We start from the raw sequence: 250,586 nt of genomic DNA, 5'->3' as shown, positions 1-250,586 counted from the left end.
AAAATTTACATACCATATATATGTTAATTTGTTATTAACTATTGCAGGTGATATTTCTTTGTGTGGCCATTTTAGATTAAATTTATTTATTTAATGTAGACTAATATTAAAATTAATACTTTAGCGAAAAACAGCTACTAATAAGAACGAATTATAATAATTTAGCATTGAGATCTCTACTATGAGATAACTCGAACTAAAAAATATATTAGGTGGATTAAAATACATATTCAAGTTTTTTTTTTACCAGGTTGCTATTTATATGACTTTCCACACTCAAATGTAAGCAGGTAGTCATAGAAGGACAATTACTCTCATTTGTTTTTTTAAACTTACCATTTTGAATATTAAACTAATATTTTTAAGAATATTTAGTTTTGAAGTTGAGTACAAGTATTACTGCAGAGGTCTGTATCGATTCGGCTATTAACGCTAATAAAGAATATATATATATATATAAAACAACTTGTATTCTTAATGATGTGGAAGAGAGTGTCAATTTGACAGCATCACATAATAATCGTATCGCTTCCAATCATGCCACATTTGTGTTTACTAGAATGTATTCACCAATTATACCTGTTTATTGTATAGTATACATTGATGTTATTCTATTCTTATTTTTGAATGATCGAGTATTTACACTTCTTACCTTTTTTATATGTTTACACATTTAAACTGTGTCGGTGGCCTGCTGTTGCACCACCTGTCGCATAAGGGCGAGAAGATTACCTTTGCTCATAATTTCCAAACCATAAATTTCAAGAGCAAACTGTTATGTTTGATGTCAGAGGTGTAAAGATATGTAATTAGAGATACATATTGGCTTTGAGCTGTAGGGGCGCACATTTTCTCACTTTTTACTTGCCGACAGCACAGCGGCACGCCTGTAATTCGGCACTGAACCGCAAAAAATGTGTTAGAAGAGGCGATTTAGGTTAGGTAGTGAGTCGAACTCGCCTAATTCGAATCACCATCTGCCACAAAAAAATTGACGTTAGTATATGTACACCTGTATATGTACATAGTTATATATATAAGTATATAAATTTGAGTGGACTTATATTCAGATGTTATAAAGTCCCCTAAATATAAAAATTAGATTACAAAAAAAAAGATTAGGATTATAGTATAACTTGTAACTAGTGTGTTTGCTTAAGATAACTTTAAAAAAAAAAAAGGAACTATCACCCGGAAGATTTGTTGCTTATCAAAATATATACATTATAAAGTTCATGTTGTATTTTTTTTGATAATTTTACAGTTTAACACCCTCGAATATATTTTATACTTTATTTAATATTTTGTTTTTCATTTCAAATTAATCATTAGTTTTTAATTTATCTTTTAATTTTAACTGTAAATTAAAATTTGCATTAATAAAATCTTTCGGTAAATGCGCGGACTACATTTCATATAAGATGAATTAACAAAACAATATTCGGCAGAAATTAGAAATGTTATACAAATTTGACTAAATATTTCTATAAATATTTGCAAATGATTTTGATTCAGATTCCTTCTGCTGGGGTATAAAAAGATTAAATATAAAGCAATCTAAATAGTTAAAATAGATTTTCAAGCCCATAAATATTCTTTTTTTAGCATTTTCATTTTAACAACATAATGTTCCAAAAAACACATCTTTTACATTGCTCAGATTATATATGTTTAATTGCCTCATAAAAAAGTAATAAAAGAGTTTTCATAATTTCAGCGAATATTTAAACAGTTGTAATCCATTGTTAACTTGGGTACATAACATTTAACAAACATTTAACATACACAGATAGATTGCTCCTCATTAACCTTCTTTTCTTAAGTAATCATCGTGTTTATGCGTTTATATTTTTTTGTTTCGACATTAAATAAATAAATGTATGTAGAGTCAAAAATATTTAATACAATATATATTACTTTAATTTCCTTTTGGAACTAATATATTTTGCATATATCGGCTGATCGCCTAATTTTATTTGCCTTTCCGAAATGAAAAAAATATGAATTAATTTAAATATAAAACAAGCTATAACTAAAAGGATTTCATTTCGATTTTGACTTCAATGTTAAATTAAAATATACAAATTACATTTTAATTTTATTCAACATTTAAGCGCTTAACATTTTATTTAACATGAAAGCTGATTCTGCCCTTGACTGATACTTTCCAGTGAAACTTTTTGATAATTGGCTGATACTTACCAAATCATATAATCATTGAAAAAAAAACAAAAAAAACTTATGGCGAATTTCTAACATACGAAACATAATTTACGAATGTACATAATGTAATAGCTTATGGGAAACGTACAGTCAACTGTAGACATTCAAAAATGTTGGTAGTGGAATCAGGTTATTAGTCAATCCTAGTGTGACAACTGATTGACAATGCGAGAAACGTCAGTTGTCATTGTGTAAACATGGTGTGAATGTTTGCTACATTGAATTTACGTAATTGGTTTTTCATATGTTTTTTTTTTCTGATTTGCAAAAGCCAAATAATATCCGGCATGCCGCAAATATACATTCTTATTCATAGATTTATTTTAATGGGGGATCAAATATTTATGGGAGAATGTTCAGTTTTCGAGCCAAACATATTTTCATAGCTCCACCTACTTGCAATATTAATTGCGCAATGTTTGTATTTAAGAAAATGGAAATCAATTATCTTCAAACTCATGTTTAAAGCTTCATTCAAAGAAAAATTAAAAAGTAAATGTTCTTTAGCTGATTAGCTTTAAATTCACGAGTTGTGTATTTTTAAATTCCGTCTGATTGTCTTCAAGCTGATTTGAAAAACACCACATTTAGAAGAATTAAGCAAACATTTTTAAACATTTATTCAAATTTTGGAAAATACATCAGCGGAATTAGAAAAATGTTAATTTTATTTCTTTATGTAAAAACGACTGCACACAAATTTCTAGAAAATACTCTTTCCACTTAATGGAAATTAAGGGGTTATGTCAAAGCTTAATTGAAGAAAGTTTATTTTAATGGCATTAAATGAAGTAATTTTGAATGATGAATGTTTTCTACAGTAGGTATATTTTAGACTTCTTCCGTACCAAAACAGAACACAAGTTGTGCCATTCTAAATCGATTAGTAGTATTATAATATATACAGAAATTTATGAATTTTGTTAAACAACATAAATAGCAAGATAATCGTTTAAAACATTTGAAAATTACAAAACGTTCAATGACGGGGACAGGAGCAGAATAGAATCTGCATCGTTAAAGTATTATAAGTTAATAAGTTTTCCAAATAGGTACAATATATGAGTTAAATTTTGCAAACAACGATTCCGCCGTTATAAATCTGTGTAGAGAGCTTAGTGGAGGTATGGGCTGGACTTGAGTTATAGCTAACTGCAAGTACCTAATCACAGGATCCATCAAGCCAGCCGTCACGCCACCTCTCATTTACTTTACTGCAATTGAACAGTGGTTTACCGAGCTTGTCATTCACTCGATTATGGAACTTGCACAGCCACATCGCCAGATCCTTTTGTGAATTCACATTGACTGGATTCACCTCAATTCTAAAAATAAAAAATAATAATTAAAGTCATAGTTAGATATTTAACATTTAATAGGCACACATACTCTGAACGAAAGTCCTTGGCACAATACTCGCATGGATATAAGCGCGAGAGCACCTCAAAGAATTTTCGCATATCCCGCTTCTCAGTGTCTGTCGGATTGTCCGCATAAAATGCAGCCATTGTGTGCAGTAGACTCCAAGTGGATATGCCCAGACGCACCTTGTCCAGGGGGCAGTCATCCCTCGGCGCTGCTACCTGAACATTAAGTGTCTCGTTGGCAGCCATATGTTTTTCCTAGCCATAAAATGCAAGCATGTTAAAAAACAAGTGACAACGTTGCAGTCGGGCGTAACCGACTGCAAAATACAGTGATACCAACAAGTCATGGCAGCTGATAACAGGTGGGGCAAACCAAGGGTGTGTGTGGCCAAAAAATAGCGATCTTTGAAGGAGGTTCCTAGTAATCTACCATCCAAGTTTGGCTTGAAAATTGATATTGGAAAGATATAGATATTTTGGGAGTTTAAGACATTCTTAGTAACCTTCAAGTTTGGTAACTATAGCTCTTACATAGCGGAAGATATAGGTTTTTACCATATTTTGTTTATCAATCTTTTAAGGCAGATACCGGTAACATACTTTCATAATATGGTGACCCTATCTTACAAATTATGGAATACGCATTTCAGACTAGCAAGGCCGTAGTTCCTGGTGGCGGCGGATGTGGGCGTGATCTGAAAATGTATATGCCTAGGAGGAGGGAGAGGTTACCAGCAAGCTGCCTTTCAAGCTTAGGAACTCTCTTAAATTGTTGGATATTTGCGATGATCGATTTTTATCGATTTCCTAGTCTCCTAGTAATCGTAACTCCATAATTTTAACACTTTGTCTGACGCGGGCACAGCCAAGTATATGTTCCAAATTTCAAGGCTTTAAGGATGTCGCAAAAAGATGCGTTTATACAAATGGGCAGTATGTGAATGCAGAGAGCAGAGAGAGAGAGAGAGAGAGAGAGAGAGAGAGCGTTGTCGCATTTACCTTTGCTGCCTGAGTGCTGGAGATGAGACGCTGTTGCTTGGACCAGGACTTGAAGTCGTTGCAGGTGCGACAATTGCTATCCTGTTTGCTGCTTCTGTGCGCTGTGAATTGCCTATCATTTAGCGGCGGCTCTGGCTCGGATGGCTTTGGCTTTGGCTTAAATGTGGTTTCGGACATCTTTAAGTAGGGATCTCGCAATGTTTGCAAAACAGTTTTTTGAAGACGGCGCACAATTAATCGGGCGCCCTCACGATTTTGAGCTACCTTACTTTGATAGCTTAGATGTCGAATTAATTTCTTCCACATGGGCAGACGACTGCTTTCCGTTAGCGTCAAATGAATTTTGTTAATTCACAGCGCTGTGTTAACGCCTATTTCAGTTAGCGCAAAATTCGCGGCGCTTGTTATGCACATCGCTGCGAGACTGGCTGGTTAGCTGCCAACAATCTGGCAACGTGATTTCTTTTTGCTGTGAAATTGCTTTAAAAATGTAGCTAATTTTTGGATACTTCGTGTTTAACTAAGACGAAAATTCGAAATAACACTTATCAATTTTTGATTATTTTCCATTCCTATATATGTAAAAATATGAGTGACAAGCAATATTGAAAGAAAAATCTTTAGGCTAAATACACACATATCCATTCATGAATCCTTATAGAAAATAACACATTATATAATGCTTCTCCAACGCAAAAGTGCGCAAACTATTAAATTTAGTAAATAATTTCAATCGGCATGGCAAAATAAAGTAAAAATTTAATTTAAATTAATTTAAAAAATCCAATCCAGCCAAAAAAAAATTTTCAGTATGAATTAGTTAGTTAATTAAGTTTTGCCCAATCACAAATGACTGCGAAAATTGTATTCCCGTTAAAATTACGTCCTTAATTGAAACTGTTATATTTGTTCATATTTATTTCTGTTTTTGATCTAATTTTTTTATATTTATATATTATATTATATTTACTTTATCGGATTTAAGCTTATTTTCAGAGATCAGTACGAAAATTCATCAAAAAATTCATTCATATTTTTTTTTATTTCAACGGCCTGAGTGGAATATGGGTTTTCAAGTCAAAATTGGTCTAAGTCAATTTGTCGCTTAACCTATAAATTTAGATTGAAAAAATAAAATAATACATTATTTTATTTTTTCATTCTAAATTTAAATTTAATGTTTCGTTTTTTAATTATGTTTTTTTGCAGTCGACCGGTCAAGTCCAAAATATTCAGAATGCCGTCGGGATTCGTCTGCAGGAATTCGAAACAAGTTAAAATAAAAAAACACCTTTAAAAAAACGGCAATCAAACAAAACACTGCTTTTTTTAATCTGCTTTATTTTTAATGTCGAAATGATCTTAGTACACATTAATAATATATATAAGTAATTCAATAAATGGAAAATAGCTTCAAAATGGGCACGTCCTAGCCTCTTCTGTGCCCTAAATATATATTTTTGTTAAATAAATATGTTTTAAAGAATATGTTGAATTTTTTGTGGATAGTGTTTTTTTTCGCCAGAAGCTTTAAATCACCCTTAATAGGGTAACCTGTATCCGATTATAATCGGTTTCACATTGTGAAACTTCAAATTCAGAAGAAAAAATGTTTTTTTTTAGCGGCTTACATTTCAAATTTAATAATAATAAAATAAAAAAAGGATATCGGAAGAATCACTACCTTATACGAAAAGAAACTAGATGATTTTTCAATTCAGGAAGACTGCATTCGTCGAGAATATGACGAGCAGAAAGATGTTGTCATCTATCAAGTTGAAATTGGCCTTACTGACCATAATCGGCTCACAACCGATATTTACTAGCAACAAACCCATGGTAAGTTGATGGGAAACGATATGTACAAGATAAGCTCAATTACCAAATATTTTGTTCAAATATAAACCCAAACTATGAAAAAACACAAAAATTCCTTCTCAAAAAACCGTTCTGATTACCCTTTTTTCTTCTTTTAATGAATCAACTTAACAAGGGCACTTATATTATACCGAAATCCACTTTCCCATTGTACACCAAAATTTTGAATTGTATTTTATATAGACACTATTTTGTATGTAGGTAAATTACATTCGTAATACCATACTAAGCAATTTTGTTATACCAACAAATGCAGAAATGCTGGACAATTTTGCATTTAAAAACTCCTACTCTATAAGCATTTATGTTTGTTCAAATTTTAAATTTATATATTATTTTAATTTATTTTTTTATCTTCTTTTTGAGTTTTTTCTGTTTTGTATGATATTAGTCGTGATTAATTAAAGTCGACCACAAAAATAAATAATAGTTGAATACTAAATAGAATGAGAACCAAGCCGTACTTAAGTACTTGAGTATCTTTTAATATATAATCTGCAGTAAAATAAAACTTCTCTAACCCGTATCAACATCTGCCGTAAGAAAAGTGGGCTTGAGTCATCAAGTTGGGAAACATTACAATGAACTTCTCCGATCGGTCAAAAATGTAGTTACAATAAATAGTTTGAGTTACAGAAGAGCTCGATTATATTTGATAAGGTCGTGACCAAATAAAAATAGCCTGTTCAAGGAAAAAAAATGTTTCGAAACATACATAAATAAAGTTATAAATACTTTTTGCACCGATTTTAATCTGTTTATTTATCAGCTTTATATAAAATGTCTGTAGTAAATTTTGTTTGTTTTTGGATACAAAATAATTGAATAGATTTGTATACATGATGGCAATATATATTTCTATTGCAATTACAAGAACGTTTAAAATCGTCGATAATTTGAATGCTGCGAATTATTTCCTCTATTTGGGTGTCGGTATGGAGCATGTCTTGGCCCATTATAATTATTACGTTGTTGATAATTATTATTCTGGTATCTTTGATTGTACGGCCTATTGTAGCTTTGATTTGAATAGTTACCTGAAAAATATAAAAATGACCGAATTAGTTTATCAACAAATTTACATTATTCCTTTAACGATTAACGAAATAATTGTGCGATTCTTATAATTTTTACTTGAAATTTGTATAATAGGTCTGCTTCCGTGATTGACTAAGAGATATTCCCTAGCATTCCATATTTAGTGTGCAGTGTTTGTAATTTACCTTGAGGTGGGGGATTATTGTAATTTCCACCATTTCTTCCATTATTTTGATATCCATTGTCGAATCTTTGCGTTCTCATGCTGGACGATAATAGCCTTTGACCGCCCGGAGGAATGTAAGCCCTTTGCGAATTATTTCCGAAGCCTAGGCCAGAAGAAAAATGTATTATTTAATATTTTGAAAATGAAAAAGTTATAAAGGTCAGTCCGATTGACTTTATTATTTCAGCTCTGCATATACATATATATATTTTTTTAAAATTAATCTTTTTCAACTTTTGAATAGAGAAAATATAAGGTATAGTACCAAAACTGTATTCATAAAGAGATAGTCCTCACTGAATGATGAGCTTTGCTTAATAATAAGGGGAATAAGGGGGAAAAAATACATGAATTTAAAAAATCGAATGTTATTCTAGTACTGCAATACATATTTAAATATAAATATATATTTTGGCAGTGCTTTGCTTATCACCTTTTCGTAACTTGGATGATGGATATTTAAGTTAGAAAGACTTTCAGAAATGACACCTTATGTATGCGTTGAAACAAGACTCCATGAAATAATATCATTGGTTGAAGTGAAAGAATGTGATTAGCATCGATTAAAATATGCAGTCCTAAAAGAATTTGTGATTTTGAATCGATTGATTTGATTTGAGTGTATGTTTTTAATGGGATTGTCAACTGCTTTTTTTAAGTAATATCCATATAGTGTTTGAGATGAGAAGAGAAGATGAGAGAATAAATTCACATGTTTTTCCTTTATAAAATTGAAAATAGAATTAAAAAAGGTTTCGTTACACGGTATTTAGTTATTTAAGATACATTTTTAGCATACGCCAATCTAATTGCACAGGTAGACAAGAAAATAATAGTTACTAAAAGTGTCAATATAATAGACTTTGGGTTCAGTAGTTAATGCTTCTGCACTACGCTCGTACTTATCGTACTAGCAATAAACAAATGCTGACGACTTATGCCAAGTAGCTTAACATACAAAAAGAGCACCGATAATTTTTCAGTCCGTTCGTAGTCAGCAAAAATATGTTTACATATTTATATAGAAATGTATATTGTTAAATTATAATTTTCTTTTACCGATGACAGGTCCATTTTTATGATCGTTCGCCTGTATAACTTGTGGAGGATCCACGGCGTTGGGCAGCCTTATAGCTAGAAAGTTGTAGTTATCTTCGTACTGCGGATCCATGAAAACAGTTGTTACAACTTCATTATTCATAATATCAGGCAAACCAGGAATTGGTGACTTCAACTGGCTAAAATTTAAAATAAAAAAATTAAATAAATGTTGAGTAAATAATTGTTGTATTTTTCTTCACATTTTTCATAGCACAACATTTATTGTAAAACGTATTGTATTGAAGTGGTTTAAATTATTTCACTTTAGCTAAACATTAAAACATTCAAAAATTTAATGTAAAAGAAGGGTAATTATTCTTGTGACTTCAGACGACTTAACTATAGCCTCTTTTAAGGACACTCCCAAATATATTCAAAGAATGTTTAACTCTGCTACAACTAGCATTTATTGTATTTAATGCTTGTTTTACAATTGTTTGATAATTGATTCAATTATATGGTAAACATTCAATAGACGTTCATAAAATACGAAATTCGATCGTCATATAACTTAAAATCATGTAAGTGCCATTCGAATGTATTTGTATGAAAAAATGTATTTCTTTTAATTGGCGGTTCTACAATATATTATTTCTGATTTGTAAGATTATAACGACTTATTTTTTCTATGAGTTCAATGAGATCGGTTACAGTTTCACAAGTGATATTGAGAATAAATTATATAACTAACAAAAAAAAAACAAATACGAAATACGCTGAACAATGTCAAAATTACTTTTGTAAAGAAATGTTTTATGCATTCTACAAAAAAAAAAACTTTTTATTTACTTATTTATATACATTAAAATATGTGTGTACATTGTATATTAGGGGTTAAGAGAACTCATTTGGAAATCACTGCATAATATATGATTTGATCATTATCCTACATTGTTTTACGTACGTACCCGTTTAACGCAGTGTTGATCTCTGATTTGGAAATTGTTCCAGTCATTCCATCGAATGATGAAGGACTGTTTTTCAATTGGGAATTGTCGCCAGCTTCGTAGAGTTTATTTATAGTCTTGAAATGAGGACTACATTTACTTATATACAAATTATTATCCCCTCTTTTGTTACGTTGTACTAAAAAATGAAAACACAAATATATGTATACAATTAACATCATTATTAATAATTAAATTAATAAATTAAATTTTACGAGATCATTTCAATTAGTCGATTTCTGTTGCTGCATACCACACGGTAGTTAGTGACTCAATGCGGGACCCTCTTATCCAAAAATGCCCATGCGGACCATGAGAAACTAATATTAACAGACTTCTAAAGCGATCGCCAAGTTTGACGACTATCAAAGCTATCAGAGCAAAATCTCTAAATCATCACAGTGAGTTTATTGATATACCTCGTAACCCGGAACAGCCGAGTCGAGTGATTTACATCGACGGGACTCAATCCTCTGGCATTACGAAAGAAAATGCTCGGCAAATATATGTAAGAAATGAGAATGTGTTGCAATACTCCCATCAGATCGCGATACTTGTACATTATCTTAAAGCCTGTCTTCCGATTGAGAAAAAGTTAAAGATAACGAAAAACTTCACATGAAATTTATCATTTTTTCGGATTTGAGACGGAAAAACTGACATCCATACGGTTGACCTCGTGTATTAAAAGAACAAAATCTATTTATTTTGTAGATTGATTCTTATTGGATTTCTTCGAAATCAAAAACAAAAACTCTTGCAATTTCGTGACCGAAAGATGTGGAATAATAGAATAAGTAGAAAGTTTAAAAAATTGATTATTCGAAATTGTTAAGTTATACACAGGAACGGACTAATATGCTTTAGAGAGTCTACATCGAGTGTTTGACCTGTTGAAAATATTATACATATTTCTTGTGAATCGGTTCAATAAATTTAACTGACCTTCCTCGTCGGTTAACTGGATGTGGAGAGGTCCGAGCGCCTTAAAAAGCCTATTTTCATCAACAAATGGTAGCAGGGCAACTCCTTGCCACGCAAACTTTTTTCCGTTAAGGTCAATTTTGAAATCTTCTGGATAGAAATCAATTATGGTTGATTCCTGAAAAAAAGAATATAACCTCATTAGGATAAGAAATGTATGTATCACAGCATATGACAGATTAAAACATCCGATTTTGTCAATTCTTTAGAAGTCATTGATGATTATTACTTACGGGTTTGGACATTAGCTGTGCCCACGGTTCCGGAACATGTGAGCTGCTAGCTGCTGGGAAAACACCCATTAGCTGTTCCAAAGGATTGAACTAGAATAAATGAATTAAAACATTAACTTAATACAAAACACAAACTTATCCAAGCATAAGGAACACATTATTCTATAAAGTAAACAAGAAAATTATTGTTTTCTTCAAGCTTACCGGTTTTGTGCCTTTTTCGAATGTCGTCGACAGGCCCTGTATATTTACAAAATCGGACGCAAAAGGCGCATAATGGTAGGGAAAATACCAATTCCAGGAAGCACAGCCTTGATAGTAGTACTTGAGAACCCAACAGAGTCCCCGGACATATTGAAGTGCGACAGCATAACGAAATTGAAGATTACCAGAAGCCACATCAAATTTCGATTCATAATATCTGTTTTTGAATCCATCCTCCCAAAGTCGCACTTCATCGTTATTCTCCTCCTCGTCCGCATCATCTAAATTTGCATTTGTACTCGAACGTTTGGTGCCCTGCGAATCATTTGATCCCATTCGTACAGCAGATGCTTCCTGTTTATAATTCGTTATTATCTTATCTACAGCGGCGTTATTTCGTCCAACTGCCATCGGTCCAAAAGCGCTCTGTTCCAAAGCTTTGTGATTTTCCCGTTTCTGTCTGGCCTTGTATTGCTGTTCCCTTCGTTGTCTATCTTTGAATATTTGATCCTCCACATTGCCCAAGTCGGTCATGATTAATTGAACCCTGTCCAAACTGACGTCACCTGAGTTGGTTAAATAATCTCTGGCTTTATACACGCATTTCTTGTACAACTCAACCAATCGATCGACGGCACCTTCTCGGATCTCTAAACTGGGTAGATGAGGTAAGAAATCGTTGCCCACAAAGAAACACATGAATACCCAATCGTCTAGAGCTCTCTCAAAGTCATAGCTAAACGGTAAATTGGGCATTTCAAGAGTTTTCCTTAGATATTCTCGCAACACACTCAATCGGACAAATATGAATTTCACTTCGGCTCCAATTGGAACATCGGGTGGACTATTTATATTATTGGAGCCAACGGCACTCAGCCCAACACACTTGTCCATCTCGTGACCAAATTGATTACAAACGTCACATGGTCGTGGCTTATTGGGCAGAAACTCCTCACGAATTATGGTAAAGTTCGGCTCGTGAGTCGCCAGCCCAAGCATTATCAGATCTGCATCAGCCCCACAAAGCACATGGTGCGTGTTGGGATCATGATCCGGCTGTGCACGCTGCTTCCGTATGTAGTCCATTATTTTGTGTTCGCCTTCTCCGGGCACGTTGGCATCGGATAATATAATTTTTACTCCTTTCCATGCCGGGTTATTGTTCAGGCGATCATGTATATAGTAATGCAGGCATTTACTTAATCTATCCATAAAAGGTGTTCCTGGCGTTATACAGTTCGAGTCGAAGTGTTCGCCCTTCTCCTTTTCCGGCGGCAGTTTGCAGCCTGAAAAAAAGAACAGAAACGTTTTACAAGAGTCCATGACAACAACTAAGGACAGCACCTTAAATTAGAATTTATATTACTCGTTATTCACTTCGAAGAAATAATTATGATGAGCAGTTGCAACTATTTTAGTAAAAAAAAAACAAGACAGAACCTATCAGTCGTGCTTAAATATTGATATCATAGGTAATCATCTGAAAACAGATGTCACAGAACAAGGTGGATGTAGCCGAGATATACCGATCTTTGAGATGTTTAGTCATCTACCGTCCAAGTTTGACTTTAAACGAGCGGTAGATATAAGCTTCTCTGAATTTTGGGGGCGGGAATAGTTTCCCATTAATCTTCCTTCCAATATTGGTAACGGTAGCTCTTAAATTACGGAACTATTGGAAATAGTTCACAGCGATGTATGCGGCCCAATGAGAACGCAATCCCTGGGAGGATGTAAATACTTCGCTACTTTTCACTTTCTTAAACAGAAATCAGAGTTATTTGAAGCTTTTAAAGTATATAAAGCTACAGCAGAAAGCTTCACGGGAAAGAAGATAAAAGTACTTCAGTCAGATAATGGGACTGAGTATGGCAACAAAGAGTTCGACAAGTATATGAAGGTGAACGGAATCCAGAGACGCCTAACAACACCACACACGCCATAGCAGAATGGCTTAGCTGAGAGAAAGAATCGTACCCTGGTCGAGATGGCACGCTGTATGATGAAGCAATCCGGTGTGCCGCCATCCTTTTGGGCAGAAGCAGTAAATACAGCATGTTACATCAGAAACAGATGTGTAACGCGGGGCCTATCCGGCGAGATTCCCCATACTTACTGGACGAAGAAAATTCCTAGTGTCGCATTTACGTATATTTGGTACGAAGGCATATACATTAATAAAAGGTTCAAATAAGGGTAAATTTGAATCAAGATCGGAAGAATGCATACTGGTCGGCTACTCAAATACATCGAAGGCATATCGATTATATTTACCTGAGAAGCGTAAGGTAATAGTAAGCAAAGATGTCAAGTTCTTGAATGTCCCAGGTTTTAAAAGTGAGTATGCTGAGTTCTACGAACGTGATCAAAACTCAAACGGAGGTTTCGACATCAATATCACGAGTAAACCTTGTGATGAGTCTACCAGCGACGATAACAGTTCAGTTGAGCGACCCAAGCAGAAGCTAGTTGAGCAGCAGCGTGGCAGAGGGCGTCCCAAGATCGAGAGGACAGGCCAGCGTGGTAGGCCACGGAAAATATATCAACCACAAGCTCAGGTGATCAGCAACGACGAGCAGAGCAGCTCAAGCGAGACACTTGAGGAATGCGAAATTGCATACATGGCTGCGACAGATGATCCAACTACACTGAAAGAGGCGAAAAGCCACAAGGACAGCGTCAGTTGGACAAGGGCAATTGAAGATGAGTTTCTGGCACAGGTACACAACGGAACATGGGAGATAGTGGAACGCCCTAAGGATCGAAAGATTATAGGTTGCAAAATGGTGTTTCGGACAAAAGACCATGGTACCGTTTCAGGAAAAAAGAAAGTTCGATTGATCGCTAAAGGATATGCACAAAGGCCTGGAGAGGATTTTCATGAAACGTATTCACCTGTAGCACGATTTACATCAGTCCGACTTTTGGTGGCCATGACAGCGAAACTTGATATGGAGATACATCAAATGGACGTGGTCACAGCCTACCTAAACGGCGAGCTTGAAGAGAGCGTTTATATGGAGGTGCCAATGAGCTTCAATGATTTCATGGAAAAGTTGGAATCGGGCAAATCAATTGGAACGAAGCATGATTCACTTCGAACAGAGTACATGAAGACAACAGCGGAATGGCGTGCGTCGCTGTCATCAATGAGAAGCCCTGTGTGTTTGTTGAAGAAGGCGTTATACGGATTATGCCAGTCTGGTTTGCGTTGGTATTGTAGACTAACGACGAAGCTACAAGAAGTTGGATTAGAGCCCACGAAGCAGGATCCATGTTTGTTCGTCAAACGGCAGGGGAAGAAGATTCTCCTAGTATCCATTTACGTAGATGATTTGCTGTTGGCGTCAAATCATCCGGATTGGTTGCATCAGACCAAAGAAATCCTCGGAGACGCATTTGAGATGAAAAATCTCGGCCCAGTGACAACCTGTCTGCACAGGAAAAGTACATCGACGCTATATTGAAAAGATTCGGGATGACTGAATGCAAGTCGGCATTAACACCCATAGAAGCGAAATGTACTTTGAAGCGAACAGAAACAGCCGATGAAGCCGAAATGAGGAAGTACCCCTATCAGAACTTAATTGGCTCTCTTATGTTTCTTTCAGTTACAACCCGTCCAGATATTGCGTACGCCGTAATTTTCATGAGTCAGTTTAACTCATGTTATAACGCTGAACACTGGAAGACGGCGAAGCGCATCCTTCGGTACCTAAGCGGTACCAAAAAAACTCGGCCTGTTATTCAAGCGAACAGGCGAATCTGTACGGAGTCATCGATGCTGACTGGGGCGGAAATTTGACCGACAGACGGTCATATTCTGGACAGGCGTTTATATTAGCAGGTGCTGCTATAAGTTCCGAGGCACGAAAACAACGCACCGTCACTTTGTCAAGCAAAGAGTCCGAATACTTGGCAATGAGCGAAGCAACAAAGGAGGCATTATACTTGAAGGCCATACTCAACGGGATTGGCAGAAGATGTGATTCGGTTCTGCTCCTTAACGACAACCAAAGCGCTCAAAAATTGGTTAGAGGCTTTGGTTTTCATCCACGCACAAAACACACCGATGTGCGCCACCATTTCATCCAGCAGAAGCACCAGAGTGGCGACATCCAGGTTGGCTACATGCAGACGGAGCAAATGCCAGCAGATGTACTAACGAAAGGTCTAAGCAGTGCCAAGCATCATGGTTGCATCTCTTCGTTGGGCGTTACTAGTATTTAAGGTTAACAGAATTGTTACTTTGAGAGGGCGTGTTGCAAATAAGACTCAAATGATTGCAATGTAACAATCTGGCAACCCTCGTTTAGCTTATCCTAAGTTTTGCATTGTCTGTTCGTTCGCATATACTAAAAAATTAATCTCTCAATACTTCTGTACACACTCCGTTTTTGACTGCCGAATGCGTCGCGTCATTAGATCAATAAAGTGTGGTTCCTGCATATCGTTATCTTGTTTGTATGCGCTGTAAAACTGTGCGCTTGGATCTAACAAAATTCCAACATACTCCTTATCAGCATCACGATATATCCATAATTTGATGTTCCTAAGCGAACTAGTCAAACAGACTTAAAGTCGGAAGGTTCGAATTACTATATCATAGTCTCAAGAAATAATGGTTTGAATAATACATTTTTGTAATTACCAAGATATATCACAAGTTATTTGTATTATCATGCTTCCAGCAATAAATCATCAATATCTCATTACTTTATCTTATGCTTCCATAGAAAGATACGGCGACGAAAGGATGTTTCACCGTTCTTATGTGTATTATGAAAACTGCATGATCATAAACATCCAGCAGCGATGAATGGCCATTCTCATTACAGAATGTATTCTGTGCGCACACGTTGTAATTCATTCATTCATTACCTTAAAATGAAGAGTTGTATGCGGTAGCTTTTAAGTTAAGCGCAAACCTGTCTTTCCTTATCTCTTTTACTGTCTCCTTTAATTTTAGTCGTAGTGTTTTTTTTTTAACGGGTATGCAATTTGTGTGGTAAAATTTCAATATTTTGAACATATATTTATATATACATTTTGGGTTACAAGAGTATATCTTTGTATATGAATTTGAATAGTATTCCATTTACGACTGCATTCAGCATGTAAAGTGATTACTTTAGTACAGCTCACGAATTGAATTCGTTATGCATTCTTTTCGCTCCTGGGATATGTAACAAACGCATACATAAACACAAACACACACGTGCGCAAACACACACGTGCGCAAACACACACGTGCGCAAACACACACGTGCGCAAACACACACATACACAAACACACACATACGCATTAAATGCTTACCTCGTGTTAAAAGTTCGTCTCGAATGCGCTCAATTTCCAAACGCTTTTCGGTTGCTTCTTTTGCAGCGCGAAATCTTCGGGATCTTTGTTGATTCATTTTCGCTCTGGGCGCAACGCCATCAATAGCCATATAGAGGAGTTTTCTGGGGCGAACAATGCCGAAAAGTCGATCAATGCACTCGAAAATAGCGATCATCATTTCCTCCTCATTTTTGGGTGCCGGTTTGTCCTCGGGATGTGTGCATGGATGTATAATGCCGTTCATATCGAGATAGAGGTTATCGAACTCGACCCCATTGGGATTGGGCAACGTTGCATCCTCGTAGATATTCTTTCCCGTGTCCGGATCTACTTGCTGAATTTTTCCCGGTTAGTGGAAATCGTATTTATGCTCGTTAACAAATAACTTTACCTTGTTCTCATTACATTCGATAATGACGCACGGATACTTTTTGCTCAGCCATCGGAAGAATGCGGGTACTCCCATTTTAAATCGGAGTATTTACAAATTGTTTGGCAATTCCTCGTTTTTTCCAAATCTGTATATTTTCGTACACACATATGGATGGAACACATACAAATCACACTCACCGATAGTAACTAGACACAGTTTCGATAAGTTATCGAATGTTGTGCAGATGCAAGTGATGCCAATTTGGCTATTTAAACTTTATTAGGCCTAGAGCCGGAAAATTTTTAGCCTTGCAGTTCCCTGTTATAGGATTTGTTTGAACAATATTAATTATTTATTTTATACTGTACCTGGTATTTCTAATTTGCAGTAAGGATTATTTATTTTAAAAATAAAAAAAAATTTCGTCCTCAGCTTATGTAACATTTGTCAATATTTATATAAGTTATCGGACAGATCTGTTTAATTTGAGCTGTTCATCGGCTTCAAGTATCGATTGAATGGCATTTATTCATTATCGAAACCAACCAAGGGGCACATTTTACTTTACACACAGCAACAGGCGGAACGCATGGAATTCTTTCATTGAAGTGAAACACTATTCATACTGGAAACGTTAGTAAATGTGCAGCTGATGGTAATATGACAATCACACAGAGCGGCGTCTTGCGTGTCGCATTGGAAGTTTTCAAAGTTGAAAGGCTGTTCGCATATACAAAATCAGCAGTATTAGTTGCACCTGTTAGTTGATTGAAAAATGTTTGAGCAAAAAATGTAATAAAAATAAATTTGTAGGCAGATTTATACATTGCAATTTTCTATTCTTAATACTCTTCACTGTTTTGCATGCAGAGTAAATGTGATGTGAATAATGGTCAATTTTTTAAGGCGTTGATGAGATTTTTTTAACGAAATTAAATAACTCTTATTGGAAGAATGTTATCGCCAATGAAAATTTAAATAGATCCCAATACTCTCACCCTTTTAGATGTTTGACATCAAATTATAAATTATCAAAAATAAATTATTTTATATAAATGAATATAGTATATTTGAAATACCTCAAGCAATTTCTCGAACACCCAAGCGAACAAATAAATGTTTTTACTTAATACATTGACCAATTAAATGGTTTTGGTGGTTTGCAGCAAAGTAGCCAAAGTGGATGTGATTAAAGATTCCATTTCAAAAGTCAAAGATCGCTGATCTGTTGGTTATCGAATATGAAAAATTCCACATAAAAATCGCGTAAAACAGTTCGCGTGATTTTTCATATTTTTTTTTTGTATAGTTTAGGAACGGCAAAACTGAAATCCACTCTGTGAAATTACTGTTAACCTGTGTGAATTTTGTGAACAGCTGTTTGATATATTTTGACGGTGGTTATCGGTCCAAATCGAAATGCATAAGTTAAAGCCCAGTTTACATACATTTCGTTTGTGTGACTAAAAACAAAAAGATTTGATTAGAGGCAAATATGTCATGAATTAATTATTTCGCCTTACGGCGTTTATAAGCACACTTTTTTCTCGAAGATTAAAAACATTTATCATTCATAATTTACCATTTCCATTTCGATGCACTTGCAGCTTCTATTGCCGATAACTAAGTCAAAATATGTCAGTTAATTGTTTTGACACCGTCGAACAGCTGTTCACAGAGTCCACACCGGTTACCAGTGAGTTAACACTGGATTTTAGCTTTGCGGTCCCCAAACCATACCGTCAAAATTTCGCAGCAAGAAAAAAGATTTGATTATTTTTTGCCTGTCAACAGATCTTTTGGGTTTTAAGTTACACAATAAATATATATTTAAATTTGGTAAGTTAATTGATATTTCGATTTGAAAACACGGCTAATGCCTAAATATCATATATGAGTTGAAAAACGCAATGAGCGACGATTTCCTCTCTCTTTCTCTATACTTGATATTGAAGCTGATTCAACGACGCCGAGTGCTCAATACAATTCATTATAGTTAAGCTAATATTAAATTTCTAATATTGTGAATTTGAATTTGGTTTTTGCTCCAATGTCGCTTAAGCATTAACTTAAATTAATGTGAGACGAGTGTCAAACTGTAGATATGTATGTTAACTGTGAATGCTATTTTAAAACTGCCGCTAATGTGTAAGATGAATAACAGGGCATGCACCTGCTTAACAGAAAAAAACATTACCATAAATAAATGTAAGTCGAATGTCAAACTCTAAATATGTATGTTACTTCATGTTATCTTTTAAAAAATAATATATGCACCGGTTTAACAGTAATACTTGCTAAAATTGCCGACCAATATACCAATGCACAAGCAAATCAGAAAATAAGATTGCTGTGTTTAATAAAAGTGTCAAGCTTTATAGCGAATATGACATTCGATCTCGCATAAATGGACTATTTGTTTGCGTACATGCCGTTAAAATATTAACATAAATGAATGTAGAATGCTCTGCTAATACTGCCTCTGTTTAATAAAATGAATAACTGCAATTTGAATTGTGAAAAATATACTATCATTACAAGTAACAAGTTGTTAATAATAGTGTGAAAAATACTAGCGAAGGTAACATCCCGTCTCTCCCCTAAGCACTCTATTTGTTTGCCATGCCGCATAAGCATTAACATAGTGAATGTGAAACGAATATCAAACTGTAAGCAAATATGATAAATTGAACTGCTCTGTTAAAGCTGCAATATTTCTGACTGCTAATTTATAAATAAGTTTGACATTTTGAAGGCAGATATCGGGCATTATACTTCGACTTATACTTTGAACAGCTATATAAAGATTCGGAACTAAGTTAAAAAAAAAAGAAAAAAGTCAAGCAATTAATCCCGATGGAACAATTAACACATTCGCATTCTGAAGAAACAAAATGATGCTAATTGAAATCTACGGAAAGGGAATTTTATAATTATATATATGTATATATGATTTTATTACAATCAATTTAAGGGATTTACACGAAATTATATTAATACAATAAAATAATACATTAGAACATTTTGTTTGCAAATATATTTCAGCCTACAACTTAAAAACAACACGTTTGTATTTTATTTTTTTTTGGGAATGTAGAAGAGCATTCCTATTGTTTAATATAAATGCATATTTACTTGCAGGCTCAAATAAAAAATGTTTGATAAACTTGCTTGCTTCTCATTCATTTTTTTGTATGTATACTTATGTAGCTTATTTTGATTCGAATATAAGGACACGAATATCCAAGTTCTCAATCTTTTTTCTTTTCTTTTTCTTTCATTTGAATAATTTTTTTTTTGTTGTTTGTTGAATGTTGAACAATAGTTTTTTAACAGGTGGTTTCTGGCATTGGTTTCGGCTTTTGATGTCTAATGTAGACTTTTGTCTTTCCCAGAACTGTGGAAACTTTGGGATTGTTGTGCTTAAATGTTTGAAAACTTTCCTTGAATTTCAATATCGTCTTATAACCTGTCTTTTCCACTGTATGCAATTCTGTCGTTGACGCGGGTATTTCCTGGTAGAAACTTTCTGTATCATCTACCATATTATTTACATTGCAATCGTCCAATGAGAATTGTACAAGATTTGACTGAGCCATCTGCTCGGATAGACGACGAATGTTTAACTGGAGCTCCTCGCGCGACTGCTTCGATATTGAGGAGAAGCTATGCCTATTCTGTAATTTATTGCAACTGTTCACAGTTAAATTTTTATTGAGTTTGGACTGATCGTCATCATAATCGGATGGAACGGAAAGGGTTTTGATGTTGCCATAGGTGAATGTGTCCTCAAATGGATTTAGAAATTGTTTACCCCGAGCCGGTGAAAAACTGGCAGACTTCGTTGGCAAATTCTTTTGTTGTGGCAAATGATTGATAGTACAACTAATATTTGAAGTGGTAATTAAATGGGGAGATGGTGGCGCAGAGAGTATGGATTCTTCATTTCTGTACAGTTTCTGTTTGTGCATATTTGGTTTCAAATAAGATCGTTTGCTTGTTGCCTCCATCATAAAGTCATCTTTTGTACAAGCATTTTCTTGTGTTCTTTCCTTAGAATGTGCAAATTTATCTGTTACAAGCGAATCGATTGGACGTTTAATCCAAGGATCCGTTGCAATTTCCCAGCCAGCCTCGCTGAAACTATTCATTTGCAAATCATCATTTTTCTTTATCCACGGGTCCATTGGTGAAACATAGTGCAAGGAATCGGTACTTCTTTTATTGTTGCCATGCGAAGCAGTCGTCTTTTTTTGATTAATGCCGCCCATCATATTTGGCGAAGTCTGTTCCGATTTACTTGTTTTGATTGTGAACTGATGACTGGCATTATGATTGTCTTGAACTCCGAAGGAAGGCCTCAATTGTTGTTGTTTTTGTTGTTGATTAACATCTGATGCAGCAATTGGTGCAATGATTTTCAAATTGAAATCATTCGTTGATGTTTTTTTTATAGATGGTGTTATATTGAGTAGCTGCTGCTGCTGCTGATGCGAATTTCTTTTCTGTTTCGGCGACTTCTGATCCTTAACTGTAAAATTTGTTGCCGAAACGTTTGTGAAATCAACACATTTGGGATCCTTTTGGATAAATGTCTTATCGTACTTGGGTGATTTGATACAACTACATGTTATACTTGAGTGAGTAGTGGTTGATGATAATCTTTCATTCGCATTCGCATTTTCATTTACACTGAAATGTGGTGTTTTGTGTTCAGTCAATTGTTTAGCACTAAGTAATTTGTTAGCAGACTTTTGTTGAACTATTTTATTATTTATATACCGACCAGAAAGTTTATTTTGCTGTATACTGGAATTTGAATTCGGATGCACAGGTGAATGAGGAGAGTGTATGGGGAGTGTGGGAGCAGGGTTATTTATTTGTTTAAATGTGGCCACAATCATCTCATCAGATTTTATAATATTGTATTGAGGAGAGCTATTTTCAGGTTGGTTTCGGCTGGTTTCTATGTTTTCATGTCGCTTTGAATAACTGATATTTGATAGTTGCAAAGAACACTTTTTTTGGGCCGAAGAGGTTAGGCCCAATTTTTTTTGCTAGAGAAACTTTTCGGCCAGATCTTTAATTGATGTCGAACTGGATGCTGAAAGACCTGTAAAGATTTGATAAATATTAGATGTATATTTATCGATATGTATGTTTATTTATCGATAACTTTTAAGTTTGTCAAAAATCATACAAAATTCGCTTCTAAAACTTCACATAATTTGCTGGAGAGCTGCATTTTGAACTAAGAAAGGTTTTTAAACAAATTTCGAGTTTTACATTTAACTTGTTCTTAGCATTAGACATGGCTTCGAGAAAGCTGTTCATCATCGCTCGATCCGCGATTAAAACTAGTCGGAGGTAGAAATATTTTTAGAATTTGTTTGAAGTGTGTGAAATTCACTTTTCTGAAGATTCAGTCTAACTTTGACACTTGTGCAATAACAGATGGGAAAGACAGGGGAAGATGATTCGAAAATCCTTTGCTCAACATCTCCAAGAGATCGTCAGCAATATTTTTTCCAAATTTATTACACTGATCAGCCATTTGATTTTTAAATTTGGCAACACTTCAAAACTGTGTCAAATAAAGTTTTTTTTTTTTTTTTGATATTCAATCATCAATCATCAATGATATTTAAAAAAAATACTAACATAAGTATTTGTTGTTTTTAGTTTTATTTGTTTTTCTTTATGTGCTACTAACCATCGTTATCATCAGGCTTTTTATTTTTGTTATTAGATTCATGTTCTGTCGCTGTTGATGTCGTCTGAGGTTTTTGAGTGAGTTTCAAGCTGGCTGCCAAAGGATTGGAACTAGTTGCTCCTTCTGAAGTATTATTAAAAGCACATCCCTCGACATTGATCTTTAATTGTCATTTGATCAGTTCCACGGACAGAAATTTTCTCAACCGCTCATAGTATTGGGGATGCAGTTCAACATCATTATGACCAGCTCCCTGAAAAGATAGAAAGAATTTTATTAAATTTCAAATTTCATATCTGAAACTGAAGTCTAGCAGAGTGCAATTCGAAAACAAAAAGGATGTATTCAATTTTTCACTAGGCTAGGCCAGGTTAAGCTTTAAAATCGAGCAATGCGATATTTTTATCAGACACGAAAACCAAATCAAAGGAAGGCAAACCAACTGCCAACTGCAGGGATTTATTATTATTATCCAAGCATTTTTACCACGTTGAGGGCGCCTAAGTCCCTCTGGTTGATAACAGATATGCCTAGGATACTAGATATTTTGCTTGTTAATGTGCGACTTGTTGCTATGATATATCTGCAGAATTATCCTCATTGTCACAAAATCGACAGATTCTGCTAATTGTTCTAGAGAGTGGTGAGTATTTTAAATGTTTATTCTGCTCCATGGTTATTCATCTTTTTTAATTAAATATACCTAATATATGGCTTGAGCACTGAGACCTGATACCTCTGATCTGCTCAATTGTTGCAGATGATTCTTTCTTCGATTCTCAGTTGTGTGCTTTTCCATAGGGGCCTCTGTGGTTCTACCTGGGTTATCTCTGCCCCCAATCTAGCCTCCTTGGATGCTGATAAGTCAAAATTCGAGAAATCAGACAATTATACATTTTTAGAGTTTAGCTATAACAGCTTGGTAGACTGCGGCAACTGGTTGCGGCAGATGCGGAGGACAAAATACACCCTCTCCTCTTCTGCTGGCGAATTTGCTTATATTAAAAAGATGTAAGCTGGCATAATCTGATTAAAGAAAGAACAGTATTGAAAATCTCACAGCTTAATATGAATTCTTGTGTGGCATCACAAAATCAATTAAACAAAAAGAGTACTCGAGATGTCGTTGGGATATAGCGACAAGTGAGCCAACCTAATCGTATAAAGCAGGTCATCCGGCTAATATAGGCAATACCTGTCCGTAAGGCTGTTATCTCAAAAGATCATAGAAGATACAAGAAGTCAAAGCAACATTATAATTGCTGACGCCAACTCCAGGAAAAAAGGTTGTCAGTAATCAACCTAATCAATCAGTAATCTATCCAGCTTAAGAATAAGGATAAGTTTTCGGAGTTTGTGTGGGTGGATATACATATATATATATATATTTTTTTTATTTACTTTAAATTGTGATTTACGGAATTTCAGCATTTTCGGGGCAAGGATAGCATTTGGTGACTTCAGTTGTAAAACTGAAGCATTCGCGGAAAAAGTTTTATTAGCCGATATTTGAAGGAGTTTAATCATTTGCATACAAAATAGGTGTTATTTGAAAAAATAAGAATAGTCTGAACTTACCTTTCAAAAAAAATTAAGAAATGAAAAACAGAACAAGAAAAGATCACCTGCTCGCATCTAAATTTAATTACAATTAAATAATGGTCATTTAGTAGCAGTAGTATGTCTATATTATACAATATTATTCTTTTTCCCCAATATATCCAAGCAGACTAACATGGGTACAATGTATCGTCATTCTATGTATTTCATATCCTTTGCAAGGGCAAACGAATTGAACAATGAAATAATTAAACCAAATTATTTTTGGTGTGGGCAAAGTAAACATATAGCAATGAGCAAATGACACAATGCAAGAAGCAAACACGGTTGCATCTCGCAGTTGAATGTAAATGTAATCGCTCGATGCAACTAATGATCGATAACAAATAGATTAAACAATAACGATAAAACAAAAGCAAAACAACGCATTCTAAAACAATTCCAACGAGTTAAGCTCAAACGTGCGATCATTTGAAATGAGTAAGGAAATAAACTGCTTAAGAAATTAGAAAAAAGAGAAAAATGTCCACCTTTTAGAATAGAGTAGATTTTAAATAAACATTCAGCGCAAAATTACCTCTACCCAAAAGGGTTCCACAGTCTTCGGACACCGTTCGTAAATACCAATTCCGTGGGAAAAGTCAATGACCTCGTCATCCGTTCCGTGAATAACCAATACTGGTGACTTTACTTTAGCGACCTTATCAATACTGTGTTTCGTAAATAAATAATTTTTAGATGATAATCTTTTATTTTGTTTGTTTCAATTTACCTTGGGAAAGCGTCAAAAAACCAGGTTCTTTTCGTATTCCTAAATACGACTCTCAGGCCCGACATCAACGGCGAATGAAGAATAACTGCGCCAACTTCGTGACGAGAGGCGAGATCAACAGTTGGAACAGTTCCTATACTTTGGCCATATAAAATAATGGTTTCTGGACTAATGTTTAACCTTTAAAGACAAGACTCAAACGCATAAGTATTGTTTATTTTATTCCTATTGAAAATAATTAATCACCTTGTCCGCATTGCTTGCCAAGCAGCTTCGATATCTGCGTAGAGGTTTTTCTCGGAGGGTTTCCCACCACTCATCCCATAACCCGAATAATCATAGCCAAATATATTGCAATTGATCTGTGAGCCGAGGGTCAAATAAAAGCTGCTCATCTGACCCAAATCGACAGCGTTTCCATGTGAAAATAGAAGAGTATATTTTGCATTTTTGCTGCAACGGACATAAGTGCACGTTATCAAATTGCCACGCGATGTTCGCGTGAAGAACGCTTCGATTTTGGATTTTTCACGTTCCGAGTATTGCCATTCGGCACGATCGTAGAGCTGTAAATTGTATTTGATATTTGTGTCATCAGCTGGCGTCAGTTTGTAGGTCGGCTCAGGTGGCTGGAAAGCGAGTTTGGCAGCTATCGGTCCGGGGCAGGGTGGGCAGCAAAACATGCAGCACAATTCACTTATACTAAACATAATCGACTCGTCGCTTCTTGCCACACACAAGGGAATGTTATGTTCTTCTGATTTTGATTTTTATTTTGCTAAACACACTTCACACTTCTGCTGAACTAAAAATATAATAAAAAACGACTGTCGCACGCCAATTGAAACTTAATATAATTAGGAGTTTAACTGTTTCAGCAACTGCATCAAATATTTACTAATTTAATGTGAATGCCTTTGATAACATCATCATTTCAATGCAATTTTCTTTATCACTCTCACAACATTTACACAGATTAATGGCCGTACATTTAAGATACATATGCAAGCTGTGACGCTCCCGTTCCCGTTTGTTCAATAAACATCTATTAACAATCGATATCTTTTGCGACAGTTATCGAATAACTCATACACATATTGTTTGCAGACTTTTGAAACAATAGAATAGAACATTACGATAACTATAATGTTGCCATTTAAACTCTTTTTATTTTAACATTTTGCCGATAAAAGTTTATTTTAATTTTATAATTAAAAGTTAAAGATTAAAGAAACTGCTTGCACACTTGGATATGTAAGTCTTCTGAGCAGGTTTGCTGGTTAAAATTGTCAAAATATTCGCTTTTTCAAAAATCATTGTTGTTTGGGAGCTAGATTTAAATTGGTCGTGATATATTACAAACTAGCCCGAAAAAGAAAAATTTTCACATTCGTTAATAGATAGGAAGCCTTCTGTATGCTGTGTTTTTATTTATTATTTTATTACATCTGTTTTATGTACATATTTACAGTCCACAAGCTTAAAATTTAAAAATATATAAAATTACAAAAAATAAATGGAATATAAAAACAATATTACATATTAAAAATTAAAGAGTAAAATGTCAAATAAATAAAATAAAATAAATAATATATGTAAGATACGAAATATATTAAAAATTAAATACAATTGTGCAAAATAAATCAAAATTATATAGGTTAATAACTTAGTTGCTAAGAAAAATCAAATTGTCTGTCATGACCGACTGCTGAATACTCTAATCGTTAAGGACAGGGGGAAGACGTTAAAGAAGAAGCCCCAGTCACCATGCCAACCGGAGTCGCTTTTGTAGATTTCATAGCCTTCAATATGCCCGCCCTTGACGCCACTGTCAGAATGTTAATCAAACAAAATGTGGGGCTAGACTTCAAGCACTCCAACTTGGAGATCAGAGAAATCCAGCACCGAAAATATTTGTAATGGTAAGGAAATATATTAACTTGACTATCCTTTCAGAACTTGTCACCAAGGACTGGTGTCCCAATTGTCGTGCAGATGCTCCCAGGGAACATCGTAAGAGAGATATGATCTAACACTTGGAAAGACTAAAATGGAACCCCCAACAATAATAATAAAAACACTCTTAATTGTACAAAATCTGTAAATTTCTTTAGAATTAGAACTTGCTCAACTGCAATCTTTATTCCTTAAAATTCAGTTTTCATTTTGTTTTTAAGAATATTTTCTTTTAGGCGCTTGAATGCAAAATGTATTTTTAAAAAAATATTGCCATATGGGTTTTTTCAAAAATAACCACAAATAATTTTCAAAATGTATATTTTAATATACTTAAGTTTTAACATTGTATTTCGAAATCCAATTTAAACCTTCGACGGTCGTCGTTTTTGGCTTGTATTCACATCCAATCCAATCATTATAGCCAAACATTTTCAGTGTTTCAAAAACATAGTCGTAATTTATTTCACCTGGCGTATCTGGCTCATTTCGATTTGGTACTTGAGCAATTTGAAAATGCCCAATTACATTTTTATTTTTTTCCAAGGTCTTAGTGAAGTTTCCACAAATGTGTTGAAGATGGTATATGTCCACCATTAGTTTAATATTATCGCTGTTGATTTCCCTCAAAACATTTGATGCTGTCAAAGAAAATTTACATTAAAAGTTATTCATTTTGATGTCACAAAAATTAATTGCAACTAAAAATATTAATTTATGCTACACAATATCAGGTAATGTGATTGATTAGGGAAGACGCACAATTGATTTCAGATAATTTTAAAAAAGTGAAAAGAGTAAGGAATAAAATAAGGAGTCAGCCAAATATTTAGAGTACTCGGCGTAATGTGGGGAAAGCCAGCTATAAAAAAATTTTGGGCATATTTCCAAGTAGCTTATTTTAATTCCCTTACCCTCTACAGAAAGTATTACAACCAACTTATTCTATACGGATTTAAACAGATATCTGTTCATTCTTATTACAAGAAGAGGTAACTCTATTTCAAAAATGTGTCAAATCAAATATTTAATATATTGTTATACCTTTTTCGTAAGAGTTCATAAAGTATGATGGAATGGCATATTTATTTATAGGTTCTATTACTCCAATCATGTTGTTCAATTGCAAGTCATCAGATGCTTTCTTTAAGTTTGATACATATGTTTTAAAATGGTCACATTCCAGTTTGCTATCAACTGTGCCTGCCATCAAGTGAATTCTGGAAATAAATAAAATAAACTTTAATATCATCCGCTAATTATAGACATTAGTGTTACAGAATCTTAACAAATTCGTAAGAGTGCTCAAAAGCAAAAAGGTCGCAGGTGTCCCAAGCCATTGATGCAAAATTCTTCAGGTTATCAAAAGTAATAAACGAAATGCGAGGTTAACTGCAAACGCTTTTGCCAGGCATGTTCATATTAGGTCGAGAATACCAAGGAGCGGCTGGTTGCACATCGCCCAAATGTAAAAACGTGTCCTGAAGGCAAATATCGTGACTCTTCACCTATAACGCGCTGCTGAGCTTTTCATTTTAAGAGAAATTAAGCTCACGGTATTTAATGTAGGGTAAAAATCAACAAGCTTGAAGATTCCTTCCAACCCAACTTCTCATTAGATATGGAAAAGAAGAATTCTTAAAGCATCTTCAGACAATCAGCAAGCAAATTGATTAAAAAATGAAACAAGAATCCAGATAAAAACCAGATTCCTGTCTTCGGCAATTAGAAGGCTGAGATTCTCTCAGCTGAGGATTACATGTCGTTCAAGGATACACAATATATCCAAGTGATCACAGTGCTCATTCACGAATAATAATCACTCACATATACTTTTTGGAGATTTTGGATCACACTTACTTTTTGCAATTAACAGTTTTCGCATATGCTATTGATTTATCCAACTGCGTTTTAAAATTATTTTCCTCTCCTGGAATGCTTGTAGATCCGAACTTTAGCTCTTCCCTTGTGCCATCTGAAATTAAATTTGTATTAACCTTATTATATTAATTTTCTTGCTAAATGTTCAATAGTAATAATATTAATAATAATAATAATGGATTATCTTTTGTTATTTTATGTTCAACACAAGGGTGCTTAAAATTCTTCATTAAATACTCCTTGACAAATTTTACACACGCTCACAAAATATTTATTTAAAATAAATTCATAAACAATTTTGAATTAATTAAAATGGAAAAATATTTCTAAAACTCTACAAAAGCGATTAAAAACCGATCCTTTTTCATATAAAAAACTAAACTAACTTTAAAAATCGGTAGCTCAATCGCCTCCATTTTCAAAGTGGAACAATTTTGCGGTTTCCATTTGGAGCATCTAAACGTACGGTTTGTCCATTTCATATGATGGATTTATTGGATTGCTTATCCTGCTAGTGGGACAAATATATAAGCAGTTTTTTGTTTACGTCACCAATTCTCTGTATAAACCAAAGAATTATTCATACAAGCAATCATTCTTCAATCGATAGTTCCCAGGAAAGATATATAATTCAGTACTATGTACTACTTGTTTTAAGTTTTATCAAGATTTATCATTTACAATTAAGAGACTGATTCGCATAGAAACTGACAAACAGTCAAGGCTATATCTACTCGGCCAGTTATACTTATCAAGGATATATTTAATTCTTAATCACGAAAAAATACCCTCTGCAATTTCATAAAAATATGCATCGATTAATACTTAAGTGTCTTATATTTTGTCGTTATGTCAAATAAAAACAATTAAAAAAAAAGGTTTGGGTTTTTGATTAAGATATTTTATCGTAGTTTTTCTCGTATTTTGATCTTTGAGTGATTTGTTTTCGACCGTTACCAACACTGGCATGTACATACATATGTACAGATGTATGTATAGAAATTGAGACTCACCCAATGCAATGTTCATCAGACTGATTAATATTCCAGTCTCATTGATGGCCTCCTTGACTTCCTGAAGTTCGCCACTAGGATATGGTATTTCCACCGCCTGGAAACCATGCCGATGCGCTAATCGAATTCTTTCCGAAATAGCTGCAGCAGTTTCAGTGAAAAGGAAGTTTAAATTCGCAGCAAATTTCAACGCCATGTCGCAAAGTAAACCTTTTGCTCTAAACTGATTTTAAAATGCCTTGTAATATCACCTTTAACTAAGTCAAGAGTAATCACGAGAGATAGTGATGCATTCGTACATATGAACATACATATATGTATGTATGAATGTACACGCACTCAAACTTATGTACATACATATGTATGTTACCCAATAGAACTTTATATTTATCAAAAATTATGTCAACAAATTATTTAATTAACTATATAAGAAAAAATATGAAAGGCATAATATTTACAAACAAATATAACAAATATTTTTTTAAAATATATTGGAACCATAACAAAGATACGCAAAAAATATTAAGTAAAAAAAAAGTTTTGCGACTTTCAAAACAATTTCACTGAATTATTAACTGAAATAATCTGCAAGACAAAAAATTATTCTAATTTTGACATTTTTTTTACATACATTTATATGAAAAATCTGTTTACTTATAAGCATTTCAAATTAAAGTCCCGGTTGACTTTTCTGTGAAATGCAAAGTATGTACAATGTTTTTAAGAAACTCCTCTGCTTTTGTTTACTTGAAATTAATTGCGCATTTTATTCCATTAAAAATGGTTAAAAAATTAAAATAAATTTGTTTGAATCATCTTCTTGATCAACATCAACAGCCGAGCCGTATAAACAAGCCGGTATCAGACAACAGTTTCCACCTGTTGACGATTAAAAATAGTCAAATCCGAAGGAAAAATATCGATATTTGCAATTGTTGTCACACTGACCAAAAAATAACAAATTCGCTCATCTCTAACTTCTCAATAATAATATAAAATAAATAATGGACCAAAGTAAAGAATTATTCAAACTTAATGGCAAAAGCCGACGAAAGACGGAAGTAAAATGCAAATTCATAAAAGTGGACTCACCCATTGCCAAATATCCTTTTTAAATAAAGTTATAATGTAATCACATTATAATCAGAGCTGTTTTTGCTTGTATTGTTTGTGATTATTATTCGGCATACTCTTATATTGCTCAGGCTATGAAACTCACTTAGGTTAAGCAAGAATTTGACTATTTCTGTTGGATTTCTTAACAGATATTATACGTATGATTCTTCAGGTCAATTGTCATGTGTTATTTGCAGGATCCCCATCAAACAGAGTGTGTGGAAAGTGCACTTGAACTCAAAGCAACACAAGCAAAATTTGGAACTCGCCAAACGACAGCGAATCGAGTCCGATGCGAAAAATTCAGATACCTTGAGTAGCGCAAACTCTGAGCAAATACCACCAAAAGCCAAACCTGTAGTCTCAGAGAGCATTGCACAAAACAGTGATGTCAAGCTGCAAACTGGTGGAAGTTCTGAGGCCGCACCTCAAGTTGTACAATTAAATACGCCTCAGGTATTACCAGAAAAGTTCTTTGATCAGGAGAAATCGGTGACTGTGGCTGGGAGCGATCGTGATCTGGAAACGGAATGGATTAAATTTCAACGTGAAATCAGAGAAGCTGCTACAATATCGAATAATATAGTCTCGGAGGAACAGGATAGCTTAAATAATAAGAGACATTTGAAGGAAATAGACGAACAAATTGAAAACTGGAAGAGATTCATCAAAATCAACGACAGAAAAAACTGTATTTTCAAAAAGCAACGTTCTGAAAAAAGACCACTTGAGTTCGTCGATGTTGCGTCCAGCTCTGAAGAAGAATGCAGTGTTGACGATTTATTAGATTGGAGAATTAAAAGTGTGCACAAATAGTTTATAATTTATTTTTCTAGTCTATACTCAAATACTAAAAATAAATGCAAAATTTTTGATTTTAAAACATTTGTTTAATAAAGAAGTTATAAAATACCTATGCAGAACTTAACATTCATTTTTACAGCCGACCAAACTATTTATACAAAAATTTATTTTATCATTCTCTTGTTCTTCTATTATACGATCTAACTTGACTAATCTTGACCAATTCGGGACTCATAATTGGCTTACCCTAAAATGGGTCCCGGGCCACAGGGATATAGCGGGAACGAAGCGGCTGATGAGCAAACGAAATTGGGCGCAGAGAGGCCGCTAACAGGGCCAGAACCGTTTTGTGGCATAGGAAGAAAGACAGGCGACAACGGTGCTGGACAGTGACACCAGGACTCCGACAAGCCAGATGTCTTTTAGGTGGCTATAATTTTAAAGAACAGTCTTAGGATACTCACCAGTCTACTGTCAGGATATTGTAGACTAAGAAGTCACCTAACAAAACTAGGTATTTATAGCAGCGAACTATGCAGGTTTTGTGAAAGCGAGGGGGAACCCTCAATGCACATGCTAGCAGTGTGTCGCCTTAACCAGGAAAAGATGCAGCATTCAGGGGATGCATGTTGTGAGCTTCACGGACATGCCCTCAACCCAACAAAGATAACATTTCTGGATGGAGAAGCGCTCAGAAGGCGGCACAACATATCTAATGGGTCGCAGTGCAGGTGCCCCAATCATAATGATAATAATGTACTTTTATTAATATTTACTATTCTAATAATATTTTGGCGCTAAGCCAATGTCAAAGCCTGTGGAACAAACTCAATTTCTAAATTCCATGTACTGGCTTTTGAAGTAAATAAAACTGCTTTTTAAGAGTCAACCATGCCACTGGCGACAGATAGGTTTGCCACAAAAAAAAAATCCTGGGAATCCTCTGTTTTTAAGAAAGTTAATAGTTGGATTCATTGATGGATTGGGTACAGACGCTCGCATACTTCTTTGGCTATTTTTGCTGTACAAATTTAGCATAACTGTTAAAACAGCTGTTGCAGTGAAGTGCATTCTATTTAAAACAAATTGGAAATGAAACCTTTGTCGGTAACCTAAAAACAGAAACGATTAATGCGTAAAATGGAACATTTTCTAGTGATATTCATATGTATAACGAATTTTCATTTTATATCTGCTTATTTTAAACCAAAATGCATATTTGAATTCATTTTGCTTATTGAGGCATATTTGCTCAACAGCTTAATATCAATTCGAAAATCTACATTTTTCATGTTAAATTTTAAACTATTTACGAATAATTGCTTCGCTCTTGAATTTTTTAGGCTACGTCGCACATTCTTGAATTTTACCATTTAAAATAGCATATAATTTTAATTTCACTTTATTATTATAGTATTATGTATTTTCAAAATATTCATTTATTTAATTTAATTTCATTTTGTTTATAATTTAATTTTTCAATTTAAATTAATAAAATTCTCTTTTCATGTGTCCATAAAAATGACATAACAACAAACTTTTTCCTGCGGGAATATCCCTCATGTTACTTTTGTGAAGGTGCATGTGACTACGGCTGTAACGTGTAAAACCCCTCATGCACGATAATAAAATGACGTGTGATGGCCACACTGTAATCGCCGGTATTATTTTTTAGGCTACGTGTCTCAGTTGTCTCCAATTGTGTTAAAAATTTAGGTGTGGAGGCATTTAAAATGAATCGTAGCTCAAGGATATTAAATAGTAAGGTTGCTGGCTACAGCAGCCTGATAACATTTGCAGTCCTACTCATTGCATGGATCGCCGGCTTCTCGTCACGCCTCTTTGCCGTCATCCGATTCGAGTCGATCATCCACGAATTCGATCCATGGTTCAATTATCGAGCGACTGCTTACATGGTGCAGCATGGCTGGTACAAGTTTCTCAATTGGTTCGATGAGCGCGCCTGGTATCCCCTCGGCCGCATTGTCGGCGGCACTGTTTACCCCGGCCTGATGATCACCTCCGGCAGCATCCATTACATCTTGCATGTTCTCAATATTCCGGTGCACATTCGAGATATCTGCGTATTTTTGGCTCCAGTGTTCAGTGGGCTCACATCAATCTCGACTTATCTGCTCACGAAGGAGCTTTGGTCACCGGGCGCTGGACTTTTTGCAGCTAGCTTTATTGCCATTGTGCCTGGATATATTAGTCGCTCTGTGGCTGGCTCCTATGATAATGAAGGCATCGCCATCTTTGCCCTGCAATTCACCTACTTCCTCTGGGTGCGTTCCGTGAAGACGGGTTCGGTTTTCTGGTCAGCAGGTGCAGCGATTTCCTATTTTTACATGGTGTCTGCGTGGGGCGGATATGTGTTTATCATTAATCTGATACCATTGCATGTATTTGTCCTGCTCATAATGGGCCGTTACTCGCCCCGATTGCTGACCAGCTACAGCACCTTCTACATCCTGGGTCTGCTGTTCTCGATGCAAATACCCTTCGTGGGATTCCAGCCGATACGCACAAGTGAGCACATGGCTGCGATGGGTGTCTTTGTGCTGCTCATGGCTGTCGCCGTGCTGCGACACTTGCAATCCGTGCTATCCCGGAATGAGTTCAAGAAACTCTTCATTGTTGGCGGCCTGCTGGCGGCGGCCATTGTCTTTGTTGCCGTCGTTGGATTGACCATGATGGGCGTCGTCGCGCCGTGGAGTGGACGATTTTACTCGCTTTGGGATACGGGCTATGCAAAGATTCACATACCCATTATTGCTTCAGTCTCGGAGCATCAGCCCACAACCTGGTTCTCGTTCTTCTTTGACCTGCACATCTTGGTCTGCGCTTTCCCCGTGGGTCTCTGGTATTGCATCAAGCAAATCAACGATGAGCGCGTCTTTGTTGTGCTCTACGCCATAAGTGCTGTCTACTTTGCCGGCGTCATGGTCCGCCTGATGTTGACCCTAACGCCAGTTGTCTGCATGCTTGCTGGTGTCGCCTTCTCCGGACTATTGGACGTCTTCCTGCAGGAGGATGCATCGAAGCGAACCGGAAGTGTTATGAACTCCGTCTCGGAAACAGATGACCTCGATGAATCACTGGAGAAGAAAAGCTTATACGATAAGGTAAATACAATCTTTTTCTACGTATGCTTAGTTAATATATCAATATATCACCAAAAACATACTCGTGATTTTAAAACACAGGTTGAAAACGATCTTATGCTTTTTACTCATACTCGAAACGATGATTTTGTTTATTAAGTGCAAATGCTAAATATATAATTTAGAAACTTGTTAATTCAACAATTGATAAAACTCCGATGTAGACCTTAATATTAATTTTCCATCCAAACTATTAGAAAACAGCTTATTTCATTTAAAGTATTCTCTTGCATTAATGTAAATTGCAAAATTCTAAGCGCAATTTATTGTATATAATAATTTGAAAATTGTCAATTGTTAATGTACTTTTATTAAGTTTTACCATTCAAATAACATTTCTTCAATTTTGAAAGGCATCAAAGCAATGTGAAAGCCTGTGGAGCAAACTCAATTTCTAAATTTGTGTGTGTCAAAAATGCATGAATCTCAATTTGTAATGTGGAAACCATCGGGTATTTTATTATTTTTTTTATTCATCTTTAATGGATGCCATTCCTGACTTTAAAATGGCTTTCCGCAACGCTCATGATACTCACCAACAGTTTCTTAAATTTGACAATTATATTTTTGAAACTTTTGAAGAAAAAGCTAATGCAAATCAAACTTTTCTTATTCTACATCCGTTTGATCGCGTTTGGCTTGATGGTTTCATGATAAAGTTGAATAATAAAAGCAATGAAATGCATCTCAGCATTACATTAATTATATTCTACTGGTATGATCGCTTCGATCGATTCTTTTGGATGATCATTTGCGTCGAATAATCATTATTATTCGTGAGCGAATTTTAGTCATTAAATAGTTGCCGAACGCTGAATTGATTTATACCAGAGTCGGCCATCCAAGCTCTTTGGAGGTTGAAGGCCATTAGGTAAAAGATAAGATTGAATTCGATCGTTTTGCTTCGCCATTTTTTTGCTTATCATGCTGCTGCTGGCTTACCCTGAGTTTTTAGAGCGGTGCTCCATCATGATCGATGCAGCTTTCTGATGTTCATATGATATGTTCATTTGTTTATGATCGAACATGTGCTTTGAAAATTCGGATCTCTTTACTATAGTGAAATATGTATATGTTACCTTTGCCACGAGTATATAATAATATAAATATCTGATATTTACAGGCCGGCAAATTGAGGCATCGCACCAAACACGATCCCACACATGAGGGTGGCATGAGCTCCAATTTGAAGAGCATTGTCATTTTGGCGGTTCTGATGATTTTAATGATGTTTGCGGTGCATTGCACATGGGTCACAAGCAACGCGTATTCAAGTCCCTCAATCGTTCTTGCTTTCCACAATAGCCAGGATGGGTAAGTACTAATTTAATTTTGATACAAAGATCCCAATACGAAAATATTTTGAATTTGTTTATTTGTTTTATTGGTTTTCATCTTTTGACTTAGAAGAAACACGCTGTAAATTTCAACTTTTAAACAATTTATATTTTGTTTTTCAGATCGCGAAACATATTGGATGATTTTAGGGAGGCGTATTACTGGCTGTCCCAAAACACTGCCGATGATGCTCGCATAATGTCGTGGTGGGATTACGGATACCAAATAGCCGGGATGGCCAATCGAACAACGCTAGTTGATAATAATACATGGAATAATAGCCATATAGCTTTAGTCGGCAAAGCAATGTCATCAACTGAAGAGAAATCGTATTCAATCATGACGTCTCTGGATGTGGACTATGTATTAGTTATATTTGGAGGAGTCATTGGTTATTCGGGTGATGATATCAATAAGTTCCTCTGGATGGTGCGCATTGCGGAAGGAGAACATCCAAAAGATATTAAAGAATCTGATTTCTTTACGGACCGTGGTGAATTTAGGGTAGACGCCGAGGGGGCTCCTGCCCTACTTAACTGTCTTATGTACAAGTTGAGCTACTATCGCTTTGGAGACTTGAAACTGGACTACAGGTAAGAATATATTTTCAAACGACATTGTACAAGATTTTTTACATATTAAAATAAAGTAAAATGGGTATTTTTAAGTTGTGTAAATGTTTAGATCCCAAACTTAAGGTCGACAAGCTTACTTTTTTGCCACTAATAAAGCTTTTGGTGTCCTGGGTTTCATTCAGCCCTGCGTCATTTTCATGAATGTGGATCTGCCGATTACAAGGGGTCATCAGGACGGCGTCTTAACTGGAATTCTAATATCAACCTACCTTCTTACCGTAATAGACTTTTAATCATATATCTTCCTTCTTTTTCTGATAGTGGAACCATGCTTGGTATAATCTTACATAAACCAATAAGTGGCGAAATTAATTTTTCCGAATTAATTAGCTAAGGTTGTTTTGCAGTTCCGATTAGATAGGGTATTCTTATAATAAGTGTCACACATGAAATGTCTGATCGTATGAAATATACATATTTGGTAGCTGCCATTCTAACTATCCAAAACTTCTATATTTTAAATAGGAATTCAGATTATTGATAAGCGTTCAGGTCAGCCCTCCTTCGGTAAAATGTCGATATCCTAGCGAAAAAGAATATGTCCCACTATTTAGGATATAATTCTCCATGTTTGAAATGTAGATTAAAAGCTAGCTTCTTCGAAGATTTTAATTTTGATTTCACTTTTACAGTTTAAGAGTTAGAATCCTAAACTTAAAAAGTATTTTACTGGCAACGCCTGAAAAACAAACTAAAAAGAAAAAACACTATAAATTAAAAAAGGTTAACCAATTTGCGCTATAACTTTCTTAGATTGTCTTTCATTTTCATAGATGGTTAAAACAAATACACAAGTGAGCCCATAATCATCCCAATTTTTTTTAATCAGTCACAAAATGTTTGGTGCAGATTGCTGTTAACCCCTTTCAAAGATAGAAAAGGACAAAGATTAATCGACATTAGTGTAAATTTGGAAGAATTTTCTGATAGAGAGCAGTAATTTAATTCATATGAATTGATCTGCTTATATACTAAAATGGAAAAGTTCTAAATGAATAAATATTAATAATTTACTTATTTATTTTTATTTGCGGCACATTCATCTGCATGTATCTGCTCAACTTATTTGCCGATTTTTATTTAATCTGAAACAGCGTACGTCTACTATATATAACCAAATGTGCATACAATGAATTACAACCCGAGCGATTTCACTTTTTAAATTGTAATTCGATTTTTTTTTTTAGTTTTTAGATTGGTTACTTTTTTAAATTGTTGTGTCAACAAATCTAAAAAAGGTACCTTTTAAACAATTTTGTGTCGATAAATGTAAAATAAGGTTATTATTGTCTTGAAATTTGTAATAAATCTGAGTATTTCCAAGTCGAATAATCTTGACTGTCCCGCTGTTAAATTTGTTGTACAATTAATATAATTTAGCAAATAAGTATTTTTCTCTATGTGTGTGTAAAAAAATATGATACAAATATTTTAAGACTTCCTGCAAAATAGATCTAAAACCTTTTAAATTTTCATATATTTATAGGGGTCCTTCTGGATATGATCGGACTCGTAATGCTGTAATAGGCAATAAAGATTTTGATTTAACTTACTTGGAAGAAGCGTATACCACAGAGCACTGGCTGGTTCGAATCTACAGAGTTAAAAAGCCTTATGAGTTCAATCGTCCGTCTTTAAAGATAAAAGATAGGCTTATTCCACCAACGAACTTTATATCCAGAAAGGTAATATCATACTATTAAATATTAAATATTAAAGACTAATCATATTATACTATTGACTCTTTTCAGAACTTGAAAAGGCGCAAGGGATTAATCAGAAATCGACCAACTGTTGTCAAAGGAAAGAGATCTTTAAAATAAATTATATTTTTATTTATTTACTTGAATAAAATCGAAAATTAAATATGTTAGCACAACATTGTTCGAAAAACTTTTATGACATACATTTTATTCCTTTAATTTAGTTTTGTCTTTATCTAACTATCTAATTACGAACATAACTGATAAAATGATCATGCTGACTCCACAGGCCATTCAGGAGCTGCAAAATCTCTGAAAGCAGATAGAGACGACGTCTATCAAGACAGCATCTAACTCGGGATTAATCTACATCTCAGGCACAATAGCAAACGCGCTTATCAAAAATGTATTAAAAAAAGCATCAGGAATAAATTCCTACGCATCTACAGAATGGTAATTTTAGACAGGTTCGGCAAATAGCATGTAATAAAGAACATAACGACCATTATAATTCGATTTACCTTCATATATTATTGATTAGCTAGTAGAAATTTCATCAAAATCGAACAATAAATATAGATTTTAATAAATAACAAGAGAGAACGGAGCCAGTCGGGCGGAAACGACTGTGAAATACTTTGATACCATACGTGATAAAGGCTGATAGCATGTGAAAATTGTGTGTGAAATATGGTCTTATCGATTTACATTAACAAGTGTATCGATTTAGGGAGGCACAGTGGGCGTGGCCATCCAATTTTTTTTTATCGATATCTTAGGCGAGTTACCAGAGACATACTTGTAAAATTTGGTGACTAGCTTACAAATTGTGGAAGATATGCGCATTTCAGATTTCTAAAGGCGAAGGTCCTGGGGGCAGCGTGTGTGGGCGGACTTGTCGATTCACACTTTCTGAAATATCGGCTTTAGCGATTATGGGGGCAGGTGTGGGCGTGGCTATACGAATTTGTTATCGGCTTTTATAGGCGGCTACCAGTAATATAAATTCAAAATTTGACGGCTCCAACTCAAAAAATGCGGAAGATATAGCCATTTGAAATTTTTAGGGGTTGGGTCATGGGGCGGCGAAGGTAGGCGTGGCATATGCCGATCTTTGAAAGATATCGCCAACAACCGACTAACCAAATTTAGTAACTGTAGCCTTAAAATTGTGGATTTGCGAATATCGCGGACACTTTGCCTGACGCGGACACATACCAGTATATGTTCCATTTAAGATTCAAGACCCTATCTCTAAGGGTGTACAGACGGACAGCATGATGGACATTGCACGAAACCAATATAATATGACAGCTTCGGTATCGAAGTATAAAAAATATGAGTGCGAAAGCTAAACGACAGAATAAGCGAAGCGATATCAAAGAGTGTGTGTATTCATAACTTAGGAGCTGATTGGCGTTTAATATCCTCTATTCTCGCTGAGATATTCTCGAAATGCTTGTTACTGTCAAATAACCCCTTGGCGCCTAGCAATCCGGTTTATGTTATCCTCAGAGGTACGATTCCTACGAAGTCTTCTGTCTTCCTTAAGAAATACCAGAGCCTCATTCGCGAGATTTCGATATCACAGGAAGCCGAAATGAATGAGATATTGATTTATACTGTAATCCGGAGAGTTGAAGTCACGAACAGGTTCCAAACTTCTGCTTGGGGTAGAACAAATAGAAAATGTTAAAACTTCAGTACTAATATATTTGTTAGAACATTTTTATGAAGTCTCATTTTACGGGTTTTTTTTGGTGACTGCGACAATTTGTGTTCAATAAGCCTTTTTAATGGATAATACCACTTTAATTAGCGGCTTATATAATTAATAATTAATTAATAATAATATTATTATTATATTATTAATAATATTATTATTGTAATAAGAATTACAACATGATTAATGTGTTAATTGATAAACATAATAAGTTGTATTAAATTCGTGCAAATATTAATATTTGAACTCACGCCTAACTCTTACTGTTGGCTTATCCAAAACAATAATTGTCCGCACCATCGGAAGATCACGATGAGCTCAAGCTGTGATTCTCTCGCCACATCCCACGCACTTTTCCGTGTGCTTGTGCGTGTGACTGTGCGCGTTTCTCTCTCTCTCTCAAATTGTTCAACGTTCGCCGAGTTGTATTGCAGGTGTGTGCGTGCATCGCCGCCACTTTGCTAGAGTGCGTGCGATTGGTGTACCCGGCACTGCCGGCGATGCGCTGCAGGTTTTTGGTACTCGTGAACGCAGCTATAATCTGCACTCGCACTCGGCAATCAGCAACAACAACCAGCAAGCTGGAAGGGATGCCCAGCTTATCAATGCGTTGCCAAGGAACGGATTCTGGGTCAAGAAGGTCTGCTCAATACTTACGGAATGCCCAATGAACCCGGCACCATACGCAATGAAAATTTTTCATATGCTGTTGTTGCCAAACTTCAACAACAACATCAGCAGCCCCAGCATTTTTTTCCCCCCCCCCACCCCCCCCCCCTTCCTCCAAAAAATTTTTTTAAAAAAGAAAGTTTTTTTTTTTTAAAAAAAAATTTTTTTTTTTTGGGAAACCCCCCCTTTAAGATTTCCAAAAAAATTGTGGATTCAATTTGTGGAAGGCAATCCGGTGTGTCCAACGGCAACTACTCAGACGGCTGAAATTGCATCGGCATTTGCGGATGAGCTGCAAGGTCGGTTTACCACCCAGCCAGGTACAGGATATTGAGTCAGTTTTAAGTTTAGGGGGTGATGTTCTTGGTGCTGCTTTTTAGCTCCATGGTTCGCATCCACCTTTTCCCCCCACTCAGTGGATGTGTGATGTGATTGCGATAATTCCGGAACCTGGCAAGCCGGATAATCTTGTCTCGTCATATCGACCGATAAGCTTGCTGTCCACTTTCTCCAAAGTATTTGAAAAAATATTTCTTGGAAGATTGTCGGCAATAAGTGTCTTCCAGAGAGCCATTCCTGATCATTAGTTTGGCTTTCAGCATCACCATGGTATACTAGAGCAACTTCATCGAGTAGTACAACATGTCCTCGCGTACTTGAAAAATAAGCAGTACAGCTCTGCCGTCTTCCTGGATATTCAGCAAACGTTTGATCGCGAAACGCATGACGACCTGCTTTTTAAGCTTAAGTCACTACAACCATCGGCGCAGTATTTACTGCTCTGGTCTTACCTGCTTGTCCGTTCTTTTATGCTGGAAGATAGGGACGAGCGATCAAACATCCGACGCATTGGAGCGGGTGTACCGCAGTGTAATGTCCTTGGACTTGCCCTGTGCACATTGTTAGAAATAAGCTGCTTGCCACGTACGCAGATGGCACAGTGCTCCTTACCAACTCCACCACTGGACTTGGAGAGCAGCTGCGGCTACACAGAGGTTCTTGGATGGTTTTAGTGATTTTGGGCCAACCGGTGGAACATCTGCGTCAATGAGAGCAAGTCTCAGCATTGCACGTTTGCCCTCAGGAATGGTAACTGTCCAACTATCCGACTCAACAGCATGGTCATACCTCAGGAGAACCACATTCGCAACCTGTGTATGTATCTGGACAGGAAACTTACCTGGCGCAAACAGATCCAGATCACGGCGGCATCGTTTAGATCCAAAAGGGCGAAACTCAACTGGTTGCAGAAGCTATCCCTCAAACTCAGCATGAGCAACAAGCTGCTGGTGTACAGGAGCATCATCGTGCCCAAATGGTCATATGGGATTTCATTTTGGGGCACAGCTGCAAAATCTTGGGTAAACCTGGTGCTGGTGCTCCACCTTGTAAGGATATGCCGACGAGAAAATTCCTTTATTAAAATAAATCGACTTTATTTTATTTATTAGAATAAATAAAATAAGAAAGTGGATTTCAAGCTCGGTAGCATATTAAAGAGGAGCTGATCCGCAGAACTCCAATTTCAAACCAGTTGGTAGGCTCAATTTGGTGCAGGTGGCAACGTCCACTAGACCATAGCCACAGTTTCCTCGCTACATCGAGGGAATTATTTGTAAAGTGTTCGGGCTAGACGAGCGGGCATATTGGTGCTGCTCTATACCGTCCATAGCGGCGAGTCCTCGCTTTCACCGAGGGAATATTTTGAGCTGGACCATAGCAACACTCTCCTCGCTGCATCGAGGGAATATATTGTTTAGCGTACTGGCCACAGCGGCGAGTCAACCTCGTTGTTGCATCGAGGGAATAATTGTGCAGTGAATTGGCATTTGTACTTATATTTATATTTGTATTTCTATTTAAGCACGGGTGTACTTATATAGTTGTACAATTATATAATCATACAATTTATATTTGTACCTGTATATTTGTGTTTATGTATGTATCTATGTATATACTTATCGCCTATCTGATCGTCCGTAACTTCAGCGCCACTTATACTTAAGTGGTCCACTACACAGTAGCGTTTAAATTAAATTGTATTTACAGTAGATAGTAGGTAGAAATACTGGGCGGCAGAATTTAGGCTAAGTGTGAATCCCACTAAATTAAACTTATTCTGTTCACAAGAAATCAAAAAATCCCTCCTCTGATCCCACCCAGACTAAATAATATAGTACTATCATCTAGCAACAGCGCTAACTTCCTAGGGCTGACGCTAGTTAGAAAACTCGATTGGAACCTAAACACCCAGTTAGGGGTAAGAAAGGCGACACTCGCTTTACACGCGTGTAGGAAATCCATCAGGCTCCATAACCCCATTCGCAAATATGGTTCATTCCTAAAAAGAAAACCACAAAAAAATAACTTAATAAAGTTAAACTTATGGCCGAACTCTGCATATCAAGGGCTCTGCGGATCATGCAGAGTGAGTCATTAGATGCCATTCTGAACATTCCATGTCTGGAAAGACAAGACACACAACAAGACACTCACGGCCATAAGACTGAGGGAATCCTCAGTCTGGAGGGCTCATGTTAATGGACATGCATCTATTCTAGAAGGAAATTCAAAAATCCCTTCGAAAACAGACGGCTGTGTGCCAGTAGTTCACACCCCTATCCATACGTACTTCCCCCAACGTAACCTTTTTCACATACGGCTCAAAGCTAGATAACCGCGTAGGCGGAGGAGTCTACTCAGAATAACTTAATGTACAACTATCCATCAGCCTTCCATAACACTGTAGTCAGATGTAATACCCATTAAAGAAGCACTAAACTGTCCAAAGATATATAATATCAGTCCAGGCAATCTTAACTTATATATTGACAGTCAAGCGGTTATAAAATCCATTAGTGCGATATCGGCAAGCTCGATATCGGTAACAAGCTGTCCCAAATCTCTAAATGAGATGGCCCAGCGGCATGTTATCAGCCTAATATGGGTGCCTGGTCATCACAATATTGAAGGCCAGGAGAAGCACATTATTACCCCTCCTCACTGATAAGGAGGGTATGTATGCCTCTGGCTACCTGTCGAATAGCCCACCAAACGTGGCCAAACATAAACGCAAAATACAGCAGAGAACTGTATAATCTCAGTCGCACAAGCTGCTCTGCAGTAATCCGCGCCATAACAGTACACTGGCTTGTTGGAATACATGCCAACAGACTTCAGTTGCCCTACAACGACTTCTGTAGAAGCTGTAAGGAAGAGGCCGAGCACTCTTCTGCATCTTCCCTGCGTTTGCCTAGAAACCTTTCGCCACTTTGTCATTTCCCGCCTAATCTGTCAATGCTGGCAAACTTCGGACCTGCCAAGATTGCAAACTTTATAAAAGCAACCGGCTGGTTAAACTTTTACAAATACTAATACGAGGCACGGGGAAAACCAAAATCCGAATACGGTATCACAATAGGCCAAAAATTGCCTTATTTAGGCCGACAACCGCCTAACCTAAACTAACCAATCAACATGGTTGTAAAGCTTTGAAATACTTAGTGTATACCATTTATACTGTGGAGTACAGTATATCGGAGCTACGATAACACCACTTATATGGTTCTGTGGGTTAATTGAAGTGTAGGTAGAGTATCCACATATACTCAAAGTATTGGAACTCACGGCTGTTGTCGTTGAACAAGCTCCTGGGTCAATGCGGGCTTCAATAATCATCATAACGTCAACTCCAGCAGCATTCCAATACGCAATTTTAAAAGAGTTGACGGGTTGGTTGCCGCTGATATTGGTAATAATTAAGTTACTCTTTTTCAAGACATTAAAGTTGGCAGTGAGCCAAGTAGCAGGAGTCTTTGTCGCCATAAAGCTATTGCTAATAGCCCCAGTTAAGTAACAACCGTATTGATTTGTGTACCTGCAGGACTTTTAGACAAACTAAACATTTCAATGATCAACACTAGTTAAATTTTTTGATTCCAAGCTCAGGTTTGGCATGTATTGCTGATAAGAGACAAACAAATGAAACAAATTCAGTAATGTATCCATTTTCTTTCCCATTTCGCTAATTATTAAAATGTTTTGATGCAACACGTGCATTATAAAACTTCCTACTTGCGTGTTTTGCCAAAGATACTGATGTTCTGTTGTTAGTGCTGTTGCTATTGCTGTTGTTTTTGCTGCCGTTGTTGAGGCAGTGTCACCTTGTTCCAACTGTTGCTAAATTCAAAGTTGTTGCTGGAATTTGTACAGGTGTTTTGTTGCGGGATTGCGTTCACGTACATGTACTTGCTTTCCTTGTGCAGCTTGACTGTAGGTGAGTTTAGGATTGCGCTAGATAGTCTTTGGTTGTAACGACTGGTGCAAGAATACCTGTTGATTCTGCTGCTTGGTAGAATCTATGCGATGCTTATGCTGCTGGTTTGCGGTTTCCGAGCAACTGTTTGCTGGGTTGTAGCTTATGAGTCAGGGATTCCTGCTGGTGCTGTTGAGTCTGCTGCTGCTTGCTAAACTGTGGGAGCTGGTTATTGGGTTCCTTCTTCTGCTGGTGTTGCTGCCACTGCATTTGTTGCTTGATACTCGTGCTTATGGGCTGCCATCCCTGATTGATGGGATAAATTTGATGTTGTTGCTGGTGCTGCCCCTTTTGAGTGCCTGGGTGCACTGAAGTATTGACTGTGGTGTAGCTAATGTTGCTTTGCTCGACCACCTGTTTCCCAGTAAAGCGGTGTTTCATAACATTCATGAAACGTTCCACAAATCCCATACCACTTAATTTACTCTTTAGCTAGTCAGGTGAGGTAGAATGGTGGATATAGCGCATGATAATTCGATATACTCGCTCCTTGCGTAACTGATGTGTGTGCATATGGATGTTGTTCTCTTTAAGTGCCTCCAGGATGGCTTTATATTTGGTCAGATCCTTACACTGTACTCTCATCGCCCTGTGTGCATTTTGTTGTAAATTTACCAACTAATGAAGTATTGTTGAGCCTGTCCAATAGTGGTTGAATTAAAATTATATTTGGAAGAAAGAGTGTTGTTATTTTGTGACTTTAAATTTGCTGCATTGCATCTGTTTCCAAACCGGTATCAGAATGGCTATTATTCATAGATGAAACAGTAGCCAATTTTCCTTTACCTGGCTTTGTCATAGTCTTCCCAAAATCATATAGCCTAACAATCAGCTGAAATTGCGTTTTCATAGGATCAACCATAATCGATGCAATATTAGAGCGAGTAGTATTTTTGAAATGCTTCAAGGGAAGTACTACTTTCTTCTTAAGTCCGTGATTAGGTACGGTATTGTCAGGCAAGGTTCGCTTTGCTTTTTGTGGCAGCATCATATATGTGGTTCTTGTCTTACGTTTCAGCGAAACGGCTGAAAGCTTAGGAGTAGACACATCTACTGACACTTTAGACTCTTCATTTTACAACTGGAGAATACTCTCTTGATTTTCAAATCATACTTTTGGTTATTTGATCATCAGGATTGACATAGGTGGCAGTCACTATACTGGCGTCATCAAAAAGTCTGATTCAGTTTAAGACGAAGAGAAAGCAGAACAAGTTATTTCACCATTAATCACAAATACACCAGTATAGGTACCATCATTACCGCTTTTCTTGGCTGGGGAAGCTCGTTTCTCTGCCGGAATTGTCTGATGTTTAGCTTGCGTGGCAGAAGACATGTCTTGGGAGCATTTAAAGTTGCAGCTTCTCTGTACTCAACGATCAAAGATATGTGATCGCAGTTAGTATTAATCCGTTCACGCCTGCCGTAGCCAGTGATTGACGGTTGCAGTCTCTCAGGCAATCCGCAAGTGCAATCCACGTTACGCCCCATACATTATGTCTAAAGTTCAGATTCAGTCTCCAGCAGTAATGAACTTCGGAAGAGATATTTAAAGTCTTCTAATGCCCACACAAAATGTAGTGAGCAATAAACAACCACTAATACTACTTCGCCTTGATCATTAGAGACTTTAACGGCAGCACATTGTGCCCAGAGCCAACTTAATGGATTCATCACATAATGCTGCAGTGAAGATTTGATGATCACTACTGTTGGCGGTATTTGTAAGGCAATTGGCGTTCCACAAACCAATGCGCAGCCCAAGTGGGGTCATTGAATAGTGCAGCGTGCAATAAGCTTATCATGGCCAGAAGTGTCTCGCTCAACTTCGTCGAAATTTGACTCTAGACACTCAAACTGGTGTTAAGAGTTCTCATGATACAGATAAGGCTGTTGAGTTAGCTGATATTGCTTCTGTCGCCGCAGTTTGCACATTACGGATCTGTATCCAACGGTTTTTTCGCAAATTTGACTTGCGTGAGCTGAGCCATACTTTACGCACTGATAGTGCTGTTGGCAATACTTGTACGGCCAAATTCATGTCCATATGGAGGTCAGAACCTTCAACTGATATGCGCACCTGAGAGATGGAGCGCAGATTGCAAATCTCTTTATTGTTGGCAGCCGGCTCCAACTCTAAGTAACAAAGATTCAGCTCCTTACTGACGCGACCTACAATGGTTTCACCACACACTGGATGTCCAAGTCTGGCCAGTTTATCTCTGAGGCGATTAGCTTTCTGCAGGGATGGATGCAGTCCGCTTTTAATTGATACGATTGAAAAGGGGTTTCGCTTATACGTAAACAACCTATGTATTGTCCTGCCAATATCATTTGGCATTACACTAACACTAACCACCACCACTGCATTTGAGCATAAAGTTGTCAGACATCGTGACTGCATTTAGTGCTTCTGGTAGTCCAAAATCGTTTGTGATACCCTCACCAATAAATAGAAGGCCTTGTTTGCCAAAATTCAGCAGTGTGAACAGGCGTATCTCGGCGGCAGCTCTCAGCGTTCTGGTTCTTGTCGTAAACTAAACATCTTCATTACGAGGAGACACAGAATTAGAATTGTTAATGATTTTGTTGTTGGCGTTGTTGGTATTTTTGTTGTTTGGAGTTGTTGACATTGTGTAACGAACCTTTTGTTCTGTATATTTTAGCTAAGCTAAAATTCAGTCGAGCTGAGGGTTCGTGCAACAAATTTGTATTTGATTGCGTTTGCGATGATTAAATAACAAAGTGTTTTATGTACATATATATTAAAAATGGTTTTATTTGATCGCACATTATGATGTAGATAATGACACTTATACACTGTTAGTTTTAGTTGTGCATTTACTGTTTGCTCTGTGGTGTCTCACAGCTCATCGATGTTATTGGTTAGGTTCGATTAGGGCTCCTGTGCTCAAGAATTTGCAGCAGTCACTCCGCCCGCTAGCTATGCAAGTCCAAGATCTCGGCCTGCCCACCAGAGACTTCGTACAGCACTCCTGATGCTCACCAGAACTAGTGGTTTCCTTGTTCTCTCCAGGATTGCCCCTAGTACTCCTGTGAGTCAAGATTCGCGTGTCACACTTTCTGGTTAATCACAGGCGAAGTCTCGTTTGGTTCGCTTGGCTCTTATCGAATACCGTCTGTTTCCACAATTCAAGCGTGGCAAGGATATACGCCTCTCACCCAATTTAAGGAGCTCAATATCCCAAGTGATCCTTGTGCTGATTCTTGTATTTTGTCGTATTACGATCATACGTTTCACGCAGACTATATCGCGTTGATTTTGATCCCGGTAACTTCACTCGTTACGACTGACTCCCTTTTTAAATTCGTACAGATTCGCTTCATAGATTCGCATAGACAGCTCTCGCCTTATGCTGCGCCGCTCTTTTCATAGACTTTTGCTGGCCATTTTTTGACGGGACTGTACCAAGATGGCGTGATCTTTTCGGTGGCGTGATATTCTTTTGGTAATTTTCCACTGCCTTTTGCTGGCGCCCACCATTGTCTGCCGTCAGCGTGAGTATGGACAGTAGTATTGCACCCGCAATACTCCTCACTCACTAACGCCACATGTCCTGATGGACATCTGTGTCAGACCCACTCTAATGGCTTAAATTTCTTTTCATTATCGGACGGTGCTTGAGCTACTTGGCGTGTTTCGACTGTCATTTCGTCAATCAACGCCTTCGATAGCCTCAGCTCTCGGCCTTGTGTGATGAAGGCAGCGCTGCACCCCGTAGAGCTTGAGACGCTGGTGCTGATTGTCAGTGCCTGTTCGAGTAATGACTCATCCCAACTTTTTTGGTTATCCTTCGTAAATTGTGTGATTATAGTTGCTACTGTGCGATTCACGCGTTCAGTGGGTGCTTGACTCCAATATCCTCTAGGAATTCTTTAAATGCCCTTCTTGTAAATTGTGTGCCGTTTGCGTGTTATCAATACTTTTGGTACTCCAAACCTATAGTAGCGCTTCTGAGTACCATTTCCGTCTATTTCGAGAAACGGTACACGGCATTGGTTCCACGTCAGCATCTACTATGCTCCAGGGTTCCTCAGGGATTTGAGTCATCAATTGTCCTGCCGCGGGCAATTGACTGGGTTAATTCTGTTGGCATATTTCGCATTGATTGACATATGCGTGTGCGTTTCTGTAAAAGCCTCTTAGGCAAGTATCCTTCAGAGGTGGTCAGGATAGGGCATTTGTAACCACATTAAGATTTTCCTTCCTGTATTTGACATACAAATTAAACTGCTGCAGTTCCAGTAGCCATTTTGCAATCCAGCCTGATGGGCTTTTGATGCAGTTCAACCAATTCAGTGCCATGTGATCCGTAATGACAGTGGAGTATCCTTCCAAGTACGGTCTTAGCCTCCTTATGTCCCAGATTATCGCAATGTACTATTTTTCGGTCGCAGAGTAATAATGCTCCGCACCATTTAAAGATCTGCTTGCATACGATATGACTCGCTCGCCCTCCTCTAAGTTTTGGGTCAGTATCGCTGCCAAGCGCTAATTGCTAGCATCTGTCTGGCCTTGAGAACTCTGGGCATGCTAACACAGGCGATTGTGTCAGCTTAGCTTTGACCATTTCGAAAGCTTCTTGGTGCTCTCCGGTCCATTCCCATTTTGTATCTTATTTAAGGCTATGGTACGAAACGCATTTACCATGATGCCACTCCCAGGTATAGCCGTAGTTTCTTGACGTTTCCAGGGGCTTCAATTCGGCGATAGCAGCTACTTTTCCGGATCAGTATTTTCCCTGGGACTGTGAATGCGGTCATCGCTTGGCTCTCCTTTTTCATATTGCGAAAGTCGTCGCTACAAACAATCTGTCCTCTTGATGCTCCCGTTCTTTGGGATGCTTACTATCAAATTTGCACACTCCAAAACTGTGCTCATGCCAGACAGGAAATCCCATCCCAGAACTAAATCGTCGATGACTGCTGGTAAGAGCAATATAGATGCTCCTCCGCCCGAGTCTGATGATCACCTCGACCGGTTCTCGGACTCCACTGTATGGATGTCTGCCATACGAAGCTCCTCGTTAACGAAGCTACTCGTGGTCCCTGTGTCTATTGTAGTCTTGTACTGACAGTTGCCGATCTCTATGAGCGCTGTAAGTTGCGCTCTTTCGTCCTTAAGTGCTTCCGAAAAGCGGCTTTGGGCTGTCCTGATCGGCTTCTTTTCGCCCCTCGGTAGGGGAGGTCGGTGTCCGTTTTTCGATGGACAAAATACGAACTCAATTGCAACGTGTCCCTCCTGGACGCAAAATCTGCATACCCTCGTCCAGTGAACTTGCACGCACTGGTTCCGGCTGTGTGATCGGTAGTGGTCGGGATTCCATAGTTTCCTATGATCCGTGCTCGTGTAAATGTATTTAGTGAAGGCAACCAATTATTTGCATTTACTAAGAAATCCACCCGACTAGGGGCAGTTGTTAAGACTCAAAGATCGTGAATAAATGGAAAAACTTAAAAAACAACTGTCATTTTATGTTTTAAATAAAACCCATGAGTACCTTAAAAAGTATTTATTATTGAGAAATAAACCAATGGTTGCATACATTTTTTCAACTTGCGTGGCTTTGGCCAAATTGTAATTGTCCGTTACTAAAAATGCATGCATATCATGTCAAAATAAAAATTAATAAAACTGTGGAAGGCAAGAAAAATAGCAATAACATTTAACTTCTCAAAACCAATTTTTAATTATTTTTATTTATTTTTTGTTAATTAAGAGCTGTGACTGCTGCCTGATGCTAACGTTACCTGTGTCAAGAACGTTTCACTTAATTGAAATAATCCGATGCTTTCCGCAATATAACCCTCTATATAATGAGTCTATAAGGGCAAAACATATAGATTATTTCGAACAAGAACGTCATTGGTTAAGGTAAGTTTGAAGGCTCGTATAAGATAATGTTGGATCGTCATTCTCAAGAATTTCCTTATTATTTTCCAATAAATATCCTTTAAATTTCGTACATTGTTTAATTCTCGTGTCTGCAAGAAGAAGCGATTGCACCTTTTGGTTTGCCAGTCCGAAAAATACTTCGCCCTTCGCTTTAAACTTGACGTGAACAGGTTTCTGCTTCGAGGAGCTCTGAATACAGTTGAGCAGCTCCTGGTGGCATATGTTGGCCGTTTCTCCGAAAAAGACACCATCCAAATCATTGTCGGGAATCAATTGAAATTGAGGAAGTCCAGCATTGTTAAGGATCTTGCACGTGAATACACACTTCTTCACTGGGTCTCTGGGATGTGCATATATCCTTGTTGCCACATACCCCACGGGATATATCCAATGTGCTGTGTGAAAATTGGGATTTGTGGGTATAATCTCGCCAATGGAGTGTATGAGAACGTTGGTTAGTTTCAAGGGAAAACTCTTCTGTTGCAGTGCCGGTATATTATTCGATTTACTTTCATTCTTTTTCTCAAATGCATGATTCGGAGTTGAGGCGACGTATTTCTTTGTATTATCACGATTCTCATTCAATAGTTGATCTTGTGTGATGGAACTTTTATCGAGTCCCTCATGGAACATGAGTCTCTCAATTAGGGTCAGTCTCTCGGAGCGAGCTGCCGCCAGTTCCACTTGTAAGGCGCAAACTTCATCAACAATCGATGCGTTTTCCTGAAAAAATTTAATTTTCTTTTAATTTAGAAATAAACAATTAGCAAACGCCTGCCAACTTTTAGGTTGCATAAATACATGTACTTCTGCATGTGTGTAAATATATCTGCATGAATGCATATAAAGTTGATTGACTTACAAACACGAAATTCTTCACTCGACTTTTCAGTTTTGTGTATTTCTTTTGAAAATCAACTTTTTTTACTCTCATATCGGACAAATTGAATATTATTAAATTGTTGTACCGCATCCAGTGTGACCGTATATTTAGGTTGCAAAAATACCATTTATATTCCCTGAATACATTCAAAATGAAAACAAATATCTGTAAGAGAGGAAAGCATATATTGTGTATGTATATAGCTATAAATATTCCTGGTCAGCACCAACAGGCAATCGCGAAAGACCATACTAGCTTGAAAATTAAATATTGGAATATATTTTCCACTAATCATACAACATGTTGTACAACTACAAATCCAGTTAATTTAATTTCGATAGCTTCCCACATCTCGCGAATATAGCATCAAACTGATTAAAATGAAAATTAAATGCACAATTTACACAAAGCAACACAGCATTTATAATCATTTTGGAAGCTGCTTCACACAAATCGAAGTTTTTGGAACGATATGGGAATTTTTCAAAGATGTGAAACGCTGTATATATAAATAAATGAAAATGAAACAATAATTAATTAGCCGCTAGAACCGTTGCTCCGAAAGCAGAAATAAAACCATAAAACAAGCAACAACACTATCTCCGGTATCCGGTCATAATTTAAGGGACTCTGCAGACTCAGGTTCAAGGTAGTGTTACAACTGGTGCACAAAAAATGTGAGGAGCAAAAGTAGCTTATTCTTGCTCAATCAGAACGGCGGTTTTCTTAACGTGCTGCAAAGAAAGCGAGCTTTTACAGCTCTCGCAACGAGTCGGCTTCAGGTTTAACTCTGGAAAATATAGAAAATGAGATATATATAATAATTGAATAAAATATGTAAATAGTACTAAAGGTAATTATAGCTTAAAACTCATATATAGGTAAACATTTTAAATAATTTGATATCTACATTTTGAGAAATATAGTACCTACAAAATTTGCTTTCTCGTAAGCATTAAAAATAGACTTAAAACCAATGAATACAATTAATACTAGACAAGCAATTAAAACACATATGATAAGTAAAGAGTAGGTATAGAGGGAAAGATTAATGTGCTCAGCAACGCAGTAACGCGGAATCGATTTCAGCATTTAGAAATTTAACTATAAACATAAAATCTAGCAAAACGCGACGATGAATTACTGTAATAATTGGGAAGGTCAATAATTGTGAGTATTTCGGCTTATAGAGGTAATACACCTCAGACCAAGCGAAATTCGTTCACACAGATTCCCATCTGCTTTGGTAAATCGGATACTATATTTAAATGTTAATTTTCATTTGTAACCTAGTTATATTTAAGTCTATTGCAACTAGCGCAATAATTAAATATATAAAAAATTATTTACAAAAACAATCATTTGCTTGACTTGATTGTGAATCAAAACTATATTCTCTAGGGGATGTGCCTAAATAACTGTATGTTTTTTTTTTTTTTATTTTTGGTCCAAATTTATAGATTCAAATAGTATTGAAAGGCGCTTGGAACGACATTTAGACAGAAGAATAGGAAACAGGACGTATAAAGACGCATATCATCACAAAACAGTCAATACAATATTGTCTGCTTAGTGATAGAAGTAACCTGCTTAAATTGCCGAGTGATAGAACACAATATCTTGTACATATTGTAAAAACTTAAGCTTAACAGTCATTATTTTTCTTAAATAAATCTCTTGAAAGCTTTAAAGTTCGAGTTGAAAGTTGAAAGTAGCCAAATTGTCAAACGCATTTTAAACATTTCGTCTCAATTTTTAAATTAAAATCTAATTGTGGCATTTTTTTTTTGACCCTTTCCTAATCAATTTCTTAGAATTCTGTCGGAACTTGCAAAACCGTGTAAAGCCAAACAACTGTAACATATAATTTCTGAAAATATATATTCATTTTACTTGCGCAAAAATTTTATAGTTATATAGCAGCTGTGACTGATGTTCCCACCGTGAAGAGCGTTTCACTTCATTGAAAAAATTCCATGCGTTCCGATTGATGCCACAACGTATGATTAGCCTATATAAATGAGAATTGCGTTTTTGGTCTTTGAACAAAATTCCGCTTCATGTTGGTCTGCTACAGGATACATCGATGTTTGGTATCGATATCCTGAATCGCTCTATCCTAAGTTGTCACTGCTCAATTTTTTTTCACCAACCGAAATATATAATTTATTTTGTGTTTGTTGGGCACGTTGATATTTTGTATCTGTATTTAATTCATTATTTATTATTCAACGTGAAACGAATTCAAAACTATCTATGCATGTGCTATATTTAAAACATGTAATTATGTATATACTTATGTATGTGTGAAAAAACTGGAGTGCAATTTCATACATACATATGCATGTACATAAAAATAAAGTATTTTACGAATCGAAGAGATTTAAGTGTTCCATTTATTGATCGCATTCATATGCCTCATCATAAATATCTAGATGCATGTTTACGCTAGGGATTAAAAGGCTTACGAACGAATTAATTAGAAGTTACTAAGTATGTATGTACACACAAGTAAGGGTACATACATAACTTACATCATGCATACACGCGTAAGGACTTTGTATTTTAAAATGTAAGATGTACATAAACCCAAATGTGTATTTGATGGTTGCATTCGCGATTAGGAAACTCACAAGTTCATTATATGCATATGTACATTTGTATACGCTTATATATACATGTATGTATGTATGCAAGAAGACAAACGAATAATTTTATTTCCTGTAGCAATTTATATATATATATATTATAAGACCCTCAGAACACAATTTGAGAAAAAAGGAAAAACATGTGCACACTCAAGACTAGGTACCTTTGCAGATCGGAGTCTGCTTGATCAAACATTTAATACATATATTTAATTAAATTAAGTCAAGCGTCGCCTGCCGGATTTACCAAGCAACTCTATTACAAACATAACTGCATAACATAACATAAACCATTTGGCAACTGCACAAAACTAACACAAATAATCTGAGCACAGCGAGATAGAAATTGACAAGCAAAAATGTTTTTGTCGAAAGATCTCGACTAGCAGATACCCTGAACCCAAGTTTATATATTTAATAAGTCGTACTCCTTAGATAATCAATTGAATACGTATGGACCTAGGACAGGTAAAACAAAGTTAAGTAAAAAAAATTGAAAATCGTATTTTTCCCTATTTTATTTACCAATTTGAGTAGTTTAATGGGTCTCCGAAAATTATAGAGATTTATTACAAGCAGATTATTGTGTTTGATTTCGGCTTTGACGGATGTTCTACGTTATTTAAATTGCTTCAGCCAAAATCTAAATCTTGTAAAAGATTTTATATCTGTCCCAGAAATTGGAAATAGCAACTAAACTCCAAAACAAGTAATTCACCTATTTCGCTTTATAGGCCATTCAAATGTGTGTCCGTTTTTTATAAAATTGTATAAGAATTGGTTTTCTTCTGTTTTACATACATTCAGTTGTATCTTACTGACTAAGCTGATATATTTCGACCGTTTTTCCTGGATTTGTGAAGTACTATTGGCAAAGTTCATAACAGTTCCATTTTCTTACATTCATCTTAAGGATTGTTATTTATATTTTAGCAAAAGTTTGCTTAGCTTTGAAGTAGATTTTTTACGGTGCTTTTGCCATTTTTTTCATAATCAGGAAGATAGTTGTTGCGAAAATAAATAATAGGAAATGAAATACCTCAAATGAATACATAATGTCAAACAAATACATAGCTCCTTTGTATTCTTTAATTCGTAATAGGTCGGCTACCAGTTGATCAGATATTTATCTTCTGAGCTTCCTCAAAATTATTTTCAGACCAGTAAATGGCAACTCGCAGTTGTATGTCGTCCCAACCGTTGAGTATAACTTATAAATTTCATTTTCATCCAGATGTGTTAGATTTAGTGGATGGCCTGAATTTTAATTGAACTTTGTAAAATTTTTAAGTCCTGCAAGTTTACATTGTTCAACTTGAGAAAAATGATTGATATTTAATTCGGATAATATCAAGGTTTTTTCAAATTTGACAAAATAATATTTATGCGATATCACAAAAAATGTGCTAAATCCATTAAAATTTGGTATTGGATAATGGATCTTCTCAAACTTTTTTCGTAATTTAAGAAGACGTTCAAACATGTCCCTTTATTAAACCAGTATATTTCTAGGTACAGTAATAGATTCGACTTGCAAACCTCCAACGAATTCCATGAACTTCCTAAGGGTCACAGAATTACGATGCATTACGCAATGGAACTATGCATAATTCATTTCAGTCTTTTTAAGACTTTGCTTGTCTGTCATAATAACCTACATATTGAGCTAAGCCTATTTTTGTCAAAAAATCATAAGACTGCACTGTAGTGTATCGAATAAAGATTTATCATTAACATGAACATGAAGCGAAATCAAGTCAAAGACTTCTTCAAAACATGTCAGATTCTTATCAACACCTTTAATGCAGACATTAAGCCGGCAAATAGTATTAGTATACGTACTAGAGGAAGGGGATAAATATGTAAGCAATTTAAAACGTTCAACATAAAAATATTCAGTGCAAACCGTTCGTCAAAGGGCGATATTGTCTTGCTAAATCGAATGCAGGTTAGGTTAGGTTAGGCTATATCGGCTGTCAGCCCGATGGGCTGACACACTTAGGCCATATTTGGCCCGTTGTGATACCGAATGGGATCCAGGGATTTTCTCCTACAGTCGTGCCTCCAAAGTATTCTAACATGTCAAACATTCGCCCAGTCCGATGCGTTTATGAATTTCGCTATCTTGGCCGGTCTCATATATCGGAGCTCCGATAAACCAGTTAGGGAGTAGTTTCCCAGGATTGCCAGCTTTTTCCTGCCAAGTGCTGGGCAGAGGCAGAAGAAGTGTCCCGGAGATTCCACCTCTTCCTCCTCTTTGCGGCTTCTGCAAAAGTCATTGTATGGCACCTGGAGTCTGTTGACATGAATGCCGACCAGCAAGTGCCCAGTTAGAGCCCGGATCACTGCGGAACAGTTAGTCCGACTCAGACTGCACAGCTCTTTGCTGCGCTTGGAGTTAATGCTTGGCCATGTCTGGTGTGCTAAGCGGGCACAGGTGGCATTTTGCCATTTTCTGCATGACCTGCGCCTGTACTCCTCCTTGATATTGAGCTTACAGGTAGCTAGAGGCATACTTATACTTTCCTTGTCCGGGAGGAGCGGTAGTATGGTACCTTTCCTAGCTAACTCATCGGCTTTGCAGTTGCCTTCAATGTCCTGGTGACCAGGAACCCATATCAGGCTAATAACATGCTGTTTAGCCATCTCGTGTAGAGATTTGCGGCAGCTTGTTACTGATATCGAATTGGAAGATATCGAGCTGATTGATTTAATTGCTGCCTGACTGTCAATATATATGTTTATGTAGCCAGAGCTAACTTTGAGCCTTTCTAGGCAGTCTATAGCTTCCTTTATGGCCAGTACCGCAGCTTGAAAGACACTTCAGTGTGTTGGAAGGCTGAAGGATAACTGTATGTTGAGTTGCTCGGAGTAGACTCCTCTGCCTACACGGTTGTCTAGCTTGGAGCCATCTGTAAAGAAGGTTATGGTTGCCGGTGGACCGGGGGTACCATGAACCCATTCTTCTCTTTGAGGGAAGTATGTATTGAAGGGTGTTCCTAGTTGTGTTACTGGCACGCAGTAATCTGTTTTAGAAGGGATGGTCGGATAGAGGCATGACCAGTACTCTGAGTAGCCCAGGCGAGGGATTCTCTGAGTCTTATGGCCGTAAGTGTTGCATTTTCCATTCCTTGCCTTTCCAGACACGGAATGTCCAGGATAGCGTCAAGTGCCTCACTAGGTGTAGTATGAAGCGCCCCTGATATGAATAGTTCAGCCATACGCTAAACTTTGTTTAGTTTAGAAAGGGTGGTTTTCTTTTTAAGACAAGGCCACCATACTACGACGCCATACAGAAGTATAGGTCTGACTATGGATGTGTATAACCATCGAACGATATTTGGGGACATACCCCATTTCAGCCCAATAGATTTTCTACACGTATATCGGGCGAATGTTGCCTTTTTAACCCGTGTTAAGATATTGAGGTTCCAGTCTAGTGTCAATCCAAGGAAATTGGCACTGTTTTTGAAGAGTAAATTCACATTATTTAGTCTGGGTGGGACAAAAAAAGGGACCTTGTAATTCTTTGTGAAAAGAACAAGTTCCGTTTTATTTGGGTTTACCCCTAATCCACTCTCTTGTGCCCAGCATGACAGTATTTTTAGTTTACTAGTCATGTGGTCACAGAGAGTTTGTGGGTATTTTCCCCTGACAATTACCGCAACGTCATCTGCATATGCAACCGTTTTGCAGCCGCCCCCCTCCATGTCCCGCAGCAATTTGTTAATTGCTATGTTCCATAGTAGGGGTAACAGGACGCCTCCTTGTGGCGTACCTCTGCTTAGGAACCTGGAGAGAGTTGACGACCCCAGTGTGGATGTCACAGTCCTGCAAGTAAGCAATTGACGGATCAGTCCCACTAGACCAGTGTCAATCCCCAGGCTCAGCAGAGCTCCAGTTATGGCTGCCGGAGTGACGTTGTTAAAAGCGCCCTCAATGTCGAGAAACGCTATTAGGGTGTACTCCTTATGAAGTAAAAATTTCTCTATAATAGAGACCACAGAGTGAAGGGCAGTATCTGTGGATCTGCCCTTCCTGTAGGCATGTTGGGACTCCGACATAAGCCTGGGGTCAATGGATGCTGTGAGATGGAGACTTATAAGTCGTTCCAGGGTCTTTAGCATGAAAGATGACAGACTGATGCGTCTGAAATCTTTGGCGCTGGTGTGCGATGGCTTCCCAGCTTTGGGTATGAAGGTTATTTTTGACTGTAGCCATGTCGGTGGGATGCGACCAGTCTTCAGAATCTTCCCGAAGATTTCATGTAGCCAGTTTATGGCTGTATTTCCCGCCTTCTGTAATTGGGCTGGGCTTATTTGATCAGGGCCTGGGGATTTGAACGGCTTGAAGCTGTTTACTGCCCACTGCCCACTGGTTTCTGCGTACCTTGGGGACTGCTCGGAGCAGCCAGGGAAGTGTGTTTTAAGGAGGATGTCCAGTGACTCTTCACTGGAGACCGACCATGAGTTGTCATCCTTTATCAGATAACCTAGTGTGGGTGTGGTTTTTGATAAAACTTTCCTAAGCCTTGCAGCTTCAGTAGTTGAATCAATATCCGTGCAGAAATCTCTCCAAGATTTCCTTTTTTCTCGTCTGGTGGCTTTTTTGTATTTAGCCAGACTTGATTTGTATTCTGACCATTGCTGGTCATTATTTTGCGCTTTTGCCGCATTGAAAAGAGACCTGCAACTTTGTCGAAGGACATTTAGTTGAGGTGTCCACCATGGTGGTTTCCTCTTATGCATTGGCTTACTGATAGGGCAAGCTGCCTTAAAAGCCTTGTTACAAGCTGTAGTGAAAATCTCTGTGAGGTTGCAGAGATGAGCTAAGTTGTCCGGGCCTTTCGGTGGGTGTTCCGAAAGGGTTCGGTCAAGATTGGCTTTGAAGATTTCCCAGTTCGTCCTCTTCTGATTTGTGAAGTGAACTGGTTCTGGATGGCTCGCAAGAAGCTTGAATTCTATGTACCTGTGATCGGAGAAGGAGTGGTCATCAGATACTCTCCAACTTGTTAGCTGATCACTCATAGATTGTGAGACGAGGGTCAAATCAATGACCTCTCGCCTATTTTTAATAATAAAGGTGGGTTTATTTCCCGTGTTACATACTAGAAGGTTAGTATTTAGGATGAAGGATAAGAGTGACTCACCCCTCTGATTTGTATCCGTGCTCCCCCACTGAGTGTGGTGAGCATTGGCGTCGCAGCCTATAATTAGGCCAATCCTGTGCTTTTCGCACTCTTGGACGAGGGACCTTACGATCTCGTCAGGTGGCGGGCCAGCGCTATCGTAGGCCATATAGGCAGACAGTAGCCTTACCGGAGCTGACTGGAGCTCCAGGCTTACCGCTGTGTTGTCGGCATTGCTAAAATTATGAAGCAGAAAAATATTTAAATGTTTTCTAGCGAGGATGCAGGTGCGTTTTTTACCTTCATTTCCAGCTACTTAGAGCTTATAATCTTTATTTACTAGTCCGCAAACCTTGCCTCCGATCACCCAAGGTTCTTGGACCAGTATTATGTCGTCTCCGCCTCCAGCCAGACGGAGCATCAGAGCAGCGGATGCTGCTTTACTGTGGTGAAGGTTTATCTGCCTCAGTCTCAAGGACATCTGGAGATTCAACCCTCACCACCGTATTATTGCTATCGTCCTCCTCCGATAGCGTGAAGTCATCTTCGTCTAACTCGTGACACAAGGCCTCAAGGCCCCGAGTCAGAGTCGACGTGTCCGACGTGTAACCGGTCTCCGGCTCCTCATCGGTTGCTCCGATCTCCGCAGGAGGGCCCTGTTTAGCCGTCTTGTTACAGACAGCAGGGTCTCCTCCGGCCGGCGCATCCGATTTGTATACTTTGACAGTAATGGAGCCGAAGTCAAAATTGAGCTCGCCTTTGGCTGCTTCGATGGGGGCCAGCGATTCCTTATTGAGGATCAGCACTGCCTGGTTGGTTGGCCCATCGGTGGCCTCAATCTTCACCTCCCTCCAGTAGGTTTAGCACTTGGTCCGGTTCCTTCAAAGAGGCCGGGATCCAGATACGTGCTCGAGGTCTACTCGGGACTTCGCTTCAGTCGACAGCGACCAGCTTCGCCCCGGGGTAGACCTCGCCGATCTCTGCTACGGCAGCTTTATAAAGCTCTACCGAGCGAGCATCTTGGCAGGCGATAACCTTCGTGTTGCCCTGGTACCACCCGGCATCTCTACATACCGGTGGTGGCCCAGGCACCTTGCTCAGCATTTTTAAGCAGTGGACAGCGAGGGCTCCTTCTACCCACTTCCACTGATTCCTCAGGATTCTACCGTCCTTATTACCCTTATTCTCTCCTTGGCGATATCAGCAAAGGACCTTCCCTGCTGCACCTTGGCCCGCTTTGCAACGAGTCCATGGGCTTCCTGCGAGCGTTTCCGTTTTGCCTGGCTCTGCTCTTTATTGGGTGGAGCCTCACAGAAGTTTGGCAGCACCTTTCTGGCCCACACCACCTTATGCTGCCACTCGGCTGGTGGGTTAGCCACCGTATTAGCTTTCTGCCGCTTCAGAATGCTTGCAGCATTTCTTCTGTCGGCGTATGTGAACCTTTTTGCCGCAGCGGTGGTGGTTGGTAGTTCGCCCTTTGCACCCGCTCCGGCTGGCAGGTTGGCTGCACAAGTGCTTGCCTTATCACGGAGTCGGATGGGTCTGGGTTCTTACCAGCTGCACCCTCACCACTGGCTTGACAAACAGGCTTTTCAACCACTTTTGTCGTGTTTCTACTTTGGCCATGCTTACGAGCCACTGACTTGATGTGTAGTGCAATTGTTTCCTTATGGTATATGTTGGATTTTAAAGCGGCAAAAAGTGATGCACTAGGTTTGGCGGTTAGACTAAGAAGAATTTATTCAATGTAATCTTAAATTAAGGTATCGAGCGCAGTATCGATATATTCTGTTATTAACATTAGTAATCGGAATGTTGTATTGATCTTTTACATATTTTCAACACTCCCCCTCAATACACATTATTGGCAATTAATTTGAGACCAAGCAATCTATTACAATTTTCGTGTTTTAACTTGCTCAAATTCTTATTAAAAACTTCTCGCACGAAGTGATAACGAATATCTATATGCTTGCTTCTTGCATGGTAAACTGGATTTTTAACTAAGTTCATAGCGCTCAAATTATCGCCATGAATTACAATACTTTTCATATTTCTGTATATGTTTATTTCATTATATAATTTCAGAATATAAACAGCTTCTTTAGTTGCTTCCGACATTCCCATATATTCGGCTTCAGTACTACTTAGTGCTACTGACGACTGCTTCTTGCTTTCCCAGGAGAATGCGCTACCGCCAAGAATGAATGCGTATCCAGTGTACGACTTTCGGTCCGTGTTATCTCCACCCCAGTCCGCATCAACGTAGCCTTTGATGGGATTTCCAGTTTTAGCATATGTTATGCCCATTGAAGACGTCGTCCTCAGATATCGCATCACTTGTTTTGCTGCTGCCCAGTGCTCTTGGTGGGGATCCGTATTCCGTTGAGACAGCTTACATACTGAATGTAAAATGTCAGGTCTGGATGTATACTGGTCAACTCACCAATATCTGATGAACACATCATCATATCATCCACATATACTGCAATTATGTTTATGTTGTTTTGTGTATGCCTAGTATATACACACAACTCGCTTGGACATGCCGAAAAACCAATTTTTGTCATCATCTCGTTCAGATTTTTGTTCCACATCCGTCCAGACTGTTTTAGCCCATATAAGGACTTTCGAAGTTTAAGAACAGACACTCCTTGTTCTTCAAACATACGGGGTTGCTTCATGAAAACATCCTCCTGCAATTCTCCATTTAAATATGCCGTGGATACATCAAGTTGGTGCACATGTAGCTCCAGTTCAGCTGCTATGGCCAACACCATCCTTATTGTCGCATATCGCACTACTGGCGAAAACGTTTCGTCGTAGTTCACTCCGTGTTTCTGGCTGCAGCCCTTTGCTACTAGCCTAGCCTTGTATCGTTCTATGGTGCCATTTTTGTCACGTTTTAGTGCGAAGACCCATCTGCATCCAATCGCCTTATGATTGGATGGTAATTCGGCTGGTTCCCAAGTTCCATTCACTTTCAGTGCTCCGAATTGTTGTGCCATGGTTTTTTGCCATTCGATCGCCTGTGGACTTTCCAATGCTTCTTCCACAGTTTCTGGTGTTTCGACGGCATCACTGCTCACAAGATTCAGCTTGTGCATCTGGTCTGGTCTTCGCCATCCGTGCCCACTTGTTCTTTCAAGTCGGTTACTTTTCTTGCTGATTTCACTTTTATTGGTATCGGTGTTACCGTTATCTTCGCCGCTGCCTCTGCTGCTGCCTCTGCTTCTATTGGACTGGACTTCTGTAATTACCTTGCTGCAATTAAAATTGGGTAACATGGGTATATCAACTGCACTTGATTCTGTTGTTGACTCAACAAAATATACATCACGGCTTACGATCATTTTACCACTGGCGCTGTTGTAGAGGCGATATGCTTTAGCTTGATCTGCATATCCAACCAGTATGTATTCTATACCCTTCGGTCTAAATTTCCGATTCTGTGTCTTGTCCAACGCTATCGCCAAGCACCCAAATGTACGAAGGTGGCCAACTGATGGCTTTCGCCCTGTCCATAACTCGTATGGCGTACTCTGGAGCACAGCTTTTGTAGGAGATCTATTCCGTAGATAAGCTGCCGTATGTACAGCTTCTGCCCAGAAACTTCCTTTAAGTTTGGCCTCTAGCAGCATACATCGCGCCATCTCCACGAGGGTACGATTCATCCTTTCTGCAACTCCATTTTGCTGGGGTGTGTGAGGCACACTCAATTGACGGACCATCCCATTTTGTTTCAGAAATATGTCAAACTCGTTGTTTAATTGTAATTGAGTTTTCTGATACTCTCTAGTTTTGAAGAGTTATTTAACATTTGTGTAATTGATAATACTTACGTGCGAAGGAAGCAGACTGCGAGGGGTAGATTGGTGTGAGTAGCGTAGTTAGAGAGATCACGGATCTTTTCCAAGTTGGCATTGAATTGTCTACTGTTGGATTTGTTAGATCCAAGCGCACAGTTTTACAGCATATACAAACAAGATAACGATATGCAGGAATCACACTTTTATAGGTATAATGACGCGACGCATTCGGCAGTCAAAAACGGAGTGGCTACAGAACTATTGAGAGATTAATATTTGAGTACATGCGAACGAATGGAAACTTAGGATAAGCTAAACGAGGGTTGCCAGATTTTTACATTGCACATTGCAGTAGCACAGAACGATACGACAGACAGGCACACGCTACAGACACTGCAGATAGACAGGCATAACGGACGATAGACACTGACAGACACAGCAGACGGACAGTCACGACATACAGACGGAAACCACAGACAGAACAGCCACGACAGACGCGAAATATACGAGAGGCACGATCGACGAACAGACAGGACGCACGAGGCTATCTACTGATTCCTCACCAGAGCCTGTTCATGATGTATCGTTTTTTTTTTTCAGAAAACCAAGTGTGGGGGTGGTTCTGGGAAGGATTCTCCTCAACATCGCAGCATCAGTAAGCGACGCAAAATACTCTCCACGATTTCTACGTAGCCCTACCTCTTAGACTTAGTTCATTTTTGGAGGCTTTCAACTTCGTTCTCTTTTAATTTAGGGGAGCTTAGTAAAAGCTCAAATTCTAAGTGTATGTGATCAGAGAGTGATCAGAGAGTGATCAGGAGTGGTCGTCGCAGACTTTTCAGCTGATCACAAAGGAAGTGTGAGGCAAGAATCAGGTCTATGACCTCTTTTCGATTCTTATTAATAAAGGTGGGATTATTTACCTTACTGCAGATAGTAGAGAGTGAGTCAATCCTCGTAGTCGTATCCATGCTATCCCACTGGGAGTGGTGAGCATTGACATCACAGCGTAATATGAGGCCGCTTTCAAGATTCTTCCACTCCAAGACGAGATCGCTTATTAAATCTGGATGGAGCTAAAATGCAAGTTCTTGTTTTACTTTCCTTATGAGCTGCTATAAACTTAAAGTTTTTCCATCCTATTTCGCAAACCTTGTCTCCGACCTCCGAAGGTTCTTGAAATATTACTGTGTCAACTCCGCCATCAACCTAGCGAGCCATTAGAGCAGCGGATGCTGCACCCCGAAGGAGTGAACATTTATCTGCAGAATCTTAGATACTTGTGGAGATTTTACCCCCACCACCGTTATGTTCCTATCCTCCACGCTACATAGGCTCTAGTCCCTGTGTCAGTGTCAACGTATCGGATATGTGTCCAGCTACAGGTATCGCATCGGTCTTCGGAGAGGGCTGGTCGACAGAGTCTTCTCCAGTCATCCGGTTCCTTCAGGGATGCGGCAATCCAAATACGAGCGCGAGGTCTACTCGGGATCTCGACAAGCTTAGCTCCTCAGGCCTCGCCAACAACAGCTTCTGCAACTTTAATAAGTTCAACGGAGCGCTCGTCATCGCAAGCAATCACTTTAGTAGCACCCAACATCCTTACATGCTGTGTGTATTCAGCAGTTAGGAGAAGTGGACAGCTAGCGCTCTACCCACTTCCACTGGTTCCTAGGGATCCTTACATCCTTACTGCCCTGGTCAAGAACCCCAATGGTTGGACATATGCACTTTGGCCTTTGGGTCCAGGCGCTCCTCCATCAACCTCAGGTCCTGCAAAAATGTTATTATCTTTGTTGGGTTGGCAAAACACTCAGCTAAGATATGCATTGAGGATTCTTCCTCGGTTGCACAAAACCTGCATTGTTCGTTGCAACAAATACCTAGTTTACTTAGGTGACTTTTTAGTCTACAGTGTCCTGTCAATAGACCGGTGAGTATTCTAAAAACATCTGGCTTGTTGGATTCCTGGTGTCTATGTCCAGCTCCGTACCAGTAGGGGCAGTTCATCTGAAAGAAGTTAGGCATCTCTCAGCCTCAGGATGTGATTGCCCCCAACTCCTTCTGAAGACATCCTTTGTCATTGTGCGCATTGGTACAGTCAAAAATACGCAGGCCATTCTCAGCAACTTATGTAGTTGTCTCTGCACGACGATCAGCCGCGCCCTGTCCCCCATGCTATCACTCCGTAGATCAGCATGGGCCTTACTATCATTAGGTATAGACATCTCATTATACTTGGTGATGTATTCCATAACTACCCGGCTATGCTAAGACTTGTATAAAGCGCTCTGGAGCATTTTGTTATCGTATTCTGAACATGAGTGCCAAAGTTTGATCTAATGTGACTCCGAGGTATTTTCCCTCCTTACTTGGTACTAATAGGTTCTCTGAGAGCCTTATTTGCCCCATGCTTCATTCTCTGTAACTTAAATCTTGAAGTAAAGGGGATGATGACTGTTTTTGTTGGGTTTAGGTTGAGTCCAACCTCCGTACACCAGTCACTCGATATTTTCACTCATAGCTGAACGATGTCAGAGTGATTCTTCAAATTTGCCTCGTGATATGGTAACAATGTCATCAGCATTTCCCTGATATTGAATACCTCTTTGGTTGGGTCCAGAACCCTCCTCATGAGGGTATCCCTTATCGCATCATGGAATGTGTTGTCAAAGGCGCCTTTTATATCTAAAAAGGCGCATATTGTTACTTCCTCTCCTCCATGCGCTCGGTATATATCCGAAGGCAAGACTGTTAATAGGGGAAGGTAGCATATCCTGGCCCTGTTGGCGATATTCCGTCTAGTCCGGGAGATTTGAAGCACTAGGAAGTAGCCTCTGCGGTGTGTGTGCCGGCTTGGCACATGCCCAGTCATCAGCCGACAGTCTATACCTACTCCCAATTTCGATAGCATTTTCGTGGGGTATACTGCCTGGAAAGTGCGTTTCAAAAATTAGTTTTAGTTTTTGCCTGCTGTTACTCGTAAACGAGTTGTCTTTACGTTACAATACCAAATTTGCGTCAGGCGTCAATTTAGATACACTCTATGGAGCCTTTCGCCTTCACGTGTACTTGCTATTTTTTCACAGAAGTTCCTATAGTTATTCCGCTTGGCTTTCCTAAGTTTTATTGGTCAGACACTAACGGTACTGTTCCCATACTCCGTTGCTCTATTGAAAAATGTCGTTCCACCGAGGGGCATTGTTTTCCATGTACATTTTCCTTACCGAGCAGTTTTCCTTAAAAGCCTCGATTATGCTTTTGTTAGGCTTACCTACAGCCCACTCTAGCTCAGGCGTATGTCTGGGTATACCTAATATTCCACAGGCAGAATTAAGCTCTAAAGGCAACTTAAATCTTTCTCAGTTTGTGTTTCTGGGGTTGCGACTTGGTACGCTGCCATCCGTATTTAATTGTAATTTAAATAGGATGATTTTATGGCCAGAAATAGGTCCTTCTGGAGAGAAAAGCCAGTCCCTAAGGTGAGGCTGTAGGGTCCAGCTAGTCAGGGTAATGTCTAGCACCTCCTCCCTGCCTCTAGTTACAAATGTCGGTGAAGTGCCATTGCCTCTCTTTGATCCCAGATTACCTTTCAGCTGGTCGTGAATATGCCTTAAATGCCATTGTTCGCCCATGGCTCCTGCACAAGACCTCGCCTAAGGTGGTGTTTGGTAAACATCCTTGGTTTACGTGGGCTAGCCCTGTTTCGATGATCTTTGTCATCTACTATAGTAGCGGCTCCAACTGGCACGGCAATTGGGGCGTGGAGCTGCACCCCGTTATCGCTGCTCGTCAATTTGACGTCAGCTGCTACCGCCTGTGAGGACATGGGTATGTCCTCGTCACCCGTGTCCCCTAGTTTTTTGGAACAGAGCGTCATCTCCGCTAATTCCTCGTCTTCTTCTAGGTCGTCCAACATGATGGTCACTGCCCGTGCAGTGGCCTCCTCTTCTGTTGGGGCGGGCTGCGTTTTCCCCCCAACTTTTTTCTTCAGGCCACTTACAGGGATTGTCCCGTAACGAAAGACGACCTGGTGCCCTCCTTCAACTATCACGTTTCTGGATATTTTAGCTATCCCGATAAATAGGAATGCTCCTGCATCCTCATTCCTCCTAGTTATCACCTTCTACGAGTTGGTATCGAGTTTTTCTGGTTCCTCAGCAGAACCAACTAGGATTAGGTTGACTGTTCCACGCTTCTGGGACATAATAACGTGATACAGTGGGGCGACGGTATGTCGGACACGCTCTTCCACGATTGTCGCAGCGACCCTACGGTGCTCAGCCAATACGCTGAACCTTCATCGGAGCATTCAATCATCAAGAAGCCAACCCTGAAGTGAATGCCCGCGAATGAGACCGCAGTGTCCCAACCACCGGACGTAATGACCTCGTCTACGATGGTCTCCGTGACTGAGCATTACATGGAGGAATTCCACAGGCAACACGGCCACCTTTATTTTATTAGCCATCGCCGCATATGTTGGGCGAGGCCCAGTGAGTGCTGAAGAGCTGGGCTTCATGCAGAGATTGATCCAGCCCGCCGGGTTGACCTCTCGATGGCAGGGGCTCCTCCGTCTTTCTCGGTCGATGTCTAACTTGCCTCACAGCCAGGCGTGATTGTCGGGATGGTCCGACCGCACTACCCTACCTCGAAGCTGGGGCTTGTTGACCTCGCCCTTGCTGCGACAGTGGCACTCTCCTATTTGTTGCTGGAGTAGTACGATATGGAGGATGGTCTAGCACATGTGAGGACCTCACGCCCTCCAGGGTGCGGTTCTCCATTCGTTTTGCGACATTCTCAGCAGGGAGATCCTGCTGTATTTTAAAAATTTGTTTGTCTTAATATTATTTCAGACGAGATGCAGAGAAGTAATTGTCCACCCGTACGAAGATCCGCATTACCCGGGTAAGGCTGTCACCATTTGCCTGAGCCCACCGTTTGAGACTGAGTTATTTGTTGATCCGGGCTCTCAGCCAGGTTGACTCTCGGCACGGTTCGAGTGACACATTAGTCGGCCTGGAGTGAGATTTAGTGGTAGGATGGAGGTTGTGGTTGTGGGGAGGTTAGGCGATGCTTTTAAAGGCAACACAGGCACCTTGTCGATAAGATTGTCGTAATCATATCCGCTGTTTGTCCGGGACGGCTGGCACAAAAGCGCGGTCCAGTCTACCTTGTTCAGTCTTTCCACCGATGGCTTGGCAGACGCGTTTGTGTTTTGACTCCTGAGAATCTTCGGCACCCACTCCAACCGGAAGTTCAGTTGCAGAAGACCCCTCAAGGATTACAATTACCACCAAGTTCTTGGTAAACGGGTCCGCTGACTGATTTTCCTGACTTGGAACTTTCGTCATGCTTAAAAGTTGCAGAGTCCGCAGTCTTGTCAGGTGATTCCCGCGCGTAGTGGTGAAAAGCCGTCCACCTGCTCAGAGATCCGTGCTATACAGAATAGGGATATTTCGCATCGTGTAGTAAGATGCACAGTTAGTACATCCAATCTGCGATTAAAATCAAAAAACACTGGCAGCTCCCATTATTTCTTCAGATCTCATGTCATTGCCACTTGCAATGTTGAGTCGAAAATGATCACACACACTTTGTCTTCATCTGCTAACTAGAAATCTTGCATCGTAAGGTCGAAAGCGACGTCCAAGGTCCATCACATTTGCATAACCATCTTTGCAAAGTTCTTAAGCTAGGTAAAGGGAAGACTCTTTAATATAAGTGGTGGTATGCTCGTGGGTCAGAGCATGATGGCAAATGCTGTACGCATTATATTATCTTGACGTCTCCAGTAACGGACGGTGGCTTGTGGCTGTTACACAACAAGCTAGCGTTTAATTTAGCATGGCAAAGCTTTGCCGCGACTTATTGTTAGTAAGGTGCGGAGCTTGTCGACTGCTCACTTGATATGACCGCCTTATCCGAGATTTCATCCACTTACTGGCGAATTTTTGCCGATGTAATCTCATCTTCATCTTTGGCGGGATAGCGCTCGGTTGAATAGCGGACGTTGCGCTGTTAGTTACGTATACCATAACGTCTGCTTCTTTCCGACTGCAAAGCAAATACTTTACAGCTCTTTGGCATTCCTTACCCTTTTCTTTTCTCGCCGAATTAGTGCTATCTTCCGCTTAGTTCGACCCTTATACTTGTATACTGCACCATCAGCTGGAAGCTTGATCAGACCGGTTTATCCATATCTCCCTGAAATGCGTCAGCAGTGATAGTAGAGTCTCCTTCTCCGTGATTACCTCGTTGCCGTTGCTTATCTTGACTACTGTCAATTCTGTCAGGGTTGTGACCCCAGTCCTTTCGCCTTAAAGCGACTGCACTGCTTCATGCATGATCTGATTATTGTCGTCCGAGGCCTTTGTGGGTTCAAAAAAAAGCTTCGGCCTTTTTCCTTATACCATCAAGTGCTGTGCCAGATAATTCATCTGCCACTGCTCCAAAGGAGGACAATGGTGTCTGTTCTCGATGGCTTAGCTCTACCATTTTTATTTCGGACAGTTCCATACTTCCATCTTAATCGCATCTTCTTCTTTTCTTTTACGCTCGAATTCGTTGCCTTTGTCTGTTTAGGACAACTCGTAACGTTCATCTGTTGCCTCTTTGGTCACCTCAAGCGTACTACTTGAATAAGAGCATTGGGTGGTGGATAAATCAACTAAAAATTAAAATCATTCCCAAGCTCACGGATCGTGGATCCGACCTTAATAAAGCTATATCTTTCTATTATCCTTCGTATTCCTCACGAGCCAATTGTGTTAGCTGGGGGGCGAAGGACTGGGTATGGTGAAGCGATGCTTGTTGCGGTGTTAGTGGGGGATCTCGAGACATTTCGAGATGTGTTGATTGTTGCACTTCGGGCTTTATCGCGCATATCAGTTTCTTTCTTCGGGACGGTGTCTGCCTCTTTGCTTAGAGCAACACCTTTGTTGCTGTTGTTCGTTCCTGGCCTGTTCAGTACCTCTATTGAGAGTTCCATACTTGTGTGTTGCGGTTGTTTTCAAATAATTGGGTCTCAACTCGGCCCGATATGCAGTTGTTGTTAAATCCCTTAGTTATATTTACAAGCAGGAAGGCCACTTACTAGAGGTACTTCTCTGATAAAAACTGTTCACGTCTTCCATTAGTTGCCTCATACGAAAAGCAGCGAGACACTGAGATCAGGTTGTATGTAGCTTAGGTGTAACTTCACCTTTCCAAGTACACGGATATTTCAAGTTGTACCTCTTATATGCCAGTTAACTACTTGACATAGAAACTCATTCAAATGTTCTTTAATTTCAACCCAATGAAAAGCTGTTTTTTTCATCACTGGATAATACGGGTTTACTAACGTGCTCTGACTGCCCCGCGGAAAGCACCTTTGATAAAAATAATAGTATTATGCTTTTATTAAAAGGTGTTAAAGGTGTTAAAAGAGTGTGACTGAAAGTATTAGATTGTTTAAAAAAAATTCATATAAATTAAAATAATATTTTAAATTTAAATGAAGGGAAGTTTATCTTCACGGCGACAATAAACTAAGAAAGTATCTCTCAGAATATAGTTTAGTTAAAGCTATGAATACATTTCTTCCCGTTTCAGGTTTGTTATTATGATTCGAATTCCTGAGGATGATTTCTCCGAGGACAATAAGGCATCTTCCCAATTAGAAATGAATCATCAAAAAGACACGTCTGGAAAATCGCATTACCATATTCCAATATCTCCGGAATATTGTCCAGAAACGGTTAAGAATATGTGCTTTCAAAAAGATGCAATTCCTAATAATACATCATATGCGTCCCATATTGTAAAGTCTAGTTCGCCAGCTTCAAGCGCAGAAGAATCGGCTTTTAATCCAGAGTTTAGAAATCAAATACAAGTAACTCAAGGTCAACACAATTATACAATGACCCCCAGCGGTGATATTAACTTTTACAGTTTTCACGATTTGATTTCTGATCCCGAAAAAACAATTTTGTCAGATGCTGAAAAGTTGCTCAGATCGAAAGAGAGTGATATGTACAGCAATGAATATAATCACATACATGATGTATTTGCCATTCGCAAATATTATCATCCTCTTTTTGCTCATGGGATATGTCGCTGGCCTGGTTGTGAAATGGATTTAGAAGATATTGCCTCGTTTGTGAAGTAAGTGATTAGTGTAGAGTAAGTGATTGAAAATTAGAAGTAAATATATATATTTGTTTTGCTTTATTCGAAATCAATTCTTATCAAAATAATGAAAGAAGATAATTAAGATAAGTTTAATAATAGTTATACAGCATTTCAAAAAATATCAAATATGTCCAACAAAGAGAAGAGAAAAACAAAAGCACTCCATACTAATTTCTTTTATTACAATTTCTCGGTGTCTTATGTTGTTTTTATCTTTTTGAAAATATTTAACTACTGAATTTTATATTAATCTGTTTATTTATTTCGTGTATATTAAATATGGGTATAGGCGGTATCAGATTTATAAATTATTGTAACTCATATGCGCATATCTAAATCGAACACTCACTTTTCGAATTATGAATGCGAAGACATTTATGTGAATATTATTTTTCTTGTATTTATAGAGAATGTGTTTAATTTATATATTTTTATCTCTTTGGTAGGCATCTTAATTCGGAGCATGCATTAGATGACCGATCGACAGCCCAAGCTCGGGTACAAATGCAAGTTGTTTCTCAATTGGAATCACACCTGCAGAAAGAGCGAGATCGCTTGCAAGCTATGATGCATCACTTGTACTTATCAAAGCAGCTATTATCACCATCGAAAGCGGATCGGAAGGTATTTTTTCACGTCTTAACAATCCTTAATATAAACTGTAATTAATGAATTAATTAATTATGAACCGCATGAATAAAGATTCATTCTAACTTTTATGTGCGCAGACAAAAATATGCATCTACTCCTTGTCGATAGTCGGCTTGAATCGATTCCTTTCCTTATATTCGTGTTAAAATTTGGGCGTTGTGGGACTGAGGACCGCAGCAAATAGATCACTCAATTTAGAGAGCTATTTATTCGCTCAAGTTCGCTCACGCTCAGATGCGAGATTTTTATGATTGTTCGCTTCGTGTTTGTGTCGACGTAATTGAGCTACTGCTGGAGATTAATTTTTTCTACACTAATGCTTTTCGGTAGTTTTGATATCAAAATGTCCGTCCGAATTCAACCAAATCTAAATAAGCTCAAATTAATTTCTTGTCAAATTAATTCTTGTAATACTATCTTATGTATGTTATATTCAATAGATATCTAGCGGTCGACGTGCAAATAAAAACAAGCAAATTGGTATTTCTCGTATCGATATTGCTCGTCTAGTCTGGTATACTTAAGAATATAAAGAAAAATTGTATGGGATCGGAGATTTCAAAATTTTAAGATTATATGTTTACAACTTCATTATACCATATTAACCCATTTTATATTTGTGCATTTATTACATTTTCACCCGCAATTTTCTTACATTAATTACATATTTTATTTGTAGGATGCTCCTGGAAATGATATGAATTTCTGCAGTGCAACAACTCCAATCCTAATAAATAATGTATCTCGATCTCTATATCGGTCACATTCTCCAAGCTCTGTAAATCTTCCAATTGTTAACTCTGGTAGTTTGTCGTCGATGAAAAAAAGGAACCATGACAAAAATACTTTTTCAGTAACTGGCGGTAAGTCATAGACTAAAGTATGTTAAAGGCATAAAATTCATTTTTAAATTTTAAACTTCAACGTATAATTATGTTCGAAATGCCAAGTCATCAACTCAAATATATCTAACGCAAAAAAAAAAATAAATAAATATAGAAAAACAAGTAGGAGATTGAATGCCGGATGTCAGCGAATGCGGAATACCATTTTAATTCAAATGACAATGATGGAGCTGCAGTGGGTGGAAATGGCTCGACAAAAACTGAAAAAGACGACCCACCCAGCAGCCACATAATGTTAGAGCTAATTTTACCAAAAATGACTAGCAATCGCTTCCCGTGATTATTATCAAATTTTTCGCCAACTGCGTGTTCGCCTCCTCAAGCCGCGACAACCCATGTCTCCCACAGTTTAAGATTTAAAGTCACCTAATTTAATAGGTGGATTAATAAAAGCTTATTCAGCGACCGAGCCAAAAAAGAAATGCTTATAGCCAAATTTTGTGATCCTTAAAAAAAAATTGCCAAATCACATATCAAGCGAATGTAAAAATTTCCTGCCTCACAGATTTCCGTCCCCACACTGCGAAAAGCCAATTTCTTCCACAATCTTAAAGTTTTTGTCATCACATTTTATTAAGTGGAAGGTGCGCTCCGACTTGACTTAGACAGCTACCGAGGTCGGTCTTCTCGTCTTTCTCTTCCGACAAACCTGTGGGACTTCTTGGATAGTTGGACCCTTCGCGTCCGTATCCAGATCCTTATTCTTTCTGTATCCAATTTGTAATTCTCTGTCGGTGGTACCTGAGTCTCCGCGGATCTATGCCGCGAGTTGTTCGCTTTGGATTCTCCGGCGTTCCTTCGTTAAGATGAAAAGTGGCGATCACTTATCTTGGTGACTTCTGAGGAAGACGTTAAATATAATAAATAGTCGTGTTAGATCATCGATAACTGGTCCATAAGATCTGAAATGGGTTATACTCCGGAAGTAATTTGAACAGACTTTGAGACAAAACCACTTAAATAAACTTAAATAAATAAATAAAATGAAGTTTATGTATAAAAAGAGAGTGAGGCACGGAGTCAAAGGCATTTCTGAAGTCTGTGTAAATAACATCAGTTGGCTTTATGTTTTGAAAAACCTGAATTACAAAAGAAATTAATTCATATAAATTACTTGTAGTAGATCTATAATTCATGAATGTTAAAGAACATAACTCCACGTACAGCTCAAATAGTACACCAGGAACGTCTTACCACAAATCCAGGAACGCCATCCAGCCCCGGCGAAATTACTCTTATTGGCTTCAAGATCCTCAAATAATGAACTCTCAGTAACTTCTCTGCCTGTATAACGTCCTCCAAACGTCGGGCCATTCTTGTAATTAATTCCCATTAAAATAACTATTTTGAATTCTTTTGATGAAATCATATGGGCTAAGGTCTGGTGACTGGTGTTCTAGAGTGCTATTAGCTTCTGCAATGGTCAATAAGCCTTTCTTGAACCAAATATGGAAATATTCCTTGGAAATAAGATAGATATATTTAGATAACGGACAATTTTTGTTTCACACATAATATAAGAATATTTCACACATTTTCCTGCGGCAAAAATAAGAATCTATTATATTATAAATTATTATTATCTATTCTTACAAATTACTTATTATTTTTTAGGTCTTCCGTACATGCTAGAAAGAGCAGGACTTGATGTACAGCATGGTAATGTATTGAATTAATGTATCTTGATCCATTTGATATGCTATTAACTTTAATAAAAATAATTATCCATAGCTAGTCGTACTTATTTCAAGCACATTTGTTTTCCAAATGTGCTATTTTGTGTAAACATTATTCTTTTTTAATTAAAACAATCAAATTGATTTTTCGCTTAATCATTTTTTTTTTTTGCAAAACGGGTGTGTGTCATATCAATGTAAGGTCGTGAAACTTTGATATTTTCCGGTCGGTCCTATATTCTCTCTGTGACATATTTGTTAGATAGTGGCTTCGCAGGGTCGCGAATCTTTTCCTGGCAAGAGCAGGACAGAAGCAGAAGAAGTGTTCTGGAGATTCTAGATCCTCTTCGTCTCTATAGCTTCTGTTGGCATGAATACCATCTAGCCAGTGGCTGGTTAGAGCACGGATTTTTGCGGAGCAGTTTGTGCGATTTAAATTACACAGTTTTCTTTTTCGCCCATATTATGCTAATAACACGCTGCTTACCTTACTTTAGATCTGTTTAGGCAATTAAGTACTTCCGCCTGAATAACACTACTGTGTTCCAGGAGACAGAAACAGAGTAGACGCCTTCGTCAACGCGATTTTCAAGCATTAAGCCATCTGTGTAGATGATTACAGTTGCCGGTGGTCCGGGCATATCGTGAATCCGTTCCTTCCTTTGGGGGAAGTATGTACGAAAGAGTGTTTTTAGTTGTACTACTGGCACACAGTAGCCACTAGAATAGATGCATGGCCTTTATTCTGAGTAGTCCAGACTAAGGATTATCTCAGTCTTATGGCCGTAAGTGTTGCCGGACATGGAATGTCTAGGGTGGCGTCTAATGTCTCATTTAGTGTGGTGTAAAGAGCCCTGATATGCAAAGCTCAGTCATGCGCTGAACCTTTTTAAGCCGTTTCTGAGTGGTTTGCCTTTTTAGACAAGGTCATAATATGACATATAAGAGAATGGGATGATTGATAAGTATAGCAATCGGACAATGTTTGGGGACATACCCCATTTGAGTCCAATGGACTTCCTGCAAGTATATAAGGTGACTGATTCCTTCTTTACGTGCAGCTGTATATTGAGCTTCCAGTCTACTTTTCTCTTTGAAAATTTCCCAGTTCGCCTTCTTCTCATTCAAGAAATGGACCGGTCTTGGCAGGCTTAGTGAAAGCTTAAATTCTAAATACCTGTGATCATAGAAAGAGTGTTCATCAGAAACATATAAGGGTGGAGTTATATCTGATGACTAATGGTATGTGAGATAATGGCTAATAATAAAAGTGAGATAATTTCCCGTAATGCATTAGATTAGTATTAAGAATGAAGGTTAAAAGTGAATCACCCCTCACCACACTGGGAGTTGGGTCACAGTTGACATCACAGCCTATGACTAGATCAATTTTGCACTTCTCGCATTCCGCAACGAGTGATCTTATATTCTCGTCTGGTAGGTGTCCTGAATGCTGTCGAGGGCCATAATTACGGAGAGCCCGATACGGCTCTGGGTGTTTCTACGGTGGTGTCGCTGTTACTGAAATTATGGAGAGGTGTTTCAAGATAATGCAGTTTCTTATTTTAACTTCAAATGTAGTTCTTAAGAGCTTGTAATTTTTGCTTCATAGTCTGCAAACCATGGCTTCCCACCGGCCGCTGCATGCAACTTGTATACCTTTAGGGTGACTGAGTTGAATCCGAAGTTGAACTCACTCTTCGCAGCCTCAATCGGCACCACTGATTCTTTATTTAGAATCACCATCACGTGATTCATCAACCCCTTTTGTGGCCTCTTCTCTATAGTCTTGCGTGGGAAGGGCTGGATGCATCGCTAGTATCTGGTCCGTCTATTGTAGCGAAGCCGGATTTGACCCTTTACCAAGAACATGACTATGAGACCGGTACAGATCTTAGCTAGCATCAAAACCTTTCGGACCACTATGATGATATTACCTGTCGGTACCCTCGTTCAGTTAAGTTGAGGAATTTTTGGGGAACCAAATTTATATTGACGAATACTGAAAATATTTCGATGTGAGACACATTTCTTTGTAAAATAAAAGACCACTCCTTCATTATTATTATTTATTCTATTCAATATGCTAAATCTCTCTTTAATTTTACAGAAATACAACGCAATAGAGAGTTCTACAAAAACGCAGACGTTCGTCCGCCATTTACATATGCTTCTCTAATAAGACAAGTAGGTATAAAAAAATGTCGTTAATTTATTTGGGCAGACGACGTTATTTATTGCATTCGAATTGTAGAAACATATTATTACACTAAGGTGGTCCTAAATATGATGGGATCCCACTTAAATGAGGAGAAAACAACACCGACGTAATAATAAAAAAATTCGATGTGAATAAGTTATTTTAATGATTATCTTCCTAACTACACATTATAGATTAATTTTATCCATTTTATGCTTATACCCAATTCTTTTAACTTCATTCAAGGCTATCATTGACTCACCAGATAAGCAGTTGACTCTGAACGAAATATATAACTGGTTTCAGAGTACATTTTGTTACTTCCGGAGAAATGCAGCAACTTGGAAGGTATTTATTAATCAAATATGTATATGTGTATGTGTTGATAAGTAAATATAATAAGAATTACCCTCTGAACAGTAAGAGGTGCATTAAACAATCAGAGTTTATCAAGTTTATCATGAATTAAATATCCGCATAACCAAAGAAGAAATATCACGAAAAGATAGCACAAGATTTCAGATTAGAGTCAGTTACTCATATAAAATTTTAACAAACAATTTTAAAATCTGGCCAACCATCCTATTGGAGCGATTTAATATTTCGATTTAGTATTTCGAAAGAAATAGTTTTTTGCAAGAATACTGGGGCCTAATTAAAAAGGAAAGAATGAAAACTGCATACCATTTTGCGGATTATATTGAAAGCAATGGGTTTTTCCATTGAAATATTATTTATTTACTTACTTATAAATTGATTATTAAATTACTTAATAAATGGAGCTCCCATAAGACTGACAGATGTCGATATGATGACATAGAAACAACACAGTAATGTTTTACCATATTTTCTCGATATTTAAAGCGATAAATCATTTACATAATTAATTAATGAGACCTATTAAACTAGTTTGCATTAATAAGTACGGTAAAATAATTGTAAAAAAAAATACAAAATAGATTAAAAATCATTTCAAATTCACGTCTGCTGTTGTGTCAAATGAAAATTACAAATACTATGAAACCGGTAGATCAATACCGTACCTTTCCAAAAAAAAATAAATATTTTCCGCTCTCGCAAATTGGAGCTCGTCTGAATAATTAAATTTAGATGTTGCAAGGAGAATATATGAAAGGAATGTTTTTCTTGTCGTGTTCTGTTGGTGTGTGACGTCCTGAAATTGGCGTCTCCGATCCTATTAAGTATGTATATGTATGGAATCCGCCGGATTGTATCACTATATCACAAAGTTCCCATAGAAACTTTCAGTCGAAAACTGGGTTCTTGTACGAATTCTTTTGGTTTTCCAATTTAGTTAAACTCATTAGTTTCGTGACAACGTGAAACATATTGTAAGCATTTGACTGCTACACTATTTAACTTCGGCGTGCCCAACATATCTGTTATTATTATTTTTTGTATACTTTTTTAATTTTATTCCTTAACCATTTAAAAATGGGTAAGCAGCGTATAATAAAGTTGTGCAAGTGTGTATAACCGGCAGATGGAAGAAAAAGTACGACCCCCTGAAGTATATATATTCTTGATCAGCTTCTCTGTCCGCCCGGCAACCCGCCTCTTCGTCCGGTCGGTCGGCTGTCCATCCGTTGTCCTTTTTGTGCGTCCGTGCATGCGCTAATGCATCCATCTGTCCGTGCGTTCTTCCGTCCATCTTTTCTTCCTTTTGTCTGTGCATCAATATCCTGCAAACTATACTAGGTAGAGCTCTAATCTGCGGAAGCTATAGATTTTTGTGGGCGGTAGTGATTCAAGATTTTAAATTGAGATATCGATTTACAGTCTGATGATCATAAAAGTGACTTGTTTTCATAATGCGTAGTCTCTATCTCAAAAAATGTGAAAGATACAGGCATTCTCGATTTTTAGAGGACATATAGATGGAACAAATTAAAAAGAATAAAACATATGTATTGCAATTTCCCATATTTTTTCCATATGATAAATTGTCAAGGAGTCTGGAATCGATCTCCTTTCTTTCCGACCACCTATATCTTACAATGAGTGAATTTGGTCATCTTTAGCAGATCGTCCACCCAATCTGAACGGCCAAGTTCTTGGGGTAGTAACGCTGTATTTGGGCTTACTTACTTCGGTCAGTAATTAAACCGAGGAGACACTCATCTGCTGTTCCTGCAATCGGTCGTTGCTCTGCTAGTAGCCGTAGTGCAGCTCTTGACGCCAGTATTTCCTCTGCTGATGCTAGTGGTTCCCCTTTTGTTATTGATTGTCTGTAATTCGACGAAGTTCTCTGGATGGGTGATTCGGCTGCAGTCCCAAGTTCCGTATGTTCTGGGCTTACTTAGGACTGTACAGGACTTACACAACACGAGTCTTCGTTTGGCTCAATAGATTTTATTGGATAGGATCGTGTTCTTCTGCTCGTGTCTCAGTAGTTTGTGCTGTGCGTAGTCAATTACAGCTTTGAAATCCGGTCAAGAAATTAGGTTTAGCAGTCCTCATCCCGCAGAGGACGTGCAAGCCGTTTATAGAATCCGTGAACACAGTTAGCAGGATAATCATCGGCACGAGGATTTGTGCAATTTTATCGTTTGGCTTTTGTGCTATCTGTTCGCTTAAGACACTTTGGTTCGCTCCTGATGATGACACAACATTTTCGTTTAACAACGCTGATACTCCACTGTCCATGGCGTCCACAATCCCATCAGATGGGCTGCGCGATTCATCGCGAGTTATAGATAAGATATATATTCCCTTTTTCCGTAAACTCTCTCTAACAGCTTGATGTCTGTTATTTAACCTTGTTGGTAGTAACTGTTTTGTAACCTTTCTATGTAAAGTTGCTTGGCGCTGCTCTTTGATTGCGTTGATTACTGCTTTTAAATTTATCCGAGATTGGAACTGCTAATCAGCGACGTTCCTGATTAATTCGTTTCCGTGCGCGTAAGACCTAATATAAATGGCCGAAGTAGCAGAAAGGCAAGTTCATGTTTGTTGATGGGTGCACTAATTCGCAAACGGATTCTGAGTGAGTTTGATGTCCAATATTTTCCCATCTTAGCGAAATCTATCACGTTCTGCGGTAGGATGGAAATTAATTTCGCATTGAAAGGCATATATACGACAAATCTACATCCCAAATTTGATAACTCTTGCTTTTAAATTGTGTAAAACGTATAGGTCTTATGAACTTGCATTCTCAAACCTATAGACTTTTTGGACGTGCTCATACCATTTTTTGATCGTTCTTTGAAGGAATTTTTACCTGTAAAATACATTTATAATTTTGCGGTTCTACAAACTATTCCCAATTTTTAGAGTGGTTTTAAAACTAATATTTTTATGTCAATTATATCAAGGTATTTCGACTTGTTATCGATTTTTTGTCACCAGTGCCCGTGGCGGCCTCACCTTAAAACATTTTCTGATGCAAACATGAAGTATATATTTCAGCGTTCAAGCCTCTTACTTCAATGGCGTCTAATAAAGATCATACGGATGGAGATACGGATAGTATAACGCTCTTTTCACAAACTAACTCTTTTTATGGAGTATATACATTTAATATTAGATATTCTCTAGACTCAAAATGGGGGTTATTAAGTTCCTCACATCGAAATGGCTGTGGACTAGTGTAGTACAAGGGGTGAAAGGTACATCTTTTTATTTGCCACATTCATTTGCACAGCTTTATTATACACGTATTACTAAATGGAAAAGGTTAGACAAATTGGAAGTATATGTCGATATCAATGCAAATTGATCTGAATCCACTCAGCATCATTCAGTACTGACATTATTTTCAGTAAGAAAACTCAGTCACTAATTAGAATGCAGTGTCCTTTTTGGATACACATAGTGAATCGTGCATCAACATGCTTGAATAATAAGAACTTTGATATTGGCTGTAAGAGACTACGATAATTTTAAAAATTAGAACAAACAGTACGTTAAAAATGAATTATTAATTAAAAACTGACAAAATGCATACCTCTAGAATGCAGTTCGCCACAATCTGTCCCTGCATAAGTGCTTCATGCGCGTTGAGAATGTAAAAGGAGCGGTCTGGACAGTAGATGAAATAGAGTTCTACAAAAGGCGACCGCAACGCACAGCTGCTGCTGCTAATAATTTAGCAAGTGTGAAAACTTCGATGGATAATAATTTTTATATAGCTCTAAACTTTGGGTATGTGGGAAACTACCCATCAATGTTTTTGTTTCCATTCTTTCGAATTACTACAAACTATTTGGAAACTGTAGTTTTACCTCTTTTCTCTTGTTCATTCAGTTTTCAAATAAGCTGTCTTGCAATTTTGCTATCAGATTTGCTTGCCCTATTTATTTGAATTTTTCTACTGCTCATTCTCTAGCAAATAAGTATTACTTAAGTGATTTTGATTAGTTAATCTAGTTAACGGGTCAAATAATTTCATTTTATAAAATAGTATTTAATAAAAATATTTAGAAATATGTTATTATAGCCTGTGCCCATTAAAAATGTATAATAGAATTGCTGGAAGACTATACCATAAAGTGTATATCTTCTTGATCAGTACTATCAGAATCGATATAGCCGTGTCAGTCTGTCTGTCTGTTCGTCCGTCCATCTGTTCGTCTGTCCGTCTGAATGAACCATCGGATCTCGGACTCTACAAAAACCGTCTTAGAAATCTCCTTTTGCACTTCTTTACGATAGTCGCGTCAGGTCCACTCCTGCACCTAAAATCCGCGAAAACAAGTGTAGGCTATGAATTCGAAAGTTTTTTAGCAGGTTATATTTTTTTATTGAATGGAAAGTTGTTGTTGTGCCGAAACAAAACTTGAACAATTAATTAAGAAGTGTCGTGAAAAGATAATATTTTATTGATCATTGTTATTGTCATCTTTGTAACGCATTGAAAAGACGCTTTCGACCTAATAATGTATATATATTCTTGATCAGCATCACTATCGTAGTGGATATAGTCATGTCCGTCTGTCTATCGGTCCGTCCATTTGTCTCTCCGTCCTTCCATCTGGTCCGTCCGCCACTCTGTCCGTCCGTCTGTCTGTGTCAATGCGAAATAGTCCTTCAGTTTTATAATTATATTGATTAAATTTCTAAAATCGGAGCAGCCCGGATTTTATCATATAAAAAACGTCCGGTCGAAAGAAGAATGTTTTCCCCCTCTAAGATATCCGAAATAAACTCACTAAAAATATTATTACCACCCATATTTGGACAAAAGACATCAGCATCGGACTACTACATCAAGAAATACTTAACAATCGGCCGTTCTTCACCATTAAATCAGGATCAACAACAGAGTCGAAATAGCCATGCTCGTCTGTCTATCCGTTTATCTGTCTGCTTGACCGTCCGTTTGTCTGTCCGGTCTCAGATACTAAAAACGTATAGACTTTAAAATTGGCAAATTAAACATTAATAGAATATAATTAAAATCTAAGTTCATGTTAGGGTTCATAATAGTGCACTAGAGCATTGCGTATTTTACTCTCAGATACCAATCTCAAAGTACGCATAACAAAGAGCAAAAGCACACAACCATTCTCAGCCTGCTGTGGACTTTCATGGCCACTATGATTTCGAAGTCCTGAATCGACGAGTGCGCTTTCCCCAAGTCTTCCTCAGTCAAAAAAGAGCACACAAGTATGGCGTATCTGCGGAGGAAACCACAATGTATATGTGTCCAGTCAAAAAGGAGTTAAAAGAACGGATTCGCCAATGTACCGAATACATTTATAGCCTCTCAACTCTTACCCAGAATTACAATCAGGAGCGTCTTTTTCGACTGGAAACAACTTTTTCATTTTTATGGGCCACACTTATTAACGTAATGTTTCTATCTGAGACGCATTGAATTAAAATTGCCATCTAGTTAGAGATGGCATTGGACACCAATATCTGAACAGGTTTGCAACAAATCGCTGTAAGCATTTAATTTGGAAGCGCTATTTTTATCTATGCAGTCGTCAACGGCCCGCCTAGTTTAGCTTTACAGAGAGATAACTGGACTTCAACACACCGCTGGAAGACTACAAGAGAAGGCTATAAAGCAAAAGCACTGGAGCTGTCGGCTTTCAACCCAAAATGGAAAGCACTTGCATAATTCAATCATCAAACATAATAACAAACTAATAGTTTGTGAACAAATTCACTGACCATCATCTTCTTCATCATCTCTGCAGCACAGAACAATATAAATTAAATACAACAGAAACATTTGTATTTTCATATGTGGTTCACTGTTTTTAGTTTAATGACAGGTGTGAGAAACCTATGATGGGAACTTTTGCTGCTTAACAACTTCATCAATATTTTTAGATGAAAGGAAAAAGTCAAAACCAGGAAAAAAACATGTACAGTTGTTGTAAATTTGAGAACACATTATAATTCCAACGCAGCAAGAGAATTATCGTATCAAAGTGCCTGGAGATCAACATCTTACGACGCCCAATAGTTAGACATATTTGCAACCCTCTTGGTGAACAGTAGCAATATAACATATTTGAATCCATTTTTGTGTATCTGTTCGTCAGCTCTTCTGTCCGTGAGTCTTTTTCTGGTCAAACTAGACTCTCGACATAATAGTGTGTCTTTATTTATATTTTTGTGGAGAGTGTTATAATTTGGGAGAAGCAAATCTTTCATACGCTTATTAGTCCGTCTGTCTGTTTCTATGCTATCCCTATCCGTCTGTTATAGTACTTATGTAAATATAAATCGCTCAGATCAGACTACCACAATAATAAAAAGCAGAGGGATTGAGTTTTTGTTAAATTATTACTTCATTAAAAATGATAAAGAATATACTCTTGACTTAATGCAAACTGGATCTGAGTGGATTGACAACTTGGGATAAACTTAATCTTCAACGCCAATTGTGAATGGATGTCGTTCAAAGATCGTCATTTTGTTGTGACATATTTTTTCATTAAGTTCGAAAAATACAAATATAAATTATCCATTAAATACTTTTATTCTTTGTGGCGACGATCTCAAACTCTATTTTTGGATTCTCAGTGATTATTTCTTTTCAAAAAAGTTATGATAATAATAGCATTCTTCGCTGCATGTGGTTAGGAAAACCATCCATTTGGTCGGTGTAATCCGCATCTTTTTTTTCTTTAGAAACTTCAGGCCATTCTCTGCAGAAGCAAATGCTTCCGACTCCCTGCAAAAATTTATTAAATTTTTATACAAAATCGCATAATTAAAATATATTTCAAGAAATTATTTTGACGTCAAAGCCAATTTTTCCCCATACTACAATAAAACTACAATATTATCCTAAAGTATATTCTACATAAATTATTGAATCCATATTGCCAAGTCCGTCTGTCTGCTTCTAATTATTTAAGGAATTTAGTTTTTAAGCTTTTCAGACATATTTTTAGCGATTATGTTAAAGTTGTTTTTTTTTGCATATAATTAAATAATGTAAAATAATATAAATTAAAAATTGATTATCTCTTAATACGTACATTTTCCATTCAATTTGTCCGTTCATTCTTCAGTCTGGGTGTCTGTTTTTGGTCGAACTAGCCGCCTTACATACAATTATTTTTTCTACCTTTGCGTAAAGTATTTAAATTTTACTGGGAAGTATCTGACGCATGGGAAGATATACATATCTTCAATATCATAAATGTCCGTCGCTCTCCTGTCTGTTTATATATGAACCAGTCAGCTTGAAAGCCGCAGAACATATCGACTGGATTGCCGTATTATAATTTTAAGTCCTTATGTTTAAATTTATACAAAATGTCCTTCTGTTTCTCTGTTTGAAATACAGATTCGATACTCTTGCTAAGTCAGTCCACCTGATTCTAGTCGATATAGTCTCTAGAAATATAAAAGCTACTTTCTTATTTATTCATAGGTATAATATATATAATATTCACATTTTGTAGTAAAGTATGTGACGCATAAGAGGAGATATCTCCTACCCTTTATATTCGACTTATTTAGAGTTGTGTCTGTTTATCCTTTTTTATATTATACTATATCCTTAAATATAGAACTTTTCCCGAAAACAGTCAGGCAATGCAATCAAATTCTTCTACTTCAGCACTTTTTTTACATAGAGCTAGAGAGGGCTAGCTTTAAGTTATCGCACCTTTAAGTTATCGGAACTTGCTTTTAAAAAGGTTTCACTCCTTAATCTCAAGTGAAACAATTTTATAATGTTTCAGAAAAGAACGTTCATAATATAATCCTTTAGAAGCGTTAGCTATTGAAGCCTAAGAATTCGTCTGGTATTAGTCAAACCATACTTCTGATTACCCATTAAATATAGCAAGATAATTGCCTAATTACTTAGAAGGTACTCATCCCCACCGTTGTAATTTGTGATGTATCCTCATTTAGGTTAATAAATTTATAAAAACAATTCACCTGCAAGATGTTCAATAAAAAGTTCCTTGAAGATGACCAAGTATTTATTTTACTAACCGATTGATCCTAAACATAATTATAATTCTTCACATTTGCAAGAAATAAATGACCCTTCGCTGGCATATTTAAGTGACAACGAATTGTTAGCAATGATCTATGCGGAAAGGAAAAAGCTAGCCCAATAGCTCCGATCAAGAATAAAAATTATATATATATTTCCTTGAGTGTGTTACCCACTTTACGATAAACGTACAGCACCCTCTGCAAGAACTTTAGAACACATACATATATCACACGAACACTCGGTTAAAAATCGAGATAATGTCCTTAATGGCCTTAGAGTTTTACAATATATGAGATCTTATCAGAGAAATATAGATAACTAAATTTTTCTGTTCATATTAGAGTCTTATAATTTAAAGTTATATTTTTAAATAAAACAAAAAACTATTTGCCTTTTGTAATTTAAATTTTAAAAAAATCAAAAAAATATTTTCGTAAATAATTGAGTCAGTGAGTCCGTTGACAGTTTGTAAGATAAAAATCAAAACCAGACCCTTGATATAAGTACGATCTTCAGGATAGGATAAGATAATGTTGTTCACAGCAAGAAGATCATGTAGATTGATCGTAAGACCTACGACCATAGGTGTTTCTTTATAGCCCCTACTAAAGCAATTATTGCAAAACTTGATAAATAAATGGCCAAACACAGATGGCCTCTTCAACATTGGCCCTTTAAAGAAAAAACAACAGAAGCCTCCACCTTCTCCATACCAGAAGATTTTATCACTTCCGAATGTAATTCATTTAAACATTTCAAGACCCTTAAGGTAGTTTATTTTCAAAGCAAATACTCAAAACATTATATAACAAGAAATAAATTTTATTCCATAATTTATGAAATGTATTTTATATTCTATTTTACAACTTTTCAAATAATTGCTTTCCTGGCATCTAAATAATTTTTTTGGAACACTAACTATTATGTATTACATGAAATAATTGATAATACCGTAGAATGCTATTCGAACGAATTTATCTTTACATAAATGTTTTGTACGTTACGAAGATGACTTTGGGTCTTTTTGGATGGTTGATGATAATGAGTTCATAAAAAGACGTCATTTATCCCGTGGTCGTCCTCGCAAATATGAACCTTCTTCATCACCCATTTCAAATAACTCGGAATGCGCTATTCCCACTAACAAAGAATCTTGTGATAACTGCTATCAGTCTTGTAATAACCTAGTCAGTGATCCCGAACACAAAATAGAAATCACTGACACAGTCGAAATAAGTACGAAAAATAATTCAAGCTTCTTTAATGGAAGCCGATGCAAAAAGGATACAAAAATCACAGATGAGAGCTTGTATGTTAGCGACTGCTTAGGCAGAAGTTCCAAAGCTATTGCAAATTCGGAGGCACTAGTTTCGGCAACTAACGACTTTATCAGTATCGAAGATGGCGTAGCCACAATGTTTGAAAACAATCTGAATAATTTTTACCGTTAGCCGCGATATAAATATATCCACACACTTATATGCATTGCTATTTATTCATTGCGGAAAATATGTTAATTAATTAATTCTTTGAGTTTAAGGCTCAAACTAATGGACAGTTAGGATTCGGCACATTTTTGATTCAGCGTATTAAGAAATGCAGAGATACATATTAGTGAAATGTAAGACTTAATTAATAAAATTTGTATAACTTCTGATGCAGGTATTAATGCATGATAAACGAAGAATCGAACTATAATATTTATTTAATAGTATATGTATTAAGTTATGAATATGATGCTTACTGGGAAGTAAATTTAAGTAAATACATTGATAAAAACAAGAAAAACTAGGTATTTTGTCACAAGTTCTAACTTCTGAGACTATACGATGTAGTGGACCGATCTGACTGACTTATGTACTGTCTATACCATAAGTCCAAAAATATCAATCAGAAAGACAGACAGACATGGCTGTGTAGACTTGTCTACAAAAACCACAACTCTTTCAGCTTGTTAAAGTATTTATAACTTGCACAGACAAATTTCTGTCCATATATTTAATTAGACTTTAATCGAACGGCTCGGAAACAATAGTAAACATTTTTTTTGATATAAATATTTAAACAGACTTGAAAATATTAATTGGCACAACTTTTATCTGTCGCTTGACGAGCTAAAGCAAACGATAATTTCTTCGCCTAAAACTGAAAGCACTGTTAACAGTCGCATTTCACCAATTCCAGATCCAAGGAATTATATATGAAATAAATTAATTAAAAAACTATAATTCAAGAAAGAAGTGCGGCTTAATAGTTACACACGTAAGTATGCTAAATTGAGTAAGTATGGAGAAATGAGCGTCATAAGTTTAGTCTTGTAGTAATCCGATATAGCCAGCGACAAAAAGAAGTATTTACACCCAGGATTTTTTTATTTTTAAATTATTATAATAATTAATACAAAATAATTGTTATATTTAATTTTAGCCAGTTTTCTCTAGGAGCTTGATAAGTTGTGATTTATAAAATCGAAACATTAAAAAATCGAATATTTAAAATTGTGTGCTGGAAGTAGATCTACAAAAGAGGTTTTACACTTTACATTTCCAGAGGACAGTGGTTTTCCTACTTTCGTCCATTATTATTATTATGATACGATCATGTGATATGATGTTCGACTCTGTGCACTGCGATCACTTGAATACATTATGCCCCTGTTTGGTAAATGAGCTATAGTTCTTGGTGGATTCCAATCAGGTTTTCTAAGTCCTTATTTCTAACAGTTTGCTTAATGCAAACAGTACCTTTCGAAGCAGATCCTGCATATGGCATCCTTCTCTATTTAACTATTTCATACTGAGACTATAACTGCTTGGCGGTACCTCTCAATCTATTGTTTCTAGTCGGATGAGCTGGCTCCCTGCAATGTTGGGATGAATTTAATAGTTTGCTTCTTATAACAAATTTCTCGAAGCCCAGTATTAAGGCCAAGCATGGACAGCCAACAGCGAGCACGCACTTCCAAGGTTGTTAGAAAACTTAACGCTAACAAATGCTATGAGTGGAGCGGTCAATCCGGCGCAGCATTTGCTCAATCACACAAATTTAAACGGCTTAAAGCCTCAAGCGTATAAGTCCCTAGGAGTAGATGGTCTCTCAGTCTCAAACCCAAAACCTGGTTAAGGCGGGAGATCCTTTCAATAGCTCTCCTACTGATTACAGATCAAGAAGACGTTGGCCTAAAAGCAACGAACAACTCTTAGGTCTCAAACTTTTCCGCAATATTTAATCTCTGAGTCCGGCAAGCTTATCGGAAAAGTAAATTTACCGAGACAGAGCTCCATAAGATAAGATCTGTTATCAAGAATTCTCTCCAGCGAAAGGAGTTCACGGTTGAATTGGCCAGGCGAGGCACTGTCTCACCTCACCTGCTGAATAGAGGGGGTACAAACTTTCGGTGAGAGTATTTTTCGAGCACCAAGCAAACTTGAAATCGTAAGTACTCACTAACAGATTAATCTCGTGTAGAAAACGAGATATCGCTTAATCTCTGTCACTGTCACCTCTGACACGGTCCGGCCCTGAGAAGGAAGAGAATGCTCTAATTAATGTGGTCACCCTTCTTTGTAAATAAATCGAAATTCACAAATATACAGCATCACCTACGCTGGTGGGAGATCCAATTTCTCAAACATCAACCATCTCTAGCTACCCCTCTTAGAATGTCAGAACCGAGTATGATAGTTCGTCTGTGAGCGTCCGTTCTATGGCTGATTTGGGAATCGATGATCATCGGGGAACGAACGAATCGGTTCATTCGTTCGCTTAAGTTCCGTTATAGTTCGCTTAAGTCCGATTACAGATCGTTTAGTTATAAAATCTTTCCGGTTCGATCACCTTCTGATCTTGTCGTTCCACTAAGTGTAAGGAAAAAGGAGTAAAAGTAAGTACGTTGTCAGTGGTTTAACGAACTCGTTCATTTTGAGATTGTGAATGAATTGGCGCCGTAATCAACAAATGCATTGAAAGTTATCGATAACGGCAAATGATCAAAACGAATCAATGAATAAAACGGACCAGAATCTGGCTCCAAGAATGAGATATGTATAAGAGATGACTGTGGCTTCCCTTAAGTGTTGAGTTTTCAGTATAATTTTCTGTTTACTTCAATAATACCAAGAAATGGTGTCCTAGTAATCGACTTTCCAAAAAAATTTTAGAAGAGGTTTCTAGTAATCTACCTTCCAGGTTTCGTAGCTTTAGCGACGAAACTCACTTACTTAGCTGACAGACTGCTTATATCGACTCGTCTATGAAGTGCAACAAATTAAGTATATTTTAAATTAGACGATACTCGAACGGCTAGCGAGCAACAGTTTAGTAATTTATTTTCATATAAAAAATAATTGAGACAACTTTGCTTAATTCCTTGAGCGATTGTTGTCCGACAATCTTGAGTGCTAAGGTTCCAATCAATATTTGCGATCTTTATCAAATCTGTTTAACTTCCGGATTTATCGAATAAATAGGACCAGTTTAGTGCTCGACGAATTCATCCACAGACACTGAGTGCATTTCATGGTGGCAGTTCAGAGACCCCCTCCTCTTATTGTAATAAGAGTTGAAAATGGGTAGGAGATGAGACTCATTGGCAGAGCTACTGCTTCGTGAGAAAATCGTTGGAGGATGGTCGCCTGTGGTCGTCTGATTTGTTCATCCCAGCCTTGGACGAAGAGCTATCCATGCCAGGTCGCTATTGTGTTTTTTAGGTTTTTGTTGAGAGATCATCGAGGGAAACTGTTATTGGCTGCAAGTTATTTGAAAACCGTTTGACTGTTTTACATAAGTCTTCCCTATTTGTTTTGTCGTTTCACGGACCGGTTATGGCTTCCGTGATATATAAGACCTCTGTCCAACTATCCAATCTTAAGCCAATAGCCTTTCTGTGAACATACAGAACGGTTTTCGCCATTATGATATTTTTCTTAGCATTTACGTTGCAAAGTTGCATTCTGTCTAAAACTACACCTCGACATTTTGCCTATCGCTATAGGTAATTATGGAATATTAATGTTCTTCGTAGTAGAGAAGGACACCTCCGTGATGCTAAAGCAACTGCAGACGGAAGACGCCACAGGCAAACATATCAAATGCCATCTGCCTAAACATTGCTAAGGGACCACCAATATTGAAAAACCCTTTTAGAATGTATTAGAAAAGGGGATGAACTTAGTGGTATAAAATCTTCGGGTTTTGCTTTTGGTGTGAAGGTTTGAGGTTAAAATGATAAAGTGATAAGACACCCATTCTCTTCGATGTCGGTACTGCTTCTATGTCGACTTCCAATATAAGGATGGTGTTGACATTATTAGACTTCTCTCAGTTGGCTATACTGGTCTCACCATCGCTAAACTGGGCTCGTAAAAGAGCAGTGTGATTATTTTTGATTAGCGGTGGGGTGAACTGGCTGGACTTGCGAGTCCTTTAACCATTAACCCTGAGCCTTGGACAAGGACCATATTAACTACACCCTGTGTCAGTTAATGATGATTTATATATTTTATTTATATTTTTCTAAATTTAGCTTTCTGTGTCCTCCCTCAGGAGCTCTTCTTCTGCATATATGCGTCTAACTAGGTTTGTCTACGTTCCGATGTCCAATATTGTTGGCCAGCTAGATTGCACAGGCATTGTCTATTTGATGAACAACCTACAGGGTTTCCGGTTGCCTTATCATCATCAAAAACCGACAGCTCTCCTTTTTAATGTCGTGATTTAGGAGCCAGCGTCACAGCTTTAATGATTTCCGCTTGTTTTGAAAGTGCGAGCGAAAGTTTCTCTTGCCTTAGGTCTAAGAGTATATTCGATGCGCCCACCGACAAGTATGCTTCAGAATACTCCTCACCCAGCTTCTAGCCACTCTCATTTTTTGAAATAATTTATAGTAAACTCAGCCACATGTTTCGGGTTCGAGTTTCCGTAAAATATTACGTTTATCTGATTTAATTATATGAATTTTATAAAATGTGTAAAAATAGAGAGTATGATGAGTTTCTAAAATTCAGGGTGATTTTTTTCTGAGTGTACAATCATCAATAACCTAATGCCCCTCTTGTAGTTGCTGTGAAATCCTAGCAGGGACGGCGTTAGACTATTTCATATCCTGTTGTATGATGACAATATCATTCTCAGACACGGATGTGTTACACCTCAACATTCTTTTGCGATAGTAAGTCAGATTAGTTTCGAGCTTTCTTCCAGGTGATGATGCGTTGTACTTGAAGTTTGTGTCTGTCCGTCTGTATTTTTGAAAAAACATTGATCAACTGAAAATAATTAAATCCATCGGTTAAGAAACGCGTCTAAAAATACTATATTTTTTTACAAACAAGTGAAAGCAACTGTCAAATAAATGTTGTTTTTCTTCTATATATTATCATAAGTATTTTATTCCAACAATTATAACACGTATATTATTTTATTCCTTATAACATTTCAAACAATCGCTTTCCTGGCTACTAATGATTTAATAAAAAAAAAAATTGTTATACATGTAATAAATTTGATGAAAAAATTAATTTAATTGTAGAATGCACTTCGAACGAATTTATCTTTACATAAATGTTTTGTACGTTACGAAGATGACTTTGGGTCTTTTTGGATGGTTGATGATAATGAGTTCATAAAAAGACGTCATTTATCCCGTGGTCGTCCTCGCAAATATGAACCTTCTTCATCACCCATTTCAAATAACTCGGAATGCGCTATTCCCACTAACAAAGAATCTTGTGATAACTGCTATCAGTCTTGTAATAACCTAGTCAGTGATCCCGAACACAAAATAGAAATCACTGACACAGTCGAAATAAGTACGAAAAATAATTCAAGCTTCTTTTAATGGAAGCCGATGCAAAAAGGATACAAAAATCACAGATGAGAGCTTGTATGTTAGCGACTGCTTAGGCAGAAGTTCCAAAGCTATTGCAAATTCGGAGGCACTAGTTTCGGCAACTAACGACTTTATCAGTATCGAAGATGGCGTAGCCACAATGTTTGAAAACAATCTGAATAGTTTTTACCGTTAGCCGTGATATAAATATATACACACATCTAAATGCATTGCTGTCCATTGATATTTATGGTTTCAAGGCTCAAAAATTGTATAATTTTAGGCTCGTACATTTTTGCAATAAATGAAGAGATACCGATAAGTAAAATGTAAGCAATAATTAATAAAATTTTTATATCCTCATTGCTTTTTTCGAATATAGATATCAATGAAAGACGTAAACCGGAATGAGCTTTAGTTTTATTTATTAGCATGTTCATGAAGTTTTGATTTCAATGCTTACTGGGAAGTAAATAAATCATTATATCTGCCATATAAGTCAAAAATAATTTATATATCAATTTTGATGGTTTATTGATATTTATATATCATAATCCAAGTTTGAATTTTAATTTCAGTAATTGAACTCGACTTTAACGCTTTAATTTCGCTATTTCTCTAATCCAAAGCAGTCGACGGTAGAGCCCATCATGAAAAACAACTTTTGCATTTTATGCAGTTTGTTTGAATAATTTGTTTTGTGCCATTAATTTAAAAAGAAAAACTCATTTTTACACTAAATCGTTTCCTACAATCTAAGTAAGTAATGTAAGTGACAATTTTTGGCGAGCATATGGGAGTTGGTATTTTAATTTTTATAAGAAAAGCTTAACGCATGATTTTCTCGAAATGCGTTTCAAAAAGGTGTTTTGAAGCTTAAAATAATATAGATAAAAAGTCAAAGTAAAATTGAGTATAACTAGTTGATCGGGTCATAAAGGTGACTTACAGACTGGCATAATTGTATTTGTCTTAGGACTACTTGAAACCCATCCTCTCAAGGATACTGGAGCATTTTGAAACGTGTTTAAAAAATGCATTTTGATTCTAATCCTGGGAGTTGTCAAAAATGTCCATCACACCTATATGGGCATCACAGAAATCAACTGATTGGTGAGTTACTACCTATTGGGTTCAAATCATTTTCTACGCAATAATAATAATGGTAATGAGCCCACTCCTATTTTAAAGAACAGTAGCGTAGTTTTAAAAACACCTGCTAATAGAACTGAAAATAAAATATATATATATATATATATATATATATATGTAAACCCACTTCCCACGCTAACATTTTAGATTAATTTGGTATTAATTGTTTAATGTTGTCGTTCAATATATTTGGCAAGATTTCTTCCAGTGGTCTATTTGATATTCAAATTCAAAATGAAATAACCACTTAACTGATTCGCTTTTCAAAATGTACAATTTTTATTTAATTCTAATTAAATTTCTTTAGCTCTAAATCTTTTAATTTGCATTTTTAATTTATTTATTCATATCTTTTTTATAAATTTATATATTTTAACTTTTTGTAACACATTTTTACTGTGAAAAGTCTACATTAAATAATTAAATAAATTGCAAGCTCTTTCTTTTTCCTGTTTCTGCGCACGTTGCTGGAACCCATACTTACTTAGTCAAAATTGTATCACTATGCGCCGCCAATATCGTTGATTGTGTCGTATTTATTTATCTATTGATTTCAAATAAAATATTTAATATTACTACAGCAATATATTATTACTTAATGTTTAAATAGTCGGAGTCTTGAGTTACTTTGCTTACTAAAGCTTTGACAATGAAATGTGCAAGGAGTCTAACAATATTTTAATCGTCCAAGAGTTTTTCAGTTTTTCACTGCAATACATCAATAAGATCAAACGTTGCTAGTTGTAAGATTAAGTGCTAGATAATACTTATGTGACAAAAGAATTAAAAACACATATAAAAAGCAGCTTATTTCGCAGCCTTTTTTAAATCGATTTAAATAGTCCTATCATCAAGAGCCTTTACTTTTCGATTTGTTTCTTAATAAGCTTTATTCTTATATCGGACTTTTATTATACGTTGACAATATTAAACTAAATGTATCAATTCCGTGTCCACTACAGCTTCAACGTAATTTGGATTCATCTTATTATTGGCGATTGGTTGACACTCAATTTCTTATATTTGCACAAGACCCAAATTGAGATTTCCTTAGGCAAATTCCAGCAAATCAGAGAAGTTCCGATTTAATTACCTTCACTTTAAAATCTTATGCTAAATCAATCAATCAAAAGCTGTTAACGGTTCAGGTTGACTATAATTTTTTCTATATTCTGATCAACTAATCGGCTCAGACCCGAGCAACTGAATATTATAAAACTTTTCATAGAGCTTGAAAATTGGGCTCAAATTAGTTTAAATTCAGTATTTGCTCTGGTTAAAAAAGAAAAGTTATAATATAAATGTAATTTAATTTTCCTAAAATGTAAATATAGCCCGATCTTAATGAAATTTATTCAGTTGATTAATACTATGACAAAGTCGGTTTCTACTAGATTGTAATCCTGATATGGAACTAAAAAATCTTAAATTTTAATTTTCAACCATTTACAGTTTCTTAGATCGGCGCTTTCACAAATGTGGACTAGAACGGATAGATGGACTTGGCTTTTGATGCATATCAAGAATATATTTCCCTGAGGGGATCTGAAATACTTTGTTCTCCCAATTATATACACTTTCACAACTACATTACTACCCCTTGATGGGCTATGACGGGCTGAATAAATAGTTTTAGCTCCATTTTATGTATTCAAAACTAATTTTGCTGTAAATATGATTTATAGCACTAAGCAGACAATACTATATTGTTTGCATAGTGCTTATAGTGATACCAGTTCCACGAAGTGACAGTTGTCGGATGTTAATATTACAATGTCGTATTTCTCTTTTACAGAATATTACTCCAAATACTTTATAGAACTCACCACTAGTTGCAAATATGTTCAGAGAAATATCCTTTTCGCATGAAGTACATTAATGAAACATTAGAGCACATTTAAGTTTTCAGTTTATTGTATAATACATTGACCTATAAATATATACATTTATTACTAATAATTTGTTTTTTTCTTCGAGGTTGTTGGAGACGTATGTATATTTATTTAAGAACTTATTTACTATTGCTAGTATATAAAGCAAAAATTTCATTTTATGAAATTGATCTCAAATATAGCTGTATGTATTTCAAAATTTCTTTTGTCAGCTGATTTACACATAACTGAATTGAGTACACTTCAACAGAACCAAAAGAATATAAAGATGATGATGATGATTTTACCATGCTCTACCTTGCAGTGGTAGATAACCTCCACACTGCTGCTGATGCCCATTCGAAATAAAATTATTTTGGTTTCGATAAGCCATCGCTAAACTATTTGACATGAGAGCATTATTGCAGGGTTGTTGTAACATAGACGCATTAGATCCCCCAACTGTCCCACCATAGCTTGCTATCAGAGACGACGATGTATCAGGTGAGTGTGAGCTGGGTGCATCTCCTGGGATGAGATTTAGGACGTTCGGTACATTGGCAGTAACTGATGACGTTCCAGTAACGCCATTGGCATTACCATTGCTATTATTGCTGTTGTTGCCAGAAGTTGAGGAGCTGTTTGTATGCGACTGTGGTTGAGCTGCGTTGCTTGCTCCAGAGCAAGGTTTTCCGTCCTTTACTAAAACTGGAACAGCGACGCGTCTTGGGGAACTTGCAGACTGAAAATTTAAATGAAAAAATTCAATATAAATATAAATTGTAGAATTATTTGTTAATGGGAAAAGGTGGATATGGGAAGAGACATGAGATTTGGATTGTTATGCTAAATGGCCGGTAATTTATTTAGTGTCCAAAGTTGCATCGGTCTAAAGATCCGTGGTCATTTGAAGAAGGTTCGCGAACTCAAACGAAGATTAAAATATGTACTTGACAAAAGTTTAAAATTAAATTATAGCAAATATTTGTGGTCTACCAGAAGATGCTTTTGTCGAAAGATAATCTGTTCTCTTAAATGTATAAAATTGTAGTGATTTTCCATAAAAAGAGTTATGGACACCAAATGTGATACATAGTTACAGCAACCACAAATCTTATTTTTTATATAACACAGCTATCCATCGTCTAAATTGTGATGCGTGTATTTTAGAGGAACTAGAAATTCTCAACATATAAACTAATCTTACGAAAATTTATTTCTGCAATGGAGTCTTCCTAAAACGTTGTAGGTAGTCTTCAGCTATGTATATCGAAGAATGATTTTAAAGCTGCTCGAATAAAACCAAAAATTTATAACATTACATTTGCATCTTCATTTAAAAAAATGTTGGAAAAATGTCGATCAAATTTTCTTGTTATGAGCTTTGAAAATCGGAAGAAAAAAATTTCCAGAATTTGCATACTGGATTTTGCAAAATTTGTATTGCGACGGCGAAATACTCTGATACCATAAATAATACCATTTGATCACAGTTGCCGTAGGACAGGGTGTAAGCAAGAAATACAGATATTCAAGGTTAGTTATCGACCCTCCAAATTTGCCCATAAATATAGGCCTTATCGTTTTTTGGGGCGGTAATGGGCGTGGTCCGAAATTTTTTTCCAAAGTTTTGAAACATGTTATTAGCAAATTTGGTGACTCTAGCTTTGAAATAGTTCGAGACACATGGTTTTATCGACTTACACTTTCAGAAAGGTTTTGGGATGCGGAGTGGGCGTGGTCCCCCAACAATTATTATCGATCTTTCGAAGGAGCTACCAGTAACCAGTAACCTCAAGCTTACAAATTGTGGAAGATATGCTTATTTCAAACTTAGGGCGGCAATGGTAAGAAAATGTATATGCAAAAAAGAAGATTACTAGCTAGCCACATTCGGGGTTTGGTGAATATATCTTTAAAATGGTAGCAGATATGCGGTTTTACCAATTTATACTATTGAAATATAGCTTTTGGCGATTATGGCAGAATGCGTGGACATACATTTTTTATCGATACTTAAAGGCAGTTTCCCGAATTATACATTCCAAATTTGCTGGCTCTACGTCAAAAACTGCCGAAGATATATGGATACCTTCGGTATCAAAAATGGCTTTCAAGAATAAAGTTTCGGATCTTAAAGCGTGTTGTGTACTGCTTTCGTGGATGGTCTTATTGCCTTGATAAGTTGTCTAAAAGTGAGTAATTCGGCTTCAGTTAACTCAAGATATTTATGATGTGATGAGAAGGATGGTTCCAACGATCGTGAAAGAAGCTCATCTTCTCAACTTCTTGATAAAATATACGTGAACTGATTTAGTCGAAAATAAATCGATGATCCAAGTTTTGGTCCAGGATATGACGACTTTATGAATATCTGAGCTGTGAGATGCGATCACAGCTGATAATTTTGTAAGCTATTTTGCTTTCTAATACCAATAACGCTTAAGCTTTACAATGCCAAACAGGATCGAACGCTTGTTGAAAATCAAAGAATCTAATCAAAAGTTTCGACAATACCGCGAACTTATCCACAATTTTAAAACGTATCTCGTAAAAAATTTTAAAATAATAATGATAATTATTGTGTAAGTGCAAAACACATATTTATTTATACAATTTATAAAAGCGAATATTTAGTGTAATTACCTGATTATGTTGATTTTGCTCAGCCATTGCCTTTTCCTTTGCTTGTCGCTTGCACTTATACCTATGATTTTGAAACCATATCTTAACCTGGAAATAAGATTGAAAGTCCATCTTGATATTTGTATTACATTATTTAGCTGTAACCAATTTTTGTTATTTCAGACTAATAACTAAATGCTTTACACCATATTACTACAACTTAGGCTATGTATATATAACCATATTCATATATTGGAACAAAGTAGAATGCTCAGATATCAAGTAATGGTCAAAATTCTCAAAAGCCTATGTCTACTTCAATTTTAAAAGCAAGCTTGGACTTTTAATTACTAAAAATCTTCTTCAAAGATCGGTATTTCTTGGCTACACCAACACTGTCCAATGGCACCTATTTTGCAGATGGTGACAGAGTATTTCGCAGTCTGTTACGCCCAACTGCAACGTTTTCATTTGTTGGAATAAATAATATAGCGTATATTTGAAGCAGTCGGTAGTCCTCTTCCATCCATTGCGGGGATGCTCTTGAGGAAGTATGTTTTAAAAAGGGGATCTAATTCATATTCAGATAAGCTGTTAGATAGTGCGTTATATTTGACTGTAATTATCTTTTGTTTTTATTAAAAAATATTTTTTTATAAAAAAGGTACAAGAATGTATTGGTTTTATGATTAACCCAGATCCAAAGAATCCAACCAAGTTTTCTTCCAATATACAGCTGATAAAATTTTCTACAAAAAAACGCAAAAATTAAAAAAAATCTAGTAAACAAATTTGATATTGTTAAACAAGAAATGGAAATTAACACATACTTAAGAAGTTAATACGAATAGACCTGCTGTGCATATCCAGGAACTTTATTGGCTAATATCAAAGAAACATTTTATATCAACTTACAGGAATATCGATGTTTAATCAGAATTTATGTTTTGCAACTTTGTCGCAGGTATTCTGAATTTCAAGTTTTCGGACGGACAGATTGCCGGAAGGACATTCCACAAACCCAGTATACTCTTCTAATCAATATACCAACCAATATACTCTTTCAACATTATTGGAAAACATCATTCCTTAATTTTGGCACATATTGCAATTATGAAGACAGTGCAAGAGAAATAGTGGCCAACTAAGTTCAGTTTTTACACACAATCTGGCAAGGAAAATTGTGAATATAAACACGTCCTCTCTGAAAAAAAATATTCCAGATGACGTCGACTCGATTCGAGATCATTTTGGATTTTTTTTTTTCTTTTGGCTGTGGCTATTTATTCAGGAATTCTGTTGATCCAGTCGAACCGGATCATACAAATATGTATACAAATATGTCGGTTGGCATTTTTTTAGTGAAGACGCAATTGCTTTCGCAGTTGTCATTCTGGAGACATTAGTAAACAATTTGGAATATCTTAAATAGACAGAATTCCTATTTTATATACTGAGTACAAAAAGTGTCCCGAATCAAAAGAAATACTGACAAGCCATCCATTTATGGATTTCACTCATCTTTAGCACTAAAGTCATCAAATTTGGAATGTCGATTACTGTTTATTTCGAAGATTGCTACAAATATTCCGACCAGCGCCTTATATCGTATATCGTATCTGTATCTGTATCTGGCAAGAGCTCAAGGTACTTAAACAATTATAGGTATTTTACTTTGACGATAACCATATATATTAAAAAAATATAATAATATAAGAAATCTTAATAAGAATAATAATTTGTATTATTCAAAGCAGAGTGGATGTGATTACCATATCATATAGCTTTCCACAGGTCGAAAGATGGGGTCTTGGACACTCAGGAATAAAAGGCCGATACTGAAAATCACCCTGATAATTTGAAATATTTTTTAAATGTTCGAAAAAAAATTTCCTAATACTTGAAAACCTTTTTTTTATATTTTTCGGATATATATTTCTTAATAAAATAAATTATTTTTAAAAAGTTAAAAGTAAATTTTTTTTTCTTAAATTAAATAAATAATAATTCAATTTGTTGATTGGATTTCTATATGAAAATGATTTTTTTTTTCTAAATCTTACGATTTGCTAAATTCAATTAGTTTTTTTTTTAATGTGTGAAAACTTTTTGTTTCTCCAGATATCTGGACGAAACTCACTAGTCCTGTGTGTAATTATGTTTCTAAAATTTGGGCGAAAATTCATCAACATGGACATTATTAAATGTGTCGATTTCTAAAATTTATCATGAAATTAAAATGTCAGCAGATTGTGAGTGTATATAATCTTCTTTTTGTTTTCCATTGGCTTTCCCACACCTGATTTTTGAGCATATCTCAGAGGACTTGCAACCTTAAAGGTCATATTGCAATTCACATTCTCAATTGAAAAAGTCGTCAAGAACAAGAATGATAAATAGTAACTAAAATACACATATACTCGTAAGTATATAACGCTATTTACTAAAATTTTAAAAATAACTTTATTTATTGTCTTATTTAATGCCGGCTAATAACAGTCGACAGAAAAAAATATAAATTTTAATATGAGTTAATTAAAAATTGAAATTATTTTTTATCGTAATGCGAATCCGCAATGTATTGATGTTTTTGATTTGAGAACATAAACGCCAATTGATTGATTCCTTTTAGATAGAGGGCATTCATTCTAACGAACTGATGATCAATTGTGTTAAATTCTTTTAAAATGAGCTATAATTACTGCACACAAGGAACAAAGTTATTTTTTGTGGTTTTCTATAGTCAATGCGCTCTTGAGCAGTATGCTTAAATGCACAAGCATATGTAGTAGGTAGAAAGTACTTATAAAGGGAATGTGTATTCCGCTTCATAAGTTATTTTAGATTATTTTACTACACCAAACACTTTTGCGTTGAATACAATGCCAAGACCCTTTTTATAGCAGAGAGCATGCTCAAACAATGAGTATATTTCAATACAAATTTTAGGGTGAGTTTAAATATATTATTTTTTCCCCATTGTTCATTAATGCGTTTTTATCTTTCAAAAACATGCCACTGTTGTCCACATACTCAATTCAATGTGCTCTAGAGCTGCTTTATTCTAAGGTAATCACCACTCCTGTTTAGGTGGGTAGGCATTGTGTGAAATTTCCAGATAATAAAACTCGAGGGTGACAATGCACAATTCAAATATTTTTATTGTTATAACACGTCGCACCCCGTAGCTGTTGTCAGTAAAGTAATTGCTTAACCTAATGACAATTATACTATATTTAAAGTATAAGGAATTGCTATCGCCACGACCTGCATTAACCAGTGTAAACATTGCATCTGATATTCGATTCATTTACATTATTAGTATTATATGTAGGCTATACGATATAATAAAAGTATAATTCATTTACCAGCATTATAAAATATATAATATTTTATAATATACTTTGCATTATTAAGCCCTAGACCTATTTGTGGCGTGATTTCGAAGTTTTGGCAAGGGAGAGGCAAATAGAGACATCTTCTTTATGTAATTAATGTATCTTAATCAATTTATTATATATTTTATTATTTTATATGATATTATAATATATAATTAAATAAATAGTTTTAGATGTCATCAGGTAGACTTCGGTAAGAGAGGGTAGGTTATCCACGGATACGGTTAATGATTTGGAAACTATGGGTGATATGCCTGGCAGGGTGGGCGAATGGATTTAATTTTGTCGCAGTCTTTGAAGTTTGTAATAGTAATCTACGTTTTAAATTATCTGACTGTAATTTTATATCTGTGGATAATTACAACTCGACGCTGAAACTATCATATATCATATCAATATATAAATTATTATTATTATTTATGTACTCTAGTTAAAATTTGTTATTGTTATATTTACTAATATAGTTATATTAACTATTTAGATAAGAAATAAAGTGCATTGATTAAAAATATTGCATGTTAAAAATACATTTAAAAATCTAAAAATATTATAATAAATTAACCAATTAAGCTGTAAACTTCACAGCTTACTGAGTGGACGCTGTGAATCCCCTGGAGACGAATCCCAACGGAATTAAAAATAGAAAAACACTTGATCTGGAGCCAGCAAAAAACATAATAAAATTATAATGTGGATGGAAATTATAATTTGGAGACCCCTTCCAAATAATATGCAAACATGCAAAATTACTTGCAGTAGATGGATGAGTTTACTGAATCTTCGACCTTGTGCACGAATCTGACTTAATGCCTTGATAAATTGATGATAAATTACAACCAATATTCCGAATTTTAATTGTGTAGGTTTTGTTGTATCTGATATCTTTCGACTAGAAGGCCGCGCGTACATATTAAAATTAAGTATAAACATATTTATATGTATGCAATTCACAGTCTGGGATGCCTGTTTAAGCGATGATAACAAAAATTTAAATCATTTGGAAGAACTAAATTACTGATGATTTCGATTGACAGTTTGACTTGCTTGCTAACTTAGGATTTTCCTTAGTCAGAGGTTTTGACCTATCAGCAAATATTAAAATCTCCCAGAAGCTGGAGTCCTTGCAAATGTGTTTTTTTGCGAATCGACAATGAAAAAATAAAATACCCCTGAGATTCTCAATAATAAGCATGATAAGTACCTTGGCATAAGCAATAGTTTGCTCTATTTAAACAGTGATTTCAACAATCCAAACTTAGCTTATTTTGAGTTATTCCAACTTTAAGGAACTGCCAGCATAGTCACCTGACCTCAATATAATAGGGAATGTTGAAAGGCACCAACATCTGGAAGCGTAGTATTTAAAAAAAAATGATCTCAAGAGTGCCGTTAGGGCGAAATAAACAAAATTCATTTTGAAAACCCCAAACAAAGATTGGTGGCCTTCATTCATAATTAGTTACAATTGGAGACAGCCAAACCTAATCCTAAGAATATTAGAAATGTACTTGAACATTGCTTCAATTGCAATTTTCTGTGGAGCTGCTTCTATAAATTGATGAATAAAGTTTGTTTTCTTTCTCAGTGAATTATGAATTAATCTGTGAATAAAAAACAGTTAAGTTAATTCTAAATTTTAGGTATTAATTAATTAAAAATTGCATTATGTTTGTAATATATGGTGGAGCGACTGTACATTTACGCAACTTTAAAATACCCTTTTCAACGAGGTATAAAAATAATGAAAGTAAATCTATTTGGTTGCTTACTTGTGTTGGCGTCAAATGGATGAGACTTGCTAAATGTTCTCGCTCGGGGGCCGACAAATATCGTTGCTGCTTAAATCTTCTCTCGAGCTCATAAACCTTAAAAAGAAATAAAATACGTATTTATAATCATTATCAAGTACACATTCTCTAATTCAGCCACTACTTCTTAATCTAATTGCATTAATTTCTACAAATGTCAAATGCATTCAAAGTATACAATTTTGTGAAAATTCATTGGGTGGAAAATAGGTGGTCAAAATGGTATGGTCAAAGTTCAATTTTCTTTCGATTGGCCTCAAACTCATTTTTAAGTAGTTTAAGTACGTGATTTACAAAACCCACCCCAATGACGGGAAATGAGGGTAAATCAATTTTGTGGTGAAATATGTGATGTGACATCCTCGGTAGAGATGAACGCGTGAGTGATTTTTCAATCACGACACGAAATAAGATTCGTTTGCGAATCTGACCTGTTTGGTCTGTTCACACGCACAGTCACGTTCGAAATTTATTATGTAAACTTTCTCGTGAAGTTAATAGTAGTGATTTTTTGTATAAATAAACTGTTACTCAAACAAATCTAACTTGTGTCATCGTTAAATAAAATTTTATTTAAATTTTCGTCCAAATAGCGAGTGTATCTTATTATCTAATTTTTACCGAGTAATCTGCATTTAAGCTCAATAATATTTTATTTATTTATATTCATCAGTGGTGCCAATAAATACATAAAAAACAATCTGCGTCATTATTCTGATCAGATTTATATTCCGATATAAAGTCTTGTCATATCTAAAACAGCAAAGAATGCTCAAGTTGAGAGAGTGTGATTAGGAGATAATCTGAACCCAAATATTTATCTATCGCAAGTTGTACTCTTCTTAGATATTTAAAAGCAACACTTTATAAAAATGTGTGTAACGTTCTGTTGATAACGTGTATCGATTTCTATCGATATTTTGGAAACGGAGGGAGTTATCGATCACATTAAATAAACTTGATTTGCGAAGAGGAGAACCATTATCTTAAAATTTAAGAAGTCTCTAACGATTTTCGAGACAGACATGGGCAAATCAACTCGGATTTTTAACTGTTCAAGAAAGTATATATTGTGTGGTGTCGAAGGAGCTTCCTGTTTGCCTGTTACTTAAGTTCAGTTCATTAAAGCGGACATCTCCATAGTTTTTAAACCGCAAAAGATACAGATTATTATCTTTCAAAAAGTATTTTTAAGAGGTGTTAAGTTCACCTTTTTGAGGGGCAACACAAAAATTTATATTTGAAATTTAAGAGCTACAACATTTTTTCTGCAACATATTTTATATTTTTATTTTTATTTTTATATTTTAAATATTTCATATTATTAACTTTTAAAATAAGGCATTTTTATACTTCAATATGCTTTTGCTGTTAGAGGCTTTTATTATTTTTTACAGCTTGCAGTCAGCAGCAAAGAATATATATATTGAATTTATTGAATGTGTATATTTATTTTTTTTAATTATATGCCTTAATTTAATACGAAAAGCTTGTGAATTTTCAATTATTTTTTTTGACAAATGCAATACCTTTTCTTGAGAAGTATAATACAAGAATACACATATGAATCAAAAAGTTTATCAATGGAATTTGGACGATATTAACACTACTTGTTAGTATTCTCCAAATATGTTCTGTGGCATTTTGATCAAGTGATAACAGAATGTTTTCTTTTAAAATAAGTAGACCACTCTCTAAAATATTGAGTGTCCATACTTGAGCAGATGAACTGCAAATCGAGATTTGCAAACGCATTAAATGCTCCGTATACCGTTCTTAAAGATTTCTTATTCTCATTATTAATTTTGAAATCAATTGAAATTATTTGATGAAACTGAAGACATTTTTTACTTTGTTCTTTGTAATAAATATATATTTTACCCGTGCTCTCTCTCTCATTTATCAACTTTTTTCCGTTTTGCATTTTCAAAGACTTTTTTTACAATTTTTTAGAGCTCATCAAATCGAAAAACTAAGAAATTGCATTCATTGAACTTACAAATTAAATAATATAGTAATTAATTATTTGATATATTTTTTCAAAATATTTTTTCACTTCAAATTAATTAACATTTTTGCAACATCTGTGTATTTAATTATTTCAAAATTATTCTTAATATAAATAACTTAGGTCTGTCTTAGGACATAAGAAAAGAAAGCATTCAAAATTATTTCACACCTGCTTATCCCTTGAAAATTGCAAATTTTGACTTGTCTCTCTTTAGTTGTAAATGTGTGCGATAAATTCATGTATATATATATTTGTACATACATACATACATACTTATTTTATAAACGCTTTAATGAAAGACGAATTTCATATTTACAATGCACTTCAATTCCTAACTCAACAAATATGTGCATATGTATGTATGTACGCATGTATAAATAACTTTTTGGGAGTATATTTACATTGCACAAATGTGTGTGTGTGTGTGTTTGCATATGCCGTTCGACAAATACTACCGTTGAATATGCTACACATCTATACGTATGTATGTATGTACATCAGCAGCAGACAGCCGAATGGATCCGAAGTGCGCGCTCAGGTAACGAATATAACGCTACAATCGTCGTTTGCATCGTTCGTGCTTATTGTAACTGTATTTGAAGAGGCTGGATGTCTACATACTTACACACATACATACGTGCATATGTATTGCGTTCGGCTGTAAGAAATAAATGTATATATATGTGTGTGTGTGTGTAGGCACAGTGAACTGAACTCGCTGCGACACGCGACAAAAAGGAGCCGACAATGCATATTCACTTACACGCACACATTTGTAGCTAATTTGTAACTGTGCACATATGCATACACATCTGTGTATATGAATTCATTTATTTATGCCTTTGTACAGAGATAAGAACAAATGCATTTTTTACCCGCTGTTTAACAAAGCGTATAATAAAGGTGAGCAAAAGTAAGTGAAACAAGCGGAAGGAAACATCTCCGTCTGCAAGAGAATTGCTGGCATTTGATGCCCTTGCAGAAGAAGAAGAAGAACACTTGGCGATTGGTCGCATGAATGTATAATGTACATTGTACATACATACACACATTATACATACACTCAGCGCCACTTGAAGAGGACACCCCTTTAATCTATTTTCAATTGGTCCGCTGCTATTAGAAGTTACCAGAGGCTTAATTAGTGTTTATATTTTAAATACATTTAACTGGTTAAATTTGACCGCCGAGCTTTAAATATACACAAAACAAATTTAAAGTTAATTATGCCCAGCTTTTGTTTTGCGTCACTTGAAGAGGACATTTTTAAGAACAATAAATAAAATATGTGTGAAGACGATAACATGTGAATTGTCAAAATAAAATGTAAATATTATCTGCAAAATAAAATCTATTCATTTTTAGATATGAAAATCTTTGGCTTAAGATAGAGTAGAGTGAACATTTTGGTGGTTTTCTTTGTTAAAAGTCAAAATTGAACTTAAGAAAAGTGAAATTATGAAATCTTGAATTTTCGAAACAAAATTCTCTTCTGGAGGGATGATCAAGTAATTTTGGCTTCCCTCAGATCCATTCTTTAACCAAAGGAACTTTTGATGAACAATAACACACTTGATGACCAATAACACTGTTTGCGCCTTCAGCTTTTTGATAGCTTTATTTGAATTAATAGCACAATGTTAATTCCGAATCGTTTTAAAGTTTATTTACAACAGATATTGAGTCTAGAAGCCCATTCTTAGACTTTTATTCACAACAATTGTTCGATTATATGAAGGTTTGAAACCAATTACTAAACCTTCTCAAATAAAAAAGAGAAACTAAAACGATCGATAAGCAAGAATTATGCGAATCGAATGATTACCTGCAGCAGCCACGGATCATCAAACGCTCTTAATGAGAGATAGGGCGCTGTACAATGAGAGCATAATGTGGATATGCAAATACAACTAACAATAAGCTATATTATGACAAATGCAAGCAATAACCAATTCAAAGTTGTTTGCTGCTGCTGCCAACAAACATCATATGATTATCGGTTGCTGAATAAGTATTCTTGAATCCTAAGCGCCTTTCAATGGGGGTTTCTGACTTAGGATAATTTGTAAAGAAGTTAAGTGAGGCTATACAATTCTAAATTGTTTCCTTCAGCTTACCAGCTTACGCACTATCTTTATCATATCATAGAAATTGATAGCTCTGTTACGTCTTTATTATAATTAATATATTCAAATCGTACCTTTTGCAAAGAATATCAATTTAGGATTTTGCACCCTCTAATTGGAAGGACGCGATAAGATAGTGGGAATAAATGCTTTGAGCGAGGTGAAGTAAATTATTATTTATTTTGTTTGTTATTTTATCCTTAAAACTTTAGCGTAATCGGACTAAGAATATTTTTCTTTAAGTGCTACGCTAGCGCCAATGCTAGCGAAACCGGTAAGAATACTGTAGTCGACTACGATATACCCTGAACCTACCTGTTATATATATTCTACCTTTATTGTCTAGTTTCCCTTTTAAAAGTTTTGCACTCTCAAATAAAAGCATGCTTGGAAGTGCTCTGATTTCCTATAGATTGAAGAGTAAAAAAAACTAAGGCACAAGCCCGAACAGAACAATGTATGTGTCTATGTATGCACGCAATAACGGGGCTCTCCAGAATACACACAGACAAATTGACTCTCGCTTCGATTATAACGCCTTCCCTTTCTCACTCATTCGCTGACACATTTGTAAATACGGAAGATGTTTGCGGCAGCGGATGACATCAATGTAATTATACATTTTCTACTATAAGTTGGGTGTTTCTTATTTGATCTTTGTATAGTTAATCAGTAAGAATGTGCCCTTAAAATTGTGGCATTTACTGCTATCGGAAATCGATATATAGATTTGTATTCTTGAAATGGGGACAAAGCTTATTATCAAAATTTGAAGTCTGTATCTGTTATGGTCTCTGAGATCCGATTGTTTCACTTAACCCGGACGTCAATTTCCAAATTTGATTATATATTAATAAAATTTAATAAATTAATGGAAATGCGAGTTCCAAGAATAATGTTCTCACTTTGACGACTTTTCAGCAATTAGCCTTAGGAATGGTTTTAAAGGTTTTACCAAACTCCCAAATTATGCGAAAAAAAACTGGTTTTGACACTTTTCGGCGGCGTCAAATCAACTAATAACTGATTCTTGGGTGTGTGGGTGCGAGCAGGTACCAACTTGTCCTACTATGTCATAAAGGGTTATGAGTAAGAACAGAATCGTTGCTAGCGGATTCGGCAGATCATTGAATGTGTGAAGATATCAACACTCTATCCTTGTATTTTATCAAATCGTTGATATAGTTTTCTTGTGTCCTAAATTCAGTCGAGATAAGCTTGTTCTGCCACTGAGAATACTTCGAGTTTGGCTATACCCTCTAAAAGTTTCCAAGCCACAAAAAATATATCGCTGAAAATATATTCTAAGGACTGTTTGGCATTTACAAAGTTTTTGATTGCTTATTTTGGCAATCAATTAGAAAACGTTGTTAGTAGGGCAAGTTGAAATATGATTGTGCAATAATGCCAAGGTGGCACAGAAAAATGTTAATGACTAACGTTAATCTTATGGGGCCTACGCGAGGGTTTCGACAGCCCCGACGTGTCGTACATAAATATTAAATATGCATGGGCTTGCAGCCCACATCGCAAGAGAAACCAGTTCTGAGCACATTTGCTGTGCATAACTGCTAAACATACTTGATGGGTAAAATACAGAGGTATCATTGGGTGAGTGAGTGATCTTTTTATTCTCTGATACCAAAAGTATTTAGACAGACTGTTAACATTTGGGAGGTTACGTATACTAGGGCTAACAAGAAATGTAAAAAATCGACCTACAAATTAGAAAGTTTGGCTTTGTTTTTAAAAATAATTCATAAATATAAGAAAGCATTTTTCTTAAAATTAGATTGTCTTGACCTAAATCGACAATCCCAAAAATATGGTATTTGTTTTTTTTTTTCTATTTTTAAGAAGTGCAATTTTAAAAAGAAAAAAATTCTTTCTGAAATTCAAAAAAATAGTAATGAAATTTTCTATCTCGACTGCTATGCTAGAGTTTAGCTGATATTATTATTTACTTTCTGAATAATAAGGGCGATATGTTTTTTGAGTGGAGGAAATCGATCGAATCACTTAAATATCTCCGCAATTTCAGACCTAGAATCACAAAATTTAAGAGGTACGCTAATAATTATACAATTATTCACTGCCGCTTTTCGAAGTTGTACAAGTCTTAAGAGATATATTCTACGATCATTCCACACCATCTCTCTCTGATAAAATAGAGTCTCGCTTGTAAAGCATTTAGTGTTATATTAAGCGCAATGTTCAGTCTATTTATGAAACATTTGTATGTGAGTATGTATTGTTATTATACACTGAAATCTAGCAAATTAATATCATTTTCAAATAGTTCGAAGTTAAAGTCGATAAAACGTAGATATTTTCTTCAGTTTGAAAGTTATATTCACAAAAATGTAATGGCAGATTTCTAGTAACTGCTTTTCTTATTTTTGTATAATCAATAATACAAAATACGTGTTATAAATATCAGTATCTCCGCCTGACTTAAACAGAGATATTAACATTGTACATTGCCAGTAATCTCCTTCAAATAATTGCAAATCGATAACACATTCCTCGAATTATGAATCGATAAAACATAGGCTTGCAACGGTTTTAAAGCTACAGTTATTAAAATTTGATAAAACATAGCTTGTCTCTCTTATTTTTGTATTTATTTCTTTATATTTTGATGACTACAAAATACAAGTTATAATTATCATTAAATATTAGTTGGTGGTTTCCTCATCCGGATTGATTTACGTTGTACTCTTTATCTTCTTAAATTTTAGAGTTAAGGTTATAAAATTAGAAAGGAAGCTAGATTGTTTGTAACCTCCTACGAAGATTGACTAAAAGAATTCCCTGTCACGCCCTAACTCGACAAAATCGCATATCTCACACAGTTTTACAGCTAGAGTCTACAAGATTGAAAGGTATATACTCAGAAGTTCGAAAAATGAAAATCTTGTACTTATTTATTTTTTTATTTATTTTTTATTTTTTTGGTTGGCTTACGGCGTACGGTTCAGAGTAAGAAAAAAGCTGTTTCGATACAATTCAGGTTTGCAGCCATGATTGCTGCTGCTGACGTCATAGACACAAATACAGCAGCCATTTTAATATGCAGGTGCTTGCAACAGCTGCAGCTGCACAAATACATCTGTTTACATATATGGACATGTATATAAGTCAACTTAAACCATAACATCCACTCCTAATTTGACATATCCGATTTGAGTCTCTATTTGCTTAATAGGTTTCAGAGAATTTCAGTAGTGCATCGCAACAGCAAGTATCGCATAAAATACATCCATGAAATCCAAAAATACGAAAAGCATTTCGTAAAATTAATTGATGTAGTAATGAAGGAGACAGTAAAGACACAATAGTATGCGGGGCCGATCACACCGCAGCCGCTCTGAAAGGCAGTGTGCCTACACTCAGAAAAATTCGCACTTCATTTTCGAAGTTCGGCTTGTTTTTGTGGGTGAGGTTTCCTTACCCCATATTTCAGGAAGTAAGTTTCTTTATAAACCTATCTTAATTTTTTGCGAATCTTTTTTAAAGATTAGAAAAAATATGCCTATAAAACTAGATTTTTCGTTACTAATATTATTATACATTTTATATAGCTTAACTAAATTGAAGCAAGCTCACGATTTTTTGGGGATAGTAGCAGTTTAGAAATGCATTTTACAATAATTCAAAATACTTCTAAAAAAAATGATACATAAGCGATGTCGAAAGTTGAATCTGCAAACGAGGTCAACAGTAACGTACCAAGTAAGACCCATAACAAATATTCCAGGTGTATCAATGTTTTTTCTCTTCCGTTGACATTCTTAATCTTGATCTATTCTTTCTTGAAAAATGTGTCATCTAAGGGACATCAGCCAGCATTCTACATTCATCTCACGTCAAATCTAATTGTAAATAATAATGAGCCTTCTGATCCAAAAATATTGGTTGCCAGGCGGCAGAAATCTAATTAGAACCTTGGTATATTCTGACGAATCTTTATTTTTATTCGAAAGATAGTTCCAATCCAAAGACAGAGCATGTAAATTACAACGTGAAGTACAACAAAAGATCTGGATATTCCATAAGTACGGAGTAGCTATCATCCAGAAAGATAATCTTTCATTGAGTGAATGGCATGTAGACGTTCCTGAAGAATCCTATAGAATCCTATTTCCAGTAGTCTATTTAATTTAAAAGATATTTACCAATGTTTACTTATGATACCGCTTTAACTTTTGATATATGATTTTGAAATAGCCGGTTAGATCTGACAGATGATCCGCATCGGTGAATCCCTGGCAGAAGGGCATTCGGACTCTAATGTTTATAACCGACATCCTTCGGTTTATTAATGGATCCTATTCGGGCTCTTATAATCCACCCATTAAGCCAAGCATCTGCATATTACAGTGGGTGGGATGTCCATGCCCGAAGCTATACATCACTCTGGGGTTGACGTCGACACCAAATCACACCTTTTTTTTCGCTTAGGTTATTTCCAAGCTGCTCTGTGACAGACCTTTTTTTTCGGTCAACATGGAAATTAGATTTATATGGTAATTAAATTAACTTGATCTTTCTCCGGCATTTGATAGCTCTCATCTTACATTTTAAGTCTCTCGCTCTTGTGGTATCTGAGATGCTCGTTAACTTATATACAGACTGATGAGCAGCCACTGAGTCTGAAAAAAAAATATTTCCGATTGTGCGAAAATGGCACCCTTAGATAACAACTCAGAGCTTACCTCAACCATTTTTAACTAGCTTAGGGTTTTAAAGCGATATATAATGTTCTATAGATACCCATACAGCACTTTCTATACGTAACGGGTTAAATATAAGTTTCCTAATAGTACATTTTACAAACAACGAGAATACAGTTTTTCATGCCTATACTATTTGGGCTTACATAAAAAATATATATTCCAGCTTAAAATGGCAAACATATGCATGGATAAATACTTGAGAATATTGAGAATCTATTGATATTTATTGATCATAAAAAAATTACTTGACTTTCGTTCGTCGATTTTCTTTATCTGGTTCGGCTTGGGATTCGGTTTACAGAATAGAAAAAGACTTCGTCTCCAAACAGGTTTGGGTCATAATGGACCTGCCTGAAAACTCTCAAAAACTTTACAAGACATTAACTTATGCTGATGGGAGTAAATATACAATACATACGATGCATACAATTGCTTAATTTGGTTTAAGTCAAGCTAAACTTTATAAGTGAAATAAAGCATCCATTTAAATTTTAAATATCACCCACCTGAGCTTGCGTAAAAAGAACCCGTCGCTTTCGTCTTTGTGCCAGAGGAAACTGCAATGGTTTCGCATCACTTACACTACATGCAGCCAAGCCAGTCATATTGCCCATGTGACCCATCGATCCACCAGCTGATGAGCTCATAAGGCGCGATACTGAAAGTTTAAAAATTATATATATATATGTATGTATGTTTAATAAAATGGAATCAAAATAAAGTACATATATATCTTTTTGTTTTTTTTTAAACATTCGAATTTTTAAACGCTTGTGTTTGAATATTTATTACGTGTTCGAATTATCTTATGTGAAGACTTAGGCATAGGATATCTTCACCTAGAGCTCGCCCTTATTAAAAATATATACTCTTCATGAGTTTGAGGATACTTTATTGAATCATGACTAAGTTAGAGATATCACTGCAAGGAAATAAAGTAAAGTTGACATAAAGTGAGCCATTTCATATCTACACACTTCCCAAGCAGCGTTGTCCAAATAAGCAATATCATTTTTTTTTCAACATTTGTCGGTTTACAACCATCTGATCTCGATGTAAGTTAATATTATAAGATGTACATATTCATGGGTGCGGTGTCTCTGTTGGTCCGCCGGTAGTGAGCCTTTAAATTTATTTTCGACATTTGATAGATGATACCATTAATCAACGACCCAAGTTAAGTGACTTCAAAATTTAAGGATATATATTTATTATTTATAATTGTATACCTTTGCAGGGGGTACTTTAATTTTGTTTTCAATTTTTCAACTCATTAAAGTATCATCAGAATCATTAGCCAAGTCAATATAGGCATGTCCGCCTGTCCGAATATTTTTAACTTTATATGCGCTAAGCTCTGTCAGCTTAAATGCAATCTTGATGATACTTGGAATCCGTCTTTTTGCTAATGACAATAGATATATCGAAGTTGAATCGGACCACTATGTCATATAGATGCCTTAGCAACGACGTGTGAGTGGAGATAGGAGATGGAGATAGGTTTGCATGTTATCCTCTCTGAAACAATGAAATTGCTGGGCCTGTGCTGATATTCTTGTACTTATGTATATAACTACGCCTATACGCTATGTGTGTTTTTTCTAAAATATTTTGTGTGCAAGTGTGTACTGCACTTTTTTTTAACTGTGTATCTGAAGAGTTCAATTTGAAAAACATATGATTTTCAGACAAAAAAAAAACAATATTGGAAACAATTGAACTACAACGACTTTTATCTTTTTATTTTTTTTTAAATTAAATTTTAGTTTTGTGTAGCATACAAAATATTTATGTATGCCACCACGTCGCTATTGGAAACTCTTTTCTTAATGAATATTGGCAGTAAGCTCTAAATAATTGATAGTTGCAATATATATTTATTGGCAATATGTAAGGCGCATGACTATTTAGATTGATCAGTATATTAGCTAAACAAACATATACGGCGAAGCTGGCCGCATCTCATCACTATATCATAAATATCATAATGTAACAATCGCTCGAGAGATGATATCTTGTGCGAAAATCTTTTTTGTTTCACCTCACTATCAACTATTTTATTTGATATTTAACGACTTGGGTAAGTTTTTTGTATAATCTATATCATTATTAAAATATCAAAAAAAATACCCGAGTTTTTATTATTTCTATGATGCACCAAATCTCGTGTGCCTTGAAATAATTGCTTATCAATTTTATTCACGGAGCTGGTGATTTATTGGAAATTTATATACGAGATCAAGAATGTTCACACTTGGCTAGATTGACATAGCTTTCGTCCTGATTAGAATTATAATTTATTTACTGGTTCGAAGATTTTGTCGTCTGCCTTCCACGATCGGTAAGTCTGTCTGCCCGTCGGTCTGTGCAAAGTGAGACACCTCCCTTTCTAAGTCTTGATAAAAACCTTTAATGCAATCGTATTATGTAACTATCAGCGAGTACTGTACTTGTTTTCCAATAAATCAGAAAAAATAATAGACAACTATTGGCTTAACTAAGAGAAAAAATTGAGCAATATTAAAATTAATTTTATTATTCAATGGTATAAATACATTCATAGCCATAATGGTTCCATATGGTTTCTTTTAAGTCGGGCTAAAAAGTTTGCGCATAAAATTGTTCTATATTCATTTTTTCAATATTTTATCAATATAATATATATAAAATATATGTAAGAAAAAACTGAATAAAGGATGAACTAACACAATCTGCAATGGAAATAATGATACCTACGAGCATATCTAGTTCTTCTTTGAAAACGCTTCAAAACTTGTTGAAAATGCGACACAGTATTATCATTGAATAAATCTGTTGCGCGTTTAGCCACTGTCTGCTTGGGGTGATGCTGTTTAATGGGTGATGCCCCAGACTGCCATGCCATCAGCATTTCTCTAATTGTACTAGACTCTGGTTGTTCCTTTGTTACGGCCACGTCTGATAGTCTCCCCCACATCTACACTTTTTACCAGAAAACCAGTTAGAGCATGCATCTGAGGCACACCGAAGATTAAATACCCTTGCAGACCGAAGTCTGAGTCTTATTATACATTTAACATGTAGTCCGCAGTTAAAGTTAATTTTTTTTTTTTTTTCAATAATTACTTAATTTGATATTCTATTTGTGTTGTTATTTTGTATCTGCTGGTGTGTGACAACGCCTATTTGGATTCCACAACTTAGAGTAAATCTTTCCATCGATTGTACTTATGGCATGTATAGAAGTCCAATCCGTTTGTCTTAAACATATTTACTGCCTGTAGAAAGAAGACGCATATATTCCAGGTGGACAGACGGACACGGCTATTCAAAAAAATATGTACTTTGCGGTTTTGGCTTCCCGATAAAATTATAAAGTGTTTAAAAGAAAAAACAAAATCAATTATTATTATCAAAATATCCTGATATTAAGTTGATATATAAAAATATATTGCAACTTGCAACTTCTCTGCAAGGGCATTTGATCTTCGTCAGCTTGAAGATAATTGTTCTTTTATGTTAAATTTCATTTAGTGTACAACATCGGTAACGACGGTAACATTTCTACATACATATACCCATACATACATACATATATACATGCATATGAATATATACGAAGGTATGTAAATAAATTTGTATTAAGGAAATTTTTGTGGACACATTGAAGTATAAACAGAAAACTAAAGTTCACGCTAAGCACTTGAAACTGTTTGCTTTACTTTTAAGTAAAGATATTCGTAAATGATTTTTGCGCTGAGTCACGCAATCAATGTAGGCTCTCTTTCATGCTATATTTTTTCTAAATATGGAAAAGGTATGCGTGAGAATAATTGATTTTAAATTATTTCGTTGTCATTGTTTATTTTAGAAATGAAAAGATGATATTTATTTTTGAGCACTTATGACGTTTCTAAACTATATACAAATGTATGCACATATGTACACACACACCTGGACACTGTAAAATACGAAATAGTGAAGCGCAATAAAAGATGTAACATACACAGATGCTCCGCTCCAGTACTCCACAAAGAAATCACAAATTAATTCAAAATTTATGCAAATGTAAGTCACACGATAAGTAAATAATGCTTGACCTTATGAAGAGCTAGAGGACTATATATATATATATATATATACGTAAGAAATTTAACAATTTTTATATTTTGGTGGTCAACATAAAACATCAGTTGATTGACGATTAAGTTCAATGAAGTAATTTAAAAACTTCTTGAAATAAAAGTAAGAACTCAATTGTTGAATAATATAAGTTCGCTGTTGATAATATTTGCCAAAATCCAAGAAGCACAATATGACTTTGTTAATGGGTTACTTGCGTCGGTATGTCATAGAAAACAAAATAAAATATAGTTTTCTAACAGTTGATGCATTATATATAAATTTGAAATTAATATACTCGACTAAATTTATACTATTTGGCTGGTGCGTTCAAAAATGTGTCCTTTAACTAGCAAAATAATTTATTTTATTGTTATTACCATTATCCAACCTTACAATATTAATGATTTTTTGTGCTCGCTTATAATTTTCCCTTCAATAATAAAAGACGAAAATAATAATAGGATATTGAATCTAAACAAAGATCATCTCAAGCAGTATAGTTGTGTATAGCCAAAGTATTACCTCATCTTTTCTTTATATGATTTAGTCTGCAGTTTAGAACAAGAAATACCGTCTTAAAGCGAACAAATCAGAAGGGCTGTGACTCTATCTCGCTGTCTAACTTCTGACTATTCTAGTAGTGTATATTTTAAAGAGTAGCTTAAAAACTGTAGGCCTAAAAGAATGACTAACACTGTTAGAAAATACGCGTACTGTGATCAACTATAAATAAAGGAACAAGCAATCAAACAAACAAAATATTATACATCCAAATAAATAATTTAAAATTCAAATTTGATACCATACTTGGTTGTTATCATTCGAAGTTGGCTTTACTTAACCACACTGATTAACTTTTCAGTCCCTCTGCCATACATTTTCTTAGGCAAATATTAATTAAATTCATTCAATATAAATAAATATTTATTTTGTCACAGAATGTGTAATGCCTCGGAAAGAACATATCCGCTACCATCATCTTGATTATCTGTCGAAAACTGATTCTGGTACTAAAAACTTTTTCAATATATCTTCAAGAAACTGACCAATTTAAATATGCTTAAAAATCCGCACTTATAAATGTCAATGCGAATTGAATTAAATATTAAGCTGCGCATATTCATATTTGAAATACATCGTATATATTGTTTAATTTTTATTACGTACTTGCAAATCTGGGATCATTTGCAGTTGATCCATACCAGGAAGCTGATCCTCTCATATCTGTGTAGTGTCCCGCCAATGAGAGATTATCTGTAGGTCCGCAGTAGCTTTGTACTCCTGGACTATGATACAGAGATCCCATGGCATAGGGGTTCGCCATGGTTGATGTGGTTATTGTTCCAGGAGAATTAATACTACTACCACTTGAATTGGATCTGAAATGAGTAAAATCAATAAATTAATTTAGTATTTTCAAGAAAATTACAATTTGATACAATAACGCAACCAAAATATACATCCTAAGCAAACACTAAACTTTCAAATATAATTTTTCGTCCTAAGCACAAGAGTCAATATCAACAAGAATACTCCTGTCGAGAAAGCTTGGAGAGTAGATGTTGTTTACTCAGGGCTGGTGTTTTATAGCATTCGCATTAGTAAATATAAATACGCTAACCCTTTTCTATTAAAATAGAACTAAATGAATTGAATGATTTAAATTAAAAGTGAATGATTAGATTGAAATGTAAAATTAAAAATGCACAGAATAATACTATAATAATAGTAAAATTTGGGGATATTAAAATGTAAAAGGGTCCAACATTTTTTTCAACTATTCGGGAAAATCAATGAAAACATTACCAGTGAGCAAACGAATTTAGTCAGGTTCTTGAGAGCTAATTCGCAAGCTCAAAGTTTTCCTGGAAGCCTTTAAGATCAAAAAATTCAAAACAGGTGTTACTTCTCTTTTTTTTTAAATATGTTGTTACTTATACAACACAAAATGGGTGAAAAGGCTATGCACAAAAGTTTGTAAAGTTTGTAAGTTTGTAAAAGAGAGCAGGAAGCATATTTGACCTAATCGGCATTATAAGCCGAGTCAATTTATCCGAAACTTCAATCTCATTTGGAATGGAATTTCACGTTCCATAATCATATCAAGTTTATCTCATCTAGTCTCATACTTCTTTCTCGAATATCGATAACAACCGATTTCTGATTGTCCTAAAATTAACAATTTTTAATATATTGTTTTCCAACAAAATCAGCAAAGACTTTAAAGTAATATTTATAATAATCTAAAGTAGTTTCTTTACATTTTTTTTATATCTTTGATATGAAGCAAGCAGTATGATAATTCCTTAAGCGATGTCTGTATGTATACATAAGTATGTATGTATTTATGTATATACATATATATATACGCAAAGTGTTTTTAAAAAAAACACACATTTTCAGTCTTTATTAAAAAATAGTTGCATAATTATGTTACTTTTACTTAATAATATTGCTCTTATTATTAAGAATAAATGGTTTAACTTGAGTCTGCCACTTAGTTTTAAGTGGGCGCTCAAAAATGTTGTCTTTTCGGGTTTTTGGCACGTCAACTTTTTTCTTTAGTTTTGTTTATTGTTTGGTTTCTCAATAAAAGCATGAACTGCATATCATGTTCTTTTTAACTCTTCTGTATCAGCGTCAGCCATAATAAGTATAGTAACACTATTTGAACAAATACCTGTTTAAATTGCAGTGAGCAAAGCCTTTTATGAAGAAAGCTTGGTAATAAATATAGAGCCAGTTGTTAAATCGAACTATTATGTTTCACAACTCAGCTTAGGGTATCTCCTAGTCGAGTTTCCTTATCTAAGGCATTTTTACTTGTTTTAATATCGCTTTTATATTTTATTATTTTATTAAATTATTAAATCCATTATTTTATAAATTTGACTATACATTTTTAATTTTGTATAATTTTATTTGGGATCTCAATTTTTATTTAAAATTTCCTTTTTTTTTAAAACAATTTTTTTTAAATACAACAATAAACAACCTCTGTGTGAAGAAATTTGAATTGGTATTTAGACATTCTGATATTCTGATATTCTGACATGATAATTGATTATAATTGCTTAAAAAATATTTTAAGCTCTATCAGAAGCTCTAGAAGAACTTGATCAATGATTGGAATATATAGAACATTAAGTATACAAATATTTGTTAAGATAATTGACTTCAAATCTTAAACTTACCGAAACGGAGACGGCGGGTTGCCGTTTATTTCCAGTTTGCGGTATGACTCCTCGATTGGACTTAGAATATCGGTCACACTGAACGGTGTTGAGTGATTGTTGTTGAATAAAGTGTTTTGATGTTGGCTGTGCAGGTTTTGCAGATGCTGAATACTAGACAGACTATGGTGGTGATGTGCAACCGCGACAGCGGCTGCAGCGGTAACCGTGTTCTGTGTCGATATATCGTTTATATTATGTTTTGAGAGTGGATCCAATTGGTGCTGCTGAGAACCCGCTGTTGGTATAAGTAAGTCCTTTTGAGATAAACTCATAACCAAGTCCGCTTCATTACCCAAATTAGTCTCCTGTTCGTCTGGTAGTGCTCGAAAGCATCGCCGTTCATTAAGTGATGGATCAATTAAATTTGACGCTGACATACGAAAATCTTTAATCTAAGCGTTAACTCAAATTTAATGAACCTATAATTATAAAGAAATACATTTTTGTTAAATCATTTTGTGCTTAGAAACGAGACAGACTAACTTTCTTCGGTACGCCGAAGACTATACACACTTTATGTACAAATGATCATTATCAATTTTATATTTAACACCGACGAATATTTCCTATAGTAGAATATGGTAGTAGTAGAACACTGGTTTCTGGCGAGCTTTGCCAGAACATCTTTAATAAAAAAAGGTTTTTTATGCAAAAGCTCAAAGCTCGACTGATTGTTTGTAAGTCCGTTTTATTATAAAGTGGCCCTCAGCAAAATGACGCAAATAGCTAAAATTAATAAACATTGCTGAAGAAATAAAAAGTTGATAGACAGCCAGACACATAGTCGGAGAGACGGCTTTGGTCTCTATGTATATATTTTGTAAGGTCAGACATATCATTTTCAAAATATTAAATAATACTATCTATCAGAAATAAAATAAAATTCTACTCAAAGTGAGCATTAAAAACTCCTGGTAAGATAAAAAAAAACTCTTTTATATTTGAATACTGGCGGTAACTAAGTATATTGCATTTCTGCAGTCCGTCCTTCTGTATGAACACAGCTTTATTCGAAACTCTTGCAGCTTGAAACTTGGAATATATTTTCGTCTACATCCACTTTAGACAATGTATGCGGTGGTATAGGCATTAGACGGCTGAGAAATCAAGTCGTAAAAATTCTTAGTCTAGAGTTACCAAATGAATCTTAAATTTCTGGTGACGTTATCAAAAGATCAATATACTAAAAATCAAGAAAATCTGTAAAAAAAAATGTAATGGGGAAACGGGTATAATAAAGTGTACGAAACAGTCTCAGTTGAAAATCAAGAAGGTACACATAAACTTATGTACATATATTCATCATCATCTACAGCAAAGTCGATGCTGCGAATCTCAGAGTCAATCAACGCTAAAGACCTTAAATTTCCAACATAATTACTCGAATATATATCAAGATCGGAGATCAAAAGATCCGATGGTGGATTTCTATATCCATTTGACAGTGTTATTTTATAATAACATTATGAAGTCTTCATAAAAAATTGGTTTGCGACTTAGCCTACATACCAACAAAAGCAATCGAATTCGATAAATGTTTACAAAAAAAAGTCATCATCACATCTCACATTGTCCAAATAAAGACAACATTTAAGTTAATGGAGAAGAAAACAGCTCATTTCAATTAAAACTAATTTAGTATAAAATTGTTTACTATAAAAACTCGGTAGAATCAAGAAACATTTGTGCAAAATGGCTCCAATATCCGATCATCTCCAATACTTAAATTTCTTCTCCACACACTAACACCAATTGAATCACCAACATTTGTATTATATACTAGCTAAGTCAATTCCTTTCAATCGGAAATTAACTCGGCTTAATCCTATTATCATGGGCGATTTTTAATTTTAATAATAATGGTAATAATTTGAGCCTAAAATACCAAAAACTAAATTTTGCATTTTTGAAGTTTATCTCACAACTAGGTCAACAACTAGATCAAAATAAATTTACTAGAAAAATGACAAATGATGTAAAAACAGGTAAAATTTTACTGATATATTTCGGAAATTTTAATAAGAAGAAGCATCTGTGTACAACGGATATATCCAGCTGTTACGATCGAGAATCAAATGTTTCAAAGTATTTTCGGTGAATTATAACATTAATTGAAATAATTGAACATGTTTTGTGATAAGCATTTCGTTTACATGCGATTTTTTATATTATTAAAAATCGAGATAAGTTCGTCTACTTTAATAAATATAATATAATATAATATAGTAAATAATGTAGCGGAGTTTGCATAATTCAGCATTGATCGATGTTCATTTGATGACCCCAAAAACACGTCAAAGGTATGTAGGAATGTAGGAATGTCGAGAGATCAGGACTAGTATATATCCTGACAATTTTAGCGTTTGCTGCAGCATAATTTGGTAAATATAAATATACGATTTCAACCGATATTGCCGATCAAGAAAATGTCAAAGTATACATTTTTAAACATCTTTAAAAATTTATTATTGTTATCAGTAATCGATTTTTATCGATATTTCCAAAATTCCTGAAATTATCGATACATTTGAAGTCTCTAAATACTTTGGAGGTCGGAGATCATTTGTTCTGCTTGCTTCGTACTTTGCACAACTTTATTGTACCCTTTTTACCCATTTTGGGCTTAGGTTGCTGTTGAACTTGCTTATTTCTAAAGATTTCTTTTCAAACCTATAAATAGCTTATTGAAATCATATTTATTTCATTAACCATTACTATAGGTAAATAATGTGATTATATATTAACAAAATTAAATTAAATTTTAAAATAGCTTGAAATTCGGCACTGGATATTAGATACTACATTTTATATTTATGAGAAAACGTGAATTTCAATCTTTTCAATCTGCAGCGAGCGATACAGTTGCGTAATAAATACTCGTACTAAGTCATTGTGTTAATTTTAGAAATGGCAATAACAATTTTTAAATTATTGAATAAGACAAAAAAAATTTGAATTCTGAATTAAGCAGGCAATAGCTTCAGTTATAAGAAGCACGTATTAATGTAAAGCCTAGCAAAAAAAAAAAAAATGTATGTATTTTTAAAGTTATCAAGTTGTATAAAAGTCATTTAACGAAAGAGAAAAATTTTAAAATTATGACAATGTATATCAATTTGATAATCAGTTATAAATTATTTGTTTAATTTCTGCAATACTATATTATATAGTTTCCTTAGAAAAAACTGCGCGAAAGATGAAAAACTTTGGTGTTTCCCAACATCTCCAAGCCAAAGCCACAACTGATACTATGCATTTAACATTTATGGAAATTTGCCAAATATAGCTGTCCTTTTATTTTAATTCATATTTAGTCATGTATTAGCAATTCTGTAGAAAATGAAAACTTCGTATCAACTGCTTCTTCCCAACTTTTTCTCTACAATTGCACTTTTAAGTACAATCTTATAAATGTGGTTACGACATCCAAGATAGAGGTCGACTGTGAGATACCTTGAGCCCAAGGCTTTACCTATTATAAATCTAAAACGTAGAAGCCTTCAAATGCAATTCAGTTCACAATTTTCAAATTGAATCGACGTTGTGTAAAGAAAATGCTCTGATCCGACTGTCCATAAAGACGGACGGACAGGGCTATATCGACATACATTAGAACAGCTTAATTATTTTCTTTTTACTAATTTTTAATTAGATTAGTGGGTATGATTAGTTTTCAAGACAGAACCACTTCCAAAATAGCTCTAGAATCTTTCGATACCAGCGTTTGAGGCAGTCGCATCAAAAGTCGATGCTACTATTGTTATTGATTTGCTACACTTTACTAGAAATTTAATTTAATTTTGAAGCACCTTAAAAAATTTTACGTTCTCTGCTATCCATGTAAACTAATTACACTGAATAAATCCGAATAAGCTTCAAAAATATGTTTGACTACTTCTCTGCTAATTACAAATCAATATATCAACTATGTTTTTAAGCTAGGCAAAAATATACACACAAAATCGCTTTGTATATGCTAAAGATTCAGATTATGCGCAATGCAAAAAGCAAACAAAATTTGAAAATATGGGTTTTTCAAGTTGAATAATTCATTTGAGGGACAGCGGACGGAGGGCCAAAGTGTTATTCGCATAAAGTGCTCTAAGTGATCAGCGGTTAGACACTCAAGTAAATTAAAATATTGCCTTTTACTTTTACGCCTTCACCAATGATATTAAAATACTCATCGCAAGTATTTATGACGGCTGAAAGCAACGAATAATGACGAATTAAATATAATTTCAATGATGCATTCTGGCTATTGTAAACTTCGCATTATCCAGGCCAACCTCTAATCGTTGTGTAATCCATATATTTTTCTTAAGATAACATTTTTTTTTGAGGTATAAACAAAATTACTTTTTAAATCGCTTTTTATTACCATGGAATCTGGATCAGTTTCGGTTTCACTTTCAATGAAAGTTTGATTTGTATGAGAAGTTACAATTTGACAATAATTGTTTGTTTTTGGGTATTTCAGCATTTATCTCCGGCGATAGTTTTCTGAAAGCTTTTCACTATTCAAAAAATTGATGCAGCATTTAATTTATTTAACTCGCGTGTGTTTCATAACGGCATCATCAAAGGGAGCCTTGCACTATCCTCAAAGGCTAGTTGCACAAAACTCTTGGTGTAAAAGAATACCTCAAAATCCTGTCTGACGGCAATTTGACTCCCACACTGGATGGGCTACAAAAGTAATTTGTGGCTCTCTGACAAGTTGAAAAGTTACAATCCACGTTCTCGGCATTTTCACTAGAAATCTGTTCTATTTTAATATTTTATAACATTTATTTAGTGACTCAAAATATTCAAAACATCCGAAAACCAAGTTAGTGCTTATGTATAAACTAGGAATGTCCATGTCCATTTTTAACAGTATACTTCGATTAAAATACGTATTCATAAGTATTTGAACAAAAAAATTGTTTTGGATTCATAATAAGGTCTATTGGAATCTGAGCCGTTTCATAAATGTTGTTATTATAATGATAAAGTCTAAAAGCTCTAGAAAAAAGGTTGTTTATATAAACAAAAAGCTACAAAATGTGTTATTCCGATTTAACTAAATTTTTCCAATGGTAAGTTTGATAGAGATATCTTGTGTGTCCATACAACAAATTCGACCTAATCCACTAGTCTATTTAGAAATATTAGAGAAAAAAAAAGCAACTTGAAATTGTTGGACATGTTGCAGGCGGAGAAATGAACTCTTGATTTCTAGTTAAAAACAGCTGAAATCAGGTGGAAAAGATTATCTGCGGGGTAGCCAAGTGGCTTAAGCTACCGACGGAAATTGTACAATTCATAACAAACCAAAAATAAATAAAAAATAAATAAAAAGCTTAGCAACCGTAAAATAATGGAGCAAAGAACAAAACAATTAATGCTCAATTTAAAAAAAAAAAAACTAAGTTTAAAATCTATGGACAGCTAAATAGCACAATACAGAAAAAAATGTTGTATTTATATTCTCAAAAATGTTGTACCAACGAATCTACAACTTTGAATGTAAGTTTTTCATATTTTCTTAACCTTTTTCACCATTGCGCTCCGATGTTTGCACATTTTGTTAAAATCGGATCTATTATGATAACACTTTTTGGGAATTTTTTAATTTCACTGTTTTCTTATATATTTGGTGTTAAACTGTGCCTCAGAATGCACGGTCGAGAACATTATTTACAAACAGACATATTTTTTCAAAATTTGGCGTATCTAAATTTTAATTATTTGCATTTTTAAATTTTGTTATAATTTTTCTAATTCTAAATTAAATTTAAATTTTCTGTTTTAGCTAAATTAATAAAATAATAAATTAATAAAAATACTGTTGATCTGTGTATTATATATATAGATACATATATATATATATATATATATTAAATGTAAATCAGGTATAAAAACGTAAACTTTAAAAAAGGAAAAACGAATGATATCCAAAACGACCCAAATGTTAAGAATTGCGGCCAATCATTTTCAAATCGTGCCAACCATGATTTAAGCCCCAGACCTGCGGGCTGGCTTGTAGCCCACTTGAGCTACGCTCTCTGGAAAAACTTCAAGTTGAGCAAACAGCACATGAATACAACACAAAAGCAATACAATTCACAATATTCAAATTGAGCACGCATTATGTATATGTGCGTGTGCGTGTGTGTGTGTGTGTGTGAGTGTGCGTGTTTGTGTGTGCATGTGTGTGTGTGTGTGTGTGCGAATGTGAGTGCACCCTCAAAATGCTTGCCTGCTGCTGTCTGATTTGGATAGCATTTCCACAGAAAGGTCAACCGGGACCAATATTTTAAATATAAACAATCGGATTTCGCTAACTTATACTAAAATAGTATAAATTTTAAAAACAAATTGGATTTTGTTAAATAGATTTATAAAATGTCTACATTTTCGTAACAAATCTCAGTTGTTATTTTGAGAAACTTGGCATGAAAGTTGCAAATGTGATATTTTTACTCCTGGACCTTTTAAATACGTTTTGTCTTTACTATATTTGCATATTTTTAATTATAATGAAATTCTTCCATCAACAAGAATTAAATAGGAAAAAATTTGAAACAAAATGTATTTTATTATTATTATTTAATTATTATTATTTTGATTTTCAACTGTTCAAATGTAACGGTTAAATCGTGTATGTTGTGCCGGTATACAAAGTTTCATATAAACCGTCCGTCGGTTTTTTAAATCTAACGTGAAGTTTTATGTTGGCATGTTGCCTCAAAGCTGCAAGGACATGGCATCTTGGGTGTGCCTGAGAAAGCAGATCATTTTTATTTTCTACTAAATATATTACTAATTTAAAGCTCTTAAGTAATAAATACGACGTTTTCAGTATATATGTAAATAAAACTACGTGATGGAAAAATATGCCGAGTGCTAAATGTTGTGAAAACCCAATACAAATATTTACAAGTGACATTTATCAATGAAAATCTTAATTTTTAATTTCAATTTAAAATGAATCGTGTATTAATATTATATGGCAACTCGCTTATTTTTATATTTTATTTTATTTGATTGCTTATTTATTGCCAACGCCAAATCCGAGAGCTCGTCTTTTGCACTAAACAAATTGCTACTAAAATCAATAAAAAAAAGTAGGACAGACAAAATTTGCTGTTTTTTTTTTCCTATAGTTGCATAACAACTTCTGGAATTCCTGATTTAAATAAATGTATATTGTTTATTATTTCCGTGAAAAAATCGATTGTAATTTTAACTCAACCTATGGTTTGGTAATCTACATCTAATCTAATCACAAAAATATTAACTAAGCAAAAAAATCAAAGTAAAATACATATAACTGATGCGGTTTATTTATTTGTATTTGAACAAATATGGAAAACATTTTCGATCTTACAATTATACAAGAAATTGGGCTGATCTGGCAGCCCTATGCTCAAAAGGGATTAAAGTAGATATAATTAATTCGCAGAACACTATTCCCATTATAATAATAATAATATTATTATTATTAATAATAAAGACATAAAAATAAGAATAACAATATTTTATTCAATAATAATAATTAAATCTTGGTAATTTTTGTCTTTGGTTCAGAGTATCTCCTAGTCGAGTATCTCCTTTGCCAACAACCTTGTTATTGGCTTATAATTTTTAGAGTACTTTTTGATCATTTATTCACCTGTACAATTTTCGACTATTGGCTATTGACTGTTCCGCCGGACTAATGAATAATGTTAGGTAGATTCCAGTGCTACGAGGACCGACCAATCTTTGATTTATTTGCCCGGCATAAGAAGGCTAAGCCGTTACGTCGAATAAATTTTCCGGGAGGATCAGCTACAAAGCCTTGCACATATTCCCATTATTAAAAATTAAGCTAGCCAAAGGCAGACAAAGAAGCCAAAACAAACACACTCCCAACGCATACCTCAATGAGAACCAGACTGCAATTGTGGCTACGAACTGTTATTACAGTTATTTAGTTCAACGTCGCTCGATCGGCTGGGCCATAAAAAAGCAAATCAAAGACACAACACACAACGCAACAACAACAGCAACAGCAGCAGAAGAGTGCATGGTTCAACTTCGGTGCAGTGCAGCATAGGAAAAGGCAGGCAACGAAAAGAGACAGAAGCATTCGCAAAACAACAGCGCACATTTTATTTTGTTCATTGCCTTCGTTTTGCTCGTGTCAACTCCTGGCAAATGACATACAACGAAAAGAGACAGCGACACTTTTGCACTCTGCTTAGGAACAGAAGCGAGGCAAGAACATCTTGCTTCTGCCGAGCCCCGACTGCTGCAGTGACTGCAACATTTGTCATCTTGGTTAGCGATCAAACTGTTACGCATTGCACAAGTCCGCATTTTGCTGCGTAACCGTCATAGAATGTGTCGCCAAAGTTTAATTCAATGTTGGCGAAAATATTTTCATATTCAACTCAAATTTATTGGACAATTGTGGATAAATCATTTTTTTTTTCGATTGGCTAAAAGTTGATATACAAACAAGATTTTTCTTCGCATACGCTTAAGTGTGGATTAGCACCAAAATGTGATTATTTCGACATCAATTTCCACAGTTTAATCTCGAAATTATTTTATTTATGTATATTAACTTTAATACATTTAAGCACAAATAATATTATAATTGATAATATACAATTAAGAGTACAAGCGACTGCATTCAGTGGTCAAATGGGGGCAAAGTTGCACCAAAAACAACAAATTGGCAGCTTACGTGAAAACTGAAGTTACGATTCGCAAAGAACATTGGGCTTTGTATTTGCCTCTTTCGAACATGAACTATTTGGAGTAAAAGCCACAAGTCGAATCTGCATAATTATATACTTAGTACCCAAATGAAACTGTATTGCACAAGAAAGAAATAACTCCCCAAAACCAAAAAAAAAAAAGAATAATAATAATACTAAATAGATGAAGGGGGTTATTAACTATGCTACTAGGGATACTCAACCCTTACAATCATGTCTAGGTCTTGAGCAACTTATCTTAAAGTCCCGAATTAAATTGGCAACAATTATGGTAAGATTCTTTAAAGTGAACTTATGTCACTCAATTATTTCTTTGACAGTTTATTTTGATCATTTTACAGTTAATTGAAGGACTTTTCCAAAATAAAATATGAATTTGAGTCGTTATCAAAAACAAATTGAATTAAATCGCACTGTTTTCTGTCAAATTAGGGTTTTTTCAGTACAATAGTGCACAACTGTCATCTCTAGTTAAGAAATTAGATATCAGAATGGATACCACATTTCATATATTCGATTAACTTGCAATGGCGCCCATCGCTTTCATATTGTTTTTTAAGTTTTTAAGTTTTTGCAACTTTATTGGGGTTGTTAAATCTATGCTTGATTTTGGGTTGTATTTGAGCATGAAAATTCTACCGGAAACTCCACGAAATCGGATACCTTTGGAGAGATCTGCATTATGTTATACTTCAGATTTGTGGGGTGCTCTATTTCTCATAAATATTCTGTTGATATTCCAATTTGGTTATCGATTCGATGACCATAAATTATAATGAATTTTGTAAATATAATACACAAAACAAAAATGAATAAATTTATACCCAGCAGTGTTTGACTCCTAAAGTTGTCCGAATGCATTTAACAGGTAGAATACAGCATAGTACAGGGTATCTCCAAGTCGAGCGTAATGCGTTGCTTACATCATATTTCATACTATTTAATTACACGTATGCAATGGTTTTTAGCCAAATGTGTGTAAATGTAATTGATCACTTCTTGGACTTTAGATTGAATGAACATTGCAAGCGTAAATAATACAAACTAATAAAACTTTACGTTATCCATTGTCAAATGAAATTTGGTAATGTTTTCGTAATAATTCTTACTTGACTCATTTTTGGTGCACTTTTTAAACAATTGGTTTCTTTTAAGAATCGTTTGTTTGTCACTTGATTATAATTTGCAATGATTAAACTAATGTGAAGCTTTTTGGCATTAAGTTATCTTAGCACCAGCATTGGCTAAGCTGTAAGCAATATTTTAGGGCCATTATTTTATTTTGATAAAGCACTAGAATATGTAACACACAATTTTTGTTTTCTGCTGCACAATATATGTATAGTATGTAAATTTAAAGACATATAAGCCCACGTCAGTGAATTTATTATGAATATCCACTCGACACGATTCCGTCAAATGAAATAAGAGGTCTGAACAGTACTGACGAGTACTCCTCAGATGGCTTCTGGATAGCCCTCGAATAAGTTTTTCCTATTAACGATAACTGTGTACTGTTGGTACTGGCTACACACTTCGTTGAACAAAACAAACATCAAAATATTGCCTATTCATTTCAACGATACCAACCAATAAGAGATCGGCGAAAACAACGCTGGGCTGGAATTCCATTCACGGCTAACTGGCTTTTGGACCGTTCAAAATAATGCCAGCCCACTTTTTGTGCATACTTGTCTCAGTCACACTTTAGAACGCAAGGGGCAGACCAATGCGCACGAAAAGGAAAGATATAGCTATTACAATATTCTTTGCTGCGTCACTCTTCGGCGTGTGTTGACCAATGGAAAGTGAGTGTGTGTTTCAACCCCCATTCTGCTTGAGGTCGCATATCTGGAATTAGTTAAGGAATGTTAAATGCATTCTTAAATTGGTAAATTTCCCCTCACGGTCGAACAATAGAATTGCTTGCTAAGCTTGTATTTTCACACAACGCAACAATGCGTCCACGCACTCTTCACTCTTCAAAAGTACCAACTCGAAATCGTGTAGAAATTTTTGATGGGTCTGGGTTGACAGTATTTTTGTAATGTCATTGATAAAAAAAAGAAGTGAAGTATCTTAAATAAAATATACACTTAACACTCTGTCATATACATAAATATATATATTAAATATATAAATTTAGCTGCACCATTTGTATATTTCGAATATGCTGTTTAATACAGCATATCAGAATTATAAAATAAATTTCACCTATGGCAATTAAGCGATATGTTTTGTTATCTGACAGGTTCTAAGCCCCATCTTGCCAAAAAGTAACAAGCAGCTTGAAACACAAATCAATGAAATTTGATTGCATTTAGTATTAGATGTTCAATTTATAGAAACTCTAGTACAAATTCAATACGAATATATTTTGTAGTCCGTGAGTGTGGCTAAGATATTTATAAAATACAAATGCTTTGCCCACAAAACCGTTAAACGAAAATCAGAAATAATTAATTTTGCTGTTTCTTTTCAGATGTCTTTTAATGTCTTTCCTTAACATACATACTATAAGTAAACTAAACAATTTAAAATTATATATAAAATACGGTAATAAGGTTAATAACAGTTAAACGTAAAGCTCGTTCATTTATAGGATGGAGAGATGTATAATACAATCATTTACGTCATTATTATCGTTCAAACTACAATTTGATTTACATTTTTCTCAGAAAATATATCTTACACATTTTGATCTCATTGGGGTAAATCAGTGATTACGAATTTTAATACATTTATATTTAAAAATTTTAAATACTGAGATTGAAATTTTCGGCAACATTCCCTCTTATCCAACTATTGGCTTAATTACAGGGATTAAAAACAAATAATTGAAACCGCAATCCATTTTTAGAAATGAATTATCGATGTAGTAAAAGGAAACACAAAAGGTTGTTGTGAATAAAAATTTAAAATTAAATTGCAAGTAAATATCGAAGTAAATGATATAAAATGCATATTTGATTATATGAAAAAAAGAAAGAGATTAAATTAAAAATATATATTTAAAAAAAATATATTAAAGCATATGATAGATAAATCTGGGAATATTATTAAAATGTAAATGGTCTAATAATTAGTGCAAGGATTGGGAAAACTCTAAATAATCCAAATCAGACCAATAATAACTGTAAGTAGATAAATACTGTAATAAAAAAGAAAGAACGTTAAGAAAAGGAAAAGAGATAAAAGAATAAAACATAAGTAAAGAAAATATACGAAAATCTCTGAACCTGTGGAGTAATGTAATTGTACCACAGTTTATCACGCTCATAGGTTTCCCGGAGATATATTAGTAATGAAAATGTAATTAAATATATATATATATATATATATATAAATAATATATATATATATATATATATATATATATATATTTATATATATATATATATTGTTATATATTGATATCACTGTTTTCAATCTAGGCAAAAGTTCATTATGTATCGATCTAGAGATTGCTGATTGCGTATTATTTTTGCTCATATGACGTTGAGGAGACTTTGTAGGGTAGAAATTAGGTTTATTTAAGAGATCTATGTGAAATTTCATTGGAAACGTGTTTCCCTTTTGGTCGTTGAATCCACCCCACAGAGTGCACAATATGGGGTCAATCTTGAATATGAGAATAATAAATGCTCGTCCAATTGGCTGTAATCACATTTTTAAAGCTCTTTGTAAACAATTATTAAATACACTCACAAAGCTCATTTCCAAAGGCAAGATTGAATTTCTTCTGCTAGTCGACATACTTTGATAATGAAAAATGGCCTTCACTAAATAAATAAAAAATGAAATAAAATTATGCTGACCGGATCCCACATGGTTGATAATTTTTGTAATATTTTGACAGAAATCTTTAAGCATAGGACTACCATTTCTGTTTTATTTCTAAAGATGCAAACTTGCTTTGAAGTTTTCAAACTATTTTTGTGATACGTTTGAAAATCCTCTTTGTTTACCAAGATTTCCGGACTAAATTTACCAGCAACGGGTGTTATTATGCTCCTAAAATATTCCACAATAAAAAACAAATAATGTCAAAAAACGGGATAAAATTATCTACGATAAAAAATAGATGTTCACATATAATAAATATTTGCATAATTTAAATAATATTAATTCTCTCAGTTAATATAAAAAATTTCTATCTATATATTATTTTAATATTAGAGATTAGAGAGAGAGAGAGAGGCTACTATAGATAGATGCTTTTCATTTGGAATAATCATAATTATAATCAAAATTAATAATTTAAATTCTATGTACACAGTTACAAAAGAACACCCTGAAAATTAGGCATATTTGTTACCAAATTTTAGAAGTTACCATGGAATTAAGAAAAGGTAAGCGCTGCTTTTAAGAAAGACACACTTTGCCGTTTTAAAAATATACTTTTTGAAAAGTATAGCTGTTTTATAAAATCCAGGCGAGTTTTTCTGAGTGGTCCTTGCGCAGATCATGCTTATGTCACTTTGTCAAAAACTTTCTTCATTTCTGAGGTAAACGTGGAAATCAGAAAAGTCGCAATTATCTAATATAGATCGGTGCCTTTTTAACTTTCTTTTGGCATAACAAAAATTTGATACATCTGGCTCCTAATTGTAACCCTTTGACTCACGCAAAGATAAACATATATTTCAAGATTAAAGTGTAAAGGTTTATGATTGTCCTTCGGTATTCAACCTTCGATATTCAATGGCATAAAGCGTCTCGTTCATCTCGTTTGTATCCTTTAAGATATACGCAAATAATAAAGTGTACAAAATATCGGCTATTTGTAGTTAAATGTATCTTGCTTGAATGCGAATTGCTTTTAAGATAGAATAACATCTGTTGAAATCATGGGCATCTTGTGTTAACAGCAAAACCCTTGGTGAGCATGGTCTGGAAATGTATATGTCGATCTTTGAAGGAGGATACAGCAAGCTATATGGTTTTATCTCTAAATTGTGAAGCATATGCGGTTTATTTATTTACACCTTCACAAATATTGATTTTTTCGAATATGGGGGAATGTGTTTTTATCAATATTTAAGGGCGGTTTAAAATATACCTTCTAAGTGTGATAGCTCTAACTAAAAAGCTGCGGAAGATATTTCCATTTCCGATTTTTATGAGCGGGGGACTGGGAGTAGCAGAGGTGGGCGTGGCATATGCCGATCTTTGAAGGTTGCCGCCAACAACATACCAACCAAATTTGATGACTGTATCTTTAAAATTGTGAGAGGTTTGTGGAATATCGATTTGCTATTATTGTTTTGTTGATTTCCTAGCCTCCTCGTAGATATGGCACTATAATTTTTGGCACACCGTGTAACCCGGGCACAGGCAAGTATATGTTCCAAGTTTCAATCTAGCTTTAAGGGTATCGGAGAAAGTTGCGCGTATACAGACGGGCAGACAGCATGACAGACATTGCACAAAAACTAATATACGCTTATACCTTTGGTATCATAGTATAAAAAAGGGAAGTTAGTCAAGCTGAGCTGATCCAATGGAACACATACCAAATATGGTATATATGGTCAACTGTTGCAGATTGACGATGCAGTTGACACCGACAAATGCAAGTTGACATTGGTAGTCTGATTTTGCTTTGCGTTGTCGAACATGCCTAGCATCAAACTTGATGTCAATAATAATGATTAATTAAATATTTTGTATAATTTATTTACAAGACAAATTTTTGACCTTTTAGATGTATGCAATATATTTGTCAACTAATTTAATTTAATGACAATTTCATTGTCAACGCCTTGCCAACTTTTTTGTTGCTCAACTTCAAAATTAGTTGATAAACAAGATTTTCGGTCAGATAAGACAAAATATAGTGCTTCACATTTAGTAGTCAGTCAATATAAATCTTGCAATATATCGAACCAATTTGTACATTGGAAAATGGCTTATCTATGGAGTAGTTTTTTCAATATGAGAATACGATTTGGTTAATATACGAAAATGTATATTCACAATTTGAAAACAATGAGGGTGTATTCACACAGACGGATAGACGGACACGTCTAAATCATTTCAGCTGTTAATGCTGATCAAGAATATATATAATTTATGGTATCGCAACTACTTTCTTCGACTTCCTATTATTCATTATAATCTCAGTAAAAAACAGTCCTTAAATTTAGAAAAGTGTCCTATCAATGAGGAATTTTTCTTGTTTTTAGAAATAATTTCTAAATATAAGAAAACATTTTTCTTAAAATTATAAAGTTTTGGCCTAAATCGACAATCCCGAATATATATATTTTTTTCAATTTTGTTTTTAAATATTTTCTATTAATAAGAAATGCATTTCCAAAAATTAAAAAAAAAATCGTTTTGGTAATGTAGAAAATAGTAATGAAATTTGCTCTTTTGACTTCTATACTATAGTTTAGCTGCTGTATATTTTTGAGTTCGCATAGTTCAGTGGAAGTCATTGTATTAGCTGGTTCGAATTCTTGGAAAAAAATGTTCTTTCAAATTAAGTTCTATGAATTTGTATAAACTTTTTTGTATATTTTTAAGCTGAAAATACCACTGTTTAATTATAAATATAATTAAAAGTATAAGTATAGGAATTCGTCTATGAGGGAACACAATTCTAAGCTGAAGAAAAATCCACCCTGAAATTAAGAAACACAAACATTGATTTTAAGAAACCCATAACCTTAAATTTTGACTCGGAAAGAATGCGAATTTCTAAAACTCAGGACGATTTTTTTTTTCTGATTGTAATCAAAACCAATACCAGCTCAGAGTTGCCGTTCATGAAGAGTTCCAGAGTTCCATGAAGTCGAAGCAAAGGTCGAGTAATCAACACTATTAGACGCATATGGACTGAAAAAACTTATTTATTGATGTGGAAAAAACCTTAACTTTTGACATAATAATTTATGATTTTGGTATGTAAAATATATATGTGATAATTGAATGGGATAGTCTGGATACGATAATTTTTATCGTCCATACGCGTACCTGTGATCTGATCTTCATAAAAGCAATTTTTTTACGGACGATGTAAGATTCCGCTACAGGAATAAGACACAGAGATGCCCATACCAGAACCGTTTTGTAGTATAAGAAGACAGCCAATACCAGACAAGTCAAATGTCTCTTGGGTGGTTATAATCAAAACCAACTTAAGCAAGTAATTGCTATGGAAAAGAATACACTTAGAATATTTACCGTTATCTTGCCAGGACATTGTAGACAAAGAAGTCACCTAACTAAACTATGTTACTTTAGCAGCGAACTCAATAAATGTTGTGAAAATGAGAAAGAATCCTCAAAGCACATCCTAGCATATTATTAGTATTCTAGGGACACATGAATTAGCATTGATGGAAGAGCTATAGGCTCAGAAGGGGCACAATATAACTGAGAGGTAACAGTGCATGAATCACCCCCAATAATAATTATCATTAATAAAGAGTTGCTAGTGTAATTGGTTTCAAAAGTAGATGACTCGCTGAGGCCACGTATTTGGGCAGTTAACTGTCGATTGTGATCAAGATAGGACATCATTTTTTTTGATTAGGATACGTTATCTTTCTGATTCTACGTTCTGATTTCGTCCTTGAGAACGAACTTCTTTCGCTATATCTCGGTCTTGTTGACATCCCTTTTGAGTATTTTGGGATTGTCCTTATAGTATAGTTATCTAAATAAACGACAGTCTCCAACGAAAGGATGAACCTTGTCCCAGCTTATTCATTTAATATGTGTGACCTTCACAAGATGGGTCATTGTGGAGTAGTGCAACTGGAGTAATCACATTATCTCCTAGTCTCGCTTGTGAGTTCCGCTATTAGTATCTTTGCAACTCGAATGTCGCCAGGATTGGTGATATCCCGCACACAACGGCTCTCCAGCGCTACCAACGGATGATTAGAAACGGAAGTGATGCATTCGACGGAGATTTCCTGAGAAATCCTCACGAGCTTAGGTCGAAACTCGTTCTGAGATGCGAGAAAGTCTCCTCAAAAGACACTACACTTAAAACAAAAGAGGTTAGACGGCTTCTTCTACCAGCATTTATATGTTGATGTCAAATGTTTATTTACTTTGCGTAGAATGTGACGTTTACAAGGGACGTATTTTTTGGCGACCAGGTGCTCTCCGGTTAACGTCCAACCGACGTCTTAGAACTACAAGCTTGGATTGCTAAATATATACTATCGTACTTTGACTTATGACTTTGACTTCAGTTACTTTACTTATATGTTTTATGGGAGCCTGGATTTCTAACACAATCATTTATTTTCCCATAGTCTATTTAGATTTAATTATATAATGGTCTCATGATATTTTCAAGGAGCTGCCCTCATTGATGTCGAATAAAATAGTTCTATGATCAGACATTGATGGCTCTGAAGAAACCCTGCAGTTGCGTATGTTTTTCTTGTAACCAAAATGGATTCTGAATCCCCATTAAAAACGGTGAGGTCCTTGACTAATAAATAATTTAATTTTGTTCCTTACAGCACCAGCTCACTCTCTGAGAGTGGCAGGACGTCCCGAGATCTGTGAGGTCCAGTGTTGTGTTGGTGACCTCAGCTGCAATGGTTGTTTCGGAAACTATTTACGCTCTAATGACCTCTTCTTCTACCGCCGGAATGGTGTTAGACCTACATGATCCGCAGCTACTGCGTCCATTTGCCAGTGTATGCGACAAGAGAGCTGGCCACTGAAGTAGTTTTTGAGCATGCCGCACTCAAAGTCTCCGAATCAGATGTTTTTTCTGGTCGCCCAATACCCCATGAGCGGTATTCCTCGTCTAATAGGAACTTCACTTCGTAGCGCCGGCGTCCATTCCAGATTACTCTAATGGGTCGGGTTCATTCAACACCGAGCGATGTTCCTTTCTTCTTGTGGACCTCTTCGGATCTCTCTTCTCCATGTGCAGAGATTGATCCGATCGCTCACCGTGAATCCCTCTGACTTAGCCACTGTTAGGTCAGTTCTTCGCCTCCTTCGGCTACAGAAAATGACTGTCAGTAATCTAGGTCGGTAGTGCTAGTCTACCTTCATATAATACGGGTCTTTAGAGATTGGAAGATGCTTACAAGCAATCTATCATTCAAACCTGATAATTCTAGCTTTAAAATGTGGCAGAAAATATGGGTTTCCTCTTCGACTAAATCGATTATCAGTAATATCTGTACTACATTCGGTAAATCTTTAAAAATGTGGGAGAATAGTTTACTCCGATTTTTATTAGTGACGTAGCGAAAGGGTAAGGAAACGTGCGTGCCACGCCTATCAGAGTACTGAAATATCGAGAGCTCCTCGATAAACCTAATCGATAAGTTATATGTATATATTTAAAACTTTCAAAGCTTAATTTGTAGATTTTGAGCTAGTCACTAGATGTGGAATTGAGATTATAAATTTATAATTACCATACTTTTGTTCTAGAATCTTTAGCGTAGATGATTGGGTCGGCTGATGGGTCTGTAATTCTTGACTTAGACTTGGCTCCGACTCCACGCCTTGTGTCTGTTAGCTTAGTTTTTTTCCAAACACTGTAAGGAGTTGATGGCCTCTTCTGGCCTTTCTGGGGATTAGCAAGTGGAATCCAAAGAGACGACTTGGCTGGCTTAGCCAAGAATGAAAATATCCAGCCGTATCTCAACGTATATTTTGTCCAAATTTTAAAGCTAATCAAGAAAATTATTATTACAATGGTAACCTCGATCATAGCATAGTCACATTCTGTCTCAAAAAGTTATACATTGAATTAACCTCGAATTATATCGATTCAGAATGTCTGACCCCTCTGACCTTGGCAATTACAGTTAAGTGTTATCGCGAACTTGCAGTACCGTATAATCTCTTGTATTCGGTGAGATGAGACACATGCTAATTATAAGTGCGAAGCCGCTGTCTGATTTCAATCAAATTTAAATTGGTTCAGTGGGTTGAACTTTCTTATTTAAACTCTCTTTTTATCGACCAACCTCAGCGGTCATATGTTTATTCCAGCGAGTTTTTTTTTTACTTTTTTTTTACTCAAAGACCTTATTTAAGACCCTTCGTTCCTATCCGATTAGAATTATTGGTCTGGTGAATGTACATGATTTGGTGTAGTCTGCAGACAGATTCAAGAAAGTTATACATAGAGTTGCAATTGGGTCACTGCAGTATGGCAGAGTAGATTTGCCACTCCACAACTGTCGATGATAGAGCCAGCTTGGTTGAAAGTATTATATGATCCCGATATAAGACTGGCTATATACGAATATTCTTATTAATAATTAAACATTCTGCGTTAATACATAATGCGGATACACAATAAAGCAAATACATTTTTTGTAATAATGTTGAAGCTGGATAGATTCCCGAGAAACTTTTGTGAGAAGTCATAAATAGAAAATGTGAAAATATGTCATTCATTTTTAAAATTAATTTTACATTTTTTCATCGAAATATATGAGAAAAATAATATTACAAGGGGGGGACTATAGGTTAAACTTAAAATCAATATTATTTAAACTGGAATTGGAATCGGATAACGAACCACATGATTGTTAATTAAAATTCAGATCGATATCTGAATCAGAACCTAAAGTAAAATTTTTTAAAAACCCAAATATCGGATCTGATTTAATTTGTTCCGAAAAGACTGTATTGAAAATAAAACAACGTAGCGGAACTTCATAATGTTTCTTTGTCCACGTGTTGAGAACTTATACTCCAAAATTGAAGTCTCAAGCTACGATAAGATCTGCTAAAAATTATATATACCTTCTAGTGTATATAGCTTATAGATTTTATCCTTATAGTCCCGTAAAATCCGAAGATAGAAAACCCATGCAGACCTCAGTCAACCTGCTGATAATTCAATTTCATTTAAAATACCGATAATACCGATATATATTATATATACATTTTTCCAAAGTTGCTCATTATATTGCTGAAATGGCTGTATTTTTGTATTTTCCCGTTACAGGTACCATACGGATAGCGTAACATTAAAATCCAAGTAACAATGCATAACCGATTACAGTCAAATAGTTTGGAAAAATAACCGGAATTTTAATACCTTACGTACCAGAATCAGAATTTAATTTCGTTTCGTTTTGACACCCAGTTTTTAAATGAATATGAATTTATCGATTTAAAGACAAAACAATTGGACTAGTTCGCCAATGCTCTCACTTTGTCTATATTATAAATAGCCAGGGTTGTATGACGGCTCGGAAAAATGCTATACAGCCATCTCTGTCTAGCCTACACAGCTTAACTGCAGTTTTTGGCAGTTAGAAGACAAGGCTCAAATTGCCAATTGAAACCCGTAATGACAATTTGTTTGAGAATCATAGATAATAAAAGAGCAAAATAAGGATTTGACATGAAGACTTAATCCAGTTAGCGGCCCTTTGAATTAAGACAATGACAAATTTCCAAATTCACCACGATGCTAAATTTCACGCATCTCTCAATTCTGACTGCATAAGGTGTATATATTCTTTATCAGCATTAACAGTACATATATGTATAAGCACGTGGATCATGGAGACTACACAAACTAGGCACATCATTTTGAACATCGATCCCCACTCGAACATTTTAAAATTATGGAGCTTATAACTTTATTGCAAAACTATCCTTCCGCCAGAGCTAGATTTTTCATTGTTCTTTTTATTAATTTTTATTTTTGTTAGCTAAATTATCCTAGCTAAAAGACAATGTCGCCTTTAACAGTTTTCTTTTTATTTTAGATATCTGCAAAAGCACATGCATATGTAAAAAATATGAAATAAAAATAATCTATTAACGCTTTTGTATGAAAATAATATAAATAACATTTACCATTTCCACAGACTATGCTGACCCGGTGGCTAAAATGCTTTTCGCTCAGCTGAATTGTTTTTGTTCTTGAAACAACAATCTGTAATTGACACTTCGACACGTGCAAGACAAAATTAAGTACCAAGTATTTTTCTTTCTAACTAAATATTCTTTACTTTCAGCTTGACCAAAACATCAAGCTAAAATCATTACACTTAGAGAAAAATTCAATGGATTTTAGGCAATTCGAACCCGCGACCTTTTGTTCGCGAGCAGAATGACGTTCCACTGGGCATTGCCTCCAAGACAGATGACCGTTAAAGTCAAAAATAAAGCTCCACATTTTTGGGATTATCGATTTAAGGCGAGCCTTTCTAATTTTAATTAATTATCAGTATAATTATAAATTATAAGTAAGCTTTCTAGTTTTCAGTGCGATTTTCATTTCATTTCTACTAAAATTCAAGTAGATTTTTTTTAAAGTGTAATACCAAATAGATAAGAAGGAGAGCCAAATGCCGAACCCACATAAGCTGGCAGATTTATCAACAGGCGGCAAAGGTTATTCATCGATACTGGTACTAAAGCAGACGCAGCGAAACCGTCAAGCGAAACGTTAAACAGAGCTGTTTAGACTAATACCCTCTCTTTATTATGGTGACATTGTGATTTTTAAACATTTATATTGCAAAAAAATGTGGAGACCGACAACTACGAACTGCAATGTTTTGTCCGCATCGAATCCTATGTATGTGAAGAGAGCGGTCGATGGGAATTCGCGAATGGCCAACCGGTGGTTGTCTTCTCCACTCAAAACTATCTTTCAATGTACCTTCGGAGCCACGTCTATCTTCCAAAAGTAATAATAAAAATGGGGCTTTTAAATAAATAAGGCTTACACAGAATTCCATTTTAGAAAACAAAATAGGAATGCAGACGAATAATCTAAAGAAAACCAAAGCTTTTCAATTTAACAAGGCTTACAACAATTAAAAATAAAACGTTATATTAAATTGGTACATTAATAATCAGTAACTTTTTTAATTAAAAATATAAGCCAAGCCAGATAAGCCAAGTCTGTAATTCATTTCATTTGAAATTGATTCCTAAGTTTAATAATTTTTTTAATTACAAAAAAATTGTTGATTTTTAATACACTAATTTAATAGAAAATTTGATTAATAATAGTTGTAATTAAAGTTCGAGCAATTTATAAGAAACAACAAAGAAAATCAATCTTTTGCACCATTGAACATTCCGAATCCATTGGAAGTATTGTTCTTATGTTATCTAGTCCAATGATAAAAAGGGCCAGTTTGTTAGGTATATCTTGAATAGGGTGAAATAATTTACAACTTTAAGAACAGAAGGCTTACATGTTTTTAAATAAATGTTTAACGAAAGAAAGTACAAAAAATAAATCAACTTTATTTTAAGATGTTTTTTTTTTTAATTTTTAATTTATTTATTAGTTTGAGTCTTAAGGTGAATACCATATTTCCAATAATAAGTTTAAAATGTTTATAAATTTATTCTGATTCAGAGTAAAAAGAAGAAACTATAGTTATTATTTGATATTTATTTATTTAGTTAATATCGATACAGAAAAATATATTATTTAAATTTAATTAATTTAAAATAAAATTTATGGTCTATTCATATAAACATGCATAAGTGTTATTAAAAAACAGATTTTAAATATTTTCATTTAATTTTTTTCAAGATTACTTAATTTAAAAAACTGGCTTGAGTTTTCAAGCAAGCACTCAGTTCAAGTTTTTTCCCATTTTTTTCCAGACTACTCTTCTGTGTAAAATTTTAACAAATATCCAAACATATACATTCTACTACAGAAAATTTCTTTATTGCTACAATCTCTGTGTGACATATTGAAGCACACATTGTACCTAATAAATGAACAATAAAAAGTTACCAGAAATTTAGAAATAATTTTGACATCGAACATATTTACAAACAAAAAAGACGGAAGTGTGGGGCAACCATAATCTAAATAAATATATGTAACTATTTCAACGTGTTCGGCCCTCTCGAATGTCCATTATTTGCAGGGCCAGTACTGAGCTGCTAAGTATACATTTTTTCTCACATAGGCATACATAATTATGTAAAATTTGCAATACATGGCAAAGGGACTTCATCCACCTCTGATGAAATTGCCCAATTTTCGAGAGCAACGTATGCATTTTGAAATTGGCAGACCATTTGACGAATGCTACCCATTATACAAAATTTATAATAAATAAAAATGTTGAATTTTTAGTCATTAAAACACACAGCTGCATTGACAGCTTCAGGCCATGCATTTGTATGCCTTTAGCCCTCATATTCTTTCAAGATATGCGCGCAAATCGGGGTGGAAAATCGATATTGAGCAAACGGCAATAAAAATAAAACTTTTACTGCGGAAGCGTACACAAGACACCGTTTATAATTTCTCGGTACTTCTCATAGTATCCAAGATACGTAAATATTTTCTGTATATGCAAGAAAGAACAGCTTTCTTAGGCACGCCTTGAACTATATACCCTTGCAGAACGAAGTCCACCAAATTCCGTAGGCGATATATGTAAATTTCAAAGGCTGGATATATGTATCTATGAATTACTGACTTACTAATTGACAGATAAATTTAACACTGCTCAGTAGGTAAGAATGTACCAAAAAATTTAACTATTAAAAATCAAACACACAAATATTCAAACCCAAATGCTTAAGTAAAAAGGTTAATTACAGCACAACACCAATCACATATAATGTAACTTAATATTGATCAACTGCAAAATGATCATCAAGATTGCTTAAAAAATGCAGAGCATGCTTACATATAATATATATATATATATATATATCCATAATATTTCAAGAGCTTTATGTGCACTGTTCAATTCTTTTTCAGGATTTCTTGTCTCAACGAAATGGCAATTATCAAATAAATTCCATGCTTTTTTTCCTTCTAGAGCTTTTTATAATTTAGTCACGTAATGTGTTATGTAATAAGAGAGATATCTCCAATAAGTATACATTAAGTAATATTATTCAGCTGTAATGCTCCTCCATCTTAAATGTTAAAATTATTAATGCAAATAAGAACTCTTAGAAAGCTTCACACACCAGTGAAAATCCAGTAAAAAAAACTATGTTCATTCTTTTGTAACTTCTGTACGTCTGATAGTCGGGATTATTCTTCATTAAATCTGCTGAATTACTAATTAAATTAAATCGATTAAAATAGGATATAAATATATAAATTTATCCATACAATTTCAACTCAGCTAACCATCCTCATAAAGAATATATTTCCTAATGGGCTAAGAGATATTTTAATTACTCATTAAAATGCAGTAAATAAAAACTATTTTTCACATAGAAATATATTTATGGCAAGTCCACATGCTCATCAAGCTGGTGTTAAAAAACGAGACTGGCTATATAGTTAGCAGATATGATCTTTTCTGCATTGTTATAAAAAGATATTAACAAATCACGCTACGAAAAACTGATTTCAAATAAAATGTACGATTTTAAATACAAGTAATTGGCTTTCAAAACGATTGCTTTACAATAAGAGTTCACATTAATTTAAACGATTTGAATTAACATATGAAACACCAGCCAAAAATTGCATAATAAATAGTCTAGAAATAATAAGGGCTAGAATTATGCATTGGTCTTCTCCTCAGTGAATTTAAATAAGAACAAAATTAGTTTGGAATGTGTTTTAGGTTTATATACATATATATAAATATATATATGTATGTATGTATATGTATTTATTCACATGATATTTTCCTCCTGTTGGTATACATTAAATTAGGTAGGACTCGCACACTACTATATATTGTGTGCTCATGCTCGATGTTTCTATTTCATACCCTCATATTTGCCTGCAACGTTGCAAGTCGTGAGGGGGCGTACCTCGGAATTGACCAATCACAGGTCTCACACGGTTGCTTCACTTATGCTCCACCCCTCTATACGGCAGAATACCGCCCATTGTGCGAGGCTGCTCCGATTGTTAAGTAAAACATTTTGGGGCACACACATATTCCTGTATATTCAGCATTATATTTACATAGAGCGGCTTGGTAAATCCGCTACGCTGGGCTAACTTTAATTAATGAAAACAGATAATACATAGCGTTGACAGCAATGGTAAAATTGAAAAAAAAAGTTCAAGAACAAAACATGCCTCTTTTCTAATTGAACTAAATTAAATTCACCCGCTACCATAAGTCCAATAAATATATATCATTTTTGTAATTCATTAGGACCTTAAATATATGTGTGTGTACCCGGCAGTCGGTCTTTATGCTTATATATTCCTTTCCTTATATAAACAACAATACAATTAGCTTTTATAAATAACATATAAGCTGGTTTTATATATTCGCGATAAGAATTACAGCCGGGTCATAGTCTACCCATCCTTTTTTATTATCGATCTTAGAGACTACTACAAAGGACTTAAGATATTAAATTGTACTTTTTTAAAACTCACAATTTTACTTTTTTGAAACCACTTCTGGATCAAGTTAGAGTCGAGAAAATCTCTTCTTGAGCCTGATTTTTGCCACAAAAGAGAATAAATATCAACTTAAAGTTTAAGCAACCAAGAGTTAGGTAATGTTTTTCAACTATAAATAACCACTGTCTGTATAAGTATACATATTAATATCTATGTGTGTATGTGAGGGCTGCGTGCCGGGTCTGCCACTCTCGATTCAAGCTCCCTTAATTGTTTTCAATGCAAAAAGCTCGTGAAAAAAAATGATTCGGTCGAAGGTGCATTTAAGTGACTACTTAACTGCATTTAATTGTGTACTACTTTTTACAGTCAGTCAGATTGATGATCAACTCACAGTCTAAACTCTAAGAGCCACGGGGCACTTTGCACAGTATAATTTCACTTTATCAGATAACTTAATTGTGGTTTTGGTGTTTAAACTCTACACCACTTTACATTTAATTAAAACAAACCAAGCTACTATTAATTCATAAATGTAGCATTTTTCTGATTCTTTTATTTATGCCTACGAGACACACATATTCAGGTCTATAGTTTTTGGAAAGGTAATTCAATTACCTAAATTCGATTAATTAAATGTGCACAGTTTTCATGCAAAAAGTGAAAGTGATACTATCAGAAAAGTGACTTGAAAGCTATGAACACTGTCAGATGCTGTGTTGATGAAAATTAATGTTGTAAATTTGTCTTTGGAGTAATTTTTTTCTGTAATACAACAAAACATACATCAATGACCAAAAAAAAATATTTTATTATTAACATGAAGTTAATTTCCGACAGTAGGGAGAAGAGTCTGGCATGTTTTGACAGCAAATGATGTGCCAATCCAGAATGAATCCATCTATTTATGCGACGGCATGCACATTTTCATTGTATTCTGATACTAAACCAGAATTTTAAAAATAACATAATGTATTATATTACAACGAAACAAATACAGACTATAATTATAAGAAGCAGTGCACCGCCAAAGTCAGCAGTGCTAGAAATCTTATGTTGTAGTAGTTTTATTTTTCCGAGTGGGCTTAAGATCTGCTCTTGGAAGACTTAAAGCGACTTTACTTTGTGGAAAACTTATCATCAATGTGGGACAATGTTTTTCATTCGATCCGCTTTGGACTTGCTTCCAAAATAAAATTTCTTTTCTGTCTTGCATCGATCAGATTTAAATTTTATATAATGAATATACACATTTTTTTCATCCAATTTTCATATCAAACCACACCAATTAATGTGTGCGAAGAATACAGAAACATATGTAGTTCTAGACAATCCACTATTGCTCAAAATCTATAAATGTGCGTAGGTAGGTAAAAAATGTTATTGTTGGCACGAATTTGTCGCAAGCCTAGGATTTGTTTACCCTGAACCCATTGTAAATGGTTAAAAGGTTGCTCAAGTCACGATAAAGTCAATATGCATTTTTAATCAGCATCAATAGCAGAACCGATTTAACCGTATCAAGTCCGTTTGCCTGTCTGAGAAAGGCAATTTTGGAATATGAGTTCTCGTGTACCACACGCAATTTTATTTAATTGTCAATGTCATAGCTTAATACATACATATTTACATACGCTCATACATTAATATAGTAAGGCAACAACTCTTGCGTAGTGGATTCTTACTGGTTTTTAACGACTGACGATTTAGTTTTGTGAATGGCATTTTTGGCTACTTGCGCACGTTGCAAAAAAAAATATATAACGCTTGAAGTGCACTTACCCTTCCTACAATTTGGCAAGAGAGCTAGAACATATTTTTACGCAATTTAATATTTTGAACAGGTTACCTCTCCGTCGGGCAAACGCGATTAGCAAATATTTACTTGATTTAAAACACACTTTTGAAGAAATATTTTGTTTTTAATTGTAATGTGCATATCATACAAAACTGTTTCTGCCCAAAAATCAAAATAATTGTATTGTGTTCATCATAAGAACCAACTGTGTCGTCTTCCTTGATGATGTTGTACATTGAAATTTATCTGAAAAGTAAGTAGCTCTGTTCGGATCTCTCATGTATTACTGATTCATATAATATTGTCTTAGACTCCATAAGGTATATATTGACAATGATGAAGCTTTGAATGTATATTATTTATTTTATTCTTTTTCTTCATTACGAGTATAAACTTATAATCAATATAGAAAATCACAATGTGACTTTAAATTATTTTTTTCAATTACAAAAAATACTTATACCTATTATCTATTATTTTGTTCCAATATTTTCAACACCCAGAATACATAGACCTCAAAGGGCGAAATCATTCCGCTTCATAACAAAGAAATATTTTACCTAGATAAAACGTTCTGTTCACTGCCGAACAAATTAACATACAATTTTGCAAACATCTCTCTGGCTTAACGCCTACAGCCAGTCACACCGCACTAACGATTCGCGAAAGCCTATTTCTATTTGTCCAGTACAAAATAGTTTTCACAATTTTGAAACTAGAGTTACTAAACTTGGATGTATATTACTGGTAGCCTCGTTCTCACAATTTCGTTGCAAAACGATATATATATATGTATATATATATATATATATATATATATATATATATATATGTATATATAAAGGGTATTATTGTAGCACTTGTTTTGCTCTCTGTAAAGAAAATTGAGTATTTAACAACATTAAAGTTGTGATTAGAGTATTCATTAACAGTCCAGACGCTGTATATTTTTAATTGCTAAACTCGTATACCCTTTTTTGTATGCTTTTAGTTCAAGAAAGACATACAGTCAACAATTGAGCTTCATTTTACTTGCAATATTTTGTACATTTGGCGAATTTCGCTTTTTTATGTAAAATTCATTCCATCCATGCAAAGTCGAATTCAAACAAAAATTATTTTGCCTTCGAACAACATAAGGGATATTAGAAATGGTTGGCCAAGCTTCTACTGTATACTCAAACATTGTGCTCAAAATCTTACTACAACTCATCATCATTGAACTGATGTTGCACTTAGAAATTACTAAAATAGAATGATTTTTGAAATTTCGTTATTGTGATTGTCAACTTCTAAACGATTTTATTCTACAAGTTCCTTCTGGCAAAGTAATTTATTCGGTATATCTGAAAACCGCAAATAAATACTGGACAGCATTTTAAATTGATGTTATTTCCTGATTAGAGCCGTAAGATCTATTTTATCAAGTGAACCTTCACCGTTCGCATTAATATGAGCCTTCCATGTAAGGCTCTTGAGCAGTAGAATCGGAACCATCCTATACCTCGGATATTTATTATTTATTGGACATTACAGTAAATGATTTTCATTTATATTAGGAAAAGGCGGGTCGATATCGAGAAATAGAAACAAAATTAATCTGCTCGTTCTATATGTTATAGACCCATATGTTCCACATAGGCTAGGTGAATTTTCGATAAAAATGTGTAAAAGTATCTTAATAAAAAAATTTAAAAAATTAAAAAGGTAAATATAAATTTGTTTCCCCATTTCTTGGGCTCTGGGATTGAATATTCCACAATCCTGTCATCTGTAATGATAAAGACGGGATTTTATATCTATTGGTTTGTGGTTTGCACTGATAGACAGTAGCCAATCGGCAATCAAAATTCTGATTAAACTCTTGCTGAATTGTGTGCCAACCATAACCAGACCGAACCAATTCAATCAAAAAGCCCGCATTGCTCATCGACACGTGCGCTGAGTCAACACTTTTCACAACCACAGGGGTACAATTTGCGCAGGACAGCCATATAAGTTTGATCCCCGACGAGATGCAACCATACTTACAGAGTCTGCAGAAACATACAGTTAAGCATCAGCTGCAGCATCAGCGATCCATTGACAACATCAAGCCCCACAAACAGCGACGCGAAGCGTAGTCAACAAGTATTTGCAGCAGTGCTCAGCATAATAATATATTTATTTATTTAATGTCGACTAAAACAAAAAAAAAAAAAAAAATATATATATATATATATATATATATATATATATAAATTTAAAAAATTTAAAAGGTAAATATACATTTGTTCCCGCATATCTTGGGATCTGGGATTGAATATTCCACAATCCTGTCATCCATAATGATAACGACGGGATTTAAGATCTATTAGTTTGTGGTTTGCACTGATAGATAGTAGCCAATCGGCCAATTAATACATAAATAAATAAATTGAATTAAATATAATTAAAAAGAAAATGCAATATTTATGCTTTGAATTGGTCCAACATTTGTTGATTATTTAAATGTAGTAGATGATGCCAAGCCACAAATAATAGCGATAATGTTATTCCCGGGACAAGAATTGAGTTTTTAATGATTTTTCTATATTGTATACTATATACCGATCTCTTTCTCTGTTCTTCTAAACTTTTTTAATTTCCTTTTTAATAAGTTACTCACGCTAAAATTTTTTAGTTTGATTGGGTTATAGATTTCACTACATTTATATTTATTTAATATATTCTTTAATTTATTTAAAAATTTTAAACAAAAATTTAAAAATTTTATTTTAAATTTGTATTTATTAAATCCTTTCAATAACCGTGGACAGTTTTTACTCCATATTAAATTAATAAATATAAACCCTTGTATTTAGCAACAAGCTTTAGTTATTATTTCAACTTAATACAAAACATTTAATTTAGATGTAACTAATTCAATTGACAATATGACGCAATTAAATGAGATAATGAACCTTAATTTTGAAATAAGCGATTTCGAATCCCGTTTGAAATATAAGGTAAATAAGGTAAATCAGTATAAATAATGCATGAAATAGATTGAAGTATATATCGCCGACCCAATCAAGTAAATATATTCCCTATCAGCGTAAAGCTGGTCGAGATAAGCTGTCTATCTTCCTGTTTCATAATGGTTTTATACCAGTTATTATATTTTGACAAAGAATTATAATCATCACTCGGAATGATTATATAATTATCTGATATGAGAAACATTTTTCATTTGCAATATATATATTAAGACTTTACACTGTTTTTAAATTTTTTAAATCGATGTTTTTATTGATAACATTAGATCTCATAAAAACATTAGGTATAAAGATGAGTTCTGTTATGATCGAAAGAACTCGACAAGCAACCACCTTTAACCTACGCTTATTTCATTCACTTAAATTCTTATCTATCATCTGTGTATTCAATTCAAAGCGTTTAAGATAAAATAAGCATTCTATGTAGTGCTCAAGGATTAGTTAATTGTTATGTAAAGGTAATGATTTATGATAGTAAGTTTCTTCTCTCTCTCTCTCCACTACGTTAAAAAAAGCCTATATTTACTAGCAAATACCTGGGAAGCAATGCTCTTGATTTAAGGGAAACAGAAGAGCTATCTATAAAATTTAATAAAAAGCACTACATACCGATGATACTTTATAGATATATAAATGTATGCGGATTTTTACGAAATCCATATTATTAATTTAAAAAAAAGAATATTTTTTAATAAGAGCTACTGGTGTTCATATTTTAGTACAATAATCATTATAATTATCTATAATCCATTGGAGCAATCGATGGAAAGCTGAGCTCGTGTACTTTAAGATTTGAGGAGTCATCATTAGGGGTTCCTTTCAATATAATGGAACAAATAATTTTTATTGCAACAATTAGAAAATACTCCAGAGTAGAAGCTACTACCCTTAAAAGCTCTCGGCATCTGAAAGACCACATTAAGTGATTTTATCAATGTTTGGATCCAACTGAAAATTAGCAGAAAGTTAAGAGTGGAAGAGAAATTTGTTTTAAAAGGTAGTTGGTCTTTGCTCTTGAAACTTTTGCATACTTTTTATGCTGCATTCTGTTCAGAAGATTAATCTTGTTTTTAAAGCTGATGTTTAGTTAGTATAAATAGCCGATCGAAAACCAAAACATGATACAAATTTTGCTTCAAGCAACTAAAAAAAATCCACAAAGCCTGCACAAAAAAAATCAGCTGCATTAATTGTCTCAAAGGAAAATATGAAAGGGAAATACGAATTTGTCAAGCGACAAAAAACTAATTTGAAGCAGCAGGAAATCATTGCAGTAAAAATCAACCACATTATTTACAAGAGAACATCAAACTGTGTGCTCGTATTAAAAAATTTCCAACCAATTGCCAATAAAATTACGACGACGTCCATCATCATCTCCCTCAGCATATAGCAGAACTAGAGCCGGCCACAATACTAATTATTCGATCCCCATAGCACAACAGAAATCAGTTACTTGGAAGGTGTTGTATTTAAATAAATTTAGTTTCGCATAGTTTACAGTTAAATTAGTTTGAACTTTAGAGTATGCCTTATTTTTTAAGATTATTTTTTAAGAGGAATATCCTCTCCCGATTAAAGACCCATTCAAAATATGAATTGTTCAAATATCCACCACCATCGCTACTATTTCTACTACTACTACTCACACACTCACTCACCAATTCAAACACACTCGCATCATTTTATGAGTTTCAGAAGAAAGCAACTAAGAATATATATTCGAGCCAACGGGTACAGGGTATCCCTTGTTCGTTCCACTGTCGGCCAGCGCACTCTCAATTATGGCATATACCTAAAAGGAATTGTTGAAGATACTTAAATTGCTATTATATATATTATTACATATATTTATACTGTTTGAGCCTTTTATTATTTTTAGGGGTGGCTTTTATGCTTTCGATTGCTCTTTCTGCTTATTTTAATTTGATCGAAGATCGCAGCTTAAAAAATCATTCGACTGAAAAATCATGTCGTGCTGAGTGCTTGAATTCCAATTCATCCGTTCGACTGGATGGGAATAATTTCTATATCCAATACCCATTCAAAATCTTTAAAAATAAAAAAGGAAGCCGCTGTAACTCCATATTCGCATATTCGCATCAAAAGTCAATCGATCTAGCAGTGTTCGTTTGCCTGTCTGGACGTATGACCTAGTCGATCTCAGAGACATCGATAAATATTATGTATACATACGTATTATGCATTATATATACAAATAAATACATTTAACTAACTTTATCACCTAGCTGACACAGAAACTAACAGTCGACAGATGTAAATCTTTGTTGAGCTTGTGATTGGGATATATTATATGCATAACATTTTGACAAATAAAATTTGAATGTCGGACTACTAGAATATATATTCCTCTGTGCCAGCGCTAGACAAATTATTGCATATGTTCTCAAACTTTTTGAACATTATTTAAAGGCCGCAACTACCGTCCCCATAATCCTCAGTAATTTGAATACAGCCTTAAAAAAGCGCAAAAACTCCATCCATTTTTCCATCGATCTTCAAAATTATCTAAAAACTGTGTAGAAACTTTTCGGCATGTGGTTTTTTTCATTCTTTTTAATCTATACTAGAACGCTTGCGGCACTATGCACAAGGCAAAAGAGACAATTCTTATTATGAAAAGGCATAAAATCTGCATAATCTTGTTTTCAGAAACCTTTGTGCACCAATTTGCATCTCCGTTCGTCCCTTTTCCGTGAAATCAATAGGGAGTCGTGACTGTGTTGATCAGGCAAGATTGACACGTCAATCAATCGAATACTAATACTCAACAGACAAAAGAATGTTAAAGCTTTCTTAAGAAAAGAAGAATTTTGGAAGATGTCACTGCGAGCGAAAGCTTTAAATTTCCAGTTCGAAACCAGATGTTCTCAGGACAGAACTGAAGCTTTGGCGTCCAATCTGGAGAACTGCTTAAAATCATTCGAGACGGAATTCCATAATGGAGCCCATGTGGTCAATGATGCCTTAAAAAAACAAAAAAATATCCAGAAGAGCAATTATAACTGCTCTTTCAAATTGCTTCCTCGCAGTGTCTTAGTGTATATATTACACTAATATATTACGCTATACACTAAGCTGCGAGCTTCATCCTGGAAGGATTCCACGCGAAGGATTCTGACGGTAATGCATACTTTGACACCCATCAAGCATTTAACAGATGCTGGCACATTGGATTGCCCTATAATTTAAAAAGATTGACCAATCTTTCTCATTTTTAGGACGATTTTCTAAATTTTAAGGCCAATTTGGAATTTGCAATTTGGAATGACACGTCGGTTCACTTTAAAGTACATATTGAGATGGACTATATGTTTCCCAAAATTTAAAGACCAGAGTCACAAAATTTGAAAGATCGCTTATAAAATAGAGGACGAGTCCACTTCTGCAGCCATCATCCACTCTTTTCACTAGAATTGCGGAATCCAACATCTTCGAGCTACACTTACCAAATTTGGAAGGTAGTTTACCTCCATAGAACGAATCCACGATTAATCCCGCATCCGAAGTAAGTAAAAAGCTACTACACTCGAAAGATTACTTACAACATTTCCGATATGTTGAATCCCACCTATCCCCGCTACAAAGAACTTATTACATTTCTTTTAGTAATTGTTACACTGGTATCGTCCGCCTGCAAATTTAACTTTAATTTTATAATTAAATTCAAAAATAATTGTTAGAAAAAATATTATAACTGATTTTTATAAATTATGCGATGTTTTACACACATAACTAAAAAATTATAATACCCTGTTGATTATTGCAAAAATTGTACCTTAAATTATTGATTTTCCAAATAATCTCTAAAAAAGAGATTGGGAATATATTTTTATATCTGTCAGAGTTGTCGACTAAATAATGAATCTTAGTAAACAAAAATCGAATTTTCAAATTTCAGCTATCCACCCCTTATAGTCTTAATGGTCATGGGGATCAAGAATTTATATTTAATGTGGTAGGAGATTTATCTTACTATCTACATACATTTGCAAAGCATCCGAAATTATAAAAAAAAAACATTTTTTACATTATTTTGATTTGCCAATTTCTAGCCAAAATAAAAACATCTCGAATAGAAGTCTTAGTCAGCTGAGAATTGGAATTGTGCTGAATTCAGATAGAGGGATTTCGGTGTTATCCCCTTTATGTGTGTATGTGTTTATTTTGGACAACAAACAACGATTAGAATTTAAGTCGTCTCACCTTTGGTGAAATGTTGCCTTACGTGCACGTGTGTTTCCTGGTTCCCCTTTGTTCTTGATCTGAACGGTGAATCAAATTATTAAACAAATATTTTTCACACATTACCTTAAGGGATGGACAATTTTTGCTCAATGTCTGCTAGTGTCGTTAAGTAAAATGATTGGGCATGCAACAATGGCAGCAGAAAAATCAAAATCAAAATCGTTAGCAACGTCCTCGCTAAATACATGTACTTACCCTCAACTTTACGCACGTGGCCCAAGCCACGTGCACTCAATTCAGGTTGAATCCACGATTAAATTAATCGCTGATTAGTAACGGACAACCAAAAAATTAATACGAAACATAATATGACTAGAAATGCCTAACATATGTATATGTACAAAAAATAAAATTAAATATATAAATATAAAAAAAAATAATTATATGTATATGTATATGTATATGTATATGTATATGTATATGTATATGTATATGTATATGTATATGTATATGTATATGTATATGTATATGTATATGTATATGTATATGTATATGTATATGTATATGTATATGTATATGTATATGTATATGTATATGTATATGTATATGTATATGTATATGTATATGTATATGTATATGTATATGTATATGTATATAGTATATGTATATGTATATGTATATGTATATGTATATGTATATGTATATGTATATGTATATGTATATGTATATGTATATGTATATGTATATGTATATGTATATGTATATGTATATGTATATGTATATGTATATGTATATGTATATGTATATGTATATGTATATGTATATGTATATGTATATGTATATGTATATGTATATGTATATGTATATGTATATGTATATGTATATGTATATGTATATGTATATGTATATGTATATGTATATGTATATGTATATGTATATGTATATGTATATGTATATGTATATGTATATGTATATGTATATGTATATGTATATGTATATGTATATGTATATGTATATGTATATGTATATGTATATGTATATGTATATGTATATGTATATGTATATGTATATGTATATGTATATGTATATGTATATGTATATGTATATGTATATGTATATGTATATGTATATGTATATGTATATGTATATGTATATGTATATGTATATGTATATGTATATGTATATGTATATGTATATGTATATGTATATGTATATGTATATGTATATGTATATGTATATGTATATGTATATGTATATGTATATGTATATGTATATGTATATGTATATGTATATGTATATGTATATGTATATGTATATGTATATGTATATGTATATGTATATGTATATGTATATGTATATGTATATGTATAAGGTATATGTATATGTATAAGTATATGTATAGGTCCATTAAAGGGGTAGTTCACATATCTCAAACAATTTAAAAAGTAACAGTCATCAAATTTGGGTGGTAGGTTGGAGGGAGCCATATAAAAACGTCAATAAGTAAATGAATAGATAAATATGTGAGACACAAAAAAAAATACTTAAGTGTACATATGTATATATAATATAAATATATAAATATGTTATACATGCGTCCCTCACATTAGCTGTATATCAGATCAAAATCCGGCGGAATGCAAATTCGCGCTCTTTCGCCCTGTCCCTTTCTAAAGCTCACTCTCTCTGTCAATCCACTCGGGTACAGTCCCGCCAAAAAGGGTGATGGATCCGTTGCAAGGTTTGGTCGGTGGTAAGGTAGAGAGTGGGACAATTGAATTCCTCCTCATACGAGTAATAGGGGCAATCTTTGAGGAATCAATGTGACCGCTAGTGCTGTTGAAGAACAGGTGTGTTTGCACCATATCCCTGTCGGGTAGGCTGAGACCCTGGACGTAGCTGGAGTGCGGGGTGCGGAACATCGCAGGACATTACCGAGGAATCCAAGTGAACAGTTATTTATATTATCAACTAAATGCCGTTTTGTTAAATTAACCATTCTAAATTATATATAATAAACTGTTTTCTTTAATATCGCACTGCAACCGAATATAAATGCTCAGCTTGACCGAACTCAGCTTAGCTAAAATATCGAAAGCCGAACTGTTAATTACAACTGTCTCTCAATTTTGGTGGTTGCGGTAATTAAATAATGATCGCACGGCCCAGGAACACCGCAAAATATCGAAGTAAGGATGGAGTTTTTTCGCTTTGGCGGTACTACAAAACCATTGGAATTCCAAGTCAAATGGTCAACCGATGCGTATGGACATGACCACAACTTGATTCCCAGGGCTATACACGATGCGCTAAAAGGAATGGCACTTCAATAGTAGAAGAACAAGCACCGGAAATATTTCCTGACCGCGAACTATTTCGAGAATTCGAAGCATCCAGCCTATTTAGGGGACATTTGAATTGTACATGATGGATATGCAAACAGTCGTGCGGCTTCTGCATTATTAGGCGGAGAGAAAATTACATCAGATATACAATAAAGCTTCCAGACCATAGACTAACTAGACGCCTAACTGGATGGAGCCACCACAAAGGCGCATTGAATCGCACTATAACCATACAAATCCCACACATTGGCCAAGCCGAACAGGTTTCAATGCAATGAAGGATAGCCGACATACACAGCCAGACGTATCGTGGACGAGCTATCGTAGTTATCGGCAACTGTCAGTATAAGGGCCACGAATAGCTTCCTTGTGGACTGATCAGCGTAGGCCGAAGAAGCGCCACAGAGAGTTATGCGTCCGAGTGGCAAATGGCCGAAACAGCGGTGTCCGACATCAGATCAGACGGCAGATCATGGATATTTCTCTACCAATACTTCCTGAAGTTATTGACGACTTAGTTCTCGGATGGGATTACCTGTCCGGCACGGCACATAGTGTTGAAACATCAGGATGCGAGATTGTCGGTAGCCGAGACAGAAACCCCAGTCGGAGCACCAGTTCATTCAGACACAAAGGTTGAAGAATTTTTGGCGAACAGAATGCAGACCGGGATCAAGAAATACGTGGATTAATTATCGGTCAAAGGTTGTATTGAGCCTTCGAATAGCCCACAGTGCGCACCAATTGTCAATGTGACAAAAAAGACTGCAAAATAGCGCCTCAGCGTGCACTTTCGGCAAGCAGGGCGATATAAAACACATATCCATATTGTGCCACGGAATATGCGAACTTCATAACTATGCTTAGTTTGATCAATGACGAAGACACTGAGCTTAGTGATACAGAATAGCTTCTGCATTTTCCGTCCTGTTCAAGCCTAGCTTCAGATTCTGTACGATCGTTAAAAATGGCCAGTGTAAATTATCAAGCGGCCTTCGACATTTTTAGCAAATGCTTTAATAATAAGCGGTTAGTGTTCCAATCGCATATTAAGGAGCTTATTGGTCTGCAGGGAAACTTCGTGAGTTCTCGGATAAAGTCAACTCGCATCTGCGCGCACTTGAATCGTTGGGAAGCTCACATGCATTTTCTGGGTACACGCAACAGTGGACTTTGTCTTGTGTGTGGCAAGAGACATCATACCCTAATACACTTTGATGACCACCTTTCGCAGCAGGCAGCCAATGCATCGGCAGACGCCGTGCTTCTTCGTCTTCTATTTACCATCGGTATCTGTGTCTCTTGCTACACACAATGGTTCATCAGAAGTTGTGCTACTGGGCGCGGCAATCATTCTCGATAAAAGTCGTTCTGGAGTATTCCTCCCGTACAGAGTTTTACTAGATTCGGACTCTTAGCTGCATCTCGTCTTGGTAAAACCAATCTTTGCACTGAAGGTCAAACGGTGGAAATTTGCTTTAATTCCCAAATATTGGATTACGCCGCTTCACTCACAACTCTGGTCCCACACACCATTACGGATAAATTCGAGTATTCCCGCCAACGTACGGCTTGTCAACGTTTGAGTCAAACTTCATTCTTAATCTCAAATTCTGCATTGGAAGATGTCTCAATTGTTGATGATCGACTGGATGAGGTTGTTCGTTGTGCGAGCAGCATTTCGTTAAATTGTTTACTCATCCATCTTCAGGCGAGTACTGTATTAAGTCACCATTCAAGTTTTCTTCCATCGTGTTGAGCGATTCATCTTTTAAGGAGCCATAGAAGCATGCACTTGTGAGCATGCATATATGTGTATGTTTGTGATTATAATATATATATATATATATATATATATATATATGTATGTTCACGAATGGGCATGCAAAATGCCCTGGAGCATGTTATATGCAACATTCAGGCCGAAATCTGGCCCTGATGCAGTTGCGGCGAACTCGCTCTCTTTCGCCCTCTCCCTTTCTAACGCAGGTGTTCAGCCATTTGAATGTGCCTGACACACTTGTCCATCAGGACATGTGCCGTTAGTGTGGGAGGAGTATTGCGGAAGCAATACTGTTGTCCATACTCACACTGACGGCAGACAATGGCTGGCGCCAGCAAAAGGGCAGTGGAAAAGTACCAGAAAATCACGCCACCAGAAGATCACGCCACCAAAAGATCACGCCACCGGGGTACAGTCCCGGCAAAAGGTGGCCAGCCACGGCCTATAAAAGGAGCGCCGCCGCACAAGGCGGGGAATTAGATACGCGGCTGTGAAAGTAAACACGCTGTGAAAGTAAACACGCGAAGCTGTGCAAATCAAACAAGAGCGGCTGCGCGAACATATGTGCGAGTGGAAGCCAGAGATACCAGTGAAAGTGCAAGGACACGGAGTGTCAACCTCAACAAGACACAAGGATCACAGGAGATCGAGGTCCTGAAATTAGGTGCGAAACGTATATCCTTGCCACGCTCGAATTGTGGCAACCGGCGATATCCGCAAGGAACCAAGCGAAGCAAGCGAGGCTGCCTCACAAAAGGACTAGGCGCAATCCTTGGGAAACAAGGAAGCCGTTAATCCTGGTGGGCATAAGGAGTGCTGTACGGAATCTCTGGCGGGCAGACTGAGATCCTGCGCTTGCGTAGCTGGTGGGCGGAGTGCGTGTGGCAGATTCTGGCGCACAGGAGCTCGAATCAAACCTGATCAAGGACACTGATGCGTGGCGAGACGCTACGGGACAAGTAACAATTAAACGGTCAGAAAACCAATAGTGGAAAGTGTAATTTCAAGCAATACAAGCGAAATAAAATAAAGCAAGTTTTAATATATTGACGCTGTGTTATTAATTATTGCAAACGCAATATAAATTTGTTGCTCGAACCCACAGCTCGACTGAGTTTTAGCCTCGCTAAAACACAACCTAGCAAATAGGTTCGTTACAATCCACACAAGCATATCGTAGACTTATTAACCTTGCCCTTATTCAGCAATTTTTGTCGGGAATAAGGATGAACTGACGACATTTTGTGTGCCTAAAAGACGATCGATTGAACTCCGGAAGGCTGTGTTGCTCGTCAAGTCGACTTATGCGGATATAACTGTCAATTGAAAATTTTCCAACTCATTTGCTACTAGGTAACGGATGTTCGCGTACATCTACAAGTTAATTCATCGCCGTCGCCATTATTTCAATTTCAATTATTTTCAATTTACATCTTCAATAGTGGCCTGAAATTTGTCGAGCTATGATAGCCTCCAGTGTCCTGAGAAAAGGACAATGGAAAGTAGTGACATTTGGACTCCATTCGGCGTCCGTTACGTTCCAGAGGGTTCTTGACCGCGTGATCTTGAGAAGATGCCGCATGCTTTCCCATTTCTGGATGACATCACAGTGATCGGGAAAACACTCAAGGAGCACATGAAGAACATAACAGAAGTCTTCCGCCGACTTAGCGCACAGAATCTCAGGATAAACGTGGATAAGTGCGACTTCTTTAAGAAGCAGCTCAAATGCCTGAGCGTGCGGCTGTGATCCTGAAAAGTAGCTGCGATTGCAGAATTGAAGCCCCCTGGAAACATGAAGAACTTCAAACCAGATTCCACCCCTCCTTTGCCGAAGAGCATTAGGCAGCTTTCGTTAAGTCCAAAGCAAAGCTGGCACAATCACATTTCCGTCTTGCAGACGGATGCAACCAACTATGGCTTGGGAGCGATACAAGCCCAAACCTCAGAGGAGTGTAATCGACTCATTTTGTAAGTAAAACAGATCTTTAAATGATGCGTAGCGAAATTACTCTGCGACCGAAAACGAATGCCTTGTGATAATCTAGGAGATTCGGAAACTGAGAACTTACTTGGAGGGATACCACATAAATTACCGAAAATAAAATCTAAATGTTGTTGTACAAAATATAAATAATAAAAAAAAATAATAATCTTCAAAATGTAAATAAATACCTCAAGTGGTCAACCGAATGAAAACGACGGCGGTCCTTAACGGGCAAAAAACACGCGAAAGAGTGCGCGGTTCAGGACACGATGAGTGCAAGAGAGACGACACGAGGAAAGAATCAGGGAGCACTGACAACCATGACCTTTACTAGAGCACACATGCAGTTGCACAAAGAGGTCAACGCCCATTCGCCACTCTTCCTTAGGCTTAGAAAGATCAGCGCCTGTTCGAAGTTGCCATTAGAGCAAACACATGCGCACTAAAAGGTCACCGTTCGTTTGTCACTAACACTTGCACAAACACAGCGTCGTTGATCAACACACACACAGCCACGCGCCCCGCCGCTTAAAAAATAACAGTGTTGGCGAGATAAAAAAAATCCGAAATTACCGCAGAGGAGCAAGCGACGAGGCTGCAGTCGTGTGCGGACGGGGAGAGGAATCGGAGGCGCTCGCATCGAAAATTTGGACAACAATGTAATCGACTACGATCCGAAGGATGCAATCATGTGGCGGAAATGGTACCCAAAATGGTAGCAATCCAGTCGACATAAATTCGTAGTGCATGGGGTGGCACTATCCTGAGCTGCTATCGAGCCCACGGCCGGTGAGGTGTCCACATCTGCGATGCCGCGGCCTCGCACGGAGTCCGAATCTGACGGTGAGACGGATTCGCGGACACCGGACCCATCGCCCAACGACGAGGAGACTATGCTTTGGGAGCCGGCGGTCCAACGGACATCATCGGTTTTTCGTCGCATGATGAGAGTGTCAGACACGAGACATGAATCGGCGACGAACACGATACGAAGATACGATGAATCGATTGCAACCATTTAACGACCGTTGACGCTAGAAAGTGAAAGTCTTCCACTGCCGAAGAAAGAGTGGAGTGCGAGGAACCATAACCTCATATGCACAAGCATATAAAAGTCGTAAATGTAACATATAAACTGTATATATAATTATATATATATATATAGAATGGAACTAGAAGCGGTCAAAGCTATCAGGCAACCTTATTACCATTGTCCCGGTGCTACTGAGAACAAGTAATCGAGCCAGTAGCGATATCGGTAGAGCATCGATATCTGAGCATCATTGAGATATTCGGTTGCAGTCAGCGGTAAAAGATAAATGATTGAAGCACAGTTAAGCATAAGTTGAACTTCACGTACATTTATTATTATAATATAATTATAATTATAATTGCACCGCGACCTATTTGATCTATTGTGCCCCCTTCTGAGCCTATAGCTCTTCTATCAGCCCCAGCTTCCGCACGAATGTGAGGATCTTTGTTGGGTTGAGGTCTTCTATGTCTCTGATATTCCTAACATGCATCCCTAGGAGGCTGCATCTTCTTCTAATTAAGGCGACACATTCTACTAGGATGTGAATCGAGGATTCCTCCTCTCTTTCACATAACCTGCAGAGATCGCTACTATATATACCTAGTTTAGTTAGGTGACTTCTTAGTCTACAATGTCCTGTCAATAGACCGGTAAGTATCCTAAGGCTGTTCTTTCCCATGGTTATAACTTGTTTGAATCGTTTAAGATTATAACCACCTAGGAGACATCTGGCTTGTTGGAGTCCTACTGCCTCTGGCCAGCTCTGTTACCGTCTCTGTCTCTCCTCGTTTCTAAGTTCCAGTCGCATACTGTGTCTCCCTATGCCACAATACGGTTCTGGTCTTGTTAGGGCTTTTCTGTCCCTTTCTTGCTTGCTTATTAGCCGGCTCGTTTCCCGCTATATCCCTGAAGCCCAGGACCCATCGTAGGGTGTTGTGACCCCAAGTAGGTCTAGCTTTGAACGAACTTCATGGACTCCCTTCGATATTATCATAGTCCTCATTATATTCTCACTATCGGATAGGATCAATATATCCGTATTCTGATAGTTACGTTTTAGGTTGAAGTCCGCACATCTCCCAATCGCACACACCTCACACACCTGAAATATGCAGGAGTGCATTCCGAGGAATTCATGGTAAGATACCCGAGAGCCCACCACTCCAAGAGCTGTGTCCTAATTGGTGAGTGACCCATCGGTGTACCATTTTATGGTGTGCGGTTTCATATGGTGGACTTCATCCAGAGTCATCCATACCCTTTTGCTACTTATACGCACTGTGAAATTTCGCTCGAATATGTATTCGACTACCATTTCGTCCCTACGTTGCATTAGCAGGGGCAGTTCATTTGAGAGGAGTTGGGCATCTTTATGGCTTAGAATATGATTGCCCCCAACTCCTTCTGCCGACATCCTTAAAAGCGTGGCTTTCTGCTTGAGCTTTATGGTATGGTGAAGTGGTGTGAGCTCCATTAAGGCTTCAAGGGCCATTGTTGGGCACGTGCATAGCTCCTGTCATACATACGCAGGCCATTCTTTACAACTTTTGTAGTTGTTTCTTCACGGTGATCAGCCGCGCCCTGTCACCTCATGCTACCACCCTATAGGTTAGCATGGATCTTATTACCATTAGGTATAACCCTCTGAATATCTTTGGTGACGTATCCCATGATTTACCGACTATGCTACGACATGTATAAAGCACCCTGGAGCACTTTAATATCGTATTTTCCACATGGATGGCAAAATTAAGTCTACTGTCCATCTACTGGTAGTATGGTCCAGGCCCCTTCTCGCGAGGGTAGCCTTAATCGCATCATGAGATGTGTTATTAAAGGCGCCTTCTATATCTAAGAAGGCGCACAATGCTACTTATTTATTATCAATTGCCGCACTTAAAGTACATCGCAGCTGATAAAGTGCTGTATCCGTGGACCCGACTACTCTGTATGCATGCTGCGTTGGGTGCAGCGGACTTTGCCTTAGCAAAGTGCTTCTAATTTTGTAATCCACAAGCTTTTCCAACATTTTTAGTAAAAACAATGTTAAGCTGATGGGTCTGAAGGACTTTGGGTTGGTAATGTCCTTCTTCCTTACTTTGGGGAGGAAGACTAACCTAGCTCTTCTCCATGCGCCCGGTATGTGTCCGAGGACTAGGCTACTTACTAATGCTTTCCTAATAAGGGAGAGGAGTATTTCCTGTCCAGTTTGAAGGAAGGCTGGAAGGCGATATGCCGTCCATTCCAGGGGACTTGTAGGGCTGGAATGTACCAATTGCCCAATTTAGTCTCTCCCTTGTGACTGTCGACTTGGCGCATGCCCAGTCGTCATTTGACGGCCTGTATCTGCTCTCCCTTTCAATAGCATCTTCCTGCAGGAAAGGAGTTATCCCTATGCTTCAGTGCTAATTTTGTTCGTTTCGCCAGTGCTCTATGGAGCCTGGCGCCTTCGCTTGTGCTGACTATGCTTTCGCAGAAGTTTCTGTAACTCTTCCGTTTAGCCTTTCTTATCTCCTTATTATAGGAAGTCAGGCTTTCACGGTACTGCTCCCATATTCCGTCTCTTTGCTTTATTGAAGAGCCTTTCCAGGCTGTCGTTCCACCAGGGGGGCTTCTTCCCTACCAGGCAATTATCCTCAAATGCATTAGTTATGCACTTGTTAAGGTCACCTATAGCACTGTCCAGTTCTAGCGGATTTCTGGGTGTACCAGATAGTCCGTTGGCTAGGGAGAGCTCTAAGGTCGACTTGTAGACTTCCCAGTTGGTTTTCCTGGGGTTGCAGCCTGGTATACTACTATCTGTATTTAATTGTAACTTAAAGTGGATAGTCCTGTGGTCAGATATTGGTTCCTCTTGGGAAACGTGCCAGTCCCTAAGGTGAGGTTTTAGGGACCGACTAATCAGGGTGATGTCTAGCACCTCCTCCCTGATTCAAGTTACAAATGTCAGTGTAGATCCGACATTGCCTAATTCTAGATTATATTTACCTCACCCCTCAAATTTATGTCGCTGCTGCCCCATATCGTGTGGTGCGCATTGGCATCGCATCCGATGAGCACTGAGATTTTCTCTCTCCTGCAATAATCCACCAGTTTTTCTATCTCTGGCGGTGGACAGGCTTCATCACCTGCGAAGTACGCATACACCATAGCCGTAAAGAAGTAGAGCCGTATTGGTATGCACCAATATGGGAACGCAGTCTCTAGTCAGGAATTCTGAAAGGATAGTAAAGTTAATATTCATGATGCATACTCTGGGTGTACAGGCCTTTTAAGCCATTGTTCACCAATGGCTCCTGTACCAGGGCTAGCCCAAGGTGTTGCTTGGTAAACATCCTTGCTAAGACCGCCGAGGCTGCGTTAGCTCGGTGGATGTTTACCGGAGCCAGCCCTGTTTTGATGACCTTGGACACCTACTTCAGCTGACACGGTGATTTGGGCCTGGAGTTACCCCCGTCACCGCTGCTCGTCATGTCGACGTCAGCTGCTGCAGCATCTTGCAGCTCCTCCGCCATCTCCTGTGAGGACATGGGGATGTCACTTCGGACCTCTGCGAGGTCCTCCGATAAGTCGGTGGGCTGCGCAGCGCGACTGCTCTGATCTGCGGCAGGAGTGTATGCTGTGGTGATAGTGGCCACTTGGACGATCTCCCTGTCTCTTGTATCAGGTTGAGGCTTCGCTCCAGCTCTCTTTTTTGATCCGCTTGATGGTCCCTTAGCGGAAGGAGATTTGATGCCCCTTCTCCACAATTATGCCTTTGGATAGTTCATCTACCCCAATGACCAGGAGGGCTCCTCCACCCTCTTCCTGGAAATCACCTTCCATGTGTCGGTTCGATCCTGTTCTGGTTCTTCAGCAGAACCAAAATTCGGTCGACCGATCCACCTTTCTGGGGCAGAAAAGTGTGATGCATTGGGACAACGGTATGTCGTCTCCCCTTCCATGATTTTAGCCTCGACGTTGCGTCGTGCTCATCCGAGCACTGAATGACCAGGAAACCAACCCGGAAATGAATGCCAGACGCAATGATTTCGTCTATGATGGCCTCCTGTGGGAAATCCACAGGCAAGACGGCCACCTTCACCTATTTTGCCATATCCGTATACGACAGTCGAGGCTCGTTAGGTGTTTTCAACCTGGGCTTCATGGCCGCTGCACGCCATGTGCTCGGACGGAGGTCCAAGCTTTCTGCTCCCTTTTCGGCTGGCCTCTTCACCACCACTGAGCCGCGAGCAGCACCCTTGACCTCCGGGCAAACTCTCTTGGGGGTGACCACCGGTGGTGTAAGTGTGCTGCTGCGCCTCTTGGGAGCTGGCGCCGTAGCTGCTTCCCTGGACTTTGTGGCCTTCTTCAGAGCTACGTCAGCAGTAGGTCCCTGCTAGATTTGGTGCTGGCGCAGCACGGTGTGGAGGGTGGTCTACCACACGAGAGGGTGGAGCCCTGTCTAGGGCTCGACCCTCTAAATGTCTTGTGATATGCTCCGCAGGGAGGTCCTGCGGTACTTTTATCCTTGTTGAATTTTTCATTGTGTTCCCACGAGCTGCGGAGAAGTATGTGTGCGCCCGGGCAGAGATCCGCGTTACCCGGGTAAGGCTAAATTAGAACAGGCGGCCGCCATTTGCCTGAGGTCACCTTTCGAGGCTGAGCTAGTTTTCCGCCCGGAACTCCAGCCAAGCTGACTCTCGGCACGGTTTAGATAACGCCTTAGTTGGGCTCGGAGTGAGATGTGAAGATAAGCGCAGGTAATAATGTGATTGGGGTTGTGTGAGGCTATACTTTAAAAGGCGGCAACACAAACGCCTTGTCGGTACGATTGACAATATCGCACCCGCTGTTTGTTCGGGACTGCTTATTTACGAGAAATCTCGTATTATTCGCAGATAACCTCCCCGGCGGACGCCATTCGCTATCTGTAACCCGCGACCTGCCTGGTGGCCTCAGCCCCACCCCATCCGAACCATCCCACAAGTTATTTAGACCAGGATCATTGTATATCGCTAAGACATCCAGTTTACAACAATAAATATAATATATAACATAATATCTACATAATATATGTATAGAAACATTTGAATATGATTGTATGTTTGCAAACATGTTATATGCGCCCCTCACAGTAGCTGTATATCGGATCGAAATCCAGTTTGATGCAGTTGAAGCGAATTCGCTCTTTTTCGCCCTCTCCCTTTCTAACGCAGATAGTCAGCCATTTGAGGTTGTCCACGAGAACATGTGCCCGTAGTGTGTGAGGAGTATTATTATTATTATTATTATTATTTGATTCATACATTGCGACTTATTAGATCTATTGTGCCCCCTTCTGAGCCTACAGCTCTTCCATCAACCCAAGCTTTTGCACGAATGCAAGAATCTTGGTCGGGTTGAGAGTTTCTATGACTTCTGAGCTCAGCACATGCATCCCCAGGATACAACATCTCTGCTTAGCTAAAGCGACACAATCTGATGTGATGTGCTTTGAGGACTCTTCCTCGTTTTCACAAGTTCGCTACTAAAAATACCCAGTTTAGATAGGTGAATTCTTAGTCTAAGAGACTGGTGAGTATCCTAAGCCTATTCTTTCCCATGGTTATTTTTTTCTTATGCTGGTTTGCGTCTCCAGAAATTCATCATAGGATATCCGAGGGCGCACCATTCCAAGACATGTGCCCTGATTGGTGAGACGCTTTACCATTTTAAGGTGTGTGCTTTCCTAGGGTGGACTTCATCTAATATCGTACATTCCCTTTTACTACTCTGGTCTATATTCAGCTGTCATTTCATCAGCAAGGGTCTTACTACCTTAAGGTATAGCCATCTCATTATCGTTGGCTATGTACGACATGTATAAAGCTATCTGGAGCACTTTAATATCGTATTCTGGATATGGGTGGAAAAGTTGAATATTCTGTCAAATATGACTGCGAGGTATTTTACCTTCCTACTTGTTTCTAGTAGGGCTCCTGAAAGCCATATCTGCCTCATTCCCTGTAACTTATATTTTCTAGTAAAGGGGATGATGACTGTTTTTATAGGGTTAAGGTTGAGGCCAACTTCCGTACACCAGTCACTCGTTATTTTCAATCTTAATTGAACTATGTCAGAGAGCGATTGCTCAAATTTGCTTTGTGCAATGATAACAATATCATCGGCATGCTTTTGACATTGATTACTCCTGCTGGCAAGTCTCTTAAGTAGTTGGTCAACTAACAGGCTCCAGAGTAGTGGAGCCAGTACACCCCCTTACGGACACCCTTTAGTAGTTAGGACTGTCACAGTGCTGTCATGCACTGATGTTGTGGCTTTTCTGGAGCGCAGCAGTGAGAGTATCCACTTGGTGGTAGTTCAGGCCCCTCGACAGGGTAGCCTTTATCACATCATATGATGTGTTGTCAAGGCCACCTTCAATATCTAGGAAAGTGCACAGTGTTTCTTCCTTATTATCAACTGCCGTTCTTAGAGCATGTCGTAGGTGGTAAAGTGCTGCGCCCATAGACCTGTTTTCTATTCAACTGTCTTCTAATTCGATACCCGCTCAGCCTGGTAAGCCTTATCTAGCTCATTTTCATTAACCCTCAATGTGACAGCTGATTTTTCTAGTTACTGGTGATCATGCTGATTTTGGTTTAAGTGCTCGTCATGCTGCTTTCGCAGGAGGGGCGAGATCTAGTTCGAAGCACGTTTACTATGATGTCACAAAAAGGTATTGCCGTAGTTCTTCATTTTTCCAGGGGGCTTCAATTCTGCAATCGCAGCTACTTTTCAGGATCACAGCCGCACGTTCAGGCATTTGAGCTCCTTCTTAAAGAAGTCGCACTTATCTACGTTTATACTGAGATTCTGTGCTCTAAGTCGGCGGAAGACTTCTATTATGTTCTTGATGTGCTCCTTGAGTGTTTTCTAAGTTAAGCTCTGGTAAGCATGGTCGATGAGAGCTTTCAACATACATGTATGTAGAAGTTGGCCGATCTGAGTCGGCAACTGATGATGTGGCGAAATGTCGACGATATGGGCCGCGTAGTTAAGTTAACGCATAGGCGCCATTTTCCAGTGTTTTTTTTTCACAATTGATGCGCTTTGAGAATTTTCAAACGAAAATTCATCCACCTGCATGTTGATCTCGGCCTGCATCGTGTGAATCTTCGGAAAGTATCGCTGTTTAATTGGCGATACTCTCTCTCTCTCTCTCAATCTCTCCCTCTCTCTCAGCAGTCTACGTAGTCTTCGCTAATGAAGCTGGTCGTTGCCACTGTGTCAATCATAGCCTTTTCTTGACTGCTGCTGATCTATATGACAGTCGTCAATTGCGCTCCTTCAGCCCGTAGGCTTCCGTATCCTTCGAAGCACTGCTGCTTTGTTATTTATTAAATTATCGCATTTACATATGTTATTTGAATTCCGCACTGACAACCTGCATTAGAGGGCGATATAGAGCGAATCGCCGCAGCTGCATCATAAAACTATCAATACGAATATTTTACTTACAAATTGGTTAACAATTTTACAATTTCTGATTTTTAAGATATTGTTTAGTATTCTCCCTAAAAGTTATGGGTACCACTGCACTTGGAAACCTTTCAGTATCTATATTTTTCATTTGAACTGAAAGTGCCTCTCTGAGTTGATGGTAGAAAGGCTCTTCAACTTTTCAGCCAACCTAGAATCATCACTTTGGAGAGCAATTCGGAAGGCGGGGAACGCAATTCCTCCATAGCTAAGCCAGGAGTTAATTTATATTTTGCTCGTAATTATTTAACTTCTTCAGCGAAGTGAACAGCATTGTGTAATTTTCCGAGCACGTTCGAAAATTCAGAACATGGCACACAGTTTTTGCTTAAATCAGTTAATGGGAATGGAATGGAAATAGCCAGGAACTGGCAACAAGGCCTGCTTTTAGTCATAAACATAACGCCCTCTTTGCAATATTGCAAAATGTTATGCGACGGGGAGACCGTCTTGAACGGGCATCAGCCCAAGTAGGATGATTTCCTGATATACATCGGCTACCAGGACTAGTGTCATGAAGCTTGATTTAAGGGAGATATCGTCCGCTAGAGAAATAGTTCCGAAATTTGCCCTTATCCGCTTGTTGATCAAATTGGTTGGTGTGGTGACCCGGAGGTTGGTCTCAGCTCTCAGGATCACTTCCAGACGGAAGCTTTGCGAGATCCGGGATCGTATATAACATGGCGGGCACCGTCTGCTCCAATCCGAGTCCCAGTATTTTATTTACCAAACCTGTCAGGAGGCGCTTCTCATCGTTTAGCTTTTGGAACAGTTGTTACCTCTTAGAGGTGAGTGTTCCAAGGCAAACTCGGCAGCGGACAGAGTTAATTCCTCGAGCACTTCTGTCCCTCAAGTTGCTGGGAATCTGCGGACAAGAAGCAATCTTTGAAGCAGAGCTGAATGATAATAATAATAATCTGAAAACAGCTATTGATGAAGCTTTGCATAATAAACTACGACTCCCTCGACTGATATCGGAAAGTCGTTTATTAGGTTCAAAGGATTGAAAAACTTTGGTTATATCATTCGCAATATGAGAGATGGCACATTGGTCTTGGGAAAGTTGCAATCATTCTGGCCCTTGCCACCATAGCTGACTATCAAGCAGCTCTTGTGACGTGACTTCTCTGCTAGACAGATCTACCAAGTTCCCATATCTGTTGGTGGCATTATTTTTGTCACTCTACGAAGGCTTGTTAAACCAAGCTAAGCTCATTGAGGAGTATGTCCAAAAGTACGATTCAACGTTGTCGTAATGAAGTTGTGGAAGCTGTGATTTGAACAGTTCACAGACTTCTAGCCTTGATAAAGTGATTTTTATGATTGGAGTCACTCGGCTTTTGGCTGTAAGAAGATGTATTAAACCAGTTATATGTGGAAAATCTGTTGTACAGCACATTTTGCAGTGGGTTGAAAATGTATTCATCTTGGAATGCAGATTTCTCCCAGGGTGTGAAAGAAAGTAAGGAAGCCGTGCCAACGAGCTCTTCTGTAAGTCTAGTTCATGGAGACAGAACTCTTGCATGTAAATCTTGGCACGAACAATCAGTCTAACCATACAGCTGAATCAAATAATTTGCCAATCATCGAAAAAACTTCGCGCCTAGATTTTTAGTAAGAGAGTTCAATGAGCAATATTCATCTCTAAGTAAATCGTACCAGGCCCGTCCTTGAGACTACTATCAAAATAGTATACAAAATGCTCTAATCCTTAATATAATTTCAATTTATTTACTCTCTGTAAAAAATATATATCTAAATGATTTGATTCTATGGAAATACAAATAAAAAGTTCATTAGAACCATTAGATATAAGAATTGTACTCAATCAAATGAAAAAAGCCATAATTTATTTTAGGATTTGTATAATAAATTCAAAGAATAAATTATATGTTAAATTTAAAGAAAAGAAAAAATAGATATAAACAATTATTACTGAATAGAGCACAGTATTTGTAGTCCGCTCTTTTGCAAATTCCATACATAAGTGAACGTTTGTAATTAAAATTCTCATTTTATATTCATATATACTACATATGCAATAACATTTATTTAGATGAGTTTAAGTTCTTTTCACAAGTACTGTAGGCCACACCAACGCCAAACCCAGATCCTAGCCACACAGGCCACACACGTCTTTTAAAAAATAATAACGACATCACTGATCCAATCAGAAGTCCGCCACCTATAATAAAAGAGTTTTTTTAGTATTTAAAAACGAAATAACATTGATAAGCTTTCCTAACCCATTAAAAATCAATCAAGAAAATAATTGGAAATTAAATTTGTTATTTCATTGGTACTATTATCTTGTAATATAGCTTTATTCTTAGTAGATTATCTTCAAGTCTACTTCTGGTAATAAGCTTCATTTATTTCTTTGTTAAGACAAGGAAGATCTGTAATTTTCGGGACGCATAAGATTACGTCAATCTTCCGTCATTTAACGTTTACTCCGCAGCTCGAAATATTATGCTTTTGTATGTTTTAAGAGAATTTCATTAAAATGTTTTCTGTTTCACATTTATCATTTGTGTATTAGAAAAGCTGACATGTATGTCTAACCCAACAACTTAAAACTCATTTACCAACTGTTCCGACGACAGCTGCATTACATTGTCGCTCTGACATTTGTACTGCCCACAGCAAAATAATAAAAGTATGCAGAGGTTCTACGAATAAGATACAAAAGATCAGAAACTTAAGTGGAAATAATAAAGTTAGCGAACTCAAGGTCTGATAGATAGAAACTGGGGAGCAAAGGTAATAATGTGAATTTATGTAGTAATGCTGTCGTAACCATAATAACCACGAGGATCAATATTAAGGAAGAGAGCCTGTCCACATAATACAATGTGGGAAAACAATTGTAAATGCTTATGATTTATTTAAATATCACCCCGAAACAGCATTGAACGAGGTATCCAACACAGCATATATTCTTGATCAGCATTATCTTTTTCTGTCAGTTTTAACTCTTTATGCTTCAAACAAATCACATGCCAGAATCGACCGAATCAGAGATGTATATCATTTGTCTGTCAATGGAATGTGAGATGGTGACTCTGGTCTTAAGGTCATCTCAGCCTTCAGGTGCCCAAGAAACCGTTTTCTTCTAGATGCTGTTTGGCAAAAGCCGCTAAACTAAACATTCTGTATGTACTTATGTACATACATACATCTGCATCCATACACACATATCTGCCATTGATTATATAACCAAAAAGACTCACTTCCTTTAATAATTGTATCAGACACACATCGGTCCAACTTCACTCCCACTTGATCTTCGGAAAAAGTCATCTCATTAATTTCGCCTTATAATATTTACAATTAAATTGTTACTTGTTATAACAATTCGTCGTAATTTGTATCGGAAAAGCTTGTCGACTGTCACGTTAAATCGAACCAAGAGCTTAGTTCACAGTTCGATTAATCGTTTCATTCCTTCTGTTCGCTGTAGTTCCAATCAGTGCTACCAATTAAGCCTTTTATTAACTTATATGTGCATATAAAATTCGATCACCTTTTTTCTTATGCAATTTGTAAAGAACAATGCAATATAGATTTTCCATTAACTGAAAAGTGTCAGTTAAAGAATTTCAGTTAATTTTCCGATTTATTATTTTTTGTAACTAAAAAAGTAATTTTCCTAACAATTAATAAGCAATTAATTTACGTATAAACTCAGGAAGGTAATATGTTTGCTAAATGTCCTTAATTTAACATTTTTGTTATGTATTATTGTTAAAGTAAAATTTGCTGATTCTGCAGATACTTTTGATGTTTGTTTCATTATTTAATTGTTTGATAGCCTCATCAGACAGAACGGCATCAAGAGGAATGCAATTGATTTAATTATGTGACAATCTGTCCACACTGGCAACAGTTTTAGCTGATTATAAAATTGTTGCGATAAAATTAATTTAAAAATGGACTTAGAAGAGCAATTCGAAGTCGCTGTTTTCAAGCTTTTCACTGTTCTGCAAAGGGCTCTTTGTCGTTTTAAAAATAAACAAACATAAATTGAAGCAGTGCATTCGAAGAAATGTTTCATAACTAATTAATTTTTCATTTTTGGTAGCTGCACACAGTAAGGAAAAATTAATTAAAAATTTTCCACTAACCCATCAATTTAAAAAAGTCTTAGAAACTTTATTTTTCGGTTGGTGTTTCCTCTTCAACTCCAACCGCTCCAGCTATAAATATAATATATTTATTAAATATTGCGAAAAATCGCGTTTAAAAATTTGTTTAATTTGATGTGTATTTTCTCAAGTTAAAAAAGAAAATACTAATAAAACTATAAATAATAACAAATATTAATAATAAGTAAATAAATATATGTATATATGTAAATAAAATTGTCTAAGCAAAAAGTTTGTTTGTTGTTTTCCTCCTACTTTTCTAAGGATTACTGTTAGTGAAGCAACTGAGCCTCAATTTGAATTTATATATTCCAAACTTTGCTTTTCATGTTAATTAATTGGTATTGTAACTTTACTGGGATGTATCGTTCCGTTTTGCATATAAAATCTATGTGCTAATCTTATGCGATGAATTTTAGTATGTCAACGATATATTTCGATCATTGTAGTGATTATGTACCATCACCAATTTAGTCCACACGTTTGCGTTTAAGAAAAAATGGATATTCCTAAGGTAATAATAAGAAAATATTGAATATGTAACAAAGTTCTGATAATATTCGTTACAGCTATCGAATGCTCTCCGGGATTTGCCCAACAGAGTTCTCAACGTGTCCGTGGAGGAGCGCCTGTCACTCTTTCAGAATGTCTGTGCGGTGCTGGACAATCCCGGTAAGTCGTGTGCAGCTGATGTACATATGTATGTACTTACATACATATCTACATGCGGTGCTTGAAGTTCTGATTAAAAAATAAGTCAAGAAGCAACAGCTTCAAAGATCGTTGAAGATAACATAACCTTACTGGTCGGAGTCCAAGTCATCTTAGTTCACATCTAAGTATCATGCTTAATATATCAGAGCCACCGATTGTAGTCCGATGTTAATAATTTTGCCCAAAAATTGAGCAATAATTAGACTCACATGTAGAGATTTTGGTTCAGATACGTTAGAAAACAAAAAATTTGTTCATAAAATAACTCATCTTTCAACTGATTATTTCCATCGGAGCTGAGCATAAATATATAGCAAATATTTCAGCTTGAACTTAAAAATACGAATGGTCTTATGAATTTTTATATTAGTCTGGAAAAATGTATTAAAGAGTTTAAGCCTCTGTTACTCATGCTACTATCGAAAAATGTTGGACCTGAATTAAACTTAAATGTTAAAATAACGGAACTTTACAGATCTTTGTCGTTCGAGTTTGTTGAAATTATTACAACAATTTTGCAACACTGGCATTGAAGATGCAATATTAGTTTGATTGTTATCTATTGCATGTCACTTGCATTATTCGTTGACCGAGCTTTTCTTTTAATTTTCATATTTCCAAAAAAAAAAAGGCTTAAACTTTGAAGGAACATAAAAACAAATCAATGCTTTCAAGGATCATTGCCAAAATCGAAAGGAGCTGAATTATAACCGAATTTTTTAGTTATGAGTCTAAAATATAGAGAAAATTATGGCCCTGAAATTTAAATTTGTTTATAACCACTATGGCACAATAATTCATTGATTCATTCAACGCAGATGGTTAAAGCGTATATATAGCCAAATGTGGAGCTACTCAGCTGCCCGCCCTAATCACCGGATTAGAACATAACCGAAAATGTTTAGGAATGGTATTCGACAATATCCGATATTAGCCAAGCCATCAGAATGCCTCCCTTCGAAAGTTTTAGAGCATAAGGCTGGCTGCTGTAGACATCTGGTCTTAGTAGAGATAACGAATAATGGTAATCAAAATTTGCTTTGTCTTAGTACTTCTCTGCACATTTTTCGTAGTCTTAGGACGTCTGTGAAATTAACTGCATTTATAGCATGTCGATTTATAAAAAAATCAGATCACTTGATTTGCATTCTAAAACACTAAACACCAGTTTTTTGACTGCACTTTCTGAGTTTATTTGAAAGGCTACCTTCCATCTGTGATATCACTCTCGGGTGCTGATATGACGTCTGACGTGCCTATGACGTAAAACTTTGCCTGTCAATCACTAATTCATATTACGGCCAAAACTGATCTAGGCAGTTTTCAAACCTACCCAAATTTCTTAAATGATAATTGCGGTAAATGTTAATTATTGTCCTTATATGCGATTGACTTTTTCTTACTTGCTGATGAAATTGATCGATTAAATTGAATAAACTTGTTCCGCGATACGATAACTTATATTCCAATTTGGAGTATAACTCTTATAGTATCTGGGATCGGCATTTTCACAAATACGGAACTGTGTAAATCGACTCTGATGCTGATTTTCATCAAGAAAATATATTATTAAAAGGATGTCGGAGATGCTACCTTCTGCTTGTTACATAATTTTGTGCAACTTCAGTATACCCTTTTTACCCATAAATAGTATTTTAAACATACCAAAGTATATATGTTCTTGATCAGCATCAATAGCCAAGTTGATATAACCATGCCCATCTTTCTGTGTGAATTGTGAGGAGTCCCTCAGACTCGAAGTTATATTTTGGAAACTCTTAATAAATTCGTATTTATGCTACATGCAGTACTAAGTCGGCAGGCTCAGACAACTATATCATTGAAGCATGTCGTCGATTGCACCTTCGGTTTCAGAGTATATTCGATTTTTGCAATGTTCTTCGTGGTATATGAACGCACTCTTACAGCTGATGACTTGACTCCGAGTATATGTATATTCGTCAATGCCCGCGTCGGGCCAAGAAAAAACGCGAACCTTTACGGTACAGAGTTCTTTACCACAATACTTCTGTAGGGAAATTGCAATAGCTCAAACTTAGTAGAGGATTTCTGCAACAGTTTTAATACTCACTGAATTCTACTTTCTAATTTCAGGTGTAAATTCAGCCATCATTCGAGGTATATGTAAAGTAATAGGGACGACGCTGACAAAGTACAAGGATCCACCATCTCAGCTACTAGTTCGGAAGCTAATTTGTGATCTTTTAACATTTCATCATGATTTAACTATTGAACATATGTTGTCTGTCATTAAAACACTTCTGCTGAAGGAATTACCATTGACAGCTGCTCATAAGTCATGCAGATCGGCTGTGGTTGCCTTAGGATGGATTTGTCTGCTATTGAAGAATACCGACCGAGGCTCAAATATTTTTAAAACTGAAAAATTGCGAATGCTTGAATATCAGTCGATGCTATACCAAACAACTTTACTAGCCCAAAATGCACGTGTTACGGAAGCAGCTACAAAAATCATATACGATTTATGGGAGAATAAAAATATCTTCGATGAAACGATGATTGCGCTATTTGAAATGGATGCAACTTCAAACGTTACAATAATGATAATGATGATGATACGATTCGAGACAGAACGCAAGCAGTTGAATATACTGAAAACCTATAAAATTAAAGCTGTCGAATACTTTGTGAAAAGTATGATACTGTGCAAATCAAAGCCGGAAAAGCCTTTCATAACTGCTTGTCAACCATTATTATCAACACTTAATGATTCTGAATTTAACTCGTACATCTACAATGATTTACAAAAGTCAATATTAAGGAGTCCTGAAAATACACTAGAGAGCGTTGGATTAATTTTTGATCTTGTCAATATTGATTGCAGTCCTTACGCTTCCCAAATCGGAACTGTTTTAATCAAAAAGTTGTACAGCGATGGAGAACTTGCTCGACGCGAATCCTTGGAGTCCTTAAAGAATCTATCGCAGAAGTGCTCCGATGGCAACATTATAAAAAAATTGTTGGAACTTATTTTCTCTATTTTGAATGGATCTGATGGAAAAATAAATGTTGTGGAATATAGAATCAATTTGCTGCAGGTAATGTTTCAAGTCCTTCAATTGTTTTATGGGCGGATTATATTTTAAATTGATTTTTTTTTTACTTTTTAATCTAAATTTGTTAGTAGCAAATTTGAAAATATTTGGTTTTTTCTAATATGTGTGTAACAAACCATATACAGCAAAATAATATTTCCTGTTCGCGCACTCCTTGATAATAATTCCTGATAGCAATTGCGTTGGTTTATCATTGTACGAGCTAATAGCTAATACACGAGTGTGTTTAATACATATCGTTAAAAATCATCTTTAAAGTTAAGTTCCTCAAAACGTATTAAAAAAAAAAAATGTGTGTTCCAAATTAACTATAATTCAATACCAGAACAGTCTAACGTTGCTCTTGATTAAATTCAAAAATCGAATAAAGAGCGTATTCTTTTGAATCCTACAATACAGTTGCGGTGAAAATAATTCTAGAATTAAGAGAAATTCACCAATAGTACTACTTTCACCGGTTAGCCGGTCTGGATAACCGTTAAATAGTCTGGATATTTCACAGAAAACTGTCTTGATTTTCATAATGGAAAATCAATATTATGTCTTATTCATATTAAGGAAGATGTTAAACAATATTTTTCGTTTGTCTTTTTTATTTTTTATGTACGAAATCTTTTTTATATAATATTAAAGATTGAAAAAAATATAATTATCAAAAAAATATAAAGTTATGTGTGTAGATATCTTATCTAGGTAAAATTAAAATCCGCTGTAAATTCTGCAGCTAGAAAAATAATTGATATACACATTTGTACACTTTTATTACAAAATAGTTTACTGGTAAAAAAAAATATTCAAATATTTCAACTCTGCTGTCTTGCCTTATTTATTACGGTACGATGAGTTGTTTAATTTTATTACCTTGCATTTAATATTTTTTCTATCTGATTTCAGGGTGCTGGTTACTTAAGCTTTAATAATGTAACTGCGGATAATTCAGACGATATTTTAAACAGAGCTGTTGATTTATTCTGGAAAGCGCTTGATACTGAATCACAGGAAAAAGTGATATGCTGTACACTGGAGATGTTTGGTTTGTGGTGCGGAAAATTTAAGAATGAGCTACCCACTGTGATTATAAACATTTTCAAAATTGGCATTGAACAAAAGAACACAACTCAAATTATTCGTCAAAGTTACCTGGAATGGTTGCTGTCATCTATACAAAATGCCAAAGTCAAGGATACCAGCAATATAGTACCAACCTTATATGCGTTGTATTCAAAAGCACTACAGCATTTTCCGCAACCCTCTTATGTGTCAGAGGCCGCGTGTATTGCCTGTATTTTGTTAATTTTAGATGAACCATCCGAATCGTATTCATACTTCTGGAGCTCCATATTTGACATGAGTAAGCAGCATTTCTTTAATGAAAAATTCATAGCGACAGCAGCACCGGAAACCTTATGCCACATCTCGTTTATGGCGAAAATATTATTAAAATCGTATTTAGATCAAATCAAGGGTCCTGTCGATCAGTTGCATCGAGCCTTGCTCAACAATTTATGCAGCAGTTCACTGAAAGTAAGAAATTACACAAAAGGACAAGTTCGCGAAATCACAAAAAGTGCAGATGGTGTAGATTTTGTTAAGCTTTCTCTCAAAGAGTATAGTCATTTTATAAATACTGCAAAAAATCAAAATGAAATCGACAATTGCATAGATCAGAATGGTACTTCAAATCAAGCCTTTGTCGAAGCACTAGAAGTTATATGCGGCCTAGAAAATGTTTCGCATGAGGACTCCCTTGAGTTGACAACACTACTTTTAGATATTGCCAATTGTCCAGCTGTATCATCCAGTAATCCATATTTTTGGGAAAATACCATTGAGAAAAATTTTCACTTAAATCCCGAACATTTTATTGCATTAAACAAAGCCGAAATTATTGAGACCTATGTAGATAATTTCAAAATTTGCCGAGCTTATGAAAATATTATTGCTTCACTAGTGCGAATAAATCCGCAAATAATAGTACCTCCCATTATAATGCGAATAAAAAAATATCTAAATGATGATAGCAATTTTGGCATTAGTAATGAAGAATTTTTGATATTTATGACCCCTGATGGCGAGTTGTACGATAAAAGTGTAATTCCACATGTAGACGCCCAATATAAAACGATTGGTGTTAAGCGAGAAAATAAAGTCTACAGTTATAAGGAACAGTTGGAGGAAATTCAACTTCGTCGTGAAATTGACGAGAAACGTCAAAAAGAGGGCAAATCCAAAACCGTAAAATTAACGCAGAAGCAACAGGAATTAATCAAAAACCAAACAGAGAAGGAACTGCGCATAAAATCGCGCGTTCAAGAAATGTATGAGAAATTAATGTGTGTCATCAGCTTGCTTAAAGCTTCTTGTTTTGGAAACGAAAAATATCTTGCGTTACATTTTCATACGTTATTAGATGATATTCTACGAGCAACTCACAGCCCTCTGAGCGCTGAGCCATTGACCGATCTATACTATTTCTTGCATAAAATGTGTTTTAAGGATCATTCAGATGTGGGTCGCTCAATTTCCATTGCAACACTAAGACTCCAAAATCCATCTTGCCCATTAAAGGAGGAGTGGAATGCCAACAACATCAATGATAGCATCATCGATATTATATCAAATATCAATAAGCTTGTAGTTATCCAGTCGAACATATTGGATTCACAATCTTTTTCATACGCCTTTGAATTTCTGAAACGTGCAATTACTTGCTTAAATGATAATGCAAATGAGGAAATTATATTGACAAGTATAAAGCTAATGGAAATCCACGTGAAACCCCAACAGGTTGAAAATGCTGACAGTAATCATCCAAAGTATTTGCCAAGGCTGGGCATGTTTGAAATACTGCTGTATTTAATCAAAAATACAACACCGGCAATTCAACCCCAAGCTGTAAATGCGCTCTTGGAAGTTGCAAAAGTTTCATCTGGTGGTAAATTAAATGCCACTCCAGATAATCGTATAATTGAATTATTTTTAGAAGCTTTGCAAAGCAATATCGATACGACTAGGGATGTAGCATTGCGTGCAATTCAAATCATGATTAAACCATTAATTGACTATGCAAAAACTGATGCCGACTTGGAAAAACAAATTATCGCGAGATTGTGGATTGCTAAATTTGATATCTCATCCGATATCAGAAGACTCGCCGTCGATGTGTGGGACTCTTCTGAATATCCATATCCCGAGTTTAACGATATTATTCGAGATATTACACATGCCGAACTATGCATACAAAAAGCATCCGCGGAGTCCTTAATACCATTGATAATAAAAGACAACAGCCTAATTAAATGTGGACTAATGAAAATGCTGGCAATTTATAATGAAAAGCTCACTTTGATTCCGCCAAAACTGGATAAATTTGATCGTGAAATCGAACCCGCTTCTGATCAGTGGAAGCCGCGCAGAGGTGTCGCTATTGCAATATCTCAAATTGCACAGTTTTTGTCCATTGAAGACATCAATTATTTAATGCAATTTATGGTATCCCAGGGCCTTGGTGACCGCGAAGAAATTGTCCATAAAGAAATGTTAGCGGCTGCACTGAAAATAGTTGACTTGCATGGCAAAGAGACAATTGTCAGCTTACTGCCCGTCTTTGAAGAGTTTCTCGATAAGGCACCCAAGTCACAAAGCTTTGATAATATTCGTCAGGCTGTTGTTATTCTGATGGGTTCGCTGGCTAGACATTTGGAAAAGGATGATAAGCGAATTGATCCCATAGTCAAGCGATTAATAACTGCCCTGTCTACACCATCGCAACAAGTTCAGGAAGCGGTATCAAACTGTTTGCCACATTTGATGCCATCGGTTAAAGATGAAGCTCCAGCAATGGCTAAAAAACTACTACAGTCATTGGCAAAATCCGACAAGTATGGAGAGAGAAGAGGTGCTGCCTACGGCATCGCTGGCATCGTGAAAGGTCTTGGCATCTTATCGCTGAAGCAGCTGGACATCATGTCGAAGCTAACGTCCTACATACAGGACAAGAAGAACTACAGATGTCGTGAGGGTGCTCTATTTGCCTTTGAAGTCCTATGCACTACTCTTGGCCGTTTGTTCGAGCCATATATTGTCCATGTCTTACCGCATTTGTTGCAATGCTTTGGCGATTCCTCGCAATACGTGCGACAAGCTGCCGATGATACTGCCAAGGTGGTAATGGGCAAACTGTCTGCTCATGGAGTTAAGCTGGTGCTTCCGTCTCTGTTGCAAGCTCTCGATGAGGATTCATGGAGGACAAAAACCGCATCCGTGGAATTACTTGGTGCTATGGCATTTTGCGCTCCCAAACAGTTGTCTTCCTGTTTGCCAAGCATTGTACCAAAATTGATCGAAGTTCTCGGAGACTCCCACACAAAGGTACAAGAAGCCGGTGCTGATGCTCTCAAAGTAATCGGATCCGTTATAAAGAATCCTGAAATTCAGGCCATTGTTCCAGTTTTATTGAAAGCATTGGAAGATCCTTCTAACAATACGTCAGCATGTCTTCAAAGCCTACTAAAAACAAAATTCATTCATTTTATTGACGCCCCATCGTTGGCTCTGATAATGCCAGTAGTTCAAAGAGCATTCATGGATCGATCGACAGAAACAAGAAAAATGGCTGCCCAAATTATAGGTAATATGTACTCGCTCACAGACCAAAAGGATCTGACACCTTATCTGCCCAGTATAATTCCCGGCCTGAAGTCCTCTCTGCTGGATCCCGTTCCGGAAGTCCGAGCTGTGTCGGCACGTGCCCTAGGTGCAATGGTGAAGGGAATGGGCGAGTCCTCATTCGAAGACTTGCTGCCATGGCTGATGCAAACCCTCACCTCGGAATCGAGTAGCGTTGACCGCAGTGGCGCAGCCCAGGGTCTGTCTGAGGTCGTTGGAGGACTGGGCGTAGAGAAGATGCATAAGTTAATGCCGGAAATCATTTCGACGGCAGAACGAACCGACATCGCTCCACATGTCAAGGATGGGTACATTATGATGTTCATCTATATGCCAGGGGCATTTCCCGAGGAATTCACGCCATACATTGGCCAAATAATTAATCCCATACTCAAGGCGTTGGCCGATGAAAGTGAATATGTGAGGGACACGGCCCTCAAAGCTGGACAACGAATTGTGAACTTATATGCAGAGACTGCAGTTGCCCTGCTGCTGCCCGAGCTGGAGAAGGGTCTATTTGACGAGAACTGGCGCATCAGATATAGCTCGGTACAGCTGCTCGGCGACTTATTGTATCGCATATCGGGTGTCTCTGGCAAGATGACTACAGAAACTGCCAGTGAGGATGATAATTTCGGCACGGAACAATCGCACACAGCCATTATTCGATTCTTGGGCGATGAACGCCGCAATCGAGTCCTATCTGGTCTTTATATGGGACGAAGTGACGTCTCCTTGATGGTGCGTCAATCGGCATTGCATGTCTGGAAAATCGTTGTTACAAATACGCCGAGAACATTGCGTGAGATTCTGCCAACATTGTTTGGCTTGTTGCTGGGATGCTTGGCAAGCACCAGCTACGATAAACGTCAAGTGGCTGCACGCACTTTGGGAGATCTGGTGAGAAAACTGGGTGAACGGGTTTTACCTGAAATTATACCAATACTCGAGAGTGGATTGAATTCGGAGCAGGCAGACCAAAGGCAAGGTGTTTGCATCGGTCTATCTGAGATTATGGCGTCCACATCCAAGGAAATGGTCCTAACCTTCGTGCACAGTTTGGTTCCGACTGTGCGCAAGGCTCTGGCCGACCCCCTGCCCGAAGTTCGTGTGGCAGCTGCAAAAACCTTTGATTCGTTGCACAGCACGGTGGGTTCGCGGGCACTCGATGACATTCTGCCCTTCATGCTGGAAGGTCTCTCCGATCCCGATCCTTTGGTTGCGGAGAACACGCTCGACGGACTGCGTCAAGTGATGTACATAAAGTCACGAGTTGTTTTGCCATACCTGGTGCCACAGTTAACTGCCCAACCAGTGAACACAAAAGCACTCTCGATATTAGTCTCGGTTGCTGGAGATGCTTTGACGAAATACCTTCCAAAAATTCTATCTGCATTGCTTGAGACCTTGTCGCAATCGCATGGTTCGGTAAATGAATTACAAGAATTGGAGTACTGTCAGACAGTGATTTTATCCGTGACGGATGAGGTTGGAATACGAACCATAATGGACACTCTCATGGTTTCGGCAAAGTCGGACAATTCGTGCACACGTAAATCGTCGGCAAGTTTACTTTCAGCTTTCTGCATTCACTCGCCGGGCGACTATTCTCAATATATTCCTCAACTTCTGCGCTGCTTACTGCGGCTGATGGCCGATACGGATAAGGGAATAATTCAAAATGCTTGGGAAGCATTGAATGCTGTCATCAAAAGCCTAAGTCCCACGGACCAAATTGGTTACGTGACCGATCTTCGCCAGGCAGTCAGGTTTGCTGCCAGTGACTTGAACGAGGCGGAATTACCTGGTTTTTGCTTACCAAAGGGCATCACTCCCTTGTTGCCAGTCTTTCGAGAGGCTATCCTTAATGGCTTGCCCGAAGAAAAGGAAAATGCCGCCCAAGGCCTCGGTGAAGTTATATTCCTTACTAGCGCCAGCTCTTTACAGCCATCTGTCGTGCATATTACTGGACCTTTGATTCGAATTTTAGGAGATCGTTTTAATTCTGGTGTGAAGGCAGCTGTTCTCGAAACTCTGGCGATTCTGCTCCACAAGGTTGGTGCCATATTGAAACAGTTCTTGCCACAACTTCAGACGACCTTCCTAAAAGCCCTACATGATCAGAATAGAAATGTTCGCATGAAAGCGGGAAAAGCACTTTCCGAATTGGTAGCGATTCACTCGAGAGCTGATCCGTTGTTTGTTGAGATTCACAACGGAATCAAAAGTTCGGATGATTCTGCTGTGAGGGAAACGATGCTGCATGCACTGCGTAGCATTATTAGTCCGTCGGGCGACAAAATGTCGGAGCCAATCAAGAAGCAAATATTTGCAACATTATTGGGTCTAGTTGGGCATCAGGAGGATATAACGAGAAGTGCAGTTGGCGGCTGCCTGGGAGCAATGCTAAAATACATGCCACCAGCACAAGTTTCTGATTTGTTAAATAATAGCATACTTACGGATAATGCGGCGGAAGATTCATTTACCAAGCATGGCTACACAATTATTCTGTTTGTTGCATTGAAGGAGTGTCCTAGGGAGATATTGACAGCAAATCTCGTCGATCGAGTAATTGGCCACATATTAGTTAATATTGTATCGGACAAGGTGCCCATTGCATGTAATGCGGTTCGAGCTGCGACATATCTTCTGGAATACAAGCTCGTCAATAATGAGGATCCCCCCAACAGCCTGATTGTGGCCCTTGCCAGGGCAATGAACCACAATAGCAATGACGTCAAGCAGCTAGTTGCAAAGAGTTGCATACACCTTTCGAAAAGTCTTAGTGCTGAGCAAATACATCTCGATGTTTTGAAGACTTTGGTGCCAACACTTGTGAATGGTACTAAAGAGAAAAATGGCTATGTGAAATCCAACTCAGAATTAGCTCTGATATCCATATTAAGATTAAGAACTGATGAGACAACATTCAAGAAAACTTGCGAAGTTTTGGAGACTGGAGCTAAAGACTCTTTAAGTGATGTAGTAACAAAAGTTTTAAAAAGAGTCGCTACTCAAGTCGCTGTTAAGGAGGACAATTTAGACGACACATTACAAGTTTGAATGTTCGTAATTCGCAGAAATCGTAATGCAATTAAAATCATTGTTACAAATGTAAGAAAATGTATCTTAAGATAACGTATTTATCAAGTAATAAAATCATACAAAAAAAAGTTTAAGCCTATTTATTTAATCTATTGATTTATTTCAGTTGAAGAATTAAAATGAATGCTCAAATTACACACAACTAATATAGCCAAAGCCTAAAACTGCTGAGAGTAATAATATTAATACTTGTAATAGTAGGAAACTGAGAAAGTATGCCATAGAACAGCTGACAAGCCTGACAAGTGGAGCCCAATACACCAGTTTTTATAACTTCCAGACTTTTAAGTGGATACAATTTAATTAGGTGAAGCCTGACGGAGCTCTCTGTCGAAGATTAGTGTGACAATTTTGGCAACAAGAGGCAAATGGATTTAACAATCAAAACTTTGATTTGGTTTGAATTAGATTTTTTTTTATATATTGATATATTTATTATGAGAACCGTTCAATTAATATGTTATATTTGTTTATTTTGTAAGTAAATAAAAATTTAAAAAAATAATAAAATAATAATAATATTTAAGCATATGCAAAAAAAAATAATAATGTACTTAATTCAATATAATGGATATTGATATCCACATTATTCTAAAATTCCTAATTCTATTTTATATTATTTTGTTTCAATTCGATTTTTGAATTTTTAGAGATGCAGTTAAAAACGACTTCCATTTGTTGTCGTGTATAAAAATAAAAAATAAACTTAAATAAATATATTTAGTGGTGATATTAAAATGATATAGGAAAAATAAAAATGGGGAAATGTTTGCTTCTTTTTTTTTGCAATTTTGCGACCCTGGAAATGCGCAAATGCAAGTCTCGATCCCTACAACCATAGGCCTTTTTTTTCATTACGAAAATTAATATTAAACGTTATACAAAATAACAGATGTTTTAAAACAAAGAGCGACTATTTTTTACAAATTTTCCTTTCACTTTGTGCAATTCTTTTCAATTATATAGCTTTGCCCTGCGATTATTATTATCAGTTAATACTATTTTATATATACCGAGATTTTGACCTCAAAAGAAAAGAAATAGTCATTGTGAGATCCGTTTTCAAACATTGCTTTTATTCGAAAATATATCTGTATTTGAAAAAACAAGATTTTTTATTGTTGTATTTAAGTAGGGACGATTAACCCATTCAGTATCAACAGCCTTGATATTTTCTAAAGTGCCAAGTTTTATTTGATACAGCTTAAGTGTAAATCTTGGTCCAGCTTCAGTTAATTTTATTTCTTTGTTTACATATTTGTACTGATGATGTCTAAATACAATTTTGTCCTCATTGTTAATAAAAGACATTATTCTCTCCGAGCTTTCTTTTGGTACAGGAAACAGATGTTTCAAGATTTTCACAGTTCTTAAGGCAATGTTGCTCTTAAAGTTACTGAAAATTAAGTGCGGTTTCTGCTCACTCATGGGCCCAATATCGGGAATATCATGACGCATGGTAACGTCTGATATATTGAAAAAAGCTGTGGGTCCAAACGGCAAATGACATACCACAAGACTGTCGGGTATGCCACGATGTTCGTGTACTATTATGAAGTCGGTGAAATTATTCGCGCGACAGGCCTGCATTAGTGCGTTTATCTGATATTTGCCTCTATTCATTTGTTGGGCATTGGGAAATATCAGTCTCAGTTCTTTGACAAACATCTTAAGCCGTGACGACGGCTCATGCGAAGTTGTTAACATGATTTTTGGATCCTGGCAGCCAGCATATTGGTACTCGTCAATCTCGGTCAAGTTTGCACTATCGATGTCTACAAATATACAGAAAATAAATATATTTTGCACATGGTTAAACGTCACAAATTTTATAGATTTAAAAAATTAAAATTTAATAAGCATAATTGTTAAATCTATCTATATTTCTTGTATTTTTCTGTGCCGACTGATATTAGTCGACATTAAATAAATAAATTTATCTCTGTCTAGTATAAAATGCATTGTTAAATAAAAGCAAACTTTAAGCAAGTTTCTTTGGACAGTAACAACATGTAACTATATCACTTATTTTTGCTTCGTTGTTATTTTTAGAAACTTTTATTACTCGTCAAAGTTTTCGCATAATGTCTTTTGGTTTTTGACCAAATAAATAATTGATGGTAGCACAGGTGACAACCAATCTCTTTTGCATCGCATGTGTTTAATATTGTTTGTTATGTTTAATATATATAATACTGAAAGAGTACCTCCATTGAATTTAAGAGAATTATGCACGCGGTCGGCTTGCAGCTTGTTTAAAGACCTTAGCGATGTTTTATCTTTAATGTTTTCAGCTATCTGCAGCATGTTTTTCTTTTTTGCCACAATGCGTTCATTTAGTGACTTGGTATATAAATATTCCCTCCGCTGTCTGGCCTGTTTTCTTAACATGTTTATGTTTATTTCGTTCTCAGCGAGGCAGACACGTGAATTTATCCGGCTAAATAGTTATTGGAGTGCGATAGAGATGGGAGTGATTCGATTAAGAATCGATTATTTTATAAGAAAAGAAATCGATACATGCGTTTTTAAAATTGATTTTGTTATGGCTGCATATATATTTAATTGTTTGTTTTGTTTTCCTTAATAAAATATGATTAGAGCTTTTTAGACTTTCCAATTTTCCTAACATCTTTAAAATTTATTAATTTTATTTAGTTTTGCGTGAGTCATATATTAATAATTTCGACAACAATGCCACAATGAGAATGATAAAAATTAAAATATTCAATAGTCAATTCGACCACCACCTACCGGTATAATATTTATATTCTATGCAGGAGTCGCGCAATAGGGATATTGAAAATTATTTTCATACCGATTTGAATATATATGTCACAAATCTAAGAATATCGATATATTTCTAGAATGCACTCTTTAAGATAATTAAAAAATTAAGAAACAGTCATAAGCACTCTCTTATATATGTACTGATGTATGGGTGCTCATATAGGTAGATATCAATTACTGAACAGAGGTACCCGGTTAATAGGGTCAATGCAATCGAGGTTCGACTGTATTTGAAAGCGATGATAACTTCCTCAGCTGTTTCCATTTTTCGATAGTACGACTGCTCACAGCGCATACGATGTTCTATCGATATATCGATAATTATTCAAGAACACACCACGTTACATACACATACGGTGATTTACGGTGTGTTAAATAACATGTGCATAATGGTAGTATTTATGTATTAACTTGCGAATTGCGTTGTGTGCTTGCAGATATCAATCATAATCATGGAGGAATATGCTCGTGAGCCATGTCCATACCGTATCGTGGATGATTGCGGAGGTGCCTTCGCCATGGGTTGCATTGGAGGCGGTGTTTTCCAAGCAATTAAAGGATTTAGAAACGCTCCCTCTGGATTTAGCAGACGAATGGTATGCAAGCAAATCAATTAAATACAAAGTCTATACAATTATGAAACAAATGCAATTACACAAATATGATATATTACAGCTGGCAACAGCTGGCAAACTCTATTCACCGATTCGAAGTCTCAGTTAAAGTATTCATTTAATTCCAAGCCCAGAAAATTGCGTCATAACATATACACTTGGCTAATTAATCATTGATTTAATATATCGAACTATTTAAAGTGATTTGCTTGTGAATTTTAATCTTTGACTACAACTTGTAGGCTTATACAGCATTTTACCATCGAAAATTACAACTTCCGAAAGTACTTCCATCTTACTTCTAGAAAAAGGAAGGATAGGAAGCTATCCATAAAATATATGTGTATTTTATCACTCATTTGGATACCCTGAAAATGGCTGAAAATAGATGAAGTTGTATAAGTTGTACATACAAGGACAAGTCTCAATTCTCAAACATTACAAGCTTAGATTTTTTTTGATTCGCTTCATTTACAATACCTATGAATATCTACCAGAAGGTTGCCAGATCTAAAGGCAAAGATTTGTAATTTGTGATATAGCAAATGCAGATCAAAAACTTTTTACTACATCTCCCAAATTCCATTAATCTATTAGAGATCTGCCTTTTGGTAAAATTACAAATATTTTAATGGTTATCTCTTCGCAGACAATATCGAAATAGATCAGTTCTTTTGAAACCAGTTTAATCAATTTCTCAATAATTTATTTATTTTAAAAGAGACACTTAGTTTTCCGTACGTTTCTCAGAATGACCTCCTGCTGATTGCATTATTGTATACTTTTAAGTTAAATATAAATAAATATATCAACAACAATTTTCAATAAAAATTAACAAAATATTACTATTTCCTACATATATATAAACATAAATTGCATTTTTCAGTTTCTTCAACTCTAATCTGCAATCCATATTTTTTTATTTTCTAAATTTTGAATTAAATTACAAAAAAAATTGAACTATACAAATAAAACTTACTATTTATAGATCGGAAGTATGGCAGCAATAAAAACCCGTTCACCCGTTATAGCTGGTAACTTCGCAGTTTGGGGAGGAATGTTTAGTACAATTGACTGCACATTGGTACATTTTCGTAAAAAGGAAGACCCGTGGAATTCTATAATTAGCGGCGCTGCAACTGGAGGTATCTTAGCAGCTAGAAACGGTAAGTTTCTTTTAATATTATTAGTCTTTTTTAATTGATTTCGAATAAGAAATAAGGAAGAAAAATAATTCCGCGAAGGCTGAACAAACTATAAGAAACACCACACCAAAACTGAGAAATGCGGAAACCTCAAGGTTTTGATATTGGCAGACGATTTTACTCAAATATTATCTTAAGTTTCATACTAAAAGAAAAAATATGACAAAGCTAGTAAACTTCACAAAAAAAGGGGAAAAATATATAAGGGAGTTGTCCAATATTATATATTAGATCACCATCAAAAGCCGAGTCAATTCAGTCATGTTCGTCTTTCGGCTTGTATGAACACATACAATCCCAGAGCTCTAGGGTTTGGAATATGTTTCATATTATCGATGAATCCCCCTGCTTCGCGAATATCGATATAAATCGATTCTGAGACAAATTTTGTTCTCCAATTGGTATTTAATATACTTTGACATATTATTGATTAACTGCATTAATATCAGATAAGAAACATAGATGTTGTTAAGCAAAACATATTTTCATGATGAATATACAAATATCAGCAAGCCTTCTATGTTGGAAATAATAACATGCGGTGCCTTACATTTTTTTTCAGGAAAATAAATGAACTTGCTTAATTCCCTAATTTAATTTGTGTATGTAAAGTAATTTAAGAGTAAATTGGGAAGCTGTCTTTAAGACTTAATATTTAACAGCAGGGTTCAAGCTCTCTCGACTAGGACATTCTAACTTGTATATATAATTAGCTTTTTATGATCCAAGTAAAGATTGCCTGCATTCATTCAATTTATATACAGACTAACAGATGACTAAAAAAAAAAACAATGAACCAACGGGCTAACCATTTTCAGGAGTTCATGTGTACTTTATATTTATGTTTAAAGTGATTTGCTAATTATTGTTTAAAAACTTGTATTATATTTTCAGGTGTACCTGCGATGGCTGGCAGTGCAATTATAGGAGGAGTTTTATTGGCTCTAATTGAAGGGGTTGGAATATTATTTACAAGAATATCTGCGGAACAATTCAAAAATCCCTCGCCACCAACTGAAGATCCATCTGCGCTGGCAGATCCAGCGAACAGTTTTTCTTTTGGCCCTACCAAAAATAATCAATATCAATAATAAATGTTATTCCATCTTTAACAATAAATTAGTTTGCACAATAACATATAAGTAAAAAATCGAGTATTTCACACTTGTATCCAATTTGAAACAATTGCTTCATCTTACGTCAGTTTCTCCTTCAATGACGGTATTTCGGCCTTGAGCAGCACCGTTATTTTTAGTTAGTACATTTCACACTTCCACAATTATTTTAATGAAAATATTTATTGTAGGTGCTACTGTAGTCTGACCTTCATAGGAAATGTTTAAAAGCATGATAATTTCATTCAAATCCAAAAGATCGAAAGTTATTCAAAATTATGAAAAGTTAATTTATGGGTTTGTTAGTTATCGTTCTTGTATCAAATCATTAAGATAGTTTCCAAGAATTTTGTGTAGTTATTCCCTGTGATGAGTCCAGAAATGTTTGTCAAAATATCAAATTTAAGTTTATGGAGTTAATAAATAGTAACCTATTCAAAATTATAAAATGAGTTTGGTATTTGGCACAACCCAATAAGATGACTGAGGGCTTTGAATATATATAATAAAGTATTTTGGTGCGTAAAAATAATTAATCAATAGATTGTTATCCCTTGAAGAAGTTTTTAAACAGACAATCCATCAAATGACAGGGCTTTTGATGCTCATCCAAAATATATTTAATTCACAAGGTCGAATATGTCTTGCTTAATGGCTAAATTCTAAAATCCTTTGTTCGCGAACAGATGAACATGATGTGATGTATGGAGTTTACTCAACGATCTCAAGAGAAGTAAATATCTCTTATTAAAATGTTTATCTGAACTAAAACAAGTAACTAAGCTTTAACGATTTTCTTTATTTTATTCAATATTTTAGAAATTGACTATGAACACAAGCAAGTACTTGCTAAATTAGATTTAATCCAAGGAATAAACTTGCTGATACGGGTATAAACCCCAGGATATCCTTCGCGTCCGCAACCAACACCCCAGGACACTACACCTACTATAAAATATTTGACTCCATTCGACAATAATAGTGGTCCACCACTATCACCTTGACAGGAGTCCATACGCGGTCGTCCCGCGCACAACATAGTTGGCGTTATTCGTGTGCTTTTATACTTTTGGCTTCGGCATTCCGCAAGAGACATAATAGGTACTTTTACTTGATTAACAATTGTGGGCAGTTCTCCTCCTTCTGCAGTACGACCCCAACCAACGACAGTTCCTATACGACCTAGAAGGAAAAAATAACGATTATTAAATATTATATTATTTTATGGCGGTATCGAGCTTTGACTCGACTTTTATACATTCTCAGTTTTAAGGTAAAAAAAAATCTTAGCTTTCGCTTTAAAATTGTGAAGGATAAACGTTTTTACAGTTTTTGTAGGAGTGGGCGTAACACCGTGCAAATTTTATTATTATCAGAACATAAGATAGGAAATATTTTCGAAACACTATCCTTAAAAGAAAAGTTATTTTCGGCCATGCTATTATTTTTTATCAATCTTTACTGACGGTTATTAGAAATCAACCTTCCAAACTTGGAAATATTGTGAATTTGGCCTCAAAATGTGGGAAGCATATTGGACTTAGACATTTGGTCGTGTTATCGACCTGTTACCGATTTCTCAGCCTACATTCAAAATTTAAAATCTCAACAATTCGCGTGACGCACACATATCAATACCAAAATATTCTTCTACCTTTGTTATCAGAACAAAAAAATATTTTAAATTAAAAAATAAAATTGCAGTCGGACGTAACGGACTTTCTAATATCTATTCTGATGGTGCGTCGGGCGTTACCGACTGCAAAATACTGTTATACCATAAGTATTACCAATACCACATAATGGTGACTCAATCATGAGTGTGTCATCAAATTTTTTATCTATCTCTTAGAGGAGTTGCGGTTATCGATTTTACTGATTTCATAACCTACGGGCACAGACCAGTTTCCAAATTTCAAGCCTCTATGTCTAAGGGTGTCCAAATAAAGTCGCGTTCATACTGACGGACATCTCCCAAAACCAATATTCTATTATGAATTCAATAGAGTATAAATATATAAACAGCTGCTTGGTCTGTACCCCCAATAAATGAAAAAATATCACCCCTCCTAAGTCCCTTAGACCCATTAGATTGACATCAATATTTATGAAAACGTTGCAAAAGTTGACGACTTAAAATGGCCGAAGATAATGCATTTTAGACTTACGCAGACGAAAATGTCATCGTAGATATATTTACATACAAATATTCAAAGATTAATCACCTCAATGCAAATAAATTACAAACAATCTGATTGATGATGATTTTTAATACACATTAAGAGAATTAGAAATTATTTATTATTGGTATGTGGTTTAGCAACTTATTTATATATTTTTGAACGACCAAATTATATTCATTTAAAATTATAGCATCTGAGTGCAAAGCTGGGGATAAGGATACATAGCACAAATTTAAGACTTTGACTGTTTTTATGTATTTTATTTTAATAATATATGTAATTGAATTCAATATAAGATTATATAATGAGGAATACATACCTGCTGGGTCATAGTTATATCGGGGAAGACACACTGGTTTAATTATTTTCGAAAACACAATAGGTTTCCTTAGTCTTAACAATGCAATATCGTTGTTGTAGGTATCCGGGTCAAAATTTTTATGTTTTATGACAGCGGTTACAGCTCTTTGAATTGCCTTCGACTCCGATGTTATTTCTTGATCATGATCTCCAAATATTATTCGGATTTTGGATCTTCTCAATTTTTTAATGCAATGAGCTGCAGATAGAACGTAGTCTTTTGTTAACAATGATCCTCCGCAGTGAAATTTTCCATCATAAATAATTCGAGCCATCCAAGGATATTGATTTACTCCTGTAGGCTTTCCTCCCACAATTCTATTTTCTTCATTCGAAAATCCACAATCTAAGAATAATAAATAAATCGACATACAATCATAATGTCATCTGATTAGCACTTTTTTATTATTTATCTTTTTTTATTTAGTGTCAACTAAAATCAGTAGACACAGAAAAATGAAAAATTAAATTCATAATAAAATTTAATATTTAAATATTTGTTGCGTGGATTGGACGAACAATCTTAATTATGTGAATCATTTTATTTAACTATGAGACATTCTTCTTCTTCTTTCCTACATTTCTATAATATGCCTATCTATCTAACTAGGAGACATTCTTCTTCTTCTTTCCTACATTTCTATAATATGCCTATCTACCCCGTGCAGAGTTGATCTATAGTATTTTCAGTGTAGATAATAAACGGCAGTAGCGCTTTGATACAACCATATCTCTTAAGACAAGAGACAAGACAAGCTTATAACCATGTCATCTCACCGTGGCCTTATAGGTTCCTTAACAGTGACACACGTGAATAGATCTTGCCAAAGCTATGGTTCAGAATTCTAAAACGACAGTTGATAGTAACCTCATGAAGAGTGAGATTGCTTGATTGTAAACATTATAGTAGTACGCCCGTGGTAAAACTGGATCTTTCAGGGTGATGATAGATTCCTGATAGATTCCTCGGACAATAATTCTGGACACTAGACGCAGATACACGCACCGTCGACGGAGCAAACGCGATACCAATGAGATTTATTTTGGTAACGTCAGAGAGGGGTCATGTCAATGACCCAATGCTAGCTACACGGAACTGACTGTTTGACGGGTCGTGAGGGAAAGTGGTTATAAGTCTCGACTATATTTTAAGCAACAGTCTTTTAAGTTAATGTCTTATTTTACTACCTAGGTAAAAACCGGTTCAAATTACGAGCGCAAGTAAAATTGATAACCGTCTGGTTAGTAACCGACTCTCTCATGACAAATAGCTAATTCACTCAGGAACTTATCGGCACAGCCACCAAGCAAAGTCACAACAGGTAGTCTGAGTTCAGATCAGAAAGCGATAGTTCTCAGGATGAGAAATGCTGCGGTATACTAAAATTTGAGGCCCATCAAAATGAATCACAGAAAACAGCACCAGCAGCCCAAAAGGGCACAAGACGCTAGGATTAAGGGTTGATCCTGGATTGTTGATTAAATATCGCTCCAATCCTTAATGCAAGTTAATCCTCAAAAGAAAAGCTGCATCACATTTAGAAAATCTCCTTTTATCTATTTTCTGTTTTAGAAATATTTTCTATTATTAAGAGTTGCATTTCTAAAAAGTTGAAATGTCAGCCCTGATTCTAAAAAAATTCTTTCCGAAATCCATAATATTGTAATGAAATTTGCTCTCTCTCTCTCTCTCGATTAGAAGTGCTGGTCATTCATAAAGCAGTTGTTTACTAAGTTCCGTTTATCTCTTTTTGCCCTTACCCCCATTTTCTTAAGAAATCGCATTTAGCCCACTTCTTGAAATTATTTATCTTGTTCGGGTTGATTGATTTAAATTTACACGCGTATGTGTAAAGAAATTTGTAAACATAATTTATTTAACATAGATGTCTGATCGAGATGATATATATTATATGGGCATCAATTTATTTTCGATTGCTTAAACCTTAAAATTTTGGTTCTAATATTCTATCAAAACAATGCGCACATATGCCAAAGCTAGCTTTTTAATTTGTTGAATATTTATAAAACTATACCAGAGAGACCATTAAATTACTCACCACATTCACAGGTTGGAACATTAATGTTTTCATTATTGTCCCCATCTTCCTCAGTGTCAAACCCAAAGGCATTTGATACCCCGGAACTGATCCGAAATATGGTATCGAATAGAAATTTACTTTTTCTCTGGGTATTAACACTGTAAAGAGTGTTATTACTTATTTCTTCGAAGCATGTGACACCATTAATAACAGTCACCATTAGAATTACTAAGCAACATAAAATATTCATCGTAATAACGTAGTAAACATGTTTTCTGAATGATATATTCCTTTTCCTTTTGAATCCAATATATTGTTATTATTTATTTCTTATGGAGTTAAATTTTTAATATATATTTTAAAATGTAAATAATGCCACCTGTAAACTGTTACCCAAAAATGGGAACGTAGAGTACAAACTGTCAGAAACCATACATCAAACCAGAGGTTTAGCAAATTGATTAAAAGCAGTTTTCCCTAAAATGTCTACTAAGGGCTTATATAAATCAAGTATGTGTAATATATATAAAATAAGAAGACCTCTACACGAAGTAATAAATAATATACAACTTAATAAAGTTAACTTTTTAAAATCATAAAATATGCAAAAATGTAAAGATTATTTGTGTTGTATTTCTTATTTGTACCTAACGAAATCTTTTTGCAATGTGCCAAAACCAGATCAAATTATTGAATTTAATGCATCGTTACAAAACTAAATAGCAGTATTTTTGTACTGTGTTTGACGTTAATACTTGAAAAAATTTGGGAATTAGCGCTACTCATAGAATTAAAAATTTTAATTTACCATGCTAAGAAAAACAAATTATGTTGTGCGTACATACTTACTTTTGAACCTTTGCAAGCCCTATCGTGCAAACAATTATACCGACCCTCTATATGGTTGCTAGAAGAGAGACAAACTCGCTTAAGCAAAATTTTATTCTTTATCAAAATTTTTTTTTCAAGTAATAAAGCCATTGTGCATTGGCTGTAAATAGTCGACTTTTCTGAATGAAGTCCATTACGTATACGCATTATTCATACACTTCGAGAAATTTAAAAAAATTTTCAACAAATTTTTCCAATTTTTGAACTTTTACATTTGTTAGTTATATTAAATATGCGTCGAACTATTCAATAATTAAATCTTATTTAAAAATTCAATAAATTAAATACGCATTTAAATCACATTTTTCTTTCCATGAATTTATTAAGTATGTTTTTTTTAAAGCATTTTGAAGTGTGGTCACAAGACGGGACATAAGATAAGACTCGGCTTTGCAATAGGATACAAATAAGATGACTTCGATTACATCCAGAAGCAATAGCGGATTCGTGCGAAACTTTAATTTGTGTTTACGTTCTCCTTATCGTCAACATAGTATATATTCTGATTGACCTATGTGCTTCACAATCGACCTTGATGCTATTTTGGCTGTTGATTAATATTTCTACCGATCTGACGCTATGTACTCTTATTGCAATCGGTATTCAAATTTTATCGATATTCGGGAGATGGGGGTTATCGCTTTGTATGCTTATGGTATCCGAGAACCCACATTTATTTGAAGTCTGCGGCCTCAAAGTCAGGCAGTGCGTCGTCAAACTCTGTTCGTTAGCACATTTCAATCACGAATTTTGAATATCAAATTATTTGATAATTGGTTATTTTGATTCCCATGTGCGTGCTCGGACTCCAAAATCAAGATGACGAGCAATTTCCAGCCACTTCATATACAAAGGTTTCAACAGAAAGTCCAGTTGGTCACACCGGACACAACCTACTGGAATCGATTGGACAAATCGGAGCTGCTTAAGGAACACTCGAACGTCGACTACATCGACTTCAGTCCGAGTGAGCAGGATAACTTTGTGCTGACGTGTTCAGCTCGGGTGCAGATCTACCATCTGGTGACAAAGCTGGTCGTTAAGAACCTATCCAAGTTCCAAAAGACTGCATATGGCGCAACGTTCCGGCAGGACGGTCGCTTGTTGGCAGCCGGCGATGAGGAGGGTTATGTGAAGCTATTCGACATAAGCAGCCGGAATATACTGCGGCTGTTCAAGGGGCACACGGCGCCCGTGCATCGCACATTTTTCACGGCAGACAAATCGCAGCTGGCCAGCTTTGCGGATGACAAATCGGTGCGACTGTGGGATGTGGGCAACGAGAAGCTGGTGCGGACGTATGAGGATGCGCACAGCGATTATATACGTGCGGGCGCTTCGCATCCGCAGGCCGGGCATATGTTCATCTCCGGAGGCTACGATGGGAAAATCAATCTGTACGACGCACGGGTGCAACAGTCAATAACCAGAACCCTGGATCACGGCAGCCCCGTTGAGTCCATGCTATTCCTGCCCAAGGGCTCCATATTCATAACTGCTGGCGGCACACAGGTGCGCGTCTGGGATTTGATAAGTGGATGCCGCCAGCTGATGACAATGTCACAACATCACTAGACCGTCACATGTCTGCGGGTGGGCTCCGATGGCCGGCGTCTATTGTCGGGCGGCCTAGATCGACATGTCAAGATCTATGATGTGGGCACGTATAAAACGGTGTACACCTTAACCTATCCCAAGCCGGTAGTCAGCCTGGGCATTGCTGCCAGGAATCAGGCTCTCGTTGCCGGCATGGTTGATGGCCTGGTGTCCATCAAGCGCATGATTGTCGACAGTAAACCGAGTCACCTCGAACTGATCAAGGCCACCCATCGCCAGACGCAACGCAATCGGATGGCGCGTCCCAACACAACAGCAAACGTGGACCATGTTGTCACGGATCAACGGCGAATGCCACAGCTAACGGCGTTCGAGAATCATCTGCGTAAATACAACTACAAGAAGGCGCTGGACAGCGTATTAGTGCCGAAGAACACTGAAGATTATCCCGAGCAAATCGTGGCTGTAATCACCGAGCTACTGCATCGTAGCGCTTTGCAGGCGGCATTAACAAATCGAAATGAGGCAACACTAATCCAATTCATTGACTTCCTGTGCGCCCACATTGGCGAGGTGCTTTTCATGCGACCGCTCCTCAATGCCGCCAGAACCGTGATGGATGTGTTCGAGAACAATGTGTTTGCGTTTAGCAAAGATATGTTTGAGGCTCTCGAGCGACTGAGGCGGACAATGCAGGCCGAGATTAGACTAACAATGGAGTTGGTGCAGCTGAAATGCGCACTAGAAATGATTATCGAGGGGGCTCTGGACAACAATGAAGACGACGCGACCAAAGTTCGCTTCACACAATCTGAGGTGCCCAAAATGCACCCATCGCTGGCGGCCTCCAATTACGTAGTCCTTGTCGATTAGATTAGACTTTAAGATAGTTCATTATTGCTCCTAACTCATGAAATATAATCTGTACTTTTCTCAGTCTTCCCTGAATCTACAGACTTAGACTTGGAAGTTATACTCGTTCTGCCTATTTTTAATTTAGTTTTTTTTTTTTTTTTTTTTTTTTAGCAATTTTTGACATTTATTTCTGAAATAATTTTTTGGTCACTAATTATTTTTTATTTATTCACTACGAAAAATAGTTACAACCGCATAGTAACGAGCACTCCTACAATCAAAACAGTATTCTCTTGTTTTAAATATTAAAAATATGTGAGGAATCTATTATTACGTAATTAATTATATTGTTAATAAATAATATTTGTAGTTAACAGAGATTGAAATACATCATTTTAAAAATCCTTTGAATATTACAAAAAATATAAGTTTAAAATAAAATATATATTAAAATGTTTAATATATAGAAAATTTAAATCTATAATAATCATAAAGTTTAGAACAAATTGTTTTTACATAAGCCTTATTTTATTCTCGCAAAGGATATAATTTGGTCGAATCTCTTAATGCATTTAAAGCGATCTCCGATCCCATAACCGAACACGATATAGCCATGTCCGTACGTCTATCTGTTTCTCCTCCAATAAGTCTATCAGTCTTAAATCTATCTTAACTAAACTTGAAATATTATACTTTGTAGTTGGTCGGATCTTATAACTAATATGTTGCAAAATAATTGCTGGCAAAAGTCGAAAATTATTTCTTGTTTCGGCTCATCCTCATCCTCTGTTTCGGCTGTGCACTGGATCCGTTTGGAAAATGGGCCATTAAAAAGAATGTAAATTCATATAAATTAAACTTAAACTCAAGTATAATGAATGTGTCTACTAAAACCAAAACACAAGAAGAGTGATCTAAGACATGCGGAAGATTTCATTCATTTCATACCGTGTTAAATGACCTGTAGATTATTATAACTATAGACGAGATGAACAAAAATATACATTTTTTTTGCTTCAAAAATATTTGTATATTTTGTTGAACAATCTGAGAACATTTCTTTGTTATATTTATAATTTTAAAGGCGTTGCTTTCGTAAAAATGTGCGTTCCAAATCTCGCTTCTTCTGCTTCTTAGATGGAATGAAAGTTGATGGATGCACGCCAGTCTCTCTTTCATTATAATTAGTTGACGCAAAATCTTTTGTATCGAAATTGTATTCGTCATTTGAATTGGCCAATTGTTTTCGAAAAGTGGCTGCACTATTTGAAATTCGTGCATTTGGATGTGTTGGAGGTAACCACGATACCTTTCGAGTTGCTGAATTGTAAAAATAGTAGACGCCACAACCATTATCATAAACATCCTTCCAATTGGCGCCAAGTGGGTATTTACGAATTAATCTTCTATAACGTCTAAGGTAGTTGTCTTTTGGCTTTGGCCTCCCATTTGCCCATTTGTTTACACAGTATAATGTGCAGTTGTGCCATATATTATATGTATTTGGGCAAAACTTAAATCCATGGTGTGACTCTGTAACTTCCATTCGTTCTTTAATCCTATCAGCCCAGTAATGCTCATTAATCGCAGTATTTTTACTAGTATATGTGCTAGTCTCAACGCTTGAGTGTTGCTGATTTTTGTCGTCCTCATCATAATTTTCCGCAATAATTTCTTCTACTGTTTCGGAAACAGGTGTTTGAGCTGAAACACAAGAAGTAAATTGTAAATGTCAATATACATTTTCCGACCTATTTGTTTAAACACACTCTAATGCGCATTGCAGATAAGAACACTAACATGACTGACCCCAAATCTATCATCTTCACTTAATACAATTAACTCATAAACTATCACGTTTCCCAATAACACCCTAATTCAAAGGCAAGCCTTGGACGTGTACAAATAATAGACATATCTTTCGAACAGACCTGACAGATTGCATGGCAGACAACACCAATTAATGAACAGTCTTAGCCCCACTATGATGAACAGAGAACTGCAGCAAGAAATATTATTAAATATAATACTTAAAGTGACAAAAATAGGCACTCGTTCAGTTTTCTAGTTTATGTTTACAAATGCATGTGCAAGTGGAAATCTGTAAGTATTTATGTAGGTATCATACAAATGTATGAATTAATATATTTACCATTTTGTTTAGTAACCAGCCCCCGTGACTTAAGTCGTTGCAATAACATTGGTGGTAAACTCATTTTAAATGAGTTGTTTTTCTTTAGACGCAAAATAGAATTAAATTTTGTTAAATGACTTAGTGATGTACGAAATATATCGATATACAATTTTTGCTTGTAAAAATATCGTTCCGATCCGATATGATACTACCTTGTGACATATCGTTTTTTATTATATTTTGTTCCACAAATTTTCTGCGAGCTTTGATGATTTAAAAATTCGAAAAGCAATTAAATTAATTTGTTAATAGTGTCTGACAAACACGCCAAAGTATGTTATTTGCATTCTTATCAATGAAAACAAATTCTTTGTTATTAAGATCCGCTACGCTTTGTTTAAATTAGTCTGTTTATTATTATTAACTTTTTTTTTTAATTTCTTTATTTTTTATAAATGAACAAAGTGGGGCAGCAAACCCAAAAGTTCAAAATTGTAAATCAGTCCGCTACAAGAGTATTACAGTCCTTGGAGGGATTGCGGAACGTATGGGATTTTTTCGATGGTGTGAAACGCTTCATCAGATACAATTGTCACAATATAAAAAAAAAAAAAAAAAAAAACAGGAATTATAAGTGGGTAGGCTGTTTTATAACCAGTGCTGTCAGATAATACCTTCAAGCATGGTTAGAATTTTCCAGTAGAAGATTTTAAAACAGGTGTTGTTAGACTTACGATTGGAACGAAAAGTGATGTGCAAACTGCTGGAAACCATAGATGTAAATGAAACAAAATGAGTAAGAAACATCCCCTGAAGATGCAGAAACAATGCTGATCTGTGAGGATTATCAAAAATTATCTTTGATGTTTGAATGCCTACCAACCAATCAACACTTTGGCGGAAAGCCCAAATTTAATAGTGCTTTGTTTCACATTTTAACATTATTTAAAATTTTTTTTTTCGTCTCCACGCAATTTCGAAGGGATACATTTTTTATTAATTTTATTATTGCTTATGAAATAATGAAATAAAATAAAAGTCAACTAAGTATTGTTCAATTATATACATTCTTTATTTATTTTTGTGAAGGTAAATTGGAAACCCTTAAAGTTTGAGATATCATTCATATTTTATTTAATAGAAAACAGAGTAATGATTTGCTAGGTCCCTGGACAAGGCGGTATGCCCGGGAATGAAATTGAAGACCAACTGGATGGAACCGGATCTCTCTTGTGAGACATTGAACTGTTCTGTCGACTAGGCTCAGCTAGGCCTTGGCCAAACCCTAAATCAAGGAATGTTAAAAAAAGTTGACCAAAAAGTCCATAAAACAAATATAGTGTTACGATCAGCTATAGGCGTGGCTTATATGTAGGAAGACGTATAATCTTTCTGGGGTGGAATTAAGGTATCTAGTTGGCGACCTTACATTTTATCATTCCTCAAAGTACTAGATTTAAAATGCACTCAGATTTAAGTTATGCGGTTAACAGCGTAATGAGTTAACAACACCTGTGCATATCATGTATCTATATACTTGGCTGGGTCCAAGTTGGAGCACCATATATACCAAACATCCTCCCATTAAACTTCTCTGAGAGAGGAGCAACTCTCTCAAAGGGATGGGAAATAGTTGAAAGTTTTCCGGACAATTTCTCATAATCAATTCTAGGTCCACATACCCGTGTTCTAATATGTATTGGTCCAGTTAGCATTTGTTGATTGGAGTGTGTGTTTGTCATCTTCTTCCAATGAGGTAATGCCGATGACTTCGAGGATTCCAATTGTCGAAGTTGGGGTTATAATGCCGATTACACACAATTAAGTTTGTTAATAGAAGAAACCCATGCAGCGGCTCTCTCATCCTATTGATGACCCAGCATTCACCAATGGAAATGGGATCCATTTGTGACACAGACCAGGATGATGTATATACCGTACAATAGGAATTGTTGGGGCAGGGGTTTCCGATGGTTTGTTCTATTAATGGGCATGTCAGAACAAGATATAGGATTTTCCCGTTCCTCCTGTATAAGGAACACGAATACGGAACAGGTTATTGGCTTAGCCGAGGTGGGGTCGCATCTGATTCATCCCTGCTCTACGAGTAGTCAAGGAAATTTTGCAAAACCTACTTTTGACGCTGCGTTTTTTTCCACACAGCGAAAACGATTTGCTGAATGCAGGTAGAATAAAAAATATGGTTTAAGTATTATGCACATTATTTTATTATTATAAATTTAAACCTTTATTACTTTCATAATAGCTTTAACATTTGACTACATTTTAAAATTGATTTGCTTAAGCGAGAACGTTGTAAAATATAATGTGGTATGCATGTATCCAGTTTAAAAATGTATAAATCATTCAAAAAACGTAGCGAGGGCATAAAACCGGAAACATTTAAAATATGTTTATATCGTTGATTAAGGTGGTGGTCGAGCATCTTGTTCATTTTTATCAGGCTGTGTTTTTTCAGCATTTGTTGTCGACACTGGTTCGTCTATAAATTCTTCTTTGTATCGCGTCCATTTAATGAGCGTTTCCGGTGATCTGTAAAGAAATAATAGCTTACCATACAAATCTTCTTCCAAACGGTATTCTTTGTTCTCCCGAACCAAGTAGATATCGTTGCATAGCTTTAATATTCGGTCCACATACGGCAAATCCTCGAACATTATTCGCCGATGGTTGTTGGCTATTATAGACCGTATAAGACGGGACACTACATAAACACATGTCGTGTATAGACCAATTATCCTATATAAGATATGGTTTAAACATGAGTAACTGTTTTCTGCAGGCAGATTTTAATATTCTTATTCAGATCAGATTATACAATTAAATATATGTATTTATATAATAGAGGATGAACTTTACGGTTAAAAAAAGAAGACATTTAACAGATTATGGCGTAGAAGGCAGTCGTGCTAAACTGAAAATCTGGATAGATGGCTAAATTGTATGCATTGGATATGAGTGATGTGAAGAAGGCCGCAACCATCTCAAAGAGGACATAATTTACGGTTGGAAAAAGGTTGCCCCTGGTTCCCCATTATAATTTGTGGACATTTTTTTTTTTTTAGCGGTTTGTCGTTTTTAGATATTTTTTGGCGGGTTCTTCTAGTGATCTACTTTCGAAATTGTGTGCCGCTAGCTGAAACCCCGAGGAATATATAGAGTTTCCCGATTTTTTTTTAGTTTTGCGTGAAGGGAAATATGTTGCTCGATGTTGCAATTTCTTTTGATGAAGATAATTATACGCTTTATTTACAGCATATATGATTATACGATTTCCATAAAAACTTGTAAAGTTGCCAAAGTATATTCCTACCAAATAAGAAAAATGAAGGTAATCGATATACAAAGGTGAATCGAAGGAAGTAATCAGTCATATTAAATATATAAATGAATTCATCTGAGAACTTCCAAAATGGCTAGAGACTTCGCCTTGTAGTCTCTGAGATGGACAGATTTGGCTGTTAATAGCTATTTTATAAATAATATATTTATTAGCTTACCCAGTTTTTTCTAGGAAACTCATCGTTGTTGGAAATGATTTATCATTAAAAATATAAAAAACAATGCCATCATCGCAGTCACTCAACGGTAGATTGCTAATAATATTCTTATAATATTTGTCATCACAATAGTCATGCATTTCCCACCAAACCTTTCCTTCATCTTGTTTTTTTTTTAATATTATTGGCCGACGATAATTACCTGTCATAACAAAAATAATTTTCCAGACAAAGATAATTTTCAATCAAGAATATTCTACTAGTTAACTAGGCAGATATAATGCTGCGGCATCATAAACGACTAATTTTTTCAAAATTAAATAATTAACATACGAACCATCGAAATCTCTGATAAATTTGACGAACACCTCCATTTTTTGAATCGTAATAAACTTGGGTAATATGTCTGGCACAACGACATTTACATTACTATTCTCATCAGACAACGTTCTAATGAGCATTTCACGAGTTAATTCAATATTCTGAGTTAGCTTATAAGTAGTTTCGTACATTATTGTATTCATCATGGCACCGGAATTTAAAGACATCCTCATACGGATTTCCATTGGCTTACCTATAAAGTCTTGAGGCTATGATGGAATTTACCTAATTTTTCTTACGTACCCGTCTTCAAATCATTTAACAAGCTCATAAGATTTGGTGGTGACATATTCCACAATGTCACAGAGTTTGAGTCAAATTTCACAGCTGTAACATCCTCGGGATCATAAATAGTAATATGATCGCTAGCAATTGTATCGTAGCTGAAGCTTTTAACTAGATGTTTATATTCGTCCTCCGAGAACTGGTGTATACCCGAGTAACTTTGGGAAATATACAGTGGTTCATAATTCCCTATTTTAATAGATATATCAGCTCTGCGAGGAACGTTTGATTTTCCCACTGTTCCTATAAGTGCAAAGAGGAACAGTGGGCTCCATATAAGTGCTACCAATATTAATATAATAGTTCCACCTATTAAACATTTTGTATAAAATTCCTTAGGTTCTCCCCGTAAAACCGGGAAATCTGAATCCATTTGCCTGTAGCAACGCACAGTAAAAACCGATTGATAAATATCTTCCATTTTAATCCATTCCATAACTGTAAGCGTCGTATCGATACACAGCCAGTCGAGCATTGTTCGAAGAATATAGAGAAATGGAATTTCCATATATCTAAGTGTTTTTCAATTTCATAAATTATTATCGATTTTCCACACTTAATATCGCTCGATATTTGCTTACACTTTAAATGCCACATAGTTAACCATAGAAAAACTTTTCGTAAACACATTCCCCAAAATACGCCTTGGGTAACCACAACGCATCTGGTAGGCTGACAGTAACATATGCAGGCATTTGATGAGGTAAAATGTAATTGGTGCGGTGGCTCCAAAACTGATCGATGTTACATATGGCACTAAAAAGAACATCCATATGTGTATTCCAAGAACAGTAATGAAATGAAACACAATCTTGACTCTTAACGCTTTTCGTAAGTATATTACACGCTCTGCCACAATAGTGCCAAATTGTACTACGAGCATGAAAAAAAAACTGAAGGGCACCTTATTTCCTTGAATATAGGTTTGTAGAACGCTTGCGCTGTGCTTATGACGATTCTAAAATTAAATTAAAATGTTTGCAATAATAGTTGTGTTTTCTATTATTAAAATAATCAATTTAATTTAATTTCAATCATTAAATATATTCCGATTTATTTTAAGTTACCTCGTGTCCTTGCCTTAAAATATTGTAAGATCATTCATTGTGTAAAGCTTAATATTTAAATATAGACGATTTTTCTTTTACACATAGAACACTTAGACCCTTTCTACGAAAATGAGGGAGGAATTTGAAAAAAACTAAATAAATAAATACATTTTGAACATAAAAGAAATTTTCAACATCTAAATATGATTTGATAATTAAAATAAAGTCATCGCCTGCGACGGTAGGAGAATTGGAAGTGGTCTATTCCAGAGTCACGCTGATTGATGTGAACCGAAGCGAAATTTTAAGCAGACCTAAAGAGCCGGACCGGTTGAAGCAGCAAATTGAATTTCACTCTATTACCTTGAAGGTATGAATCGGGTACAATGAGGGGAGGTGACCCTGCAAGCTAGTCAGTTGAGTAGGATCCCACCTATGGAGATCGAACCACCCCATGAGCCGGGATACGCGTCTGACACGTCCCCGATACGGAACAACTGTCACAATATAAAAAAAAAACATTGCTGTCAGATAATACCTTCACGCGTGGTTAGAACTTTCCAGTAGAAGACTTTAAAACAGGTGTTGTTAGACTTACGATTGAAACGAAAAGTGATGTGCAAACTGCTGGAAACCATAGATGTAAATGAAACAAAATGAGTAAGAAACATCCTCTGAAGATGCAGAAACAATGCTGATCTGTGAGGATTATCAAAAATTATCTTTGATGTTTGAATGCCTAGTGCCTACCAACCAATCAACACTTTGGCGGAAAGCCCAAATTTAATAGTGCTTTGTTTCACATTTTAACATTATTTAATTTTTTTTTTTCGTCTCCACGCAATTTCGAAGGGATACATTTTTTATTAATTTTATTATTGCTTATGAAACAGGGAGGATATGTGTCGTCAAGTTTACGAGGAAGACTTTCCGCTATCGTGATGACGTCAGCAATTCATCAGTTGTTGGAGTAGAATTTCCAGATTGCTCTCAGACTTCTGCAGATAAACCTGTACCACTGTCCGCTGCCCTAATGCTTTGCATTGCTGGTGACGCAAAGCGGAGGCAAGGTTTGCGGGCATACCGGACCAAACAGAATCACGCATCTCCGTAAGCTCACAGACATAAATCTTTAAATATGCATAAAATGCAACAAACGATACCAAATGACATGCTCAACCGCCTTTTCAATATAGATAAATCGTAAAATAATAACCTTTAAAGGTCTCAATATAAGTTTAGCCTGACAGCCTACCAAGGTTTTATTTCACCCTTCCGGATTTATGGGAGCACCAGTCTCTTATGTATTGTTTTTATTTCTATTGTTTTCCATTAGAATCCCACGAGTGGTGGAGAAAACCTTTACAGAGATTTGCAGTTAAGGCTTGATAATAAGGGAGGCCGACAAAGATTCGCCCTCTGGCCAGGAGAACGGGTCAATTAATACCTTCGTGTGGCCATGACAGATCCCTTTGCAAAGTGCAAGGAATATTTAGAAGATCAACTGTAGACCAAGATGTAAGGAACCAACGAGATGCTATTAACAATCGGCACACTCGTGGCGAGTTGATATAGGTATTTTCGCTGACCAATAATAATAATTATTTTAAGAACAAAAACCATATTTATAATATTATATACATAGAATAGTCAACTCTAAAACTTACCACAAACTTAGGAAATCCAAATAACAAGACAAAGAAATTTATAAAATCGCATAAGAACAATAATGTATAAACATCAGTTGATAGGCGAGCCTTGTGAAATAAAGCAAGAAAAAATTTCTTTATTTCAGATAAAGGTTCGCCCTTGTGCCTGTGGGTTATTGCATTTTGTATATTTTTAGTATTTTTATTCAATTATATTGTTATACTTACTCTAAATGTTGCATAGTTTGGCGATAGTACTCTGATTCAATGTTATTATACACATATTTATTTTCCACGCCAGGTCGTAGGAAATCGTCCATGTCTCGTTTAAATCCATGTATATCCCTACGATCACTACCAGACTCTTCCCTTGAGTAAATATAAATAAAGGATGTCATCGATATTATATATGACTTTGCAATACTTTGTGCCCAGTGCAATAACAATATAACAATAGAATATATGTGAACTTATGGATTATGTGGCTGGTGACTTCCACTAATCCAGGACAGAGTCGACCTTCAACCGTCCGGATCGAAAGCAGAAAAAGTGTGCAGAATTGCTCGAAATTGTGAGTATTTGGTTTCCACATTCTCTGATAATAACAAATTGCAAGTAACAACATGATATGCGTATTGTATCAATAGGCATCAAGAAAGCAAATAAAAATACTAATTACAAATAACCGATGGATTGTTGTATTGTCGAGTTGGAACAGTTTTAGCCAAAATACAAATATACACCTAAGCTTTGGAATAATCGAATTATTTCAAATTAAAATGGCTACTTTTCTTACATTGCTGGCCTGTATAAATGATTAAAAATTAAAAATTAAATTCTAAGCTGGATATGTTACCCTTATGAAAAGAAAACATAGGAATATTTAGGAAGCTTTATTCCAATTGAGAGCTCAATGAAGTTATGTAAGCTGGACAGGGCCGTCTGCGCAGCAGTAGTCCTGTCTATTGCAGGAAGGGTGGATACGTATGACGCAAATATTTTAAATAGTTGTGTTATCTGAGCCCAATATATAGTAAAAAATAATTAATAATTTAAAATAAAAAAAAAAAAAATTAGAATCTTCGCATTTTTTTTTAAGCGTTTGTATTACATGTATGTATAGCATTTGCTTAATTTGCGTTACAGAGAGTTCGCACAAGCAGACAGTCAGACCGACATACACAAAGTTAAAAATCTTAGTTGCCCCTTAAATAAATCATATAATTACCTTAGCCGCCGAACGATTTCACTTGGTCGGTCCTTGTTGTGTGCTTTGCGATCTAAGGAAATTGTTTTTAAAATATGTACTATTGTTAAATGTATATAAAAAACGATAAGTAAGCTCACATGATTTGTTTGATGAAACCGCATCATTTTCGGATCGTGGTAAGTTCCAAATTCCCTGCTTTTTTAGCATGTATCGATGCCAGAAAAGGACAACCAGTAGCAGAAGATCGTATACAGCCTTGCCATGTTTTACGAAAAACTCAAAGTCCGTTGTCTTTGCTAGTTTTGTAAGCTTAAGGTCAAGTACAATTTTTTGATGCAATATGCATTTCAAGAAAATCATCGCCAATGTGTAAGTAATAAGAGTTACCCAAAATGATTTTGTTGGCCGAGGTAATGTTAGAGCACCCCAGTAAAGGACGAGAAATGGCAATGGTAATGAAATTAAAGAGGAGTTTGCAGCCTGATTGACGAATACAGCCAAGTAGCTGACAGCTTCCGTATTGGCAATAATCGCATGCCAAAAAGCAAACAGCATTTGTACAAACTCACTATGATCGAGAGTGCTAAAGTCTTCGTTTCTTGACACCAGACTAACCGACGGTAGTTTTGATCTATCACTAATGGCATCCAATTGTTTGCTAAATAAAAGAATCGAATCAAATTTAAAAACTGAACTGTAATGTGTATCATATGTAAGCTCACTAGTAGAGAGATTGATTTAAAAAACTAAACATCGCAGCAGTATTAACGAGTCCTAGTCGATTCATGGTACTTATATCCTGTAAAGTCTTTTTCTCTGCAGACAGTACTTTGTGTACAAACCGATAGTTACGGGATAGCCGGTTCAGCCTAAGTGTCACAAGCATTATTAATTCACTTGTAAGTTTAACTATTGGATGCGTATCGAAGTCAATCTCAGAATCCGAGCTGTTTTCTCCAATTCGCTTTGAGACTAGTTGCTTTTGTGATTTGGACTGTCAATAAAAATGTAAGCGTTAATTTAAATAACAACTCAAGGATTTTACTGCTTTAATCGTTTGGCGAGTGAGCTCATCCTCTTTCTCCAGAAAATCATATTCATCTTCTAAGAGCTGATCTTCAACTTCTTCCTGTTCAACAAACATATAATAATCTCCGGAACGTACGGCATGTGGATGAAGTTTTAAGTTCCGCTTTTTCGATGGTGTCGCACGTGTCAAATTTATATTTTTTAATTTTGAGCTTTTTGAATGTAAACTATCCTCCGATCTCGAACTGGTTGGCGAACTGGTTGGCGAACTCGGTGTAACCTCATGTTCCTCTACAATGAAAAAATTAATTCAGAGACGAGAAATCATCGCACTTACTTTTGTAGTTGTTCCTATTGGCAATCCTGATTCGTTCCATTTTTGCTTTTACGCCTGCAAGTACGCTCTTTTCCGACTCTCTGCGATCATAAATTTGTTTATAGTGCAAGTTCTCAATAACAATAGCCCCACTGCGGAAATTCATTTGTAAATATTAGCGAGTCAGATAAAATTTTTCTTATAGAGAGACCCCGAGTAGCCCGAGAACCCATCATATGGTGATGTGTAGCAAGAGGATAAGAAAAGTGAGATCTTCCAAAAAGGTATGTCTGATGTGTGTTATGGATAGAGATTTTTCACTTACCGCGACGCTAGAATTGTGTTAGCTTGAGTATCCATTATAATGTGGCAAAAATAATATGATCGAAATATACGATGCTGAAAGATGATGAAAGCAAAAATAATTGCATGCCAGATGAGGGTGTTATTGAAGATCAGGCTATTAGGTCCATAGTTGTAGTTACCCGACCTTTCGGATAGCTTATATGTTTCACGATGGCTCAAAGTTTGGTCATATTCCATAACTGCGAACAAACTCTGATAATCTTGTTTATCCTTTACGTTCAGCATATTTCCGAATACAATAATGCTTGTTTTGATAATTATGTTGAACACATTAAGCGCTATAAGAAAATTCCAGCGACATATGATGTAATGAATATTTTGCAGATATACTTCCGATCCTTGTAGCAGAAATACTAAAGCGAATATCAGATACCCCAATGATAACATATCCATACTGCATACGCCACCCATAAATACAATTGCCAGTGTAACCCAGAGAGCGTTACAGAAAATTAATATTTTGAAAACATCGGAATAGTTACGCACAAAGGAACAAAAGTCATGCGTAGGATTTTTGAAGTAAACAAGGCCGAGCTTAGCAATATTGTTCACAATATTCCTGTTATCACCACCGGGGTATGTGTAGTTTTTCGTTTGACTTAAATCTGCTTGAAATGCGCTTCGTTGACGCGATATAAGTAGGAGCACAATAAAATCTAGCATGAGTTTGGACTTAACTGAATCACCTATAAGTTTCTCAACAGCTTTATTTTCCGGGATTTGATGCGACCTCAAGGGAATAACTAAAACAAATCAATGAAAGCTTTTCATAACGGTTTGGATTCTTTGTAATACTTACTACGGCATAGATTTGGTGGAAAATGTATAATATACACGTATTGTACCAATATTGAAAGTACAAAATATAGTTGGATAATATACCATATGCGTGCACTCTGCATTCTACTCAGACAGAGTAACAGTATTAGCCAGACTAAATATGTCAGTGCGAGTAAATCACGTCTATGGACAATTGTTGAAGCCAGTGCAATAAGGGTGATTTCCAAACCAAACTTGAAGAATCCATAATTAAACAGATATTTTAAGAGCTCGGGAAAATTCCGTTCCGCATCCTGACGATTTGTATGAGGAAAGAGAATGTTCGGGTTTCGTCTGCTACCCATTGGCATTCGTATTAAATGATCGCGTAGCTTTACTACAGCATGCAATGTGGAGACGATCATGTATACAAGGTATGGTGCTATGTAGCGTAATAATGCACCAAAACGCTGATCAGCTTTGCGAAGACCCATCCAATCGGCAAAGTTGACTGTATTGTTTCTCTACAAATAGGCTCTTCCTTAACTTTATGTTTAATAAGTATAAATGCAGGCTTACACATGTATAATCGTAGGTTGTTTTGTCCAAATAGTCTATTTGATAGATCATTTTCATCAGTATTAAAACGGAAACCCAAAACGTCACTATTCGAAAAATTACACGTCGTATAAGGCGATTTACACAAACACTCAACAACGAGGATAGAAGAAGCAGAAGGTTAAAGCAGCAAATCTCTGAAATAGCACAAGTAAAGGTCGTCAATATGACCGCCTTAATCATGTGGATTTCAAGAAATCGCCAAGCCACTTCTTTGCTAGGTCGAAACCATCGTTTAATTTTGGAACGTAATTTCCTATACGATATAGACAATATTGATTTCCATGACTTTTTGCGTATATTGGATTTGTGTGGATTGTTATTAAATTGCACTTGAGAGACTTTATGTCTTTCGTTTGAAAATGGTTCACGAACGGATTGCATAAAGCGCCGATGAAAATAATGAAGTTGAACGACCGTGAAAATTACTGTTAATGTCGGTACAAGCAAATGTAGACATAGATCTTTAGTTTGGTAGCGCCGCAACCCAATATCATTTTGCCTAAGGGAAAATATGGTTATTGAATGTGTTTGCAAATGCATAGGGTTGACTTACAACTTGGGATGAACATGGAAATACTCCTCCCAATAATGGTCAAAGTAGTCGAATTGGTAAGTGTATATAATTGTTAATATAGTCATCGCATAGAATATAACAAACATCCAATAGCCGAACAAAAACTTTATCCAGAGGTGCAATGACATATGAAAAACCATTAGAAATAGAAGGAACAGTGACATATAACAAATTCGAAATCCAGTCATGACTTGATCAAGCATAGCACAGAGAAATATTAAAAAGATCAGCATCCACATCCAGATACGGGTGACAAAATTTGAAACACTTTCGAAAACAAATAAAATTGCACGAGGTGTCCTTGACTTCTCAAACAATGGTTGTTCAGATCGTGAATGTTTTGGACTAAAAATCTGAGATAGTATATCTTTTTTGTCATCAGCTTTCTCTTTGAAATATTGGTGCGAAGTTATCCAGAATATACAAAGAAATGCAGTCTTAATAAATAATGGAATGCAGGGTTGCACGCCGCTATCCATTGGATGGACAAATCCAATTTGTGCAAGATTTAATCCGTATATCTATGGATATTAATTATTTAATTACAGTATCTTAATTTTTAATAAATACAAAAATTAATTTGAAATATTTTGTATGGTAATAATTATAAATGTATAGTGAGGAAGCTGTTAACAATTAACAGCAATAATATGGATTGTCAGATTCCGAAAGTTATATATTGATGGATTAAGTTGTAAAATAGTTATATGATTTTCTAAATTTAATATATATTAAATGAAATTCTATGAATATGCATATATCACCTTGGTGGGGAGCTCCGTCTTACTTAAATTCATTCCATAAATATACTGTGCAATAAGGAGAAACTCAGCGTACATCACAACAAAGAAACTCGTACGCATCATTGATCGACGCTGGTTGGGTATCATCCACAAGATATTTGCCCAAATAAGCAACACGAAAGTTAACCAGCTATGATAAACTATAGACCAGATCTGAAATAAGAAAAGAGCACAGTTTAGCTTAAGAAGCCTTAGTAAATGAGAACAAACGCCTATGAGCCGGATAAAAATAATATGTTGTGTATTACGCAAGTCGTGATTCAGAGGTGCCTAACGATATTCACGCGGTGCTTGATTGATTCTTTCAATATCAATAACAATAATCTATGCAAAGGGTTGCACTCGGGTTTGGGCGTTTGGATGGTAAATTACTGGTACTTATTACCCGGATTACTGCCCGTCCACTCCCACTGAAAAAGGCTTAGACCAGGTAAGTTTAAAGGGATACTTAGCACATTTTAAATGGAAATTACTGATAGTTTCACCCAAGATTTAAAAATTTTAAGAGCAAATACATAACTACAACTGGAAATTTCAAACTTATAATTCTTCTTAATCAATTTTATACAAAATAAAACTTTAAAGATCACCTCCTCTGGAGAGATCACTTCCTCTCCTGATTCGTTAAAATTATATTTTGATTTCCAGAATTCAACGAATGCAATTTAATTGGTCGCAACATGCTGATTTAACTGTTGTTTGGTGCAGTTCACTTACGCTAAATATTGGGTTTTGTTTAGGTAAAGCCCGTATCTCCCTGGTGAGTATAAGCCTGTTTTGTTCGTTGATCAAGATTCTTGATTTACTTTAATTGGCATAGGACTTATTTGAGGATGCTCAGATTCCTCGAGACAGACAGTGCCTAATGCTGCACGAACTGCACAGCAGATTCATCTCCAAAATGAATCTTTGGACTGTCGTCTATTTGTGAGCCATGGTCGATCGGAGGAGCTGCAGGTGGCAAGCATGGTTGGTGAGGAGTCGGTTGATGGCTAGAGTGGATTGGAGAAAGATGCCGAGCAGAGAAGTCGAAGGAGCCATAACCTATGTTCAAAACGCTCCAGGTACACTTCGAACGGCTAGTTGGAGGATAGTGGAGATGGAGGACTCAGAAGACAGTTTATCCTCACCCTGAATGAAAATGCTCAAGTCAATGGTGTGTGTGGCTTAGGGAACGTTGCCATTCGGGTATACAAGTAGAATGTCAGTGGCAGAAAAGATGAGCAGTCGTTCATTGACATGGAAGCATCCAACAATAAAAATACTAATGAGCATTTAACAAGTGGTGTCCAGGACATCCAAAAAGTTGGATGGCATCAGAGATTCGGGAAAGGCAATGGGCTATGGGCCGAGCTCGGCTCAGGCAGACAGTGTAAGTGGATCGGTAAGCCAGTCCAGAGAAGAAAGAAGCTCTCTGGGAGTGCCACAGCTACCAATTGGGCTCCTACACTGAAGCTACAATGATAAAGATCGTGCAACACTCTCGCGCCTCAACCAAACGGACGAGGGCTCTTCGTAATGCGAGATGGGCTTGAATAACAGGAGACCGAGCAGGCGCTCAAGGCAATGGGATAGGTATCCACCAAAATTCAAATTTATCCGCCACGACAAAATTTAAAGAGTACATTAATGATTGCTCAAAGATTGAGTGACACCCACACACTGTTGAACCTCCCCCACCACCATAAGAGGGTTGTTTTATTAGCTGATATAAATCTGGCGAAAGAGGAATCCACAGTCGGAAAACCAATATACTATGATACCTTCGGTATCAGAGTATGAATACTAGTATTGTTCAATAATACAGAAATACATTATTTTTTTTAGATAAAGTTATAAATTACAATTGAGTTTGGTAGATAACAACTTGGGCATCTAATCGTCGACATCTCTCGTGTTGGGTACTTTCTACTTGTGGTATGATGAATAAAGTATATGTATAAGATAAATAATCTTAAGCGAAATTAAATTAAGTTTGTACTTGCCATCATAATGATGTTGAGCAGTATATAGCAATTTTTATATATGAATGTTGTTACATCACAAATCATATAAAAAAATTGCTCCAGTAATGATGGCTCTTCAGTATCCAGAGTTTGTTGTAAAGATTCTTGAGTAATTTGTGATTGTTCATCGGGTTTTGGAATCACTTTCAATTGTATTGTTGTGAAAATCATGTAGCGGGCATTTTGTTTAATATTAAGCGTTATGATAAAATAGGATGCCATCAATGCAACAGGACTAAGATATGAATCTACACTTAATTGATCATTTAGCTTAAATATCATTCCATTCCAATTTTGTTGAAAAAGGATCATAATTGGTTCGAGTCCCATAATGCTAAGATTGCTTTATTATGAATGTAACTATATTTTAAAACACTGAGCTTACCGCACCCATATTGAACAGCTATCCAGATAGACCTGTACTATTGGCAGTTGATATGCAACAAATCCAATGATTTGCGCCGTTAAGACTATAGCAATAACGATTAGAGGATTATACATACCGCTGCAAAAGTAAGTAAAAACACAGTTTTATTTTGTTTGCTGTCAGCTACAATTTATACCCAATCAGCATCCCAAATAATTTAAATTAACTTATACTAAATAACAAAAAAAGCTTACAAAATTTAAATTTTGGACTTTAAATATATTATAAAAATGAAATACCGGCATTCTTAGGCAAGCTAAATATAAAACACCAGACTTAATTTAGCGACATCTAAATTTTGGTACTTGGACAAATTTTAAAACAGTTGATCAATGTTTTGCATAGGTATGTATATGCAGAAAAAATTATTGATATTTTTGATTGATTGATTTATTTGATTGATATTTTGAATAAGAAACAAATTATGGCCATAGCTCTTATAGTCTCTGAGACCTACGGGTTGAATTTAAACGGACAGATAGATGAACGGACATGGCTAGATTCATTCGGCTGATAAAGTTCGAAATTGTTTCGCAAGGAAAATCGCACAGAGAATAATTTGTTCACGATGTTCAATGCTTTAAGGCTGGAGTACTGAATATGGTTGTCTGGATTCCGAAGTTTGACCCTCAAAGCAAAAATCCATATGCCATTTAGCCATGAGGTCAATTAAACAATTTAGTGAAGAGGCAATTAAAAATGTGTATTTTATTAGTTTATAATGATGGTTTGATGTTGCTCATAAATAAATATTTATTATTTACAACAGATACAGCTAAATATGTGATTGTTTTCTTCCATAAAAGCAGATTACATTATATTCAAACAAATTAAAATAACTTACATATTTAATGCGAACTAAAATAGTTTACAAATTGGAAAAGTGTTTTTGACAAATGCAAATTAAAATATTTAATTTAAAATGAAAATTAAAGTTACAAATTAAACAATAAGCTTTAAGCAAAAATGTCAAAGCCAGCCGACATCATATTTATAGCTTCTATAGAAATGTGAATATTTCTATAAAAACTTTTTTATATTTATTGTATTGTTAGTATGTTAGACCTGGTCTGAGAACTTGTGGGATGGTTCGGATGGGGCTGAGCTGAGGCCACCAGGCGGGTCGCGGGTTGCGGATAGCGAACGGCCTCCCCTCGGGGAGGTTAGCTGCGAATAATACGATACTTTTCGTAAATAAGCAGTCCCGGACAAACAGCGGGTGCGATTATTTCGATCGCACCGACAAGGCGCTTGTATCGCATTCTAAAGTATAGCCTCACACATCCCCCTATCTCCCCACAAAACTACCTACCACATCCTATCCCCTCATCTCACTCCGGGCCGGACTAAGGCGTTATTCGAACCGTGCCGAGAGTCAGCCTGGCTGGGGGCCCGGATCAAAAACTAGCCCAGTCTTTAACGGTGAGCTCAGGCAAATGGCGACCGCCTGTTCTAATTCAGGGTATTGCGGATCTTTGCCCGGGCGGACACTTACTTCTCCGCAGCTCGTGGGATTCCATGGAAAAGTTACTAAATATAAAGATACCGCAGGATCTCCCTGCGGAACTTGTCGCAAGACAATTAGAGGGTCATATCCCTGACTGAGAACAACCCTTGCGTGTGATAGACAATCCTCCACACCGTGCTGCTCCAGCAACAAATAGGAGAGTGCCACGGGCACGAGGAACTCCGGCTGTGAGGCATGGGAGACCGATGACTGGTACACTCAGACCACCGCACCCAACACCGAACAGCGCGAGGCAAGGCGCTCAGCGCCCAAAGAGGAAGGGAGAGCTCCTGCCACCAAGGGGTCAACCCGGTGGGCTGGATGACCCGAACCGGAGAAATCTCTGCGGTTCAAGGGTCAAGTGGTACCTCCGGTACCTTCAGCAGGGACTCAGCCCCGATGAAGCCCTGAAAAAGGCCAAAGAGCCCAGGGAGGAGGTTGCAGCACCTGCGCCAGCCTCGAAAAGGCGGAGCAGCAGTTTCACACCTCCGGTGGCCACCCCTAAGAGGATGTGCCCGGGGGTTGTGGGCGCTGCCCGCGGCTCGGCAGCGGCAAAGGTGCTGAAGAACAATGGGGCAGGTAATCTGGACTTGCGCCCAAGCACATCGCGTGCAGCGGCCACGAAGCCCAGCTCGCCGACACCCACCGAGCCTCGCCTGTCCTATGCAGACATGGCAAAAAAGGTAAAGGTGGCTGTGTTGCCCGTGGGTTTCCCAAGGGTCATGCTCAGTCACGGAGATTTATCTGTGTTGGAAGAGGCCATCATTGACGAAGTCATTGCGTCTGATGGAGATGTCGCGGTCTCATTCGTGGGCATTCACTTCCGGGTTGGATTGCTGGTAATTGAATGCTCCGATGAGACCTCAGCCAATTGGCTAAGGATCGCAACTTCGAGGCTACAGTCGTGGAAGGGCGTGCCCCTTGAGTGCAAGGTGGGGGACGACATACCGTCGCCCCACTGCATCACGCTGTTCTGCCCCAGGAGTGCAGCTCGGTCTACCGAATCCCTGTTGGTTCTGCTGAGGAACCAGAACAGGATCGAGACCGACACCTGGAAGGTGATCTCCAGGAGGAACGAGGGTGGAGGAGCCCTCCTGGTGATCGGGATAGATGAACTATCCAAGAATGTAATTGTGGAGAAGGGGCACCAGGTCTTCTTCCGTTACGGGACTATCCCCGTAAGCGGACTGAAGAAAAAGAAGACTGGAGAAAGGCCCCAACCTGCTCCAACGGGCAGAGAGGATGTCTCGGTGGGCAACACCACCACATCGCACACTCCTGCCCCGGAGCAGGGCAGTCCGACTGCGCAGCCCACCGACCCGTCGGAGGACCTCGCAGATGACGAAGAACTGGCAGATGCGACGCTCTGCCAGGCGGAGATGCTGGGGGACGACGATATCCCCATGTCCTCGCAGGAGCTGGAGGACGAGCTATGACGAGCAGCGGTGACGGGGACTGCTCCAGGCCCCATTCACCGTGTCAGCTGGAGCCTCCCCAAAAGTAGATGTCAAAGGTCATCAACACAGGGCTAGCTCAGGTAAACATCCACCGAGCTAAGGCAGCCTCGGCGGTCTTAGCAAGGATGTTTACCAACAAACACCTTGGGCTGGCCCTGGTACAGGAGCCGTGGGTGAATTATCGCATCAAGGGCCTGTTCACAGTCGACTCAAAGGTAATCTGGGATCGGAGAGATCCAGCACCCAGAGCTTGTATCATGGTAAGGAAAAGTATTAACTTTACTATCCTTTCAGAATTCCTGACTAGAGACTGCGTTCCCTTACTGGTGTACACCAAGGGCAGCGCGGTCTCTATGGTTATCGTATCCGCATACTTCGCAGGGGATGCACCCTACCCACCACCAGAGATCGAGAAGCTGGTGGAGTACTGCAGAAAAGAGAAGATGCCGGTGCTCATCGGATGCGATGCCAATGCGCACCATACTATATGGGGCAGCAGTGACATCAATCTAAGGGGTGAGTGCCTAACTGATTTTATTTTCAAATATAATCTAGAACTAGGTAATGTCGGATCTACACCAACATTTGTCACCAGGATCAGGGAAGAAGTGCTAGACATCACCCTGATCAATCGATCCCTAAAGCCTCACCTTAGGGACTGGCATGTTTCCCAAGAGGAATCCATGTCTGATCATAGGACTATCCTATTTAATTTAAAATTAAATACGGATAGTAGCACACAAAGTCGCAACCCTAGAAAAAACAACTGGGAAGGGTACAAGTCGACCCTAGGACTTTCCCTAGCCAACGGGCTATCTGGTAATCCCAGAAGGCCGCTAGAGCTTGACAGGGCTATTGGTTACCTCAATAAATGCATAACCAAGGCATTTGAGGATAACTGCCCGGTAGGGAAAAAGTATATGGAAAAAGATGCCCCATGGTGGAACGACAGCCTAGAAAGGCTGCGCGTGACCACACGTCGCCTCTTCAATAAGGCAAAGAGGGACGGAATATGGGAGCAGTACCGTGAGAGCCTGACCTCCTATAATAAGGAGATAAGGAAGGCCAAACGGAAGAATTACAGAAACTTCTGCGAAGGCATAGTTAGCACAAGCGAAGGCGCTAGGCTCCATAGATGCGAACTTAGCACTGAAGCGTGGGGATAACTCCTTTACGAACACTGATCTGCAGAAACTAGCATTACTCTTCGAGACACACTTTCCAGGAAGTACACCCCTGTAGGAAGAGGCTATCGAGAGGGAAAGTAGATACAGGCCGTCAACTGACGACTGGGCATGCGCCAAGTCGACAGTCTCAAGGGAGAGACTTAATTGGGCAGTTGGAACATTCCAACCCTATAAGTCCCCTGGAATGGACGGCATATCGCCAGCCTTCCTTCAAACGGGACAGGAAATACTTCTCTCCCGTATTAGGAAAGCATTAGTAAGTAGCCTAGCCCTCGGATACATACCGGGCGCATGGAGAAGAGCTAGGGTAGTCTTCATCCCCAAGGCAGGGAAGAAAGACATTACCAGCCCAAAGTCCTTCAGACCCATCAGCTTAACATCGTTTTTACTGAAAACGTTGGAAAAGCTGGTGGACTATAAAATCAGAAGCATTTTGCTTAAGCAAAGGCCGCTGCACCCAACGCAGCATGTATACAGAGTAGGCAGGTCCACGGTACTTTGAGTGCGGCAATTGATAATAAATAAGTAGCATTGTGCGCCTTCTTAGATATAGAAGGCGCCTTTAATAACACATCTCATGATGCGATTAAGGCTACCCTCGCGAGAAGGGGCTTGGACCATACTACCAGTAGATGGACAGTAGACTTAACTTTGGCACCCATGTGCAAAACACGATATTAAAGTGCTCCAGGGCGCTTTATACATGTCGTAGTATTGCTGGCAAATCATGGGGAACATCACCAAAAATATTAAGATGGCTGTACCTGATGGTAGTAAGACCCATGTTAACCTATAGGGTGGTTGCATGGGGTGACAGGGCGCGGATGATCACCGTGAAGAAACAACTCCAAGAGTTGCAAAGAATGGCCTGCGTATGTATGACAGGAGCTATGCGCACCTGCCCTACAATGGCCCTTGAAGCCTTAATGGAGCTCACACTCCACTCCACCATATCATAAGGCTCAAGCAGAAAGCTACGCTTCTCAGGATATCCGCAGAAGGAGTTGGGGGCAACCATATCCTAAGCCATAAAGATGCCCAACTCCTTTCAAACGAACTACCCCTACTGACGCAACCTAGGGACGAAATGGCAGCCGAATACATATTCGAGCGAAATTTCACAGTTCGTATGAGCAGTAAAAGGGAATGGACAACTCTGGATGAAGTCCATCCCATGAAACCGCACACCATAAAATGGTACACCGATGGATCACTCACGAATCAGGGCACCGGCCTTGGAGTGGTGGGTCCTCGGGTATTTTACCATGAATCCCTGGGAACGCACACCAGCATATTTCAGGCTAAGGTGTGTGCGATAGGAAAATGTGCGGACATCAACATAGAACGGAACTATCGGAATACGGATATATCCATCCTATCCGATAGTCAAGCAGCATTGAAAGCTATAATGGGGACTAAGATAACATCGAAGGTACAGGCTCATCCTACGATGGGTCCCGGGTCACAGGGACATAGCGGGAAATGAGGCGGCTAACAAGCAAGCAAGAATGGGGGCAGAAAGGCCCCTAACAGGACCAGAACCGTATTGTGGCATAGGGAGACACACTATACGACTGGAACTTAGAAACGAGGAGAGACAGAGACGGCATCAGAGCTGGTCAGAGGCAGTAGGACTCCGACAAGCCAGATGCCTCCTTGGTGGTTATAATCTTGTACGTTTTAAACAGATTATAACCATGGGAAAGAACAACCTTAGGATACTTACCGGTCTATTGACAGGACACTGTAGACTAAGGAGTCACCTGACAAAATTGGGTATATATAGTAGCGATCTCTGCAGGTTTTGTGAAAGAGAGGAGGAATCCTCGATGCACATCCTGGCAGAATGTGTCGCCTTAATTAGAAGAAGAAGCAGCATCCTAGGGGCGCATGTTTTGAATTACAAAGACATAGTAGACTTCAACCCAACAAAGATCCTTACGTTCGTAAGGGAGTTGGGGCTGATGGAAGAGCTATAGGCTCAGAAGGGGGGCACAATATATCAAATAGGTCGCGGTGTAGCTTCCCCCCTAATAATAATAGTATGTTCAAAATATTTTCGTTAAACCTTAACGACAAATAATTCATATATAAAATAATGAATTAAACTTAACTATAATCGGGTGGACCCCGATTTGAAGGTTATTATATCTTCGGCGTACCGAAGACAGCTTTTTGTTGTTGTTATAAATACCCATATATCTGTCGGTATAGAGCCCAATATGTACCAGCCACCATGAACATAATGAAGTATAAGCTGCTAGGTAGCGATGGTCTTAAAGTGGAAGCAATATATAGTATCATAAGGGAAAAAAGTGGAGCTGTATAAAAGAAAATGTATTATTAGGGTAGAGTTTGTATTATTCCAAAATTATTACTTGTTTTTAGAATATATCGAATGTATGCAATTATCATAAGACGATTCATTTCAGAATATTTTAGAAATTCTGTTGGATTTTCAATATTATGTTCTTCGGATTTTTTGGATTCCTCAAAGTGTTTTGATTGCGATTTTTTCTTACCAGATATTGTTATAAAAATGAGCAAAATCAAAGTCATAATTGTTACCATGATATCTGGACAAATCCAATATAATACTGAAATTACTCTATAGAGAAAGTTATAGTTAAGATTCATAATAGATTCGCAGTTTTGCTTACCGTACTCCCATAAAATTCACAAACCCAACTTGACGTAAGATCATCGATACTGATGGTTTTATTTTAACGTAAACCAACATGAAATGTATAAGGTTTACAGCAAGATGGCCTATGGCTAATAATGCACTCAGTGAAAAAGCAAAAGCCAGAAATATTTTGAATGCCCTTCGTTTGGACAGCCAAGGTGAAACCAAAAACAATATTAGATATATCATCGATATTGCGACAGGCCGCGATAGGGAAGCTGTGTATATAGCGTTAGTGGTTGCTGTCATTGTGTCGTCTATCGTATTGGACATCTTACCAAATATTAATGAGAGTGGTAGTACCACCCGCACTAACGTATAAAACCCGTAATCAGGCATTTCGTTACTTCAAGAAAATTTTTCGTTATTTTACATTAATACAAAATATTTCACAAAAATACTAATTGACAAAATATAAGCACATTACTTTGTTTTCTCTGTTGCTGAATTCAGATTCGCGTCAGTTGTTCAATGTTAACCTTATTTTGCAATTAAATTTTTTAATTTTATATTTATGGAAAACTTATCTAATATTAAATCTCATATTTTAAAGCGTTCATGAGCCTGTTTTGTAAAACAAAATAATTGATTTTAATTACCGTTTAAATGAGATTCAGGCAGCGGCTTTCGTAGCCAGGAATTAACTCTCCTCAAAGAACTAATTGAACAGTCTTATTTCTTTAGTAAAAACTAACTTAAATAAATCTCTTTTGTGCTTAATCAATGGAATCTTCTAAAATTTCTTCTAAAAACTACTCTATCCTCTTGAAGTTTGTTTTTCAAATATTGTTTGGATATTTTAAATTTGTTCGTCATATTTAATAAGATACGCTCCTACGAGCGGCACTGTACAATTTAAATGTTAGTTTTCTTATGGCTGAATTTCCTTCCATATTCAGTTTTTCGAGTCCAGAAACTATTTCAACTAAAATTTTTTGAAATCGCTTATGGTTACATACCTCTCAGAAAATAGTGTTTCACAAAATGAAAGCGAATTTTGCGCATCTTGTCTACGAATTACCGAGTTGTAAAAAAATGTATATTGTGTTTTGAATTTTTGGACCGACATTCAGATCATTAATGACAAAATAAGCCTGTGACGGGCGCATTGAAATTAAGTCTCACACACTTTTCAGGGTCAAAGTTAATTTCAAGTTTTAAGTTTTATCAGCTTATTGTATCTGTGTCAAAAGACATCAAATCCATCAAATTCTTCATGAATTAATATTTGGATTTCATCAAAAAATCGAATACCTATTGACAGTTGCTCGTTATCAGAAATATCCACACTCTGGTCTGCGAATGCCTTATAAGCCGAAGCTCCTATATACATATAGATGCGTTACAGTTTTTTACCTTCCATGTACATCCTTAGCGTGTGAAGGATCATGAGAGTTGTATGTAGTTAAAATCAACTGTTATCTGTTTTAAAGCCGATTTCGCTGAGTCCGTTTAAATAGCTTTATGACCAACAGAGTCGAGGGCTATGGCTATGGCTTCGTTTCGACACTACAAAATATGAAAGCTCTATAATCTGCCGCTTTACAACATAATATTATTAACCGGCAGATTTACACGAAACACATCAGTATTTGGACTCACTGACATAAAGTGTGCTTGCTACCATCCTGAATCTCAGGTACGTTTGTATATTGGTATTTTATTGATGGAATCTAACTCAGAAGCAAGCCAAAAATCAATATATACATTTAAAAAATGCACAGAAATGGATTTTACCGCTTTGACGATCCAAACACTATGCTTGATGGGGCGAGCTGGTTAGTGGTGGTTACGTGGTTTTCCAAGGTTATTTTAGACATCAAATATATCATTCTCAGTTTTCATTAACTTTTCATAATAATAAAATAATTAAAAATTTTTAATTTTAACGGGGGTATATATTACAAAAAAGTAAAAATATATCATGTTTATAAAGTCTTTGACGTCATTTCTTTTGTTCATATTTATTTATTTGAATTATTTATATGTATTTATTTTAACACACGACAGTATATACGGATATTTCAACTTCAATTTTTGTTGGTCTGCATTTATGAAGTATAAGAAAGTGGTTGTAGCTTTTATATATAAACTGTTACATTTATTTAGAAATTCCACCCACACTAGGCCATATTAGGGGTGGCAAATAAAGCAAGAAAATTATTGGTGGCTGGTCTAGGAATATATGAATATGGTAAACGCAACTAGCCCGCTTATATTCATATTCATATACACTTCTGTGGACCAGACATGCTGTTGGCAAAATAACTATATTTCAGGAGTTGAAATCAGCCATAATAATTATTGCGGCATACACCTTCTCTTATACAGAATGCAATATTAGTATTATCGCCTCCCGCGATCTGACCAAATATATATCGAATATAACACGGAGCGCTAAGCGACATGGAGTTTGTATCTGATTTTGGGAACGAGCAGTAACAGCAACATTAATTTGGATGCCCTAGCAAACTTAGTTGCTATGCACATAAGATATTTCTTCTCTATAACAGTTTCGATGCGATGCATTCAATTTATAATTATAAATTTTTCTAAAAATTGTTTTTTTTTAAGGAGAAATATAGATGCGGATTGCATCTACAAGTTGAATGGATTGAAATTGTTTGAAATATCCCCAGGTGATCCCCAGACTCCCAAAAGCAGCAATGTCAAATGAATTCGAGAAAATCAAGAAAATTTAATCTGAAATCGACGCCAGAATAAATGAAGGTATTTTATTGGGAAAAATAAAGTTGCTGCATACTTTGCGGTGTCGTTTTAAGTCGACTAGTGGCTTTAAACAATATTAATGCATGCGCTTAGTTAAACAGTTTTTTTTTTTTTTTAGAAGTAAAGCAAATAATTCGATTATTGTCAAATCAATAATTATAAAATTGTGATGCACATTGGAAAAAAATAATGCATTTTTAACAGCATCAGTATAAAATAATTTAAAAGATATTTTATAAATATAATAGAAATAATCATAAGCATATACGTATTTTAATCGATGTCTTATTCACATTCAAATATCTTAAATTCAATGAAAAGTGTTTGGAGGAATTCGTATCATTTACTATAATCGATGAAAATGAGTTATTTTATGTTATATGCATTTTGTACATATGTTATGCATGCCATAATGAGCATAACTTAACATATGGTAACGTTTAACATTTTTATGGCAAACGAAGAGAGGTACAACATGGCTGTTAAATTTGAATCAAATGTTTTATTTCTGACATTCACATATAAAATAAAAGATTTATAATAAAATATATATTTATAATAATATTCTATCACGAATTTTAACTATTAACACTTGGTTAACTGGCAATCTTGCTAAAGCATCGCTTCAGAAACGAACATTCTTATATTCTCAAAGCAGATAATTAAATTTTAAATGCTGAACTTTGTTTTAAGTAATTGAAACACAGGAAAAGAACATATTTTGTTTGCCAAAAGTGAGCTTCTTACTCTTATTGTTATAATCCGCTGGTCGCTGACTTTAAGTAAATAAAAGTATTGAAACCAAGTAATCAACTCAATTTAAAAAAACTGATTAAACAACTAAAATTAGCAACAATAATAAACTGACTGGCAAAACTGGGACCAGCACCTTCATTTTTTTGCAACGCATTGATACAAATTCAAGCCCCACTACCTGGAAGGAAACAAAAACATTGGCACGCTATACAGGTCCAAAAATAGGTATAACTGTAAGTAATTAGTATGCCAATTGAAAATCAAACAAACAGTTAAACGGTGGAATTTAATTTAAAATTACAAGCGCCGCAGTATTGAATTTCCCTTGGCCATTTACCATAATATTTTGACAATATATATGTATATATATGTATATATATACATATATATACATTTTTGATCAGCGCCAAAAACCACGAGTTAAAATTCCACCTTTTTGCTGTCTTACAAACGTGTCAAACGCTGTACTGGGCGAAGTGCCAAAATATATACGTAAGTGTATGTGCTACTGTTATTCAATGATTTTCTGTCACTGGTAGTACAAATTATACATGTATTTATGTCAGTTACACAGTACCAGGTTATAATGTGCAGATTCGTAATTTTTATATGCTTACGAGTGTGTGAAAAATAGCTATAAAGTTACCTAAGCACAATACTTCTAAGACCGGGAAGGCGATCTGCATTAATGGTAAACTTACAGTTTCTTGGGCTCTGAATCATGACCACAGTCAACATGCCGCATACAATGCGCTTCAAAACTTACAACTTACATAGGTTAAGATCGCGACAGCAAGACAACAAAACAGCACATGAAACAATACTTTTTTGGAGCATACTCAGTCAAGCGACGCTCTTCAGCGTCGAAAAAAATTTCTCCAAACCAGTTAAACAACTCAAAGAGCCGAAAAAGTGACTGAAATCCGCATGCTTGGACTCGAGCCGACTCAGTATTGTTTTAAAGCTGTTGGATGGTGCACGAAATTCAATTTCTTTAAATAAAGCTAAACAAAATATATGAGTTAAATTGTGAAAGGCTTTTACTTGTCAGCAGCCACAAGTTTGTGATTTAAACTTACTTGAAGAATCGCGGCACACACCTTAGGTGATAACGTAAAAACGAGTCATAGATTGCTGCAAAAACTTTAAGACTTGCTAATTTGCTACATTTATGTGAGTAACTCATTTTTGGGAGTAACTTCTTTTAGTATCCATTTACTCAAGTTGTACATATGTATTCAAAAGCTTGAAGTCGCAGTTCCACAACAATAAATATATCTGCATATGTACATAATTACTGCTATGTATTCACTGAATTCACAAAGACATATATGCGTATATCCACGCTTATGTGCATGGTCGTTGCTATATAAGTGTATTGAGTAGTGCATAAAGGTGAAAGTTAGACAATGAAAGTTCATATATCTGCGTATTTGTGTATCTTTATAATGTGTTAATTCTACGTAATATGTATATACATTGGAAATAAAAATTTGCTCATATAAGGGATAATATTTTAAATCACTTTATGGTGTCGGAGGTGCTAGCTTCTGTCTGTTAAATATACAACAATGCCTTTTTAAGGTGATCATAGTTCTTTTTTTTACTATTCACATTTTTTGACTGCAGATAAAGCACACATAAAATTATAATATTGTTTATCAGTGAAAAATTTTAAGAATGTAACTCAAAAAAAAAGAAAAAAAGGATTGAGATCCAGACGGGCTTTCCACAAAAGAATGTGAAAATAAAATCACTAAACCAGCACTCTCATTTTCTCTTTTCGAACAGAGTATAAAATATGTACATATTTACCAGTTTGCTTATTAAGTGTCGTCTTTAGAAATTTAGACTGGTTCTGGTTCAGCATAACTTAAATTTTGCTTATACCCTTGCAGGTATTATAATTTTTTCTTGAAGTTCATAATATTTTTCATTAGCGTTACAAGCAATGCTTTAAAGCTTTATATTATATCCAACTTTATGTTGCAGCCAAATTATTATTATATTAATTTAATCATTAAAATAGTATGTGGAATTGTAAGGGAATGCAATCGTCGGCGTGACAGTTGGGTTTCAACATGTTTTTATTTTAAACCAGTTCTCTTATTTCCAAAATATATAAAACCGTTGAAAATACGAATTCAAGAAGTTCGCATAACGAATAATCGCGAGCATCACTTAACAATACATATTTCATGTTCATGTTATTATTGATACATACTGAACTAAATCTACGCAATACGTATTAAGATGTAATGCCGTGATTTCATTGCCCGATTTATCTCCAAAAAAAAAACAATAAATACATGTAAATATGTTCAGCTTATATAAATAAAATTTCCGGGATCAGAAAAACATTTTTGCGGAAGTAAAAGTGTGAAATGTATTTTCGTAGTCCTCTTTCGAAAATGTCATAATCGATGATCAAATGATTCAATAAGTCGAAGTTGGTGAATCCACTTTTTCCGGTCAACGGATTGAATTTAATTTTGGTATGAAGTAAACTGAATCTTAATCCGTTTTATGCTTTTTTTAGCCATCCTCCGTGGGTGGAACCTGCGTATCTGACTGATGCCAATTAGCATTTTAATATTGATTTTTATAAGCATACCATACCCATAAAAGATGAATAGAAAGGGTATAAGAAAGTTGTGCGAAGTGGACAACAGGCAGATATATGACCACATAAGAAATAAATATATATTCATCATCAGCATTAATAGCACAGTGGACCTAGTCCTATCTGCCTTACTGTTCGTCTGATTTCAGAGATAAAATAAGGCATATGTACCAAGCGCAGCTCAAGTTTATTTATTAAATTAATAACACAGCCTGTTATCGATAGCAATATAGGACTCAATTTTAAAGATATTCGGTTGGAATTATCTGTGGCATAATAAAAATCAACTTCGAATTCTTTAATTCAGGATATCGTCTAGTTTAGGTTAAGTTAGGTTTGACAGTTGCCGACCAAGGTCGACACAGATTGGCCATTTTTGGTCCGTTGTGGTACCGTATGGATCTCACGACATTTTTATGACAATCATGTCAGCATCAATCAGGGGGTAAATCAGCCAGTTGCATTTAAAATTTCGCAATTCGGGTTGGTCCTATATTCTCTAACTCTGTTAGCCTTTATAGAAAGTATTTTTCTAGTGTAGCGCAGAAGCAGAGGAAGTGTTCGGGAGATTCTACCTCCTCTTCGTGTATTCAGCTTTTGCAGAAATCACTGTAGAGTGCTTTGAGCCTATTGGCATGGATACCCACTAACCAATGGTCGAGTATGGTTCGCATCACTGCAGAGTAATGTGTGCGACTTAAACTACAAAGTTCTTTACTGCGTTTACTATTTAAAATTTAAATTAGACCAGGTTTGGCGTGCTATGCGACCATAGTTGGCATTTAGCCGTTTATCTTTTTGCGCCAGAGGCTTACATATACCTTCCTTATCCGAGAGAGGGGTAATAGAGTGCCCTTTCTAGCTCATCAGTTTTGTTGTTGCATTCTATATTATGGTATCCAGGCGCACAGATTAGGTTTGTAACACGCTGATTGGCCATCTCGTGTAGAAGTTTGCAATATATATACATTATATATTTACGTTACATGGACAAACCTTAGACCTCTTTAGGCAATTAAGTGCTTCGCTTATGGCTGTATACAGCTTTACAGCTGAATGTTAAGCTGTGTTGAGTAAACGCTTCCGCCAAGGCTATTTTCAAGCTTTGGGCCGTCTTTGTATAATGCTACGGTTGCCTGTGGTCCGGGCATACTTCCTCGGGTGGAAGTATGTACTAAGGCATGTATTGAATTGTACTACTGGCAAGCCGCCTAATTTACTTCTGTCGACTTATATAGTATTATATTAGATATTAAAATCACTGATACTTATCTCTCCTTTTTCAGGTGATGCCACAAGAAGACCATCTCATGCTGAATTCAAGAACGTGTCTTATTTTCTGCCTAGTTATCTCATGCGTAGTTTACTTCGGCGATGCCCATGGAAGACTTATTGAGCCACCAAGTAGGGCATCAGCCTGGCGTTATGGGTTCCAGACACCGCCAGATTACAATGATCACGAACTTTATTGCGGTGGCTTTACTCGACAGTGGAAACGCAATGGTGGCAAATGTGGAGAGTGTGGCGATGCCTGGGACTTGTCCGAGCCACGGCCTCATGAAAATGGAGGTCAATGGGGCCAGGGTGTAGTTGTACGAAGTTATTTGCCAGGCTCGGAGATGACAATTCGGGTGGAGTTGACTGCCAGTCATATGGGGTAAGAGGAAAATAGACGATTGCCTCAGTAGATTTCAAGCCAAATGTATTCTCTTCACAGATATTTTGAGTTTAGATTATGCGAAAAACCAGCTGCTAAACAGTTTTGCCTTGATAAAAATGTCCTGCATTTAATTCGCGGCTCCCCCTCGCAGCATCATCCAACAGACTTGGACACTCGGTTCTATCCCCGTAATGGGAGTCGCATTTATGAAATCACCGCACGCTTGCCTGGTATATGGTTTTTGTTTTTAACACTTTCTAATAGAGCTTCTGTATAAATGTCAATTTGATTTACTTCAGATCTGCTATGCAATCAATGTGTGCTGCAGTGGCGTTACATAGCCGGAAATAATTGGGGGCTATGTGAGGATGGCAGCGGTGCAGTTGGCTGTGGTCCACAGGAGGAGTTTCGCGCATGCTCAGACATAGCAATAACTACAGATGCCCGTATTCCAAATCGTCCCGTTCGACCAGTGCATCGTACTACAACACCACCTACGACTCCGAAGAGTGACCAAGTAGAATTGGATGACGAACAACACTTCACTTGGTTAATAATTTTGATCGTCGTTATCTTATTACTGATGATCTCTGCCATAGGCATATGTGTTGTGTATAAGCTTTTCAAGCCTACCAAGTTTACCGAATGGAAAGACACATTTTCAAACAAATTCTGCCAAAAACAAAAAAATGCCTCTTTAGTAAATTTATCACAGAGCAAAGTCCTTAAGCCCATTATGTCAACCAATGAGCTTGTGAAAAGTGCAGAGGGCACGAATGGCAGTCAATTGCCAAGTTTGCAGAGCACACCACCTAATCCACCTAATCCTCCTATTCCACCACCTAGAACAAAACGAGACACTCGTATACAGACAATTTCCATTATTTCCTAAAAGTTCTTTTCCACTGCCGGTATTGATCAAAGTAAATTTAATTACTTCATTTACTTATTATATTGTGTTCGAAAACGAAACAAACTGATACTTATTAATTACATTTAAACAATAGTATTGTTGAGATATGTAAAAGTGCGTCTGCGTAGACTACAAGCTAGTTTAATTATAAAGTTTATTTTTGACTGCCTTATTGTAGATTAAATATTTTAAGATCAATTATATTTATGTGATAGTTATATGTGTATCTTCCTGTTTACAAAAATATGTTTTCATATATAAATTAGCTGTCCTCAAAAAATTAAAAAAATATAAATATACATAAGCATTTATTGCTTCACTATTTGGGAAGTTCAGCTGAAGAATATTTTTTTATCAAAGCAAAAATTCTATATTTTTTCACAATGTTTTTCCCGGATACAGCCTCCAGCTTCAAACCTTTAATATAAGTCACTCAAGGATCTTTCAAGCGCGACTTGATTTCCAACTGAAGTTCCATTTTCACTTTTAAGCTTTTACTACTTGTTTTTAATTTCCATTTACTCTTATTCATACAGATATAAATTAAAACTTAAGTTGCTTTAATGCTCTGATTATAAACAAAGAAACTATATTGAAAACTCGATAACATATCAAAGATCGGTCTATAATACTCCAAGCCACCTCCGATAATGTCGTAAGCCGATAGATCCCACAATTTTAGACGTACACCTTTAGAAAACGGAAATAAATTTTCCTCATAAAATTGTGTAAAAATCTCCCTCAATTATAAAGCTAGAGATACTAAACTTGGACTAATATACCCCTCATAAGGTACTTAAAAAGGAATCCGTCTATGCCCATTCCTTCCTTACAAATCGCGAAAGTCTCTCACAATCTTGGAGACAGTATTCCCAAATTGGTAAGGTATATAATCTTAAAGATTGAGCTGTACCCACTGACAAACTCTCCAACCCTTTAAAAAGATTATTTTTTCACATGCTTTCAGCTGGATATACGCCTTTATCAGAGTATTACGCAGTCAGTTTGTCCAACTGCAACTTTTTCACTAATTATTTGTTTTTGTACAATTATAATTAATTGGGGCTGATCTTATTTGCACTGTACACAAAATTGATATATTTTAATTTCCTTTTGATAAAAAATATCAGAGAAAAATAACAATTGCTAGGAAATGTGTAATGAATTGGAGTAGCCGTCTCCGACCTCATAATATGCATGTATACAAACAGTTTTGATCACAGAGACAAAAAAGTCGATACAACTACATTCAACTAGTGTTTTAGTATTTTTGTGTGTTTATATTTTGGCTGCATCCGCATTTTTGTGTGCGAAGCATTTGCGTTAAATAAATATTTTTATGAACAATATTTCGAAATGATGGAGCTGTCCAAAATTGACTTTTCTTGGTGGAGATTGTGTGTCAAATTTCTCATAAATGCAGACTTGCGCCTCTACAAAATTTTCCCACATGTTATTTTAGAGTTAATTTATGAACAATGAGTTCTATATGATATATGTATATATATGTGTGTGATATAATGTGTGTATATTTACAAACACTTTTCTATATATATGTAAAAGTACATATTTACAAACACTTTTCTATGTATATATGTAAATATGCATATGTCGGCGCACGTAAATATACAGATACAAATAATATATCGTATTAAAAAAGCTAAATTCCCTTGCAGAATCATTAAATAAAATCATTCCGTGTGCATTTAAAAAATTTTCATAAAATTTTTCGTTAATTTGCAATGGAGAGAAAAAACTACACTATCTCTAATAATTTCAATGATATTTTTTTCGCTGAGCAAGTAAATTTTTTTATTGCGATCATTGGAGTCTATTGCGAATAGTGATTTTGGTTCTCTGCCTCAGCATAGGCAGAAAAGTAATAATTTTTCCTTATTTTGAAGTTCTCATTTTTAACGATGAAATATAAAATTGGTGGAAAAAAAATAATAAAAAAATTTTATAGTTTTATAAATATATCTGTAAAAAACAAGAAATTTTTAAAACTATAATGACGTATATGCTCGATTAAAATTGGAAATGGTTCTATCAACTCATTACACAATTCGTGACATAACAATAATACCAGATGTGAGGGTATAGTATGCCAACCGACTAGTGAATAGTCTCTTTCGTTAGTCAACTGTCAGTATTGGTTCCTAGCAGACGTGTGTGCTGTGTGACTCAACGTTATACATATGCATATATATATAGAGGAACTATTTATACATTACGGATTGTAAAAATATACACGTATATTTTGAAACGAATTTTTCAATGGCCTCGGAGCATGAGATACCATCTGTTGTGCAAAATGCTGAGCACAATGGAAATTCGGACACCGATTCAGAAAATATTCCATACCATGCTCGGGAGAATGCACTTCCGTTTACTTACGGCAATATTCCCGTGGGCTTTAATACCAGCGAATTGAATCATGTCGGTGACACCAGCAATCATTTGGAGATATTGGATACTAAACTTGGGCATAACATTTCCTCGGGATCCCAGAGCAATAACATAGTACGCAAAACTGCTAGACCGAGTATATCTGCTTCATGTCCATTGGTGCGGAAGACACCTTCACGGAAGGAGTTCGAAGATATGCTAATGGAACGAAAGGTGCAAGCCATTGAAGCAAACAAAGACTCTGCCAGAGAGCTATTACAGGATGAAACAATTCAGAGGGATTTGGATGAGCTGCATAGGAAGTTAAACAGACCGTTACTTGCCGCCAAAGAAGTTAAGGACAGACAGATTGAGTCCATAGACCTGCCTGATGTCGAAACACGTTCTTTAACTAAATACAAAAAACCGGACTTAGCGTTGGAGGAAAAGAGTCGATCAAAAACGCCGACCTTTCCATATGTTCAAAACATCGGGAACACTGATCGCTGTGTCAGTCCTTATCCAGTTGCAAAACCATTCAATAATCTGATGATCGACGAGAATGGTGCAACAACACAGCAAACTAAACAGAATATCCAACATTTTGATAACATCAGCAACACTAAAGAAGTTGATCCGCATTTAGTCAAATTTGCAAAGGATTTGTCAGAGTTCTGGTATAAGCCCAACATGTCTCGCGAAGAAGCCGTCGATTTATTGCGTGATGCGGTGCCCGGAACATTTATTATTCGTAACTCGACAACCTATCAAAATGCATTTGGTTTGGTGCTGCGTGTCGCTAAGCCTCCTCCCGGCGTAGTCACAGGACCGGGATATGGAAACCAGCTGGTCCGACATTTTCTATTGGAGCCGACAACGCGTGGTGTTTGTCTTATGGGATGCGTCAATGAACCAATATTTACATCCTTATCCGCATTTGTCTTTGAGCATTCAATTAATCAAATGTCACTACCGTGCACCCTTATATTACCAGATCGCGATCATTTGTATGTCTCCAATAACGAAGAGTTGATTAACAACCAAAAACAGATGCTTGCACAGGGTGCGGCCTGCAATGTACTTTACTTGTTTCAAGGTGATATGGAGTCCCTTACCGGTGACGATGCGGTTCGGAAGGCGGTTTTCGAAATGCTCACCGAGCATAAGCGTCCAGTTCCGTTGGAGGTCCACTTTAAGGTATCTAATCAGGGCATTACCTTAACCGATAATACCCGCACAAAGTTCTTCAGACGACACTATCCAACAAAGAATATTTCACATTTTTGTATGGATCCAAACAATCACTTCTGGAGTGTTCCCGCATCTGACGAAGGATTGCATCGCTCAGTCAAAAAGTCAATATTTGCGTTTATTGCGCGTCCACTGACCGGATCGAAAGATAACCAATGCCATATCTTTTGTGATCTGTCTTCTGCGCAACCTGCATCCGCCATTGTTTCGTTTGCCCACAAAGTTCTATCACTTGATAATTCCAGTTGTAAAATATTATGAAAATGTTGTATAATCTGTTCCAATAAATATATATTTAATAAAGCTTGCAAATATGAGCTTGAAAAAAGTAAAAACAAATTTAACATCAACGGATGAGTTAATCTAGCCACTTGCAGTTATCTCATCTTGTTATTTAGTACTTCTGAGAAGAGGCAAAGCTTATTTCTTTCTACTTGTATTTTCGTTCAGTGCACATTTCTTTTCATACACTGTTCAAGTTTCAAATATTTCATAAATATTGAGGAAGTAATACAATTCGACGATACAGGACTATTTTTAAAATGCTCTGATTTCTCTTCATTTCTTCATAAGCGATTGAAATATTTGAAGTTGACCCAGTAGCAGAATAATTAAAATAATGTTGGCAACATATAATTAAGAATTCTAAAATAAATAAATTTGAGTTTTAGCCAAGCCAATGCGAACTGGGTGTTTTCAGCCTCGAACAAAACTTTATCAGTATAAGGATCAGTAATCGACTCATTTATCATATATAACAAACGGAATTTAATTAATCGGTCGAAAATCAAGTTTTTGAATAAAATAAATTTGTGATTTTAAACATTTTAGATTTTAATCAATTGGAAAAATAATTAGATCCCAGTTTTTCTATAACTTTTAATACTACTATTTTCATTCCTTAGATTCGGTCGAGGAGCCGGTTATTCCAGATATTAGTTGCTTTGTAAATTTACGTAGTTCCAAAGGATCCTCGTTGTTAAAATCATCCATAACCGACTGCATTTGTTCCTTAAGTCCATCGGCTATTGATGTTGTGATTAGATCCTTGAACAGGTTTGTAATAGGACTTAAAATAAGTCCTGTAAACTCGCGAATTAAACGGGCTTGATCCAATTGTACTTGAATATTGCTGTCATGTAAAATACACTCATTATTATAAGTTTATAAATAAATGTGATACCGCAGTACCTGAATTCAATTATACGAAAGTCGTGAAGATGAAGTTTTGAATTTATTACATTCACAGCGAGCTCAGCGTAAACAATCGTGTCATCTAATGTGCCAAGCACTTTTCCATAACCCTCGATGGCCATTAACTTGAGCAAAAAGTTATATTCAAACTATAAAAGAAACCACTACCATGTAATGAAAATATGTATATACTATAATATCTAAATTTTAATTTAAGTATGGGTGTATGCATATATTCCTTTATCCCAAACTTGATTCTAGACAGGAAACAAAGGTTATTCCTTTATGTTTGTATCTTCTTAATTAGCAAGACTTGACAAGCAAACTATCCTGTAACGCGTAAAATTGGCTCAAAAAATGTTGATACATTTTTTAGTTCCTGCTTGCGTTAAATTTTTGCTTATCATTTTTTAATATTAGTGAAATTGACAGAACAGTGCTTTGCATATATAAATATATATATATATGTATATATATATATATTCAGTATAAAATACATTCGCAGAAAAATCCATTCCCGATTCCATTAAATATGTGTTATTTTTTGGGCCAGGACCAACAGTCAAATTCGTATGTCTGTCTGTTGTGAATACATATCATATTTGCTCACTGAGAACCTCACTTACCTGAAGCTTATTAATTTTTAAATAAAATTTACTTAAGAACGATTTGCCTTCATATGTCATGAATGCATTGTTGTGTCTGTGTATGCCTGCAAGATTGTAGACAATTCCATTACTTAGGTGCAGGCCAGCCTCATAGGTGATGAAGAAAGGTTTCTAATGAATTTAAGATTTGTATAATTTGGACATTATCTGATTGAAAGAAAAACTTACAATAGATAAACTTTCTTTAATATCCGGAAGGTCTAAATGCTCTATTCCCAGCTTTTGAAGATGTGCAATTACCATAGGCGTCACCACATCAACTTCGGCATTGATATTAGACCAGCCGACATCTTCTTTTTCAAAACTGCTCTCGGGTTTGGTGTCGTTTTGCGCATCTCGGCGATATCTAATAATAAAGATGGAAAATCTCAAAATTAATCGTACTCGTCATAAATTATCAATCCCCAAAATACGATTTCTTAACGTTATTTCAACAGTTGACCAAAATATATATAATGATAATGAATTGGGCAACTGAATTTGAATGAAGATTACATCTTTAAAATTGTGAAATCGGGAAGAGTTATCAATAAAATTAATCAGTCTTGATCTGCGTTCATACAGACGGACAGATAATTCGAACTTGTTAATTAAAAATGTGTCACAATAATAATAATAATATAATAAAAATATAAGGAGAAAATATTAATATATTTATTTACATGATTTAATCAGCCGAGACAATTCTGCTTGTGACATTAACGAGTGCGAGTTGAAAACTAATAAAATATAATTTATTTTCAAATGCGATTGACAAACTCAGATAAAATGTTCAAAATGTTCTCACATTATTTAACTGGACACATTATTTGACTGGAAAAATAGCAACGTTGCACCTACAAACCCCTAATGTTCTCACTATATATATCAAATCTAATGGGAAATTCTGAACAAATCAGTTGAAAATGTGAGAACGTTTTTGAAACGCCTAACCAACTTCGAAGTACTGTGATACCAGTTTAATCCGAGGAAAAGATTTAGCGCTTTTTGGGGGCTGGATTAGACGATGACAAGAAGTTCTTAACAATCTTAAGAGGCGGTTCTCAGAAATCTACCTTCCAAGTTTGAAATTAAGTTGTGGAAGATGTAAAATTTTTTTAGGCCAATTTTTGAAGGAGTTTAGTCTTCCTTCCAAATTTGTTGAGTTCAGCCCTCAAATTTTAGGAAATAAATTGGTGTTTTAACATTTAATCTGACGCAGGCATGAACAAACACATAATCCATGTTTCGAATCTTTAACCGTAAACGCTTCCAAATAGTTAAAACTGACAGAAGGCATACATACTGCTACAAAAAAAAAAAATCGCTTTCTTTCTTTCTTTCTACTTTCTGTAAGAACATATTTTTCATATAGATTGAAGAATGCATCTGTGCATTATGAGCTATCTCATATGGAGCAAAAATGAAAGTCTAATACAAATGTTTGTAAAATAGAAATGCATAGTAATAAAATATGCTTGCAATAATTTTTAAATAATGGAAGTAATTAAGATGAGTTTGGCCGTAAAACCATTTGGCTCTCTCAATTTATTTATGTACACAAGAGAATATATACGAAACTCCCACCCCCCAAGGCGATCAATGGTCTTGGTAGCTATGACAACGAATAAGACTTGATACATTGTACCGGCATATTTTTGGTTCAAAGAATTTTGATTAATATATATTTTGATTCCAAATGTAGACGAGTTTATTGGTTCTCCGCAAAGTCTTTTTGGCTATCCGCGCCTATAAAGTCAACCTTTTTCGACGCAGTTGAAGTTGGATACATATGTACAAATGAATACATACTTTGTATGTATTTTTCAAGTATGCGTCAGACAAAGTGTTAATTCGCTGCTCACACATAGAGCGATGTGGAACGCGATTCACATACCCAACAGATAAACTCTTTTACAGCTGTGAATTGTATTTGAAAAACAGCAAAAAAAAATGTATTACAATAGATTTGTGAGTTCCAATGACCAATAAACCTGACAGTAAAGCTGTCTGAGGATCGCCAAAATCACATACTTTACAGACCGGAGGACACTTTGTTACATCTTTGAATATTCTTGTAAAATATAATTCAACTAATGAGCACAGTAATTAACACAGCAAAACCAATTTAAATACGCCAAATATGATATACTAACGGGTAAGACATGCAAACCAAATCCTGCAGTCTTCACTAGCTTTTGAATTATACAACTTATCGTCCCGAATTATACAACTTATCGTCCCGCACATTTACTCTTTTCAAGCTAAGCTTTAAGTCGTTGGGAGACTGAAAGCGGGACCAGCCCCCGTTGAGAACTCGTCAGCCAACAAATTGGAATCTTGAATCTTCTCCCTGACTGAACGACTTCTCGATTTCGGGCAAATTGTTTTTACTTATGATCCGCATCCTTGACATCCTCCGTAGCATCACTTTCTAGATGATAATAGAGAAATTTATATGTGACCAGATGCACACCGATCATGACTACACTCAGAAAAAAATCATGCTGAATTTTAGAAAATTCGCAAACTTTTTCGAGAAGGATAACTTACTTTACTATTCAAAACGTATATTTCTCAAAACAGAATGTTGTGACTTTTTTCTATTTTCTTAATTGCAGAGTACATTTTTGAAAAATGTTAAAAACTTGGTACTTTTACATAACTCTTATATTAGCTTTTTAAAAACTAATAATGATAATATTAATTGATATTAAATGAACCACCCATTATTTTCAATGATATTTTCAAGTGTTCGTCCATGTGAATCATTCTTGAGATTCATTTTTATTACATTTTAGTAACTATTTGAAAATCATTTCTACTTTTCTATTCATTTTTACTCAAAAATGTCATCAAATTTTTGTTTTACTTATAAATTTTATTTAGGTATATTAATTCAATTATGTATTATTTAAATTGTAAAAGGCAAGCACATTGTAAATTCATTGGGTCTGTAGTTCCTGACGTCGACATCTGTCTAAAATATTTATACATATACTGTAAATGAATTAAAAGCAAAATTATATTCTTATGCATTTAAACACGATCTCAAATATGAAGGCTATTTACAAATGCAATTGCAGCCGACATTTTTATTGATAAAAACTTATCAAAAATGATATTTACTTTTGGCAAAAATACACACACTTATGTATACACTCCTCGCCACTTGAATGGGACACCTTTTACACAGTCTTTATAATTGCTCATAACTCGTATTTCAGCATGATAAAACTAACCAAATTTCTTCACTTTTTTTGCACCACTTCGATTTTCCCTGCGAAAAATTACTAGTTCTAGAAAATTACTGTTATATGTTTATTTACTCATAATGTTCGAGTTCCTTGATATTGTGACCAAATTTCTTCACCACTTGAACGGAGCATGCATTTACACACAGAAAGAATCACACTCTCTTCAAAAATTCGCCAGAAAGAATATTTCTAAAAATTAGGAATTTTCTTTTCTTAATTTCAGGGTAAAATGTAGAAAATTGTAGTTTTAATACACATTAGTATTTTAAGATTTACAAGTTAAGATAAACAAACATTATAAATAGTTCATAAGTTCATTAAATGTAATTTTAAAAAAATTAACGATTTTACGGCGGATCTCTTAGACAGACAACAGCCGAGCCAATAAATTTCATTACTAGTTTCTGAATTTTAGAAATGATTGTTTTTACTTTTCGGAACAGCATTTCTTAATAAGAGAAAATATTAAAACAAAAAAAAAATTTTGTAAACATATTGCGATTGTTAATTTAGCAGATGACTTTCTCATATTTCTAAGATTATTTCTAAAAACAATTAAAATTTTCTAGCTTCCAGAGCAATTTTCATTTTGGACCGATTTACTAAAAATGAGGGCGATTGATTTTCTAAGTTTAGTTTCATCGTTATCTGCGGCACGTAGAAACATTTTATTCGGTCATATGATCGTTCTTCTTTTATTTTCAAAAGTATTTAAAAAATATAACTTATGGGTCGAGGAAAAGCTTTAACCTAGGAGCGAAATATGAAGGAAACCGGGTTTTGTAAAAGCCATCCATTAAATGTGCAAGCCGATCAAAATTAGACAGTTACATATATTTTAACTTAAACAAAAATTAACTATCTCTCTCTCTCTCTTTAGTTGAGAACAGTAGACGACAGAAATCAGATTTAAAGGCAAGAAGTGTATAAGCAGACGTACGTATTTGCAAGAAAACAATTTAATAATATTTAAAAATCTTCTTCGACTTTTTCCTTTTTTTTGCTTTATATTTTTATTAACTTTACTTCTTAAGCTCTGATACCGAAGGTTGTGTTTGGTTTGTCACCCTTGAGTATCAGAGTATTGTGTAGTCGGTTATGCTCTACTACAACGTTCGCACTTGTTCTATTAAATTGCCCTGTACTTTACTTTAGTGCAGTAATCGTCAAAAGAGTAAACACGAATGTGCGTCATCGTTAATTTGCAGCTTTGTTTGATGCACGAACCCGTCATTTGGAATTTTCGAAAATATGTTCGATCTGATTAACTTTTTTTATTTTGATTTTGATTTGATACTTGTCAGGCTGATTACATTTTGGATTCAAGTTTTACTCTATGGTATGGATGTATATATAATCATATTTAATCATAAGTCATAATTTATATAAATGAATTAAATAAATAAATACCTGATTGATTCCACTTGAAGCTCGCCGTTTGCAGGCAATACGACGAACAGTATTGCAATTAAGTAATAACTCATTGTACCTCTAGTCACATACAAAATCATTTATTGACATGTGTGTGTACGTGGATTACTTGTTACTAATGTCTTTATAGTTTTTCAAGTTATTTTTATGTGTAATTTGATATGTCGGGTTCGCTTCGAATTTTGGTGTTTTTGGGAAATACCGGTTTAAATTAAATTAATAATACAATTTAAAATATTGTTTTTTTTTTTTTGTATTTGATTTAAATATACTCTTTGTACATTTATAAACTTTGCTTAGCTTCTACGTTTATTAAAGAATTCGATCAAATAATTTATAGTGATTATTTTAATTTCCTATATATTATATGTTTTATAAGCAAACAACTTTGGTCTTATGTTGATGAATAATTAAAAAAAAATAAAGCTAGAAACTAACTAAGAGTACTATTAGTATTTAAATGTGTAAATATACAAAAATTGATCGATCTATTTAAGCAATAGGAATACATAATATCAAATATTCATTTAGATCGACTTTCCACATAGTGCAGATCGAAAATATATGGAATTTCGCATATTTATTATACCCATTTTTTCGAAGTAATGGGTATAATAACTTTTCTAAATGCCTAGATTACTTAGAACTATACAGTCATCACAACAGTGTATAAAAATTAAAAAAAAATGAATCAGTGAAAGTATTATTATGTATTTGTATTGAGTAACATTGAAAACAAATTTAATTTGTTTTTGTCAATTTATATTGTTGTTAATACACTTTGTATAATGTATGTCTATACGAGGGTTAGTATTCATAAATGCATAGATTAACACTTTATTGATTTTATTTGCATTCTAGACACGAATTAATCGTAGTCATAAATGAAATGGCTACACTCCGCGAAATTCAATTAACGGCACATGATCTTATGCTTGACAATTAATTGTTTATGTTTCTTGTTTCACATTAGTTTTGTATATTAAATACGCGTTGAATACAAAAAGATTCACATTTTTAGAAAAACAAAAATGACTCATTTCGATTAAAACAATTACACAAATTGAAGAAATTCCCATAAGATGGAATATGAGACCAATCTCTCACTACAACAGCTCCTAGAAGTGTCGGATACGTCTGCCACCAGCGTAATCCTGATGAGAAAGTTTTTGCCATATATTTTCTTCAGAATTTTAGAGCGGTGAATGTCAGGGCACTTTATGATACAAGCAGCATTTTTAAAAATTGCGTTTTAAATTTTATTAGCAGAGAGCAGGTGCCTTTAATTGAATTTCGCGGAGTGTATTTATGGGTATATATATACATAAGTATGTATTCAATTAAATTTGTGTGCATGGACATGATTATGTATGCATATGCACAAATTTCTTATGTACAAGACCTATTTTATATGTACACAACATGCATATATGTATGTATGTAATTACATGTGTATATATATACAACACTAAGTAAATCCGTATTCATATGCGGAATAATCATTATTATGATATGTACATTCACAACTATTTCATAACAGTTCATTTCAGTACAATGCTCAACATTTAGCACAAAATTCAGCATTTTCCACATTTCGTTTCACTATTTTATGCACACCGCGTACATTCATTGGCCCTAGCCTGATCAAAGTAATTACTTCCTTCCTATTTAGTTATTACTAACAAGCTTTTACAGAGATCAGAGATCGAATGCCCACCCGTTGACGCACTCGTGGGAGCGGCTGGAATCAAACTACTGCTGAGCGTCGCAACGTGAGCGAATCGCGGCTGAGACTGAGACTGAAACAGAAACTGAGTCTGAAACTGAGATTGAGCCTCGTCAAATATTTAAGCACTACAGCCTTGATCTTGTTGAGCTTTTGAGCGGGGGGTGTGATTTAAAGTAAAGCTTGTCTATTAATTTTCAGACAGAACTAGCTAATGCAATGATGTGTTAATACCCTGTAAGTGGAATGAGAAAATTTTAGTATTACATCTTAAAAACTACAATATATATATATTTATTTATTTAATAAAGTAAATTATTGTGGGGTATAATTGTCATTTTGTTTCGTATATGCGCACCTTAACTGTAATGAAAATGGGTAATGAAAGTAATCCGTAATAAGTTAAAACTTCTCAATTTTAGATTATATTATTTATGATTTACTTATTTCTCTTAAATATGTAATTATTTTACAAATGTTGTCTTTCGCGAGTCTAGTAAGTTCGGTTTCTGTTTTGTTAAATACTCTGTACTTGGTAAGAGAAATATTAGAATGTTTCAATGGATGTCTTGTCTGTCTGTTATATCTTTTAAATTACAAAATATATATATTTCATTACTACAGTAAATTATGCTGGTGGTAAATTTGACATCTAATTCTTATATGCGCATTTATAGGTATAGGTAATGAAAATAGGTGATCAAATTTATTTATGATAAGTTGGATATTTATAGATTTAAGATTATCTTTTTTGTAGTTAATTTGAATTCTTTACAAATTTGATTATTTTACAAATTTTGTCTTTTGCAAATTTAGTAAATTCGGTTGTTGTATTTCTGTTTTAAAATGATTTTTGCTTGTGAATATATTTAAGAATGATGTTACAATAGTTTCTAAGCTTTTGTGCTTGACTGAATTAGGTCTGGATAATGTTTTAAACGGTTTGAGGCAATGTTACTGAGTAGATTTGGTGTGTCCTAATTGTTGTGTGTTAATTATTTCTTCTAAACTTTATTTGTGTGTTATTTTTAAAGTGGAAGCGTAGTGTTTTTTTTAGAAAAAGAGGTGTTATATAACTCAATTTTGTTATATCGTTTCAAATAAGTAGTTTGTAACTATGTCAAAAATTACAATTTTCATAATATTAAATATTTTGAGACTACCGATTAAAAAATTCCGACTTTTTAAGCGACTTAAAAACCCGCGGTTATCTTATATACAGTGATGAGCTTAGTTGAGATTTGCTTTATTATAATTTTATTTATTTAGGATTGCTTCGAATGCATCGCACATGAGTTAATGCCTTGCTATGTTCAGCTTGATTATAACTTTACTTGCTTAAGATTACTTCAATGAACAGAACTCAAAACGAGTTACAAACGCTCTATTACAAGAAGTGCATCTCGCCTCTTCGTTGGTATGATTAGAACTGATTTACAAAAATGAGTATTAAGAATCTCGTAACAAAGGGGAACCGCTCTATGCAGCAAAAGTACTTCAGGCGGGTGCTCAAATTACAAAACGAATATTATGGAATAAAGTATCGCTGATCGCTGGGTTGTTGCACTTGACAACAACAACTTTAACATAGACGCAGCGTAGAGCCGTTGTGTGCCACCGGGAATATAGTGGCTTTCTTACATAAATTCTTAACGCTAGTATACTCAATAATGAAATGAATTATATTTATCGATTGCAATTTTAATATTAGTTATCCCTAGAATGCTAGTGACAGTAATATCCGTGATTAGCGAAGATGGATTCTAGATCAGAATGTTCAAGGATACTGGGGTTTACAATTTTTATTTTTGAGAGTGTGATCGTAAGTAAGATATTGTTGATCTGTGTTATTAGTATTTGGCTTCTTACCAACGAGGTTTCATATAGGTGAGCCGTGTCGATAAGATTCATTTTTGTAGCTTTTAATAGACGGTTTACTGTATTAGTCAGTTGATTTATTTGTGTCTGGGTTTTCGTGTGTATAACTATCTGCATTTATATTTGAAAGGTCATTTGCATCTGGGGTGCCGGCAACTACCTTGAAGACCGTGCACAAGAAGTCAATTCTTCTTGCATTCTATGGTGTACGTTAATAGCGAATAAAAGGTCTGGTATGTGTCCGGTGTCTATTACCAAAAGTTTCCGCATATGCGTTTGGGATATATATTTGTCAATTTCATAGCACTTTTATCGGAGATTATCCTTGTGGACCACCTTTAATGAGCACCGTTGTCCCCAAATCAGCTTCGACTCTTTCTCTCCTGTTGGACTTTAGGAAAACTTTGTCTCCAACGTCAAAGACCCTGTACTGTCTTCCTCGGTTGAGCCTGTTATTCTACGCTATCTGGGCTTTTTGTATATTATCTGTTTTTTTTCGCGACACAAACTATGTGTTGCATTGTATTATATTTCACTCGGTTTTTTTTATTGGTGACGGAGTGCACCGACTTATTGTACTCCACCGTGGCCTGAAGGATGAGAACGACTGTGTTTTCTACCCCCCTTTGCAGCTTAATGCACCTCGAAATTTCTAATAGGAAAACGCTCTAACTCGTCGTTTGACGTAATGTGGACGCAAAAATTGTTCAGCATTAAGACTCATTGCAGGCTCATTATCGCAGATGTGTTACTCCAAACATAGAGAATTTATCCATACAAGTTTAAAAATAACTTCTTATATGTGGAAAAAATGTCAATATGTCGCATTTATCCTGTGAATGGGGGGACTGGTATTTAAATAAGTTCCTGTTTTGTTTGGTGTCTGTCGTATTTTGCTTCAGAGCAAATCTTACTGTTCAGGACTACCTCAATTGCAAGTTTTGCCCTTTTTGGAAAGTATTGATCCGGCATGATCTGCTATGTTTTCATGAGCAGCTCTATGAGCGCGATTATTTTTCACTGCTACAATCTCTCTTCTCTCAGTACAATCGAAGATGTAGGGATCTATCTTCCCTTAACGTCATCACTCTCACACTCGGGCTCCGTTTGGGCCTTAAGTTCGGCAACTTCTTCAGCGGCCGACACGTTGTAAGTCTCCGCAACCTGGTCTGGGCTTGCAGTAACATGGTCTACCCTCTGTCTTCTCGGCCCAGTCATTTGGTCCGAATTGCTTAACTTCTTGTTTTTTTGGCTGGAGTTTGCGTTTAATCAGCCTGAACCTGAGCATTTCGGATCCACATCCATAGGTTCGGATTGTTAGCCGTTAAAGGATTGGCTTGAATCTGATGAGAGTAAGGTTTGCCTGTTTGCAGAACGGACTTTTACCTTGATCTGCTTGGCCGTTATGTTCACTGTATTTTTTCCTTTGTGCTCTGATAGGCTGGCTGTCGTGACTTTTCTTCTATGCTTCTAGTATAGTTGCAATGAAATTGTATCTTTTGTAGTTTGCTTCCTGAGCCAACGCTAGTACGTCAGCCACATGCCCTTCGCCACGTATTTGTCGTATGTCATGTTCACCTTGTTAGTTAACAAGACAGACACCTTCAGGCCTTCTCTCAGACCACTCTTTGTGGTCAGAGTAACTGCAGCTCATTAAGGAACTGAACACTAACTGTAATTTAAGGGTTTTGCAGAAGAAGGGGATTTCTTGTATGTACAATTCTATAGTTTTTAGAGGTTTAGCGACGATCGTTGTTCCTGATGCACCTCCAGTCTCCAGTTGTTTTTGTTCTCGTTTACGTCTTTTTGGATTTTTTCTTCTCACTTTTTATTTCCGTTAAAGTTTTTTTGCAGTTACTTTTGTATTTTCGTTCGAGTATTGATGGTTTTTTTGTTTACTTTTTTCTCTTTCGAGTTTTGCTGTTACTTTTTTTTGTTCAAGCCGTGATGAGTATTTTTTTTCAATTTTTCCTTGCTCAGCCGTAGGTAACTGTTGGGCACCAATTAACTATTTACTCAGTGATGAGTTTAGTTGAGGTTAGCTTTATTATAATTTTATTTATTTAGGATTGCGACGAATGCATCGAGTTAATTCCTTGCTATGTTCAGCTTGATTATAACTTTACTTGCTTAGGATTGCTTCAATGAACAGAACTCAAAACGAGTTACAAACGTTGTGTTACTCGAAGGGTATCTCGCCACTTCGTTGGTATGATTAGAGCTGATTTACAAAAATGAATATTAAGAATTAATCTAGGGGAACCCCACCGCTGTCGCGGCTGACCCGGGAAAGTGCAGCACAAGTACGGAGGCGGGCGCTCAAAATACCAAACGAATATTATGCAATAAAGTATTGCTTATCGCTGGGTTGCTACACTTGACAATTTAATTTCAACATATTTGATCGTCCGATCCCGATTAGTGTAACATATGTATGGATATTGTGCAATAAATTGTCGTATGTCGCTGGGTTTGTCACACTTGGCAAGAGTCGCATCACCAAGAAAAAATTGCTTAAGATATAAAGCGAAGTAATTCTTGCAGGAAAAAAAAAACATATATATTATAAGCTTAAGCAACTAGTTCGCAAAGAAGCGTGATTGGATTTGAAGAGGAATAGAGATACACATATTTCATGTGCTTACGTTATAAAATTTACTCGAAATCATAATACCCTCAGAATGGGAAAAAAAAATTGGAAACATTGTGCGGACTATTCCCATTGCGGAAATCTACTCACTTCTTAATTCTGGCATAATTAAAAAAATCGATATTGCAGCGACAGGGAACTTTATATAGATATAGTATTCCGATTTTACTAAAATTGTACATGACAAGCTTGCAATTAGTGAGTTTGCGTAAAGTAATACAACTGTCTGTACAATATCTGATATTGCGGTCTGATGCAACCTAATCTGGCATATTTATTGTATATACTGCCTGCAGCAAAAGATAAATAGAGTGAGCTATTGAAGCTTATCGAGAATATTGATAACTAATGAGATCATAGACATCACCTTCAATATGTTTCTCACGTCATATTAAAATATATTGCAGAATCATTGCATTTTCATGGGCGTAGTTAAGTTGTAGTTTATTGCAGATTGTTAATTTTTCCGTTTTTTCGCTTATCCTCAAAAACTTACAAAATCGTCTCCAAAACTTTTTTTGCATGCAAAACAAATTTAAATTTAAAAAATATGACAGAAAATCCATTTTTATGGTTCCGTGAAATAGAAAATGCAAAAAGGGAATTTTTCTGCAAATAAGCGCGAAAAAACTTAGCCGTCTAAAAACAGTATTTGGAAAAAAATAATAAACATTATTTTTGAAGTAGCCCCAAATCAATGTATCAGAAAAATGTATTCCAAATTTTCAACGCAGAATTAATATACATTAAGAAAATTCTGTATTGGATTGGAAGTTTGAATCATATTTTATCAGAGATATTTGAGTAGCAATTTAAACTTTTATAAGGAACACTATGAATTAGAAAATTATACTTTCAAGTTTAACGGAGAATTATAGTTTCAGTGTTTCCATCATTTTTTCAAACATATGTATTTTAACTTGTATAAAAAACGTTTAGCGCCCGATTTTGTTCGAAATATATCAAAGAAAGGTACTTTCATATTTTAATGCGGAATTCAAACAGATAAAAATAACTCCGCACAACAGTGAGAAGAATTTGTAACATTTTTGTCAAAGATAAAGCAGACGGAATTTTAACTTTTAAGCAATTGGGCAGCATATCGTCGACTACACCAGGAGCTACAATTGAGCAAAGCAGACATTACATTTAGGAGCAGATGCACTCTTACTGTGGATACAACAGGATACACTTTGTATTTCACACCAATTACGGTTTTTAAGATTTATTTGTTGTGGTTTTAAAGTCGCCTGGTTGATTCGAGTTCAGGCAAGCAGCTTTCTGATTGGAAATAACTTAAAACAATTTAACGACATCATGTGTACAGGAAAATGTTATCTAGTTAGCGCCTTGTGAAATTGGATCGATTTTGACATCGGGAAACTTAAATTCGGGAAATTTAAGCATATCGGTTTTGCCATCGCTGCCATATTGCTTGGCAACCCGCTCCAGCTCGTTCTTCAACTCGCGCTCGATTTCCGGATTCGAATCGACCATTTTGCCACCGCTGCAAATGCAAATTTTCTTATTTAGAAATAATTTCAAATAATTATTTTTTGTTACTCACGCGCTCTTCTGCTTATATTCGCGAACCTTGTCCAGGAACAGCTGCTGGATGGGATCGGAGGCCTTGTTGAGAGCGGGTGCAGCAATGGCAATATTGCGACGCATCTCCGTCCTCAGCACACGGACGCCGGATAGAATTGATTGCGTCAACATCTGTAAAAATTGTAGTAATTTTAACACAATTCTTGTTTTGTCTTCGGCGTAACAATTTTTGGTAACCTTAAAAGGTTATGTAATACATGTTGTTTTTCTAGCACTTTTAGTTGTCAATAAAAACGGTTTAGTTACTTTAGGTTTTTTGTGTGGTACCTCAATTATTTTGGCAAATTTAAAGTTAATTTTGGTTCATAATTTTACCTTATTTCCCTTTTGAAATGCTCCTTAAGTGCGAATTTGGAAAATTGTCGAGTGCACAACAAAGTGGCAGCGTCTTGGCAACTGAGCAATACCTAAGATCTAAGACGAAAAATACTGTGTACTAAAAAAATACTGACAACAAATCGATAAGTTCATATAAAAATAATATTAATATAAATATACTAATTACTAAGTATATAAAATAATAAAATATATTTTTACTAGAAATAAATGAAATACAAGAAAATAAATATTTATTTACACTTATTGTAATATAATATCGATGTTACGAAAATTGTATCAGAAAGTAGCTAAAAAAGATAAGAAATACCAGAAAATATATTTAGTCATGTTGTGATATAATATCGATAGTGTCTACGCATCGATAGGGCACTTTAAATGAAATCGTCTATCGAAAGCGGCTAGTTTTCCACGTCAAACGCTTGCAAGCCGGAGAATTACATTTTGTTGATTTCATTGATTTGACGTAAGCAAATTGCACTCAAAATGGTCAGTTTGCTGCAGGAGATCGACACTGAGCACGAGGACATAGTCCACCATGCCGCCCTGGACTTCTACGGCCTGCTGCTTGCCACCTGTTCGTCCGATGGCAGCGTTCGCATTTTCCACTCGCGCAAAAACAATAAAGCACTAGCGGAACTCAAAGGACACCAAGGACCCGTGTGGCAGGTGGCATGGGCACATCCCAAATTCGGCAACATTCTGGCATCGTGCTCCTACGATCGCAAAGTGATCATATGGAAGTCGACAACACCCAGGGATTGGAGCAAATTGTGAGTGTTCTCTTTGTATCTGTGTGCAAGTATTTACAGTTAAGGTCAAAATAATAGTAGCAGTCAATGTTTCCTCTCAGCATATACATATTTGATTCCTCCCCAGATCCTTTGTTTTATTTCGATTTATATTCCCTTTGTTTATTTTCTGTGGTGTGCACCCAAAATAATATTTAAAACTGATCGACCTTAATTAGAGTTTTTTGAGTAATATAATACAATAATATCTTATTTGCTTATCTAAAAAGCATTCCATAAGAATATGGCTCACTTTATGGTGAAAAAATGGGGCGTGGCGAACATCGCATAGCTGAAAATTGAAACAAGAAATGGTTTGTTTTCCATCTGGGATTGATTTCAAATAATATTATTATCGAAACTTCGCTGGAAAATCATTAAAGATTAATAATATCAAAAATATCTGTTGCTGTTTTAGAGATAATAAACAATTAGTTTATTATTATTATTATTGTTGGGGAAGCTGCATCGCGACCTATTTGATGTATTGCGCCCCCTTCTGAGCTTATAACTCGATCATCAGCCCCAACTCGCGTATGAACGTAAGGTTCTTTGTTGGGTTGAGGTCTACTATGTCTTTGCAATTCAAGACATGCGCCCCTAGGATGCTGCTTCTTCTTCTAGTTAAGGCGACACACTCTGCTAGGATGTGCATCGAGGATTCCTCCTCTTTCACAAAACCTGCACAGATCGCTACTATATATACCCAATTTTGTCAGGTGACTCCTTAGTCTACAGTGTCCTATCAATAGAACGGTGAGTATCCTAAGGCTGTACTTTCCCATGGTTATAATTTGTTTAAATCGTACAAGATTATAACCACCTAGGAGACATCTGGCTTGTCGGAGTCCTACTGTCTCCAACCAGCTCTGTTGCCGTCTCTGCCTCTCCTCGTTTCTAAGTTGCAGTCGTATAGTGTGCCTCCCTATGTCACAATACGGATCTGGTCCTGTTAGGGGCCCTGTGGGCCGGGACCCATCGTAGGGTGAGCCTGTTGTGAATCCCGAGTAGGTAAACAAGTAGTTAGAAATCCAATAACATAACCCATACTAACAAAAAAAGACAATGCAAAAAGTCTAAAAGATAACATTGGAGAAATGGAATAT

At 36.0% G+C, this 250,586-nt stretch overlaps 21 protein-coding genes and 2 long non-coding RNA genes across 31 annotated transcripts in view; 10 read left to right on the top strand and 13 right to left on the bottom strand.

Moving 5' to 3' along the window:
- Nucleotides 1-3,034: 3,034 nt before the first annotated feature.
- Nucleotides 3,035-5,183, bottom strand: LOC6563775 (FAD-linked sulfhydryl oxidase ALR). Its single transcript, XM_001990805.2, has 3 exons — nucleotides 4,590-5,183; nucleotides 3,613-3,845; nucleotides 3,035-3,548 (listed from the first exon to the last, which is right to left on the bottom strand). The coding sequence occupies exons 1-3, from the start codon at nucleotides 4,893-4,895 to the stop codon at nucleotides 3,386-3,388; spliced, it is 702 nt and encodes a 233-aa protein (XP_001990841.2). The 5' UTR covers nucleotides 4,896-5,183; the 3' UTR covers nucleotides 3,035-3,385.
- A 2,016-nt stretch (nucleotides 5,184-7,199) lies between these two features.
- Nucleotides 7,200-17,107, bottom strand: LOC6563776 (5'-3' exoribonuclease 2 homolog). The gene is made up of 9 exons (XM_001990806.2): nucleotides 16,930-17,107; nucleotides 16,518-16,872; nucleotides 11,201-12,486; nucleotides 10,997-11,086; nucleotides 10,725-10,881; nucleotides 9,741-9,918; nucleotides 8,791-8,969; nucleotides 7,691-7,834; nucleotides 7,200-7,504 (listed from the first exon to the last, which is right to left on the bottom strand). The coding sequence occupies exons 1-9, from the start codon at nucleotides 17,002-17,004 to the stop codon at nucleotides 7,347-7,349; spliced, it is 2,622 nt and encodes an 873-aa protein (XP_001990842.1). The 5' UTR covers nucleotides 17,005-17,107; the 3' UTR covers nucleotides 7,200-7,346.
- A 2,742-nt stretch (nucleotides 17,108-19,849) lies between these two features.
- Nucleotides 19,850-25,988, bottom strand: LOC6563778 (alpha/beta hydrolase domain-containing protein 17B). Of its 4 annotated transcripts, XM_043215767.1 has the most exons (6): nucleotides 25,855-25,988; nucleotides 25,203-25,783; nucleotides 24,957-25,136; nucleotides 24,762-24,894; nucleotides 22,625-22,877; nucleotides 21,835-22,024 (listed from the first exon to the last, which is right to left on the bottom strand). In XM_043215767.1, exons 2-5 carry the CDS (start codon nucleotides 25,664-25,666, stop codon nucleotides 22,794-22,796), a joined length of 861 nt encoding a protein of 286 aa, XP_043071702.1. In that variant the 5' UTR covers nucleotides 25,667-25,783; nucleotides 25,855-25,988; the 3' UTR covers nucleotides 21,835-22,024; nucleotides 22,625-22,793. The 4 variants fall into 4 exon arrangements, with proteins under 4 accessions (XP_032593032.1, XP_043071701.1, XP_043071702.1 ...); XM_032737141.1 differs by having other exon boundaries at nucleotides 19,850-22,024; nucleotides 25,203-25,988; XM_032737140.1 differs by lacking the exons at nucleotides 21,835-22,024; nucleotides 22,625-22,877 and adding an exon at nucleotides 24,600-24,677 and having other exon boundaries at nucleotides 25,203-25,951.
- Nucleotides 25,989-26,661: 673 nt separating this feature from the next.
- Nucleotides 26,662-27,109, top strand: LOC122322704. The gene is made up of 2 exons (XR_006246784.1): nucleotides 26,662-26,878; nucleotides 26,952-27,109. It is a non-coding gene; the product is annotated as an uncharacterized LOC122322704 (long non-coding RNA).
- A 107-nt stretch (nucleotides 27,110-27,216) lies between these two features.
- LOC6563779 (putative hydroxypyruvate isomerase) lies at nucleotides 27,217-30,138 on the bottom strand. The gene is made up of 4 exons (XM_001990809.2): nucleotides 29,807-30,138; nucleotides 28,773-28,887; nucleotides 27,957-28,132; nucleotides 27,217-27,553 (listed from the first exon to the last, which is right to left on the bottom strand). The coding sequence occupies exons 1-4, from the start codon at nucleotides 30,000-30,002 to the stop codon at nucleotides 27,246-27,248; spliced, it is 795 nt and encodes a 264-aa protein (XP_001990845.1). The 5' UTR covers nucleotides 30,003-30,138; the 3' UTR covers nucleotides 27,217-27,245.
- A 653-nt stretch (nucleotides 30,139-30,791) lies between these two features.
- Nucleotides 30,792-31,784, top strand: LOC6563780 (zinc finger protein 830). Its single transcript, XM_001990810.3, has 2 exons — nucleotides 30,792-30,908; nucleotides 31,081-31,784. The coding sequence occupies exons 1-2, from the start codon at nucleotides 30,811-30,813 to the stop codon at nucleotides 31,736-31,738; spliced, it is 756 nt and encodes a 251-aa protein (XP_001990846.2). The 5' UTR covers nucleotides 30,792-30,810; the 3' UTR covers nucleotides 31,739-31,784.
- A 1,577-nt stretch (nucleotides 31,785-33,361) lies between these two features.
- On the top strand, nucleotides 33,362-38,765 carry LOC6563781 (dolichyl-diphosphooligosaccharide--protein glycosyltransferase subunit STT3B). Its single transcript, XM_001990811.2, has 5 exons — nucleotides 33,362-34,851; nucleotides 36,014-36,204; nucleotides 36,351-36,821; nucleotides 38,350-38,548; nucleotides 38,615-38,765. Exons 1-5 carry the CDS (start codon nucleotides 33,460-33,462, stop codon nucleotides 38,684-38,686), a joined length of 2,325 nt encoding a protein of 774 aa, XP_001990847.1. The 5' UTR covers nucleotides 33,362-33,459; the 3' UTR covers nucleotides 38,687-38,765.
- Nucleotides 38,766-50,794: 12,029 nt separating this feature from the next.
- Nucleotides 50,795-52,220, bottom strand: LOC6564383 (transforming growth factor beta regulator 1). The gene is made up of 2 exons (XM_001990813.3): nucleotides 52,053-52,220; nucleotides 50,795-51,913 (listed from the first exon to the last, which is right to left on the bottom strand). The coding sequence occupies exons 1-2, from the start codon at nucleotides 52,161-52,163 to the stop codon at nucleotides 51,158-51,160; spliced, it is 867 nt and encodes a 288-aa protein (XP_001990849.2). The 5' UTR covers nucleotides 52,164-52,220; the 3' UTR covers nucleotides 50,795-51,157.
- A 2,348-nt stretch (nucleotides 52,221-54,568) lies between these two features.
- On the top strand, nucleotides 54,569-95,637 carry LOC6564384 (forkhead box protein P1). The gene is made up of 8 exons (XM_032737461.2): nucleotides 54,569-54,645; nucleotides 71,255-71,806; nucleotides 72,280-72,457; nucleotides 73,164-73,347; nucleotides 75,004-75,048; nucleotides 77,176-77,252; nucleotides 77,512-77,613; nucleotides 95,142-95,637. The coding sequence occupies exons 1-8, from the start codon at nucleotides 54,569-54,571 to the stop codon at nucleotides 95,226-95,228; spliced, it is 1,302 nt and encodes a 433-aa protein (XP_032593352.2). The 3' UTR covers nucleotides 95,229-95,637.
- LOC6564386 (homeobox protein Nkx-2.4) lies at nucleotides 95,582-129,808 on the bottom strand. Of its 2 annotated transcripts, none has more exons than XM_032737460.1 (7): nucleotides 127,268-127,529; nucleotides 119,566-120,026; nucleotides 117,539-117,750; nucleotides 112,774-112,925; nucleotides 103,353-103,448; nucleotides 98,207-98,293; nucleotides 95,582-96,302 (listed from the first exon to the last, which is right to left on the bottom strand). In XM_032737460.1, exons 2-7 carry the CDS (start codon nucleotides 119,982-119,984, stop codon nucleotides 95,865-95,867), a joined length of 1,404 nt encoding a protein of 467 aa, XP_032593351.1. In that variant the 5' UTR covers nucleotides 119,985-120,026; nucleotides 127,268-127,529; the 3' UTR covers nucleotides 95,582-95,864. The 2 variants fall into 2 exon arrangements, with proteins under 2 accessions (XP_032593351.1, XP_001990852.1); XM_001990816.2 differs by lacking the exon at nucleotides 127,268-127,529 and adding an exon at nucleotides 129,473-129,808 and having other exon boundaries at nucleotides 95,587-96,302.
- Nucleotides 129,809-152,172: 22,364 nt separating this feature from the next.
- On the top strand, nucleotides 152,173-153,123 carry LOC116805470. The gene is made up of 3 exons (XR_004365200.1): nucleotides 152,173-152,607; nucleotides 152,706-152,992; nucleotides 153,094-153,123. It is a non-coding gene; the product is annotated as an uncharacterized LOC116805470 (long non-coding RNA).
- Nucleotides 153,124-170,339: 17,216 nt separating this feature from the next.
- On the bottom strand, nucleotides 170,340-171,692 carry LOC116805411 (MICOS complex subunit Mic10-like). The gene is made up of 2 exons (XM_032737135.2): nucleotides 171,560-171,692; nucleotides 170,340-170,511 (listed from the first exon to the last, which is right to left on the bottom strand). Exons 1-2 carry the CDS (start codon nucleotides 171,627-171,629, stop codon nucleotides 170,375-170,377), a joined length of 207 nt encoding a protein of 68 aa, XP_032593026.1. The 5' UTR covers nucleotides 171,630-171,692; the 3' UTR covers nucleotides 170,340-170,374.
- A 1,238-nt stretch (nucleotides 171,693-172,930) lies between these two features.
- Nucleotides 172,931-184,141, top strand: LOC6563692 (eIF-2-alpha kinase activator GCN1). Its single transcript, XM_032737672.1, has 4 exons — nucleotides 172,931-172,988; nucleotides 173,044-173,146; nucleotides 175,304-176,268; nucleotides 177,181-184,141. Exons 1-4 carry the CDS (start codon nucleotides 172,974-172,976, stop codon nucleotides 184,018-184,020), a joined length of 7,923 nt encoding a protein of 2,640 aa, XP_032593563.1. The 5' UTR covers nucleotides 172,931-172,973; the 3' UTR covers nucleotides 184,021-184,141.
- A 976-nt stretch (nucleotides 184,142-185,117) lies between these two features.
- LOC6563693 (U3 small nucleolar ribonucleoprotein protein IMP4) lies at nucleotides 185,118-186,520 on the bottom strand. The gene is made up of 2 exons (XM_001990820.2): nucleotides 186,270-186,520; nucleotides 185,118-185,837 (listed from the first exon to the last, which is right to left on the bottom strand). Exons 1-2 carry the CDS (start codon nucleotides 186,451-186,453, stop codon nucleotides 185,125-185,127), a joined length of 897 nt encoding a protein of 298 aa, XP_001990856.1. The 5' UTR covers nucleotides 186,454-186,520; the 3' UTR covers nucleotides 185,118-185,124.
- A 669-nt stretch (nucleotides 186,521-187,189) lies between these two features.
- Nucleotides 187,190-190,318, top strand: LOC6563694 (mitochondrial import inner membrane translocase subunit Tim17-B). The gene is made up of 4 exons (XM_001990821.3): nucleotides 187,190-187,218; nucleotides 187,290-187,448; nucleotides 188,455-188,632; nucleotides 189,566-190,318. Exons 2-4 carry the CDS (start codon nucleotides 187,305-187,307, stop codon nucleotides 189,760-189,762), a joined length of 519 nt encoding a protein of 172 aa, XP_001990857.1. The 5' UTR covers nucleotides 187,190-187,218; nucleotides 187,290-187,304; the 3' UTR covers nucleotides 189,763-190,318.
- A 256-nt stretch (nucleotides 190,319-190,574) lies between these two features.
- LOC6563695 (trypsin-1) lies at nucleotides 190,575-195,777 on the bottom strand. Of its 2 annotated transcripts, XM_001990822.3 has the most exons (4): nucleotides 195,564-195,777; nucleotides 195,221-195,278; nucleotides 192,289-192,675; nucleotides 190,575-190,968 (listed from the first exon to the last, which is right to left on the bottom strand). In XM_001990822.3, exons 3-4 carry the CDS (start codon nucleotides 192,602-192,604, stop codon nucleotides 190,613-190,615), a joined length of 672 nt encoding a protein of 223 aa, XP_001990858.1. In that variant the 5' UTR covers nucleotides 192,605-192,675; nucleotides 195,221-195,278; nucleotides 195,564-195,777; the 3' UTR covers nucleotides 190,575-190,612. The 2 variants fall into 2 exon arrangements, with proteins under 2 accessions (XP_001990858.1, XP_032593315.1); XM_032737424.2 differs by lacking the exons at nucleotides 195,221-195,278; nucleotides 195,564-195,777 and adding an exon at nucleotides 194,390-194,644.
- A 205-nt stretch (nucleotides 195,778-195,982) lies between these two features.
- LOC6563696 (U3 small nucleolar RNA-associated protein 15 homolog) lies at nucleotides 195,983-197,799 on the top strand. Its single transcript, XM_032737179.2, is given in 1 exon segment — nucleotides 195,983-197,799. A coding segment is annotated over 1 exon segment (1,611 nt). The 5' UTR covers nucleotides 195,983-196,081; the 3' UTR covers nucleotides 197,693-197,799.
- Nucleotides 197,800-198,684: 885 nt separating this feature from the next.
- On the bottom strand, nucleotides 198,685-199,976 carry LOC6563697. Its single transcript, XM_001990824.2, has 2 exons — nucleotides 199,827-199,976; nucleotides 198,685-199,378 (listed from the first exon to the last, which is right to left on the bottom strand). Exons 1-2 carry the CDS (start codon nucleotides 199,888-199,890, stop codon nucleotides 198,753-198,755), a joined length of 690 nt encoding a protein of 229 aa, XP_001990860.1. The 5' UTR covers nucleotides 199,891-199,976; the 3' UTR covers nucleotides 198,685-198,752.
- Nucleotides 199,977-202,060: 2,084 nt separating this feature from the next.
- On the bottom strand, nucleotides 202,061-221,981 carry LOC6563698 (piezo-type mechanosensitive ion channel component). Its single transcript, XM_043215787.1, has 22 exons — nucleotides 221,920-221,981; nucleotides 221,616-221,859; nucleotides 214,881-214,882; nucleotides 214,763-214,799; nucleotides 214,357-214,711; nucleotides 212,333-212,524; nucleotides 211,548-212,089; nucleotides 210,953-211,493; nucleotides 210,414-210,897; nucleotides 209,574-210,357; nucleotides 209,270-209,400; nucleotides 208,949-209,223; nucleotides 208,626-208,897; nucleotides 208,041-208,561; nucleotides 207,922-207,973; nucleotides 206,922-207,062; nucleotides 206,712-206,859; nucleotides 204,577-204,953; nucleotides 203,954-204,507; nucleotides 203,667-203,903; nucleotides 203,330-203,531; nucleotides 202,061-202,568 (listed from the first exon to the last, which is right to left on the bottom strand). The coding sequence occupies exons 1-22, from the start codon at nucleotides 221,978-221,980 to the stop codon at nucleotides 202,235-202,237; spliced, it is 6,486 nt and encodes a 2,161-aa protein (XP_043071722.1). The 5' UTR covers nucleotide 221,981; the 3' UTR covers nucleotides 202,061-202,234.
- A 6,422-nt stretch (nucleotides 221,982-228,403) lies between these two features.
- On the top strand, nucleotides 228,404-230,813 carry LOC6563699. The gene is made up of 5 exons (XM_001990826.3): nucleotides 228,404-228,433; nucleotides 229,037-229,407; nucleotides 229,468-229,640; nucleotides 229,710-229,959; nucleotides 230,726-230,813. The coding sequence occupies exons 1-5, from the start codon at nucleotides 228,404-228,406 to the stop codon at nucleotides 230,811-230,813; spliced, it is 912 nt and encodes a 303-aa protein (XP_001990862.3).
- A 3,958-nt stretch (nucleotides 230,814-234,771) lies between these two features.
- LOC116805422 lies at nucleotides 234,772-242,287 on the bottom strand. Of its 4 annotated transcripts, none has more exons than XM_032737228.1 (6): nucleotides 242,175-242,287; nucleotides 240,471-240,664; nucleotides 235,993-236,170; nucleotides 235,783-235,935; nucleotides 235,154-235,305; nucleotides 234,772-235,094 (listed from the first exon to the last, which is right to left on the bottom strand). In XM_032737228.1, the coding sequence occupies exons 2-6, from the start codon at nucleotides 240,569-240,571 to the stop codon at nucleotides 234,857-234,859; spliced, it is 822 nt and encodes a 273-aa protein (XP_032593119.1). In that variant the 5' UTR covers nucleotides 240,572-240,664; nucleotides 242,175-242,287; the 3' UTR covers nucleotides 234,772-234,856. The 4 variants fall into 4 exon arrangements, with proteins under 4 accessions (XP_032593119.1, XP_032593120.1, XP_032593118.1 ...); XM_032737229.1 differs by having other exon boundaries at nucleotides 242,209-242,287; XM_032737227.2 differs by having other exon boundaries at nucleotides 242,185-242,203.
- Nucleotides 242,288-247,943: 5,656 nt separating this feature from the next.
- On the bottom strand, nucleotides 247,944-248,786 carry LOC6563678 (ATP synthase-coupling factor 6, mitochondrial). Its single transcript, XM_001990828.3, has 3 exons — nucleotides 248,669-248,786; nucleotides 248,313-248,464; nucleotides 247,944-248,252 (listed from the first exon to the last, which is right to left on the bottom strand). Exons 2-3 carry the CDS (start codon nucleotides 248,462-248,464, stop codon nucleotides 248,084-248,086), a joined length of 321 nt encoding a protein of 106 aa, XP_001990864.1. The 5' UTR covers nucleotides 248,669-248,786; the 3' UTR covers nucleotides 247,944-248,083.
- A 279-nt stretch (nucleotides 248,787-249,065) lies between these two features.
- LOC6563679 (protein SEC13 homolog) overlaps nucleotides 249,066-250,586 on the top strand; it is a 3,158-nt gene continuing 1,637 nt past the window's right edge. The window contains exon 1 of the mRNA XM_001990829.2: nucleotides 249,066-249,462. Coding sequence (XP_001990865.1) covers nucleotides 249,176-249,462 — 287 coding nt within the window. The 5' untranslated portion in view covers nucleotides 249,066-249,175. The remainder of the gene's footprint in view (nucleotides 249,463-250,586) is intronic.

This window comes from Drosophila grimshawi, unplaced genomic scaffold, assembly GCF_018153295.1.
Source record: "Drosophila grimshawi isolate 15287-2541.00 unplaced genomic scaffold, ASM1815329v1 contig_59, whole genome shotgun sequence".
Classification (NCBI taxonomy): domain Eukaryota; kingdom Metazoa; phylum Arthropoda; class Insecta; order Diptera; family Drosophilidae; genus Drosophila; species Drosophila grimshawi.
This window is presented reverse-complemented; position numbering and strand designations above follow the sequence as displayed.

What these genes read in the sequence shown, in the direction of transcription:
- LOC6563779 (XM_001990809.2), bottom strand. Translation starts at nt 30,002, where the DNA reads ATGGCGTTGAAATTTGCTGCGAATTTAAACTTCCTTTTCACTGAAACT. An exon ending in AAAACTGTTAATTGCAAAAA is followed by an intron (nt 28,133 to 28,772) that starts GTAAGTGTGATC and finishes ATTTATTTCCAG; the next exon opens with AATTCACTTGATGGCAGGCA. An exon ending in TATGAACTCTTACGAAAAAG is followed by an intron (nt 27,554 to 27,956) that starts GTATAACAATAT and finishes TTTCTTTGACAG; the next exon opens with CATCAAATGTTTTGAGGGAA.
- LOC6563692 (XM_032737672.1), top strand. An exon ending in TGCGGTGCTGGACAATCCCG is followed by an intron (nt 173,147 to 175,303) that starts GTAAGTCGTGTG and finishes TTCTAATTTCAG; the next exon opens with GTGTAAATTCAGCCATCATT. An exon ending in ATAGAATCAATTTGCTGCAG is followed by an intron (nt 176,269 to 177,180) that starts GTAATGTTTCAA and finishes ATCTGATTTCAG; the next exon opens with GGTGCTGGTTACTTAAGCTT.
- LOC116805411 (XM_032737135.2), bottom strand. Translation starts at nt 171,629, where the DNA reads ATGACTTTTTCCGAAGATCAAGTGGGAGTGAAGTTGGACCGATGTGTG. An exon ending in TGATACAATTATTAAAGGAA is followed by an intron (nt 170,512 to 171,559) that starts GTGAGTCTTTTT and finishes CTTTTATTATAG; the next exon opens with GTGGCGGACTTCTGATTGGA.
- LOC6563693 (XM_001990820.2), bottom strand. Translation starts at nt 186,453, where the DNA reads ATGTTAAGAAAACAGGCCAGACAGCGGAGGGAATATTTATATACCAAG. An exon ending in TTCTCTTAAATTCAATGGAG is followed by an intron (nt 185,838 to 186,269) that starts GTACTCTTTCAG and finishes GTATATTTGTAG; the next exon opens with ACATCGATAGTGCAAACTTG.
- LOC6563697 (XM_001990824.2), bottom strand. Translation starts at nt 199,890, where the DNA reads ATGAGTTTACCACCAATGTTATTGCAACGACTTAAGTCACGGGGGCTG. An exon ending in GCTGGTTACTAAACAAAATG is followed by an intron (nt 199,379 to 199,826) that starts GTAAATATATTA and finishes CTTGTGTTTCAG; the next exon opens with CTCAAACACCTGTTTCCGAA.
- LOC6563695 (XM_032737424.2), bottom strand. Translation starts at nt 194,621, where the DNA reads ATGAATATTTTATGTTGCTTAGTAATTCTAATGGTGACTGTTATTAAT. An exon ending in TGTTCCAACCTGTGAATGTG is followed by an intron (nt 192,676 to 194,389) that starts GTGAGTAATTTA and finishes TATTATTCTTAG; the next exon opens with ATTGTGGATTTTCGAATGAA. An exon ending in ATATAACTATGACCCAGCAG is followed by an intron (nt 190,969 to 192,288) that starts GTATGTATTCCT and finishes TTTTCCTTCTAG; the next exon opens with GTCGTATAGGAACTGTCGTT.
- LOC6564384 (XM_032737461.2), top strand. Translation starts at nt 54,569, where the DNA reads ATGTATGTACACACAAGTAAGGGTACATACATAACTTACATCATGCAT. An exon ending in GATATTGCCTCGTTTGTGAA is followed by an intron (nt 71,807 to 72,279) that starts GTAAGTGATTAG and finishes TCTCTTTGGTAG; the next exon opens with GCATCTTAATTCGGAGCATG. An exon ending in GAAATGCAGCAACTTGGAAG is followed by an intron (nt 77,614 to 95,141) that starts GTATTTATTAAT and finishes AACCATTTACAG; the next exon opens with TTTCTTAGATCGGCGCTTTC.
- LOC6563775 (XM_001990805.2), bottom strand. Translation starts at nt 4,895, where the DNA reads ATGTGGAAGAAATTAATTCGACATCTAAGCTATCAAAGTAAGGTAGCT. An exon ending in CCAGCACTCAGGCAGCAAAG is followed by an intron (nt 3,846 to 4,589) that starts GTAAATGCGACA and finishes TTTTATGGCTAG; the next exon opens with GAAAAACATATGGCTGCCAA. An exon ending in GCCAAGGACTTTCGTTCAGA is followed by an intron (nt 3,549 to 3,612) that starts GTATGTGTGCCT and finishes TTTTATTTTTAG; the next exon opens with AATTGAGGTGAATCCAGTCA.
- LOC6563781 (XM_001990811.2), top strand. Translation starts at nt 33,460, where the DNA reads ATGAATCGTAGCTCAAGGATATTAAATAGTAAGGTTGCTGGCTACAGC. An exon ending in GACTTGAAACTGGACTACAG is followed by an intron (nt 36,822 to 38,349) that starts GTAAGAATATAT and finishes ATATATTTATAG; the next exon opens with GGGTCCTTCTGGATATGATC. An exon ending in CGAACTTTATATCCAGAAAG is followed by an intron (nt 38,549 to 38,614) that starts GTAATATCATAC and finishes GACTCTTTTCAG; the next exon opens with AACTTGAAAAGGCGCAAGGG.
- LOC6563699 (XM_001990826.3), top strand. Translation starts at nt 228,404, where the DNA reads ATGGTCGAGTATGGTTCGCATCACTGCAGA. An exon ending in ATGGTTCGCATCACTGCAGA is followed by an intron (nt 228,434 to 229,036) that starts GTAATGTGTGCG and finishes CTCCTTTTTCAG; the next exon opens with GTGATGCCACAAGAAGACCA. An exon ending in AATCACCGCACGCTTGCCTG is followed by an intron (nt 229,641 to 229,709) that starts GTATATGGTTTT and finishes GATTTACTTCAG; the next exon opens with ATCTGCTATGCAATCAATGT.
- LOC6564383 (XM_001990813.3), bottom strand. Translation starts at nt 52,163, where the DNA reads ATGCGGTACAACAATTTAATAATATTCAATTTGTCCGATATGAGAGTA. An exon ending in GAGTGAAGAATTTCGTGTTT is followed by an intron (nt 51,914 to 52,052) that starts GTAAGTCAATCA and finishes AAATTTTTTCAG; the next exon opens with GAAAACGCATCGATTGTTGA.
- LOC6564386 (XM_001990816.2), bottom strand. Translation starts at nt 119,984, where the DNA reads ATGTCAGCGTCAAATTTAATTGATCCATCACTTAATGAACGGCGATGC. An exon ending in AACCCGCCGTCTCCGTTTCG is followed by an intron (nt 117,751 to 119,565) that starts GTAAGTTTAAGA and finishes TACTCATTTCAG; the next exon opens with ATCCAATTCAAGTGGTAGTA. An exon ending in AAATGATCCCAGATTTGCAA is followed by an intron (nt 112,926 to 117,538) that starts GTACGTAATAAA and finishes TTAAACTTTCAG; the next exon opens with TATCGCGCCTTATGAGCTCA.
- LOC6563694 (XM_001990821.3), top strand. Translation starts at nt 187,305, where the DNA reads ATGGAGGAATATGCTCGTGAGCCATGTCCATACCGTATCGTGGATGAT. An exon ending in CTGGATTTAGCAGACGAATG is followed by an intron (nt 187,449 to 188,454) that starts GTATGCAAGCAA and finishes TACTATTTATAG; the next exon opens with ATCGGAAGTATGGCAGCAAT. An exon ending in TATCTTAGCAGCTAGAAACG is followed by an intron (nt 188,633 to 189,565) that starts GTAAGTTTCTTT and finishes TTATATTTTCAG; the next exon opens with GTGTACCTGCGATGGCTGGC.
- LOC6563780 (XM_001990810.3), top strand. Translation starts at nt 30,811, where the DNA reads ATGGACCAAAGTAAAGAATTATTCAAACTTAATGGCAAAAGCCGACGA. An exon ending in GTGGACTCACCCATTGCCAA is followed by an intron (nt 30,909 to 31,080) that starts ATATCCTTTTTA and finishes CAGATATTATAC; the next exon opens with GTATGATTCTTCAGGTCAAT.
- LOC6563698 (XM_043215787.1), bottom strand. Translation starts at nt 221,980, where the DNA reads ATGCCTGATTACGGGTTTTATACGTTAGTGCGGGTGGTACTACCACTC. An exon ending in ACCACTCTCATTAATATTTG is followed by an intron (nt 221,860 to 221,919) that starts GTAAGATGTCCA and finishes CTATATACACAG; the next exon opens with CTTCCCTATCGCGGCCTGTC. An exon ending in CAACCTACGATTATACATGT is followed by an intron (nt 210,898 to 210,952) that starts GTAAGCCTGCAT and finishes GCCTATTTGTAG; the next exon opens with AGAAACAATACAGTCAACTT.
- LOC116805422 (XM_032737228.1), bottom strand. Translation starts at nt 240,571, where the DNA reads ATGATTTTGTATGTGACTAGAGGTACAATGAGTTATTACTTAATTGCA. An exon ending in TTAAAGAAAGTTTATCTATT is followed by an intron (nt 235,936 to 235,992) that starts GTAAGTTTTTCT and finishes TAAATTCATTAG; the next exon opens with AAACCTTTCTTCATCACCTA. An exon ending in TTTCGTATAATTGAATTCAG is followed by an intron (nt 235,095 to 235,153) that starts GTACTGCGGTAT and finishes TTTACATGACAG; the next exon opens with CAATATTCAAGTACAATTGG.
- LOC6563678 (XM_001990828.3), bottom strand. Translation starts at nt 248,464, where the DNA reads ATGTTGACGCAATCAATTCTATCCGGCGTCCGTGTGCTGAGGACGGAG. An exon ending in GAATATAAGCAGAAGAGCGC is followed by an intron (nt 248,253 to 248,312) that starts GTGAGTAACAAA and finishes TTGCATTTGCAG; the next exon opens with CGGTGGCAAAATGGTCGATT.
- LOC6563776 (XM_001990806.2), bottom strand. Translation starts at nt 17,004, where the DNA reads ATGGGAGTACCCGCATTCTTCCGATGGCTGAGCAAAAAGTATCCGTGC. An exon ending in AGACGAACTTTTAACACGAG is followed by an intron (nt 12,487 to 16,517) that starts GTAAGCATTTAA and finishes TCTTTTTTTCAG; the next exon opens with GCTGCAAACTGCCGCCGGAA. An exon ending in TCGAAAAAGGCACAAAACCG is followed by an intron (nt 11,087 to 11,200) that starts GTAAGCTTGAAG and finishes CATTTATTCTAG; the next exon opens with TTCAATCCTTTGGAACAGCT.
- LOC6563778 (XM_043215766.1), bottom strand. Translation starts at nt 21,815, where the DNA reads ATGATTGTGGCCACATTTAAACAAATAAATAACCCTGCTCCCACACTC.